Genomic DNA, 288,358 nt, shown 5'->3' with positions numbered 1-288,358 from the left:
GTGAAATATCATAGCCACAAAGTTTTTATAACAGCCAACAATATCAGATATACACCATATGAAGCAACAGATGTCTACATTTGAAACCAATGTGCCAATCCCTTAAATATTGCTCAGTTCCATGAGAAACGACCCTTATAATTTTGAACATGAGGAAAGAAGTAAACCTTTTCCAGGGTACAAACTCTATACGTGCCAAACCAAGGGAATACACAAGGAAAATGTCTTTGAGAGGGACAGAGAGCATCTGAGCACCTTTGGAGAGCCTGCTCCCTCCATGGAGTCACTCCAGTTGCTACAAGTGAACAGTCTCCACCCAACACAACCCCCCACCCACGCCTCTCTCTCTCCCCCTCCCAGGATGAGGAATAGAAAGGGGGAGACGTTGCTATGCTCCCAGATGTTGCCCAGAGGGAGGGAGTTTCACTCTGAAATTGACAGGGCTACCTCCACGTTGAGACGTCCACAATGGGGGAGGGAGGGCACATTGGGAGGGGAGGACACTTTGCAAACTCCTTTCGCTCTCCTCCACGTCAATGCAGTTTGAGCTCAAGCAAAGCACAGGGTTTAATTTTAGCTTTACACTCTCAGAAAACCTCCACCTCTGTGAATCCAACACTTTACTCCCCCCTCCACTCCATGGAAATATCGATTTGAGAGATTCCAGAGTTGGAGTTGATACCATACCTGCTGTAGGGGGTTTAGTAGAAGCTGTTTATTTTAATGAACCATTTCAATTCAATCTCATCCTTGCCATTCAAATACTAATTTTACACAGAGGGTGGTTGATGTGTGGAATGAACCTCCTCAGGAAGCGGTGGATGCTCTGTTCAATGCTCGTGCAGGCTCGAAAGACCAAATGGCCAACTCCTGCTCCCAATTCTCTCACTGTGGCCAGGACAGCAAGAGACCATAAGACATAGGAGCAGAAATTAGGCCATTCAGCCCATCAGGTCTGTTCATACCATTCAATCGTGGCTGATAGTTTCTCAACCCCATTCTCCTGCGCTCTCCCTGGAACTCTCCATCCCCATGATACTCAGGAACCTATCGACCTCAGTCTTAAATATCCTCAGTGACCTGGCCTCTACACCCTTCTGTAGAAATTAATTCCATAGGTTCACCACTCTTTCACTGAAGAAGTATCTCCTTATCTGCGTTCTAAAACGCCTTCCCTTTACTCGAAGGCTGTGCCCTCAGGTCCTAATCTCTCCTACCAATGGAATCATCCTCTGAAAGTCTACTGTGTCCAGGCCATTCAGTATTCTGTATGTTTCCATTAGATCCCCCTGAGTGTGGGCCTGTTAATCAGCATGAAACAGACCCTTCAGGATGAGGTACAGCAGGGATTAGGTTCAGCAATGAGAGAATGGAGGGAGAGTATGTGGGACAGAGATTTTCAGCTTCTAGGGAATAACAGAGGAAAGAGAGTTTAGCATAAATTAGCATTGATTGGATGGGCCAAGGAGTAGCAGATGGGGTTTAATTCAGAGAAATGTGAGATGTTGCATTTTGGTCCAGCAATCCAGGCAGGACTCACACAGTTAAGGGGAGTGTCGCAGAACAAAGAGACCTTGGAGTGCAGGTTCATAGTTCCTTGAAGGTGGAGTCTTACATAGACAGTATAGTGAACAAGGTGTTTGGTATGCTTTCCTTTATTGGCCAGAGCATTCAGTATAGGAACTGGGAGATCATTTTGTGGCTGTACAGGACATTGGTTATGCCATTTTTGGAATACTGCATTCAATTCTGGTCTATCTGATGTAGGAAAGATGTTATGAAACTTTGAGAGGGGTCAGAAAATATTTAGAAGGCTGTTGCCAGATTTGGAGGGTTTGAGCTGCAGGAAGGAGCTGAACAGGCCAGGGAGATATTTTCTTTGGAGCATCAGAGGCTGAGTGGTAACCTTTAAAGAAGTTATAAGGGGCATGGATAGGGTGAATACCCAAGGTCTTTTCTCCATGGTAGGGGAGTCCAGAATTAAAGGGGCAGAAGTTTAAGGTGAGTAGGGAAAGGGACATGAGGGGCAACATATTTTCAGACAGAGGGTGGAACGTGTATGGAACGAACTGCCAGAGGAAGTGGGGAGGCTGGTACAATGACAACATTTAAAAGCCACTGGATAGGTACTTGAATAGGAAGGATTTAGAGGGATGAGTCAAATGCTGGCAAATGGGACTAGATTAGTTTGTGATATATAGTTGGCATGGATGAGTTGGGCCAAAGGGTCTGTTTCTGTTCTGTATGACTTTAATCATCTTCAGTGAAAGCAGAAGTGTTGTTGTAAAGACTGGACTTTCAGAGCAGCTTTCAAAAATGTTTTGCCCTTACTCAGAGCAGAAGAAGTTACAATGAAATCTTTCATTTGTGATACAGCAACTGAGTGAGTACATCTGGGATTTGGTGGAAAGTAGGAATTCATTGCACTGTGGGGATGAAACCCTACCCTATCCAGTCATTTCTGCTGGTAGATGAGACTAGGCCCAAGATTAGGGGATGGAAATGTGTTGCTGGAAAAGCGCAGCAGGTCAGGCAGCATCTAGGGAACAGGGGAATCGACGTTTCGGGCATTAGCCCTTCTTCAGAATTCCTGAAGAAGGGCTAATGCCCGAAACGTCGATTCTCCTGTTCCCTAGATGCTGCCTGACCTGCTGCGCTTTTCCAGCAACACATTTCCATCTCTGATCTCCAACATCTGCAGACCTCACTTTCTCCCCAAGATTAGGGGAAGTAGATTTAGGACAGAGATGAGGAGGAACTGCTTTTTCCTGGAGAGTAGTGAAACTATGGAAGTCTCTGCCCAAGGAAGCAGAGAAGTCAGCTTCGTTAAGTACATTCAAGACACAATTAGATGGGTTTCTGCATAATTGGGGAATTAAGGATAGTTGGGACACTGCAGGGAGGAGGAGCTGAGATGGTGGATAGATCAGCCATAATCTTAATGAATGGCGGAGCAGGCAGGATGGGCCAAATGGCTGACTCCTGCTTCTATTACGATGTACCTATAAGCCTAGATTTCCCATGGCTAACCCAACTAACCTGCACATCCCTGGACACTGTGGGCAATTTAGCCTGGCCAATCCAAATCAAGGCTGGTGAGCAATGTCGTGATGTGGAAATAAACATCAGAGAATGATAGAAAGGGACAAGGAGAGTAAATATACCAGCAATCAAAACTGGATTCAGAAGATCAGAAAAACTGAAACTAAAAACTGAATGTGAGCTGCATTGTAACAGAAGTGAATGAATTGACTGAACACATTGAAGAGAATAATTATGATCTGAGACTCCTTACAGGGACATGACTTCAGGATGGCAAGGACTGGATCCTGAATATCGAGGGGGTAGTCAAATGGGAAGCTCAGTAAAGGGAGAGGGTTGGTGCTGCTCATCAAAGCACTGATCACAGGGTAGTCTGGTGTCAGCTTTGATTTCAGGTCCGGATTTCTCTGTCCTCTGTTGATCTCCCTGTTCCCACAGAGTAAGATGTTGGCCTGTTCTCAGCTCTGCTGGATTTCTGCTGAAGCTTTAACGCTCCCTTTTACACATTTGGGAAAAATAAAACATTTATTCAATCGAGACCCAATCCATAATCTCCCAGACTGTCAACCAGTCCAAGTAAATCTGAAGTAGGGGTCTCCCAGGATTCTGATAGTGCTCTAACTGAGGGATTCTCTCTCCCTTACACCTAACTATTAATATCCAGCTATGATTTGCAACCATACTTGCACCAACAAAAATAAAGCATCTGTTATCAAATAGACATATGGATATACAGCATGGAAACAGGGTTTCTCTATTACACATATAGAACCACACTCTCCATTGGGATGAATTTGAATTTGCAGCATTACATTTGCAGATACATTCTATTTTGCTCAAAAATTCTAAATTGGAGGAAAGACAAATTTGACGGTGTTAGGCAAGAACTTTCAAAAGCTGATTGTGCGCCAATGTTTGCAGGTAAAGGGACGGCTGGAAAATGGGAAGCCTTCAGAACTGTGATAACTATAGTCCAGAGAAAATATATTCTTGTTCGGGTGAAAGGAAAGGCTGGTAGGTATAGGGAATGCTGGATGACTGGAGAAATTGAGGGTTTGGTTCAGAAAATGAAGGAAGCATATGTCAGGAAGAGACAGGACAGATCGAGTGAAGCCTTACAGTATAAAGGGAGTAGGTGTATACTTAAGAGAGAAATCAGGAGGGGAAAACAGGGGACATGAGATAGCTTTGGCAACTAGAGTTAAGGAGAATCCAAAGGATTTTTACAAATACATTAAGGACAAAAGAATAAGTAGGGAGAGAATAGGGCCCCTCAAAGATCAGTAAGGTTGCCTTTATGTGGAACCGCTGGAGGTGGGGGAGATACTAAACGGGTATTTTGCATCAGAGTTTACTGTGGAAAAGGACATGGAAGATATAGAATGTAGGGAAATAGATGGTGACACCTTGAAAAATGTCCATATTACAGAGGAGCAAGTATTGGATGCCTTGAAATGAATAAAAGTGGATAAATTCCCAGGACCTGATCAAGTGTACCCTAGAACTCTGTGGGAATCTAGAGAAGTGATTGCTGGGTTCTTGCTGAGATATTTGTATCATTGATAGTCACAGGTGAGGTGTCGGAAGACTGGAGGTTGATTAACATTGTGCCACTGTTAAAGAAAGGTGGTAAAGACAAGCCACGGAACTATAGACCAGTGAGCCAGACGTCGGTGTTGTTGGAGGGAATCCAACTGAGGGACAAGATGTATATGTATTGGAAAGGCAAGGACTGATTAGGGATAGTCAACATGGCTTTACGTGTGGGAAATCATGTCTCACAAACCTGAATGAGTTTTTTTTTTGAAGAACTAACGAAGGGGACTGATGAGGGCAGAGACTACATGTGATCTATATGGACTTCAGTAAGGTGTTCGACAAGGTTCCCCATGGGAGACTGGTGAGCAAGGTTAGATCTCATGGAATACAGGGAGGACTTGCCATTTGGATACAGAACTGGCTCAAAGGTAGAAGGTGGTAGTGGAGGGTTGTTTTTTCAGACAGGAGGCCTGTGACCAGTGGAGTGCCACAAGGATCTGTGCTGGGTCCACTACTTTTCATCATTTATGTAAATGACTTGGATGTGAGCATAAGAGGTATAGCTATAAGTTTGCTGATGACACTAAAATTGGAGGTGTAGTGGACAGCGAAGAAGGTAACCTCAGATTACAACGAGATCTTGATCAGATGTGCCAATGGGCTGAGAAGTGGCAGATGGAGTTTAATTCAGATAAATGTGAGGTGCTGCATTTTGGGAAAGCAAATCTTATACACTTAATGGTATGGTCCTAGAGAGTGTTGCTGAACAAAGAGGTCTTGGAGTGCAGTTTCATAGCTCCTTGAAAGTGGAGTCGCAGGTAGTGAAGAATAGGATAGTGATTGGATAGTGAAGAAGGCATTTGGTCTGCTTTTCCTTTAATTGAGTACATGAATTGGGAGGTCATGTTGCAGCTGCACAGGACATTGGATAGGCTACTGTTGGAATATTACATGCAATTCTGGTCTCCTTCCTATCAGAAAGATGTTGTGAAACTTGAAAGGGTTCAGAAAAGATTTACAAGGATGTTGCTAGGATTGGAAGATTTGAGCTATAGGGAGAGGTTGAATAGGCTAAGGCTGTTTTCCCTGGAGTGTCAGAGGCTAAGGACTGATCTTGCAGATATTGATAAAATCATGAGGGGCTTGGATAGGATAAATTGACAAAGTCTTTCCCCTGGGGTGGGGGAGTCCAGAACTAGAGGGCATAGGTTTAGGGTGAAAGAGACCTCAGAGGCAACTTCTTCACTCAGGGAGTGGTATGTGTATGGAATGAGCCGCCAGAGGAAGTGGTGGAGGCTAGACTGGATGGGCATGTGAATAGGAAGAGTTTGGAGGGATACGGGCAAGTTGCTGGCAGGTTTGACTTGATTGGGTTGGGATATCTGGTCGTCATGGATGAATTGGACTGAAGGGTCTGTTTCCATGCTGTCCATTTGTGACTGTGCATTTAGAGTTATCCAATGTGCTGGCAGTCAATGCAGGCAGCCAATACATGTAATATTTTGTAAATTTCACTTTGCAAATCGAAGCAGGCTGACTCAAGATTGGGATACAGACAGACTCTGACCTCACTCCTTTCATGCATTATGTGAGCTGAGATGTCACCTTTTCTTATAAAACCTTAAGTTATCTCGAGAAGGAGCCTGACAGGAAGTTCTGGGACTTGCATATTATTGATACCTCAACCCATTCTAAAAGATGAAAGACTTAACAATCCAGGTTTGTTCAGTATATAATTTCAGTGGCAGGACACTGTAATGTTTTTCCATAAATTCTGTGTCTTATGATTTTGTACTCCACAACCAACTGAATAAGATGCAGCACTCCAAAAGCTGGTGCTTCGAAATAAACTTGTTGGACTGTAACCTTTTATTATGTTATATGTAACTTTGTCCAGGTTGGGGTGGATTCGCCATGTTAAATGACCCATAGTGTTCTGTTTTGGATGGGTTCAGGTGGATTGGCAGTGTTCAGTTACCCATATCGTCGAGGGATGTGCAGGTTAGGGTGGATTGGCTGTGCTAATTTACCCATAGTGCCCAGGGATGTGCAGGTTAGCATGGTTTGGCCGTGCTAACTTAACCTACACACCCCTGGGTACTATGGGTAAGATGGATTCACTGTGCTAAATTCACTCTTTCATTAAAAGAGTGGTGCGTGTAAGGAATGAGCTGCCAGAGGAAATGGTGGATGCTTGTACAATTATGACATTTGAAAGGCATCTGGATGGAAATATAAAATGGAAGGGTTGAGAGGGATATGGGCCAAATGCTGGCAAATGGGTCTAGATTAATTTAGAATATCTGGTTGGCATCGACGAGTTGGACTGTTTCCATGCTGTATATCTCTGACTCTGGCTTGCCACATCTGTATGTTCAGTTTTTCCCTGGTGTCGGTGTTAACGCCTTTGATGTCTCATTTTGCTCTGTCCTTTCTAGGGATGTTAACCACTTCATGTCTGGTTGTTCCTCAAGAACTGGCATTGCAGGTTTACCCTGAACTGACACTATTTTTTGAGCTTCCCAAAATCAGACCTGCTCACTCTCAGCAGTGGAGTTATCCAAAATTCAGAGAGATGTCAGTCTTGAAGTTTTTGCTGTTCTGCCCTCTGTAAGATCCTGAATCAACTCCTTCAGGAGAATTAGTTAGAGCGGTGTGAGAACAGAGGGGGAGAGAAAGAATGGGATGGTGCTTTCAATTTTCAGTGTGGAATAACAAAAGAAAAGAATGTTCTGCAGAAAGTAGAATTGCTTGTTCTGAATTTCTACCTTGCACTGACAGTCATGACTTTTGTAATCTCTTTTCACAAAGCATTTGATGATCTGAAGATGGAAGTTTCAAAATCAACAGATGAAGGGCTGATGCCCGAAACATCAACTTTCCTGCTCCTCGGATGCTGCCGGACCTGTTGTACTTTTCCAGCGCCGCACTGTTCAACTCTGACTCTTCAGTTTCTGCAGTCCTCACTTCAACATCAATGTCCGACAGTCACTCAATCCAATTTTTGACTGTGATTCTGTGAGAAGGAGCAAAGCCTTTTGGTTCCTGTTGGAGCACGTCTTCAGCATCAATGGGACTGGATGAGAGACCCTACTGTTGCAGCGCACTGATTGTGGAACCTGAAGCAGTTATACGGCCTGGAAAGAGGAATTCACGTCAGGGAGGGGCTGTACATGCTTTTGTGTGCAGCTGAAGCATCGGCCATGGAGAAACCCAATGGATCCTGCCCCGTGCAGAAACCGTGGAAGTGTGGCGTCTATGGAAAAGGCTTCCGTGTCCCTTCTATCCTGGAGACTCATCAGCGCAGTCATACTGGGGAGAGGCCATCCACCTGCCCCGAGTGCGGAAAGGGCTTCAGCGATGACTCCGACCTGGTGAGGCACCAGCGGGTCCGCACAGGGGAGAGGCCCTTCAGCTGCCCCGAGTGTGGGAAGGGCTTTACCCAGGCCTCCACCCTGCTGGCCCACAGGCAGGGGCACACCGGAGAGAGGCCGTTCTTCTGCACTGAGTGTGGGAAGGGCTTCAGCAATTCCTCCATCCTGCTGGCCCACCAGCAGGTGCACACTGGGGAGAGGCAGTTCACCTGCTCTCAGTGTGAGAAGGGCTTTACCCGCGCTTCCCATCTGCGGAGGCACCAGCGAGTTCATGTGCCATCGCAGGGGGATTAAAGGAGGGATAGCCAATTGCCTTATTGACTGGACTATCAACCCAGTTCCGGGAACTTCCAGGTTTGAATCCCGCCGTGGCAGATAGTGGAATTGGATTTTGGTCAGAAATCTGGAGTTCAGAACCTCATGAAGAAATGATTGTCTGGGGGACATCACCCATCTGATTCACTTACATCCCTTTTTAGGGAAGGAAACTGCTGTTGTAGGGAATGATTCACTCAGTTGTCCCAGCTGCAACCTTTACCCCGTCTGGCCTACACGTAACTCCAGACCCACAACAGCATGGTTCACTCTTCATTGCCCACCACTGCCACCGGTCATTGAGTGGGTAAACACTTACTTGTTTACAGGGTATGGGTTGAAATTGCTGAGTGAGGCAATACTTCCTACAGTTAAGGCTGTACCAAGGATCCAATTACAAACTGACAACTCGGTGGTGACCATAGGAAAGAAGGTGAGGTGGTGTGGGGTGGGAGTGCACGCTTTGTCCTTGAGCTATTTAAAAAGCAGCTACTTTTTCTACACCTTTATGCTGGGGGGGATCTGAAGCTGTAACAACGTTGGGTCACAATAAAGGTTACCTGAACTTATCGCCGGGCTCAGACTTTGAGCTCCAAGAGGTTTTTGGTTTAAAGCTGCTCATTTCATTTCAGCCTCCTGCACTAAGTTTCCAATGTCATGTATCAGATGGAGCAGTGAATGAGTAGCTAGTATCGTTAGAAGTTGTAAATTTTTCACAAGTGCAGGTACTGCACCGTTTCATCAGCATTGTATAGTTTACTGGCAGCAGCGGGAGATGTGGGCTGCGTTCACTGAAAATGGTGTGGAGGTGCCGGTGTTGGACTGGGGTAGATAAAGTTAAAAATCACACAACACCAGGTTATAACCAACAGGTTTGTTTGGAAGCACTAGCTTTCAGAGTGCTGCTCCTTCATCGGATAGCTGTTGGCCGGGGAATAATACACCGATTGTTTCGCAAAAGATCACAGTGTCATGTGACTGATAGGATATATTGAACAAACCTAGATTGTTGTTATGTCCTTCATCTTTTAGAATGGGTTGCAGGTTTTGGTTCATTAATATGTAAATCCCAGAACATTTTTAAAGTCACGTTCTTGAGATGACTTAATGTTTTATAAAAAAAAGTGACATCTCAGCTCAGACAATGCATTAAAGATGTGAGGTTCGAGTCTGTCAGTATTCCAATCTAAGTAGGAATTTCCAAAGTAGGAATTTATAAAATATTGCATGGATTGACTGCCTGCAGATTGTGTGCTTTTTGAGCAAAATTGAAAGTATCTGCAAATATAATTCTGCCAATACAAATTCACTCCATAGAGTTTTGTGTGTGTGTATGTGTACATGTGAGTTTGTGTTTGAGTGCGTACGTAAGAGTGAAGTGTGAGTGTGATGGAGTTTAAGACTGTGAGTGTGTTGTGGGGTGTATGTGTGTGTGCGCCTATGAGAGAGGTATGAATAAAAGTGAGAGGTTGCATTTTGCTAAACAAGGAAGGGCTGGACATCGTGAGTTTTGAGAAGATTTGTAGCTCAGGTTGAGGTTTTGGATGTAGGTTTGCTTGCTGAGCTGCAAGGTTCATTTCCAGACGTTTCGTTACCTACTGGGTAACGTCTTCAGTGGGCTTCAGGCGAAGAATTTTCAGCTTTGCTATGTATTCAGCTGTGGCAATGAATTCCACAGGCCCACCACTCTCTGGCTGAAGAAATGTCTCCTTATTTCCATTCTAAATTGACCCCCTCTAATTATCAGGCTGTGCCCCTGGGTCCTAGTCTCCCTGCCTAATGGAAAAAAACTTACCAGCATCCACGCTTTTTAAGCCATGCACTATCTTGCAAGTTTCTATTAGATCTCCCCTCAACCTTCTAAACTCTAATGAATATAATTCCAGGATCCTCAGCTGTTCATCGTCTGTTAGGCCTATGATACCAGCGATCATCGTGTGAAGCTCCGCTGGACATGCTCCAGTGCCACTATGTCCTTACTGAGGTGTGGGGACCAAAAAATGGACACGGTATTCTAAATGGAGCCTAACCAGAGCTTTATAAAGTCTCAGTAGCACATTGCTGCTTTTACATTCCAACTCGCTTGAGATAAATGACAACATTATATTTGCTTTCTTAAGCACGGACTCAACCCGCAAGCTAACCTTTAGAGAATCCCGGACTAGCAGTCCCAGATCCCTTTGTACTTTGGCTTTATGAATTTTCTCACTGTTTAGAAAATAGTCCATGCTGTATTCTTTTTTTCCGAAGTGCAAGACCTCACATTTGCTTACATTGAATTTCATCAGCTATTTCCTGGACCACACTCCTAAACTGTCAAAATCTTTCTGCAGCCTCCCCACCTCTTCAGAACTACCTGCCTGTCTGCCTAACTTTGTATCATCAGCGAACTTCGTGGGAATGCCCCCAGTCCCTTTATCCAGATCATTAATATATAAAGTGAACAGCTGCAGCCCCAACACTGAGCCCTGCGGGACACCACTTGTCACCCGCTGCCATTCCGAAAAAGAACCTTTTGTCCCAACTCTCTGCCTTCTCTCAGGCAGCCTATCCTCAATCCATGCCAGTAGCTCAACTCGAATACCATGGACCCTCCCTTTACTCAGCAGCCTCCTATGAGGCACCTTATCAAAGGCCTCTGGGTTTCCCAAGTCTAACCTACTTGTTAACTCTTCAAGTTTGTCAGGCACGACCTCCCCTTGCTAAATCCATGCTGACTTACTTTAATCCAACCATGCACTTCCAAGAATTTAGAAATCTCATCCTTAACAATAGATTTTAGAATTTTATCTACATTTGAGGTTAGGCTAATTGGCGTATAATTTTCCAGCTTTTGTCTTGATCCTTTTTTGAACAAAGGACTTACAACAGTGATTTTCCAATCATCTGGGACTTTCCCTGACTCCAGTGATTTTTGAAAGATTACAACCAACATCTCTGCTAATTATTCAACCACCTCCCTCAGAACGCTGGGCTGTAGCCATCAGGATCAGGAGAGTTCTCAATTTTCAGACCTATTAGCTTTTCTAGCACTTTCTTTTTTGTAATGGCGACCATACTCAACTATGCCCCTTAACTCTCCTTAATTGTTAGGATATTACTCATGTCTTCCACTGTGAAAACTGACACAAAGTATTTATTGAATTCTTCAGCTATTTTCTTATCTCCCATCACTAACCTTCCTGCATCAATTTGGAGCAGCCCAATTTCTACTTTTGCCTCTTGTTTGTTTCTTATGTATTGCAAAAAACTTTTACTATCATTTCTAACATTACTGGTCCGCTTACCTTCATATTTGATCCTCTCCTTCCTTATTTCTCTCTTTATTATCTTCTGTTTGTTTTTGTAGTCTTCCCAAGCTTCTGATTTCCCAGTGGTCTTGGCCACTTTATAGGCTCTCTTTTTCGTTGATACATTTCCTGACTTCCTTTGTCAGCCATGGCAGTCTTCTTCCCCCCCCACGCTGCCCGATAATATTTATTTTTTTGGGGGGAGGAACCTCTGTACTGTGTCCTCAATTACACCCAGAAATTCCTGCCATTGTTGCTCTACTGTCTTCCCCACTAGGCTCTGCTTCCAGTCAATTTTTGACAGTTCCTCCTTTATTGCCCTTTATTTAACTGTAACACCATTACATCTAATTTTGCCTTCTCTCTTTCAAACTGCACACTGATCTCTACCATATTATAAACGCTGCCTCCTAAGTGTTTATTTGCTTTAAGATTTTTAATAAAGTCTGGCTCATTACATAGGACTAAGAATTGAAATATGCTCAGTTAGGCCACAGTTGAGGACAGTGTGTAAGGGGCGAATGGCCTATTCCTAGCCTTTTGAAATTGGTTCTGGCTCTGTGGAAATTGAACCATTGAGTTGTAGAGCACAAAAAACAATCCTTCGGTATATGCAACCAGATAGCCTAAATTAATTTCATCCCATTTGCCAGCACTTTGTCCATTTCCCTCTAAAACTTCCTATTCATGTACCTATCCAGAGGCCTTTTAAATGTTGTATTTGTACCAGCCTCCACCATTTTTCCTGGCAGCTCATTCAGTTCACACACCAAACTATATTTGAAAAAGTTGCCCCTTGGGGCCGTTTTAAATATGTCCCCTTTCACCCAAAAACTAATGCCCTCTTGTACTGGACTCCCCCGCCCCAGGGAAAACCTTATCTTTTTCTCATATCCATTCCTGTCAAGATCTTATAAACCTCCATAAGGTCACCTCTCAGCCTCCAATCTCCAAGGAAAATAGCCCCAGCCAATTCAGCCTCTCCCTGTCGCTCAAACCCTCCAACCCTAGCAACATTCTTATAAATAATTGCTGAACTCGTTTAAGTTTCACAACATCCTTCTTGTTTAGTGAGTAATAGGCTGTGAACAATCTATTTTGTTCAGGTCGTAAGAGGGGGCTTTTCTTGAGGCAAATTAACTTTCACACTTTTTTTTAATCCTTGGGTTTCTTTTAAATTTTTCCCCTCTCACCCTAAACCTGTGCCCTCTAGTTTGGGATTCCCCCTTCCCTGCGGAAGAGACAGGCAAAAGGAATGAGATGTTCAGTCACAGGGAAAAAACAATTGTGACTCCCGCCTTTTTTATCCCAAATGAGCAATTGGACACAAACTCTGTCAGGAACAACCGGCGTCGATCGCCATTGGTCAGGTGGAGTAAGGTGCGCTCTGATTGGGCGGAGCGTTGGTGACGCGCGTCACTGAAGGAGGAGACGGAAAGAAGAAAAACAAAGATGGCGGCGCGAGGCTGCGGTTTTCTCATCGACTCAGCGGGCGGTTTCTGACGGAGGGAGGGGGGCAGACAGGCATCGTTTACCTCAGAAAATACCTTTAAAATACATTTCAAATTAAAGCCGAAACTTTTCAAAGAAAAGTTGTGAAGAAAAGGAGACAGTCCTCGGTGGGGTTTATTGTTTATTTGTGTATAATTCCCGGGGCCCGGGAAGGGGGAGGTGACGGTTACCGGGTGAACGAGAAAACAAATTAAAAATGTCGGCGGTGGAGGAGAGAGAGCCGGCGCCTGCGGCTTCTTCGGCGGCGGGAGGTGGAGGAGCGGCGGCGGGGGGTAAAGTCCGGTGGAACACAAGCTGGAGGAGAGGTTGCACTCGGTGCTGTGCTGGACCGTGAGCCTGGAGCTACCCGCGGCTTCACTCTACCAGGTACCGGGCTGGGCTGAGGGGGAACCCGGGGGATAAGGCGGATCGCCATTAGCCTGGAGCCACAATCACTCCCATTCCTAAAACAAACATAATTTCTATTAGAATCACTATCTAATCCTCCATACACCTTCTATAATCCATGTAGGAGGGCAGGCTGTACCATCTGACTGAACTGTTCCGATGTTAAATTGTGTATAATGTATAGATATCTTTTTTTTATAAAATATACAATGTTATTTAACACATTAGATATGAAATACTGTCATCATGGGATTTGCAGCACTTTACAGCGCTGTAGAAGGTCACAGGCAATATTATGTACGAGAGCCTGTGTAAACCTCTATGGTTATGTTTTATAAATGTGATTTGAGGTAATTGCACGTAAAATGGGTAGGATTGTGTGTGTGTGTGTATATGTAGGTATGTTATTTAGATCCTGGGGTTTTGTCTTGCCCAGTGATGTGTTGGAGGGAGGGGAGTGGGGCTACTAATTAATCATTCTACCAAATCCAGCATTTTGTTGAAGAGTTTCATTTCTTTGCGATTGTCATCTTCCAAAGAATCAACCTACCCAGTATTTAAATGGACATGTGCACATGTATAGTTGTGTATGAATGCTGGAAATCTCTTTTTTAAAAAAAAATTCTTTACTTTATTTCCTGTTCTCCATGCATGGCGAATTGGACGTGTTTGATTTCTTTTTCTTGCAAGTGTTGTGAAAAGTAGTCTGATCATGTAAAAGTCGACCCTAGTTCTTCATAGACAACAGACCCATGTTTGTGAGACAGTGTGATGGCCGTCATGTTCCACTCCAGCTCTGCAGTCTGTCGGTTGTTCGGCTCTGTTCCTGTCTTCCAGTCCGTTGTCTGTATGTTCCACTCAGTTTTCAGAATTACCATAATTTTTTTTGCTTTATTCATCAGTTGAGCTTCAGCTTATGATACGGTATGAATATTGACAGGCATGAATTTCAGCCCCTCAAGTAGTATCCAAGTAACAGTCGACCCCCTAAATTTAACCTTAAAAAGTAGTCAAAAATTTGACTATTACTTGAGTATATACGATATAAATGAATTAATGTTCATTGCTTCCTCGCTTTATGCTATTTTGCCTTATGAAAGGTTTCATAGGAATGCTCCACTTTTGGATAGTGGGGAAAACCTGTATCAGTACAACACAGTCGCAAGCCATTCTTATTTGGTTTAGGCACCCCTGTCAAGCCTGTGCCAATTCTTAATTCTCACTTGGACCTGCTATTTATTGCCCATGTGCGGTTTCTATCCTTCTGTTCATCTCGCGTTCATGTGTCTATCAAGATACACCTTAAACGTTGCTAAGATGCCTCCTTCCACCACCCATCACCCCTCTGTGTGAAAAACCTTCCCCTCCACTTCTCCTGTAGACTGCCCTCCTCTTGCCTTGAACCTATGCCCTTTTGTTGTTGTTCTTTTCACTCTGGGGAATAAAAAAACCTCTGAGTAACATAGAATCCCTAGTGTGGAAAAGACCATTCGGCGCAACATGTGCACACTGACCCTCTGAAGAGTAACTGACACAGACTTATTCACTTCCTCCTATTACGCAACATTAGCCCTTGACGAAAGCACCCTCTCCCAGAGCATCCACGTCCACGTGGTGACCAGAACTGCATACAATATTCCGAATGTGGTTGAAATAAATAGCTGTAATGTAACTTGCCAACTCTCACACCCAGGAAAGGCAAGCGTCCTATGTGCCTCCTTGACCACCATACCCACATCTGTTTCCACTTCCAGATCCCTCTGCATGCCAGTGCTCCTAAGAGTTCTGTCATTTATTGTACAGTTCTTGTATTTCTTTCTCCCTTGCGGCTGTATCCAGCTTCCCCTTAATTCGACTCCCTCTTCATCTCTTTGCCCACTCATCACCCCTCCACACATCAGCATATCAAAAGACCATAGGAGCTGAAATTAGGCCATTCATCCCATTGAGTCAACTCCACCATTCAATCGTGGCTGTTAACTTTCTCAAGCCCATTCGTCCCGGAACCCTTGATCCCCTTGATACTCAAGAACATTTCTGTCTCCATCTTAAATCTGCTCAATGACCTGGCCTCCACAGCCTTCTGTGGCTGTGAATTCCATAGATACACCACTCTCTGGCTGAAGAAGGCTTTCCTTATCTCCCAACTAAAGGGTCTTCCTTTTCTTCTTAAGGCTGTACTCTCGGGTCCTACTTTGTCCTAACAATGGAAACATCTTCCCAACATCCACTCTGTCCAGGCCGTTCAATATCCTGTACGTTTCAATTGTAACCCCCCTCATCCTTCTAAAATCCATATAGTCCCAGAGTCCTCAAAAGTTCCTCATGTGTTAAACGTTTCATTCCTGGGACCATTCTTGTGAACCTCCTCTGAACACCCTCCTGGGCCAATACATCCTTGCTAATAGGAGGCTCAAAACTGCTCACAATGCTGCAAATGTGGCCTGACCAGAGCCTTATAGAGTCTCAGAAGTACATCCCTGCTTTTGTATTCAAGTCCTGTCAAAATAAATGCCATTATTGCATTTGCCTTCCTAACTACTGACTCAACCTGCAAGTTTACTTTGAGAAAATCCTGGACTTGAACTCCCAAGTCTCTTTGCATTTCGGATTTCTGTATTTTCTTCCCATAATCCTTCTGTTCCAACAGTGACTGTCTGGTGTCAGGGCAGCACTAGTGATTTCCTGACATGTGGATTGTATTTGGGGATACCAAGGAATGTCAGGAACTGCGAGTATCTCAGGAGCAGTCGTTATTCCTGGAAGAGGCAGACAGGAATGTGGTGTGGTCCTGTAAACTCCAGAACTTTGATAACTTCATGAGTCAGCAATAACGCTTTCTGGACCAAGAAACGAAAGGGCCAATGAGAAACTGCGACAAGGGAGTCAACAAATAACATACATTAACTATCGCAAGGAAGAAGGAGGCAAAACAATGAGCTGTTTCTTTGGACAGATGAGATAATGGTGTTTAATAACTGTGTGACAAAAGGACAATTAATTCTGCTTGAAGAAGGAAGGCCTTGGTGTAGAGGGCCTACACAACATTTCGGGCAAAAGCCCTTCATCAGGAATCCTGATTTTATATTTTGGTTCCTACCTACAATAAAGTGTAAATTATGATTCAACAGTTGGTTGTCTGTGCAGTTTCTGAGTCAGTATTCAAATTAAAGCGATTCACCCACAATCAGAGTGAGAGGCTAGGATTAATAATGACTCCTTTGCATTCAGCAGGACGGCACGTCAATACTGTTATAAAGCGAATGCTGAATCCCCTCCCCTCAGATCTCAAACCGAAACACCAAAAGAGGAGCGCATTGCCCTATAATCAGAAAATTAGTGTGAAAAGTAGTGTCATCTGCTCTAGTCTTAAAAACAAAAATAAATCCCTGACACTTTAAAAATCAACAAAAAGCAATTTACATATCCAACTTGAATGGTGAACAACTGAACTAAACTATTAACAAACCTAATAAATCCCTTCGAACTACTGACGATTCTGGCATGAAACAGGATTTTTGTCATATGCTGTTCCAGTAAATACAAGACCCACTAAAACAACAAGAAATAGAATTTAGTCTCTCAGATTACATCTTCCAGAATATTCTAAGCATCCTTCTATTGAATCTTTTGTCAGGAATGCCTCCTGCAATTCCTGCTCTTCTGGTTTTTTTGTAAATGATGCTGTCTCATTCACAGCAGACTGTCAGAGCTGATGTCTCTCTCTAGTGCTGAGGACTCTTAGCTCTAGCAATGGGGAGTTAGCTCTGGGGTTCTGTCCAACTGTCCCCTTCTTTTATACCCTTGATGCCATATTGAGTTTTTACAATAGGATTGGTCCTCTGTTGTCAAAACCATCAGATTTAAATTTAATAGATATTGGTAGCCAAAGGACCGGATTTAAATTGATTGGCTAAATTGAAAAATCATTATCTTGGCCTGTTAACTGTACAACTTTATGATAGAAATGTTTCTGTTTGTGTGCTCTCTGTTGTGATGATATTACTCCTTTAAGAAGATTATGTCATCTTAATTTTTTTTCCCCCAAGAGGGGTTGTAAAAGGCAGAGGATCCGATTCGACTGGGCTAAGGGACTTCACTAATGGCCAACAGATGTTGGCAAAGGCAACAATCGGAAAAAGGTTTGAGATTTTTTTTTCTGAAACACTTCCACAGTGAAACAGTCTGTAAGGTCACCCCCCAGCCTCTGACCCTCCAGGGAAAATAGACTGGGGCTATTTCAGCCTCTTGCAACAGCTCAAACCCTCCAACCCTGGCAGTATCTTTGTAAATCTTTTCAGAACCCTTTCATGTTTCACAACATGTTACAAACATGTCGACTAATTCAGAGAAGCCTCTCAATTACAGATGTAAATAGAGAAAGTGTGTTTAATAATGAGTCATGAATAAAGGCTGTATTAATCTTTTATTGTGAAGTTTTACTCCTACATCTCCAAACAGAGCATACAAACCTGGTCAGAAGGGAGTGATTGAAAAAATATGTGGGGCAAAAATTTTAGAGTGTGGCTTGTGTATGGAATGAGCTGCCAGTGGAAGTGGTTGAGGTAGGTACATTAACAATATTTAAAAGACATTTGGTCAAACACATGGAGAGGAAAGGCTTAGAAGGATAGTGGCCATGTGCAGGGAAATGGGGTTACTGTTGATGTACATTTTGGTCGGCATGGACCAGTTTGGGCCGATGGGCCTGTCTCCGTGGAGTAGCACTGACTCGTGTCTCTTTGTCTCTCCAACAGTTTTGAGTTTTCAGATGAGCATCTCACTTAGTCACACAGAATAAAATCCGATCTCATTAGTCAACTCTGATGTGGAAGTGCTGGTGTTGGATTGGGCTGGACAAGGTCAGAAGTCAAATGGCACCAGGTTAGAGTCCAACAGGTTTATTTGAACTCAAGATTTCAGAGCACTGCTCCTTTGTCGGTGAAGTGATGAAGCAGCAGCATTGAAGAAGGAGCAATGCTCCTAAAGCTTGTAATTTCAAATAAACCTGTTGGTCTCTAAGCTGGTGTTGTGTGATTTCTGATATCTTCAGCTGTGGGTTTGTGTCGAACTTAATGGGATATTTTGTCCAACTCGGCATTTTTAAACAGTATCACTTGGAGGGATTCACTTGAAACCTTTCAAGAGGTGAGTTCAACAAGACTGAACTATTCAAAGTTACTTGGACTCAATTTTAAAACTTACATCAGGACCAGTAGACATAGAGATGTACAGCATGGAAACAGACCCTTCGGTCCAACTCATCGATGCTGACAAGACATCCTAAATTAATTTGGTTCCATTTGTCAGTATTTGGCCCATTATCTTTTTGAACCCTTCCTGTTCATGTCCGAAACCAGATGCCTTCTCAGTGGTATGATTGTACCAGCCTCCACTTTCTCTGGAAACTCATTCCATACATGCACTACCCTCTGCGTGAAAACATTGCCCCTTACGTCCCTTTTAAATGTCTCACCCAGCCAAATAGCCTCTCCCTGCAGCTCAAACCCGGCAACATCCTGGTAAATTGTTTCTGATACAGAAGTCAATGTTTTGGGAAGAACCCTTCTTCAGTCCTGAAGGAGGGTTAATACCTGAAATGCTAACTTCACCTCCTAATGCTACCTGGTTTGCTGTGTTCTCCCAGCCTCCTGCTTGCCTACTTTGGATTCCAGCAACCGCAATTATTTTTTGTTTCTAACAAATGGTGGAGCAGACTCAATGGGCTGAATGGCCTCATGTCTGCTCCAGTGGTCTTGTGGTCTTAGGTTTCTGCGGATTCTTAGGAACGTGCAGTCCCAGACGTCGAGTAATGTCACCCACTGGAAGCAAAGTTTATGGAATCACAGAATCCCTACAGAATGTAAACAGGCCTTTTGGACCAACAAGGCAACACCAACCCTCCGTACAGTTACCCACCCAGACCTATTCTCTTAACCCTATTACTTTACATTTACTTGGAGAAAGTGAGGACTGCAGATGCTGGAGATCAGTGTCAAGAATGTGGTGCTGGAAAAGCACAGCTGATCAGGTAGTATCCGAAGTCCAGGAGAATCCTGATGAAGGACTTATGCCCAAAACGTCGATTCTCCTGCGCCTCAGATGCTGCCTGACCTGCTATGCTTTTCCAGCACCACACTTTTGACCAGTCTACATTTACCCCTGACTACTGCACCACACTTACACATCCCTGAACACTATGGACAATTTAGCTAGGCTAAATTATCACAGCTTTGTACTGTGGGAGCAAAAGCGGAACACTCGGAGGAACCCATGCAGACACGGGAGAATCAAACAGTAGATTCAAACCCGAATCCATGGCTCTATGAGGCAGCTGTGCTAACCACTGAGCCACCATGTCGCCCCGAGCCACTTTAGAGTTGCACGTGGGGGTGTGAGGCAGTGTGCAGTCCAGAATTTTTTTTAAAAGCCCACCAACTTTCCCACTGCACCCATTGTCAGAGTGGGGCACAAGGTTTAATCCACAGTAGCATCACTGGCAGTATCCGATTGTTGGGAGCACTGGTGCCCCCACTGGTGTCTTCGCAAGTTGCTGGAAAATGTGAACCTCTTGCCACACTCAGGGCAGCTGAATGGCCTCTCCCCTCTATGGACCCGCTGGTGGGTCAGCAGAGCAGAAGAATTGCTGAAGCCCTTCCTGCACTCAGGACAGTAGAACGGCCACTCTCCCATGTGGACCCGCTGGTGGGTCAGTAGGTGGGAGGACCGGTTAAAGCGTTTCTCGCACTCTGGGCAGGAGAACGGCTTCTCCCCAGTGTGGACCCGCTGATGCCTCAGCAGGTGGGAGGAATTGCTGAAAGCCTTCCCGCACTCGCGACAGCTGAAGGGCCTCTCCCCCGTGTGGACCCACCAGTGGGCTACGAGGTTGGAGGAGACCGCAAAGCCCTTCCCGCACACTGAGCAGGAGAATGGCTTCTCCCCGGTATGGACCCGCCGGTGGGTCAGCAGTTGGGAGGGCTGGGGAAAATTCTTCCCACACTCAGGGCAGGCAAATGGCCTCTCCCCAGTGTGGACACGCTGGTGTGTCAGCAGGGAGGAGGAACTGCTGAAGCCCTTCCCACATTCAGGGCAGGGGAACGGCTTCTTGCCTGTGTGGACCCACTGGTGCCTCAGCAGGGCACAGGAATCGCTAAAGGCCTTCCCGCACTCGGGGCAACTGAATGGCCGCTCCCCCGTGTGGACCCGCTGGTGCTTCAGCAGGTCAGAGGATTTGCTGAAGGCCTTCCCACAATCAGAGCAGGGGAAGGGCCTCTCCCCGGTGTGGACACGCTGATGCGCCAGCAAGTGGGAGGAGTGGGTGATGCTGTTCCCGCACTCGGGGCAGGTGAATGGTCTCTCCCCAGTATGGACTCGGCGGTGGTCCAGCAGGTGGCAAGAGCGGATAAATTCCTTCCCACACTCTGGGCAGGAGAACGGCCTCTCCCTGGTGTGACTGCACTGATGAATTTCCAGGGCAGATGGGACACTGAAGCCTTTCCCGCAGTCACCACACTTCCACGGTTTCTCCATGGGGCGACATTCCTCTGGTTTCTCCATGGCCAAAGCTTCAGCTGCACACAAACGCATGTACAAACCCTCCCTGCCGTGAATTCCTCTTTCCAGGCTGTATAATTGTGACAGGCTGCACATTCAATACGCTGCCACAGTAGCATCTCTCATCCAGCTCCACTGATGCTGAAAGCGGACTGAAACAGAAACCAAAGAATTTTGCTCCTTCTCACAGAATCATAGTCAAAAATCGTTACAGTCCCAATGGATTGATTGACTGTCTGTCATTGACATGAAAATGAGGACTGCAGACGCTGGAGAGTCAGTCAAAATGTGTGGTGCTGGAAATACACAGCAGGTCAGGCAGCATCCAAGGAGCAGGAGAGTTGCTGTTTCGGGCATAAGCCCTTCAACTACTGAATTTGAAACTTCAGTCTTCAAATCTTCAAATGCACTGGAAAAACAGATTATGAAAGTCATCACTGTCAGTCAGGGTAGAAATTCAGAACAAACAATTCTACTTTATGCGGAACATTCTTTTCTTTTGTAATTCCATGAAACTGAAAGCATCATTACCCTACTCTGATTGCTCTACATTTACACCTGATTAATGCATCTAACCTACACATCCTGGACACTATGGACAATTTAACATGGCTAATTCACCCAAACCTGCACATCTTTGGATAGTGGGAAGAAACAGGTGCACTGGAAGAAATCCGCTGCAAACACCAGATGGAGAATGTGCAATATCCACACAGACAACGGCCCCGAGGCTGGAATTGTATCTGGCTCTCTGGTGCCGTGAGGCAGCATCACTAACCACAGACACTGTACCTTCCTTTTCCAGTCCGCCACCAAGTCACTCAGCTTGAGCTCAAGCAAAGCACTGCGTTTAATTTTCGCTTCACACTCACTGAACTTTCAGCCCGTCCCCACTTCCCCTACAGGAAATGCAAACAGCTGGGGGGTTGCCACATCGAATCCCGACAGTGCGGAATGAGGCCATTTGGCCCAACAACTCTCCATTTACTTCCGACTAATATACCTAACCCACCCTGAACACTATGGGGCAATTTAGCATGGCCAATTCATCCTAACCTGTACATCTTTGGACTGTGGGAGGAAACCGGAGCATCTTGATGAAACCCACACAGCCACGGGGAGGACAATGTCTGTGTGGAGTTTGCACAGTCACCTGAAGCTGGAGTCAAATCCTTGTCCCTGGTGCTGTGAGGCAGCAGAGCTAACCACTGAGCCACGTGCTGCCCGTGTGTGCTGAAAGAGATGCAATGTGGAACTTTATTGACTGTACTGCACAGTGGATTGTTGAATGAGGTTGAGTCTCAAAGGATCTGGAAAGAGGTAGCCAACATTTAGGAGCGCATTGCAACAGATGCTGGAATCATTCCTGAAAACAACAAGTGCTGAAGATCACAGCTGGTCAGGCAGCGTCCACATAGAGAGAGCAAGCTAACATTTCAGGTCTTCTTAGAGATTTATAAAATCTTGCTAGATACAGAGAAGGTGAATGTCAGGAGTCATTTCCCTGGAATGAGGGATTTCAAGACTAGCGGACATATTTTTAAGGTGAGAACAGAAAGATTTAAAAACAAAATAAGGGGCAACATTTTTACACAGAGTGCTTCACGTGTGGAATGAATTTCCAGAGGAAGTGGTAGATGCGCCTACAGTCACAACATTTAAATGACATTTGGATAAGTACATGAATAAGAAATATTCAGAGGGATATTGGGCCAAGCACATGTAGGTGGGACTAGTTTAGTATGGGATTATGGTCAACATGGACTGGTTGGACCGAAGGATCTGTTTCCGTGCTGTGTGACTCTGACTGGATACAGTGGATGTGGGGAAGATGTTTCCACCAGTAGGAGAAACGAGGACCAGAGGACACAGGCTCAGGGTGAAGGAATGAGGAGGAATTTCTGCAGCCAGAGGATGGTGAATCTGTGGATCTCATTGCTGCAGAGCGTGTGGAGGCCAAGTCATTGAGGGCATTTAAGACAGGGATAGATAGGTCTTTGATAAGTAAGGGGATCAAGGGTTACGAGGAGAAGGCAACAGAATGGGGTTGAGAAACATATCGGCCATGATCGACTGGTGGAGCAGACTCAATGGGCCAAATGGCCTCATTCTGCTCCTGTATATTGTAGTCTTAAAACTGGGCAGATTACTGAAGTGGTTTTCATGAACAATTTCAGAGTCCTGAAGTAAAGTCGTAGAGGTGTAGAGCACGGAAACAGACCCTTTAGTCCAACTCGTCCATGCCGACCAGTTATCCTAACCTAATCTCGTCCCATTTGCCAGGACTTGGCCACTCTCGCTCTAAACCCTTCCTATTCATATACCCATCCAGATGCCTTTTAAATACCGTAATTGTACCATCCTCCATCACTTACTCTGACACTCGTTCCATACATGCACCACCCTCTGCATGAAACACTTGTCCCTGAGGTCCCTTTTAAAATCTTTCCGCTCTCACTCTAAACCTATGCCCTCTAGTTCTGGACTCCACAACCCAGGGAAAAGACCTTGTCTGCTTATAAAATCATGAGGATTATGGATAGAACAAACGTGTGGAAGGTCACACCCACCCCCCCTCACAAAAGCTTCCTCACTGTTCTATCTACCTGCGACTCTACTGTCAAGAACCTGCACTCCAAGGTTTCTTTGATCAGCAACACTCCCTCGGACCTTACCTGATTTGCTTTTCCAAATGTAGTACCTCACATTTATCTAAATTAAACTCCATCTGCCATTCCTTAGCCCATTGGCTCATCGGATCAAGATCCCATTGTCATCTCAGGTAACCTTATTTGCTGTCCACTACACCTCCAATTTTGGTGTCATCTGCAAACTTACTAACTATACCTCTTATGCTCACATCCAAATCATTCATATGAATGATGAAAAGTAGTTGAACCAGCACCAATCCTTGTGGCACAACACTGGTCACAGGCCTCCAGTCTAAAAATCAACCCTTCACCACCACCCTCTATCTTCTACCTTCAAGCCAGATCTGTATCCAAATGGCTCGTTCTCCCTGTATTTCTCGAGATCTAACCTTGCTAACCAGTCTCTCATGAGGAACCTTGTTGAATGCCTTTCTGAAGTCCATGGAGATCATGTCGACTGCTCTGCCCTCGTCAATCCCTTGTTGCTTCTTCATAAAATTCAATCAAGTTCGTGAGGCATGATTTCTCACGCACAAAGCCATGCTGACTATCCCGAAATCAGTCCTTGCCTTTCCAAATACATGTAAATCCTGTTCCTCAGGATTCCCTCCAACAACTTGCCCTCCGGCAATGTCAGGCTCACTGGTTGATAGTTCCCTGGCTTTTCCTTGCAATCTTTCTTAAATATTGGTACCACATTAGACAACCTCCAGTCTTTCATCACCTCACTTGTGACTATCGATGGTACAAATACCTCAGCAAGGGACCCAGCAATCACTTCTCTAGCTTCCCACAGAGTTCTAGGGTACAACTGATCAGGTTCTGGGGATTTATCCACTTGCATGCATTTCAAGACATCCAGCACCACCTCCTTTGTAGTATGGACATTTTTACATTTTTCAAGATATCATCATCTGTTTCCACACATTCTATTTCTTCCATGTCCTTCTCTACAGTAAACACTGATGCAAAATACTTGTTTATTATTTCCCCCAACTCCTGCAGCTCCACACATAGACTGTCTTGCTGATCTTTGAGGGGCCCTGTTCTCTCCCTAGTTACCCTTTTCTCCTTAATGTATTTATAAAAACCCTTTGGATTTTCCTTAACTCTACTTGTCGAAGCTATCTCATGTTCCCTTTTTGCCCTCCTGAGTTTACTCTTAAGTATACTCCAACTGCCTTTATACTGTCAGGATTCACTCGATCTCTCCTGTCTTTACTTGTCATATGCTTCCTTCTTTTTCTGAACCAAAAGCTCAATTCCTCTAGTCATTCAGCATTCACTACACCTACCAGCCTCCCCTTTCACCCTAGGTTCTAGATGAGAGTGGTGCTGGAAAAACAGCAGTTCAGGCAGCATCCGAGGAGCAGGAAAATCGATGTTTTGGGCAAAAGCCCTTCATCTAATCTAGAATCTGGTTTCCAGCATCTGCAGTCCTTGTTTTTACCTAGTTTTTCCCCCTTTCACCCTAACAGGAATATACTGTCTCTGGACTCTGTTTCTTATTTTTGAAGGCTTCCCATTTTCTAGCCATCCCTTTACCTGCGAACATCTGCTCCCAGTTAGCTTTTGAAAGATCTTGCCTAATACCAAGTTAGCCATCCTCCAATTTAGATCTGGTCTATACTTTATCATCACTCTTTTATAGCTCATAGAATTATGGTCACTGTCCCCAAAGTGCTCCTCCACTGACAGCTCAGTCACCTGCCCTGCCTTATTTCCCAAGAGTAGGTCACGGTTTGCACCTTCACTAGTCAGAACATCCACTTACTGAATCAGAAAATTTTCTTGTACACATTTAAATTCCTCCTTAGCTCTACTTTTCGAAGCTATCTCATGTTCCCTTTTTGCCCTCCTGAGTTTACTCTTAAGTATACTCCAACTGCCTTTAAACACTATGGCAGTCCCAGTCTATGTTGGGAAAGTTAAAATCCCTGACCATAACCACCCTATTATTATTACAGATAACTGAAATCTCCTTACAATTTTTTTCTCAATTTCCCTCTGACTATTAGGGAGTCTGTAATAAAATCCCAATAAGGTGATCATCCCTTTTCTTATTTCTCAGTTCCACCCAAACAAGCTTCCTGCATGTATTCCCAGGAATATCCTCCCTAAGCACAGTAATATATCCCTTATCATAAAAGCCACTCTCCCTCCTCTCCTGCCCCCCTTTCTATCCTTCCAATACCATGTGTGTTCTAGAACATTAAGCTGCCAGTGCTGTCCATCCTTGAGCCATTTTTCTATAACTGCCATGATATCTCAGTCCCAAGTTCCTAACCATCATCTGCCTTCCTTATTTGGCCTCTTGCAATTGAAATAAATGCAGTTTAATTTACCAGTCCTACCTTGTTCTCTGCTTTGTTACTTCCTGCTCTGATTGTTTAACTCAGTCCCTTTCCCAACTGGACCAGTCACAGACTGATCTCTTTCCTCACTATTTCTCTGGGGTCCCAGCAATTCCTGCCCCCCACCCACCCCTACCTTACTAGTTTAAATTCTCCTGAGCAGCTCTCGCAAATCTCCCAGCAATATATTAGTCCCCTTCCAATTCGGGTGCGATCCATCCTTCTTGTACAGGTCTTTTCTACCCCAGAAGAGATTCCAATAGTCACATTTTTGGATCCTTTCTCCAATGCACCAGTTCCTCAGCCACATATTCATCTGCCCTGTCCACCTATTCTCACCCTCACTAGCAACATTCCCCATTAAATGGTTAAGTCCTGGATTGCTTTCCTAAAATGCAACACCTCACGTTCGTCTAAATTAAACTCCATCTGCCAATCCTCGGTCCATTATCCCATCCAATCGATTATAATTTATAGCAAACTCTCTTTCCTCTCTTATTCCCTAAAAGCTGAAAATCTCCATCCCACACACACTCCTTTTATTCTCATTTTACTGAACCTAATCCCTGCTCTGCCTCATCCTGAAAAGTCTGGTTCATGCTGATTAACAGGCCTACACTCAGGGGGGATTTAATCAAAACATAAGAATGCTGAATGGCTTGGACAGAGTGCATGTTGGGGGAGATGTTTTCAGTGGTAGGAGAGATGGGGACTTGAGGGCACAGCCTTCGAGTAAACGGAAGATCTTTTCGAACGGAGATAAGGAGAAACTTCTTCAGCCAGACAGTGGCGAATCTATGAAATTTACTGCCACAGAAAGCTGCGGTAGCCAAGTCACTGAGTATATTTAAGACTGAAATAGATGATAGGTTCTTGAGTATCAAGGGGAGAAAGCTGGAGAATGGGGTTGAGAAACTTATCAGCCATGATTGAATGGTGGAGCAGACCCAGTGGGCTGATTGGCCTAATTTCTGCTCCTGTGTCTTATAGGCTCTTGCTGTTCTGGACACAGTGAGAAACTTGGGAGCAGGAGTAGGCCATTTGGTCTTTCAAGCCTGCACCAGCATTCAACAGATCATGACTGGATATTAATCTACCTACACCGAGGTTGATAAACTGGGATTTTTTTTCACTGGAGCATAGAGGTGACCTCACAGAGGATTATAAAATCACGAAGGATAGAGATGTCCTTTCGCTCAGATGTGAGCTTCAAGATTATTTTTAAGGCGAGAGGAGAAAGATTTTAAAAACACATCAGAAGCACCCTTTTTTAAGAGAGTAGTTTGTGTGCGGAATGAATGTCCAGAGAAAGTCCAGAGGTCAGATCAGTTTTCCTTCGTGTGAATCAAGGAAAGCGATGGGATCAGACGTAGGACCAGGCCGTGCACTCAGAGCATGTGCAGACCAACTGGCAGAGGTCTTCCCGTACACCTTCAACCTCTCCCTGCAGCAGGCCACTGTCCCTGCCTGTTTCAAGAAGGCCAACATCATCCCTGTGCCTCAGAAGACTCATGCAGCACGTCTCAATGACTACCGCCCAGTTGCCCTAACTCCGGTGGTCATGAATTGCTTTGAAAAGCTGGTCATGGCATGAATCAACTCCAGCCTTTCCACTACTCTTGCCCCACTCCAATTTGCCCATCGGCAAATTGGGATCCATGTCAGATGCCATATCATTTGCCCTTCCCTCCTCCCTGGAATATCTTGACACCAAGAACAGGTACGTAAGAATCCTACTTGACTACAGTTCAGCCTTTAACACTATTATCCCCTCGACACTGATTACTAAACTTAGTGATCTCGGACTAAGCCCCACTCTCTGCAACTGGATCCTCAGTTTCCTGACCCACAGGCCACAATCAGTGAAGACTGGGGACAATATTTGATCCTCACTAACACTCAACACTGGAGCCCTCCAGGGGTGCATACTCAGCCCCCTACTGTACTCACTGTATACCCATGACTGCGTCACCAAATACAAGACTAATGCCATTTACCAGTTCACTGTCACCACTATAGTCCGTCAAATCTCAGATGGCAACAAAACAGACGGGAGGTGGAAGACCTGGAAAAATGATGCACTGAAAACAAACGAGATCTCAATGCTAGCAAAACCAAGAAACTCGTTATTGACTTTTGGTGGGATGTTACTCATGACCCATACACATTAACAGCACAGAGGTGGAATGAGAGGAGAGTGTCAAGCTCCTGGGAGTGGTCATCCACAACAAGCTGTCTTGGATGTATCACTACCTGGTATGGCAACTGTACCATTCAAGATTGGAGACGGTTACAGAGAGTGGTGAACTCAGCCCGGACAATCACAAAGGCCAACCTCCCATCTATAGAATCCATCTACCAGGCCTGCTGTCAAGGGAAGCCGCCAGCATTCTTAAAGATCCATCCCACTCTGGCAATGTTTGTCTACAACCTCTACCATCGGGGACAAGGTACAGAAGCCTGAACAAACGCACCAGCCAGTTTTGTAACAGTTTCTACCCTACTATTGTTAGAATACTGAATGGACTCTCAAACTCTCAGGATGTGTCTGAACCTTTGTTTTTGTTTTTGCCACTGTTTACCTATTATTTACTATGCGACTTAACTATGTGATCGCAAGACAACGCTTTGCACTGTGCCTCAGTACATGTGACAATAAATAAATTCAATTCAGTTCAAGTGGTGGATGTAGTCCAGTTAAGGGTTAAAAAGCATTTGGATCAGCACGTGAATAGGAATGGTTCAGAGGGATATGGGCCAAACACTGGCAGGTGCAACTAGTTTAGTTTGAGAACATAGTCAGCATGGATTAGTTGGACAGAACAGTCTGTTTCTGCAATGTCTGACTGTCTAACTGTTCTATACTGGTCTTAAACCCATTTTCTTGCCTCCCCCCCATAACCATCCACTTCCTTGTTGTCGAAAATTCAAATGAACTCAGCCTTGAATATATTCAATGTACCCCACCCCCCAACTGCAGGAAGACATCGCCACCTCTGAACTCAATTCCTCTTGCTAATGTACCACTTGCCTTGCTCATTGCTTGCTGATATAGAAGGACGCTGAGGCCTGTTTGTACATCAACACATCATTCCTGATGAAGGCCTCGTGCCTGAAATGTCGAATCTCCTGCTTCTCAGATGCTGCCTGAACCTGCTCTGCTTTTCCAGCCCTACACTTTTCGACTCTGATCTCCAGCATATGCAGTCCTCACTTTCTTCACATTCCAATATATCACTATTTAAGGAATGCGTCTCCTTTCTGCTTTTTTTTAAAAACAGCAAATGCGATAACTTCACATTGTGCTACTACATTTGCCATGTGTTTGCTAACTGAGACACAATCTTGGACCAACTTTTCCAGAGTCTCTCCCCTCGCCGGGATTCACTCCCTTTCCTTTCAATTACTGCAAAACAAAAATTGAACCCCAGAATGAAAACAAATGGAAAAGGGGGTGAGAAAAGAAAGTGCCGTACTCACAGATGTTGGACAGAGGAAAGAAGTTGCAGTCTGGGGTGAAGCTCAATCTTCATTCAGAGAGGAACAACAGCAGTAGCAGCTTCAGAAGCTCATGGTCAAACTTCCGTATTCAGACAATAGCAAGCCTCTGATTGACAAAGGAACCAGGCTCCTTCCGGTCATCCCGAGCTCCCCATTGGCCCATCAAAAGAAGGTCGCGGTCCGTTTTTGCGGACAGCGTAGGGTATGCGCAGTTCTTGTTAACGCCGCTGAACATGCGCAGTACTTACTGACACCGAGGAGTATGCGCAGTGTGGTCTGTGGCGATGCTGGTGTTGTTGACAAGATTTTGTACCCGAATGTCAAATGTCAACAGGAGTTTAAAAAAAAGCTGAAGCTACATTTTTTTTAAACCTGTAGCTCGACATTTTATTGCGTTTGCATTTTGTGTGACTCCTCAACTTTTGAATGTCTTTTCCCCAGGGTAGGGGAGTCCCAAACTAGAGGGCATAGATTTCGGTTGAGAGGGAAAAGATTTAAAGGGACCTCAGGGTCAGAAAAAAACAGTTTGAAAGTTAATTCCCCTCAACAAATGCCCCATCTTATGCCCTGAATAAGATAGATTGTTCACAGCCTATTAATCATGCGTAGCAATGATTAATATTATAATCCAAAAATCCACATTCATGCCTTATTATTGATTCCCCATTGATTAAAATTCTGCCCAACATCTGCCTTGACTGTACTTAGTGATTGAACTTCAATAGCCCTGTCATTCATTACCCTCTGAGAGAAGATATCCACTTCATCTCCATCATAAATATGCAAACACTTAGGATTAGAAGCTATTCCTTCTGGTCTGAGACTCTCCCACAAATGAACACTACCTTTTTGGCAACTAACCTTTCAGGCCCACTAAAATTCTGATATTTATTCATTCAGATCTCCTCTCATTCTTCCAAACTCGAACGAATGCTCAGCTAAGCTACTCAACATTGCATCATTAGCAAACACGTCAATTCCCGGGATTAATTTTGTGAACGCTCTCTCACCAGCTTCCAATGTTTCTGTCGTCTCCTCTACTTCGAGGGACCAGAGTGCAAAACACGCAAGTTACAGCATAATAAAAGAATGATAAATAATAGACATTTTTCTAGCAGAAATTCGAAAATGTGCAAAAATATTCAGACGGAAAAGAGTCCAATCATGTAGTGGTAAGGAGCCTGATGGCTTGGGGGAAGAAACTGTTGCCTAGTCTGGTCGTGATAGATTGAATTGGGAGGTGGGTGTGAGGATCTAAAGTTGGAATTTAGGCAACAAAATATGTACATTTTTATTTCAACAAAATGGCTTCTCGATTTAAAAGAATACTACAAAATGGCCTGTGAACCATACTGCTGATTCGCAGAATTAACTTGCAGTTCAAAGATAAGAGGGCAATAGAATTTTCATAAGATGAATACTGACACATTATTTGACCATTTGAACTAACCGTGAACTAATACATGGCATGACAATTTATGTAAATTAGATATCCTTCTTAAAGAAAATATCATTGGATTAACTTGCTGTAAATCATGTCACCTTATTATATGTGATTGGTCTTTCTCGTAATTAAGAACTGGAAATGTGTTGCTGGAAAGGCGCAGCAGGTCAGGCAACATCCAGGGAACAGGAGAATCGACGTTTCGGGCAGAAGCCCCCTTCTTCAGGGCTTATGCCCGAAACGTCGATTCTCCTGTTCCCTGGATGCTGCCTGACCTGCTGCGCCTTTCCAGCAACACATTTCCAGCTCTGATCTCCAGCATCTGCAGACCTCACTTTCTCCTTTCTCGTAATTAAGACTACTATTTCTTAAAAAACATATAAATCATGTGCAATTTTCAAATGTAATTGCGCAACTTCATCACGGAACACAGAAGCTTCAATCTCTGTGTTGCTGGATAGAATTGCGTTAAGATACCTTAATTCAATAAACTAATGAACCTTGCTTTTCGAGTACACCGCATTTGTCGATTCCTTTGACCGGTCTCGAACCAAGAGGCCCCTCTTGAGGAGACGCAGATCTTCATTTTGGTGCCCTGACACGTTTCGGCTCGGACAGATTGTGAACAGCAGTGTACGAGTTAAATGTCCTTCACTATTGAGTGTTGAGGAATTCGGCCTGCCAGACGTGATTATTTTTAGAGCGTTTGGTTTTCCTGTCAGTCAAGTGGTGTCTGACGTGACCAGTCCAGCCCGAAAGAATCGGTCTTAGCAATGGTTGAGTCTGGGGGACTTGTTAAATGTTTAAAAAGAGGGGAGAGATTAATTGAAGTTGAGGGTGCTTTGGTACTTGCGGACAGTGGTCTTCGAAAATTGCTGAACTCTGAGGGGAGGATTGAAATCTGAATTCCCAAGCTTTATTAATTTTTGGTTTTTTAAAAAAAATCCTTTCTCCCGAGCTTCGTTGCTTTCAGAAATAAAACAAAATCAATCTCCAGAGATTGGTTATTTTCTGGTGTTATCTTTTTAATAGAAAAAAATTCGATCGCTTAAAATTCATTTATTTTCGGTTCGGGTTGTGTTCACTTTGTTAGTTTTCGGTTTAAAAAAACTCCGATTGCCTAAACTTCGTTTATTTTCGGGTTCGTTTCATTTGATCTTCGTTATTTTTCGGGTTGTAGATTCGTTTATTTTGGGGTCGCGTCATTTAAACTTCGTTACTTTTCGGTTTAAAGAAACTCCGATTGCCTTCGTTTATTTTCGGGTTCGCGTCGTTAAACTTCGTTACTTTTCGGGTTTTAAAAAAACTCCGATTGCCTTGATTTAGAGACGCCGCTGTTGGACTGTGGTGTACAAAGTTAAAAATCACACAACACCAGGTTGTAGTCCAACAGGTTCAATTGGAAGCACACTAGCTTTCGGAGCGACGCTCCTTCATCAGGTGATAGTGGAGGGCTCGATCATAACACAGAATTTATAGCAAAAATTTACAGTGTGATGTAACTGAAATTATACATTGAAAAATTGATTGTCTGTTAAGCCTTTCATCTGTCAGAATAAAGTGATAGTTTCACTTCTTTCATGTGTAAATCACAAAACCCTTTTTTTTAAAGTTGCATTCTCGGGTTAGCTGTTAACAGTGGTGATAGCTAGACAATATTTTGAAGGAGTTAGCCCCCTGTGTTCTCTGTCTATGACCTGATGTTTAGATTGATTCTAATCTTAAAAAGTGATATAACAGAGTTTTACATAAATTCACGCAGTTTTTGAGCTCAGAGTTCTACATGAATGTATGCAGTTTTTGAGCAAAGTGCAATGTAACTCTGCAAGTACAAATTCACCACACAAAATATATGTGTGCATGTGGGTCTTTGTCTGTGTGTGTGTGTGTGTGTGTCTGTCTGGGTTGGGAGTTGTGAGTTTGAGAATGTGTGTGTGCGTGTCGTGAGTGCAGAGTGTCTTAAGTCTGTGAGGGAGTGTGTGTGTCTATAAGGGTGTGTGTGGGCGCCTGTGTGCACCTGTGTCCGTGTGTGTTTGTGTAGGAATATATGTGTGTGTGTGTGTAGTGCAATGGTGACCACCTGTAATGTGACATGGTCCCGGTTGAGGCCCTCCCTATGGGTACCGAACTTAGCTATCAGCCTCTGCTCGGCCACTTTCCTCTGCTGCCTGTCCCGAAGTCCACCTTGGAGGATGGTCACCCGAAGGTCCGAGGCTGAATGTCCTGGACCACTGAAGTGTTCCCCAACTGGGAGGGAACCCTCCTGTCTGTTGATTGTTGTGCGGTGCCCATTCATCCGTTGTCGTAGCCTTTGCTCGGTTTCCCCAATGTCCCATGCCTCCGGGCATCCTTGCCTGCAACGTATAAGATAGACAACGTTTGCTGAGTCACATGAGTACCTCCTCCTCTATATTGGGGAGACAGGCCGGCTACTTGCGGAGCGTTTCAGAGAACACCTCTGGGACACACGGACCAACCAACCCAACCACCCTGTAGCTCAACATTTCAATTCCCCCTCCCACTCCACCAAGGATATGCACGTCTTTGAACTCCTCCATCGTCAGACCACAACAAAACGACGGTTGGAGGAAGAACGCCTCATCTTCCGACTAGGAACCCTCCAACCACAAGGGATGAACTCGGATTTCACCAGTTTCCTCATTTCCCCTCCCCCCTGTCTCAGTCAAATCCATCAAATTCAGCACCGCCTTCCTAACCTGCAATCTTCTTCCCGACCTCTCAGCCCCCACCCCAGTCTGACCTATCACCCTCACCTTGACCTCTTTCCACCTATCACATTTCCGACGCCCCTCCCCCAAGTCCCTCCTCCCTACCTTTTATCTTAGCCTGCTGGACAAACTTTCCTCATTCCTGAAGAAGGGCTTATGCCCGAAACGTCGATTCTCCTGTTCCCTGGATGCTGCCTGACCTGCGCTTTTCCAGCAACACATTTCCAGCTCTGATCTCCAGCATCTGCAGACCTCACTTTCTCCTCACATGAGTACCTGCCATGTACAAGGTGGAAGGTGTTCCCACGCGTAATAGTGGTATCTATGTCCACAATCTGACACGTCTTGCAGCGTCCACCGTGACAGGGTTGCATGGTGTTGTCCTGAGAGCCGGGCAGTTTGCTATGAACAATGATCTGTTTGAGGTTTAGCGGTTGTTTAAAGGCAAGCAGTGGAGGTATGGGGAAGGTCTTGGTGAGGTGCTCATCCTCATTGATAATGTGTTGCAGGTCATGAAGAACATGGCGTAATTTTTCAGCCCCTGGGAAGTACAAAACAACGAAGGGTACCCTGTCAGTTGCAGCATGAGGAGGTCACTATGATTCCTTGCTGTGCCACAGACTCTCCTACCCTGGGGAAAAGACTTTAAGTACTCACCCTATCCATGCCCCTCACAAACGTCTATAAGATCACCATGCAGCCTCCGATGCTCCAGGGTAAATATTGTCAGCCTATTCAGCCTCTCCATGAAGCTGAAACCCTCAAACACTGGCAACAGCCTTGTCAATCTTTCGAAGTATCACACATATTTCCTACAGCAGGGAGACCAGAACTGAACACAGTATTCCACAACTTATCCTCCCAACTCCTGTACTCTCTGCTCTGACCAATAAAGGCCAGCATACCAAACGCCTTCTTCACTATCCTGCCTACCTGTGACTCCAATTTCAAGGAACTATGAACCTGCAGTCCAAGGTCTCTTTGCTCTACAACACTCGTCTTAACTGTCAGTCCTGGCTGGATTCACTTCTCCTTATCAACAGCTCAAGGCCAGGAGCCTGGAACGTTTGAGGTCCTTTTCATGTATGGAGTTGTTTTTCTTATTCCTTGACTGTTGATATGGTAGTTTACTGGCCTTGTAAGTCTGCTGTTAGGTCGGTTTAACTTTACATTTTTTTTCTGCCTGTCTGCAAAGTCAGGCCCTTACTTCTTTGTTTCCCTGTGCTTTTATAGATTTCCCAATAAATGTTAATTTTCCATTACACCAGCTGGAAACCTTTTAATTGTACCAGCCACCACCACTTCCTCTGGCAGCTCATTCCTTACACGCACCATCCTCTGAATATAGGAGTTGTCCCTTAGGTTCATTTTAAATCTCACCCTCACCCTGAAGCTATGACCCATCCAGGGAAAAGATCTTGTCTATTTACCCTATCCATGTCCCTCCTGATTTTATAAACGTTTGTAGGGTCACCCCTCAGCCTTTGGCGCTCGAGAGAAAACAGCCCCAGCCTGTTCAGCTCAAACCCTGACAACATCCCTGTCAATCTTTTCCGAACACTTTCAAGTTTCACAACATCCTTCCTCTAGCAGAGAGACCAGAACTGCATACAATATTCCAAAAGTGGCCTAACCAATGTCTGGTGCAGCTACAACATAAATTCAACTCCTATAATCAGAGGATTGGGAAAGTTTTCAAAACCCACAAAAGACAACTGGGAAAGAACGGAGGGGCAAACCGAACTTTTGCGGGTCAGCTTGGCCATCAGGGCGGGGGGATGGGAATGAGGGAAGAAAGCTGAATGTGCTGGAGCCAAGGCGCAGGAAGAACAGAGGATGCAAAACCCGGCGTGAAGCTGCAATGAGGAATATTGCATGTGATGTACTTGCACCTGTTGCAGTTACTTGTGGGAATCAGCTGCATTTTAAAAATAAAAACAGAAAACCTAGCTACCCCTGACACAAAACTACGTGGAAGCCATTTTGTCACGAAGCAATGTTTGCAGTAAAATGTAGCCTGTTAACATAATGCTGTCTGAGCCCTGGCTAAGGAATTGTGTTTTGATAGTCTGACCTTGCAGCTGCAGGCTGTCTCTGCTCCTCAGGCCATTAGACTGTGCTGCTCCATAGAATGATGGATTGGTTCTCTCTGTCCCTTATCGGTAATTCGAGCCTAGCTGAACCTGCAGTATAAGATAACATTCAGATTTGTAGACATTAAGAAACGTAGGTCTGGACAACGTATGTGAAACTTACGACTGCCCCTCAGTTGCATAATTAATGGAGATTGTGCTTGTGATTTACCATAAAACTTGGAACATTCTGTATTACTTTAGAATACGTCAGACTTTGTTTGACTCCCCATGGCAACGAATAAAGCTAGTTAATTGCTCAAGGTCTCCTCTCCTGACAACTTTGCTTTAAATGATTTGACACACGAGTTACTTTGCCCCAACAATACTAATAGTTACATCTAGGGAGAGAGAATTCCTCAAGTAGGGCACTCTCAGAATCCTGGGACAGCCCTATTTTTGGTTTCCTTCCTAATGAACAAACATTAAGCATTTATTTATTTTTGATTTTGTTTCATTTTTCTTGTTTGATTCCCTGCTCTGACTACACTCCGAGTCTGGATGGGTGACAGGCTGAGATTGTGGGTTGGCTTTCGATTGACTGAATGTTTTCTTGTTCTGGAAGCTGTAAAAGAGGCGTGAAAGCTTCAGCAGAAGTCCAGCAAAGCTGAGAACAGACCGACATCTTACTCTGTGGGAACAGGGAGATCAGAGGACAGAGAAATCAGGCCCTGAAACCCGAGCTGACACCAGACTACTGTGTGCTCAGTGCTTTGGTGAGCAGTGCCAACCCTCTGCCTTTACCTCGCTTCCCATCTGACTACACCTCAATATCCAGGACCCAATCCTTGCCATCCTGAAGCCATGTCTCTGTAAGGAGTCTCAGATCATAATTATTCACTTCCAATGTGTGCAGTTAATTCATTCACTTTTGTTACAATGCGGCACACATTCAGACTCACCATGTATCATTTCAATTTTTGTGACATTAGTATTCAGTTTCGATTGCTGATACATTTCCTCTCCTTGTCCCTTTCTGTTGTTCTGATGTTCATTTTCCACATCACTACATTGCTCACCGGCCATGATTTGCATTGGCCATGCTAAATTGGCCACAGTGTCCAGGGATGTGCAGGTTAGGTGGGTTAGCCATGGGAAATGCAGGGTTATAGTTTCGTAGTAATAGAAGCAGGAATAGGCCATTTGGCCCTTCCAGCCAGCTCCGCCATTCATTAAGATCATGGCTGATCTATCCATTGTCTGAGCTCCTCCCCCCCTGCATTGTCCCAACTACCCTTAATTCCCAGACTCAACAGAGACACTCAGCCTTGCAGCTGTACTGCCACCTGATAAACAAATTCTTTCCTTCCATGGGAATATCCTTCTCTTTGCAAGGACCTATTGCACACTTATCAGCTACTGACCAACACCATCCAGACACTACGTCGCTGGGCAATGTGACTTAGTTACTCAATATCCTGCAATTAACAGTTTGCTAATTGTTAAATGACTGTAACCTATATAATCACATAACTCTCTGTTTCTCGTCGGAGTGACTTGTGACTATTAGGTCGACTTGGCTCTCCCTGTGAGCTCCCGAATAAACAGTCAATAACTCAAGGTTTGTGTGTCATGATTACTTATCCAATACTTATTGGACTACTACGAGCAAGTCACCCACAGCATAATCCACTTCCATCCCCAACATGGATCAAGAGGCCATACTTTTTTGCCAGACAAGTGAATGTATCAAGCTCAGGAAACAAAGCCTGTCAAACATTAACAGGCACAGATCTAAACCAACCTTTTCCAGAGTCTGTCCCTTCCCCTCGATTGACTTCCTTTTTCCCTCAGCTCCTACAAACCAACAGCTGAACCCAAGGATAAGAAAAGAAAGGGGAAAGGGGGCGAGAAAAGGGAGTGCGGTACTCCAGATGTTAAACAGAGAAAGGAAGATGCAGTGTGAACTGAAACTCAATCTTCATTCAGCGAGAGAAGAGCTTCAGAAACTCATGGTCAAACTTCCGCATTCAGACAATGGCGGGGGTTTTAATTAGCAGGAGGACCAGACTCCTTCCGGTCCTCCTGGGATTCCCAAAGGTTGGTCACACTGTCCATCAGAACGACGAGGGGCGGGGCCCCATTCCGATCTCACACATGCGCACCATGAACATTGCTCACAGCCGATAGAGCAGTATCTGGGTCGCATGGGATTGTGGGTAGGACATCAGCCATGAAAGAGCTGAAATAAAGAGTCCCATATGCCTTCTTAACGGTCCTTTTTCATGTGTTCATGACGTACACGCCAGGAGCCAATCTTTAATCGATTTTCAATTGATCCACTGAGTGAAACACTACAGATGTTTAACTCGAAACTCTATTTCCAATTCAGTGTCAGTATATCGCTCTTTGTCCGTCCTCAAATAAGTACCAAATCATGCCTGCCTTGAAGAAGTTTTCCTCCTCTCTCTACAAGAATCTTAGGGAGTCCCTCTCCCACTGCAACTCCCAGGTCTTTTCCTCTGCCCTGAAGCTCTTCAAACTTCCAGCTCAGCACTGTCCCCATGACTTGTCCGGACGTGTCCGACCTGCCTAGCTCCTTTTCCACCTATCCACTCCACCCTCTCCTCCCTGACCTATCACCTTCGTCTCCTCCCCCACTCACCCATTGTACTCTATGCTACTCTCTCCCCACCCCCACCCTCCCCTAGCTTATCTCTTCACGCTTCAGGCTCACTGCCTTTATTCCTGATGAAGGGCTTTTGCCTGAAACGTCGATTTCAAAGCTCCTTGGATGCTGCCTGAACTGCTGTGCTCTTCCAGCACCACTAATCCAGAACCAAATCAAAGCCCAACGTCTATTCCATCTGAACATTGATTTTTTTTTTTAGTTTGCAGATTCCAACCATTTATTAAAAGTTATTCATGGTACATGAGCATTGCTGGCTGGCCAGCATTTAGTTCCGCTTGAAAAGGTAATGGTGACCTGCCTTCTTCAACTGCTGTGGTCCACACGCTGTACGGTGACCCATAATGTCCTTACGGAGGGTATTCCAGGATTTAAACCCAGCAACACTGAAGGAACAGCAATATATTTCCAAGTCAAGATGGTGAGTGCCTTGGAGGGGTACTTGCAAGAAGTTGTGTTCCTAAGTATCTGTTGCCTGATTCTTCTAGATGGAAGTGGTTGTTGGTTTGGAAGGTATTTTCTAAGGATCTTTGGTGAATTTCAGTGTTGTGTCTTGTAGATCATATGCACTCCTGCTTCTGAACAGTCAGGCAGAGGAAGTGGATGTATGTGGAGATGGTGCCAATCAAGCAGGCGACTTTGTCCTGGATGGTATCAAGCTTTTTGAATGTTGTTGAAGCCGCACCCATCCAAGCTGGTGGGAGAGTAGTCAGTTATACTGTTGACTACTGCCTTGTAGAAGATTGGCAGGATTTGGGGAGTTTCTTGCCACAATATTCCTGACCTGTTGCCTGCTCTTGTTGCCATTCTGTCTGTTGTTAGTCTAGTTGAGTTTTGGGTCAATGGTAAACCTCAAGGATGTTGATAGTGGGGTGTTTAGTGACAGTAACACTGTTAAATATCACGGGGCAGTGGTCAGATTATCTCTTTTGGGGATGAGTCATTGTTTGGCATTGGCGTGGCATAAATGTTACTTGTCACTCATCAGCCCATTGGATATTGTTAAGATCTTGTTGCATTTCAAACTGAACTGCTTCAGTTTGTGAGGAATTGTGAACATTGTGCAATTATTGGTGAATATCACCACCTCTGACCTTATGATGGAAGAAGGTCACTGATGAAGATGGTTGAGCCTAAGACACTACCCTATGAATTCCTGCAGATACGGTCCTGGAACTGAGATGACTGACCTCCAACAACCACAGCCATCTCTCTATGTGCCAGGTATACCTTAACAATTAAGATACACAACAATTATTTTAAAACAAATTGAAGGAATACATACGAGACACCCCTCTTCTGGGAGATGCCAGTGCAAGTTTTTCTGTTCCAGAAACAATCTGATAAATGTTTACTGTCATCAAATTTTTGATCTTGGCCAGCCACAGCATCCCCTGTCCATTCCCCCCATCACCCACAGATCCCACTGTCTATTCTCCCCCACCATCCACAGCGCCCTTGTCCATTCTCTTTCCATCCCCAGCTTCTTGTCCATTCTCCCTCTATACTTCAAACAGCCTGTCCATTCTCTCTCACGCAACCCTCTGCAACCCTGTCATTTCATTCCTCACCCTCTGCCTTCTGACCAGTCCTTCCACACACCCTCTGCCCCATCTATTCTCTCTCCACCACACCCGCTGTCCCCATCTATTCTCTCACCACAACCTCTGTCCCATTTCTATTCTTCCAGGCCTCCACCATCTCCTCTCTATCCATTCTCTCTCTCTCCCTCCCCCCACCATCTGCCATCCCCGCCCATTCTCTCTCCCCTGTTGTGGGGAAAAACACCAGGCTCGGATTCAGAATTGAGGTTCAATGACAGAGTTTATTGCACAAGGTAATACTGGGGCTCCGGGGATAGAAAGACACCAACAGAACAGTGTCAGCTGCGAGACTTCTCTCGACCTGGAGCACACGTCAAGAAACTTTTATACATCTTGTGATACAATTGGTCAGGGATGAGATTATTGTCTTTGTAACATGATTTGTTTATGGTAATCCTTGTAGAATTGTTGATAGTTTCGGTACAGTCTTTGTCAGTTCAGGCACAGCCTTTGTTAATTTCCGCACAGTCGTTGTCAGTTTCAGTGCAGACATTGTCCATTTCAATGTCTGCATGGAAATCCATTGTTGTAGTAATGGGCGCTAATTGCTCTTCCTGAGAAGGGGGATTCCTGCAGCCCTGGTTATTAGCATTTGGTATTGAGTCTGTATCAAGCTGTTAGCACTTCTATAATGGGTGTTGGCTGGACCCAGACACTTCGGCGGGCAGTGTTCATTACTCATGTGTATTCTCTCCCCCACCCGCCTTAAACTAATCACCTGGGTTGTGAGTCCATTGTGCTGGCATTCTGGTGGGCAGTATCTGTATCAGCTCTGCTGTTTCTCTCCGTATTGTCATCTGGCGGCCATCTTGTGTGTCAAGTTGGCCAACTGATGGCTCAGTGATCATCTTGTGTATCTGTGTGCCTAGTGTCACCCTGCCCTGTGCCATCTCCCACTTCTCCGCCACGCCCATTCTTTCTCCCCCGCCCAATCTCTCTATCAACCCCACTTATTCTCTCTCTCTCTGTCCCCCCCCCCACAGTTTCTCTCTGTCCCCCATCCATTCTGTCTCTTTTCTCCCCAGCCCCAACCACACCCTTCTTTTCTCATGCCTCGAACCAGCTTTGACCACTGTATCAAGCCCTTCAAAGGATACACACACACAGAGAAAATGGATGGTGATGACTCTACCTGGGAGTCGGGAGGGGTGAAAAATGGAGAAAGTGAGGACTGCAGATGCTGGAGATCAGAGCTGAAAATGTGTTGCTGGAAAGGCGCAGCAGGTCAGGCAGCATCCAAGGAACAGGAGAATTGACGTTTTGGGCATAAGCCCTTCTTCAGGAATTCTCCTGTTCCTTGGATGCTGCCTGACCTGCTGCGCTTTTCCAGCAACACATTTTCAGGGGTGAGAAATGGCTGATCTTCAAAATTGAGAATACCTAAAATGATATCTTCAGAAACATCGTTAAAGTCAGAAAGCACGTTCAAGTTTTTCAAAGAGCTGCTGAAATCTTTCTGAAACTTTCACTGTAATAAGCATAGTCAGGCCACAGCTCAGGAGAGGCTGGGAGGTGTGAATGGGCGAAAGTGAGGACTGCAGGTGCTGGAGATTAGAGTGGTGCTGGAAAAGCACAGCTTTTGTCTGAAACGTCGATTTTCCTGCTCCCTTGGATGCTGCCTGATCTGTTGTACACTTCCAGCACCACTCTGATCTTGACTGTAAGGGGTGAATGGCCTAATGAAGTTGTTCCAACTATCTAGAAATAGCGTCACAGAGCACAGAAACATACCCTTCGGTCTATGCCGACCAGATATCCTGAATTAATCTAGTGACCCATTTGCCAGTATTTGGCCACTTATCCCTCTGAATCTGTCCTATTCATACCCCCATCCAGATGCATTTTAAATATTATCATTGTACTAGCCTCCACCAATTCCTCTGGCTGACACGCACCACCGTCTGTGCAAAAAGGTTAGCCCTCAGAAACCTTTCCCCTCTCGCCCTAAACCCATGCCCTCCAGTTCTGGACTCGCCCCCCAACGTGGTGAAAAGACATACAAAAGTTGAGCAGCCAGACAGAATGCAAAAGCAATGAAGTGTCGAACCACAGCGAAAAAACAAATTGTGCCTCTACCCCTTATTTACCCATTGGCATTTGGACTCTTTAAATCTGACAGGAACACCAGCATCCCCAGTGAGCATACTGCGCATGTTACCCGGTGTCACCAACGCAGTGCGCATGCCCACCGGTATCAGCAAAACTCTGGGCATGCTCATCGCGTTCCGCAAAAAAAGGCTCGCGACCTTCCTTTGATGGCCCAGTAGGGAACCCTGGAGGACCGGAAGGAGACAGGTCCTCCTGCCAATCAGAGCTACAGTATTGTCTGAATGCGGAAGTTGGACCATGAGTTTCTGAAGCTGCTACTCCTGCTCCTCTCTTTCTGAATCAACATTGAGCTTCACTCAGACTGCAAATTCCTTCCTCTGTCTAAGATCTGTGAGTACAGCACTCTCTTTTCTCGCCCCCTTTTCCGTTTCGTTTTCATTCTGGGATTCAATTGTTGATTTGCTGGAACTGAAAGGAAAGGGAGTAAACCCAGGGAGGGGACAGACTCTGGAAACATGGTCGAGGTCTGTGTCTCAATTGGCAAAATAGACAGGCAGGAGGCTGGAACGACACAGCAAACCAGGAAGCATCAGGAAGTGGAGAAGTTGATGTTTTGGGTGCAATTCTTCTTCAGGACTGGGGATGGGTGCTGGGGTCTAAAGTGGGGATAAGTGAAGACAGGGAGAGGTTACGGCCTGATGAGTCAATGGGTGAAAGAAATCAGGTTAATGAAAGGGAGAAGTGGAAATGAGGGGCACGGGGCTGAGGAAGGAGTCGGAGGATGGAAAGAGAGGTTATTTGAAATTGGAGAACTTGATGTTGAGTCCTACGGGCTGTAGGCTGCCCGGGCGGAAGATGGGGTGTTGTTCCCCCAATTTGCGGTTTGGTTTGTTGTGGCAATAGAGGAAACCTAAGATGTTCTTGTCAGAAAGGGAGTGGGAAGGGGAATTAAAATGAGTGGTGACTGGGAGGTCTGGTCAGCCTCTGCAGACCCAGCTGTGATGCTCGCCAAACTGTTCCCCAAGTTTACACTTGGTCTTCCCAATGTAGAGAAGACCACAATTTACAAACACGTGACAAATGCAGTATCTCAATGTGAAGTTATAGCCATTGCTGTGAAAAAAAAAGCAGAAAGGAGATGTATTGTTTAAATGGTGATATATTGGGATGTGGAGAAAGTGAGAACTGCAGATGCTGGAGATTAGAGTCAAAGTGTGGGGCTGGAAAAAGGCAGTAGGTCAGGCAGCATCCGAGGACCAGGAAAGTCGACATTTCGTTCCTGAGCACTTCATCAGGAATGATGTGTGGATGTGAAAGGGGCCTCAGCATCCTTCTACACCAGTCACTGCCAGTTGTCAGACAGGTGCAGGTGAAGAGCTTTTGCCTGAAATGTCGATTTTTCCTGTTCCTCAGATGCTGCCTGACTGGCTGTGCTTTTCCAGCATCACTCTAATCTCGACTCTGATTTCCAGCATCTTCAGTCCTCACTTTTGCCTGGACAGGTGCAGCAAGCAATCAGCAAGGCAAGGGGAATTGAGTTCAGAAGTGGGGATGTCTTCCTGCGTTAGGGGGTCATTGAATATTACTCAAGGCTGAGTTCATCTGATTTTTGAACACCAAAGAAGTGGATGTTTCTGGGGGAAGGCAAGTAAATGATTTAACACCAGTATAGAACAGTTACAGAGTCAGACACCAACAGAACCAGGCCCTTTAGTCAAACTAGTCTAAGGCCGACTATATTCACAAACTAAACTAATTCCACCTACCTGTGATTGGCACATATTCCTCCGAATCTTTCCTATTCATATACTTATCCAAATGTCTTTTAAATGTTGTTACTCAACCTGCATCCACATTCATTCCACATACAAACCACTCTGTGTAAAAAGAAAAGTGCCCCCCCCCCCCCCCCCGCCTTTTTAAAATCCTTTCTCCTCGCACCTTCAAATTTGCTGCCTAATCTTGAAACCCCCACCTTAGGGAAAGGATACCAGCGGTCACCTCATCTCTGCCCCTCGTGATTTTATAAACCTCTGTCAGGTCATCTCTAAACCTCCTGTGATCCAGTGAACAAGTCCCAACCTATTCATCTCGATGGTTGTGAATCTGCCGATAATCTGTTGAATGTTGGTGCAGGCTTGAAAGACCAAACAGCCTACTCCTGCTTCCAATGCACTCTGTGTGTGTCCAGGACAGCAAGAGAACATAAGGCATCGGAGCAGAAATTGGACCATTCAAGGTTTGCTCTGCCATTCAATCATGGCTGATAGGTTCCTCAGCCACATTCTCCCACTTCATCTCCGTAACCTTCCATCACCTTGAGACTCAAGAACGTCTCCATCTCAATCTTGCACAGCCTTCTGTGGCAGTGAATTCCATAGATTCACCGCTCTCTGGCTGAAGAAGTTTCTCCTTATCTCCATGCTGAAATGTCTTCCCTTTACTTTAAGGCTGTGCCCACTGGTTCTAATCCCTTCAACCAATGGAAACAGCTTTCCAAATTCCACTCTGTCCAAGCTGTTCAGTATTCCTTGTTTCAATTAGGTTCCCCCCCCCCCCCCCCCACCCCTCCACCCTGAGTGTGGGCCTGTTAATCAGCATGAAGCAGACCCTTCAGGATGAGGTCCAGCCGGGATTAGGTTCAGCAAACTGAGAATGGAGAGAGGGTGTGTGGGGTGGAGATTTTCAACTTCAAAGGAATAAGAGAGGAAACAGAGTTCACTATGAATGAGAATTGATCAGGTGAGCTGATGGGCCAAGAAGTAGCAGTTTAGTTTAAGAGGTGTGTAGTTTGCATTTTGGTCAAGCAATCCAGGCAGGACTGACACAGTTAAGGGGAGTGTTGCAGAACAAAGAGACTTTAGAGTGCAGGTTCATAGTTCCTTGAAAGTGGAGTCACCGGTAAACAGGATAGTGAAGAAGGCATTTGGTATGCTTTCCTTTATTGGTCAGAGCAGAGAGTACAGGAATTGGGAGGTCATGTTGCAGCTGTGTAAGTCCACATTTGGAAGACTGCATTCATTTCTGGCCTCCCTGTTATAGAAAAGATGTTGTGAAACTTTGAAAGGGGTCGGAAAAGATTTTTAAGGCTCCTGTCAGAGTTGGAGGGTTCGAGCTACAGGGAGAGACTCAAATGGCTGGGGATATTTTCCCTAGAGCACTGGAGGCTGAAGGGTGACCTTACAGATGTTCGTAAGGGGCATGGATAGGGTGAATACCCAAGTTACTTTTGCCAAAGTAGAAAGGTCCAAAACTAGAAAGTATATGTTTGAAGTGAGGGAGAATTTTAAAAGGCATTTGGATGGGTACATGAAAAGGAAGGGTTTTGAGGGATATGAGCCACATGCAGGCAAATTGGATTAGGTTGATTTAGGATATCTGTTTGGCCGGACAAGTTGGACCAAATGGGCTGTTTCCGTGCTGTATGACTCTAATCTTTGGTGAAAGCAGAAGTGTGATTGTGAAGGCTGGAGTTTCAGAGCAGCTTTCAAAGATGTTTTGCCCTTAATGGGAACAGAAGAAGTTACGATGAAATCTTGCATTTGTGAGACAGCAACTGAATGAGTTGCATCCAGGATTTTGGTGGAAAGTGGGAATTCATTGCACTGTGGGGATGAAGCTCTACCTATTGAGTAATTTCTGCTGGTGAATGAAACCAGGCCTCAAGATTAGGAGGAGTAAATTTAGGACAGAGATGAGGAGGAACTGTTTTTCCTGGAGAGTAGTGAATCTTTGGAATTCTCTGCCCAAAGAACCAGTGGAGGCAGCTTCATTAAGTATATTCAAGACACAGTTGGATGGGTTTTTGCAGTGGTAGGGGAATTAAGGGTACTTGGGATAATACAGGGAGGAGGAGCTGAGAGAATGGATAGATCAGCCCTGATCTTAATGAATGCCGGAGTGGCTGGATGGGCCAAATGGCCTATTCCTGCTTCTATTACTATAACCCTGCATTTCCCATGGCTAACCCACCTAACATGCACGCCCCTGGACATTATGGCTAATCCAAATCAAGGCCAGTGAGTAATGTAGTGATGTGGAAAATGTACATCAGAGAACAATTGAAAGGGGCAAGAAGAGTAAATGTACCAGCAATCAAAACTAGATTCTAAAGATCACAAAAATTGAAACTAAAAATGGTGTGTCTGAATGTGTGCTGCATTGTAACAAAAGTGAATGAATTGACTTCATACATTGAAGTGAATAATTGCAATCTGACACTCCTACAGAGACATGGCTTCAAGATGACAAGGATTGGATCCTGAATATTGAGGGTGTCCTCAAATGGGAAGTTAGGTAAAGGTGGAGGGTTGGCACTGCTAATCAAAGCACTGATCACAGGGTAGTCTGGTGTCAGCTCAGATTTCAGGTCCTGATTTCTCTGTCCTCTGTTGATCTCCCTGTTCCCTTCTACACCTTCTGGAACAATAAAACATTCAGTCAACAAACCCCAACCCACAATCTCCCAGCCTATCAACCATCCAGGCACAGTGTAGTCACAGCAGAGAATCACACAAGAAAAATGAAACCAAATTTGAAATAAATAGGTGCTTGTGTTTAATGTTTGTTCATTAGCAAGTAAACCAGAAATAGGGTTCTCCCAGGATTCTTATACTGCCCTATTTGAGGAATTCTCTTCCCCCTTATATCTAACTATTAGTACCCAGCTATGATTTACAACAATACTTACACCAACAGAAGTAAGGCATCTGTTCTCAAATAGGTGGAGACATACAGGATGGAAATAGACATTTTCTCTCTCTCATGACCGCACCGCACTACACTTCACTTGCAGAGCTGGGCTAAAATGTCACTTTTTGTTATAAAACTTGAAGTTCTCTTGAGAAGGTGCCTTACAGGTAGTTCTGGATTTGCATGTTAATGATGCCTGCAACCCAATCGAAAAGATGAAAGACTGAACAATCCAGGTTTGTTCAACATGTCATTTCAATGACATGGACACTGTCATGTTTTTCCATAAATTCTATGTCTTATGACCTTATTCTCGACAACCACCTAATGAAGGAGCAGCGCTCCAAATGCTAGTGCTTCCAAACACACCTGTTGGTCTCCAACCTGGTGTTGTGATTTTTAACTTTATCCATTTTAGGGGGGGATTTGCAATACAAAATTATCCATAGTGTGTAGGGATGTGCAGGTTAGGATGGATTGGCAGTTCTAAATTACCCATAGTGCCCAGGGATGTGCAGGTTAGGTGCATTAGTCAGGAGCATTAGTATTGTTAGAAACAAGTTTAATAAAATTTAGACGAGACCACCAAAACTGGAAACAAGACAATTTATTCTACGATCTTGCAAGAAAGGGCATCAAATGCAGAAGCAAATGAGCAAATTAGAACTGAGATTAATGTACAGTTATACCCTTTGAGCTGAGTGAGGGCATCTCTCCAGACTCCTAATTACCCAATCTCTCTTACTGTACCAGACCACTGCCCAGCTGCACTCCACCCTTATTACTTCCCCCTTCCCCAGGTTGGCAACCTTCCTTTCTGTAAATGCTGACACATACATTTATTTTGTCAAGATCTGGTTTAACATTTTGTATCAATTCTGCTGGTACATTCCATCCTCGGACATTTCATTAACTTGTATCATTTTGTATAGCTCAAACATTTCGGTTATCTCAGCTTTTTGCTGAAAGCATAACTTTACAAAAAGAACTTTTTGTTATAGTAATTACACACCAAAGTTAGCATTTAATTAACCACAATGATACACTGAAAAGTCCCTAAATACCTGCAGGGTTAATAGTTCTCTTGCTGTACCCCTTTTCTGTATGCTTTTTCTATATCTGCAAAAACGTACTTTACCCATTTCTAACAATTCCCCCATTTCTTTTCTTAACCATTTGTTGTTTTTGCAATCTTATGTTCTGCCCTCTTTTCACCCTATGGTGTCGAGGTTCACAATCTAGTCATTTCTGACCTTCTAAGTTTGTACCATTATTGGTTGTTGTCCTCCCAAAGACATTACCAGCTTAGTCATTATCCATTTTAACACATTAAACCCTATCAGTAAACCTACAATTATTAGTAGCACACAAATGCGTAAATTCACTAACCGTTTTCCCACCCGGTCAATCTCCAGTTACCCCATCCCCATCCTTCATCTTTTTGGAGTTCATCTTCAATTTGTCTTATATTGCTTATCTTTTTCTTTACTATTTCCACCTTATCTTCCACTATGGAAGAGATGTCTGGGATGAAGGTGCAGCATTCTTTACCAATCAGAGCACAGGTTCCCCCTTTTTCGGCCAAAAGATAGTCAAAAGCCATTCGATTCTGTAAAGCTGTCAGTCTTGTGGCAATCATTTCAGTGGTTATGGCCGATATTTGGGATTGAGTTTCTCCCATCGCGCCGGTGGTATCATAAATTAAATTTTCAAGGGCAGCCGCTATTCCTGTATTTCCACCCCTGCCCTTGTAGTGCCGTACTGGGAGTAGTGTCCACAGTAGACGGTCTCCTTCTGAGACCTCTCTGGTCTTGCGTCTTATCCCCCCCTCCTTTCTCAGGTTGGGCTCATGCTTTTCTATTCGGAGGTGAGGGACTATATAAGCGAGGTAACAGCAGCCACTCCAACCTTTCTGGTTTTGGGGAAGTGTTTCGTCAACTTCATAACATGACACATTTGATCACACAAACATATTTTTCCCCGGGAATAAATGGATAGGCCTTCAGACTGCATACCCAATATGTTCCGTTTAATATTTGGGGAGTGGTCGTGGCAGTGGCTTGACTGGTGTGGACACAAGATGATTTTCCCAGTTGGAAAGGTGCAGCATCATTCTGATTACAGAAACCGGTGGTATTTACTGCTCCTTTCGGTGGGGAAATTCTAAGACTATCAATAGCGCCCTGATATTTTGGAGCTGGCCTTGGGAACCATCCCGCAAAGCTATATTTGCTTCTTTCACACCTCCACTTTGTATTATTTGAACCCACATCAAATTATTGTACATCGTACACTTCTTTTTTAGTGAGCGGTATTACCGAGATGGGGATTCCAGATTCGCCATGGTGTGGGACTTCTGCACAGACCCAACAGTCAGCAAGTCCCTTTTGTTTAGCATAATTCTGGCACAGCATAGTGAAGTGATTTTTCCCACTTCCTTGAATAGTTAGTACTACTAACATTACAATACTCTACCAGTATCTACCCATCTCTGAACTCTGCCTACCGTCCTGTCTTAACATTTTTAGGTGTCACACAGCCCTTACAATCAATAACAATATATATATATATATATCAGCAAACGTTAAAAGAGTCTTTTGTCTCCGTTCATTCTTTCTTTCTTTCTTAACTTTCAGAGGGTTGTCTGCAGGATGAGTGTGCCACTCCACCTTTGGGGCATTCACAGGACCTTTAACGTGAGTGTGATGACTCCACCCTTTCTCAGCAGTCCGAATAGCAGTTTCACTAGTCAGGAGGGTTAGGAATGGTCCCTCCCAGCTCGGGTGCAGTTTGGTATCTTTCCAGGTCTTGATCAGGACCCAATCACCCGGTTATATTCGATGTACTGCAAACTTGAGTGGCGGTGTCTGTATTCTTATTCCTAAGAATAGACAACGAAGAGCCGAGCGCCACAATACAGTTCGTTAAAAACTTATCATTGAACTCTGACCAGCCGTTAGGCAGAGTTTCAGCCTCGATAATGCTTCCCTCTATACCGTCTACTACAGTATATTCATTGTGCTTTTTACCCTCAATCATCTGGGAGGACCCGTCGATAAACAACCGAGCTCTCGCATGCAACGGTACGTCTCTTAAGTTCATTCGCACTTTAGTCTGATATTCAGTAATATCAAAGCAGTCATGTTCTGGATTGACAGGGGCCACCCCCCTCTCTCCGCCACAGAAATGCAGCTGGATTCAAGCAACTGTCTGTGACTAACACAAGGTCATTCTGTTCTATTAAGATTGTCTCATATTTCAAGATCCTAGAGTCTGTGAGCCATTGTCCCGCATTCTGATTTAAGAATTCTTTGCCTTTTACTCCAGGAACCTTGAGACCTTTGTTAGTTAATTTAACACCGCTAGGTCTAAAGCTTAGGGATGATCGTGCTGCTCCCGTATCCACTAAAAACACTGTTTCCTCTCCTTCAGGTCCCACCTTTAAATTTATCAAGGGTTCCCAGTGGGTCACAGGAGGAGGGAACCCCTGACTCCCCTAATCTTCATCAAAAATCATCAATGATACCGCTTCTCTTTGTCATCCGAACCTTGGACATTGTCTTTTAAAATGTCCTGTTTTTCCGCAGTAATAACATCCTGCCAGTTGCTTCCTTCCCCTACCATCTGCTCTCTGTCTCTCTTGTCCTCCTCTGTTCTCTGATTCTAACTTTCTCGTTGTAATTTCTTCAACTGCTGCAACCATTATTTTAGCTTTTTGTTTTTGTTTCTCCACTTCCCTTTTTCACATTCACTTTCTGTGCCTCATATAACAGATCTTCTATCTGTTTTTCACTCCAGCCTTCTAATTTCTGTAATTTCTTTTGTATGTCCGGCCATGATTTAGTTACAAATTGGACCTTTAAAAGTCCCTGTGCTACCGGATCATCGGGATTCATTCCCGAATATTTTCTACAGGCTTCTTTTAATCCCTGTAAAAAGGCTGACAGGGCATCCTCCTTTTCCTGTCTTACTTCAAAAGCTTTAAAAGAATTCTGAGATTTAGGTGCTGCTTCTTTAATACCCAAAATGACCATTTCTCGAAAGTCCCTCATTTTTCCTCTATCGTGTTCATCCATACCCTTCCAATGGGGGTCTACATTGGGGAATTTGCTTTTGGCTGGTATCACTCCCTCACCCACCGGATGTCTCTTTTCCATTCCCTCAGAGCAGCTCTTCTAATCATGCCCCTTTCTTCTCCTGACCGTACCTGATGTGGGGTGCTGACTACTAAGGCTCCCCTAAAGGTAAGTTTCCGACTCTCCTCTACCAATAAGGCTATTGCTACCACTGCCTGCACACACTCTGGCCAGTAATGTAGCTTTCCATTCTTTAATTAACAATGAATTAATGCAGTCATGTTTTAAATTAACCATGAATCAATAAGACAGGTCACTGAGAATGTATGAAGGAATCCTGCCAATTAATATTGATTCAGGCTAACACAATTGAATTATTATAAATATTAATTATTAATTATATATATTATATAATTCAGGATGGAAACACAACCAAGTGATTAAAACATTTTTAAAACTGTAATCGCGCAGTTCTGTTTGTTTACCAGTCACTTGTGACTTCTCGTTCTGTTTCTGTCATTGTTTTGCTCGAGCACATTCATTTTTAAGAACCTCAACAGATTCCATAGCACCTTTTGCAGTTAATTCGATCCCCAATTTGGTGGCAATATCTCGTCATGAACGCAAAACTGATTCTTCATGCCTCTCACCACAAAACTGTTTCCATAATCCAATTAACTTTTGTTTTTGTTCCCACTCCCTTGGGCTTAAAATTTAAGGATGACCTTGCTGCCCCCGTCTCGACTAGGAAAACCAAGTCCTCTTTGTAAGGTCCCACCTTTAAATTTATCAAGGGTTCCTGGTGGGTCCCCGGGGGCAGGAACTCCTGACACCCCTATTTTCATCAAGGTTCATAAACGACACTGCCTTTACTTCCTTTTTCAGCTCTGGACACTCTCTCTTAAAGTGACCTGTCTTTCCACAGTAATAACATCCCGCCTGTGGGGATTTCCACTTTGATCCTTGATCCTTGTTCCTGTTTACCAGACCCCTTAACATCTCCTCCCCGATCCTTTCTCCTCACTTTATTTTCAACATGCTGCCCGCCACCATTCCGGTTTCCTTATCCTTTTAGTTTTCTCCTTTTCTTTATTACCTCATTAACCGTGGCTTATCATTATTTTTGTCTTCTGTTTCTGCTTCTCATGTTACGTTGCCAGATTAATTACTGAGCTGATTAAACCAACTGAACAGCTTTAGGGCCACCTCATAGCCATTCCTCATCACCCAATGTTTTGTTTAGACCTTGATTCTTTTCAAGAAATATTGCAATTTTTCTTGCTCCCTGTAATCTCAAATACAGTTTATCAATTGATGCTTGCTTTTCTTTAAAGCCTGTTCCTAACTATACATTTTGGAATCTTACTTGTAAATATATATTTATATATTATAAATTCACTTAGTCAGTGTTTAATATTCAAAATGCAAAATGCACACAGTTCCCAACTCTGAAATTCACCACAATCATCCGGTTCCAGTCCCCTGATTCAAAACTAGTCCTCCCAAGTAGTCCTGACCAGTCGTTGCTCAATTGCAATGCTATGGGTCGTGAAATAACCAGAGCTGCCTTAAAAGGATTTGTCTATTCAAGTTAAAACTTCAACTGTCCTCCATAAATCGCTTTTATGTAAGGATAAAAGAGATTAGTTAGAAACTGATAGTAAAGCAGTTATGACCTGTAAAAAGAACAGTTTATTTCATAATCTTGCAAAATCCTTAACCTTAAAAGAAATCATGTTAAAATTTCCATAATGGAAATCAGATTCAAAACAATTCCGGATCTCAAGCTCCAGGGAACATTCAATCACCAACAAACAAATGTGCATTCACACTGAATCACAAAGGGATAAACTTTCTACGAGCTGTACAGCTCTTTTCTCTCACTCTCTCACTCTCTCACTCTCTCACACTCTCACACTCTCACACTCTCACACTCTCACACTCTCACACAGACACTTTTTGAGTTTCCCGCAACGACTCCTCTAGCTTTTGAATATTTTTTCTGGACGTCTGGCCATAAGTTAGTTACGAAGTGCACCCTCAGAAGCCCTTCAGCTACTAGCCCTTCTGACACGAAGCATAATCTGATTCCTCTTGACTTTAAGGCTGTTTTTCATTGACATTTTATCATTTTTTTTATCCTTTCCTCGCGTCCAGGATTGTACTTCCAATCTCTTAACATTTTTCCTAAAGGACTGTCCATTGGAATGTGGTCCTCGGACGTCCCTCTCATGTCCCCTTCGACACTTAAACAACTATTCTTGTTTCCCATTTTAATAGTCGGCCGTTTCTTTATGTAATTTAGTTAACCTTACTGAGGTCCGGTGTCACCTTCTTCCACACCCATTTCAGGGTCCTAACCTTCGCGTGGGGGATTTTCCCTCTTAACAACCGGTCTAAGGCTGGGTGATCGAATCAGGTAGACACCTTACTCATCAGATTAATCGAGCCAATTAAACACTTTATTTTGAAAGTTGCCAATTTCCCATACTTCTCGTACGTCCCGTACTTCTCGTACATCCCCGACCACCAAGGCAATACTTAAAGATCCCTTTTCTTACCTTGGTCTGTGCACAAGAGTTACCTGGTCGATTCCGCGCGCCCTTATCCCACGGCAATACCTGGCAACCACTACCGTTGACTATCCCGGTCGCTTACCGACCGAACTTCCCGCCGCGTGTTTGTGCACCCTGTCCCGCAGCAATTCCCCGGATATATCCACCTGGCAACAGTGACAACTGCTACCTAACCTGGTTGATTGGGTTCGCCTAACCCGGTCGCCCAGAACCCCGGTTCCCTGGATACCCAGATATATCTGACTGGCAACAACTGCCGCTGCCGGTCACCCGGATATATCCACCTGGCAACAGTACCAACGGCCATCCACCCTGGCTGACCAGGTTCGCCTATTCCAGTCACCAGCACTCCGGTTCCCCGGATATATCCAACTGGCAGCAACTACCGCTGCCTACCCCGGTCGCCCGGATAAATCTTTTAAGACCTTTCTTACCCGGGTCTTGTGCACAGAAGAGTCACCCGACCGAACCTGCCATGTCTGCCCATCTTGTTTTGGGGTCTCTCAGTCCGGATCACGCTCTCCCAAAGCCGCTGCGGAAACAAGGGGAAACCAGAGATCCCGAAATCAGCGAGGTGCATCTTTTCCGTTTCTCCAAGAATGCCGAGCGACCGGAGTTTGGGATCCCAGAACGAGCCCCCAAATCTGTTAGAAACAAAATTCAATAAAATTTAGACGAGACCACCAAAACTGGAAACAAGACAATTTATTGCGAACTTGCAACTAAGGGCTTCAATTGCAGAAGCAAATGGGCAAATTAGAACTCAGGTTTGTGTACAGTTATACCCATTGAGCTGAGTGAGGTCATCTCTCCAGACTCCTAATTACCCAATCTCTCTTACTGTGCCAGACCACTGCCCAGCTGCACTCCACCCTTATTACTTCCCCCTTCCCCAGGTTGGCAACCTTCCTTTCTGTAAGTGCTGACACACATTATTTTGTCGACAGTACATCAAGATCTGGTTTAACATTTTGTATCAATTCTGCTGGTACATTCCATCCTCGGACATTTCATTGACTTGTATCGTTTTGTATACCTTACGCATTTTGATTATCTCAGCTTTTTGCTGAAAGCATAATTTTTAAAAAATAACTTTTTGTGATAATAATTACACACCAAAGTTAGTGTTTAATTAACCACAATTATACACTGAAACGTAAAGATACTCTTCCCTAAATACCTGTAGGGTTAATAGTTCTCTTGCTGTACCACTTTTCTGTATGCTTTTTCTATATCTGCAAAAACAACACTTTACCCCATTTCTAACAGACTATCATTAATTTCACAAGGGAACGGCTGTGAATGTTATCACTTGGTGTCCTGTTCACACAGATTCACCGATGCTGAGGCAAACGTTCTTAATTGCCTCACAACATCCTGTTATCACTTGGTGAGCCCAGGTGTGCCTATCTTTAAGTTCTCTCCTCTTTCTGAGCCTTCCTGCCTGTTATTTTCTAGTGCAGTAAATGTATTCAATAATTGTGGGCGGCACGGTGGCACAGTGGTTAGCACTGCTACCTCACTACGCCGGAGACCCGGGTTCAATTCCCGCCTCAAGCGACTGACTGTGTGGAGTCTGCACGTTCTCCCCGTGTCTGCGTGGGTTTCCTCCGGGTGCTCTGGTTTACTCCCACAGTCGAAAGATGTGCAGGTCAGGTGATTTGCCCGTAGTGTAAAGTAAGGGGTAAATATAGGGGTATGGGTGGGTTGCGCTTCGGCGGGTCGGTGTGGACTTGTTGGGCCGAAGGGCCTGTTTCCACACTGTAATGTAATCTAATTCAGCATTACATTTTAGTCTGAATGTTTAAAGACAAGTTTTAAGACTATATACTTTCTCACGCAGATGCCCACACCCTCATTCCTCCCTTTGATTGCACCGCGATCACTGAAAGAGAAGGCTAATCCAAACGAATGCCCTTCAAGGTGGTCCAGCCATCAACATCCTGCAGAGCAACACCACCATCTTCGCAGCTCATCTGGTCATATTTCTCATCGCCATCGACACGTGTAGGTGAGCCATCGGATCGCAAAAGGAGCATCTTCTGGGGCAAATCTATATCACTAAGGGACCGCATAATCTTAGCAATTAAATACCTAACAATACCAATACCGACAAACAGACATAGCTAAATTGATAAGCCAATTGAACCATGAGCCCAATCTGCAGTTTCCCCAACTGGTCCCTTCAGTCATTCTGTCAAGGATTGCCTGGATCTCTTCTTATATCTCAGTAATATTGCCAGTGAGATCGGGAATGCCCATAGTGCATTTATCTTGGACAATGGTGCAGACCTCACCCTCCCGGGCGAGTATATAGTCTAAGGCATACCGATTCTGCACAGAGTAAAGACACAGGTCTGATAATCCCAGTTTACTCTGTTCCAGAGCCTCTTTAGTCTTATTTCCTCGAATGATCAGGCTGTAAAAGAGGGAATTGCGGTTCTGTTGACTTGTCACCCCTGCCGATCCTTCCAACCTCAGGGTACTCTGGATTCCCCAGCCTATCGGGTGTCCTGTATTGTCACCCAGTCCCTTGGGATCCTTCCAATTGGAGCAAGGTTGGCTGAGACCAACCGCTGCATCCTCCTCAGATGGAGGTTCCATCGACTTGTCCACCGGCCAGGACAAGGTACTGTTGTGGGAACAAGGGCTCCGATAGTGACCTTATGAGGGACATCTTTGCCATCAAGGACAAGGACATTGGTAGCTTTACCTTAGCTGAAGAAATAATAGTCTGGTTTGGTGTATATTAGGGAGAGTTTGTCAAAATAGGTTACTGAAATGTTACGGCAGGGGGTCTGGTCAGGTCTACAGAAGTAAAGGGTCGACGTTTTGCAAGAGGAGTTGCTTGAGCGCTGTAAAAAATGGGCTAAGTGACTCGAGCTCTCGCACTGTATGGGAGACAATGGTCCTCAGAATGCTGTTCCCATTGGGCTCTCCCTTAGCTCTATTGTACATGGTCTTGGTGACAGTATCAGGTTCTGAAAAGAGAAAAGGCCTATAAATGCGCATGGGAAGGGTTCAGTTCCAGGTCCATGTGCCACATAAGGCCTACTGTACGCCAGCCAGTGTTACACCAGCTGTTTGTATACACAGACCCGAGGTTATTGGAAAACGATATTTCTCTTTGCAGGGTCGACAGTAGGAAGTCTGACGAATAGAATGGAATCGGGGACTGAGGACGGGGCAAGTAAGTCATCTCCCGATAGAGAGGAGTAACATATTACTACCTCTGGGGTGAAGAGCATTCTGTGGGCCTGTATAAATACGTTGTTTGTGGATTGAGGAGTTTCCCCTATCAGGCTTCCCTTTTCTCAAGTCGGCCCGTCCTGCAAAATGGGATGGTGTTCCTGGGCATCCTTAAAATATTTACCATAATAATGGGGTTGATCATTTTTATCCTCACTAGGCTTGCGTCTGCAGGTAAATTCAAAAAAACATGGTAACGACATGGTAACTCCCACTGATTTCTACTGTCCAAATGGACCATCTGGTCTTTCTGATGTAAGAGTCCATTGCAATAATCAATCTTCATCACGTCAAAGGCGTCTGGTCCGGTGCACTGGACGACATCTCATCAGCATGGGTGGTGGATAATCTCTGATCATTCCTGGTCGCATCCATACTTAGTGGCTTTCCCCATCAGGATGTTGTACGTGATCAGAAAGGTGAGGAGATAAGCGATCCCCCACATGTCCCTCCTCTTAGTTCAAGTACCTGCAATAAGATTAACATTAGAACAACAGCAAAATTCAAAACCCATCAACAATGGTGCAGTTGGACCCAAGCTGAGTGCCCAGTGACTTTGACCACCATAGGGGTGGGAAGTAAAACCTGGAAGGGGCCATCCCAACGAGGTTGGAGACCTTTGCCAGTCCAGGTCTTGACGAGCACGAACGAACCAGGCTCTACCTGTGACGAGGCTGAAAGGGAGGGTACATCGCTGTAGGCCACACGCTCCTGGGAGTAAAAGGCACGCATAACACTAGTTAGAGCAAGAACATAACCAATCATTGCTTTGGTCATGTGGTGGAAGTGGACTGAGAAGGGAGTTGAATCGTTCCAAGGGGTACGGAGGCGGTGACCAGAGAGACTCTCAGCTGGAGACAGTCGTGTCTTGCTCGCAGACATAGATCGCATCTGGAATAAGGCCACAGGGATTAGCATAACCAGGAGAGGCCATACTCTGCCACTAATTTGGCAAGTTTAGTCTTGAGTCTGGTTAAAACATTCAACAAGGCCGGCCGCCTGAGGATGATAAGCACCATGCAGTTGCCGATAAATACAAAGCTGGGAACAGAGTTCTCCGTTAATATTACCTACAAAGTGTGGTCCATTGTCCGAGCCAATGCACCCAGGTATACTGAAGCAGGGAATTATTTCCTTAAACAAAATTTTCATCACAGTCTCAGCAGTAGCATTAGGAGGAGGGTAGGATTCAATCCACTTCGAAAAGACATCAGCAACAAGCAAAACACATTTATAGCAACTCAACTCATTTCTCCAACTCAATGAAGTCCAGTTGAAGTGTCTCCAAGTGACCCTCCAGCAAGGGAGTTCTCGTAGAGATACTTGAACTAAGAGGTGGAGGATCGTCTACCCACTAACCTGTTTGATCACGTACAACATCCTGATCGGGAAAGCCACTGACTGAGTATCGATGCAATCCGGTACAATCTGAGATTATCCTGATGTCATCTGGTGCACCAGATCAGACGCTTTCAACATGGAGTCGCTTGAGCGATGGCGTGAGCTGCCAGAGGAAGTGGTGGGTGCTGTTACGATGACAAGTTAAAAGGCTGCTGGACGGGCATCTGAATATGAAGGGTTCAGTTGGGTCAGGGCCAAGTGATGGCAAATGCAACTGGAGTCATGGAGATGTACAGCACAGAAACTGACCCTTCGGTCCAACCCGTCCTTGCTGACAAGATAGCCAACCCAATTTAGTCCCAGCTGCCAGCTCCCGCCCCATATAGGTGCCAAGTGATGGCAAACGTGACTAGATTAATTTAGGATATCTGGGCAGGTTGGGTCAAAGGGTCTGTTTCCGTGCTGTGTGACTCTAATTGTCTTCAGTGAGAGCAGAAGTGTGGTTGTGAAGCTGGACTTTCAGAGCATGTTCTGCCTGACTGGAAGCAGAAGAGTTTGACTGAAGTGTGTTGGTGTTAATGCCTTGATGTCTCATTTTGCTTCCACCTTCTCGGGGTCGATAACCATTTTGTGTCCTCCAGAAGCTGCATTGCAGGTTCACCCTGAATTGACACTTTTTTTTTGCTTCCCAAAATCAGACCTGCTCACTCTCAGCAGGATCCCAGTGTTGTTAAAGATATTAACTTTCAGTTGGAGGTATGTAAAATTTAGAGAGATGTCAGTCTTGATGTTTTTGCTTTTTCTGCCCCTGTAAGATCCTGAATCAGCACCTTCAGGGGAATTAGTTAGAGCGGAGTGAGAACAGAGGGGGAGAGAGAGTGGGATGGTGCTTTCAATTTTGTGGAACAACAAAAGAATATTCCACAGAAAGTAGAATTGCTTTTTCTGAATTTCTACCCTGCACTGACAGTGATGACTTTTGTAATCTCTTTTTGCAGAGTATTTGAAAATCTGAAGATTGAAGTTTCAAAATCAACAGATGAAGGGCTTATGCCCAAACATTGACTCTCCTGTGCCTCAGATGCTGCCTGAACTGTTGTGCTTTTCCAGCGCCACATTTTTTGACTGACTCTCCAGCGTCTGCAGTCCTCACTTTGATGTCAATGTCTGACAGTCACTCAATCCATCGGGACCGCAACGATTTTTGACTGTGATTTCTGTGAGAGGGATCAACGCTTTTTGGTTCCTGTTTGAGGACATTTTCAGTATCAGTGGGACTGGACGAGAGCCCCCACTTTTGCAGCGCACTCTGTGTGGAGCCTGAAACAGTTATACGGCCTGGAAAGGGGATTTTACGGCAGGGATGGGCTCTACACGTGTTTGTGTGCTGCTGAAGCTGTGGCCATGGAGAAACCCGAGGAATCCCGCCCCGTGGAGGAACCGTGGAAGTGTGGCGACTGTGGGAAAGGCTTCCGTTTCCCGTCTGCCCTGGAGACTCATCGGCGCAGTCACACCGGGGAGAGGCCATTCCCTTTCACCGACTGCGGGATGGCCTTCAGGTATTCCTCCCAACTGTTGGCCCACCAGCGGGTCCACACGGGGGAGAGGCCCTTCAGCTGCCCCGAGTGCGGGAAGGGCTTCAGCACATCTTCCACCCTGTTGAGGCATCAATGGATCCACACCGGGGAGAGGCCCTTCACCTGCTCTCAGTGCGGGAAGGGGTTCACCTTCTCCTGCAACCTGCGGAATCACCAGCGAGTTCACGTGCCATCGCAGGGGGATTGAAGGAGTGACGGCCAAGTGCCATTATTGATTGGATATCAACCCGGTTCTGGGGACTCCCGGGTTCGAATCCCGCCACGACAGATGGCAGAATTGGTATTCGGTCAGAAATGTGGAGTTCGGAATCTAACGATGAGACTGTTTCAGGGAGGGGGTGGTGCGGGGGAGAAAGCCCCCATCTGATTCACTCTCTCCCTTGTTAGGGAAGGGAACCGCCATTATGGGAAAGGATTCACTCAGTCGTTCCAGCTGCATCCTTTACCCGGTCTGCCCTACACGTGACTCTAGACCCACAGCAGTCTGGTTGACTCTACACTGCCCCTTCCTGGCAAATGAGCGGGGAGAAACTTACTTGGAGACAGGGTATGGGTTGAAATTGCTGAGTGAGGCAATACTTCCTCCTGGTTACGGCTGCACCAAGGATCCGATTACAAAGGGACAACTTGGTGCTGACCAATAGTAAAGACAGTGAGGGGGGGTGGGACAGGGGAGGTGTGGTGTGTGCACTTTGACCTTGAGGTGCTCAAAAAGCAACTGCTTTTTCTCTGCCTTTTTCCTGGGTGGGGGGGATCTGAAGCTGTAACAAAGTTGGGTTGCAATAAAGGTTACCTGAACTTACCGCCGGGCTCAGACTCTCATTGAAAGCTTTGAGCTCCAAGAGGTTTTTGTTTTAAAGCTGCACATTTCTAAGTTTAGAACATAGAACAAAGAACATAGAACAACACAGCGCAGAACACGCCCTTCGGCCCTCGATGTTGCGCCGACCTGTGAACTATTCTCAGTTCATTCCCCTACACTATCCCAAAATCAACCATGCGCTTATCTAAGGAATGTTTAAATCTCCCTAATGTGGCTGAGTTGACTACCTTAGCAGGTAGGGCAGTCCACGCCCTTACCACTCTCTGCATAAAGAACTTGCCTCTGACATCTGTCTTAAATCTATCACCCCTCAATTTGTAGTTCTGCCCCCTCGTACAAGCTGATGTCACCATACTAGGAAAGAGTCTTTCACTCTCAACCCTATCTAATCCTCTGATCATCTTATATGTCTCTATCAAATCCTCTCTTAGCCTTCTTCTTTGCAATGAGAACGGACCCAAGTCTCTCAGCCTTTCCTCATAAGACCCTCCCTCCAGACCAGGCAACAACCTGGTAAATCTCCTCTGCACCGTTTCCAATGATTCCCACATCCTTCCTGAAATATGGGGACCAGAACTATACACAATATTCCAAGTGTGGCCGCACCAGAGTTTTGTATAGTTGCAGCGTGATATTGCGGTTCCCCGGAACCCAATCCCTCTACGAACGAAACCTAACACACCGTATGCCTTCTTAACAGCACTATCCACCTGCGTGGCAACTTTCAGGAATCTATGCACATGGACTCCAAGATCACTGCCTTCCTGTTATTCTTCCCAAAGTGAATCACCTCACATTTAGCTGCATTGAACTCCATTTGCTACCTCTCAGCCCAATTTTGCTGTTTATCCAAGTCCCCTGCAACCTATAACATTCTTCCAAACTGTCCAGTACTCCACCGACTTTAGTATCATCTGCAAATTAACTAATCCATCCACCTATGCCTGCGTCTAAGTCATTTATAAAAATGACAAACCGTAGTAGTCCCAAAACAGATCCTTGTGGCACACCACTAGTAACCAGACTCCAGGCTGAATATTTTGCATAAACCACCACTCGCTGCCTTCTTTCAGAAAGCCACTTTCTAATCCAAACTGCTTAATCACCCTCAATCCTATGCCTCTGCATTTTCTCCAACAGCCTACCATGTGGAACCTTTACGGAGGTCCATGTACACCACGTCAACTGCCCTACCCTCATCTACATGCTTGGTCACCTTCTCAAAAAGCGCAATGAGGTTTGTGAGACACGATCTGCCCTTGATGAAACCATGTTGACTATCTGAAATCAAATTGTTGCTTGCTAGATGATTATAAATCCGATCTCTAATATTCCTTTCCAAAAGCTTTCCTTCAACAGAAGTAAGGCTCACTGGTCTATAATTACCTGGGTCATCTCTGCTGCCCTTCTTGAACAAGGGCACAACATTTGCAATCCTCCACTCTGGTACTAAACCTGTCGACAATGACGACTCAAATATCAAAGCCAAAAGTTCTGTGATCTCCTCCCTCACTTCCCAGAGAAACCTCGGATAAATCCCATCGGGCCCAGGGCACTTGTCTACTTTCACTCCTTCTAGAATTGATAACACCTGTGTGCAACTAACCTTGATCCTTTCGAGTCTAATATCTCGTACCTCATTCTTCTCCTCTGCAATATTCTCCTTTTCCTGAGTGAAGACCGATGAGAGATATTCATTAACACATCTCCAATCTCCACAGGGCCCACATTCAACTTCCCACTTCTGTCTTTGATTGGCCCTATTTCTACCCTAATCATCCTTTTATTCCTCACATACCTATTGAAAGCTTTCGGTTCTCCTTTATTCTATTTGATAATGACTGCTCATGTCCGCTCTTTGCTCTTAACTCTCTCTTTAAATCCTTCCTAGCTGATCTGTAACTCTCCATCGCCTCTTCTGAACCATCTTGCCTCATCAACACATAAGCCTCCTTCTTCTTTGTCACAAGAGATGCAATTTCTGTTGTAAACCATGGTTCCCTTACCTTATCGCTTCCTGCCTGACAGGGACATACCTATCAAGGACACACAATATCTATTCCTTAAACCAGCTCCACATTTCAATTGTTCCCATCCCCTGCATTTTGCTACCCTATTCTATGCATCCGAAGTCTTGCCTAATTGCATTATAATTGCCCTTGCCCCATCGATAACTCTTGACCTGCGGCATGTTCCTATCCCTTTACATCGCTAAATGAAACCTAACTGAATTATGGTCACTCTCTCCAAAGTGCTCACCTTCCACTAAATCAAACACCTGGCCTGGTTCATTACCAAGCACCAGATCCAGTGTGACCTCCCCGCCTGCACACACTGGACAAAAACTGATCCATACGACGTACTAGAGTGAAAGCATTTCCAGTCAATGTTGGGGAAGTTAAAGTCCCCCATAATGACCACCCTGTTCCTTTCACTCCTACCCAGAATAATTTTGCTAATCCCCTCTTCCACCTCCCTGGAACTCTGCGGAGGCCTATGAAAAAACTCCAAGCAGTGTGACCTCTCCTCTCCTGTTTCTAACCTCAGCCCACATTACCTGAGTAGATGAGTCCTCATCAAAAGTTCTGTCAGCCACCGTTATACTATCCTTGACTAACAAGGCCACGCCTCTCCCTCTTTTACCGCCTTGGCTGTTCTTAATGAAAGATCAAAACCCTGGAACCTGCAACATCCATTCCTCACCCTGCTCTATCCATGTCTCCGAAATGGCCACAACATCCAAGTCCCAGGTACCTATCTGTGCTGCAAGCTCACCTACCTTATTGTGAATACTCTGGCGTTGAAGTAGACACACTTCAAACCAGTTTGCTGTCTGCCAGCACATTCCTGTGACCCTGAAATCCTGTCCCTGTGATTCCTACTCTCATCCTCCTATGCACTACAGCTACACCCCCGGTTCCCATCCCCCTGCTGATCTAGTTTAAAGCCACCCGAATAGCACCAGAAAATTTCCCACCCAGGATATTAGTACCCCTCTGGTTCAAGTGAAGACTGTCCTGTTTGTACAAGTCCCACCTTCCCCAGAATGAGCCCCAATTATCCAAAAACCTGAAACCCTCCCTCCTGCACCATCCTTGCAGCCACGTGTTCAGCTGATATATCTCCCTATTCCTTGCCTTGATATCACGTGGCACGGGTAACAAACCAGAGATAACCACTCTGTTTGTTCTAGCCCTCAGCTTCCACCCTAGCTCCCTGAAATCCTGCCTTCCATCCCTATCCCTCTTTCTGTGGGAGATTAGAAATGTTGTTTTTGCAGATGGGTGAGGTGGGGTAGTGGGGGGAAGGGAAGCGAAATTCTTGTGGCATGTAGCATACGTAAGGCTAAGACTTTAATGAATATAGAGGGTCTTTTCAAGAAAATAGTTTTAAGCTAGGAAATAACTTTAAAGTGTTGGAGTTGACCACAAAAAGAAGCAGCAGGAGCATTTCACAATAAAGCTTATAGTATGATAAGAGAAACTGGATAAAAGAACAAGCTGTAACAAACAAAGAACAAAGAATGCAGACAAGGACAGCAGGATGGCCAGATAAGAAAATAACTAACAAGTGAGGTAATTGGCTTATGATAGGTTGGGAAAAGGGAGGCGTGATTCCGCAACTTGTAAACTGAATAAGAAAGCTAACATGCTCTGTTTTGGTGCACATTTCTGCTTGATTGCAGAAGCGTCTGGTACTTGCAAGACTGTAATAAATTGTTCGTGTTTCCAAGGTTTTGTCTCACGCTGATTGATTTGTGAGGGAGTTCTGTTTCTCACAATTGGGGGCCTCGTTCCGGGATGCAAAACTCAGAACGCTTGACACTCTTGGGATGACGGGGAGGTGTACCTCGCCGATTTCGGTGATCTCCGACTCCCTTGCTTGTCGTTCGCGGTTTGGGCGAGTACGATCCGGACTGGGAGATTTATGCCCGGACGTCCAGAAGAATATTCAAAAGCTCAAGGAGTCGTTGCGGGAAGCTCAAAGTGTCTGTGAGATACGGTGTCTGTGTGTGTGTGTGAGAGAGAGAGAGAGAGAGAGAAAGAGAAAGAGCTGTACAGCAACTAGAAAGTTTAACCCTTTGTGATTTGGTTTGAATGCACATTTGTTTGTTGGTGATTGAATGTTTCTGCTTTGTTCCCTGGAGCTCGAGATCCGGGACTGTTTTGAATCTGATTTCTGCTATGGAAATTTTAACATGATTTCTTTTAAGGTTAAGGATTTTACAGATTATAAAATAAAATGTTAACTCCTGTTCTTTCTACAGGTCATGACTGCCTTACTATCAGTTTCTAACTAATCTCTTTTATCCTTACATAAAAGTGATTTATGGAGAACAGTTGAAGTCTCAAAAAGCATATAGTTGGTCAGATTAATTGGACGAGTAAGGTGTCTAGTCAGGACCCTGAAGGGGATGTGGAAGAAGGTGACACCGGACCTCGTTAAGATTAATTAAATGAGCAACAATGGGAGGCACGGGAAGTTGCCTGGGTAACGATCGATCTGTAAGTAACGTTAAAGATGAATATATTTCACCCGACAGTCCTTTGGGGAGAATGTTGGGAAATTGGGAACACAACTCCCAGACGCGGGGGAAAGATAAGGCTATAATGGTAAACTACTATTGTTGTTTTGTCTGGACTAGAGAAAGTATTAAGGCGCCTGGTATTTTTTGGCCCAAATATGGGTCCGATGAGGATTGGCTGTGTCAAGATCTTAATATATATGTCAATTGGAAAGAAGCGTACAGTCAATAAGAGTCCGATTATGCGGTTTGTTGGATAGGGAGCGCAGGAGTAAAATTATGTCCCATGAATAGGGAGGAATCAGGGAAAGAACAGAAAAAGAATGAACAAGGGAAGCCACAATAGGATCCCTTAACGTGTTTGCCGCCCCCATATACTACTCCCCGGAACGAGCCTCCAGCTCCCAAAGTAGAACCGAGCCCAGACACAGAAATGGGAACGGACTGTGAACTAAAAGATGCAGAACCTGGGGGGGGGGGGGGGGGGGGGAGCAGAGTCACTTGAGCCACCACACGTAAAGGAGGGGCAGAGATATTGGAAAATGTAAAATTATGTCCCTTACGAGAGGTTCCGATTGGGGAAGGTACAATCGGATATGTAAATGCTCCCTTAACTAGCAGTGAAGTTAGGGTCTTTACAAAGGAAATGAAAAGTTTAATAGAGGATCCGGTTGGACGAGCCGAACAATTAGAGCAATTCCTAGGGCCTAATTTATATACCTGGGGAGAACTGATGGCAATTTTAGGAACGTTATTTTCAGGGGAAGAACGAGGTATGATTAGGAGAGCAGCTTTATAGGAATGCGAAAAGAGGCACCCAGTTGGGGAAGAAGGGGCCACAGCAGAACAGAAACACAACTCCCAGACGTTGACCCACATTGGGAAAATAATGACAGAGAAGACAGGGAGTCAATGCGGGATCTATGAGAAATGGGAATATTAGGAATTAAAGAGGTGGCACCAAGATCATAAAACTTTGTTAAGGCCTTTGAAGTACGACAAGAGAAGGATGGAACCCCTTCTGCATTTCTTAAAAGGCTCAAGGAGGCCACAAGGAAATGTTTGGGAATGGATCCCGATAATCAGATAGCACAGAGACACTTAAAGGTCCAGTTTGTAACGAAATCATGGCCGGACATACAAAACAAATTACAGAAATTAGATGGATGGAGTGAAAGACAGATGGAAGAAGTGTTACGAGAGGCACAGAAAGTGTATGTGAAAAGGGAAGACGAGAAGCAGAAACAGAAAGCCAAAATGATGGTGGAGGCAGTAGAAGAAATAACAAAAAGGAGACTGGGGTGAAGGGATAACAGGAAGGGTAGGGGAGGACACGAAAGACAAGGTCAGATACCTGGGAAAGGAGGCAACAAACCAGAGATAACCACTCTGTTTGTTCTAGCCCTCAGCTTCCACCCTAGCTCCCTGAAAGCCTGCCTTACATCCCTATCCCTCTTTGTTTTGTGGTTCGCACTGCTGCCTTACAGCGCCAGAGCCCCAGGTTCAATTCCCCTCCCACGTCTGCGCGGATATCCTCCCATTTTCCAAAGACGTGCAGGTTAAGGTGAATTTGCCAAGCTAAATTGCCCCGTAGTGTTAGGTGACGGGGAATGGGGCTGGGTGTTTTGCTCTTCGGCGGGTCGGTGTGGACTTGTTGGCCCGAAGGGCCTGTTTCCACACTGGAGGGAATCTGATCTAAAGTTCTGGAATTTATATATTGAGGAACTGCAACCCATTCTAAAAGATGAAGGACTCAGCAGCGGTCCAGGTTTGTTCCAAATATTGCATCGGTTGCATGACACTGTGATGTTTTGCAATTAATTGTGTCTTAGGATCCTGCAGCACAGCTACCCACAGAAGAAGCAACGCTGCAGAAGCTGGTGCTTCCAAATACACCTGGGTGGGCGGGGTGTACCAGAAGGGGCGGGGTTTAGATTGGAGGGCGGGCGGAGCACATGGGCGGGGCGTGTCTCGTGAGAGGGTCGCGAGCTAGTAGGCGGGGCAAGGCGGCTATACTGGAGGCGCGCGGCTTTGTGGGCGGTTGCGCGTGAGGGCAGGGGGCGTGGTTTGACTCGGGCGGGGTCCGCGGCGTAGGGGCGGGGTTTGGTTCGCGAGTTGGAAAGGAGTTTGTGTCCAAGAGGCGGGGCTTGGTATCGATGGGGCGGGTTTACATGCAGCGTTCCAAAGTGCGGGGTGAACGAACTGCGTTCGGAAGGGGCGGGGTTTACGAGCTGCGTTCGGAAGGGACGGGGTTAACGATCTGCGTCCGGAAGGGGCGGGGTTAACGATCTGCGTGCGGAAGGGGCGGGGGCTTACGATCTGCGTTCGGAAGGGGCGGGGTTTATGTGACCCTTTGGCGTAGGAGGGGGCGGGACCAGCACCAGGGGGCGTGGCGACCTTGAAGCCGGAAGTGTGCCAGTGGCCTGTTTCCTCCGCTGGAGCCTCGGCTGCAGTAAGTAAGGTAAAGCTTTATCAATATTTCCTTTTACAGAGTTGGTATTTAATAACCAGTAATGGCTACTCAATATCATCATAAAGTCCCAAAATGCAATTCTTTTCAATCCATAGCCGATAAGCACTAAGAGTTAATTTTCTACGGGATTGAACAGCCTCAGCACTAAAATGGTCTCACAAGGGAACGGCTGTGAATGTTATCACTTGGTGTCCTGTTCACACAGATTCACCGATGCTGAGGCAAACGTTCTTAATTGCCTCACAGCATCCTGTTATCGCTTGGTGAGCCCAGGTGTCCCTATCTTTAAGTTCTCTCCTCTTTCTGAGCCTTCCTGCCTGTTTATTTTCTAGTGCAGTAAATGTATTCAATAATTCAGCATTACATTTTAGTCTGAATGTTTAAAGACAGGTTTTAAGGCGATAGACTTTATCACCCAGATGCCCACACCCTCATCCCTCCCTTTGATTGCACCGCGATCACTGAAAGAGAAGGCTCGTCCAAACGAATGCCCTTCAAGATGGTCCAGCCATCAACATCCTGTAGAGCGGCACCACCATCTTCGCAGCTCATCTGGTCATATTTATCATCGCCATCGACACGTGTGGGTGAGCCATCAGATTGCAAAAGGAGCATCTTCTGGGGCAAATCTATATCAGTAAGGGACCTCAGAAGCATAGCAATTAAATACCTAACAATACCACTACTGACAAACAAACATAGCTAAATTGATAAACCAATTGTACCATGAGCCCGATCTGCAGTTTCCCCAACTGGTCCCTTCAGTCATTCTGTCAAGGAATGCCTGGATCTCTTCTTGTATCTTAGTAATATTGCCAGTGAGATCGGGAATGGCCATAGTGCATTTATCTTGGACAATGGGGAAGACCTTAGCCTCCTCGGCAAGTATATAGTCGAAGGCATACCGATTCTGCACAGAGTAAAGACACAGGTCTGATAATCCCAGTTTACTCTGTTTCAGAGCCTCTTTAGTCTTATTTCCACGAATGGTCAGGCGGCAAAAGAGGGAATTGCGGTTCTGTTGACTTGTCACCCCTGCCGATCCTTCCAACCCCAGGGTACTCTGGATTCCCCAGCCTATCGGGTGTCCTGTATTGTCACCCAGTCCCTTGGGATCCTTCCAGTTGGAGCAAGGTTGGCTGACACCGACCGCTGCATCCACCTGAGATGGAGGTTCCATTGACTTGTCCACTGGCCAGGACAAGGTACTGTTGTGGGAACAAGGGCTCCGATAGTGACCTTATGAGGGACATCTTTGCCATCTAGACCAAGGAAATTGGTAGCTTTACCTTAGCTGAAGAAATAATAGTCTGGTTTGGTGTATATTAGGGAGAGTTTGTCAAAATAGGTTACTGAAATGTTACAGCAGGGGGTCTGGTCAGGTCTACAGGACTAAAGGGTTGACGTTTTGCAAGAGGAGTTGCTTGAGTGCTGTAAAAAATGGGCCAAGTGACTCGAGCACTCGCACTGTATGGGAGACAATGGTCCTCAGAATGCTGTTCCCATTGGGCTCTCCCTTAGCTCTATTGTACATGGTCTTGGTGACAGTATCAGGTTCTGAAAAGAGAAAAGGCCTATAAATGTGCAAGGGAAGGGTTCCATTCCAGGTCCATGTGCCGCATAAGGCCTGCTGTACCCCAGCCAGTGTTACACCAGCTGTTTGTATACACAGACCGGAGGTATTGGAAAGTGATATTTCTCTTCACGGGGTCGGCAGTAGGAAGTCTGATGAATAGAATGGAATCGGGGACTGGGGACGGGTCAAGTAAGTCATCTCCCGATAGAGAGGAGTAACATACTACTGCCTCTGGGGTGAAGAGCATTCTGTGGGCCTGTATAAATAAGTTGTTTGTGGATTGAGGAGTTTCCCCTATCAGGCTTCCCTTTTCTCGAGTTGGCCCGACCTGCAAAAAGGGATGGTGTTCCTGGGCGTCCTTAAAATATTTACCGTAATAACGGGGTTGATCATTTTTAACCGCACGAGGCTTGCGTCTGCAGGTAAAATCAAAAAACATGATAACTCTCACTGATTTCTACCGTCCAGATGGACCATCTGGTCTTTCTGATGTAAGAGTCCATTGCAATAATCAATCTTCATCACGTTCCACACGTCAAAGGCGTCTGGTCCGCACTGGATGACATCTCCTCAGCATGGGTGGTGGATAATCTCTGATCATTCCTGGTCGCATCCATACTTAGTGGCTTTCCCCATCAGGATGTTGTACGTGATCAGAAAGGTGTGGAGATAGGCGATCCCCCACATGTCCCTCCTCTTAGTTCAAGTATCTGTAATAATATTAACATTAGAACAACAGCAAGATTCAAAAACCCAACTGGACAGGGTCCACTCCTTTTGTTGGGATTCCAGGATTCTCTGCTCCTCTTCCCCCCTTTTGATTGGTGCGGTCAATCAATTTACAGTGGTGCAGGTGGACCCAAGCTGAGCGCCCAGCGACTGTGACCGCTGTATGGGTGGGAAGTAAAACCTGGAAGGGGCCATCCCAACGAGAATGGAGACCTTTGCCAGCCCAGTTCTTGACGAGCGCCAACGAACCAGGCTCTACCCGTGACAAGGCTGAAAGGGAAGGAACATCGCTGTAGGCTGCATGCTCCTGGGAGTGAAAGGCACGCATCACGTTAGTTAGAGCAAGAACATAACCAATCATTGCTTCGGTCATGTGGTGGAAGTGGACTGAGAAGGGTGCCGAATCGTTCCAAGGGGTACGGAGGGGGTGACCAGAGAGACTCTCAGCTGGAGACAGTCGTGTCTTGCCCGCAGACATGGATCGCATCTGGAATAAGGCCACAGGGATTAGCATAACCAGGAGAGGCCAGACTTGGCCATTAATTTGGCAAGTTTAGATTCGAGTCTGGCTAAAACATTCAACAAGTTCGGCCGCCTGAGGATAAGCACCATGCAGTTGCCGACAAATACAAAGCTGGGAACAGAGTTCTCCGTTAATATTACCTACAAAGTTGGTCCATTGACCGAGCTAATGCACGCAAGTATACTGAAGCAGGGAATTATTTCCTTAAACAAAATCTTCACCACAGTCTCAGCAGTAGCATTAGGAGGAGGTTAGGCTTCAATGCACTTCGAAAAGACATCAACAATAAGCAAAACACATTTATAGCAACTCAACTCATTTCTCCAACTCAATGAAGTCCAGTTGAAGTGTCTCCAAGGGACCCTCCAGCAAGGGAGTTCTCGTAGAGATACTTGAACTAAGATGTGGGGGATCGCCTACCCACTAACCTGTTTGATCATGTACAACATCCTGATCGGGAAAGCCACTGACTGAGTATCGATGCGATCTGGAACGATCTAAGATTATCCTGATGTCATCTGGTGCACCAGATCAGACGCTTTCAACATGGAGTCGCTTGAACGATGGCGTGAGCTGCCAGAGGAAGTGGTGGGTGCTGGTACGATGACAAGTTAAAAGGCTCCTGGACTGGCATCTGAATATGAAGGGTTCAGATGGGTCAGGGCCAAGTGATGGCAAATGCAACTGGAGTCATAGAGATGTACAGCACAGAAACAGACCCTTCGGTCCAACTCATCCTTGCTGACAAAATAGCCAACCCAATTTAGTCCCAGCTGCCAGCATCCGGCCCAGATAGAGGCCAAGTGATGGCAAACGTGACTAGGTTAATTTAGGATATGTGGGCAGGTTGGGCCAAAGCGTCTGTTTCCGTGCTGTGTGACTCTAATTGTCTTCAGTGAAAGCAGAAGTGTGGTTGTGAAGGCTGGACTTTCAGAGCATGTTTTGCCCTGACTGGGAGCAGAATAGTTTGACTGAAGTGTGTTGGTGTTAATGCCTTGATGTCTCATTTTGCTCCCACCTTCCCAGGGTCGTTAACCATTTTGTGTCTGGTCCTTCCTCAAGAAGCTGCGTTGCAGGTTCACCCTGAATTGACACTTTTTTTTTGCTTCCCAAAATCAGACCTGCTCACGCTCAGCAGGATCCCAGTGTTGTGAAAGATATTAACTTTCAGGTGGAGGTATCCAAAATTCAGAGAGATGTCAGTCTTGATGTTTTTGCTTTTTCTGCCCCTGTAAGATCCTGAATCAGCACCTTAAGCGGAATTAGTTAGAGCTGAGTGAGAACAGAGGGGGAGAGAGAGTGGGATGGTGCTTTCAATTTTGTGGAACAACAAAAGAATATTCCACAGAAAATAGAATTGCCTGTTCTGAATTTCTACCCTGCACTGATAGTGATGGCTTTTGTAATCTCTTTTTACAGAGTATTTGAAAATCTGAAGACTGAAGTTTCAAAATCAACAGATGAAGGGCTTATGCCCGAAACATTGACTCTCCTGCTCCTCGGATGCTGCCTGACCTGCTGTGCTTTTCCAGCGCCACATTTTTTGACTGACTCTCCAGCGTCTGCAGTCCTCACTTTGATGTCAATGTCTGATAGTCACTCAATCCATCGGGACCGCAACGATTTTTGACTGTGATTTCTGTGAGAGGGATCAACGCTTTTTGGTTCCTGTTTGAGGACGTTTTCAGTATCAGTGGGACTGGAAGAGAGCCCCCACTGTTGCAGCGCACTGTGCGTGGAGCCGGAAACAGTTATACGGCCTGGAAAGGGGATTTCACGGCACGGAGGGGCTCTATACGTGTTTGTGTGCAGCTGAAGCTGTGGCCATGGAGAAACCCGAGGAATCCCGCCCCGTGGAGAAACCGTGGAAGTGTGGCGACTGTGGGAAAGGCTTCCGTGTCCCGTCTGCCCTGGAGACTCATCGGCGCAGTCACACTGGGGAGAGGCCATTCCCCTGCACCGACTGCGGGAAGGCCTTCAGACATTCCTCTTACCTGTTGGCCCACCAGCGGGTCCACACGGGGGAGAGGCCCTTCAGCTGCCCAGAGTGCGGGAAGGCCTTCAGCACATCCTCCCACCTGCTGAGCCACCAGCGTGTACACACGGGGGAGAGGCCCTTCAGCTGCCCAGAGTGTGGGAAGGCCTTTACCCAGGCCTCCACCCTGCTGAGGCACAAGCGGGTCCATACGGGGGAAAGGCCTTTCAGCTGTCCCGAGTGCGGCAAGGCCTTCAGCAATTCCTCCACCCTGCTGACCCACCAGCATGTTCACACGGGGGAGAGGCCCTTCAGTTGCCCTGAATGCGGGAAGACCTTTACCCACGTCTCCAACCTGCTGAGGCACCAGCGTGTCCATACGGGGGAAAGGCCTTTCAGTTGCCCTGAATGCGGGAAGGCCTTCAGCGATTCCTCCACCCTGTGGAGTCACCGGCATGTCCACACGGGGGAGATGCCGTTCACCTGCTCTCAGTGTGGGAAGGGCTTCACCTGCTCCTCCAATCTGCGGAGCCACCAGCGTATCCACACGGGGGAGAGGCCCTTCAGCTGCCCCAAGTGCGGGAAGGCCTTCAGCAATTCCTGCGCCCTGTTGAGGCACCAGCATGTCCACACCGGGGAGGGGCCGTTCACCTGCTCTCGGTGCGGGAAGGGCTTCACCTGCTCCTCCACCCTGCAGAGCCACCAGCGGATCCACACAGGGGAGAGACCCTTCAGCTGCTCTCAGTGCGGGAAGGCCTTTACCCACGTCTCCTCCCTGATGACCCACCAGCGTATCCACACGGGGGAGAGGCCGTTCACCTGCTCTCAATGCGGGAAGGGCTTCACCTGCTCCTTCAACCTCCAGACCCACCAGCGGGTCCACACGGGGGAGAGGCCCTTTAGCTGCCCAGAGTGCGGGAAGGCCTTTACCCAGGTCTCCACCCTGCTGAGGCACCAGCGGGTCCACACGGGGGAGAGGCCCTTCAGCTGCCCCGAGTGCAGGAAGGCCTTCAGGAATTCCTCCACCCTGCTGGCCCACCAGCGGGTCCACACGGGGGAGAGGCCCTTCAGCTGCCCCGAGTGCAGGAAGGGCTTCAGGTATTCCTCCCACCTGCTGACCCACCGGCGGGTCCACACGGGGGAGAGGCCCTTCAGCTGCCCAGAGTGCGGGAAGGCCTTTACTCAGGTCTCCACCCTGCTGAGGCACCAGCGGATCCACACCGGAGAGAGGCCGTTCACTTGCTCTCAGTGCGGGAAGGGCTTCACCTACTCCTCCAACCTGCGGAAACACCAGCGAGTTCACGTGCCATCGCAGGGGGATTGAAGAAGTGACGGCCGAGAGCCATTATCGATTGGACTATCAACCCGGTTCTGGGGACTCCCGGGTTTGAATCCCCCCACGACAGATGGCAGAATTGGCATTCGGTCAGAAATGTGGAGTTCGGAATCTAACGATGAGACTGTTTCAGGGAGGGGGTGGTGCGGGGGAGAAAGCCCCCATCTGATTCACTCTCTCCCTTGTTAGAGAATGGAACCGCCATTGTGGGAAAGGATTCACTCAGTCGTTCCAGCTGCATCCTTTACCCGGTCTGCCCGACACGTGACTCCAGACCCACAGCAGTCTGGTTGACACTACACTGCCCCTTCCTGGCAAATGAGCGGGGAGAAACTTACTTGGAGACAAGGTATGGGTTGAAATTGCTGAGTGAGGCAATACTTCCTCCTGGTTACGGTTGTACCAAGGATCCAATTACAAAGGGACAACTTGGTGCTGGCCAATAGTAAAGACAGTGAGGGGGGTGGGACAGGGGAGGTGTGGTGTGTGCACTTTCACCTTGAGGTGCTCAAAAGCAACTGCTTTTTCTTTGCCTTTTTGCTGGGGGGGATCTGAAGCTGTAACAAAGTTGGGTTGCAATAAAGGTTACCTGAACTTACCACTGGGCTCAGACTCTCATTGAAAGCTTTGAGCTCCAAGAGGTTTTTGTTTTAAAGCTGCTCATTTCTTTCAGTCTCCTGCACTAAGTTTAGAACATAGAACAAAGAACATAGAACAATACAGCGTACAACAGGCCCTTCAGCCCTCGATATTACGCAACCTGTGAACTATTCTCAGCTCGTTCCCTGACACTATCCCAAAATCAACCATGCGCTTACCTTAGGATTGTTTAAATCTCCCTAATGTGGCTGAGTTGACTACCTTAGCAGGTCGGGCATTCCACGCCCTTACCACTCTCTGCATAAAGAACTTGCCTCTGACATCTGTCTTAAATCTATCACCCTTCAATTTGTAGTTATGCCCCCTCGTACAAGCTGACGTCACTATCCTAGGAAAGAGTCTTTCACTGTCTACCCTATATAATCCTCTGATCATCTTATATGTCTCTATCAAATCACCTCTTAGCCTCCTCCTTTCCAATGAGAACGGACCCAAGTCTCTCAGCCTTTCCTCATAAGACCCTCCCTCCAGACCAGGCAACAACCTGGTAAATCTCTTCTGCACCGTTTCCAATGCTTCCCACATCCTTCCTGAAATATGGGGCCAGAACTATACACAATATTCCAAGCGTTTTGTATAGTTGCAGCGTGATATTGCGGTTCCCCGGAACTCAATCCCTCTACGAACGAAACCTAACACACTGTATGCCTTCTTCACAGCACTATCCACCTGAGTGGCAACTTTCAGGGATCTATGCACATGGACTCCAAGATCACTGGCTTCCTGTTATTCTTTCCAAAGTGAATCACCTCATATTTAGCTGCATTGAACTCCATTTGCCACCTCTCAGCCCAATTCTGCTAATCCATCCACCTCTGCCTGCACCTAAGTAATTTTAAAAATGACAAACCGCAGAAGTCCCAAAACATATCCTTGTGGCACAACACTAGTAACCGGACTCCAGGCTGAATATTTTCCATAAACCACCACTCGCTGCCTTCTTTCAGTGCCAGTTTCTAATCCAAACTGCTAAATCACCCTCAATCCCATGCCTCTGCATTTTCTCCAACATCCTACCATGTGGAACCTTTACGGAGGTCCATGTTCACCACGTCAACTGCCCTATCCTCATCTACATGCTTGGTCACCTTCTCAAAAAACTCTAAGGTTTGTGAGCCACGATCTGCCCTTGATGAAACCATGTTGACTATCTGAAATCAAATTGTTGCTTGCTAGATGATTATAAATCCGATCTCTAATATTCCTTTCCAAAAGCTTTCCTTCAACAGAAGTAAGGCTCACTGGTCTATAATTACCTGGGTCATCTCTGCTGCCCTTCTTGAACAAGGGCACAACATTTGCAATCCTCCACTCTGGTACTAAGCCTGTAGACAATAACAACTCAAATATCAAAGCCAAAGGCTCTGCTATCTCCTTCCTCGCTTCCCAGAGAAACCTCAGATAAATCCCATTGGGCTCAGGGCACTTGTCTACTTTCACTCCTTCTAGAATTGATAACACCTGTGTGCAACTAACCTTGATCCTTTCGAGTCTAATATCTCGTACCTCATTCTTCTCCTCTACAATATTCTCCTTTTCCTGAGTGAAGACCGATGAGAGATATTCATTAACACCTCTCCAATCTCCACAGGGCCCACATTCAACTTCCCACTTCTGTCTTTGATTAGCCCTATTCCTACCCTAATCATCCTTTTATTCCTCACATACCTATAGAAAGCTTTAGGGTTCTCCTTTACTCTATTTGTTAAGGACTGCTCATGTCCTCTCTTTGCTCTTAACTCTCTCTTGAAATCCTTCCTAGCTAATCTGTGACTCTCCATCGCCTCATCTGAACCATCTTGCCTCATCAACACATAAGCCTCCTTCTTCTTTGTAACAAGAGATGCAATTTCAGTTGTAAACCACGGTCCCCTTACCTTATCACTTCCTCCCTGCCTGACAGGGACATACCTATCAAGGACACACTATATCTGATCCTTAAACCAGCTCCACATTTCAATTGTTCCCATTCCCTGCATTTTGCTATCCTATTCTATGCATCCTAAGTCTTGCCTAATTGCATTATAATTACCCTTGCCCCATCGATAACTCTTGACCTGCGGCATGTTCCTATCCCTTTACATCGCGAAATGAAACCTAACTGAATTATGGTCACTCTCGCCAAAGTGTTCACCTTCCACTAAATCAAACATCTGGCCTGGTTCATTTGCCAAGCACCAGATCCAGAGTGACCTCCCCTCTTGTTGGCCTTCGACATACTGTGTCAGAAAGCCCTCCTGCGCACACTGGACAAAAACTGATCCATACGACGTACTAGAGTGAAAGCATTTCCAGTCAATGTTGGGGAAGTTAAAGACCCCCATAATGACCACCCTGTTCCGTTCACTCCTACCCAGAATAATTTTGCTAATCCCCTCTTCCATCTCCCTGGAACTCTGCGGAGGCCTATAAAAAAAACTCCAAGCAGTGTGACCTCTCCTCTCCTGTTTCTAACCTCAGCCCACATTACCTGAGTAGATGAGTCCTCATCAAAAGTTCTGTCAGCCACCGTTATACTATCCTTGACTAACAAGGCCACGCCTCTCCCTCTTTTACCGCCTTGGCTGTTCTTAATGAAAGATCAAAACCCTGGAACCTGCAACATCCATTCCTCACCCTGCTCTCTCCATGTCTCCTAAATGGCCACAACATCCAAGTCCCAGGTACCTATCCGTGCTGCAAGCTCACCAACCTTATTGCGGATACTCTGGCGTTGAAGTAGACACACTTCAAACCAGTTTGCTGTCTGCCAGCACATTCCTGTGACCCTGAAATCCAGTCCCTGTCCTTCCTACTCTCATCCTCCTGTGCATTGCAGCTACACCCCCCCGGTTCCCATCCCCCTACTGAGCTAGTTTAAACCCACCCGAATAGCACCAGCAAATTTCCCACCCAGGATATTAGTACCCCTCTGGTTCAAGTGAAGACTGTCCTGTTTGTACAAGTCCCACCTTCCCCAGAATGAGCCCCAATTATCCAAAAACCTGAAACCCTCCCTCGTGCACCATCCTTGCAGCCATGTGTTCAGCTGATATATCTCCCTATTCCTTGCCTTGCTATCACGTGGCATGGGTAACAAACCAGAGATAACCACTCTGTTTGTTCTAGCCCTCAGCTTCCACCCGAGTTCCCTGAAATCCTGCCTTACATCCCTATCCCTCTTTCTGTGGGAGATTAGAAATGTTGTTTTTGCAGATGGGTGAGGGGGTGTAGTAGGGGGAAGGGAAGCGGAATTCTTGTAGCATGTAGCATACATAAGGCTACGACTTTAATGAATATAGAGGGTCTTTTAAAGAAAATAGTTTTAAGCTAGGAAATAACTTTAAAGTGTTGTAGTTGACCACAAAAAGAAGCAGCAGGGGTATTTCACAATAAAGCTGAAGTATACTGATTCCGCAATAAAGTGATTCCGCAACTTGTGAACTGAATAAGAAAGCGAACAGGCTCTGTTTTGGCACGCATTTCTGCTTGATTGCAGAAGCGTCCAGTACTTAGAAGACTGTAATAAATTGTTCTTGTTTCCAAGGCTTTGTCTCAGGCTGATTGATTTGTGAGTGAGTACTGTTTCTCACAATTGGGGGCCTCGTTCCGGGATCCAGGACTCAGACCACTCGACCACTCGATCTTGGGATGACCGTGGAGGTGCACCTCGCCGATTTCGGTGATCTTCGACTCCCTTGCTTGTCGTTCGCGGTTTGGGCGAGTACAATCCGGACTGGGAGACTCTGGAATCAAGGCGGGCAGACGCGGCGGGTTAGGTCGGGCAGCTCTTGTGCACAGGACCCGGGTAGGGAAAGGTCTTAAAGGATATATCCGGGCGACCGGGGGCAGCTGTATTTACTGCAAGAATTGCTGCGGGACGGGGCGCACCGAAATGACCAGGTAACTCTGTGCACAGACCAAGGTCAGAAGAGAGACCTTTTATGTCTTGCCTTGGTGGTCAGGACATATAAAAGTATGGGGAATTGGTGTTATATAAAATTAAGCATATGTCAATGGAAAACAGCCAGTGTCAGAAGGGCTAGTAGTTGAAGGGCTACTGAGGATGCCCTTCATAACTAACTTATGACCAGACGTCCAGATGAATATTCAAAAGCTAGAGGAGTCGTTGCGGAAAGCTCAAAGTGTCTGTGAGACACGGTGTCTGTGTGTGTGTGTGTGTGTGTGTGTGAGAGAGAGAGAAAGAGCTGTACAGCAACTAGAAAGTTTAACCCGGTGTGATTTGGTTTGAATGCACATTTGTTTGTTGGTGATTGAATGTTTCTGCTTTGTTCCCTGGAGCTTGAGATCCGGGACTGTTTTGAATCTGATTTCTACTATGGAAATTTTAACATGATTTCTCTTAACGTTAAGGATTTTACAGATAATGAAATAAAGTGTTAACTCCTGTTCTTTTTACAGGTCATGACTGCCTTACTATCAGTTTCTAACTAATCTCTTTTATCCTTACATAAAAGTGATTTATGGAGAACAGTTGAAGTCTCAAAAAGCATATAGTTAGTCAGATTAATTGGACGAGTAAGGTGTCTAGTCAGGACCCTGAAGGGGGTGTGGAAGAAGGTGACACCGGACCTCGTTAAGATTAATTAAATTAGCAACAATGGGAGGCACGGGGAGTTGGCTGGGTAACGATCGATCTGTAAATAACGTTAAAGGGGAATATATTTCACCCGACAGTCCTTTGGGGAGAATGTTGGGAAATTGGGAACACAACTCCCGGACGTGGGGGAAAGATAAGGCTACAATGGTAAACTATTGTTGTTTTGTCTGGACTAGATAAAATATTAAGGCGCCTGGTATTTTTTGGCCCAAATATGGGTCCGATGAGGATTGGCTGTGTCAAGATCTTAATATATATGTCAATCGGAAAGAAGCGTACAGTCAAAAAGAGTCCGATTATGCGGTTTGTTGGATAGGGAGCGCGGGAGTAAAATTATGTCCCATGAATAGGGAGGAATCAGGGAAAGAACAGAAAAAGAATGAACAAGGGAAGCCACAATGGGATCCGTTGATGTGTTTGCCGCCCCCATATACTACTCCCCGGAACGAACCTCCAGCTCCCGAAGTAGAACCGTGTCCAGACACAGAAATGGGAACGGACTCTGAACTAAAAGATGCAGAACCTGGGGGGGGGGGGGGGGGGCAGAGTCACTCGAGCCACCACACGTAAAGGAGGGGCAGAGATATTGGAAAATGTAAAATTATGTCCCTTACGAGAGGTTCCGATTGGGGAAGGTACAATCGGATATGTAAACGCTCCCCTAACGAGCAGTGAAGTTAGGGTCTTTACAAAGGAAATGAAAAGTTTAATAGAGGATCCGGTTGGACGAGCCGAATAATTAGAGCAATTCCTAGGGCCTAATTTATATACCTGGGGAGAACTGATGGCAATTTTAGGAACATTATTTTCAGGGGAAGAACGAGGTACGATTAGGAGAGCAGCTTTATAGGAATGGGAAAAGAGGCACGCAGTTGGGGAAGAAGGGGCCCCAGCAGAACAGAAATTCCCAAATGTTGACCCTCATTTGGAATTAAAGAGGTGGCACCAAGATCATAAAACTTTGTTAAGGCCTTTGAAGTACGACAAGAGAAGGATGGAACCACTTCTGCATTTCTTAAAAGGCTCAAGGAGGCCACAAGGAAGTGTTTGGGAATGGATCCCGATAATCAGATAGCACAGGGACTCTTAAAGGTCCAGTTTGTAACGAAATCATGGCCGGACATACAAAAGAAATTACAGAAATTAGATGGATGGAGTGAAAGACAGATGGAAGAGCTGTTACGTGAGGCACAGAAAGTGTATGTGAAAAGGGAAGACGAGAAGCAGAAACAGAAAGCCAAAATGATGGTGGAGGCAGTAGAAGAAATAACAAAAAGGAGACTGGGGTCAAGGGCTAACAGGAAGGGTACGGGAGGACACGAAAGACAAGGGTCAGATACCTGGGAAAGGAGGCAACAAACCAGAGATAACCACTCTGTTTGTTCTAGCCCTCAGCTTCCACCCTAGCTCCCTGAAATCCTGCCTTGCATCCCTATTCCTCATTTTTTTGTGGTTAGCACTGCTGCCTCACAGCACCAGAGTCCCCGGTTCAATTCCCTAACCCCCCCCCCCCCCCCGTGCCGCGTCTGCGTGGGTTTCCTCCCATAGTTCAAAGACGTGCAGGTTAAGGTGAATTGGCCAAGCTAAATTGCTCCGTAGTGTTTGGTGACGGGGAATGGGGCTGGGTGTTTTGCTCTTCGGCGGGTCGGTGTGGATTTGTTGGCCCGAAGGGCCTGTTTCCACACTGTAGGGAATCTGATCTAAAGTTCTGGAATTTATATATTGAGGAACTGAAACCTGCAACCCATTCTAAAAGCAAAGCAGCGGTCCAGGTTTGTTCCAAATATTGCATTGGTTGCATGACACTGTGATGTTTTGGTATTAATTCTGTGTCTTATGATCCTGCAGCACAGCTACCGGCAGAAGAAGCAGCGCTCCAGAAGCCAGTGCTTCCAAATACACCTGGGTGGGCGGGGTTTACGATATGCGTTCTGAAGGGGCGGGGCTTACGCGTCGCCTTGGCGGAGGAGGGGGCGGGACCAGGGCCAGGGGGCGTGGCCATCCCGAAGACGGAAGTGTGCCCTCGGCCTGTTTCCTCCGCTGGAGCTTCGGCTGCCGCAAGTAAGGTAAAGCTTTATCAATATTTCCTTTTACAGAGTTTGTATTTAATAACCAGTAATGGCTACTCAATATCATCATAAAGTCCTAAAATGCAATTCATTTCAATCCATAGCAGATCAGCACTAAGAGTTAATTTTCTACGGGATTCAACAGCCTCAGCACTAAAATGGTCTCACAAGGGAACGGCTGTGAATGTTATCACTTCGTGTCCTGTTCACACAGATTCACCGATGCTGAGACAAACGTTCTTAATTGCCTCACAGCATCCTGTTATCACTTGGTGAGCCCAGGTGTCCATATCTTTTAAGTTCTCTCCTCTTTCTGAGCCTTCCTGCCTGTTTATTTTCTAGTGCAGTAAATGTATTCAACAATTCAGCATTACGTTTTAGTCTGAATGTTTAAAGACAAGTTTTAAGACTATATACTTTCTCACCCAGATGCCCACACCCTCATTCCTCCCTTTGATTGCACTGCGATCACTGAAAGAGAAGGCTAATCCAAACGAATGCCCTTCAAGGTGGTCCAGCCATCAACATCCTGTAGAGCAACACCACCATCTTCGCAGCTCATCTGGCCATATTTATCATTGTCATCGACACGTGTGGGTGAGCCATCGGATCGCAAAAGGAGCATCTTCTGGGGCAAATCTATATCACTAAGGGACCTCATAAGCCTAGCAATTAAATACCCAACAATACCAATACCGACAAACAAACATAGCTAAATTGATAAGCCAATTGTACCATGAGCCCAATCTGCAGTTTCCCCAACTGGTCCCTTCAGTCATTCTGTCAAAGAATGCCTGGATCTCTTCTTGTATCTGAGGAATATTGCCAGTGAGATCGGGAATGCCCATAGTGCATTTATCTTGGACAATGGTGCAGACCTCACCCTCCCGGGCGAGTATATAGTCTAAGGCATACCGATTCTGCACAGAGTAAAGACACAGGTCTGATAATCCCAGTTTACTCTGTTCCAGAGCCTCTTTAGTCTGATTTCCGCGAATGGTCAGGCCGCAAAAGAGGGAATTGCGGTTCTTTTAACTTGTCACTCCTGCCGATCCTTCCAACCTCAGGGTACTCTGGATTCCCCAGCCTATTGGGTGTCCTGTATTGTCACCCAGTCCCTTGGGATCCTTCCAGTTGGAGCAAGGTTGGCTGACACCGACCGCTGCATCCTCCTCAGCTGGAGGTTCTATCGACTTGTCCACTGGCCAGGACAAGGTACTGTTGTGGGAACAAGGACTCCGATGGTGACCTTATGAGGAACATCTTTGCCATCCAGGACAAGGAAATTGGTAGCTTTACCTTAAGAAATAATAGCTGGAAATGTGTTGCTGGAAAAGCGCAGCAGGTCAGGCAGCATCCAGGGAACAGGAGAATCGACGTTTCGGGCATAAGCCCTTCTTCAGGAATGCCCGAAACGTTGATTCTCCTGTTCCCTGGATGCTGCCTGACCTGCTGCGCTTTTCCAGCAACACATTTCCAGCTCTGATCTCCAGCATCTGCAGACCTCACTTTCTCCTTAAGAAATAATAGTCTGGTTTGGTGTATATTAGGGAGAGTTTGTCGAAGTAGGTTACTGAAATGTTACAGCAGGGGGTCTGGTCAGATCTACAGGAGTAAAGGGTCGACGTTTTAGATTAGATTAGATTAGATTACTTACAGTGTGGAAACAGTGATGAATAGATTGGAATTGGAGACTGGGGACAGGCAAGTAAGTCATCTCCCGATAGAGAGGAGTAACATACTACTGCCTCTGGGGTGAATAGCGTTCTGTGGGCCTGTATAAATACGTTGTTTGTGGATTGAGGAGTTTCCCCTATCAGTCCACACCACCCTGCCGAAGCGCAACCCACCCATACCCCTACACATCTACCCCTTACCGAACACTATGGTCAATTTACCATGGCCACTTCACCTGACCTGCACTTCTTTGGACCGTGGGAGGAAACCGGAGCACCCGGAGGAAACCCACGCAGACACGGGGAGAATGTGCAAACTCCACACAGTCAGTCGCCTGAGGCGGAAATTGAACCCGGGTCTCTGGCGCTGTGAGGCAGCAGTGCTAACCACCGTGCCACCGTGCCACCCACGGTGGCACAGAGGAGTCGTTTGAGCGTTGTAAAAATGGGCCAAGGGATTCGAGCACTCGCACTGTATGGGAGACAATGGTCTTCAGAATGCTGTTCACATTGGGCTCTCCCTTAGCTCTATTGTACATGGTCTTGGTGACAGTATCAGATTCTGAAAAGAGAAAAGGCCTATAAATGCACAAGGGAAGGGTTCCGTTCCAGGTCCATGTGCCGCATAAGGCCTGCTGTACCCCAGCCAGTGTTAGACCAGCTGTTTGTATACACAGACCCGAGGTATTGGAAAGTGATATTTCTCTTCACGGGGTCGACAGTAGGAAGTCTGATGAATAGATTGGAATCGGGGACTGGGGACGGGTCAAGTAAGTCATCTCCCGATAGAGAGGAGTAACATACTACTGCCTCTGGGGTGAAGAGCGTTCTGTGGGCCTGTATAAATAAGTTGTTTGTGGATTGAGGAATTTCCCCTATCAGGCTTCCCTTTTCTCGAGTCGGCCCGTCCTACAAAAAGGGATAATGTTCCTGGGCATATTTACCATAATAACAGGGTTGATCATTTTTATCTTCATGAGGCTTGCGTCTGCAGGTAAAATTAAAAAAACATGGTAACGACATGATAACTCTCACTGATTTCTACTGTCCAGATGGACCATCTGGTCTTTCTGATGTAAGAGTCCATTGCAATAATCAATCTTCATCACGTTCCACACGTCAAAGGCGTCTGGTCCGGTGCACTGGATGACATCTCCTCAGCATGGGTGGTGGATAATCTCTGATCATTCCTGGTCGCATCCATAGTTAGTGGCTTTCCCCATCAGGATGTTGTACGTGATCAGAAAGGTGAGGAGATAAGCGATCCCCAAATGTCCCTCCTCTTAGTTCAAGTATCTGTAATAAGATTAACATTAGAACAACAGCAAAATTCAAAACCCAACTGGACAGGGTCCACTCCTTTTGTTGAGATCCAGGATTCTCTCCTCCTCTTCCCCCCTTTTGATTGGTGCGGTCAATCAATTTACAACGGTGCAGTTGGACCCAAGCTGAGCACCCAGCGACTGTGACCGCCGTAGGGGTGGGAAGTAAAACATGGAAGGGGCCATCAACGAGGTTGGAGACCTTTGCCAGTCCAGTTCTTGACGAGCACCAACGAACCAGGTTCTACCCGTGACAAGGCTGAAAGGGAGGGAACATCGCTGTAGGCCACACGCTCCTGGGAGTGAAAGGCACGCATAACATTAGTTAGAGCAAAAACATAACCAATCATTGCTTCGGTCATGTGGTGGACGTGGACTGAGAAGGGTGCCAAATCGTTCCAAGGGTACGGAGGCGGTGACCAGAGAGACTGTCAGCTGGAGACAGTCATGTCTTGCCCGCAGATATGGATCGCATCTGGAATAAGGCCACAGGGATTAGCATAACCAGGAGAGGCCAGACTCGGCCATTAATTTGGCAAGTTTAGTCTTGAGTCTGGTTAAAACATTCAACAAGGCCGGCAGCCTGAGGATAAGCTCCATGCAGTTGCTGACAAATACAAAGCTGGGAACAGAGTTCTCCGTTAATATTACCTACAAAGGTGGTCCATTGACCGAGCTAATGCACGCAGGTATACTGAAGCAGGGAATTATTTCCTTAAACAAAATCTTCACCACAGTCTCAGCAGTAGCATGAAGAGGAGGGAAGGTTTCAATCCACTTACAAAAGACATCAACAATAAGCAAAACACATTTATAGCAACTCAACTCATTTCTCCAACTCAATGAAGTCCAGTTGAAGTGTCTCCAAGGGACCTCCAGCAAGGGAGTTCTCGTAGAGATACTTGAACTAAGAGGTGGGGGATCGTCTACCCATGGACCTGTTTGATCACGTACAACATCCTGATCGGGAAAGCCACTGACTGAGTATCGATGCGATCTGGAATGATCTGAGATTATCCTGGTGTCATTTGGTGCACCAGATCAGACACTTTCAACATGGAGTCGCTTGAGCGATGGCGTGAGCTGCCAGAGGAAGTGGTGGGTGCTGATACGATGACAAGTTAAAAGGCCCCTGGATGGGCATATGAATATGAAGGGTTCAGTTGGGTCAGGGCCAAGTGATGGCAAATGCGACTGGAGTCATAGAGATGTACAGCACAGAAACAGACCCTTCGGTCCAACCCATCCTTGCTGACATGATAGCCAACCCAATTTAGTCCCAGCTGCCAGCACCCGGCCCATATAGGTGCCAAGTGATGGCAAACGTAACTAGATTAATTTAGGATATCTGGGCAGGTTGGGCCAAAGGGTCAGTTTCCGTGCTGTGTGACTCTAATTGTCTTCAGTGGAAGCAGAAGTGTGGTTGTGAAGGCTGGACTTTCAGAGCATGTTTTGCCCTGACTGGGAGCATAAGAGTTTGACTGAAGTGTGTCGGTGTTAATGCCTTGATGTCTCATTTTACTCCCACCTTCCCAGGGTCGTTAACCATTTTGTGTCTGGTCCTTCCTCAAGAAGCTGCGTTGCAGGTTCACCCTGAATTGACACTTTTTTTTTGCTTCCCTCAATCAGACCTGCTCACTCTCAGCAGGATCCCAGTGTTGTTAAAGATATTAACTTTCAGGTGGAGGTATCCAAAATTCAGAGAGATGTCAGTCTTGACGTTTTTGCTTTTCTGCCCCTTTAAGATCCTGAATCAGCACCTTCAGGAGAATTAGATAGAGCAGAGTGAGAACAGAGGGGGAAGAGGGTGTGGGAGTGCTTTCAATTTTGTGGAACAACAAAAGAAAAGAATATTCCACAAAATAGAATTGCTTGTTCTGAATTTCTACCCTGCACTGATAGTGATGACTTTTGTAATCTGTTTTTAACAGTGTATTTGAAGATCTGAAGACTGAAGCTTCAAAATCAACAGATGAAGGGCTGATGCCCGAAACATTGACTCTCCTGCTCCTCAGATGCTGCCTGACCTGTTGTGCTTTTCCAGCGGCACACTTTTCGACACTGACTCTCCAGCGTCTGCAGTCCTCACTTTGACGTCAATGTCTGACAGTCACTCAATCCATCAGGACCGCACTGATTTTCAACTATGATTCTGTGAGAAGGAGCAAAGCGTTTTGTTTCCTGTTTGAGTACGTTTTCAGCATCAGTGGGACTGAATGAGAGACCCGACTGTTGCAGCGCACTGAGTGTTGAGCCTGACCAGTTATACGGCCTGGGAAGAGGAATTCCCGGTGGGGAGGGGCTCTACACGCATTTGTGTGTAACTGAAGCTTCGGCCATGGAGAAACCCGAGGAATCCAGCCCTGTGGAGAAACGATGGAAGTGTGGCGACTGCAGGAAAAGCTTCTGTGTCCCATCTGTCCTGGAGACTCATCGGCGCAGCCACACCAGGGAGAGCCCGTTCCCCTGTCCCATCTGCGGGAAGGGCTTCAGCACTTCCTCCACCCTGCTAACCCACCAGCGGATCCACACTGGGGAGACGCCCTTCAGCTGCCCCGAGTGTGCAGGAAGGCCTTCAGCGATTCCTCCACCCTGCTGAGGCACCAGCGGGTCCACACGGGGGAGAGGCCCTTCAGTTGCCCTGGGTGCGGGAAGGGCTTCACCAGCTCTACCAACCTCCAGAGGCACCAGGGAGTTCATGTACCATCGCAGGGGGATTGAAGGCATGATGGTTGAGTGCCAGTATCGACTGGACTACCAACCCAGTTCCAGGGGCTCCCGGGTTTGAATCCCACTGCAGCAGATGGTGCGATACAGGGTATGGGTTGAAATTGCCGAGTGAGACAACACTTCCTCCAGGTTAAGGCTGTACCAAGGATCCAATTACAAAGGGACAACTTGGTGGTGACCAATAGTAAAGAAGTGAGGTAGGGGGGTGGTGGGGTAGCGTGTGCGTTTTGACCTTGAACTGTTTAAAAAGCAGCTACTTTTTCTCTGCCTTTTTGCTGAGGGGGTTTGAAGCTGTAACAAAGTTGGATCTCAATAAAAGTTACCTGAAATTACCCCCGGCTCAGACTCTCATTGAAAGTTTTGAGCTCCAAGGTTTTTGTTTTAAAGCTGCTCATTTCTTTCAGCTTCCTGCACTAAGCTTCCAATGTGGCGTATCAGATGGATCAGTGAATGAGCAGCCAGTTTCGTTAGAAATTGTGAATCTTTCAGGAGTGCATAGTGTGTCATTTCATCGGCGTTGTAAAGTTTACTGGCAGCATTGGGAGGTGTGGGCTGTGCTCACTAGAAATGATGTGGAGGAGCCGGTGGTGGACTCGCCTGGATGAAGTTAAAAATCACACAACACCAGGTTATAGTCCAACAGGTTTATTTGGAAATGTGAGCTTTTGGAGCACTGCTGCTTCATCGGGTAGCTGTAGAGGAGGATCATAAGACACAGATTTTATAGCAAAAGATCACAGTGTCATGCAACTGATAGCAATCTTGGTTTGTTCAATATATCCTGTTAAGTCTTTCACCTTTTAGAATGCGTTGCAGGTTTCAGTTCATTAATATGTAAATCCCAGAACATCTTTTGATTCACATTCTCAAGATGACTGAAGTTTTTTTTTAAAAAAAAGTGACAACTCAGCCCAGACAGCCCCGATAAAGGTGTGAGGTTCGAGTCTGTCAATGTCCCAATTTTGAATCAGACTGGTTCTATTTCCAAAGTAGGAATTTATAAAATATTACATGGATTGACTGCCTGCAGACTGTGCACTTTTTGAGCAAAATTGAATGTATCTGCAAACATAATTCTGCCAATACAAATTTGCCCAAAAAGTGATATGTGAGTTTATGCATGAGTGCACATAAGAGTGTGATGGAGTATATGCCTGAGAGTGTGTTGGGAGTGTATGTGTGGGTGTCTGAGAGAGCACGTGTGTATGAGTGAGGTATGAATAAAAGCAAGGGCTTGCATTTTGCTAAAGCAAGGACAGTCAGGACTTGTACAGTTAATGGTAGGGCCCTGTGTCATGCTGTAAGAGAGAGACATAGTGGGGTTCAGGTACACAGTTCTTTCAAAGTTGCTTCACTGCGAGACAGGGTGGTTAAGAAGGCATTTGGCATACTTGCCTTCATTGTTCACCACATTGAGTAAAGGAGTTGGGACATCATGTTGAGGTTGTACAGGATGTTGGTGAGGCCACTTTCAGAGTACTGAGTATGGTTCTCGTGTCCCTGTAATAGGAAGAATACTATTAGAGAGGGTTCGGTAAAGATTTACCAGGATGTTGCCAGGACTGGAGGGTTTGAGTTATAATGAGAGGCTGGGACTTTTTTCACTGGAGCACAGGAGGTTGGGGGGGGGGGGGGGTGGGGGTGACATTATTGAGATTGATAAAATCATGAGGAGTGGAGGTAAGGTGAATAGCAAAGGCTCTTCCTTAGCATTGGGGAGCTCAAGACTAGGGGGGATATTTCTTTAAAGTGAGAGGAGAGAGATTTAAAAGGAACCCGAGGGGCAACGTTTTGACAGAGGGCGGTTTACACGTGGAATGAACTTGTTGAGGATGTGGTCAATGCAGGTACGTTTACAAAGTCTAAACGACATTTGGATGGGTACATGAATAGAAAGGTTTAGAGGGATTTGGGCCAAACGCAGGCAAGTGAGGCTAGTTTAGTTTGGGAACCCTGGTCGCCATGGATGAGTTGGACCAAAGGGTCTATTTCTGTGCTGTCTACCTCTCTGAACCAGAAGTGATCTTATTGAAACCAATAGAATTCTGAAAGGGGCTTGACAGGATAGATGCAGATAAAACGCTCCTTTGTGGTGGGAGTCATAGAATCCCAACAATGTGGAAACAGGCCATTCAGCCCATCTATTCCACACTGGCCCTCTGAACAGCATCCCACACATACCCACCCCCTTACTCCATATTTCCCATGGCCAATCCACCCTCAGTTTCACATCCCTGGTCACTATGGGTAATTTAGCACAGCCTATCCACCCTGACCTCTACACCCTAATCTATAAATTAACTTCTCAAAAATGTAATTTAAATGTCAAGTTTTTCTCTAAGAAAAATGTTAGTCTGACAACATTCGGGTGCAGACAGAATTCACACTTATTGTTAGAAAAGCTCTGCATTTGAATGACATTCTTGAGAAGGTAACAAAAAAGAAGTTCTGGGATTAACAAACCAAAGAGCAGAAACCTATTCTAAAAGATGAAGGATTTAATCTAAAATTGTTTGATGTGTCACATTTCCATGACCCAAGACTCCTTTGGATATAAATTATGATCATGATCTCATTCTCCACAATTACCTAATGAAGGAGCGGCGCTCCAAAAGCTAGTGCTTCCAAACAAACCTGCTGGATTATAACCTGGTGTTGTGTGATGTTTAACTTTGTCCATGGGAAACACATGAGTTGTGGGTCTGGTAAGAGTTCTTATTTTGTGATCTATTCCAAGTGAAATTTCTCCTCTGCACAGGCACGGGTGAACAGTTTGTTTTAGTGCTTTGTGCGAGATCGGGCTAGCAGCTTTTAAATCCTTATGTTAAACAGTTCAAGTAAACTGTCAATCAGCAATTATATTCCAAGAGTGGTACTTCCAGCTCTGGTAATCCTGTTGCATCAACAGAGAGGGAGAGGATGTCACATCTAAAGAGCAGACAGAAAAGTTATTTCGCTTGTTGAGTCGGTTCCTCACTCAGATGAGACTGGATACTGCTTTTATTGGATCATAAATAAATGCTACAATGGAACACCTTAAATTCAAGGAATTTTGAAAGGGCAAACGAACAGTAACTTTGAACAGAAATGTTCTTCCATTTCCAACCTTGGTGAGCCAAATGAAGCATTTTTACTGATAGCTCCATAATCATGTTCCTGCTGGATTTTTTTCAGGGCAAACAATTTCTGGTGAGAGAAATTCTGCATCCTGGGAAGGCGGGGAAATGAGAAAAAAAGCTGTTGAAAGCTATGAACTGTGGGCCCATGAGCTCTCGTGGGAGCAGTGCATTTGCCAAAAACATTTCGGAGGAATTCTGTTTACCTGTTGGACTGAAAATAGTTTCCCCACTGAACGTTAAACAGGTATTGAGAACATTGTGCATTATAGAGTGTGTTCCTGAGGACTGGAGGAGGAATGAACTTGCCAACGTGAACCACACTTTGCAGGGAGAGGAAATTTCTCTGGATGGAATAGGTTGATGGAAGTCAACAATTGTCAGATTATTTCATGAAAATAACAGCTGGTATGGGGATCCCAGAAGAGGGGCGTCTGTAATGAGCACACAGAAACAAACCCTTCAGTCCAGGCCAACCAGATATCCTAAATTAATCTAGTGACCCATTTGCCAGCATTTGGCCCATATCCCTCTGAATTCTTCCTATTCATGTCCCCATCCAGATGAATTTTTTTCTTCAGAGAATACTTGGGTGAGAGCCAAGATATGCAATATCTCAATGTATAATAATGAAGCAGCTCATTTATTCTGAAATTATTTCAATTAGTTGGTCAATTGCCAAATAATAGCTGCATAACTGTCGTCAATATTGATACCCAGGAAAGCTATTTTGTTTAGTATATTTCCTTTGTAAAGATCTTATCCAAATTATAAAATGAATGTATTTTCATATGAAATAAAATTTGCAGTGTTTTATTCAATGGTTGAAAGTAACTTTGCACTTAATTGCTCCATTTGGGTTTAAACATTGTGACTTAGATAAAAGTGATCTTTGCTGGGGGCATCTGAAGCTGTAACAATGTTGGGACACAATAAAGGTTACCTGAACGTTCTGCCTGACTCAGACTCTCATTGAAAGCTTAGAGCTCCAAGTGGTTTTTGTTTTAAAGCTGCTCATTTCTTGCAGCCTCCTGTACTAAGTTTCCAATGTTGTGTATCAGATGGAGCAGTGACTGAGTAGCTGGTTTCATTAGAAGTTTAAATTTTTCGGGAGTGCAGGCACTGCATCGTTTCATCGGCAGTTTACTGGCAGCACTGGGAAGTATGGGTTGTGTTCATTAGAAAGGAGGTGGAGATGCTGCTGTTAGACTAGGTGGGACAAGGTTTAAAAATCACAACACCGGGTTATAGTCCAACAGGTTTATTTGGAAGCACTAGCTTTCGGAGTGCTGCTCCTTCATTGGGTAGCTGTGGAGCAGGATCATAAGACACAGAGTTAAGAGCAAAAGATCAGTGTCATGCAACTGATATGATATATTGACAAATGTAGATTGCTGTTAAGTCTTTCATCATCTTTTAGAATGGGTTGCAGGTTTTATTTCATTAATGTGTACATCGCAGAACTATTATTAAGTCGTATTCTCAAGATCACTTAAGGTTTTTTTTAAAAACAGGTGACAGCTCAGCCCAGACAATGCATGAAAGGTGAGTCAGTATCCCAATCTTAAATCAGACTGGTTCTATTTCCAAACTAGGAATTTATAAAATATTATATGGACTGACTACCTGCATGTTGTGCGCTTTTTGTGCAAAATTGAATATATCTGTAAATATTATTCTGCAAATGCACCCCATCGTTATATGTGTGTGCACACATGCTTTGTAAATGGAGTGTGATGGAGGAGAAGCCTGTGAGAGGGTGTGTACACATCTGAGAGAGAGCGTACGTATGAGAGAGGTATAGATAAAAGTGAGGGGTTGCATTTCCCTAAAATAAGGGCAGGATTTATACAGAGGGATGGGGGGGGGGGGGAAAGAGAGGGAGGGGTTCAGGTACATACTTCATTGACAGTTGCATCACTGGAAGGAAGCTTCACAAGGCATTCAGCCCACTTACCTTATTTGTTCACACCATTGAATAAAGGAGTTGGGACATCATTTAGAAGTTATACAGGATGTTGGTGAAGCCACTTGTAGAGTACTGAGAACACTTCTGGTGGCCCTGTAATAGGAAGAATACTATTACAGAGGGTTCAGTAAAGATTTACCAGGATGTTGCCAGGACTGGAGGGTTTGAGTTATAAGGAGAGGCTGAGACTCTCTTCACTGGAGCACAGGAGGTTGAGGGGTGACCTCATTGAGATTGATATAATCATGAGGGTTCTAGGTAACATGAGCATCAGAAATAGCGAGGGCCCTGCACGGTTATGTCAAGTGACTGGGGGGGGGGGGTTGAAATTGTGGCATTTGGACATTTTAAATCCATCAGGAACAGCATCTCCATAGAGCATACTGTGCATGTCAGGTGAGGTGCCAGAAGACTGGAGGTTGGCTAATGTGGTGCCACTGTTTAAGAAGGGTGGTAAGGACAAGCCAGGGAACGTTAGACCAGTGAGCCTGACATCAGTGGTGGGCACATTGTTGGAGGGAATCCTGAGGGACAGGATGTACATGTATTTGAAAAGGGAAGGACTGATTAGGGATAGTCAACATGGCTTTTTGTGTGGGAAATCATGTCTCACAAACTTGATTGAGTTTTTTGAGGAAGTAACAAAGAGGATTGAGGAAGGCAGAGCAGTAATGTGATCTATATGGACTTCAGTAAGGCGTTTGACAAGGTTCCCCATGGGAAACTGATTAGCAAGGTGAGATCTCAAGGAATACAGAGAGAACTAGCCATTTGGATACAGAACTGGCTCAAAGGTAGAAGACAGAGGGTGGTGGTGGAGGGTTGTTTTTCAGACTGGAGGTCTGCGACCAGTGGAGTGCCACAAGGATCGGTGCTCGGTCCTCTATTTTTGTCATTTACATAAATGATTTGGATGCGAGCATAAGAGGTACAGTTAGAGGGAGAGGCTGAACAGGCTGGGGCTGTTTTCCCTGGAGTGTCAGAGGCTGAGGGGTGACCTTATAAAGATTTACAAAATTATGAGGGGCATGGACAAGATAAATAGACAAAGTTTTTTCCCTTGGGTTGGGGAGTCCAGAACTAGAGGGCATAGGTTTAGGGTGAGAGGGGAAAGATATAAAAGAGACCTACAGGGCAATGTTTTCACACAGAGGGTGGTACGTGTATGCAATGAGCTGCCAGAGGAAGTGGTGGAGGCTGGTACGAATGCAACAATTAAGAGGCATTTGAATGGGTATATGAATAGGAAAGGTTTGGAGGGATGTGGGCCAGGTGTTGAGGGGCGGGACTAGATTGGGTTGGGATATCTGGTCAGCATGGACGGGTTGGACCGAAGGGTCTGTTTCCATGCTGTACACTTCTGACTCTTTGCTGGTTCAGCAAAAGCCGCGCATGCTCTGTCTGCAGAAACAGTGCAAACCCTTCTTCAAATGGACCAATGAGAAGCCAGACAAGGAGCCTGGTCCTCCTGCCAATCAGAACTCCCCAATTGTCTGAATGCGGAAGATGGACCATCAGGTTCTGAAGCTGCTGCTTCTCTCCAAATGAAGATCGAGCTTCACCTCAGACTGCAACTTCCTTCCTCTATCCGCCATCTGTGAGTACGGCACTGTCTTTACCATTTCATTTTTTCATTCTGGGGTTAAATTGTTGACTTGCAGCAACTGAAAAGAAAGCGAGTGAATCCAGGGAGGGGACAGAGTCGGGAAACGTTGGTCCAGGTCTGTGTCTCAATTGGCAAACGCACAGCAAATGCAGTCCCACAGTGTGAAGTTATAACCTCGGTTATGAAAAAATAACTGCCAAAAGGAGGTACGTTGTTCAAATGGTGACATATTGGGATGTGGAGAAAGTGAGGACTGCAGATGCTGGAGATGAGAGTCGAAAAGTGTGGCACTGGAAAAGCACAGGAGGTCAGACAGCATCCGAGGAGCAGGAGAATCGACATTTCAGGCACGAGCCCTTCCTCAGGAATGATGTGTGGATGTAAAAAGTGGCCTCAGCATCCTTCCACACCAGTCACTGCCAGTTGTCAGACGGATGCAGCAAGCAATCAGCAAGGCAAGAGGTATATTAGCAAGAGGAATTGATTTCAGAAGTAGGGATGTCTTCCTGCAGTTAGGGGGTCATTGAATATATTCAAGGCTGAGTTCATCTGATTTTGGAACAACCATGAAGTGGATGTTTATGGGGGAAGGCAAGTAAAATGGTTTTAAGACCAGTACAGAACAGTTAGAGTCATACAGCACAGAACAGACCCTTTAGCCCAACTAGTCCATGCTGACTATATTCACAAACTAAACTAGTCCCACCTGCCTATGTTTGGCCCATATTCCTCTGAACCTTTCCTATTCATGTACTTATCCAAATGTCTTTTAAACGTTGTTACACAACCAGCATCCACTATTTCCTCTGGACAGTAGGATCCCACCCCTACTGCCTCCACTGGCGATGCATTCGAGGCGCCCACCACCCTGTGTAAAGAACTTTCCATTTATATCTCCCTCAAACCTTTCCCCCCTCACTTTGAACTCGTGACCCTGAGTAATTAAGTCTTCCCCTCTGGGAAAATAATTCTTACTATCCACCCCTGTTTACACCCCTCATGGTTTTTAGGCCTCAATCAGGACCCCCCCATCAACCTCCTTATTTCCAATGAAAATAATCCTAATCTACTCAATCTCTCCTTATAGCTCGCGCTCTCCATAACAGGCAGCATCCTGGTGAACCTCCTCTGCACTCTCTCCAAAACTATCCACATCCTTTTGGAAATCTGGCGACCGGAATTGTACGCAGTATTCCAAATGCGCAAACCAAAATCTTATATAACTTTAACATGACCTGCCAACTCTTTTACTCAATCCGTCCGATGATGGAACACGTGTTGTCTCCTGCCTTGACCACTCTACTGACATGCGTTGCCACTTCAGAGAACAATAGACCTGAACACACAGATCTCTCTGTACATCAATTTCCCCTAGGACCTTTCCATTTACTGTACAGCTCGCTCTTGAATTGCATCTTCCAAAATGCATCACCTTGCATTTGTCTGGATTGAACTCCATCTGCCATTTCTCTTCCCAATACTCCAATCTACATTCTGCTGTATCGTCTGACAGTCCCCTTCACTATCTGATATTCCATCAATCTGAATGTCATCTGCAAACTTGCTAATGAGGCACCCAATACCTTCACCTTTCAACCTCCTGTTGAAAAAAGTCCCAGCCTACCCACCAATAGGTGTGAATTCTGTCTGGGTCCCAATGTCGAGTCAGCCTGACATTTTTTGATAGAAAAGCTCTGCATTTAAATTACGTTCTTGAGAAAGTTACTGAAAACAGGTTCTGGGATTAACATACCAAAGAACAGAACCCCATTCTAAAAGATGAAAGATTTAATCTAAATTGTTTAATGTATCACATCTCCATGAACTGGACTCTATTGGCTATAAATAGTCTAATCATGATCTTATTCCCCACAACCACCTGAAGCAGCAGCAGCAGCACTTCAGAGTGCCAGAGATCCAGGTTCAATTCCCACCTCGGGCAACTGTCAGTGTGGAGTTTGCACATTTTCCCAGTGTCTGCGTGGGTTTCCTCCCACAGTCCAAAGATGTGCAGGTTAGGTGAAGTGGCCATGCTAATTTGCCTGTAGTGTTAGGTGAAGGGGTAAATGTTGGGGAATGGGTCTGGGTGGGTTGCTCTTCGAAGGGTCGGTTTGGGCTGAAGGGCCTGTTTCCACACTAAGTAATAAAATCTAAAATAAATCTAATCGCTCCGAAAGCTAGGGCTTCCAAACAAACCACGTTATGGCAGCGGCGGGAGGTGTGCATTATATTCACTAAAAACAGTTAAGCAGTTAGATAACACGTTCGAGTGGGAAGTGTGTATAACATGGTCTCACAACTCCTATACTCAATGCTATGAGCAATGAAGGAAAGCAAACCAAACGCCGCCTTCACTACTCTGTCCACCTGAGACTCCAGCACTCCAAGGTCTCTTTATTCTGCAACACTCCCCTTAACTGTGTCAGTCCTGCCTGGATCGCTTGACCAAAATGCAAATCTCTGATTTCTCTAAATTAAACTCCAACTGACACTCCTCGGTTCATCAGCCGATTCCATAAATTCCAATTTATAGTGAACTCTTTCCTCTCTTATTCCCTGGAAGCTAAAAATCTCCATGCCACACTCACTCCCTCCATTTTCACTTTGCTTATAGCAGAAGAATGTAACTGAGAAACTTATCAGCCACGATTGAATGGAATGAGCAGACCTGGTGGCCTAATTTCTGCTCCTATGTCTTGTGGTCTCTTGCTGTCCTGGACACCGAGAGAATTGGGACCAGCATTGAACCGATCATGACTGGATATGGATCTACCTGCATCTAGGTGGATGGGCTGGAACTTTTTCACTGGCGCATAGGAGGTGGAGATGTGACCTTATCAAGGTTTATAAAATCATGAGGGGAGAGATGAGGTGAACGACGGGTGTCCTTCCCCTAGGGTTGGGGTTTCAAGATTAGGGAGCAAATTTTGATGGTGACAGGAGAAAGATTTTAAAAAGACTTGAAGGGCACAATTTTTTTTATACAAAGTGGTGCACATGCGGACTAAATGTCTAGAGGAAGTGATGGATGCAGGTACAGTAACGACGTTTAAAAGACATTTGGATAAGTTCATGAATATGAAAGGTTTGGAGGGATATGGGCCAAAACACTGGCAGGTGGGACTGGTTTAGTTTGAGAACATAGTCAGCATGGACTAGTTGGACTGAAGGCTCTGTAACTCGGTCCTATACTAGTCTTAAAACCATTTTCTTGCCTTCCCCATAAACATTCACATAAAAATCAGATGAACTCAGCCTTGAATATATTCAATGACCCCCTAACTGAAGGAAGAAATCCCCACTTCTGAACTTAATTCCTCTTGCTAATACACCACTTGCCTTGCTCATTGCCTGCTGCACCTGTCTGACAACTGGCACAGAAGGACACTGATGCCCCTCTGAACATCCACGCATCATTCCTGATGAAGGGCTCGTGCCCAAAACTTCGACTGTCCTACTGCTCGGATGCTGCTTGACCTGCTGTGCTTTGCCAATTGTGGTCTTCTCTACATCGGGGAAAGCGAGCGTAAACTTGGGGAACTGAGCATCCCAGCTGGGTCCGCAGAGGCTGAGCGGACTTCCCATTTTAATGCCCCTTTCCACTCCCCTTTTGACATGACTATCTTTGGCTTCCTCCATTACCACAACAAACCAAACCACAAATTGGAGGAACAAAACCTCATCTTCTGTCTGAGCAGTCAACAGCCCGGAGGACTCAACACTGAGTTCTCCAGACCCACAGCAGTGTGGTTGAGGGCAAACAGCACAAGGATTAAACCAAACAGTGAGGAGTAAACAGCACAAGGATTAAACAAACAGTGAGGGGTAAACAGCACAAGCGCCAGTAAAAGCAGATGGAAAGTGAGTGTAAAATGTCACTATGACAGGACAGGACAGGCCCCACATTCCTTCCCCTCCGTCCCCCCACAACCTGCCTCACCTTTCACCTCCCGGGCCCAGTACCTTCCAGGTGGCCCCATAGTTGACACAGGGGCCGCCCCACGACCAGTAGAACTCCACCACCCAGGCGGCCGACGAGTTCCCAAGCAGGCCCTTAACCCCATCCGCCTCCAGAATGCTCACCGGCTCCTGCCTGCTGTACAGCCGGCCGGTGTGGCCGTGACACAGCAGCTGCACCAGGAAGGCGGCGGTGCCCACTGACGGGTGTCTGCCCCGGGCCGCACGGCGCCATTTTCCTAACGGCCGCCCTCCCGCCGCTTCCCCGCTCGAGCGCTTTCTCCTCCCAACCGCCTTCGCCCCCACGTGACGTCTGCACGGGGGGATGGGCGGGGCCGGGGGAGCCTCACCGTCACCAAGCAACAGCCACCTCGCGCTACAACTGCTCATTCACAAAAACAAACTCTCCTGTCTCGCTCTGCAGCTGCAGGGGGGACACTGCCACGTTTCCAGGAGCCCTGTCTACATTGGGAAAGCTCACGGCTCAATTTAAACAGATATTCCGACATCTAACGGAACGGCTTCATATCTAAAGGGGCAATCTGCATTTTAAAGGGACACGGACATTTTAACGGGTATTTCTGCAAATAAAGAGGTTTAAATAGACGAGATTACATTTCAAAGGGATATGGGCACGTTCAAAGGGATATCTTCATATGTAAAGTGACGCAGTTATATCTAAATGAATCTACATTTCGAAGAGACGTTGCCCTATTTATAAGTAGAGACAATAGGTGTGAATTCTGTCTGTGTCCCAATGTTAAGTCAGACTGACATTTTTCTTAGAAAAGCTCTGCATTTAAATTACATTCTTGAGAAGGTAAGTTATCGATTCGGGTGTAGGTTAGGGAGGATTGGCCGTGCTAAGTTACCCATAGTGACCAGGGATGTACCGGTTAGGGTGGCTTGGCCATGGGAAATACGCAGTAAGGGGTTGGGTATGGTTGGGATACTGTTCAGAGGGCCAGAGAGGAATAGATGGGCTGAATGGTCTGCTTCCACATTGTTGGGATTGTATGACCCTCCCCATAAAGGAGCATTTTATCTACATCTATCCTGTCATGCCCCTTTCAGAATTCTACTGGTTTCAGTAAAGGTATGCAGCACAGAAACAGACACTTCGGTCCAATTCGTCCAGGCCGACCAGGATTCCAAACTAAACCAGTCCCACTTGCCTGCATTTGGCCCATATCCCACTAAACCTTTGTATTCATCTACCCATCCAAATGCTGTTTAAACGTTGTAAATGTACTGGCAACTACCACATCGTCAGCAAGTTCATTCCACATACAAAGCCACCCTCTTTCAAAATGTTGCCCCTCCGGTTCCTTTTAAATCTCTCTCCTCACCTTAAGTAATATGCCCCCAAGTTTTGAGTTCCCCGATGCTAAGCAAGAGCCCTTTGTTATTCAGCTTACCTCCACTCCTCATTTTATCAATCTCAATGATGTCAACCCCTCACTTCCTCTCCTCCAGTCCCAGCCTCTCCTTATAACTCAAACCCTCCAGTTCTGGCAACGTCCTGGTAAATCTTTACCGAACCCTCTGTGATAAGAATACTTCCGATTACAGGGCCATCAGAACTGGACACAGTACTCTGAAAGTGGCCTCACCAACATCCTGTACAACCTCAACATGATGTCCCAACCCCTGTACTCAATGGTGTGAAAATGAATGCTATGCTGCTAAATGCCTTCTTAACTACCCTGTCTATCAGTGATGCAACTTCTAACGAACTATGTACCTGAACACCACTCCCCCCCCCCCCCCCCCCCATGTCTGTCTGTTCTATAACATGACCCAGGGCCCGACCATTATCTGTGCAAGTCCTGCCCTTTCTTGTTTTAGCAAAATGCAACCCCTTGCTTGTATTAATACCTCTCTCACAAATGCTCCCCCTCAGACACACACACACCCAATACTCTCTCAGGCTTATACTCCATCACACTCACACTTTACCAAGCATGTACACACTCTCACGCACAAACTCACATGCACCCACACACAATTCTATGGGGTGAATTTGTATTGGCAGAATTATATTTGCAGATGTATTCAATTTTGCTCAAAAAGCACACAATTTCCAGGCAGTCAATCCATGTAATATTTTATGAATTTGGAAATAGAACCAGTCTGACTCAAGATTGGAATACTGTCAGACTCAATTCTCAGGAAGAAAGTGAGGACTGCAGATGCTGAAGATCAGAGCTGAAAAGGTGTTGCTGGAAAAGCGCAGCAGGTCAGGCAGCATCCAAGTAGCAGTAGAATCGACGTTTCGGGCATGAGCCCTTCTTCAGCCCTTTCCTGAAGAAGGGCTCATTCCCGAAACATCGATTCTCCTGCTCCTTGGATGCTGCCTGACCTGCTGTGCTTTTCCAGCAACACATTTTCAGACTCAATTCTCACACCTTTAAATGCATTGTCTGAGCTGAGATGTCATCTTTTTTATAAAACCTTAAGTCATCTCAAGAATGTGACTTAAGAGATGTTCTGGCAGTTACACATTAATGAACCAAAACCTACACCCATTCGAAGAGATGAAAGACTTGACAGCAATCTAGGCTTGTTCAATATATTCCATCAGGTGCATGATACTGATCTTTTGATATACATTCTGTGTCTTACAATGCGGCTCCACAGCTACCCGATGAAGGAGCAGCACTCAGAAAGCTAGTGCTTCCAAATAAACCTGTTGGACAACAACCTGGTATTGGGTGATTTATTTTTAACTTTATCAACCCAGACTAATACCGACACCTCCACATCATTTCTAGTGAACACAGCCCACACCTCCTGGTGCTGTCAGTAAACTTTACAATGCTGATGTAACAACACAGTACCTGAAAGATTTACAATTTCTCACGATACTAGCTTCTCATTCACTGCTCCATCTGATACATGACATTGGAAACTCAGTGCAGGAGGCTGAAACGAAGGAGCAGCTTTAAACTAAAAACGTCTTCCAGCTCAAAGCTTTCAATGAGAGTCTGAGCCCGGTGGTAAGTTCAGGTAACCTTTATTGTGACTCAACTTAGTTACATCTTCAGATTCCCCCCTGCAAAAAGGCATAGACAAAGTAGCTGCTTTTTAAACAGCTCAAGATCAAAGCCCACACATACCCCACTGTCTTTACTATTGGGCAGCACCAGGTTGTAATTGGATCCTTGTTACAGCCGTAATCCGGAGGAAGTATTGCCTCACTCAGCAATTTCAACCCATACCCTGTATCCTGGTAAGTTTCTCCCTGCTCATTTGCCAGTGGGGAGAGGGCAGTGTAGAGTCAACCAGACTGCTGTGGGTCTGGAGTCATGTGTAGGCCAGACCGAGTGAAGGATGCAGATGGAACGACTGAATGAATACTCTCCCACAATGGCGGTTCTCTTTCCTAACAAGGGAGAGAGTGAATCAGATGGGGGCTTTCTCCCCCGCACCACCCACTCCCTCTGCCATCTGTCATGGTGGGATTCAAACCCGGGAGTGCCCGGAACCGGATTGATAGTCCAATCGATAATGGCACTTGACCGTCACTCCTTCAATCCCCCTGCGATGGCACGTGAACTCGCTGGTGCTTCCGCAGGTGGGAGGAGCGGGTGAAGCCCTTCCCGCACTGAGAGCAGGTGAACGGCCTCTCCCCGGTGTGGACACGCTGGTGCCTCAGCAGGGAGGAAGATGTGCTGAAGGCCTTCCCACACTCGGGGCAGCTGAAGGGCCTTTCCCCCGTGTGGAACCGCTGGTGGGTCAGCAGGTTGGAGACCTGGGTAAAGGCCTTCCCGCACTCAGGGCAGTTGAAGAGCCTCTCTCCCGTGTGGATCCGCTGGTGGGTCTGGAGGCTGGAGTAATTGCTGAAGGCTTTCCAGCACTCAGAGCAGCTGAAGGGCCTCTCCCCCGTGTGGACCCGCCGGTGGGCCAACAGGCCAGAGAAAAACATGAAGACCTTCCCACAACCTGGGCAGCTGAAGGGCCTTTCCCCCGTGTGGTCCCACTGGTGGGCCAGCAGGTGGGAGTAATGTCTGAAGGCCTTCCCGCAGACAGGGCAGGGGAATGGCCTCTCCCCGGTATGACTGCGCCGATGAGTCTCCAGGGCAGACGGGAAAGGGAAGCCTTTCCCACAGTCGCCACACTTCCATGGTTTCTCCACGGGGCGGGATTCCTCTGGTTTCTCCATGGATGAAGCTTCAGCCGCACACAATCGAATTTCCAGCCCCTCCCTGTCGTGAATTCCTCTTTCCAGGTCTTTTGGTTGCTACACGCTCCACGCACAGTGCGCTGCAACAGTGGGGTCTCTCGTCCAGTCCCAGTGATGCTGAAAACATACTCACTCAGTCAGGAACCAAAAAGCTTTGATCCCTCTCACAGAAATCAGTCGAACATCGTTGCAGTCCTGGTGGACTGAGTGACTGTCAGACATTGACAGCGAAGTGAGGATCGTAAATGCTGGAGAGTCAGTCAAAAAATGTGGCACTGGAGAAGCACAGGGATGTCAGACAGCATCCGAGGAGCAGGAGGGCCAATGTTTTGGGCGTAAGCCCTTCATCTGTTGATTGAGAAACTTCCGCCATCAGATCTTCATATACGCTGTAAAAAGAGATTACAAAAGCCATCACTATCAGTGCAGGGTAGAAATTCAGAACAAGTAATTCTACTTTCTGTGGAATATTCTTTTGTTGTTCCACAAAATTGAAAGCACCACTCTCTCTCCCCCTCTGTTCTCACTCCGCTCTAACTAATTCCCCGAAGATGCTGATTCAGGATCTTACAGGGGCAGAAAAGCAAAAATGTCAAGACTGACATCTCTCTGAATTTTGGATACTTCCACCTGAAAGTTAATATCTTTCACAACACTGGGATCCTGCTGAGAGTGAGCAGGTCTGATTTTGGGAAGCAAATACAATGTGTGTCAATTCAGGGTGAACCTGCCACGCAGCTTCTTTAGGAACAACCAGACACAAAATGGTTAACATCCCTGGGAAGGGGAAGCAAAATGACACCAGAGAGAAATTGAATATACTGACATGGCAAACATTAGTGGAAAGCCAGAGTCATAGAGGTAGACAGTACAGAAACAGACCCTTCGGTCCAACTCGTCTGTACTGACCAGATATCGTAAATCAATCTGGAACCGTTTGCTCACACGTGGCCCATAGCTGGGGTCATCCCCACCCCCCTGTCCTGAGACCTTGATACCTCCAAGCTGACCTTCAAAGGTTCGGTTTTTCCCTCCATTCTTTCCCGGTTGTCTTTTGTAAGTATTGAAAACTTTCCCAATCCTCTGAGTATAGGATTTGGGCAGTTGTGTTGTCGCAGAACAGGACATTGGTTAGGCCACATTTGGAACATTGTGCACAATTCTGGTTTCCTTCCCATCAGTAAGATGTTGTGAAACTTGAAAGGGCTCAGAAACATTTACAAGGATATTGCCAGGGTTGGAGGATTTGAGCTAAAGGGAGGCTAGGGCTGTTTTCCCTGGAGCGTTGGAGGCTAAGGGGTGACCTTATAGAGGTTTATAAAATCATGAAGGGCATGGATAGGATAAATAGGCAAAATCTTTTCCCTGCGGTGGGGGGAAGGGGAGGTCCAGAACAAGAGGGCATAGGTTTAAGGTGAGGGGGGCAAGAAACAAAAGAGATCTGAGGGGCAACCTTTTCACACAGAGGGTAGTAAATGTATAGAATGAGCTGCAGGAGGAAGTGGTGGAGGCTGGTACAATTGCAACATTTAAAAGGCATCTGGATGGGTATATGAATGGGAAGAGTTTGGAGGGATATGGGCTAGGTGCTGGTAGATGGGACTAGATTGCGATGGGATATCTGGTCGGCATGGACAAGTTGGACCGAAGGGTCTGTTTCTATGTTGTATATCTCTATGACTAGTTGGACTTAAGGGTCTGTTTCTGTGCTGTATGACTCTGGAACTGTTCTGTACTGGTCTTAAAATCATGTTTTTGCCTTCCCCCACAAACATTCACTTCTTTGTTGTTCAAAAATCAGATGAACTCAGCCTTGAATATATTCAATGACCCCCTAACTGCAGGAAGACATCCCCACTTCTGAACTCAATTCCTCTTGCTCATATACCACTTGCCTTGCTGATTGCTTGCTGCACCTGTCTGACAACTGGCAGTGACTGGTGTAGGAGGACGCTGGGGCTCCTTTATCCATCCACACATCATTCCAGATGAAGGGCTCGTGCCCAAAAAGCCAACTGTCCTGCTCCTCAGATGCTGCCTAACCTACTGCTCTTCCAGTACCACACTTTTTGACCCTAATCTCCAGCATCTGCAGTTCTCACTTTCTCCACATCCAATTACATCTCCATTTAAACAATGCACTTCCTTTCTACTTTTTTTCCCACAGCAAAGGCTATAACTTCATATTGTGGTACTGCATTTGCCATGTGTTTGCCAGTTGTGGTCTTCTCTATATCGGGGAGAGCGAGCGCAAACTTGGGGAATGGTTCACTGAGCATCATATCTGGGTCCACAGAGCCGACCAGAGTTCCCAGTCACCACCCATTTCAATTCCCCTTCCCACCCCCTTTCTGACATTAGAATCTTTGGCCTCCTCTATTGCCACAACGAATCAAACCGCAAACTGGAGGGACAACACCTCATCTTAATAGAGAAGGAAGTAAGCAATAAATAATAGACCCCTACAAAGTGCTGAGGAAAAAAGGGACCTTACTGTCCAAGTTCAGAGAACCCCAAAGGTATCAGTACAAGTAAAACGGGGAATGAGGAAGGCAGCTGGATGGGTATGTGAATAGGTGGGGTTTAAAGGGATATGGGCCAAGTGCTGATAAATAAGATAGATTAATTTCAGATATCTAGTCAGCATGGACGAGATGGACTGTTTCTGTGCTGTACAGCTCTATGGCCATCCACTTCATTTTGAAATGTTTGCACTACCACTTGGAACATCCTGTTAGGGTTCAGAGAGTGCCAGGTCCTAACATCTCCTTCCTCATGTCTCCTATGTATTTTAAATCAATAATAACATTTGTATGTTCCTGGGTTAGTACTTTAAATACACAGACACATACAAGAAAATCAGAGTTTCTACTCGGTAGAGACAGTGATGATTTATTTCAACTTGCTAACAGGGTATCAGAAGGGGAGGATCTGCAGACAGAAATCTTGGAAGAAATTCCATAACAAGATCTGACAGGGTAACTCAATATCATTGGGGGGTTGAATCTGGAAAGAGAAATCCATTCGACCAGCTTCAAAGAGGAACTACCAGTGAACTGAGCTTTAACTGGTTACACAGAATGAGTGTGTGTGTCCCAGTGAGCTGACAATGGGAAGGAGCTTTAACCAGTTACACAGACAGAGAGGGGCTGGGGCATTTATTTTACCCCTGGAGCATCAGAGCCTGAGGGGTGACCGTAGAGAGGTTTATAAAATCATGAGGGGCATAGATAGGGCAAATAGCCTAGGTCTTTTCCCCCCAGGATGGGGGAGTCGAAAACTAGAAGGCATAGGTTTAAGGTGAGAAGGGAAAGATTTGAAAGGGACCTAAGGGACAACTTTTCATGCAGAGGGTTGTGCATGTATGGAATGAACTGCCAGAGGAAGTGGTGGAGGTGGGTACAATTGCAATGTTTAAGAGGCATTTGGTTGGGTACATGAATAGGAAGGGTTTGGAGGGATATGGTCTGGGTGCCGCCAGGGGGAATTAGATTGGATTGGAATATCTGGTCGGCATGGATGAGTTGGGCCAAAGGGTCTGTTTCTATGCTGGTTCTGGTTATGCTAATCCCTGTGGCCTTATTCCAGATGCGATCCATATCTACAGGCAAGACACGACTGACTCCAGCTGAGTGTCTCTCTGGTCACCGCCTCCGTACCCCTTGGAACGATTCGGCTCCCATCTCAGTCCACTTCCACCACATGACCGAAGCAATGATTGGTTATGTTCTTGCTCTAACTAATGTTATGCGTGCCTTTCACTCCCAGGAGCGTGCGGCGTACAGTGATGTTCCCTCCCTTTCAGCCTCTTCACGGGTAGAGCCTGGTTCGTTGGTGCTCATCAAGAACTGGACTGGCAAAGGTCTCCAACCTTGTTAGGATGGCCCCTTCCATGTTTTACTTCCCACCCCTACGGCGGTCACAGTCACTGGGCACTCAGCTTGGGTCCAACTGCACCATTATAAATTGATTGACCGCACCAATCAAAAGTGGGGAAGAGGAGGAGAGAATCCTGGAATCCCAACAAAAGGAGTGGACCTTGTCCAGTTGGGTTTTTGAATCTTGCTGTTGTTCTAATGTTAATTACAGATACTTGAACTAAGAGGAGGGACATGTGGGGGATCGCTTATCTCCTCACCTTTCTGATCACGTACAACATCCTGATGGGGAACGCCACTAAGTATGGATGCGACCAGGAATGATCAGAGATTGTCCACCACCCATGCTGAGGAGATGTCGTCCAGTGCAACGGACCAGACGCCTTTGACATGTGGAACGTGATGAAGATTGATTATTGCAATGGACTCTTACATCAGAAAGACCAGATGGTCCACCTGGACAGTAGAAATCAGTGAGAGTTACCATGTCGTTACCATGTTTTTTTTATTTTACCTGCAGTCGCAAGCCTAGTGAGGATAAAAATGATCAACCCCGTGGGCGGCACGGTGGCACAGTGGTTAGCACTGCTGCCTCGCAGCGCCAGAGACCCGGGTTCAATTCCCGACTCAGGCGACTGACTGTGTGGAGTTTGCATGTTCTCCCCGTGTCTGCGTGGGTTTCCTCCGGGTGCTCCGGTTTCCTCCCACAATCCAAAGATGTGCAGGTTAGGTGAATTGGCCATACTAAATTGCCCGTAGTGTTAGGTAAGGGGTAAATGTAGGGGTATGGGTGGGTTTCGCTTCGGCGGGTCGGTGTGGACTTGTTGGGCCGAAGGGCCTGTTTCCACACTGTAATCTAATCTAATCTAATTATGGTAAATATTTTAAAGACGCCCAGGAACACCATCCCATTTTGCAGATCGGGCCAACTCGAGAAAAGGGAAGCCTGATACGGGAAACTCCTCAATCCGCAAACAACTTATTTATACAGGCCCACAGAACGCTCTTCACCCCAGAGGCAGTAGTATGTTACTCCTCTCTATCGGGAGATGACTTATTTGCCCCGTCTCCAGTCCCTGATTCCATTCTATTCATCAGATTTCCTACTGTCGACCCTGCGAAGAGAAATATCACTTTCCAATACCTCGGGGTCTGTGTATACAAACAGCTGGTGTAACACTGGATGGGGTACAGTAGGCCTTATGCGGCACATGGACCTGGAACGGAACCCTTCCCTTGTCCATTTATAGGCCTTTTCTCTTTTCAGAATCTGATACTGTCACCAAGACCATGTACAATAGAGCTTAGGGAGAGTCCAATGGGAACAGCATTCTGAGGACCATTGTCTCCCATACAGTGCGAGTGCTCGAGTCACTTGGCCCATTTTTTTTTAACAGAGCTCAAGCACCTCCTCTTGCAAAATGTCGACCCTTTCCTCCTGTCGACCTGACCAGACCCCCTGCTGTAACATTTCAGTAACCTATTTTGACAAACTGTCCGTAATATAAACCAAACCAGACTATTATTTCTTCAGCTAAGGTAAAGCTACCAATTTCCTTGTCCTGGATGGCAAAGATGTCCCTCATAAGGTCACTATCGGAGCCCTTGTTCCCACAACAGTACCTTGTCCTGGCCAGTGGACAAGTTGATGAAACCTCCATCTGAGGAGGATGCAGAGGTCAGTCTCAGCCAACCTTGCTCCAACTGGAAGGATCCCAAGGGTGACAATACAGGGTACCCGATAGCCTGGGGAATCCAGAGTACCCTGAGTTTGGAAGGATCGGCAGGGGTGACAAGTCAACAGAACCGCAATTCCCTCTTTTGCGGCCTGACCTTTCGAGGAAATAAGACTAAAGAGGCTCTGAAACAGAGTAAACTGGGATTATCAGACCTGTGTCTTTACTCTGTGCAGAATCGGTATGCCTTAGACTATATACTCCCCCAGGAGGGTGAGGTCTGCACCATTGTCCAAGATAAATAAGATACAAGAAGAGATCCAGGTATTCCTTGACAGAATGACTGAAGGGACCAGTTGGGGAAACTGCAGATCGGGCTCATGGTACAATTGGCTTAGCAATTTAGCTATGTCTGTTTGTCAGTATTGGTATTGTTAGGTGTTTAATTGCTAGGCTTATGAGGTCCCTTAGTGATATAGATTTGCCCCAGAAGATGCTCCTTTTGCGATCTGATGGCTCACCCACACGTGTCGATGGCGATGATAAATATGACCAGATGAGCTGCGAAGATGGTGGTGCCGCTCTACAGGATGTTGATGGCTGGACCACCTTGAAGGGCATTCGTTTGGACTAGCCTTCTCTTTCAGTGATCACGGTGCAATCAAAGGGATGGATGAGGGTGTGGGCATCTGGGTGATAAAGTCTATAGCCTTAAAACTTGTCTTTAAACATTCAGATTAAAATGTAATGCTGAATTATTGAATACATTTACTGCACTAGAAAATAAACAGGCAGGAAGGCTCAGAAAGAGGAGAGAACTTAAAGATAGGGACTCCTGGGCTCACCAAGTGATAACAGGATGCTGTAAGGCAATTAAGAACGTTTACTTTATCATCGGTGAATCTGTGTGAACAGGACCCCAAGTGATAACATTCACAGCCGTTCCCTTGTGAAATGAATGATAGTCTTTGAATCTGACCCTGAAACAAGACTCGGTACTATCCATAGCTTTGTAATTAATGGGTGGAGCTTGTCCATTATAATGGATTCTTACTACCCTTTGCAAGCGGGGCATTCACAAAATAAATCTTCGCTGTCTTGAGAGTTCAAAAGGACACGAGAGAGAGAGAGAGACCATTTTATTGCTGAGGCTGTTGAATCCCATAGAGAATTAACTCTTAGTGCTTATCTGCTATGGATCGAATTGAATTGCATTTTGGACTTTATGATGAGAGGTTTTTATTCCAGGTTTCCAAAGAGTATGATCTCCAGGACAAACCAAGAGAGAGGCTTTACAGGTCTGAGTTCTCAAAGGATTCCCTGGGCCACCTCAAATCTCCACTTTAACATGGGAGGTAGGACAAAATGGCTTCTGCTTGGCTCACTCAGTGGGACTGAGTCAGGCAGATACTCACGACTCAGAACAAATAAGAAACCACAGCCTGATATAAATCCAGTGAAAAAAACTGCAAATGCAGAAGTAACAAATGTGAACCTCACCATCAATCGCAGAAGTAACAGTTTAATCCTAACCACCAGACAGGACAAATACAATTCCAAGAACAGGTTGTCTACAAGAAATTATGATAGATTAGATTATATTCTCTACAGTTTGGAAACAGGCCCTTCGGCCCAACCAGTCCACACTGACCCTCTGAAGAGTAACCCACCCAGAACCATTTTTCGTCTGACTAATGCACCTAACACCATGGGCAATTTAGCATGGCCAATCCACCTGACCTGCACATCTTTGGACTGTGGGAGGAAACCGGAGCACCCGGAGGAAACCCACGCAGACACGGGGAGAATGTGCAAACTCCACACAGATGGTCACCCAAGGCTAGAATCGAACCTGGGACCCTGGGGCTGTGAGGCAGCAGTGCTCACCACTGAGCCACCGTGCCGCCCTAGGCCAAGTCAAAAATGCATGAGGACCTTGCGGGATCTGATTGGTTGTTACTATGTTTGGGTGGCACGGTGGCAGAGTGGTTAGCACTGCTGCCTCACAGCGCCAGAGATCCGGGTTCAATTCCCACCTCAGGTGACTGACTGTGTGGAGTTTGCACGTTCTCCCCGTGTCTGCGTGGGTTTCCTCCGGGTGCTCCGGTTTCCTCCCACAGTCCAAAGATGTGCACGTCAGGTGAATTGGCCATGCTAAAATTGCCCGTAGTGTTAGGTAAAGGGGTAAATGTACGGGAACGGGTGGGTTAAGCTTCGGCGGGTCGGTGTGGACTTGTTGGGCCGAAGGGCCTGTTTCCACACTATATCTAATCTAATCTATCTAATCTAATCTATGTGATCATGCTCAATGTCTGACTCTAAACAATGTACATAAGTTCTATACAAACTCTGCAAAGGTTGGCGGATTCTTTTGGCACTCGAGGAGTACTCATCGGTGGCCCAGTGGTTAGCACTGCTGCCTCACAGCACCAGGGGTCCCAGGTTCAATTCCAGCCTCCGGGGACTGGCTGTGTGGAGTTTGCACATTCTCCCTATGTCTGCATGGGTTTCCTCCAGGTGCTCTGGTTTCCTCCCACAATCCAAAGATGTACAGTTTGGTGAATTGGCCATGCTAAATTGCGCATAATGTTAGGTGCATTAGTTAGAGGGAGATGGGTCTGGGTGAGCTACTCTTCAGAGGATCGGTGTGGACTGGTTGGGCCTTGGGCCTGTTTCCACACTGTTGGGAATCTAATCTAATCCTTCTGGGCTGATCAGAGTCTACTGACCCGGCTGTATCAAAGAATAAACTATTGCTTGCATGATTGACAAAAGAGTCATTTCCAGGTGTGTTTATTGACCAATCCCAGAAATCCGAAGATCCGGACAGCAGTCCAGATCATCAGAACAACCAGATAGGAAACGGTTAATGTCCCCAGAATGTGGGGAGCAAAATAAGACACCAAGGCATTAACACCAACACCAGGGAGAAACTGAACATACAGACGTGACAAACATTTGTGGCAAGCCAGAATCACAGATGTACAGCACAAACAGTCCCTTCAGTCCATGCTGACCAGATATCCTAAATCAATCTAGTCCCATTTGCCAGCACTTGGCCCATGTCCCTCTCAATGTTTCCCAACATATACCCATCCAGATACCTTTTAAAGGTTGTAATTGTACCAGCAGTCACCACTTCCTCTGGCAGCTCATTCTTTACACACACCACCCTCTGTATATAGGAGTTGCCCCTGAGGTTTCTTTTAAATCTCAGCCTCACCCTAAACCTATGAGCAATCCCAGATCAAAGATCTTGTCTATTTACCCTCGCCATGCCCCACATTATGTTATACAAGGTTGTAGGGTCACCCCTGTGGGATATAGGTAAAGCAGTGTTACTTCTGCAACCATAATTGCTTCTGCAAGGTAAATGAACTAACGCCAGGGTATAATTGTTTCAGCCAAGAGTGGACTTACTCAGTGGGAACAGGGAGATCAGAGGACAGAGAAATCAGGTCGTGAAACCCGAGCTGACACCAGACTACCGTATGCTCAGTGCTTTGGTGAGCAGTGCCAACCCTCTGCCTTTACCTAGCTTCCCATCTGACTCCCCCCTCAATATTCAGGATCCAATCCTTGCCATCCTGAGGCCATGTGTCTGTAAGGAGTCTCAGACCATAATTATTCATTTCAATGAGTGCAATTAATTCATTCACTTTTGTTACAATGTGGCACACATTCAGACTCACCATGTATCATTTCAGTTTTTGTGACATTAGTATCCAGTTTTCATTGCTGGTATATTTAATCTCCTTGTCCCTTTCTATTGTTCTCTGATATTCATTTTCCACATCAGTACATTACTCACCGGCCTTGATTTGGATTGGCCATGCTAAATTGCCCACAGTGCCCAGGGATATGCAGGTTAAGTGGGTTAACCATGGGAAATGCAGGGTTATAGTTTCATAGTAATAGAAGCAGGAGTAGGCCATTTGGCCCTTCCAGCCTACATTAAGATCAGGGCTGATGCATCCATTGTCTAAGCTCCTCTTCCCTGCATTGTCCCAACTACCCTTAATTCCCTGACTTAACAGAGACACTAAGCCTTGCAGCTGTACTGCTACCTGATAAACAAATTATTTCCTTGCGTGGGAATATCCTTCTCTTTGCAAGGACCTATTGTACACTTATCAGCTACTAACCAACACTATCCAGACACTGTGGTAAAAACAATGACTGCAGATGCTGGAAACCAGATTCTGGATCTGTGGTGCTGGAAGAGCACAGCAATTCAGGCAGCATCCGAGGACAGGCAAAATCGACGTTTCGGACAAAAGCCCTTCATCAGGAATAAAAGCTTTTATTCCTGATGAAGGGCTTTTGCCCGAAACGTCGATTTTGCCTGTCCTCGGATGCTGCCTGAATTGCTGTGCTCTTCCAGCACCACTGATCCAGTATCCAGACACTGTGTCGCTGGGCAAAGTGACTTAGGTTGCTCAATATCCTGCAATTAACAGTTTGCTAATTGTTAAATGATTGTAACCTATATAATCATACAACTCTCTGTTACTCGTCGGAGTGACTTGTGAGCTCCCAAATAGACAGTCAATAACCCAAGGTTTGTGTGTCATGATTACTTATCTAATACTTATTGGTCTACTACGAGTAAGTCACCCACAGCATAATCCACTTCCATCCCCAACATGGATCAAGACGCCATCCTTTTTTGCCAGACAAGTAAATGTGTCAAGCTCAGGAAACAAAGCCTGTCAAACATTAATAGACACAGATCGAAACCAACCTTTTCCAGAGTCTGTCCCTTCACCTTGATTGACTTTCTTTTACCCGCAGCTCCTACAAACCAACAGCTGAACCAATGGATGAGAGAAGAAATGGGAAAGAGGGCGAGAAAAGAGAGTGCGGTACTCCCAGATATAAAACAGAGGAAGGAAGTTACAGTCTGGACTGAAGCTCAGTCTTCATTCAGAGGAGCAACAGCAACTTCAGAAGCTCATGGTCGAACTTCCGCATTCAAACAATGGGGGGGGCGGGGGGGGGACTCTGATTGGCAGGAGGACCAGGCCCCTTCCGGTCCTTTCGGGTTTCCCAAAGATTGGTCTCCCCGTCCATCTGAACGACGAGGGGCGGGGCCCCATTCCGAGCTCACACATGCGCACTATGAACACTGCTCTCGGCCCAAAGAGCGGTTTCTGGATCGCTTGGGATTGTGGGTCCTACACCAGCCATTAAAGAGATGAAATCAAGACTCCCATATGCCTTCTTAACCGTCCTTTTTTATGTGTTAATGACGAACACGTCAAGAGCTAATCTTTAATCGATTTTCGATTGATACACTGAGTGAAACACTACAGATGTTTAACTCTCTGTTTCCAGTTCAGTGTCAGTATAACACTCTTTATCTGTCCTCAAATAAGGACCGAATCAAAGCCCGACGTCTGCTCCACCTGAAGGTTGTTTTTTTTAGTTTGCAGTTTCCAATCCTCCGTTTCAATCATTTATTAAAAGTTATTCATGGTACATGAGCATTGCTGGCTGGCCAGCATTTAGTTCCCCTTGAGAAGTTGATGGTGACCTGCCTTCTTCAACTGCTGTGGTCCACACGCTGTACGATGACCCATAATGTCCTTACGGAGGGTATTCCAGGATTTAGACCCAGCAACACTGAAGGAGCAGCAATATATTTCCAAGTCAAGATGGTGAGTGGCTTGGAGGGGTACTTGCAAGAGGTTGTGTTCCCAAGTATCTGTTGCCCTGGTCGTTCTAGAGGAAGTGGTTGTTGGTTTGGAAGGCATTTTCTAAGGATCTTTGGTGAATTTCAGTGTTGTGTCTTGTAGATCGTACACACTCCTGCTTCTGAACAGTGGTCAGAGGGAGTGGATGTATGTGGAGATGGTGCCAATCAAGCATTTGTCCTGGATGGTATCAAGCTTTTTGAATATTGTTGAAGCTGCACCCATCCAAGCTGGTGGGAGAGTATTCTATTACACTGCAGACTTGTGATTTGTAGAAGATGGGCAGGGTTTGGGGAGTCACAGTATGCCTGACCTGTTGCCTGCTCTTGTTGTCATTGTGTCTGTGATTAGTCTAGTTGAGTTTCTGGTCAATGGTAAACCCCAAGGATGTTGATAGTGGGGTGTTTAGTGACAGTAACACTGTTGAATATCACGGGGCAGTTGTCAGATTCTCTCTTTTGGGGATGAGTCATTGTTTGGCATTGGCATGGCATACATGTTACTTGCCACTCCTGAGCCCATTGGATATTGTTAAGATCTTGTTGCATTTCAAACTGAACTGCTTCAGTTTGTGAGGAGTTGTGAATCGTGCTGAACATTGTGCAATTATTGGCGAATATCTCCACCTCTGACCTTATGATGGAGGACGGTCATTGATGAAGATGGTTGAGCCTAAGAAGACACTACCCTATGAATTCCTGCAGAGACGTTCTGGAACTGAGATGACTGACCTCCAACAACCAAAGCCATCTCTCTATGTACCAGGTATCCCTGAACAATTCAGATACACAACAATATTTCAAAACTAATTGAAGGAATACAGATGCAACACCCCTCTTCTGGGAGTCTCCAGTGCAAGTTTTTTTGTTCAGGAAACAATCTGATAAGTGTTGACTGTCATCAACCTTTTTGATCTTGGCCACACACACCGCCCCCTGTCCATTCGCCCCCGCCACACACAGCGCTCCCTGTCCATTTCTTCCCCGCCACTCCAGCGCCCCCTATCCATTCTCCCTCACCACTCACAGCACCCCCGTTCTTTCCTCCCACCACCCACAGCTCCCCCTGTCCATTCCCACTGCCAACCACAGCGCCCCTTGTCCATTCTCTCTCCATCCCCAGGTTCTTGCCCATTCTCCCTCTATACTACAAACACCCTGTCCATTCTCTCTCATGCAACTCTCTGTACCCCTGACGTTTCATTCCTCAGCCCCTGTCCAGTCCATCTCCCCACCTTCTACACCCATCTATTCTCTCTCATCCCACCCTCTGTCCATGTCCATTCTTCCAGCCCCCACCATCCATTCTCTCTCTCTCGCTCCCCCCACCATCTGCCACCCCACCCATTCTCTCTCCCCAGAAATACACCAGGCTCGGAGTCAGAATTGGGGTTCAATGACAGAGTTTATTGCACAAGGAAATACCGGGGCTCCGGGGAGAGAAACACTTTTTTTTAATTTCAAAATATACTTTATTCATAGAAATAAATCTTTGGTACTTGTACAATTTGTCATGTCGTTCATAGATATATACATTGCATGTCTTCACATTACAAAGAACAGATTAAGTTAATCGAATTTACAGTTATCCTATTTACAGTTCCCTTTATTAACCATCCAGTCTCTTATTATTTAGCTGTGGCTTCAGCAGGACCCACCTACTGAGTGGGTGCCCTGTTAAGAACAGAATTTTTTTTTATTTCAAAAATATACTTTGTTCATAAAATACTTTGGTGATCTGTACAACTGGACATGCCATACATATGTAAACATTCCATTTGTTTGCATTCCGAAAACAGAGTAATCATTCCTGTTTACAGGTCGGTACAATTACATTTTTAGCTGAGGCGTCAGCAGAGCCCAAATGACTGCATGGGCCCCCTGTTCTTCGTTAGGCAGGCAGATGTTACACGGTGGTCTTTCCCCACCGCGCCTTGGCGGCAGCTGCCCCAAGCTTCAGTGCATCCCTCAACACATATTCCTGGACCTTGGAATGTGCCAGTCTGCAACACTCAGACAGGGTCAACTCCTTCAGCTGGAAGATCAACAGGTTTCGGACCGCCCAGAGAGCGTCCTTCACCAAGTTGATGATCCTCCAGGCACAGTTGATGTTCGTCTCGGTGTGTGTCCCTGGGAACAGGCCGTAGAGCACGGAATCCCGTGTCATGGCGCTGCTCGGGACGAACCTCGACAAACACCACTGCATTCCTCTCCAGACTTCTTCTGCGTAGGCACATTCCAGAAGGAGGTGTGTGACAGTCTCGTCCCCCCCGCAGCCACTTCGAGGGCAGCGTGCGGTGCGGCTGAGAGTCTGGGCATGCATAAAGGATCTCACAGGCAGAGCCCTTCTCACCACCAGCCAAGCCATGTCCTGGTGCTTGTTGGAAAGTTCTGGCGATGAGGCATTCTGCCAAATGGCTTTGACAGTCTGCTCAGGGAACCGCTCGATAGAATCCACCCTCTCCTTTTCCCAAAGGGTCTCAAGGACACTACGTGCTGACCACTTCCTGATGGACTTGTGGTCAAAGGTGTTTTTCTTCACAAACTTCTCCACGAAGGACAGGTGATACGGAACGGTCCAACTACTCGGAGTGTTCTGTGGCAGCGAGGCCCAACTTTCGCAACACCGGGGACAGGTAGAACCTCAATACGTAGTGACATTTGGTGTTTGCATACCAGGGATCCACGCACAGCTTGATGCAGCCACACACAAAGGTGGCCATCAGGGTGAGGGGAGAGAAAGACACCAACAGCACAGTGTCAGCTGCGAGACTTCTCTCGACCCAGAGCACACGTCAAGAAACCTTTATACATCTTATGATACAATCGGTCAGGGATGAGATTATTGTCTTTGTAACATGATTTGTTTATGGTAATCATTGTAGAATCGTTGATAGTTTCGGTACAGTCTTTGTCAGTTCCAGCACAGCTTTTGTTAATTTCCGCACCGTCGTTGTCAGTTTCAGTGCAGACATTGTCCATTTCAATATCTGCATGGAAATCCATTGTTGTAGTAATGGGCGCTAATTGCTCTTCCTGAGAAGGGGGATTCCTGCAGCCCTGGCTATTAGCATTTGGTATTGAGTCTGTATCATGCTGTTAGCACTTCTATAAGAGGTGTTGGCTGGACCCAGACACTTCGGCAGGCAGTGTTCATTACTCGTGTGTATTCTCTCCCCCACCAGCCTTAAACTAATCACCTGGGTTGTGAGTCCATTGTGCTGGTATTCTGGTGGCCCCAGGCAGTGTTGTATCAGCTCTGTGTTTCTCTCCATATTGTGATCCGGCGGCCATCTTGTGTGTCAAGTTGGCCATCTGATGGCTCAGTGGCCACCTTGTGTATCTGTGTGCCTAGTGTCACCCTGCCCTGTGCCATCTCCCACTTCTCCGCCACGCCCACTCTCTCTCCCCCGCCCAATTTCTCTATCAACCCCACTCATTCTCTCTCTCTGTACCCCCTAGTCTCTCTCTACCCCCACCCTCTGCCCCCCGTCCATTTTCTCTCTCTCTGTCCCCCATCCATTCGGTCTCTTTTCTCCCCAGCCCCCACCACACCCGTCCTTTCTCGAGCCTCGAACCATCTTTGACCACTGTATCAAACCTTTCAAAGGACAGAGCGAGGGAGATAATGGATAGTAATGACTCTGCCTGGGAGTCAGGAGGGGTGAGAAATGGCTGATCTTCAAAATTGAGAATACCTAAAATATATTCAGAAACATCATTAAAGTGAGAAAGCACGTTCAAGTTTTTTAAAAGAGCTGCTGAAATCTTTCTGAAACTTTCACTGAAATAAGCGCAGTCAGGCCACTGCTCAGGAGAGGCTGGAAGGGGTGAATGGGCGAAGGTGAGCATTGCGGATGCTGGAGATTAGAGTCAAGATTAGAGTGGTGCTGGAAAAGCACAGCCGGTCAGGCAGCATTTGAGGCTTTTGCCTGAAATGTTGATGTTCCTGCTCCTTGGATGCTGCCTGACCTGCTGTGCATTTCCAGCACCACTCTGATCTTGACTGTAAGGGGTGAATGGCCTAGTCCTCGTCTTGTGAAGTTGGTTCCAACTATCTGGAAATAGCGAAACAGAGCACAGAAACATACCCTTCGGTCTATGCCGACCAGATATCCTAAATTAATCTAGTGACCCATTTGCCAGTATTTGGCCCCTTATCCCTCTGAATCTGTCCTATTCATATTCCCATCCAGATGCATTTTAAATATTATCATTGTACTGGCCTCCACCACTTCCTCTGGCTGACACGCACCAGCGTCTGTGCAAAAAGGTTACCCCTCAGAAATCTTTCCCCTCTCACCCTAAACCCATGCCCTCCACTTCTGGACTCGGGGTAAACCTGGGGAAAAGACATACCAAAGTTGAGCAGCCAGACAGAATGCAAAAGTAATACAATGTCGAATCACAGGGAAAAACAAATTGTGGCTCTACCCTTTTTTCCTATTGGCATTTGGACTCTTAACATCTGACAGAAACACCAGCATTGAAAAGTGTGGTGCTGGAAAAACCAGGCAGACCAGGCAGCATCCGAGGAGCAGGAGAATCGACGTTTCGGGCATAAGCCCTTCTTCAGGAATCTTATGCCCGAAACGTCGATTCTCCTGCTCCTCAGATGCTGCCTGGCCTGCTGTCTTTTTCCAGCACCACACTTTTCAACTCTGGTCTCCAGCACCTGCAGTCCTCACTTTCTCCAAGAAACACCAGCATCCCCAGTGAACATACTGCGCATGTTTTCCGGTGTCAGTAACGCAGTGCACATACCCACCGGTGTCAGCTAAACACTGGGCATCCTCATCGCTTTCCGCAAAAAATGGTGTGCGACCTTCCTTTTGATGGTCCAATAGGGAACCGTGGAGGACCAAAACAAAACTGGTCCTCCTGCCAATCAGAGCCACCCCATTGTCTGAATGCGGAAGTTGGACCATGAGTTTCTGAAGCTGCTACTCCTGCTCCTCTCTTCCTGAATCAACATTGAGCTTCACCCAGACTGCAAACTCCTTCCTCTGTCTGAGATCTGTGAGTACGGCACTTTTTTTTCTCGCCTCCATTTCCATTTCTATTTCTTTCCGGAGTTCAATTGTTGACTTGCAGCAACTGAAATGAAAGGGGGTGAACCCAGGGAGGGAACAGACTCTGGAAACATGGTCCAGGTCTGTGTCTCAATTGGCAAAATAGACAGGCAGGAGGCTGGAAGGACACAGCAAACCAGGCGTCATCAGGATGTGGAGAAGTCGATGTTTCGGGTGTAACCCTTCCTCAGGACTGGGGATGGGGCTGGGGCTGGGGCTGGGGCTGGGGCTAAGGCTAAAGTGGGGATAAGTGAAGATAGGGAGAGGGTACGGCCTGATTAGTCATTGGGTGGAAGAAATCAGGTTGGTAGCAGGAAGGAGTGGTAGTGAGGGGCACGGGGCTGAGAAGGGAGTCGGGGGATGGAAAAGGAGATTATTTGAAATTGGAGAACTCGATGTAGTCTGCCCGGGCGGAAGATGGGATGTTGTTCCCTAATTTGCAGTTTGGTTCGTTATGGCAATAGAGGAAGCCTATGATGTTCTTGTCAGAAAGGGAGTGGGAAGGGGAATTAAAATCGATGGTGACTGGGAGGTCTGGTCAGCCTCTGCGGACCCAGCTGTGATGCTCGCCAATCCGTTCCCCAAGTTTATGCTCGGTCTCCCCGAAGTAATGAAGACCACAATTTGCAAACACGTGGCAAATGCAGTATCTCAATGTGAAGTTCTAGCCTTTGCTGTGGAAAAAAAAGCAGAAAGACAGTGTATTGTTTAAATGGTGATACTTTGGGATGTGGAGAAAGTGAGAACTGCAGATGCTGGAGATCAGAGGCAAAGTGTGGTGCTAGAAAAAGGCAGTAGGTCAGGCAGCATCTGAGGACCATGAGAGTCAACATTTCGGTCCCGAGCACTTCATCAGGAATGATATGTGGATGGACAAAAGGTCTGATTCGGTGCTGTATGACTCTAATCATCTTCGGTGAGAGCAGAAGTGTGATTGTGAAGGCTGGAGTTTCAGAGGAGCTTTCAAAGATGTTTGCCCTTAATGGGAGCAGAAGAAGTTACAATGAAATCTTGCATTTGTGAGACAGCAACTGAGTGAGTGAGTAAATCCGAGGTTTTGGTGCAAAGTGGGAATTCATTGCACTGTGAGGATGAAGCTCTACTTAATGAATCATTTCTGCTGGTGAATGAAACCAGGCTCAAGATTAGGAGGAGTAGATTTAGGACAGAGTTGAGGAGGAACTGCTTTTCCTGGAGTGTAGTGAATCTATGGAATTCTCTGCCCCAGGAAGCAGTAGAGGCAGCTTCATTAAGTATGTTCAAGACACAGTTGGATGGATTTTTGCAATGGTAGGGGAATTAAGGGTAGTTGGGACAATGCAGGGAGGAGGATCTCAGATGATGAATAGATCAGCCATGATCTTAATGAATGGCGGAGCAGGTTGGATGGGCCAAATGGCCTTCTCCTGCTTCTATTACTAGGTAACAGTGTAACCCTGCATTTCCCATGGCTAACCCACCTAACCTGCACATCCGTCATCATTATAGGCAATTTAGCATGGCCAATTCAAATCAAATCAAGGTCATGTGGGAAATGAACATTAGAGAAAGGGACAAGGAGAGTAAATGTACCAGCAAAATGTACCAGGATTCTAAAGATCACAAAAATTGAAACGGTGAGTCTCAACGTGTGCCGCATTGTAACAAAATTGAATGAATTGACTGCACACATTGAAGTGAATAATTATGGTCTGAGACTCCTTACAGAGACATGGCTTTAGGATGGCAAGGATTAGATTCTGTATATTGAGGGTGTTGTCTAATGGGAAGCTTGGTAAAGGTAGAGGGTTGGCACTGCTAATCAAAGCACTGATCGCATGGTAGTCTGATGTCAGCTCAGGTTTCAGGGCCTGGTTTGTCTGTCCACTGTTGATCTCCCTGTTCCCAAGGAGTATGTCGGTCTGTGCTCAGCTCTGCTGGATTTCTGCTGAAGCTTTGTCCCCTTTTTCACCTTCTGGAACAATAAAGCATTCAGTCAACCGAGCCCCAACCTACAATCTCCCAGCCTGTCAACCATCCAGGCACAGTGTAATCACAGCAGGGGATCTCACAAGAAAAATGAAACCAAATTAGAAATGACTAGGTGCTCATGTTTAATGTTTGTTCATGAGAAAGTGGACCACAAATGGGGCTCTCCCAGGATTCTTATACTATCCTACTTGAGGAATTCTCTCTCCCTTACATCTAACTATGAGAACCCAGCTATGATTTACAACAATATTTACACCAACAGAAGTAAGGCACCTGTTCTCAAATAGACAGAGACATACAGGATGGAAATAGACATTTTCTCTCTCATGCGTGCGCACACACACACACAAGTTCACGGGAATAAATGCACATTTGCAGACCTGAGCTCAAATGTCACTTTTTGTTCTAAAACTTTAAGTTCGCTTGATAAGGTGCTTTCCAGGAAGTTCTGGGATTTGCATATTAATGATACCTGCAACCCTTTTGAAAAGATGAAAGACTTAACAATCCAGGTTTGTTCAATGTATCATTACAGTGGCAGGACACTGTCATGTTTTTCTATAAATTCTGTGTCTTATTATTTTATTCTCCACAACCACTTGATGAAGGAACAGTGCTCCAAAAGCTAGTACTTCTAAATAAACCTGTTGGACTATAACCTGGTGTTGTGTGATTTTTAACTTTGTCCAGGTTAGGGGCGAATTGCTATGCTAAATTACCCATAGTGCCCAGGGATGTGCAGGTTAGGTGTGATAGTCAGGGAGTAGAGCAACAGGTGCAGGGATGTGGGTGGGTCGGTGTGGACTCGTCGGGCCGAGTGGCCTCCTTCCACACTGTGGGGATTCTGTGAAGGGAAGGAATTCCTGCAAACTATGCAGGGCAGTGCGGGCCGCGACCCACCCCTTCCTCTCGTCCCTTTTCCCATTCCCTACCCCACCCCTGACCCATTGAAGGCGTCACAACGCGGAAGTGGCCCTGTCAGTTTGCATGAAACTCCCTCCCTCTCGGCAATTCTTCGTCCTGGGAGTGTGTGGGGGGGAATCTGTTCACTTGTGGTAACTGTAGTGAATCCAAGGAGGCAGCAGACTCCGCAAACTCAGGTATGTGTCTTAATTACCCGGGCGAGGAGGGACAGAAGGATGGGGTGGGGCTGTTTTCCCCATCGCGCCAGAGTCTGAGACTTTTATAAAATCATGAGGGGTATGGATAGGGTAAATAGACAAGGTCTTTCCCTTGGGATGGGAAAGTCCCAAACTGGAGGGTCATAGGTTCAGGGTGAGGGTAGTGGGGAGATGTAAAAGAGACCTCAGTGGCAACTTTTTCATGAAAAGGGTGGTGCTTTTATGGAATGAGCTGCCAGAGGAAGTTGTGGGGACTGCTAGAATTCCAACAGTTAAAAGGCATCTGGATGGGTGTATGAATACAAAGGGTTCAGTGGATCGGGGCCAAGTGATGGCAAATGTGACTGGAGTCATAGAGATGTACAGCACAGAAACAGACCCTTCGGTCCAACTCGTCCTTGTTGACAAGATAGCCAACCCAATTTAGTCCCAGCTGTCAGCACCCGGCCCATATAGGGGCCAAGTGATGGCAAACGTGACTAGATTAATTTAGGAAATCTGGGCAGCTCGGGCAGATTGGGCCAATGAGTCTGTTTCCGTGCTGTGTGACTCTAAATGTCCTCGGTGAAAGCAGAATTGTGGTTGTGAAGGCTGGACTTTCAGAGCATGTTTTGCCCTGACTGGGAGCAGAAGAGTTTGACTGAAGTGTGTCAGTGTTAATGCCTTGATGTCTCCGTTTGCTCCCACCTTCCCAGGGTCGTTAACCATTTTGCATCTGGTCCTTCCTCAAGAAGCTGCATTGCAGGTTCACCCTGAATTGACACTTTTTGTTTACTTCCCAAAATCAGACCTGCTCACTCTCAGCAGGATCCCAGTGTTGTGAAAGATATTAACTTTCAGGTGGAGGTATCCAAAATTCAGAGAGATGTCAGTCTTGATGTTTTTGCTTTTTCTGCCCCTGTAAGATCCTGAATCAGTACCTTCAGGGGAATTAGTTAGAGCGGAGTGAGAACAGAGGGGGAGAGAGAGTGGGATGGTGCTTTCAATTTTGTGGAATAACAAAAGAATATTCCACAGAAAGTAGAATTACTTGTTCTGAATTTCTACCCTGTACTGATGGTGATGACTTTTGTAATCTCTTTTTGCAGAGTATTTGAAAATCTGAAGTCAGAAGATTCAAAGTCAACAGATGAAGGGCTTATGCCTGAAACATTGACTCTCCTGCTCCTCGGATGCTGCCTGACCTGCTGTCATTTTCCAATGCCACACATTTTGACACTGACTCTCCAGCGTCTGCAGTCCTCACTTTGACATCAATGTCTGACAGACATTCGGACTGCAACAATTTTCAACTGTAATACTGCGAGAAGGAGCAAAGCTTTTTGGTTCCTGTTTGGGTACGTTTTCAGCATCAGTGGGACTGGATGAGAGACCCTACAGCGCACTGAGTGTGGAGCGTGTAACCGCTATACAGCCTGGAAAGAGGAATTGATGCCAGGGAGGGGCTGTATGCGTGTTTGTGTGTAACTGAAGCGTTGGCCATGGAGAAACCCGAGGAATCCCACCTTTTGGAGAAACGATGGAAGTGTGATGACTGCGGGAAAAGCTTCTGTTTCCCATCTACCGTGAACTCTCATCGGCGCAGCCACACCGGGGAGAGGCCGTTCCCTTCCCCGTGTGTGGGAAGGCCTTCAGCAATTCCTCCACCCTGCTGACCCACCAGCGGGTCCACACAGGTGAGAGGCTGTTCACCTGTTGTCAGTGCAAGAAGGCTTACACCTGCTCCTCCGCCCTGCGGAGGCACCAGCGAGTTCACCTGTAGGGGAATTGAAACAGTGATGGCCAAGTTGCATCCTTTACCTGGTCTGGCCTACACATGACTCCAGGTTCACAGCAGTGTGGTTGACTCTACACTGCCCCACCCCTCCTCACTCGGCAAATGAGAGGGGAGAAACTTACTTGGAGACAGAGTATGGATTGAAATTATTGAGTGAGGCAACACTTCCTCCGGGTTACAGCTGTACCAAGGATCCAATTACAAAGGGACGACTGGGTGCTAACCAATAGTAAAGAATGTGAGGTGGGTGGGGGGGAAATGTATGTACTTTGACCTTGAGCTGTTTAAAAAGCAGCAACTTTTTCTCTGCCTTTTTGCAGGGGGGGGATCTGAAGCTGTAACAAAGTTGGGTTGCAATAAAAGTTACCTGAACTTACCGCCGGGCTCAGACTCTCATTGAAAGCTTTGAGCTCCAAGAGGTTTTGTTTTAAAGCTGCTCATTTCTTTCAGCCTCCTGCACTAAGCTTCCAATGTTGTCTATCAGATGGAGCAGTGAATGAGGAGCCAGTATCATTAGAAATTGTAAGTTTTTCAGGATCATTTCATCGGCATTGTAAAGTTTACTGGCAGCATCGGGAGGTGTGGGCTGTGTTCAGTGGAAACGATGTGGAGGAGCCGGTGGTGGACTTGGCCTGGGTAAAGTGAAAAATCGCACAACACCAGGTTATAGTCCAACAGGTTTATTTGGAAGCACTAGCTTTCGGAGCGCTGCTGCTTCATCGGGTAGCTGTGGAGCCGGATCAAAAGACACAGAATTGATAGCAAAAGCTCACAGTGTCATGCAACTGAATAGGATATACTGAACAAACCTAGATTGCTGTTCAGTCTTCCATCTTTGAGAATGGATTGCGGGTTTTGGTTCATTAATCTGTAAATACAGAACATCTTTTAAGTTATGTTCTTGAGATGACTTAAGGTTTTATTTTTAAAAATGCTTACAGCTCAGACAATGCATTAAAGGTGTGAGGGTCGAGCCTGTCACACCCCAATCTTGGATCAGACTGGTTCTAGTTCCAAAGTAGGAATTTATAAAATATTACATGGATTGACTGCCTGCAGTTTCTGCACTTTTTTGAGCAAAGTAGAATGTATCTGCGACTAATTCTGCCAATTCGAATTAACTTCTTGGAGTTATTTGTGTGTGTGTGCATGTGAGTTTGTGTGCATGCTTGGTATAGAGTATAAGCCTGTGAGAGTGTTGGGGGGTGTATGTGTGTGTATATGTATGAGAGAAGTATGAATAAAAGCAAGGGGTTGCATTTTGCTGAAACAAGGAAGGGTGGACCTATACAGGTGATGGTAGGGCCTTGAGCCTTGTTGGAGAACAGAGACATGGGAGGATTCAGGTGCATAGCTGCATCACTGGGAGACAGGGTGGTTAAGAAGGTGTTTAGCACACTTGCCTTCATTGTTCACACCATTGAGTATAGGGGTTGGGACATCATGTTGAGGTTGTACAGGATGTTGGTGAGGCCACTTTCAGAGTACTGAGTACAGTTCTGGTGGCCCTGTAATAGGAAGAATACTATTAGAGAGGGCTTAATAAAGATTTACCAGAATGTTGTAAGGACTGGAGAGTTTGAGTTATAAGGAGAGACTGGGACACTTTTCACTGAAGTGCAAGAGGTTGAGTGATGATGTCATTGAGATTTATAAAACCATGAGGAGTGGAGGTAAGGTGAATAGCAAAGGGCTCTTCTTTAGTGTAGAGGTGCTCAAAACTAGGAGGCATATTTTTTAAAGTGAGGGAAGAGAAATTTAAAAGGAGCCTGAGGGACAACGTTTTGGTACAGGGTGGTTTGCATATGGAATGAACTTGCTGAGGAAGTGGTAGATGCAGGTACAGTTACAACATTTAAGCGACATTCAGATGGGTACATGAATAGAAAGGTTTAGAGGGATATGGGCCAAATGTAAGTAAGTGGGACTAGTTATTTTGGGAATCCTGGTCGGCATGGACGGGTTGGACAGAAGGGTCTGTTTCTGTGCTGTCTACCTCTATGAACCAGAAGTGATCTTATTGAAACCAGTAGAATTCTGAAAGGGGCTTGACAGGATAGATCCCAATAAAATGCTCCTTTGTGGGGAGGGTCATAGAATCCCAACAATGTGGAAGCAGGCCATTCAGCCCATCTATTACACACTGGCCCTCTGAAGAGCATCCCACCCATACCTAACCCCTTTCTCCATATTTCCCATGGCTAATCCACCCTAACCTACACCCTAAAATACAGAAGAGGAAGTGTTGGATGTCTTGAAACATAAAGGTGGATCAATCCCCAGGACCTGATCTGCTGTAGCCTAGAACTCCGTGGGAAGCTAGAGAAGTGATTGCTGGGCCTGTTGCTGAGATATTATCATCAATAGTCACAGGTGAGGTGCCGGAAGACTGGAGCTTGGCTAACATGGTTCTACTGTTTAAGAAGGGTGGTAGACCAGTAAGCCTGATGTCATTGGTGGGCAAGTTGTTGGAGGGAGTCCTGAGGGACAGGATGTACATGTATTTGGAAAGGCAAGGACTGATTAGGGATAGTCAACATGACTTTGTGCATGGGAAATCATGTCTCACAAACTTGATTGAGTTTTTCTGAAGAAGTAACAAAGAGGATAGATGAGGGCAGAGCAGTAGATGTGATCTATATGGACTTCAGTAAGGCATTCAACAAGGTTCCCCATGGGTGACTGATTAGCAAGGTTAGATCTCACAGAATACAGGGAGAACTAGCCATTTGGTTACAGAACGGGCTCAAAGGTAGAAGACAGAGGGTGGCAGTGGAGGGTTATTTTTAGACTGGAGGCCTGTGACCAGTGGAGTGCCGCAAGGATCGTTACTGGGCCCTCTACGTTTTGTCATTTACATAAATGATTTGGATGCGAGGTACATTAGTAAATTTGCAGATGCCACCAAAATTGGAGGTGTAGTGGACAGCGAAGAGGGTTACCTCAGATTACAACAGGGTCTGGACCCGATGGGCTGAGAAGTGACAGATGAAGTTTAATTCAGATAAATGTGAAGTGCTGCATTTTGGGAAAGCAAACCTTAACAGGACTTATTTACTTAATAGTAAGGTCCTAGGGAGTCTTGCTGAACAAAGAGACCTTGGAGTGCAGGTTCATAGCTCCTTGAAGTGGAGTTGCAGGTAGACAGGATGGTGAAGAAGGCATTTGGTCTGCTTTTCTTTATTGGTCAGAGTATTGAGTACAGGAGTTGGGAGGTCATGTTATGGCTGTACAGGACATTGGTTAGGCCACTGTTGGAATATTGCGTGCAATTCTCGTCTCCTTCCTATCAGAAAGATATTGTGAAACTTGAAAGGATTCAGAAAAGATTTACAAGGATGTTGCCAGGGTTGGAGGATCTGAGCTACAGGGAGAGACTGAACAGGCTGGGGCTGTTTTCCCTGGAGCATCGGAGGCTGAGGGGTGACCTTATAATGGTTTACAAAATTATGAGGGGCATGGATAATATAAATAGACCAAGTCTTTTCCCTGGGGTCGGGGAGTCCAGAACTCGAAGGCATAGGTTTAGGTTGAGAGAGGCAAGATATAAAAGAGACCCAAGGGGCAACATTTTCATGCAGAGAGTGGTACGTGTATGGAATGAGCTGCCAGAGGAAGTGGTGGAGGCTGGTACAATTGCAACATTTAAGAGGCATTTGGATGGGTATATGAATAGGAAGGGTTTGGAAGGATATGGGCCAGGTGCTGGCAGGTGGGACTAGATTGGATTGGGATATCTGGTCGGCATGGACAGGTTGGACCAAAGGGTCTGTTTCCATGCTGTACATCTCTATGACTCTAAAAACAAGTTGTAGACAAGTAAAATGGCTGACCAGGTAAGGAGGTGGTTAAAAACCTCAGGGCATCCCTCTTAAACCATGCATCTTGTTTGTTTACGAATTAAACATGCTTCAGCTCTTTTCCTAGCTGCTTTCTGGAAATCTGGGTGACACCAGGTTTGTAATACAGTATTAACCATTCCCTCCTTGCCCAATTGTGTACAATAATGCACATAATCAATTGAAAAAGGCAGCAGCAAAGAAGGAACACCAACCAGTCCATCAGGGGTCACCCACATTTCGGTTTGAGTATCGAGGGAGTACCCTATTTGAGGCCATAGTTTGTGCTGCTCAGCAGGGGGCCTCCCCTGTGATTTCAGTCCCATACCCAGGCCTGGCATTCCTATCCCCATATTGTCTCTATCCGGGTTTTGCTGGGGACCCAATGGGACCAGAAGTTTGGGGTGTAAGGCTACCTGCTTGGCAGCAGCATCTATCTGCTCATTCCTTTGGAGACTGTATCCATTGCCTCAGCATGAGCTGAACATCTTGATAGCTGCCAGATTGATTGGACAAAACATCATTACTATTCGTCTGCCCCGTGGGGGTTACAAATCCTCGATGTTCCCACAAGTCTCTGTAATCATGGGTCACACCAAAAACACAGTGAGAGTTGAAGATCTCAACCCCCCGAGGGGTCTCTCAGTTCCAAGATCGGTCAAATGAACACTAGGATTATGGTTTGCTTCAGCAGGGTTTCACACTTTAATTTGTAAGGGCCGGGCAAAGATTTGTCCAGCAACACAGTTATTAAAATATTCTGTGTTCCTTGGAGAAACTGCGTGATTAACTTGGAATAAAATATCAATTTTCATATGTTTCTTAAGAAACAGTAGTCTTAATTACAGAGTAAATCCAATAAAATTACATAATGGACAACAGGTTAACCCAATCATATTTCCTGGGAAATAATGTTGTTTCACACGCACTATCTCCTCATACCTGTGCTTCAAGGTTAGCTAGGATGGTCAGTAATGTCCTATCTAGCTGAATTAGATCCATACTATGTAGAAGGCATTGTTTGCTTAATCTGTGATTCCGTTGGCTCAGGAATGCAGAAATGCAGCTTTTAGCCATTTTAAACACAGTGTTAATGTGTAGCCTGAAGCCATGTTGTTCTATTACTTTATATTGAGATGCTATTTTGTGGTTAATAAAAGCTCCTGGCAACAGCCTAAATCCAGGTATTCGATCCTCATCTGGTATAGACCTGCTCCGTCACTCAAAACAAAACTAGATTTACAATTTAAATCCATACGTGCTATTCTGCTAAATTAATCCAGTTGATTTGTTTTTGTTTAAAAATGTGAAAACCTCATGAACGGTTCTTCCAGTTAATCACTGGATATTCAAATTTCTCTTCAAATTAAAGATCATAACAAAACTGGGTGTCATTGTGGGATTTTGAACCTGGAAGATGTGCTTGTGAAGGTTGAATGAACAATATTTCAAAGTGAATGTTATCGTGTTCAGTACTAAGACTTTCTGGAGATGAAAAATTTGCCCTTGTGTGTTTTGCAACACTTAACCAAGGTCAGTTCCAGAGAATATGCAGTCATGTTGATCCGAGAGTTAAGAGCTGGCACAAACATCAGAAATAATGGAGGCAGGAGCACAGCAATTAGAGTTAGAAAGTTAGCCAAAAATATAAAAACAGGAAGGAAAGTTTCATCAGCTTTTCTTAAAAAAAGTTAAGAAAGGAAAGTGTTGGTTCTGTAGAAAATGAGTCTGGGGATTCAATAACAGAGGATAAAGAGATGATAGATGAATTGAAAAGAGCTTGAATCTGTCTTTACAAGAGAGGATACAAGTAACAGCCCAGAACTAGCTGGAAATCAGAAATTGAAAGGGAAGGAGGAACTGAAGACAATTACAATTACCAGGGAAGTCGTACTGAGTAAACTGTTGGAACTACGATTTCACAAGTCCCAGTTGGCCAAAGTATTTCATTCTAGACCCTTAAAGAAAAACTAGCTAGTGAAATAGTTAATGCATTGGTTTTAATTTTCCAAATGTCATTAGTTTCAGGGGAGGTTTCTTTAGATTGGAAAACTCCTTCCTTCAAAAAGGCAGACCGAGAACAGGAAACTGCACACCATTTATCTAAACATATGACATAGGGAAAATGTTCAAAGCTATGATTAAAGATGTGATGACAGGGCACTTGTATAAGTTCAGGCAGTGTGAATCTGTTTTTGTCATTGGGAAATAATGTTTTGAAGAACTGCCTCTCCGCACTGCGACTGAGCTGATGAATCTCATCCTAGTTTCAAACTTCCAGCTCAGCACTGTCCCCATGACTTGTCCGACCTGCCTATCTCCTTTTCCTGGATCAATGGTGCTGGAAGAGTTCAGGCAGCATCCGAGGAGCTTCAGCAAAATCGATGTTTTGGGCAAAAGCCCTTCATCAGGAATAAAGGCAGAGAGCCTGAAGCGTGGAGAGATAAGCTAGGGGAGGGTGGGGGTGGGGAGAGAGTAGCATAGAGTACAATAGGTCAGTGGGGGAGGAGATGAAGGTGATAGGTCAGGGAGGAGAGGGTGGAGTGGATAGGTGAAAAAGGAGCTAGGCAGGTCGGACAAGTCCGGACAAGTCAAGGGGACTGGAAGTTTGAAACTAGGATAAGGTGGGGGAAGGGGAAATGAGGAAGCTGTTGAAGTCCATATTGATGCCCTGGGGTTGAAGTGTTCCGAGGCGGAAGATGAGGCGTTCTTCCTCCAGACGTCTGGCGGTGAGGGAGTGGCGGTGAAGGAGGCCCAAGACCTCCATGTCCTTGGCAGAGTGGGATGGGGAGTTGAAATGTTGGGCCATGGGGTGATTTGGTTGATTGGTGCGGGTGTCTCGGAGATGTTCCCTAAAGCGCTCTGCTAGGAGGCGCCCAGTCTCCCCAATGTAGAGGAGACCGCATCGGGAGCAACGGATACAATAAATGTTATTAGTGGATGTGCAGGTAAAATTTTGATGGATATGGAAGGCTCCTTTAGGGCCTTGGATAGAGGTGAGGGAGGAGGTGTGGGCACAGGTTTTACAGTTCCTGCGGTGGTAGGGGAAAGTGCCAGGATGGGAAGGTGGGTCGTAGGGGGGCGTGGACCTGACCAGGTAGTCACGGAGGGAACGGTCTTTGCGGAAGGCAGAAAGGGGTGGGGAGGGAAATATATCCCTGGTGGTGGGGTCTTTTTGGAGGTGGCGGAAATGTCGGCGGATGATTTGGTTTATGCGGAGGTTTGTCGGGTGGAAGGTGAGCACCAGGGGCGTTCTGTCCTTGTTACGGTTGGAGGGGTGGGGTCTGAGGGCAGAGGTGTGGGATGTGGACGAGATGCGTTGGAGGACATCTTTAACCACGTGGGAAGGGAAATTGCGGTCTCTAAAGAAGGAGGCCATCTGGTGTGTTCTGTGGTGGAACTGGTCCTCCTGGCAGCAGATACGGCGGAGGCGGAGGAATTGGGAATACGGGATGACATTTTTGCAAGAGATAGGGTGGGAAGAGGTGTAATCCAGGTAGCTGTGGGAGTCGGTGGGTTTGTAAAAAATGTCAGTGTCAAGTCGGTTGTCACTAATGGAGATGGAGAGGTCCAGGAAGGGGAGGGAGGTGTCAGAGATGGTCCAGGTAAATTTAAGGTCAGGGTGGAATGTGTTGGTGAAGTTGATGAATTGCTCAACCTCTCTGCGGGAGCACGAGTTGGCGCCAATGCAGTCATCAATGTAGCGGAGGAAGAGGTGGGGAGTGGTGCCGGTGTAATTACAGAAGATCAACTGTTCTATGGAGCCAACAAAGAGACAGGCATAGCTGAGGCCCATACGTGTGCCCATGGCTACCCCTTTGGTCTGGAGGAAGTGGGAGGATTCAAAGGAGAAATTGTGAAGGGTGAGGACCAGTTCGGCCGAACGAATGAGAGTGTCAGTGGAAGGGTACTGTTGGGGATGTCTGGAGAGGAAAAAACAGAGGGCTTGGAGGCCTTGGTCATGGCGGATGGAGGTGTAGAGGGATTGGATATCCATGGTGAAGATGCGGCGTTGGGGGCCGGGGAAACGGAAGTCTCCCACCCACAGCTTCCAACCATCACCTCAGGAGATCTCCCACCCACAGCTTCCAACCTCATAGTCCTGGAACCCCGCACTGCCCGGTTCTACCTCCTTCCCAAAATCCACAAGCCTGACCACCCTGGCCGACCCATTGTCTCAGCATGCTCCTGCCCCACTGAACTTATGTCTACTCGACACTGTCCTATCCCCCCTAATCCAGGAACTCCCCACATATGTTCGAGACACCACCCATGCCCTCCACATCCTCCAAGACTTCCGTTTCCCCGGCCCCCAACGCCTCATCTTCACCATGGATATCCAATCCCTCTGCACCTCCATCCGCCATGACCTTGGATACTGCCGGAACTGCTGTGCTCTTCCAGCACCACTGATCCAGAATCTGGTTTCCAGCATCTGCAGTCATTGTTTTTACCACCTTGATGAATCTCCAGTGCCGACAGGGAATGGAATCCCTTCCCCCATTCCCCACATTTCCACAGCTTCTCCGCAGTTCTGGTATCCTTTTAGCTCCCTGTTTCTGATGAACAAGTGAAAGTGTGATCATACTCAGGAAACGTGTACAGTCACCACCTACTGCGAATAGTGTAATGTTTCTCCATCTGTGTATCTGTTTACAGCTCCTTCCCACAGACAGCTCACTGGGGCACACTCTCTCCCAACAAGGGGAAAAGACATACAAATGTTGAGGAGTCAGACAAAATGCGGAAGCAATAAAATGTCGAAACACAGGGGAAAAAAAAATTGTGGCCCCCTGTTGGCATTTGGGCACTTAAAATCTGTCAGAAACACCAACATCCCAAAGAGCATACTGCGCATGTTTGTCGGTGTCAGCAACACATTGCGCATGTTTGTTGGTGTCAGCAAACTAGTGGGCATGCTCGTCACTCTGCGTTAAAAAAGGCGCGCGACCTTTTTTTGATTGCCCAATAGGGAGTCCTGGAGGACTGGAAGGACGTTGGTCCTCCTGCCAATCAGAGTCACCCCGTTGTCTGACTGCGGAAGTTGGACAATGAGGTTCCGAAGCTGCTGCTCGTGTCTGAATGAAGATTGAGCTTTATCCCAGACTGCAAATTCCTCTATCCATTATTTGTGAGTACGGCGCTCTCTTCTCTTGCCATCTTTTCCATTTAATTTTCATTTTGGGTTCAGTTGTTGACTTGCAGCAACTAAAAGGAAAGGGAGTGTGTTGGGGTGGGGACAGACTCTGGAAACGGTGCTCCAGGTCTGTGTCTTAATTGGCAAAATAGACAAGCGGGAGGCTGGAAGAACACAGCAAGCCGGGGGTGGAGAAGTCAATGTTTCCAGTGTAACCCTTTTTCAGGATTGGGGATGAGTGTAGGGGGCGATGCAGATAAAGGGTGTGCTGGGTGGTGAAGTGGGCATAGGAGTAGACAGGTAGAGGGTTCGACCTAGGCAAAAGTGAGGACTGCAGATGCTGGAAACCAGAGTTTAGATCAGAGTGGTACTGGAAAAGCACAGCAGGTCAGGCAGCATCCGAGGAGCATGAAAATCGACGTTTCGGGCAAAGCCCTTCATCAAGAATTTCCCCAGATTCGGGGAGTCCAAAGCTGGAGGGCGTATGTTTGAGGTGAGAGGGTAATGATTTAAAAGGGACGTGAAGGACAACTTTTTCACATAGACGGTTGTGCATGTATGAAACGAACTGCAAGAAGAGTTGGTGGAGGCTGGTACGATTATGTTTAAAATGCATCTGGCTGGGTACATGAAACGGGATGGTTTGGAGTCGTGTGGGTCACGTGCTGGCAAACGGGACTAGATTAATTTCAGATATGTGGTCGGCACAGACAAGTTGGGCCGTAAAGTCTGTTTCCATGCTGTGAAAGCAGAAGTGTGGCTGTGAAGACTGGACATTCTGAGCATCTTTCAAAGATGTAAAAACAATTACTGCAGATGCTGGAAACCAGATTCTGGATTAGTGGTGCTGGAAGAGCACAGCAGTTCAGGCAGCATCCAAGGAGCAGCGAGATCAACGTTTTGGGCAAAAGCCCTTCAGGAATAAAGGCAGAGAGCCTGAAGCGTGGAGAGATAAGCTAGAGGTGGGTGGGGGTCGGGAGAAAGTAGCATAGTGTACAATCAGTGAGTGGGGGAGGGGATGAAGATGATAGGTCAGGGAGGAGAGGGTGGAGTGGATAGGTGGAAAAGGAGATAGGCAGGTAGGACAAGTCTGGACAAGTCATGGAGACAGTGCTGAGCTGGTAGTTTGGAACTAGGGTGAAGTGGGGGAAGGGGAAATGAGGAAACTGTTGAAGTCCACATTGATGCCCTGGGGTTGAAGTGTTCCGAGGCGGAAGATGAGGCGTTCTTCCTCATCTGGTGTCTGGTGATGAGGGAGCGGCAGTGAAGGAGGCCCAGGACCTCCATGTCCTCAGCAGAGTGGGAGGGGAAGTTGAAGTGTTGGGCCACGGGACGGTGTGGTTGATTGGTGCGGGTGTCCCGGAGATGTTCCCTAAAGCGCTCTAATAGGAGGCGCCCAGTGTTTTGCCCTTACTGGGAGCAGAAGAATACAGACAGACTCTGATCTCACACCTTTAATGCATGGTCTGAGCTGAGATGATACCTTTTGTTATAAAACCTTAAGTTATTTCAATAAAGCGTCTTTCAGGAAGTTCTGGGATTTACATATTAATGATACCTGCAGACCACACTGAAAGGCTTAACGATCCAAGTTTGTTCAATATATCATTTCAGTGGCTGGACACTAATGTTTTTCTATAAATTCTGTGCCTTATGATGTTATTCTCCACAACCACCTGATGAAGGAGCAGCACTCCAAATGCTGGTCCTTCCAAATAAACCTGTTGGACGATAACCTGGGTGTGTGATTTTTTTTTTAAATAACTTTGTACAGGTTAGGGTGGATTGACCATGCTAAAGTGCTCACTGTGTCCAGGGAGGTGCTGGTTTGTGTGAATTGGCTGTGCTAAATTACACATCGTGTCCAGGAACGGATTGGTTATGCTAAATTACCTGTAGTGCCCAGGAATGTGCAGGTTAGGGTTAATTGGCCAGGCTAACTTATCCAGAGTGAAGATCTAGACCCCTCTTAAGGGGCTTTTTGGTTCGAGATTGGTCTAAAGAATCAATGGAATGCGGTCTGTACAAAGCAAGGTTATCAGTTTAATAAGGCAGCTTGACACAATTCTGTCCAGCAACACAGCGGTTAAAGCTTCTGTGTTCCATGGTGAAGTTGTGCAAGTACATTCAAAAATTACACATTATTTATTTAAGTTTTTTTAAGACACAGTACAGCCTTAATTACAAGAAAATACCAATCAAATATAATAAGGTGACATGATTTACAGCAGGTTAATCCAATGATATTTCCTGGGAAAGGAGTCTTAATTACATAAATCATCATGCCATGGTAGCAGCTCAAGGTTAGTTCAATTGGTCAATTAATGTGTCAGTGTTCATTTTAAGCAGACTCCATTGTCCTCTTATCTTTGGATTTTAGCTTAATTCTGCAAAACAGCAGGACAAGTTGAGTTCAATCATTATTCTTAGCCATTTTGCTGTATTGTTTTAAATTGAAAAGCCATTTTGTGGTTAGTAAAAATCTGCATATACTTGTTGCGTCTGACAATAACCTAAATTCAAATTTTAGATCCTCACCTGAAGCATCAGAGTCTGAGGGGTGACCTTATAGATGTTTGTAAGAGGCATGGATATGGTGAATACCCAAGGTCTTTTCCCCAGGGTAGGGGAGTCCAAAGCTCGAGGCCATATGTTTGAGGTGAGAGGGGAATGATTTCAAAGGGATCTGAGGGGCAACTTCACGCAGAGAGTGATGCATGTATGGAACGAGCTGCCAGAGGGAGTGGTTGTGGCTGGTACAATTACAACATTTTAAAAAGCATCTGGATGGGAATATGAATAGGAAGGGTTCAGAGGGATATGGGCCATATGCAGACAAATGAGACTAGATTAGTTTTGGAGATCTGATCAGATGAATTGGACCAAAGGGTCTGTTTCTGTGCTGTATGACACTAATCATCTTTGGAGAAAGCAGAAGTGTAGTTATGAAGACTGGACTTTCAGAGCAGCTTTCAAAGATGTTTTGTCCTTACTGGGAGCAGAAGTTGTTACAATGAAATCTTGCATTTGTGAGACAGCGACTTAGTGAGTGAGTACATCCCAGATTTTGGTGGAAAGTGGGAATTCATTGCACTGTGGGGATGAAGCTGTACCCTATCCAGTCATTGCTGCTGGTGGGTGAGACCAGACCTCAAGACTAAGGGGAGTAGATTTAGGACAGCAGTGAGGAGGAGAAAGTGAGGACTACTGCTTTTCCTGGAGTGTAGTGAATCTATGGAATTCTCTTCATTAAGTATATTCAAAATGGGTTTTTGCATGGTTGGGGAATTAAGGGTAGTTGGGGCAATGCTGCTAGAAGGAGCTGAGACGATGGATAGATCGGCCATGATCGCAATGAAGAATGGGGCAGGCTCGATAGGCAAAATGGCTGACTCCTGCTTTTATTACTGTGAAACTATTTCCCATAGCTAACCCACCTCATCTGCACATCACTGAGCACTGTGGGTAATTTAGCATAGCGAATCCACTCTAACCTGCACCTACCTGGACACCATGGGTAAATTAGCACAGCCAATCCAACCGAAATTACGCAACACTGAACACTGGCTAATTTAACATGGTCAATCCACCCTAACCTGGACAAAGTTAAACATCACAACACCAGATTATAGCCCAATGGGTTTATTTGGAAGTACGAGCTTTCGGAGCACTGCTCCATCATCAGGTGGTTGTGGAGTATAAGGTCATAAGGAACAGAATTTATTGAAGAAGATTAAAGTGTCCTGCCACTGAAATGATATATTGAACAAACCTGGATTGTTACCTCTTTCATCTTTTACAGTGGGTTGCAACTATCATTCATATGTAAATCTCGATAACATAAGGTTTTATAACAAAAGGTAACAACATCTGGGTGGCATGGTGGCTCAGTGGTTCTTAATTCTGCCTCACAGCACTTGGGACCCAGGTTCAATTCCAGCCACTGGCCACAGTCTGTGTGAAGTTTGCACATTCTCTCCGTGTCTGCCTGAGATTTCTCCCGGTGCTCCGGTTTCCTCCCACAATTCAAAAGTATGCAGGTTAGGTGAATTGGCCATGCTTAAATTGCCCAGTGTGTTACATGCACTGGTCAGGGGTAAATATGGAGAATGGGGCCTGGTGGGTTACTGTTTGGAGGGTTGGTGTGGACCTGTTGGGCCTGTTTCCGTACTGTAGGGAATTGAATCCAATCTCAGCTCAGACAATGCGTTAAAAGTCAGAGTCTGTCTTTATCCCCACTTGAATCTGACTAGTTCTGTTTCTAAAGTAGGAATTTATAAAATACAACGTTCTGACAGCTTGCAGATTGTGCATTTTTGAGCAAAATAGAATTTATCTGAAAATATAATTCTGCAAATGCAAATTCACCCCCATGGACTTGTGTGTGCTTACAGCTAAAAAGTTTATTTCCGTGCTGTGTATCTCTGTCTATTTGGTAACAGATGCTTTATTTCTGTTGGCATAAATATTGTTGTAAGTCATAGTTGGGTACTAATAGTTAGATATAAAGCAAAGAGAATTCCTCAAATAGGGCACTATCAGAATCCTGGGAGACCCCTATTTCTGGTTTACTTCCTATTGACAAACATTAAGCATGAGCACCTATTTATTTCTATTTTTTTGTTTCACCTTTTCTTGTTTGATTCCCTGGTATATTTGCACTCTGTGTCTGGTCGGTTGTCAGGCTGGGACATAGTGGATTGGGTTTCGATTGACTGAATGTTGTATTGTTCTGGAAGGTGTAAAGGGGGTGGGGGTGTTGGGGAATCAAAACTTCAGCAGAGCTGAGTACAGACCAACATCTTACTCTGTGGGAACAGGGAGATCAACAAAGGACAGAGAAACCAGGACCTGAAATCCGACCTGACACCGGATTACTGTGATCAGTGTTTTCATTAGCAATGCCAACCCTCTACCTTCACCTAGCTCCCCGTTTGACTACCCCCTCGATATTCAAGATCCAATCCTTGTCGTCCTGAAGCCATGTCTCTGTAGGGAGTCTCAGATCATAATTATTCTCTTCAATGTGTGCAGTCAGTTCATTCACTTTTGTAACAGTGCAGCACTTTTTTCGGTTTACATTTTTATGATCTTTGCAATCCAGTTTTAATTGCTGGTACATTAACTCTCCTTGTCTCCATCATTCTGTGATGTTCATTTCCCACATCACTACATTGCTCACTGGCCTTGATTGGGATTGGTCATAGTGCCCAGGGATGTGCAGGTTAGGTGTATTTGACAGGGTAATGTAGAGCGGTAGGGGAATGGGTCTGGGTGGGTTCCCCTTCAGAGGGTCGGTGTGGGTTCCCCTTCAGAGGGTCGGTGTGGACTCGTTGGGCCGAGTGGGGATTCTCTGAAGCGAAGGGATATTTACAAACGGTGCAGGACAGCGCAGGCGTAGTGCGTGCGCCCGGCTTGGCCCCGCCCATTCCCTCCTTTCGTGACGTCACAACGCGGAAGTGACACTGAATGAATGAAAATCCCTCCGTCTGGGCTAATCCTGGGGCGGGAAAATCTGTTCACTTGTAGCAACGGGAGTGATTCCAGGGAGAGAGCAGACCCTGTCAACTCAGGTATGGGAGTTAATTACCAGGTGAGGAGGACAGAGATTGGGAGGAGTAGATATCTTTTCTGTTTTCCTTTTCAAAATGCACCCGATTTCCACAAGTAAATGCAACAGGTATAAGTACAGCACATGCAGCTTCAAGCCGGCTGTGCATCCTCTGTTCTTCCTCTGCCTTGGCTCCAGCACTTTTGGCTTCCCTTCCCTTCTCGACTCCCCCCTCCCCCGCCGGGTGTTGATACCTCAATGTTTTTCCGGTTGTCTTTTGTGGGCTTTGAAAACTTTCCCAATCGTCTGAGTACAGGATTTGGGAGATTATGTTGCAGCTGTACAGGACATTGGTTAGGCCACATTTGGAATATTGTGTGCAGTACTGGTCTCTCTGCTGTAGGAAGGATGTCATAGAGTCATGGATGTTGTGAAACTTGAAAGGGTTAAGAAAAGATTGGCAAGGATGTTGTCAGGGTTTGAGCTGATCAGGATGGGGCTGTTTTCCCTTGAGTACCAGAGGCTGAGGGGAGACCCGACAGATTTCTATAAAATCATGAGTGGCATGGACAGGATAAATAGACGAGGTGTTTCCCTGGAATGGGGAATCCAGAACTAGAGGGTAATAGGTTTAGGATTGGGGGGAGATTTAAAAGGGCCCTAAGGGGCTACTCTTGTATTCAGAGGGCGGCGCATGTAAGGAATTAGCTGCCAGAGGAAGTGGTGGAGGCTGGTACAATTCCAGCATTTAAAAGGCATCTCGCTGGGTATATGAATAGAAAGGGTTTAGAGGGATATGGGCCAAGTGCTGTCAAATGGGACTAGTGATTGAGGATATCTGATCGGCATGGATGAGTTGGACCGAAGGGACTATTTCTGTGCTGTACATCTGGTAGACAATGGTCCTCAGAATTCTGTTCCCATTAGGCTCACCCTTAACTCTATTGCACATGGTCTCGGTGACGGTATCACATTCTGAAATGAGAAAAGACCTATAAATGCGCAAGGGAATAGTTCCGTTCCGGGTGTGTACATGGAGATGGGTATAGTTACTTATGATGCATAAGGCCTGTTGTTACCCAGCCAGTGGAATGCAAGCCATCTTTGTATATGGACAGGAGGTATAAGCTCCTTTTGTCTTACACGAGTGGGCGTGACAGGTCTCAAGTAGGCAGGTGATGTTATGTGGAATATGAACAATTGCACACCCATAGCCGGTTCCATTAAAGCAATTCTCATACGACCATGCAGTAGAGTGAAAAGATGTCAGCAAACAGGTAGCACGAGGCTCATATGGTGTTGGAAAGTGATACTGTATTTCTCTGCGGAGGGTCGGCAGTCGGGAGTCTGATGAATAGAATGGAATCGGGGACTGGGGACGGGGCAAGTAAGTCATCTTCCGATAGAGAGGAGTAACATACTACTGCCTCTGGGGTGAAGAGCGTTCTGTGGGCCTGTATAAATAAGTTGTTTGTGGATTGAGGAGTTTCCCTTATCAGGCTTCCCTTTTCTTGAGTTGGCCCGTCCTGCAAAAAGTGATGGTGTTCCTGGGCGCCCTTAAAATATTTACCATAATAACGGGGTTGATCACTTTTATCCTCACTAGGCTTTCGTCTGCAGGTAAGATCAAAAAGACATAACTCCCAATGATGTCTACTGTCCAGATGGACCATCTGGTCTTTCTGATGTAAGAGTCTATTGCAATAATCAATCTTCATCACGTTCCACACGTCAAAGGCGCCTGGTCCGGTCCACTGGACGACATCTCCTCAGCATGGGTGGTGGATAATCTCTGATCATTCCTGGTCGCATCCATACTTAGTGGCTTTCCCCATCAGGATGTTGTATGTGATCAGAAAGGTGAGGAGATAGCGATCCCCCATATGTCCCTCCTCTTAGTTCAAGTATCTGTAATATGATGAATATTAGAACAACAGCCAAATTCAAAAACCAAAATGGACAGGGTCCACTCCTTTTGTTGGGATTCCAGGATTCTCTCCTCCTTTTCCCCCCCTTTTGATTGGTGCGGTCAATCAATTTACAATGGTGCAGTTGGACCCAAGCTGAGCGCCCAGCGACTGTGACCACCGTAGGGGTGGGAAGTAAAACCTGGAAGGGGCCATTCCAACGAGGTTGGAGACCTTTGCCAGTCCAGTTCTTGATGAGCACCAACGCACCAGACTCTACCCGTGACGAGGCTGAAAGGGAGGGAACATCGCCATAGGCCGCACGCTCTTGGGAGTGAAAGGCACGCATAACACTAGTTAGAGCAAGAACATGTCCACATGACCGAAGCAATCATTGGTTGTGGACTGAGAAGGGAGCTGAATCATTCCAAGGGGTACGGAGGGGGTGACCAGAGAGACACTCAACTGGAGACAGTCGCATCTTGCCCGCAGACATGGATCGCATCTGGAATAAGGCCACAGGGATTAGCATAACCAGGAGAGGCCAGACTTGGCCATTAATTTGGCAAGTTTAGTTTTGCGTCTGGTTAAAACATTCAACAAGGCCGGCCGCCTGAGGATAAGCACCATGCAGTTGCCGACAAATACAAAGCTGGGAACAGAGTTCTCCGTTAATATTACCTACAAAGTGTGGTCCATTGTCCGAGCTAATGCACGCAGGTATACTGAAGCAGGGAATTATTTCCTTAAACAAAATCTTCACCACAGTCTCAGCAGTAGTGTTAGGAGGAGGGTAGGCTTCAATCCGCTTAGAAAAGACATCAACAATAAGCAAAACATATTTCTAGCAACTCAACTAATTTCTCCAACTCAATGAAGTCCAGTTGAAGTGTCTCCAAGGGACCCTCCAGCAAGGGAGTTCTCGTAGAGATACTTGAACTAAGATGTGGGGGATCGCCTACCCACTGACCTGTTTGATCACGTACAACATCCTGATCGGGAAAGCCACTGACTTGAGTATCGATGCGATCTGGAATGATCTAAGATTATCCTGATGTCTTCTGGTGCACCAGACCTGACGCTTTCAACGTGGAGTCACTTGAGCGATGGCGTGAGCTGCCAGAGGAAGTGGTGGGTGCTGGTACAATGACAAGTTAAAAGGCTCCTGGACGGGCATCTGAATATGAAGGGTTCAGATGGGTCAGGGCCAAGTGATGGCAAATGTGACTGGAGTCATAGAGATGTACAGCACAGAAACTGACCCTTCGGTCCAACTCGTCCTTGCTGACCAGATAGCCAACTCGGACAGATTTGGCCATGGGTCTGTTTCTGTGCTGTGTGACTCAAATTGTCTTCAGTGAACGCAGAAGTGTGGTTGTGAAGGCTGGACTATCAGAGCATGTTTTGCCCTGACTGAAAGCAGCTGAAAATGTGTTGTTGGAAAAGCGCAGCAGGTCAGGCAGCATCCAAGGAGCAGGAGAATCGACGTTTCGGGCATGAGCCCTTCTGCGCTTTTCCAGCAACACATTTTCAGCTCTGATCTCCAGCATCTGCAGTCCTCACTTTCTCCTGACTGGAAGCAGGAGAAGAGTTTGACTGAAGTGTGTCGGTGTTAATGCCTTGATGTCTCATTTTGCTCCCACCTTCCTGGGGTCATTAACCATTTCGTGTCTGGTCCTTCCTCAAGAAGCTGCATTGCAGGTTTACCCTGAATTGACACTTTTTTTTGCTTCCCAAAATCAGACCTGCTCACTCTCCGCAGGATCCCAGTGTTGTGAAAGATATTAACTTTCGGGTGGAGTTATCCAAAATTCAGAGAGATGTTAGTCTTGATGTTTTTGCTTTTTCTGCCCCTGTAAGATCCTGAATCAGCACCTTCAGGGGAATTAGTTAGAGCGGAGTGAGAACAGAGGGGGAGAGAGTGTGGGATGGTGCTTTCAATTTTGTGGTACAACAAAAGAATATTCCACAGAAAGTAGAATTGCTTTTTCTGAATTTCTACCCTGCACTGATGATCCCTTTTGTAATCCCTTTTTGCAGAGTATTTGAAAATGTGAAGAATGATGTTTCAAAATCAACGAATGAAGGGCTTACGCTCGAAACACTGACTCTCCTGCTCCTCGGATGCTGCCTGACCTCCTCTGCTTTTCGACTGACTGTCCAGCGTCTGCAGTCCTCACTTTGATGTCAATGTCTGACAGTCACACAATCCATCAGGACCGCAATGATTTTTGACTGTGATTTCTGTGAGAGGGATCAACGCTTTTTGGTTCCTGTTTGAGGACGTTTTCAGCATCAGTGGGACTGGACGAGAGACCGCACTGTTGCAGCGCACTGTATGTGGAGCCTGAAACAGTTATACGGCCTGGGAAGGGGATTTCACGGCAGGGAGGAGCTCCACACGTGTTTGTGTGCAGCTGAAGCTGTGGCCATGGAGAAACCTGAGGAATCCCACCCCGTGGAGAAACCGTGGAAGTGTGGCGATTGTGGGAAAGGCTTCCGTGTCCCGTCTGCCCTGGAGACTCATCGGCGCAGTCACACCGGGGAGAGGCCATTCCCCTGCACCGACTGCGGGAAGGCCTTCAGACATTCCTCCCACCTGTTGGCCCACCAGCAGGACCACACGGGGGAGAGGCCCTACAGCTGCCCAGATTGTGGGAAGGGCTTCAGGTATTCCTCCACCCTGCTGAGCCACCAGCGTGTCCACACAGGGGAGAGGCCCTTCAGCTGCCCTGAGTGCGGGAAGGCCTTTACCGACGTCTCCGCCCTGCTGAGGCACCAGCGGATCCACACAGGGGAGAGGCCCTTCAGCTGCCCTGAGTGCGGGAAGGCCTTTACCGACATCTCCTCCCTGATGAGGCACCAGCGTGTCCACACTGGGGAAAGGCCCTTCAGCTGCCCTGAGTGTGGGAAGGCCTTCAGTTATTCCTCGACCCTGCGGAGCCACCGACGCGTCCACACGGGGGAGAGGCCCTTCAGCTGCCCTGAGTGCGGGAAGGCCTATACCGACGTCTCCGCCCTGCAGAAGCACCAGCGGATCCACACTGGGGAGAGGCCCTTCAGCTGCCCCGAGTGTGGCAAGGCCTTTACCCACGTCTCTGCCCTGCGGAGCCACCAGCGCGTCCACACGGGGGAGAGGCCCTTCAGCTGCCCTGAATGCGGGAAGGCCTATACCGACGTCTCCTCCCTGATGAGGCACCAGCGGGCGCACACAGGGGAGAGGCCCTTCAGCTGCCCCGAGTGTGGGAAGGCCTTTACCGACATCTCCTCCCTGATGAGGCACCAGCGGATCCACACGGAGGAGAGGCCCTTTGCCTGCTCTCAGTGCCGGAAGGCATTCAGCAATTCCTCCACTCTGCTGACCCACCAGCATGTCCACACAGGGGAGAGGCCGTTCACCTGCTCTCAGTGCGGGAAGGGCTTCACCTGCTCCTCCAACCTGCGGAGCCACCAGCGGATCCACACAGGGGAGAGGCCCTTCAGCTGCCCCGAGTGTGGCAAGGCCTTTAGCGATTCCTCCAACCTGCTGACCCACCAGCGGATCCACACCGGGGAGAGGCCGTTCACCTGCTCTCAGTGCGGGAAGGGCTTCACCCGCTCCTCCCACCTGCGGAGCCACCAGCGGGTTCACGTGCCATCGCAGGGGGATTGAAGGAGTGATGGCCGAGTGCCATTATCGATTGGACCATCAACCCAGTTCCAGGGACTCCGGGTTTGAATCCCTCCCCGACAGATGGCAGAATTGGTATTTGGTCAGAAATGTGGAGTTGGGAATCTAACGATGAGACCGTTTCAGGGAGGGGGTGGTGCAGGGGAGAAAGCCCCCATCTGATTCACTCTCTCCCTTGTTAGGGAAGGGAACCGCCATTGTGGGAAAGGATTCACTCGGTTGTTCCAGCTGCATCCTTTACCCGGTCTGGCCTACACGTGACTCCAGACCCACAGCAGTCTGGTTGACTCTACACTGCCCCTTCCTGGCAAAGGAGTGGGGAGAAACTTACTTGGAGACAAGGTATGGGTTGAAATTGCTGAGTGAGGCAATACTTCCTCCGGGTTACGGCTGTACCAAGGATCCGATTACAAAGGGACAACTTGGTGCTGGCCAATAGTAAAGACAGTGAGAGGGGTGGGACAGGGGAGGTGTGGTGTGTGCACTTTGACCTTGAGCTGTTCAAAAAGCAACTACTTTTTTCTCTGCCTTTTTGCTGGGGGGATCTGAAGCTGTAACAAAGTTGGGTTGCAATAAAGGTTACCTGAACTTACCACCGGGCTCAGACTCTCATTGAAAGCTTTGAGCTCCAAGAAGTTTTTGTTTTAAAGCTGCTCATTTCTTTCAGCCTCCTGCACTAAGTTTAGAACAAAGAACATAGAACAATCCAGCGCAGAACAGGCCCTTCGGCCCTTGATGTTGCGTCGACCTGTGAACTATTCTCGTTCCCCTACACTATCCCAAAATCATCCATGCACTTATGAAAGGATTGTTTAAATCTCCCTAATGTGGCTGAGTTGACTACCTTAGCAGGTAGGGCATTCCGCTCCCTTACCACTCTGTAAAGAACTTGTCTCTGACATCTGTCTTAAAGCTATCCCCCCTCAATTTGTAGTTATGCCCCCTCGTACACGCTGACGTGATCATCCTCGGAAAACGTCTTTCTCTGTCTACCCTATCTAATCCTCTGATCATCTTGTATGTCTCTATCAAATCCCCCCTTAGCCGCCGCCTTTCCAATGAGAAAAGGCCCAAGTCTCTCAGCCTTTCCTCATAAGACCTTCCCTCCAGACCAGGCAACATCCTGGTAAATCTCCTCTGCTTTTCCAATGCTTCCACATCCTTTCTGTAATTGGGTGACCAGAACTGTACACAATATTCCAAGTGTGGCTGCACCAGCGTTTTGTATAGTTGCAGCATGATATTGCGGTTCCGGAACTCAATCCCTCTACCAATGAAACCTAACACACCGTATGCCTTCTTCACAGCACTATCCACCTGGGTGGCAACTGTCAGGGATCTACGCACATGGACTCCAAGATCCCTCTGCACATCCACACTACCAAGAATCTTTACATTGACCAAGTACTCTGCCATCCTGTTATTCTTCCCAAAGTGCATCACCTCGCATTTAGCTGCATTGAACTCCATTTGCCACCTCTCAGCCCAATTCTGCAGTTTATCCAAATTTCCCCCTGCAACCTGTAACATTCTTCCAAACTGTCCAGTACTCCACCGACTTTAGCGTCGTCTGCAAATTTACGAATCCATCCACCTATGCCTGTGTCTAAGTCAGTTATAAAAATGACAAACAGCAGTGGTCCCGAAACTAGTAATTGGACTCCAGACTTAATATTTTCCATCAACCACCACTCGCTGCCTTCTTCCAGTTTCTAATCCAAACTGCTAAATCACCCTCAATTCAATGCCTCTGCATTTTCTCCATCAGCCTCCCATGTGGAACCTTATCAAAGGCTTTACTGAAGTCCAAGTATACCACATCAACTGCCCTACCCTCATCTACATGCTTGGTCACCTTCTCAAAGAACTCAATGAGATTTGTGAGACGCGACCTGCCCTCCACGAAACCATGTTGACTGTCTGAAATCAAATTGTTGCTTACCAGATGATTTTAAATCTTCCCTTATAATCCTTTCCAAAATCTTTTCTACAATAGATGTAAGGCTCACTGGTCTATAATTACCTGGGTCATCTCTGCTGCCCTACTTGAACAAGGGCACAATATTTGCAATCCTCCAGTCCTCCGGTACTAAACCCGTAGACAATGACGACTCAAATATCAAAGCCAAAGGCTCTGCTATCTCCTCCCTAGCTTCCCAGAGAATCCTCGGATAAATCCCATCCAGCCCAGGGGACTTGTCTACTTTCACTCCTTCTCAAATTGATAACACCTGTGTGTAACTGACCTCGATCCTTTCGAGTCTAATATCTCGTACCTCATTCTTTTCCTGAGTGAACACCGATACAGGGTCCATGCTCAACTTCTCACTTCTGTCCCTATTCCTACCCTAATCATCCTTTTATTCCTCACATATCGATAGAAAGCTTGAGCGATTTCCTGTATTCTATTTGCTAAAGGCTGCTCCTGTCCTCTCTTTGCTCTTCTTAACTCTCTCTTTAAATCCTTCCTACGTGATTTGTAATTCTCCATCGCCTCATCTGTTCCATCTTGCCTCATCAACACATAAGCCTCATGGAACAGCATCATAAGACACAGAACTTATATCAAAACATCAGTGTCATGCAACTGATAGAATATATTGAACAAACTTAGATAGTCTTCATCTCTTAGAATGGGTGTGGGCTTTGGTTCATTAATATGTAACACTTTTAGAGTACTCAGTACAGTTCTGTTGGCCCTGTAATAGGAAGAATACTATTAGAGAGGGTTTAATAAAGATTTACCAGGATGTTGTAAGGACTGGAGGGTTTGAGGTTATAAGGAGAGGCTGGGACTTTATTCACTGGAGCACAGGAAGTTGGGGGGGGGGGTGACCTCATTGAGATTGATAAAATCATGAGGATTGGAGGTAAGGTGAATAACAAAGGGCTCTTGCTTAGCGTCGGCGAGCTCAAAACTAGGGGGCATTTTTTTTTAATGTGAAGAGGAGAGATTTAAAAGGAACCGGAGGGGCAACATTTTGAAAGAGTGTGATTTGCACGTGGAATGAACTTGCTGAGGATGTGGTAGATGCAGGTACAGTGACAACATTGAAACAGCATTTGGATGGGTACATGAATGGAAAGGTTAGAGGGATATGGGCCAAATGCAGGCAAGTGGGACTGGTTTAGTTTGGAATCCTGGTCGGCATGGACGAATTGGACCGAAGTGTCTGTTTCTGTGCTGTATCCCTTTATTGAAACTGGTAGAATTCTGAAAGGGGCTTGACAGGATAGATGCAGATAAAATGCTCCTTTGGTGGGGAGGGTCATCGAATTCCGACAATGTGGAAGCGGGCCATTCAGTCCATTGATTCCTCTCTGGCCCTCTGAAGAGTATCCCACCTATACCCAACCCCTTACTGTGTATTTCCCATGGCCAAGCCACCCTAACCTGTATATCCCTGGTCACTATGGGTAACTTAGCACGGCCAATTCTCCCTAACCTACACCCGAATCTATAACTTACCTTCTCAAGAATGTAATTTAAATGCAGTGCATTTCTAAATAAAATGTCAGTCTGACTCAACATTGGGACACAAACAGAATTCACACCTATTGTCTCTACTTATAAATAGGGTAACGTCTCTTCGAAATGTAGATTCATTTAGATATAACTGCGTCACTTTACATATTAAGATATCCCTTTGAGTGTGTCCACATACCTTCGAAATATAATCTCTTTATTTACATCTCTTTATTTGCAGAAATACCAGTTAAAATGTCCATGTCCCTTTAAAATGCAGATTGCTCACTTTAGATATGACGCCGTTCCGTTAGATGTTGGAATATCTGTTTAAATTGAGCCGTGAGCTTTCCCAATGTAGACAGGGCTCCTGGAAACGTGGCAGTGTCCCCCCTGCAGCTGCAGAGCGAGACAGGAGAGTTTGTTTTTGTGAATGAGCAGTTGTAGCGCGAGGTGGCTGTTGCTTGGTGACGGTGAGGCTCCCCCGGCCCCGCCCATCCCCCCGTGCAGACGTCACGCGGGGGCGAAGGCGGTTGGGAGGAGAAGTCGCTCGAGCGGGGAAGCGGCGGGAGGGCGGCCGTTAGGAAAATGGCGCCGTGCGGCCCGGGGCAGACACCCGTCACTGGGCACCGCCGCCTTCCTGGCGCAGCTGCTGTGTCACGGCCACACCGGCCGGCTGTACAGCAGGCAGGAGCCGGTGAGCATTCTGGAGGCGGATGGGGTTAAGGGCCTGCTTGGGAACTCGTCGGCCGCCTGGGTGGTGGAGTTCTACTGGTCGTGGGGCGGCCCCTGTGTCAACTATGGGGCCACCTGGAAGGTACTGGGCCCGGGAGGTGAAAGGTGAGGCAGGTTGTGGGGGGGGACGGAGGGGAAGGAATGTGGGGCCTGTCCTGTCATAGTGACATTTTACACTCACTTTCCATCTGCTTTTACTGGCGCTTGTGCTGTTTGCCCCTCACTGTTTGTTTAATCCTTGTGCTGTTTGCCCCTCACTGTTTGTTTAATCCTTGTGCTGTTTGCCCCTCACTGTGTGTTTAATCCTTGTGCTGTTTACCCTTTGCTGTTACTTGTGCAATTGCTGAGGGTAGTGTGTAAATACTAGTGAAGGAGATTATGCACCAGCATGTGTATGTTCCTCAGGCATTGAAGGGGCAGGATCTGTTGAGAATGGTTGGTCAAGTGTGTGGTGTACTAAACCTTGTTAATATGGGTATAGTTATGATTTGGAGATGCCAGTGTTGGACAGGGATGTACAAAGTTAAAAATCACACAACACCAGGTTATAGTCCAACAGGTTTAATCAGCTGATGAAGTAGCATCGCTCCGAAAGCTAGTGTGCTTCCAATTAAACCTGTTGGACTATAACCTGGTATTGTGTGATTTTTAACTGGGTATAGTTTGTTACTTGGAAAATATACTTTTTATTATTTAGAGTCATAGAGATGTACAGCATGGAAACAGACCCATTTGTCCAACCTGTCCATGCCAGCCAAATATCCTAAATTAATCTAGTCACATTTGTCAGCACTTGGCTCATATCCCTCTAAACCCTTCCTATTCATAGACCCATCCAGATGCCTTTTAAATGCTGTAATTATACCGGCTTCCACTACTTCCTCTGGCAGTTCATTCCATACATGCACCACCCTCTGCATGGAAACGTTGCCCCTTAGGTACCTTTTATACCTTTTTGCTCTCGCCCTAAACCTATGCCCTCTAGTTGTGAACTTCACCCCAACACTGAGGAAAAGACATAAAAACATTGAGCAGCCAGACAAATGCAAAAGCAATAAAATATCGAGGCACATAGTGTAAAACAAATTATGGCTCTAATCCTTTTTGTTCTGAGGCATAGGGAACACTTAAAATTTGTCAATAACATCAGCATTGCTACAGAGCATATTGTGTACACTCCTCAGTGTCAACAAGCAGGGCACATGTTTGCCGGTGTCACCAAAACATTGGGCATGTTCCTCACTGTCGGCAGAAAAGGGGCGAGACCTACTTTTGATGGACAAATAAGGAGCACTGGAGGACCAGAAGGAGAGTTGTCCTCATGCCAATTGGAGCTCCCCTATTGTCTGAATGCGGAAGGTGGACCATGAGCTTCTTAAGGTCCTGCTCCTCCTCTCACACTGAATGAAGATTGAGCTTCACCTCAGACTGGAACTTCCTTCCTCTGTCCAACATCTGTGAGTACAGCACTCTCTTTTCTCACCCCCTTTTCCATTTACGTTTCATTCTGGGGTTCAATTGTTGACTTGGAGCAACTGAAAGGAATGGGAATGAATCCAGCGAGGGGATAGACTCTGGAAAAGTTAGTCCATGCCTGTGTCTCAATTGGCAAAACAGACAAGCAGGAGTCTGGAAGAATGCAGCAAGCCAGGCAGTATCAGGAGGTGGCGAAGTCGACGTTTCGAGTGTAACCCTTGTTCAGGACTGGGGGTGAGTATAGGGAGAGCTGCAGAACAAGGGTTTGCTGAGGGCAGGGTGATGAAGTGGGGATAGGTGTAAATAGGTAGAGGGTACGACCTGGTTGGTGAATGTGAGGAAGGAACCTAGTTGGTGGCAGGGAGGTGGAGGGGCTCGGAAGGGAGGTTATTTGAAATTGGAGAACTCACTGTTGAGTCCTTCGGGCTGTGGACTGCTCAGGTGGAAGATGAGATGTTGTTCCTCCAATTTGCACTTTGGTTTGTTGTGGCAATGGATGGGGCCAAAAATGGTCATGTCAGAAAGGGAGTGGGAAGGGGAATGAAAATGGGTGGTGACTGGGAGGTCCAGTCGGCCTCTGCAGACCTTGCTGCGATGCTCGGCGAACCATTCCCTAAGTTTATGCTCGTGCTCCCCGACGTAGAGAAGGCCACAGTTGGCAAATACAGTACCCCAACGTAAAGTTACAGCCTTTGCTGTGAAAAAAAGTAGAAAGGTATATTGTTTAAATGGTGATATATTGGGATGTGGAGAAAGTGAGGACTGGAAATGCTGGAGATTAGAGTCAAAAAGTGTGGTGCTGGAAAAGCGCAGTAGGTCAAGCAGCATCCGAGCAGTAGGACAGTCGAGGTTTTGGGCGCAAGTCCTTCATCAAGAGTGATGCGTGGATGTTCAGGGGGCATCAGTGTCCATCTGTGCCAGTTGTCAGACAGGTGCAGCAGGCAATGAGCAAGGCAAGTGGTGTATTAGCAAGAGGAATTAAGTTCAGAAGCGGGGATGTCTTCCTGCAGTTGGGGGGGTCATTGAATATTCGAGGAGATAGTGAGGTCTGCTGATGCTGGAGATCAGAGCTGAAAATGTGTTGCTGGAACAGCGCAGCAGGTCAGGCAGCATCCAGGGAACAGGAGAATTGACGTTTGATTCCTAAAGAAGGGCTTATGCCCGAAACGTCGATTCTCCTGTTCGCTGGATGCTGCCTGACCTGCTGCGCTGTTCTAGCAACACATTTTCAGGTCATTGAATATATTCAAGGCTGAGTTCATCTGATTTTTATGTGGATGTTTATGGGGAAGGCAAGAAAATGGTCTTGAGATAAGTACAGAACCGAGTTACAGAACCATACAAGCACAGAAACAGACCCTTCAGTCCAACTAGTCCATGCTGACTATGTTCACCAGCTAAACCAGTCCCACCTGCCAGTGTTTTGTCCCATACCCTTCTGAACATTTCCTAATCATGTAATTATCCAAATGTCTTTTAAACCTTGTAACTGTACCTGCACCCACCACTTCCTCTGGATATTCAGTCCACACGTGAACCACACTCTGTATATAAAAAATATTGTGCCCTTCAAGTCTTTTTAAAATTTCTTTCTCCTCTCACATTCAAAATTTGCTCCCTCATCTTGAAACCCCCAGCCTCGCATTCACCTCATCTCTCCCCTCATGATTTTATAAACCTTGATAAGGTCACATCTCCACCTCCTATGCTCCAGTGAAAAAAGTCCCAGCCCATCCACCTAGATGCAGGTAGATCCATATCCAGTCATGATCGGTTCAATGCTGGTCCCAATTCTCTCTCACGGTGTCCAGGACAGCAAGAGACCACAAGACATAGGAGCAGAAATTAGACCACCAGGTCTGCTCATTCCATTCAATCATCGCTGATCAGTTTCTCAATCCCATTCTTCCACTTTCAACAAAGTGAAAACGGACGGAGAGAGTGTGGGATGGAGATTTTCCGCTTCTAGGGAATAATAGAGGAAAGAGAGTTCACTATAAATTAGAATTTTTGGGATCGGCTGATGAGTCGAGGAGTGTCAGTTGGAGTTTAATTTAGAGAAGTCTGAGGTTTGCATTTTGGTCAAGCAATCCAGGCAGGACTGATGCAGTTAGGGGAATGTTGCAAAATAAAGAGACCTTGGAGTGCAGGTTCATAGTTCCTTGAAAGTGGAGTCTCAGGTGAATAGAATAGTGAAGAAGGCGTTTGGTTTGCTTTCCTTCATTGCTCAGAGCATTCAGTATAGGAGTTGGGAGGTCATGTAATACACCCTTCCCCCTCAAATGTATGGTATCCAACTGCTTCATTGTTTCTCGTGAATACAGCCCACACCTCCCGCTACTGCCATAACATGAAAGCACTAGCTTTTGGAGTTCTGCTCTTTTATCAGGTGGTTGTGGAGAATAAGATCATGATCACAGAATTTATAGCCAAAGGAGTCCAGTGTCATGGAGATGTGATACATTAAACAATTTAGATTAAATCTTCCATCTTTTAGAATGGGGTTCTGTTCTTTGGTATGTTAATCCCAGAACCTGTTTTCAGTAACTTTCTCAAGAACGTAATTTAAATACAGAGCTTTTCTATCCAAAATGTCAGGCTGATTCGACATTGGGACCCAGACAGAATTCACACCGATTGAAGGTTAGGCTGGGACTTTTTTCACTGGAGCACAGGAGGTTGAAAGGTGAAGGTGTCGGGTGCCTCATTAGCAAGTTTGCAGATGACATTCAGATTGATGGAATATCAGATAGTGAAGGGGACTGTCAGATGATACTGCAGAATATAGATTGGAGAGTTGGGAAGAGAAATGGAGTTTAATCCAGATAAATGCGAGGTGATGCATTTTGGAAGGTGCAATTCGAGAGCAAACTATACATTAAATGGGAAGGTCCTGGGGGGAATTGATGTACAGAGAGATCTGGGTGTTCAGATCTATTGTTCTCTGAAGATGGCAATGTCTGTCAGTAGAGTGGTTAAGGCAGCATACAACATGCTTTCCATCATCGGACGGAGTATTGAGTACAAGAGCTGGCAGGTCATGTTAAAGTTATATAAGATTTTGGTTCGGCCACATTTGGAATACTGCTGTACAATTCCGGTCGCCAGATTTCCCAAAGGATGTGGATGCTTTGGAGAGGGTGCAGAGGAGGTTCACCAGGATGTTGCCTGTTATGGAGAGCGCTAACTATGAGGAGAGGTTGAGTAGATTAGGAGTATTTTCATTGGAAATAAGGAGGTTGAGGAGGGGTCTTGATTGAAGCCTATAAAACCATGAGGCATGTAGACAGGGGTGGATAGGAAGAATTTTTTTTTCCCCCATAGGGGAAGACTTAATTACTAGGAGTCACGAGTTCAAAGTGAGAGGGGAAAGGTTTGAGGGAGATCTACATGGAAAGTTCTTTACGCAGAGGGTGGTGGGTGCCTCATGCAGTGGAGGCAGTAGGGCTGGGATCGATAGCGTCATTTAAGATGTATCTAGACAGATACATGAATCGGCAGGGAGCAAAGGGATACAGATCCTTAGAAAATAGGCGGCAGGTTTAGGTAGAGAATCTCGATCAGCATAGCCTTGGAGGGCTGAAGGGCCTGTTCCTGTGCTGTAGGTTCTTTGTTCTCTTTATAGAGGTTTCCAAAACCATGAGGGGCATAGATAAGGTGAACGGCATGTGTCATTTCAAGATTAGGCTGCAAATTAAGGTGAGAGGAGAAAGATTTTAATAAGAGATGAGGAGCACCTTTTTTGTAAACAGAGTGGTTTGTGTGTGGAATAAATGTCCAGAGGAAATAGTGGATGCTGGATGTGTAACAACATTTAAAAGACATTTGGATAAGTACATGAATAGGAAAGGTTCAGGGGGATATGGGCCAAACACAGGTAGGTGGGACTAGTTTAGTTTGTGAATATAGTCAGCATGGACTAGTTGGGCTGAAGGGTCTGTTTCTGTGCTGTATGACCCTTTAACTGTTCTGTACTGGTCTTAAAATCATTTTACTTGCCTTCCCCCAGAAACATCCACTTCTTTCTTGTTCTAAAATCAGACGAACTCAGCCTTGAATATATTCAATGACCCCCTAACTGCAGAGACTTCTGAACTCATTTCCTCTTGCTAATATACCACTTGCCTTGCTGATTGCTTGCTGCACCCGTCTGACAACTGGCAGTGACTGGTGTGGAAGGACGCTGAGGCCACTTTTTACATTCACACATCATTCCTGAGGAAGGGCTCATGCCTGAAACGTTGATTCTCCTGCTTCTCGGATGCTGTCTGATCTGCTGTGCTTTTCCAGTGCCACACTTTTCAACTGTCTTCTCCAGCATCTGCAGTCCTCACTTTCTCCACATCCCAATATGTCACCATTTAAACAACGCACCTCCTTTCAGCGGTTATTTGTTCGTAACTGAGGCTATAACTTCACACTGTGGGACTGCATTTGCCATGTGTTTGCCAATTGAGATACAGACCTGGACCAACGTTTCCCGACTCTGTCCCCTCCCTGGATTCACTCACTTTCTTCAGTTGCTGCAAGTCAACAATTAGCTTCTCATTGGTCTATTTGAAGAAGGATTTGCGCCATTTTTGCAGACAGCAAAGAGCATGAATGGCTTTTGTTGAACCAGCATGGAAACAGACCCTTTGGTCCAACCCGTCCATGCCGACCAGATATCCCATCCCAATCTAGTCCCATCTGCCAGCATTTGGCCCATATCCCTCCAAACCCTTCCTATTCATGTACCCATCCAAATGCCTCTTAAATGTTACAATTGTACCAGCCTCCACCACTTCCTCTGGCAGCTCATTCCATACACGTACCACTTTCTGTGTGAAAAAGTTTCCCAGTAGGTCTCTTTTATATCTTTCCCCTCTCACCCTAAATCTATACCCTTGACTTCTGGACTCCCCCACCCCAGGGAAAAGACTTTGTCTATCTATCCTATCCATGCCCCTTTGTAGACCTCAGCTTCCGACGCTCCAGGGAAAATAGCCCCAACCTGTTTAGCCTCTCCCTATACCTCAAATCCTCCAACCCTGGCAACATCCTTGTGAATCTTTTCTGAACTCTTTCAAGTTTCACAAAATCTTTCCAATAGGAAGGAGACCAGAATTGCACACAATATTGCAACAGTGGCCTAACCAATGTCCTGTACAACCGCCACATGACCTCCCAACTTCTGTACTCAATACTCTGACCAATAAAGGAAAGCATACCAAACACCACCTTTACAGTTCTATCTATCTGCGACGCCAGTTTCAAGGAGATATGAACCTGCACTCTGAGGTGTCTTCGTTCAGCAACACTCCCTAGGACCTTACCATTAAGTGTATAAGTCCTGCTAAGATTTGCTTTCCCAAAATGCAGCACTTCACATTTATCTGAATTAAACTCCATCTGCCACTTCTCAGCCCATTGGCCAATCTGGTCAAGATCCTGTTGTAATCTGAGGTAACCCTCTTCACTGTCCACTACACCTCCAATTTTGGTGTCATCTGCAAACTTACTAACTGTACCTCTTATGCTCGCATCCAAATCATTAATGTAAATGACAAAATGTAGAGGGCCCAGCACCGATCCTTCTGGCACTCCACTGGTCACAGGCCTCCAGTCTGAAAAACAACCCTCTGTCTTCTACCTTTCAGCCAGTTCTGTATCCAAATGGCTAGTTCTCCCTGTATTCCATGAGATCTAATCTTGCTAATCAGTCTCCCATGGGGAACCTTGTCGAACGCCTTACTGAAGTCTGTATGGATCACATCTACCGCTCTGCCCTCCTCAATCCTCTTTACTTCCTCAAAAAACTTCAAATTTGAGACATGATTTCCCACACAAAAAGCCATGTTGACTATCCCTAATCAGTCCTTGCCTTTCCAAACACATGTACCACCTGTCCCTCAGGACTCCCTCCAACAACGTGCCCGCCACCGATGTCAGGCTCACTGGTCTATAGTTCCCTGGCTTGTCCTTACCACCCTTCTTAAACAGTGGCACCACGTTAGCCAACCTCCAGTCTTCTGGCACCTCACCTGACATGCGCAGTATGCTGTATGGAGATGCTGTTCCTGATGGATTTAAAGTGTCCAAATGCCACAATTTCTTCCCCTGTCACTCGACATAACCGCACACGCTGCTCGCTGTGTTTGATGTTCATCTTCCCTATAACCTTCATGATTTTATAAATCTCAAATGAGGTCACCCCTCAACCTCCTGTGCTCCAGTGAAGAATGTCTCAGCCTCTCCTTACAACTCAAACCCTCCAGTCCTAATCTTTACTGAACCCTTTCTAATAGAATTCTTCCTATTACTGGGCCACCAGAAGCGTTCTCAGTACTCTACAAGTGGCTTCACCAACATCCTGTACAACTTCAACATTATGTCCCAGCTCCTTTATTCAATGGTGTGAACAATTAAGGTAAGTGTGCTGAATGCCTTCTGAAGCTTCCTTCCAACCAGTGATGCAACTTTCAAAGAAGTATATATCTGAACCCCCCCCACCCCCCACCATATCCCTCTGTACAAGCCCTGCCCTTCCTTATTTTGGCAAAATGCAACCCCTCACCTTTTATCTATACACATGTTCTCTCTCAGACATACACACATACACGCCCCCCCCAACACACACACCCTTTCACAGGCTTCTCCTCCATCAAACTCACTTTACCAAGCATGTGCGCACATACTCTCTTACACGCACTCTCATGCTGCACACATACATATAACAATGTGATGCATTTGCAGAATTATATTTGCAGATATATTCAATTTTGCACAAAACGCACAATATGCAGGTAGTCAATCCATGTAATATTTTATAAATTCCTAGTTTGGAAATAGAACCAGTCCAATTTAAGATTGGGATACTCTCACACCTTTCATGCATTGTCTGGACTGAGATGTCACCTGTTTTTTAAAGTGATCTTGAGAATATGACTTAATAGTAGTACTGCGATGTACACATTAATGAACTAAAACCTGCAACCCATTCTAAAAGATGAAAGATTTAACAGCAATCTACGTTTGTCAATATATCATCAGTTGCATGACACTGATCTTTTGCTCTTAACTCTGTGTCTTATGATCCTGCTCCACAGTTACCCGATGAAGGAGCAGCACTCCGGAAGCTGGTGCTTCCAAATAAACCTGTTGGACTATAACCTGGTGTTGTGATTTTTAAACCGTGTCCAACCTAGTCCAACAGCAGCACCTCCACCTCGTTTCTAGTGAACACAGCCCATACTTCCCAGTGCTGCCAGTAAACTGCCGATGAAACGATGCACTCCTGAAAAATTTATAGTATCTAACGAAACCAGCTACTCATCCAGCTGCTCCATCTAAAAGACAACATTGGAAACTTAGTGCAGAAGGCTGCAAGTAATGAGCAGCTTTAAAACAAAAACCGCTTGGAGCTTTCGATGAGAGCCTGAGCCCAGCAGTACGTTCTGGTTACCTTTTATTTTGTGTCCCAACATGGTTACAGCTTCAGATCCCCCACCCCTCCCCCAGCAAAAAGGGCAGAGAAAGAGTAGCTGTTTTTTAGACAACTCCACAACAGGGGAGAGGAGCAAAGGGCGGGGCAAGGCCAACAGCAGGCCCCCACACTACGCCTGCATTGCCTTGCACAGTTTACAAAAATCCCTTCCCCTTCAGAGACTCCCCACGGTGTGGGAGCAGGCCAACTGGCCCAAAGACTACACACCGATCCTCCGAAAGGTAACCCACCCACACAATTCCCCTATTGCTCAACATTTACCCCTGACTAATGCACCTAACCTGCAACTCCCTGGGCACTATCTGAACCTGGACAAAGTTAAAAATCTCACAACACCAGGCTAAGTCCGACAGTTTATTTGGAAACACGAGCTTCGGAGCACTGCTTCTTCATCAGGTGATTGTGGACAATAAGATCATATGGCACAGAACTGATAGGAAAACATTACAGTGCCCTGCCACTGAACTGGTATATTGAACAAACCTGGATTGTTAAGTCTTTCATATTTTAGAATAGGTTGCAGCAATCATTAATTAGATTACTTACAATGTGGATGCAGACCCTTCGGTCCAACAAGTCCACACCGCCCCGCCGAAGCGCAACCCACCCATACCCCCTACATTTACCCTTTACCTAACACTACGGGCAATTTAGCATGGCCAATTCACCTGACCTGCACATCTTTGGACTGTGGGAGGAAACCAGAGCACCCGGAGGAAACCCACGCAGACACGGGGAGAACATGCAAACTCCACACAGTCAGTCGCCTGAGGCGGGAATTGAACCCAGGTCTCTGGAGCTGTGAGGCAGCAGTGCTAACCACTGTGCCACCGTGCCGCCCACTAAACAAAAACAAACATTGCATAGGGCTTTCTGATAGGAAGGAAACCAGAATTGCATGCAATATTCCAACTGTACAGCTGTAACATGACCTCCCAACTCCTGTACTCAATACTCTGACCAATAAAGGAAAGCATACCAAATGCCATCTGCACTATCCTATTGACCTGCGACTCCACTTTCATAGAGCTGTGAACCTGCACTCCAAGGTCTTTTTGTTCAGCAACACTCCCTCGGACCTTACCATTAAGTGTACAAGTCCTTCTAAGATTTGCTTTCCCAAAATGCAGCACCTCACATTTACCTAAATTAGATTCCACTTGCCACTTCTCAGCCCATTGGCCCATCTGATCAAGATCCCATTGTAATCTGAGGTAACCTCCTTCGTTGTCCACTACACCTCCAATTTTGGTGTCATCAGCAAACTTACTTACTATACCACTTATGCTCACATCCAAAAAGTAGTGGGCCCACTATCTATTTTCAAAGTGGAATTTACAATATATTACATGTATTGACTGCCTGCAGATTGTGCAGTCTTTGAGCAAAGTAGAATGTATTTGCAAACATCATGCTACAAAGACAAACTCCCCCCATGGATGATCTATCATGTGTGCATGAGATAGAGAAAAAGTCCATGTCCGTGCTGTATATCTCTGTCTATTTGATAGCAGATGCTTTATTCCTGTTGGTGTAAATGTTGTTGTAATTCATAGCTGGGTACTAATAGATGTAAGGGTGACAGAATTCCTCAAGTAGGGCACTGTAAGATTCCTGGGAGACCCCTATTCCTGGTTTACTTCCTCATGAACAAACATTAAGCACGTGCGCCTATTTATGATTTTTGTTTCAGTTTTTCTTGTTTGATTCCCTGCTATGACTGCATCTTGTATCAGGATGGTTGACAGGCTGGGAGATTGTGGGTTGGGTCTTGATTGAATATTTTATCGTTCCAGAAGTTATAAAAGGCGGGGTCAAAGCTTTAACAGAAATCCAGCAGAGCTGAGAACAGTCTGTGGGAACAGGAGGATCAACACAGGACAGAAATCAGGGCCTGAAATCTGAGCTGACACCAGACCATCCTGTGATCAGTGCTTTGATTAGCAGCATCCTTCTACATCAGTCAATGCCAGTTGTCAGACAGGTGCAGCAAGGCAAGTGGTATATTAGCAAGCTGAACTGAGATTAGAAGTGGGATGTCTTCCTGCAGTTAGGGGGTCATTGAATATATTCAAGGCTGGGTTCATCTGATTTTTGACCAATAAAGTGTGGATTTCTTTGTGCGCAGGAGGTTTTTTTTTATTTTGAATGGTTTATGTGTTGGATGCAGGTACAGTATCCACGTTGAAGGTGGAAGGCAAGAAAATGGTTTTAAGACCACGACAGAACAGTTACATTAGACAGCACAGAAACGGACCCTTCAGTCCAACTATTCCATGCTGCCTACGTTCTCAAACTAAACTAGTGCCACTTGCCAGTGTTTGGCCCATATCCCTCCGCACCGTGCCTCTTCATATACTTATCCAAATGTCTTTTAAACGTTGCATCTGAATGTGCATCCACCACTTCCTCTTTACATTCACTCCACACGTGAAACATTCTGTTTATAAACAAACTTTTCCTGATTCTGTCCGCTCCGTGAATTCATTCCCTTTCTTTTCGGTTGCTGCAAGTCGTAAATTGAAGCCCAGAATGAAAAACATGGAAAAGGAGTTGTGAAGAGAGTACCATACACTCAGATGGTTGACAGAGGAAGGAGGTTACAGTCTGGAGCAAACTCAATCTTCATTCAGAGAGAGCAGCAGCAGCTTCCGAAGCTCATGTTCCAACGTCTGCATTCAGACAATAGGAAGGCTCTGATTGGCAGGAGGACCAGTCACCTTCCGGTCCTCCAGGGCTCCTGACTGGCCTCTTTCACTACCCTGTCTCCCAATGATGCAACTTTCAAAGAACTATGTACCTGATTTGGAGATGCCGCTGTTGGACTGGGGTGTGCGAAGTTAAATTTCACACAATACCAGGTGATACTCTAACAGGCTCATTTGTAAGCACGAGCATTTGGAGCACTGCTCTTTCATCAGGTGGTTGTGTCTTCTGATCCTGTTCCACAAACACCCAATGAAGAAGCTCGTGCTTCCAAATAAGCCAGTTGGACGATAACCTGGTGTTGAGTTTTAACTTTATCCACCCCAGTCCAACACCGGCACCTCCACATCAAGTCTAGTGAACCAAGCACACACTTCTCAGTGCTGCCAGGAAACTACAATGCTGATGACATTGCACTCCTGAAAATTTTACAATTTCTAACAATGCTGGCTACTCATTCACTGCTGCAACCAATACACAACATTGGAAACATAGTACAGGAGACTGTCAGAAATGAGCACAGCAGGTCAGGCAGCATCTGAGGAGCAGGAACATCAACGTTTCTGGCAAAAACCTGAGGAAGGACTTTTGCCCGAAATGTCAATTTCCCTGGTCCTCGCATGCTGCCTGACCTGCAGTGCTTTGCCAGCACCACTCTAATCTTGACTCTGATCTCCAGCATCAGCAGTTCTCACTTTCACATGTAAAATGAGCAGTTTTAAAACAAAAACCTGTTGCAGTTTAAAGCTCTCAGTGAGAGTCTGAGCTCAGTGTGAAGTTCAGGTAATCTTTATTGTGACCCAACTTTGTTACAGCTTCAGAATCTCCCAGCAGAAAGGCGTAGAAAAAGTAGCAATTTTTTAAAAATCGCTCAAGGTCAAAGTGCAACCCCTCACTTTCTTCATTATTGGTCACCACTGAGTCGTCCCTTTGTAACTGGATCCTTGGTACAGCCTTAACCTGGAGGAAGTATTGCCTCACTCAGCAATTTCAACCTGTATTCCAATCAAGTTGGATGAGCAGCGTAGAGTCCACCAGACTGTTGTGGGGCTGGAGTCACGTGTAGGCCAGACCAGGTAAAGGATGCAGCTGGGACGACTGCTCTAATAACTGCTCAAGTCTTCCCTAAAAAAGAACTGAGTGAATCAGATGGGGGTTTTCTTCCACCCCCACTCCACCGACAATGGTTTCACCGTTAGATTCTGAACTCCAGATTTCTGACCAAATTCGAATTCCACCATCTGTCGCGGTGGGAATCGAACTCGGGAGCCACTGGAACTGGGTTGATAGTCCAGTTAATAAAGGCACTCGGCCGTCATTCTTTCAATCCCCTGCAATGCCACATGATCCCGCTGGTGGCTCCGCAGGTGGGAGGAGCAGTTGAAGGCCTCTCCCCTGCGTGGACTCATGGTGCCTCAGCAGGGCAGAGGCCTGGAAAAAGGCCTACCCCCACACTGTGTAGGGGAACGGCCTCTTCCCCCGTGTGGACCCACTGGTGGATCAGCAAGAAGGAAGCCTGGGTAAAGGCCTACCCGCACTCTGGGCAGCGGAAGGGCCTCTTCCCCTGTGTGGACCCGTTGGTGCCTCAACAGGTTGGAGGATTCACGGAATGTCTTTCTGCACTCTGGGCAGTTGAAGGGCCTCTTCCCCCGTGTGGACCCACCGGTGCCTCAGCAGGGCAGAGGCCTGGATAAAGGCCTTCCCGCACTCAGGGCAGCTGATTCCCTGCTGTGACTACACTGTGCCTGGATTGTTGACTGGCTGGGAGATTGTGGATTGAGGCTTGATTGACTGAATGTTTGTTTAACCCAGAAGGTGTAGAAGGGGGGGTTCAGAGCTTCAACAGACATCCAGCAGAGCTGAGAACAGACAGACATCCACATGCCTTTTAAATGTTGTAATTGTGCCAGCCTCTACCACTTCCTCTGGCAGTTCGTTCCATACATGCACCACCCTCTGAAGTGGTTGCCACTCCAATCTCTTAAATCATTCCACTCTCACCTCAAACATATGCCTTCTAGTTTTGGACTGCCATACCCTGGGGAAAAGACCTTAGGGTTTCCCCTCTATCCATGGCCCTTACAAAGGTCTATTAAGGGCAAAGCATCTTTGAAAGCTGCTCTGAAACTCCAGCCTTCACAATCACACTTCTGCTCTCACTGAAGATGATTAGAGTTATATAGAACCGAATCAGACCCTTTGTCCATCCACACATCATTCCTGATGAAGTGCTCGGGACCGAAATGTCGACTCTCCTGGTCCTCAGATGCTGCCTGACTTACCACCTTTTTCAGCACCACACTTTGACTCTAATCTCCAACATCTGCAGTTCTCACTTTCTCCACATCCCAAAGTATCACCATTTAAACAATACATCTCCTTCCTGCTTTTTTGTTTAATAGCAAAGACTATAACTTCACATTGTGGGACTGCATTTGCCACGTGTTTGTAAATTGTGGTCTTCTCGACTTCCGGGAGACTGAGCATAAACTTGGGGAACGGATTGGCGAGCATCACAGCTGGGTCCACAGAGGCTGACCAGACCTCCCAGTCACCATTGATTTTAATTCCCCTTCCCACTCCCTTTCTGACAAGAACATCATAGGCTTCCTCTATTGCCACAACGAACCAAACTGCAAATTAGGGAACAACACCCCATCTTCCGCCCGGGCAGACTACAGCCTGCAGGACCCAACATCGAGTACTCCAATTTCAAATAACTTCCCTTTCCATCACCCGACTCCCTTCTCAGCCCCATGCCCCTCACTACCACTCCTTCCTGCCACCAACCTGATTTCTTCCACCCAATGATTAATCTGACCGATTCTTCACCTATCCCCACTTTAGCCCCCGGTCCTGGTACCCATCCCCAGTCCTGACGAAGGGTTACACCCGAAATATCGACTTCTACACCTCGTGATGCTGCCTGATTTGCTGTGCCCTTCCAGCCTCCTGTCTGTCTATTTTGCCAATTGAGACACAGACCTCGATCACTTTTCCATAGTCCGTCCCCTCCCTGGGTTCAATCCCTTTCCTTTCAGTTGCTGTAAGTCAACAATTGAACTCCGGAAAGAAATAGAAATGGCAAAGGGGGCGAGAAAAGAGAGTGCTGTACTCACAGATCTTAGACAGAGGAAAGAATTTGCAGTCTGGGTGAAGCTCAATGTTGATTCAGAAAGAGGAGCAGGAGTAGCAGCTTCAGAAATTCATGGTCCAACTTCCGCATTCAGACAATGGGGTGGCTCTGATTGGCAGGAGGACCAGTTTTGTTTTGGTCCTCCACGGTTCCCTATTGGACCATCAAAGGAAGGTTGCGCGCCATTTTATGCGGAAAGCGATAAGCATGCCCAGTGTTTAGCTGACACCGGAGGGTATGTGCACTGCGTTACTGACACCGGAAAACATGCGCAGTATGTTCACTGGGGATGCTGGTGTTTCTTGGAGAAAGTGAGGACTGCAGGTGCTGGAGACCAGAGTTGAAAAGTGTGGTGCTGGAAAAAGACAGCAGGCCAGGCAGCATCCGAGGAGCAGGAGAATCGACGTTTCGGGCATAAGTTTCCTGAAGAAGGGCTTATGCCCGAAACGTCGATTCTCCTGCTCCTCGGATGCTGCCTGGTCTGCCTGGTTTTTCCAGCACCACACTTTTCAATGCTGGTGTTTCTGTCAGATGTTAAGAGTCCAAATGCCAATAGGAAAAAAGGGGTAGAGCCACAATTTGTTTTTCCCTGTGATTCGACATTGTATTACTTTTGCATTCTGTCTGGCTGCTCAACTTTGGTATGTCTTTTCCCCAGGTTTACCCCGAGTCCAGAAGTGGAGGGCATGGGTTTAGGGTGAGAGGGGAAAGATTTCTGAGGGGTAACCTTTTTGCACAGACGCTGGTGCGTGTCAGCCAGAGGAAGTGGTGGAGGCTAGTACAATGATAATATTTAAAATGCATCTGGATGGGGATATGAATAGGACAGATTCAGAGGGATAAGGGGCCAAATGCTGGCAAATGGGTTACTAGATTAATTTAGGATATCTGGTCGGCATAGACCGAAGGGTATGTTTCTGTGCTCTGTGACGCTATTTCTAGATAGTTGGAACCAACTTCACAAGACGAGGACTAGGCCATTCACCCCTTACAGTCAAGATCAGAGTGGTGCTGGAAATGCACAGCAGGTCAGGCAGCATCCAAGGAGCAGGAACATCAATGTTTCAGGCAAAAGCCTCAAATGCTGCCTGACCGGCTGTGCTTTTCCAGCACCACTCTAATCTTGACTCTAATCTCCAGCATCCGCAATGCTCACCTTCGCCCATTCACCCCTTCCAGCCTCTCCTGAGCAGTGGCCTGACTGCGCTTATTTCAGTGAAAGTTTCAGAAAGATTTCAGCAGCTCTTTTAAAAAACTTGAACGTGCTTTCTCACTTTAATGATGTTTCTGAATATATTTTAGGTATTCTCAATTTTGAAGATCAGCCATTTCTCACCCCTCCTGACTCCCAGGCAGAGTCATTACTATCCATTATCTCCCTCGCTCTGTCCTTTGAAAGGTTTGATACAGTGGTCAAAGATGGTTCGAGGCTCGAGAAAGGACGGGTGTGGTGGGGGCTGGGGAGAAAAGCGACTGAATGGATGGGGGACAGAGAGAGAGAAAATGGACGGGGGGCAGAGGGTGGGGGTAGAGAGAGACTAGAGGGTACAGAGAGAGAGAATGAGTGGGGTTGATAGAGAAATTGGGTGGGGGAGAAAGAGTGGGCGTGGCGGAGAAGTGGGAGATGGCACAGGGCAGGGTGACACTAGGCACACAGATACACAAGGTGGCCACTGAGCCATCAGTTGGCCAACTTGACACACAAGATGGCCGCCGGATCACAATATGGAGAGAAACACAGAGCTGATACAACACTGCCTGGGGCCACCAGAATACCAGCACAATGGACTCACAACCCAGGTGATTAGTTTAAGGCGGGTGGGGGAGAGAATACACATGAGTAATGAACACTGCCCGCCGAAGTGTCTGGGTCCAGCCAACACCTCTTATACAAGTGCTAACAGCATGATACAGACTCAATACCAAATGCTAATAGCCAGGGCTGCAGGAATCCCCCTTCTCAGGAAGAGCAATTAGCGCCCATTACTACAACAATGGATTTCCATGCAGACATTGAAATGGACAATGTCTGCACTGAAACTGACGACTGTGCGGAAATTAACAAAGGCTGTGCTGGAACTGACAAAGACTGTACCGAAACTATCAACGATTCTACAATGATTACCATAAACAAATCATGTTGCAAAGACAATAATCTCATCCCTGACCGATTGTATCATAAGATGTATAAAGGTTTCTTGACGTGTGCTCTGGATCGAGAGAAGTCTCGCAGCTGACACTGTGCTGTTGGTGTCTTTCTCTCCCCTCACCCTGATGGCCACCTTTGTGTGTGGCTGCATCAACCTGTGCGTGGATCCCCGGTACGCAAACACCAAGTGTCACTACGTATTGAGGTTCTACCTGTCCCCGGTGTTGCGAAAGTTGGGCCTCGCTGCCACGGAACACTCCGAGTAGTTGGACCGTTCCGTATCACCTGTCCTTCGTGGAGAAGTTTGTGAAGAAAAACACCTTTGACCACAAGTCCATCAGGAAGTGGTCAGCATGTAGTGTCCTTGAGACCCTTTGGGAAAAGGAGAGGGCGGATTCTATCGAGCGGTTCCCTGAGCAGACTGTCAAAGCCATTTGGCAGAATGCCTCATCACCAGAACTTCCAACAAGCACCAAGACATGGCTTGGCTGGTGGTGAGAAGGGCTCTGCCTGTGAGATCCTTTATGCATGCCCAGACTCTCAGCCGCACCGCATGCTGCCCTCGAAGCGGCTGCGGGGGGGGGGGGGACGAGACTGTCACACACCTCCTTCTGGAATGTGCCTATGCAGAAGAAGTCTGGAGAGGAATGCAGTGGTGTTTGTTGAGGTTCGTCCCGAGCAGTGCCATGACGCGGGATTCCGTGCTCTACGGCCTGTTCCCAGGGACACACATCAACTGTGCCTGGAGGATCATCAACTCGGTGAAGGACGCTCTCTGGGCGGTCCGAAACCTGTTGATCTTCCAGCTGAAGGAGTTGACCCTGTCTGAGTGTTGCAGACTGGCACATTCCAAGGTCCAGGAATATGTGTTGAGGGATGCACTGAAGCTTGGGGCAGCTGCCACCAAGGCGCAGTGGGGAAAGACCACCGTGTAACATCTGCCTGCCTAAAGAAGAACAGGGGGCCCACGCAGTCATTTGGGCCCTGCTGATGCCTCAGCTAAAAATGTAATCGTACCGACCTGTAAACAGGAATGATTACTCTGTTTTCGGAATGCAAACAAATGGAATGTTTACATATGTATGGCATGTCCAGTTGTACAGATCACCAAAGTATTTTATGAACAAAGTATATTTTTGAAATAAAAAAAAATTCTGTTCTTAACAGGGCACCCACTCAGTAGGTGGATCTTGATGAAGCCACAGCTAAATAATAAGAGACTGGATGGTTAATAAAGGGAACTGTAAATAGGATTTCTGTAAATTCAATTAATTTAATCTGTTCTTTGTAATGTGAAGACATGCAATGTATATATCTATGAACGACATGACAAATTGTACAAGTACCAAAGATTTATTTCTATGAATAAAGTATATTTTGAAATAAAAAAAAGTGCTTCTCTCCCCAGAGCCCCGGTATTTCCTTGTGCAATAAACTCTGTCATTGAACCCCAATTCTGACTCCGAGCCTGGTGTATTTCAGGGGAGAGAGAATGGGTGGGGTGGCAGATGGTGGGGGGAGCGAGAGAGAGAGAATGGATGGTGGGGGCTGGAAGAATGGACATGGACAGAGGGTGGGATGAGAGAGAATAGATGGGTGTAGAAGGTGGGGAGATGGACTAGACAGGGGCTGAGGAATGAAACGACAGGGGTACAGAGAGTTGCATGAGAGAGAATGGACAGGGTGTTTGTAGTATAGAGGGAGAATGGGCAAGAACCTGGGGATGGAGAGAGAATGGACAAGGGGCGCTGTGGTTGGTGGTGGGAATGGACAGGGGGAGCTGTGAGTGGTGGGAGGAAAGAACGGGGGTGCTGTTAGTGGTGAGGGAGAATGGCTAGGGGGCGCTGGAGTGGCGGGGAAGAAATGGACAGGGAGCGCTGTGTGTGGCGGGGGCGAATGGACAGGGGGCGGTGTGTGTGGCCAAGATCAAAAAGGTTGATGACAGTCAACACTTATCAGATTGTTTCCCGAACAAAAAAACTTGCACTGGAGACTCCCAGAAGAGGGGTGTTGCATCTGTATTCCTTCAATTAGTTTTGAAATATTGTTGTGTATCTGAATTGTTCAGGGATACCTGGTACATAGAGAGATGGCTTTGGTTGTTGGAGGTCAGTCATCTCAGTTCCAGAACGTCTCTGCAGGAATTCATAGGGTAGTGTCTTCTTAGGCTCAACCATCTTCATCAATGACCGTCCTCCATCATAAGGTCAGAGGTGGAGATATTCGCCAATAATTGCACAATGTTCAGCACGATTCACAACTCCTCACAAACTGAAGCAGTTCAGTTTGAAATGCAACAAGATCTTCACAATATCCAATGGGCTCAGGAGTGGCAAGTAACATTTATGCCACGCCAATGCCAAACAATGACTCATCCCCAAAAGAGAGAATCTGACAACTGCCCCGTGATATTCAACAGTGTTACTGTCACTAAACACCCCACTATCAACATCCTTGGGGTTTACCATTGACCAGAAACTCAACTAGACTAATCACAGACACAATGGCAACAAGAGCAGGCAACAGGTCAGGCATACTGTGACTCCCCAAACCCTGCCCATCTTCTACAAATCACAAGTCTGCAGTGTAATAGACTACTCTCCCACCAGCTTGGATGGGTGCAGCTTCAACAACATTCAAAAAGCTTGATACCATCCAGGAAAAAGTCGCCTGCTTGATTGGCACCATCTCCACATACATCCACTCCCTCTGCCCCACTGTTCAGAAGCAGGAGTGTGTACGATCTACAAGACACAACACTGAAATTCACCAAAGATCCTTAGAAAATGCCTTCCAAACCAACAACCACTTCCTCTAGAACGACCAGGGCAACAGATACTTGGGAACACAACCTCTTGCAAGTACCCCTCCAAGCCACTCACCATCTTGACTTGGAAATATATTGCTGCTCCTTCAGTGTTTCTGGGTCTAAATCCTGGAATACCCTCCGTAAGGACATGATGGGTCACCGGACAGCGTGTGGACCACAGCAGTTGGAGAAGGCAGGTCACCATCACCTTCTCAAGGGGAACTAAATGCTGGCCAGCCAGCAATGCTCATGTACCACGAGTAACTTTTAATAAATGATTGAAACGGAGGATTGGAAACTGCAAACTAAAAAAAACAACCTTCAGGTGGAGCAGACGTCGGGCTTTGATTCGGTCCTTATTTGAGGACAGATAAAGAGTGTTATACTGACACTGAACTGGAAATAGAGAGTTAAACACCTGTAGTGTTTCACTCAGTGTATCAATCGAAAATCGATTAAAGATTAGGTCTTGACGTGTTCATCATTAACACATAAAAAAGGACGGTTAAGACAGCATATGGGACTCTTGATTTCACGTCTTTAATGGCTGTTGTAGGACCCACAATCCCATGCGATCCAGAAACCGCTCTTTGGGCCGTGAGCAGTGTTCATGGTGCGCATGTGTGAGCTCGGAATGGGGCCCCGCCCCTCGTCGTTCGGATGGACGGGGAGACCAATCTTTGGGAAACCCGAAAGGACCGGAAGGGGCCTGGTCCTCCTGCCAATCAGAGTCCCCCCCCCCCGCCATTGTCTGAATGCGGAAGTTCGACCATGAGTTTCTGAAGTTGCTGTTGCTCCTCTCTCTCTGAATGAAGATTGAGCTTCAGTCCAGACTGCATCTTCCTTCCTCTGTTTAACATCTGGGAGTACCGCACTCTCTTTTCTCGCCCTCTTTCCCATTTCTTTTCTCATCCTTGGGTTCAGCTGTTGGTTTGTAGGAGCTGCGGGTAAAAGAAAGTCAATCAAGGTGAAGGGACAGACTCTGGAAAAGGTTGGTCTAGATCTGTGTCTATTAATGTTTAACAGGCTTTGTTTCGTGAGCTTGATACATTCACTTGTCTGGCAAAAAAGGATGGCGTCTTGATCCATGTTGGGGATGGAAGTGGATTATGCTGTGGGTGACTTACTCGTAGTAGACCAATAAGTATTAGATAAGTAATCATGACACACAAACCTTGGGTTATTGACTGTCTATTTGGGAGCTCACAAGTCACTCTGACGAGTAACAGAGAGTTGTATGATTATATAGGTTACAATCATTTAACAATTAACAAACTGTTAATTGCAGGAATTTGAGGAACCTAAGTCACTTTGCCCAGCGACACAGTGTCTGGATAGTGTTGGTTAGTAGCTGATAAGTATACAATAGGTCCTTGCAAAGAGAAGGATATTCCCACGCAAGGAAATAATTTGGTTATCAGGTAGCAGTACAACTGCAAGGCTTAGTGTCTCTGTTAAGTCAGGGAATTAAAGGTAGTTGGGACAATGCAGGGAAGAGGAGCTTAGACAATGGATGCATCAGCCCTGATCTTAATGTAGGCTGGAAGGGCCAAATGGCCTACTCCTGCTTCTATTACTATGAAACTGTAACCCTGCATTTCCCATGGTTAACCCACTTAACCTGCATATCCCTGGGCACTGTGGGCAATTTAGCATGGCCAATCCAAATCAAGACCGGTGAGTAATGTCGTGATGTGGAGCCAGAGGGTGGGTAGGCCACCCTGATGCCAGTCGCCCTGAGAGCTAGACGGTGGGTAGGCTGTTCTGAGCACTGTCATCCTGATAAGGGGTAATCAGGATGGGCTATCCTAGAGGTGGTCGGAAGGTGTCAGAGCAGAGAGCCAGAAAGCACGTAGGGGCGGGCTGAGATCCGGAAGGCTTGTGGGCTACCCTACACGCTGTCGTCCCAGGGAAGGGGACGGGCTGTCCTAGAGGTGGCCGAAAGGTGTGCCAGGATAGCCCACTGCTCGGAGGTGCAACAGGGTGGGTGAGAGCCCAATGGTACGTAGGGGCAGACCGAGAGCCAGAAGGCGGGTAGCCATCCTCAGCGCTGTCACCCCGGGCAGGTACCGGGGCAGGCTGCCCCAGAGGTAGTCAGAAGGTGCTGAGGGTGGTTTGTGAAGCTGGAAGGTGGGTAGGCTGTCCTGACCGCTGTCACCCTGGGCGGGTACCGGGGCGGGCTGTCCTAGAGGTGGTCGAAAGGTGTGTCAGGGCGGACCGAGAACTGGAAGGGGCATGGGGTGGACCGAGAACCGGAAGGTGGGTAGGGGCGGGCTGCCTTAGAGTGGTCGGAAGGTGGGAGGGATGGGGGCTTGCTGGGTCTGTATTGTCTGCACTTTTGTATGTAACAGGATTGTCTAATGTATAACTGTCACTGCTGTTGTCTCTTTATATCTTTGTGAAACTGGGATTTGAGGTTTGTCCTCATGTCCCTGAAAAATGTATGGTAGGGTTTGGGGCCTGGCTTTGCTGCTCCTCTCCCTTGTAAAATTGCTGTCTCTTGTATGCAGCTGTAAATGTAACTGTTTGTTGTAAACTGTTTTTGTAATTTGTTTAATAAAATAATATGTAGTGATGTGGAAAATGAATATCAGAGAACAATAGAAAGGGACAAGGAGAGTAAATATACCAGCAATGAAAACTGGATACTAATGTCACAAAAACTGAAATGATACATGGTGAGTCTGAACGTGTGCCACATTGTAACAAAAGTGAATGAATTAACTGCACTCATTGAAATGAATAATTATGGTCTGAGACTCCTTACAGACACATGGCTTCAGGATGGCAAGGATTGGATCCTGAATATTGAGGGGGGAGTCAGATGGGAAGCTAGGTAAAGGCAGAGGGTTGGCACTGCTCATCAAAGCACTGAGCACACAGTAGTCTGGTGTCAGCTCGGGTTTCACGGCCTGATTTCTCTGTCCTCTGATCTCCCTGTTCCCACTGAGTAAGATGTTGGTCTGTTCTCAGCTTTGCTGGACTTCTGCTGAAGCTTTCACACCTCTTTTACAGCTTCCAGAACAAGAAAACATTCAGAGCTGAAAATGTGTTGCTGGAACAGCGCAGCAGGTCAGGCAGCATCCAGGGAACAGGAGAATCGATGTTTCGGGCATAAGCCCTTCTTCAATAAAACATTCAGTCAATCGAAAGCCAACCCACAATCTCAGCCTGTCACCCATCCAGACACAGAGTGTAGTCACAGCAGGGAATCAAACAAGAAAAATGAAACAAAATCAGAAATAAATAAAGGCTTAATGTTTGTTCATTAGGAAGTAAACCAGAAATAGGGCTCTCCCAGGATTCTGATAGTGCCCTACTTGAGGAATTCTCTCTCCATTCGATGTAACTATTAGTACTGGTGGGACAAAGTAACTCGTGTGCCAAATCATTTAAAGCAAGGTAGTCAGGAGAGGAGACCTTGAGCAATTAACTAGCTTTATTCGTTGCCATTGGGGAATACCTCTTAGTTCAAAATAAAGTCCGACGTATTCCAATAAAATACAGAATGTTACAAGTTTTATGGTAAAGCACAAGCCCCACTCTCCAATAATAATGCAACTGAGGGGCAGTCGTAAGGTTCACATACATTGTCCAGACCTACGTTTCTTAATTTCTACAAAACTGAATGTTATCTTATACCGCAGGTTCAGCTCAGCTCGAATTACCACTAAGGGACAGAGAGAACCAATCCATCATTCTATGATGCAGCACAGTCTAATGGCCTGAGGAGCAGAGACAGCCTGCAGCTGCAAGGTCAGGCTATCAAAACAGAATTCCTTAGCCAGGGCTCAGACAGCATTATGTTAACAGGCTACATTTTACTGCAAACATTGCTTTGTGACAAAATGGCTTCCATGCAGTTTTGTCAATTTTGATCACATTCTCCCACAATCCCTCCTTTTTTATTAAAAAGAGGAGATTGGGGGTGTCAGCAAAAGGGGGAGTATACCCAGAGCCAGGGGTTGGTGCTTGGAGATCGGACTGATAGTCCTCGGGTTCAGTAAGGACGGGGGCAGAAGGCTCCAGGGATTGGGAATCATCATCAGAGGTTTATCAGGAATGGAAAATCTCGGCATCTGGGAGATCGCTGGAGGGGAGGGCCACAACAGTGAACTGAGCCGAGCACAGGATTGTCTGCGGGGTGACTTTGATTTCCAATCGAGCAGTTCCAAAGGCAGGGGGAAAGAAAGCTGCAAGTTGCTCAAACTCCATAAGGGCTCGCTTGGTACGAGTTCAGGATGGATGGGGATATGGGCACATACCTAGCAGCTAGAGTGGTTGACCTTCTGTGCATAAAAAAAAGTATTAAACTGTAATTCCTGTTTACTAGAGGTTATCAGGCCCAATCAAACATAGTTAGTGAAAGAAAGATAAGAAAGAGTGCAGTGAAAGGCAGAATGATCAGGCTGAGCCATTCACGGATGAAGGCTGAAGATGTGTCTCTGACGGGGTCTTCTGGTGTTCCTCCAGGAGGTGGCGCTCGTTTGCATTGTGTTGTGTGTGTCCATGCGGCCTCCCCTTGACCCTGACTGCTGACCGGGTAACCCAGCAGGACTAGGAACGGGCCTTTCCATCTCAGCTCCAATATGCCCCGGTCCTAATGCTGAGGCTTGGCGTACCCGTGAATGTAAACTCTAAAGAGTTTTGGTTAACTGATGCAAATATTTCCCACTTGTCCAACACTAGAGTGTCAGCTGTTTCAGCCATTGGGATGGTTTTGATTCATCTACTAAATACATCTACTCTTATTCGACAATGTTCATAACAATGTACGCGAGGTGATTCTATAAAAGCAAGTTGTAGACAGGGAAAAAGGCCGACCAGGCAAGGAGGTGGTTAACAAACACTCTCTCTGGATCAATGATGCTGGAAGAGCACAGCAGTTCAGGCAGCATCCGAGGAGCAGCAGCAAAATCGACGTTTCGGGCAAAAGCCCTTCATCAGGAATAAAACTCTCTCTGCCTGCCTGCACCTCTCTCTCTCTCTCTGCCTGCCTGCACCTCTCTCTCTCTCTCTCTGCCTGCCTGCACCTCTCTCTCTCATTGCCTGCTTGCGCCCCCCCCTCTCTCTCTCTCTCTGCCTGCCTGCACCTCTCTCTCTCTCTCTGCCTGCCTGCACCTCTCTCTCTCTCTGCCTGTCTGCACCTCTCTCTCATTGCCTGCTTGCGCCCCCTCTCTCTGCCCGCTTAAGCCCCCCTCTGCCTGCGCGCCTCTCTCTCTCTCTCTCTCTGTAACACTCTTCAACTTTCTACATGTCTCAGTTAATAGTTGCCCAATGTGTCCTGTGTGCCAAATTCATTCAAGTCTGGACGTCCTGAAGCGAGCAATTATACTTCAGATTTCTACTCGTCAATTAAAACTAATGTTGGGCACTCAAACAGATGGGGGGCACCTTGAAGCATGCCACGGACCTCAGTGTGGGTCCAGGGCTTATCAAGTAGGGTTTCACCTCTCGTAATCCTGGGGTAAGCAAATTCATTATTACTAACTTTGTAAAGCACAAGTGCTCTCGGCAACATTACGTCCAGACGCTAGGACCCTGTTGAGTTCTCTCACTAGTATCTTGTGGCTGAGTAGGAGAATTGTATCAATATTTCTAACAGCACTTTTGTCCCTGGCCAGCTTTCCCCTTTATTTTGGACCCAACAAAATCAGCAACCACCCTCTATATTTCATCTCTCAAAGGATATCGGCCGGTGACCTGGCAGGACCAGGGTATCTCCTGCCTGACTCACCAACTGTGGGGGATGGAAATAAAGCCCCATGTCAGGAAAGAATTTGTTTATCAGGAAGCAGTACAGCTGCAAGGCCAACCGTCTCCGCTGAGCCTGGGAAACATGAGCTTTAGCAAGCAGGCTCTAAGCTGAGATTCAAAATGGTTTCCAGGCTTTAATATGTGACCAAATGGCTGACCCAAATCTAACAATTCTCCCACATCATCGCAGGGAATAAAATAGGAAAAATGAGATAAAATTAGAAATAAATAGGGGATCGTGCTTAATGTTTGTTCATTACGAAGTAAACAAGAAATAGCAGTCTCCCAGGACTCGTATGGTGCCCTACTTGAGAAATTCTGTCCAACAAGTTTAATTGGAAGCAGTAGCTTTCGGAGTGCAGCTCCTTCATCAGGGGATTGTGGAATATAAAATTGTAAGACACAGAATTTATAGCAACAGTTTATAGTGTGATGTAACTGAAACTATATATTGAAAAAGACCCGGATTGTTTGTTAAGTCTCTCATCTTTTCGAATGACCATGATAGTTTCAGTTCTTTCAAATGTAAATCACAAAACCTTTTAAAATAGTTAAATCCTCAAGTGAACTTTACCAATTGGTGTTGCGTCAGTCCAGATAATGTATTGAAGGTGTGAGTTCCCCTGTGTGAGACTGTCTGTGCCACAATGGTTAAACCAATTTACAGAATCTTACATGGATTCTTCCAGTTTTTGAGCAAAGTAAGACATAATTCTGCAAGTACGAATTCACCCAACAAACTTGTGCGTATGTATGTGTGTGTGTGTGTGGGGGGGGGGGGGGGGGGGGGGGGGGAGATGTATATTTGCAGATACATTCTATGTGCATATTTTTAAGGAAAAATCTGCAGGCAGTCAATACATGTAATAGTTTGTAAATTCGACTTTGGAAACAGAACCAGTCTGACTCAAGATTAGGATACAGGCAGATTCTGACCTCACACCTTTAATTCATTGTCTGAGCTGAGATGTGAGCTTTTGCTATAAAACCTTGTTATCTCGAGAAGGTGACAACAAGAAATTCTGGGATTTACATTGTAATGAGACCTGCAACCTATTTGAAAAGGTGGAAGACTTAACAATCCAGGTTTGTTCAACATACCATTTCAGTGGCAGGACACTGGAATGTTTTGCTCTAAATTGCATCTTAGGATCTTATCCTCCACAACCACCTGATGAAGAGGCAGCACTCCAAATGTTACTGCTTCCAAAGAAGCCTGTTGGACTACAGCCTGGAGTTGTGTGATTCTAGAATCTGGGTTCTAGTATCTGCAGTCCTTGTTTTTACCGAGTTGATTTTAACCCTACAGTGAATCCTCTCGCAAGGATGCCTGCCTTGAAGAAGTTTTCCTCCTCTCTCTACAAGAATCTCAAGGAATCCCTCTCCCACTGCAACTCCCAGGTCATTTCCTCTGCCCTGAAGCTCTTCAATCATGTCCTGAAACAGACTCACTACCACAGCCACATTTGCTTCCTCAGTGCCGCCTCCGTAACCAACTCATCCTACACGGACTCCGGACCACCTTTACGCAAGCAGAGTTCGATCTGAACAGGCCATTCCACCCTCCTGTCTGACCTATCACCTTCATTCCCATCCCCATTCACCCATTGTACTCTTTGCTACCTTCCCCCACCCTACTCTCTGACCTATCCCCTCCATCCCCACCCCCATTCACCTATTGTACTCTATGCTACTTTCTCCCCACCCCCACCCTCCTCTCATTTATCTCTCCACCCTGCAGGCTCTATTCCTGATAAAGGGCTTTTGCCCGAAACGTCGATTTTCCTGCTCCTCGGATGCTGCCTGAACTGCTGTGCTTTTCCAGCACCACTCTAATCAAAAGTGGATTGGCCATGTTGGCCATGTTGAATTACCCATAGTGCCCAGGGATGTGCATGTTAGGGTGGATTGGCCATGCTAAATAGTGCTGTGAGAAACAAATCAATTTAATCAATAATTTTCAGTCCGAGTCAAAGAGTTCTGAAGCAGCACATTTATTCGAACATCTTGCAAGATGGGTGGCTGTATGAAGAGAGACATACCCGACAGTAAAATACAGAGCTTTTTATACTTTTCTGAGGGCTCTCTCAACACCCTACACTGAGCAATAAACCTATCATAAGTGTCTATTTCATTCTTTTTTTTTCCCATGGTGTGTGTGTGCAGGTGTGAGACACAGTGAAAGACACAAAGTGCACAAATCTTTATTCAATTTCCACCACCTGGAAGATAGGAAAACACCTGGGTAACCAGTGACAAACACTGCCCTTCACATCAAAGGGCAGTGCTGTGTGATCAAAACAGTGAAGGGGAGGGTAGGGACTAAATCAAAATAGAGTTGGAGGGAGAAATGATGCACTCCACTCCCTGCGGCGCCCACCTCTCCCTGAACAACTCCAGGGTGTTGGTGGACACTGCGTACTCCTTCTCCAAGGACACCCGGACCCTCACGTATCTCTTTCATTCTATCCCTTTATTTGGTGATTACTTGCACCCATTATTCCTTCATTTGGTAATTCCCTGCACCCAAGCCTAAGCCTATCATACTTATTAATTACTTCACCTGCTTTTCTTTAAATCTGCCTTATTTGGCTGTCCTTGTTCGTTACAGCCTTCCTGTTGATTTGTCCAGTTCCTCTTATCTTATCTAACCTTCTGACTTCTGAGATCATCCTTTAATATCTTGATAGTCCAAAACGCAGACCTACAAACTATGAGCTTATTGCGAAATGCCCCTGCTGCCCTTTTATTTGTGGTCAGCTACAAGTAATTTCCTTGCTTAAAACTATTTATTAAAAGACCCTTTATATTCTTTAAAATCAACGTACAACTGACAACCTGAAATTTATCTCTATCAATCCCTACCCTCATTCACCCATCGTACTCTTTGCTACCTTCCCCCACCCTCTTCCCTGACCTATCCCCTCCAACCCCTTCCCCATTTACCCATTGTACTCTATGCTATTTTCTCCCACCCCCACCCCACCCCACCCCCTCTCAGTTATCTCACCACCCTGCAGGCAACCTGCCTCTATTCCTGATGAAGGGCTTTTGCGCGAAGCGTCGATTTTCCTGCTCCTCGGATGCTGCCTGAACTGCTGTGCTTTTCCAGTACCACTCTAATCTAAAGTGGATTGGCCATGCTGAAGTACCCATAGTGCCTAGTGATGTGCAGGTTAGGGTGGATTGGCCATGCTGAAATACCCATCGTGCCCAGGAATATGCAGGTTAGGGTGGATTGGCCGTGCTAAATTACCCATGGTGCCTAGGGATGTACAGGTGAGGGTGGATTGGCCATGCTAAATTACCCATAGTCCCCAGGGATGTGCAGGTTAGGGTGGATTGGCTATGCTAAATTACCCATAGTGCCCAAGGATGTGCAGGTTAGGGTGGACTGGCGATGCTAAATTACCCATAGTGCCCAGGGATGTGCAGGTGAGGGTGGATTGGCCATGTTAAATTACCCATAATGCCCAGGGATGTGCAGGTTAGGGTGGATTGGCTATGCTTTATTCCTGATGGTGGGCTTTTGCCCGAAACGTCGATTTTGCTGCTCCTCGGATGCTGCCTGAACTGCTGTGCTCTTCCAGCACCACTAATCCAAAATCTGCTTTCCAGCATCTGCAGTCATTGTTTTTACCCATGCTAAATTAGGCATAATATGCAGGCAAGGTGCATGACTCAGGGATAAATGAAGAGCAATGGGGCAGGGGAATGGGTGTGGGTGGGTGACCCTTGGGAGGGTCGGTGAGGCCGAGTGGCCTGCTTCCACACTGTGGGGATTCTCTGAAGGGAGGGGTTTTTGGAAAGTGTGTTCTCCCCCCCGTCTGCTGCAGGGGCAGCGCATGCGCAGTGCGGCGTCCCGCTGTTGGTTTCGTCCCGCTCCTCGGTCCTTTATGGACGTCACAACGCGGAAGTGGCCCTGTCAGTTTCAAAGTGAATCTCCCGCCCTCAGGACGACTCTTCATCCCGGGAGGGAGACAGAGATGGGAGGAGGGGAAATTGGTCACTTGTAGCAACTGGAGTGAATGCAGGGAGGGAGCAGACTCCGCAAACTCAGGTATGTGTCTTAGTTACCCGGGTGAGGAGGAACTGAAGGATAGAGATTGGGAAGGGGGAGGGCTGGATATCTTTTCTGTTTTGATGTTTAAAATGCACCCGATTCCCACCATTAACAGCCACAGGTACAAGTACAGCACATGCAATATTCCTCATTGCAACTTCAAGCCGGTTTTGCATCCTCTGTTCTTCCACCTTGCTCCAGCACATTCAGCTTCTTTCCCTCATTCCCATTCCCCCCTGTCCTGATGTTCCAAGCTGACCCGCAAAAGATCGGTTTGTCCCTCCATTCTTTCCCGGTGGCGTCCATTACTCTTGTCTATTTCTTGCCTTATCCGGCCTTGTGCGTGAACAAAGTGTTAGCGTATATCCTCTTTCATTGCAAGCTGCTTCCTTGTTTGCGAAAGCAACATTTCCTCCCATTTTTCGCCGACACTGAGCCTTCTGACCTCCTTGATTGTGTGTTTTTTTTTGTTTTTGCAGAAGCAGGAAACAGATGGTTATAACTGTACGAGCATATCTAGCTTAACCTACACCCCCTCCCCTCACAGCACCTTTATCTGTTTGTCTGTAACATCCACCATTGTTTACAGGCACATTTCATGTATGCACATTTTAGCTAATACAAAAGCAATTATATATTTCCTTTCATTCTTAACTCCACTCTTGGCTGAAACAATTATACCCTGGCGTTAGTTCATTTACCTTGCAGAAGCAATTATGGTTGCAGAAGTAACATTGCTTTACCTATATCCCACAGGGGAGACCCTACAACCTTGTATAAAATAATGTGAGGCATGGCGAGGGTAAATAGACAAGATCTTTGATCTGGGATTGCTCATAGGTTTAGGGTGAGGCTGAGATTTAAAAGAAACCTCAGGGGCAACTCCTATATCCAGAGGGTGGTGTGTGTAAAGAATGAGCTGCCAGAGGAAGTGGTGGCTGCTGGTACAATTACAACCTTTAAAAGGTATCTGGATGGGTATATGTTGGGAAACATTTAGAGGGACATGGGCCAAGTGCTGGCAAATGGGACTAGATTGATTTAGGATATCTGGTCAGCATGGACTGAAGGGACTGTTTCTGTGCTGTACATCTGTGATTCTGGCTTGCCACAAATGTTTGTCACGTCTGTATGTTCAGTTTCTCCCTGGTGTTGGTGTTAATGCCTTGGTGTCTTATTTTGCTCCCCACATCCTGGGGACATTAACCGTTTCCTATCTGGTTGTTCTGATGATCTGGACTACTGTCCAGATCTTCGGATTTCTGGGATTGGTCAATAAACACACCTGGAAATGACTCTTTTGTCAATCATACAAGCAATAGTTTATTCTTTGATACAGCCAGGTCAGTAGACTCTGATCAGCCCAGAAGGATTAGATTCCAACAGTGTGGAAACAGGCCCATCGGCCCAACCAGTCCACACCTATCCTCTGAAGAGTAGCTCACCCAGACCCATCTCCCTATAACTAATGCACCTAACATTATGGGCAATTTAGCATGGCCAATTCACCAAACTGTACATCTTTGGATTGTGGGAGGAAACCAGAGCACCTGGAGGAAACCCATGCAGACATGGGGAGAATGTGCAAACTCCACACAGCCAGCCCCCGGAGGCTGGAATCGAACCTGGGACACCTGGTGCTGTGAGGCAGCAGTGCTAACCACTGGGCCACCGATGAGTACTCCTAGAGTGCCAAAAGAATCCACCAACTTTTACAGAGTTTGTATAGAACTTATGTACATTGTTTAGAGTCAGACATTGGTTGTTACTATGTGATCATGCTCAATCAGATCCCGCGAGGTCCTCATGCATTTTTGACTTAGTCTAGGGCGGCACGGTGGCTCAATGGTTAGCACTGCTGCCTCACAGCCCCAGGGTCCCAGGTTCGATTCCAGCCTTGGGTGACCGTCTGTGTGGAGTTTGCACATTCTCCCCGTGTCTGCGTGGGTTTCCTCCGGGTGCTCCGGTTTCCTCCCAGAGTCCAAAAATGTGCAGGTCAGGTGGATTGGCCATGCTAAATTGCCCATGGTGTTAGGTGCAATAGTCAGAGGGAAAATGGTTCTGGGTGGGTTACTCTTTGGAGGGTCAGTGTGGACTGGTTGGGCCGAAGGGCCTGTTTCCAAACTGTAGGGAATATAATCTAATCTATCATAATTTCTTGTAGACAACCTGTTCTTGGAATCGTATTTGTCCTGTCTGGCGGTTAGGATTAAACCGTTACTTCTGCGATTGATGGTTAGGTTCACATTTGCAGTTTTTTTCACTGGATTGACATCAGTCTGTGGTATCTTGTTTGTTCTGAGTCGTGAGTATCTGCCTGACTCAGTCCCACCGAGTTAGCCAAGCAGAAGCCATTTTGTCCTACCTCCCATGTTAAAGTGGAGATTTGAGGTGGCCCAGGGAATCCTTTGAGAACTCAGACCTGTAAAGCCTCTCTCTTGGTTTGTCCTGGAGATCATACTCTTTGGAATCCTTCCAGTTGGAGCAAGGTTGGCTGAGACTGACCTCTGCATCCTCCTCAGATGTAGGTTTCATCAACTTGTCCACTGGCCAGGACAAGGTACTGTTGTGGGAACAAGGGCTCCGACAGTGACCTTCTGAGGGACATCTTTGCAATCCAGGACAAGGAAATTGGTAGCTTTACCTTAGCTGAAGAAATAATAGTCTGGTTTGGTGTATATTACGGAGAGTTTGTCAAAATAGGTTACTGAAATGTTACAGCAGGGGGTCTGGTCAGGTCGACAGGAGGAAAGGGTTGACGTTTTGCAAGAGGGGTTGCTTGAGCTCTGTTTTAAAAAAAAAATGGGCCAAATGACTCGAGCACTCGCACTGTATGGGAGACAATGGTCCTCAGAATGCTGTTCCCATTGGGCTCTCCCTTATCTCTATTGTACATGGTCTTGGTGACAGTATCAGATTCTGAAAAGAGAAAAGGCCTTTCAATGCGCAAGGGAAGGGTTCCTTTCCAGGTCCATGTGCCACATAAGGCCTGCTGTACCCCAGCCAGTGTTACACCAGCTGTTTGTATACACAGACCGGAGCTATTGGAAAGTGATATTTCTCTTCACAGGGTTGGCAGTAGGAATTCTGACGAATAGAATGGAATCGGGGACTGGGGATGGGTCAAGTAAGTCACCTCCTGATAGAGAGGAGTAACATACTACTGCCTCTGAGGTGAATAGCGTTCTGTGCACCTGTATAAATAAGTTGTTTGTGGATTGAGGAGTTTCTCCTATCAGGCTTCCCTTTTCTCAAGTTGGCCCGACCTGCAAAAAGGGATGGTGTTCCTGAGTTGATCATTTTTATCCTCACTAGGCTTGCGTCTGCAGGTAAAATAAAAAAAAATGGTAACGACATGGTAACTCCCACTGATTTCTACTGTCCAGATGGACCATCTGGTCTTTCTGATGTAAGAGTCCATTGCAATAATCAATCTTCATCACATTCCACACGTCAAAGGCGTCTGGTCCGGTGCACTGGACGACATCTCCTCAGCATGGGCGGTGGATAATCTCTGATCATTCCTGGTTGCATCCATACTTAGTGGCGTTCCCCATCAGGATGTTGTATGTGATCAGAAAGGTGAGGAGATAAGCGATTCCCCCACATGTCCCTCCTCTTAGTTCAAGTATCTGTAATAAGATTAACATTAGAACAACAGCAAAATTCAAAAACCCAACTGGACAGGGTGCACTCCTTTTGTTGAGATTCCAGGATTCTCTCCTCCTCTTCCCCACTTTTGATTGGTGTGGTCAATCAATTTACAATGGTGCAGTTGGACCCAAGCTGAGCGCCCAGCGACTGTGACCGCCGTAGGGGTGGGAGGTAAAACCTGGAAAGGGCCATCGCAACGAGGTTGGAGACCTTTGCCAGTCCAGTTCTTGATGAGCACCAACAAACCAGGCTCTACCCGTGACAAGGCTGAAAGGGAGGGAACATCGCTGTAGGCCGCACGCTCCTGGGAGTGAAAGGCACGCATAACATTAGTTAGAGCAAGAACACAACCAATCATTGCTTCGGTCATGTGGTGGAAGTGGACTGAGAAGGGAGCCGAATCGTTCCAAGGGGTACGGAGGCGGTGACCAGAGAGACTCTCAGTTGGAGTCAGTCGTGTCTTGCCTGCAGATATGGATCGCATCTGGAATAAGGCCACAGGGATTAGCATAACCAGCACAGAAACAGACCCTTCGGTCCAACTCATCCATGCCGACCAGATATTCCAATCCAATCTAATTCCCCCTGGCAGCACCCAGGCCATATCCCTCCAAACCCTTCCTATTCATATACCCAACCAAATGCCTCTTAAACATTGCAATTGTACCCACCTCCACCACTTCCTCTGGCAGTTCATTCCATACATGCACAACCCTCTGCATGAAAAGTTGTCCCTTAGGTCCCTTTCAAATCTTTCCCTTCTCACCTTAAACCTATGCCTTCTAGTTTTCGACTCCCCCACCCTGGGCGGAAAAGACCTAGGCTATTTGCCCTATCTATGCCCCTCATGATTTTATAAACCTCTCTACGGTCACCCCTCAGGCTCTGATGCTCCAGGGGTAAAATAAATGCCCCAGCCCCTCTGTCTGTGTAACTGGTTAAAGCTCCTTCCCATTGTCAGTTCACTGGGACACACACACTTATTCTGTGTAACCAGTTAAAGCTCAGTTCACTGGTAGTTCCTCTTTGAAGCAGGTCGAATGGATTTCTCTTTCCAGATTCAACCCCCCAATGATATTGAGTGACCCTGTCAGATCTTGTTATGGAATTTCTTCCAAGATTTCTGTCTGCAGATCCTCCCCTTCTGATACCTGTTAGCAAGTTGAAATAAATCATCACTGTCTCTACCGAGTAGAAACTCTGATTATATTGTATGTGTCTGTGTATTTAAAGTACTAACCCAGGAACATACAAATGGTATTTTTGATTTAAAATACATAGGAGACATGAGGAAGGAGATGTCAGGACCTGGCAATCTCTAAACCCTAACAGGATGTTCCAAGTGGTAGTGCAAACATTTCAAAATGAAGTGGATGGCCATAGAGCTGTACAGCACAGAAACAGTCCATCTCATCCATGCTGACTAGATATCTGAAATTAATCTATCTTATTTATCAGCACTTGGCCCATATCCCTTTAAACCCCACCTATTCACATACCCATCCAGCTGTCTTCCTCATTCCCCGTTTTACTTGTACTGATACCTTTGGGGATCTCTGAACTTGGACAGTAAGGTCCCTTTTTTCCTCAGCACTCTTGTCGGGGTCTATTATTTATTGCTTACTTCCTTCTCTATTAAGATGAGAGTTGTCCCTCCAGTTTGCTGTTTGATTCGTTGTGGCAATAGAGGAGGCCAAAGATGGTAATGTCAGAAAGGGGGTGGGAAGGGGAATTGAAATGGGTGGTGACTGGGAACGCTGGTCAGCTCTGTGGACCCAGATATGATGCTCAGTGAACCATTCCCCAAGTTTGCGCTCGCTCTCCCCGATATAGAGAAGACCACAACTGGCAAACACATGGCAAATGCAGTACCACAATATGAAGTTATAGCCTTTGCTGTGGGGAAAAAAAAAGTAGAAAGGAAGTGCATTGTTTAAATGGAGATGTAATTGGATGTGGAGAAAGTGAGAACTGCAGATGCTGGAGATCAGGGTCAAAAAGTGTGGTACTGGAAGAGCACGGTAGGTTAGGCAGCATCTGAGGAGCAGGACAGTTGGCTTTTTGGGCACGAGCCCTTCATCAGGAATGATGTGTGGATGGACAAAGGAGCCCCAGCGTCCTCCTACACCAGTCACTGCCAGTTGTCAGACAGGTGCAGCAAGCAATCAGCAAGGCAAGTGGTATATGAGCAAGAGGAATTGAGTTCAGAAGTGGGGATGCCTTCCTGCAGTTAGGGTGTCATTGAATATATTCAAGGCTGAGTTCATCTGATTTTTGAACAACAAAGAAATGAATGTTTGTGGGGGAAGGCAAGAACATGATTTTAAGACCAGTACAGAACAGCTCCAGAGTCATACAGCACAGAAACAGACCCTTAAGTCCAACTAGTCATAGAGATATACAGCATGGAAACAGACCCTTCGGTCCAACTTGTCCATGCCGACCAGATATCCCATCGCAATCTAGTCCCATCTGCCAGCACCTAGCCCATATCCCTCCAAACTCTTCCCATTCATATATACCCATCCAGATGCCTTTTAAATGTTGCAATTGTACCAGTCTCCACCACTTTCTCCTGCAGCTCATTCTATACATTTACTACCCTCTGTGAAAAGGTTGCCCCTCAGATCTCTTTTGTTTCTTTCCCCCCTCACCTTAAACCTATGCCCTCTTGTTCTGGACCTCCCCTTCCCCCCACCGCAGGGAAAAGATTTTGCCTATTTATCCTATCCATGCCCTTCATGATTTTATAAACCTCTATAAGGTCACCCCTTAGCCTCCAACGCTCCAGGGAAAACAGCCCTAGCCTCCCTTTAGCTCAAATCCTCCAACCCTGGCAATATCCTTGTAAATGTTTCTGAGCCCTTTCAAGTTTCACAACATCTTACTGATAGGAAGGAAACCAGAATTGTGCGCAATGTTCCAAATGTGGCCTAACCAATGTCCTGTACTGCGACAACACAACTGCCCAAATCCTATACTCGGAGGATTGGGAAAGTTTTCAAAACTTACAAAAGACAACTGGGAAAGAATGGAGGGAAAAACTGAACCTTTGAAGGTCAGCTTGGAGGCATCAAGGTCTCAGGACAGGGGGGGTAGGGATGACCCCAGCTATGGGCCACGTGTGAGCAAACGGTTCCAGATTGATTTACGATATCTGGTCGGTACAGACGAGTTGGACCGAAGGGTCTGTTTCTGTACTGTATACCTCTATGACTCTGGCTTTCCACTAATGTTTGCCGTGTCAGTATATTCAATTTCTCTCTGGTGTCGGTGTTAAGACGTTGATGTCTCATTTTGCTTCCCCTTCCCAGGGATGTTAACCATTTTGTGTCTGGTTGTTCCTCAAGAAGCTGCGTGGCAGGTTCACCCTGAATTGACACACATTGTATTTGCTTCCCAAAATCAGACCTGCTCACTCTCAGCAGGATCCCAATGTTGTGAAAGATATTAACTTTCAGGTGGTGGTATCAAAATTCAGAGTGATGTCAGTCTTGATGTTTTTGCTTTTTCTGCCCCTGTAAGATCCTGAATCAGCGCCTGCAGGGGAATTAGTTAGAGGGGGAGAGAGAGTGGGATGGTGCTTTCCATTTTGTGGAATAATAAAAGAAAAGAATATTCCACAGAAAGTAGAAATGCTTGTTCAGAATTTCTACCCTGCACTGACAGTGATGGCTTTTGTAATCTCTTTTTACAGCGTATTTGAAGATCTGATGGCGGAAGTTTCTCAATCAACAGATGAAGGGCTTATGCCCAAAACATTGACCCTCCTGCTCCTCGGATGCTGTCTGACATCCCTGTGCTTTTCCAGTGCCACATTTTTCGACTGACTCTCCAGCATTTGCGATCCTCACTTCGCTGTCAATGTCTGACAGTCACTCAGTCCACCAGGACCGCAACGATTTTCGACTGATTTCTCTGAGAGGGATCAAAGCTTTTTGGTTCCTGACTGAGTGAGTATGTTTTCAGCATCACTGGGACTGGACGAGAGACCCCACTGTTGCAGCGCACTGTGCGTGGAGCGTGTAGCAGCTATACGACCTGGAAAGAGGAATTCACGACAGGAAGGGGCTGGAAGTTCGATTGTGTGTGGCTGAAGCTTCATCCATGGAGAAACCTGAGGAATCCCGCCCCGTGGAGAAACCGTGGAAGTGTGGCGACTGTGGGAAAGGCTTCCGTTTCCCGTCTGCCCTGGAGATTCATCGGCGCAGTCACACCGGGGAGAGGCCATTCCCCTGCACCGACTGCGGGAAGGCCTTCAGACATTACTCCCACCTGCTGGCCCACCAGCGGGACCACACAGGGGAAAGGCCCTTCAGCTGCCCAGATTGTGGGAAGGCCTTCATGTTTTTCTCTGCCCTGTTGGCCCACCGGCGGGTCCACACGGGGGAGAGGCCGTTCACCTGCCCTGAGTGCGGGAAGGCCTTCAGCACTTCCTCCACCCTGCTGATCCACCAGCGCATCCACACGAGGGAGAGGCCATTCACCTGCTCTCAGTGCGGGAAGGGCTTCATCTGCTCCTCCCACCTGCGGAGCCACGAGCGGGTCCACACGGGGGAGAGGCCCTTCAGCTGCCCCAAGTGCGGGAAGGCCTTCAACACTTCTTTCACCCTGTTGGCCCACCAGCGGGTCCACACGGGGGAGAGGCCCTTCAGCTGCCCCGAGTGTGGGAAGGCCTTCAGCACATCTTTCACCCTGCTGAGGCACCAGCGGATCCACACCGGGGAGAGGCCGTTCACCTGCTCTCAGTGCGGGAAGCGCTTCGCCCGCTCCTCCCACCTGCGGAAGCACCAGCGAGTTCACGTGCCATCGCAGGGGGATTGAAGGAGTGACGGCCGAGTGCCATTATCGATTGGACTATCAATCCGGTTCCGGGGACTCCCGGGTTTGAATCCCACCACGACGGATGGCAGAGGGAGTGGGTGGTGCGGGGGAGAAAGCCCCCATCTGATTCACTCTCTCCCTTGTTAGGAAAGGGAACCGCCATTGTGGGAGAGTATTCATTCAGTCATTCCATCTGCATCCTTCACTCGGTCTGGCCTACACATGACTCCAGACCCACAGCAGTCTGGTTGACTCTACACTGCCCTCTCCCCACTGGCAAATGAGCAGGGAGAAACTTACCAGGATACAGGGTATGGGTTGAAATTGCTGAGTGAGGCAATACTTCCTCCGGATTACGGCTGTAACAAGGATCCAATTACAACCTGGTGCTGCCCAATAGTAAAGACAGTGGGGTATGTGTGGGCTTTGATCTTGAGCTGTTTAAAAAGCAGCTACTTTGTCTATGCCTTTTTGCAGGGGGGAATCTGAAGATGTAACTAAGTTGAGTCACAATAAAGGTTACCTGAACTTACCGCCGGGCTCAGACTCTCATTGAAAGCTTTGAGCTGGAAGACGTTTTTAGTTTAAAGCTGCTCCTTCGTTTCAGCCTCCTGCACTGAGTTTCCAATGTCATGTATCAGATGGAGCAGTGAATGAGAAGCGAGTATCGTGAGAAATTGTAAATCTTTCAGGTACTGCGTTGTTTCATCAGCATTGTAAAGTTTACTGACAGCACCAGGAGGTGTGGGCTGTGTTCACTAGAAATGATGTGGAGGTGTCGGTATTAGTCTGGGTTGATAAAAAGAAATCACCCAATACCAGGTTGTTGTCCAACAGGTTTATTTGGAAGCACTAGCTTTCTGAGTGCTGCTCCTTCATCGGGTAGCTGTGGAGCCGCATTGTAAGACACAGAATGTATATCAAAAGATCAGTATCATGCAACTGATGGAATATATTGAACAAGCCTAGATTGCTGTCAAGTCTTTCATCTCTTCGAATGGGTGTAGGTTTTGGTTCATTAATGTGTAACTGCCAGTACATCTTTTAAGTCACATTCTTGAGATGACTTTAGGTTTTATAAATAAGATGACATCTCAGCTCAGACAATGCATTTAAAGATGTGAGAATTGAGTCTGAAAATGTGTTGCTGGAAAAGCACAGCAGGTCAGGCAGCATCCAAGGAGCAGGAGAATCGACGTTTCGGGCATGAGCCCTTCTTCAGGAAAGGGCTGAAGAAGGGCTCATGCCCGAAACGTCGATTCTACTGCTACTTGGATGCTGCTTGACCTGCTGCGCTTTTCCAGCAACACCTTTTCAGCTCTGATCTCCAGCATCTTCAGTCCTCACTTTCTTCCTGAGAATTGAGTCTGACAGTATTCCAATCTTGAGTCAGACTGGTTCTATTTCCAAATTCATAAAATATTACATGGATTGACTGCCTGGAAATTGTGTGCTTTTTGACCAAAATTGAATACATCTGCAAATATAATTCTGCCAATACAAATTCACCCCATAGAATTGTGTGTGGGTGCATGTGAGTTTGTGCGTGAGAGTGTGTACATGCTTGGTAAAGTGAGTGTGATGGGTCATATTATAGAACAGACAGACATGGGGGAGTGGTGTTCAGGTACATAGTTCGTTAGAAGTTGCATCACTGATTGACAGGGCAGTTAAGAAGGCATTTAGCAGCATAGCATTCATTGTTCACACCATTGAGTACAGGGGTTAGGACATCATGTTGAGGTTGTATAGGATGTTGGTGAGGCCACTTTCAGTGTACTGTGTACAGTTCTGATGGCCCTGTAATCAGAAGTATTCTTATCACAGAGGGTTCGGTAAAGATTTACCAGGAAGTTGCCAGGACTGGAGGGTTTGAGTTATAAGGAGAGGCTGGGACTTTATTCACTGGAGGAGAGGAGGTGAGGGGGTGACATCATTGAGATTGATAAAATGAGGAGTGGAGGTAAGCTGAATAGCAAAGGGCTCTTGCTTAGCATCGGGGAGCTCAAAACTTGGGGGCATATTACTTAAGGTGAGGAGAGAGATTTAAAAGGAAGCGGAGGGGCAACATTTTGAAAGAGGGTGGCTTTGTATGTGGAATGAACTTACTGATGATGTGGTAGTTGCTGGTACATTTACAACGTTTAAACAGCATTTGGATGGGTACATGAATGGAAAGGTTTAGAGGGATATGGGCCAAATGCAGGCAAGTGGGACTGGTTTAGTTTGGAATCCTGGTCGGCATGGACCAATTGGACCGAAGGGTCTGTTTCTGTGCTGCATACCTTTACTGAAACCAGTAGAATTCTGAAAGGGGCTTGACAGGATAGATGTAGATAAAATGGACACTTTATGGGGAGGGTCATACAATCCCAACAATGTGGAAGCAGACCATTCAGCCCATCTATTCCTCTCTGGCCCTCTGAACAGTATCCCAGCCATATCCAACCCCTTACTCCATATTTCCATGGCCAAGCCACCCTAACCTGTACATCTCTGGTCACTATGGGTAACTTCACACAGCCAATTCTCCCTAACCTACACCCGAATCTATAAATTACCTTCTCAAGAATGTAATTTAAATGCAGAGCTTTTCTAAGAAAAATGTCAGTCTGACTCAACATTGGGACACAGACAGAATTCACACCTATTGTCTCTACTTATAAATAGGGCAACGTCTCTTCGAAATGTAGATTCATTTAGATATAACTGCGTGACTTTACATATGAAGATATCCCTTTGAATGTGCCACATCCCTTTGAAATGTAATCTTGTCCATTTAAACCTCTTTATTTGCAAAAGTCGCCCGTTAAAATGTCCATGTCCCTTTAAAATGCAGATTGCCCCCTTTAGATATGACGCCGTTCCGTTAGATGTCGGAATATCTGTTTAAATTGAGCCGTGAGCTTTCCCAATGTAGACAGGGCTCCTGGAAACGTGGCAGTGTCCCCCCTGCAGCTGCAGAGCGAGACAGGAGAGTTTGTTTTTGTGAATGAGCAGTTGTAGCGCGAGGTGGCTGTTGCTTGGTGACGGTGAGGCTCCCCCGGCCCCGCCCATCCCCCGTGCAGACGTCACGCGGGGGCGGAAGCGGTTGGGAGGAGAAGTCGCTCGAGCGGGGAAGCGGCGGGAGGGCGGCCGTTAGGAAAATGGCGCCGCGCGGCCCGGGGCTGACACCCGTCAGTGGGCACCGCCGCCTTCCTGGCGCAGCTGCTGTGTCACGGCCACACCGGCCGGCTGTACAGCAGGCAGGAGCCGGTGAGCATTCTGGAGGCGGATGGGGTTAAGGGCCTGCTTGGGAACTCGTCGGCCGCCTGGGTGGTGGAGTTCTACTGGTCGTGGGGCGGCCCCTGTGTCAACTAAGGGGCCACCTGGAAGGTACTGGGCCCGGGAGGTGAAAGGTGAGGCAGGTTGTGGGGGAATGGAGGGGAAGGAATGTGGGGCCTGTCCTGTCATAGTGACATTTTACACTCACTTTCCATCTGCTTTTACTGGGGCTTGTGCTGTTTCCCCCTCACTGTTTGTTTAATCCTTGTGCTGTTTACCCCTCACTGTGTGTTTAATCCTTGTGCTGTTTGCCCCTCACTGTGTGTTTAATCCTTGTGCTGTTTACCCTCAACCACACTGCTGTGGGTCTGGAGAACTCAGTGTTGAGTCCTCCGGGCTGTTGACTGCTCAGACAGAAGATGGAGGTTTTGTTCCTCCAATTTGTGGTTTGGTTTGTTGTGGTAATGGAGGAAGCCAAAGATAGTCATGTCAGAAGGGGAGTGGGAAGGGGCATTAAAATGGGAAGTCCGCTCAGCCTCTGCGGACCCAGCTGGAATGCTCAGCAAACCGTTTCCCAAGTTTACGCTCGCTTTCCCCGATGTAGAGAAGACCACAATTGGCAAAGCACAGCAGGTCAAGCAGCATCCGAGCAGTAGGACAGTCGAAGTTTTGGGCACGAGCCCTTCATCAGGAATGATGCGTGGATGTTCAGAGGGGCATCAGTGTCCTTCTGTGCCAGTTGTCAGACAGGTGCAGCAGGCAATGAGCAAGGCAAGTGGTGTCTTAGCAAGAGGTTAAGTTCAGAAATGGGGATGTCTTCCTGCAGTTAGGGGGTCATTGAATATATTCAAGGCTGAGTTCATCTGATTTTTATGTGAATGTTTATGGGGAAGGCAAGAAAATGGTTTTAAGACTAGTATAGGACCGAGTTACAGAGCCATGCAGCACAGAAACAGACCCTTCAGTCCAACTAGCCCATGCTGACTATGTTCTCAAACTAAACCAGTCCCACCTGCCAGTGTTTGGCCCATATCCCTCCAAACCTTTCCTATTCATGAACTTATCCAAATGTCTTTTAAACGTCGTTACTGTACCTGCATCCACCACTTCCTTGAGACATTTAGTCCGCATGTGAACCACTCTGTATAAAAAAATTGTGCCCTTCAAGTCTTTTAAAAATCTCTTTCTCCTGTTACCATCAAAATTTGCTCCCTAATCTTGAAACCCCAACCCTAGGGGAAGAGCACCTGTCGTTCACCTCATCTCTCCCCTCATGATTTTATAAATCTTGATAAGGTCACATCTCCTCCTATGCGCCAGTGAAAAAGTCCCAGCCCATCTACCTAGATGCAGGTAGATCCATATCCAGTCATGATCGGTTCAATGCTGGTCCCAATTCTCTCTCTCGGTGTCCAGGACAGCAAGAGACCACAAGACATAGGAGCAGAAATTAGGCCACCAGGTCTGCTCATTCCATTCAATCGTGGCTGATAAGTTTCTCAGTTACATTCTTCCGTTATAACCAAAGTGAAAATGGAGGGAGTGAGTGTGGGATGGAGATTTTCAGCTTCCAGGGAATAAAAGAGGAAAGAGTTTACTATAAATTAGAATTTATGGGATCGACTGATGAGCCGAGGAGTGTCAGTTGGGGTTTAATTTAGAGAAATCAGAGGTTTGCATTTTGGTCAAGCAATCCAGGCAGGACTGACACAGTTAAGGGGAGTGTTGCAGAATAAAGAGACCTTGGAGTGCTGGAGTCTCAGGTGGACAGAGTAGTGAAGGCGGCGTTTGGTTTGCTTTCGCACCTATTGGTGGGTAGGCCGGGACTTTTTTCACTGAAGCACAGGAGGTTGAAAGGTGAAGGTATCGGGTGCCTCATTAGCAAGTTGGAATATCAGATAGTGAAGGGGACTGTCAGACAATACAGCAGAATATAGATTGGAGAGTTGGGAAGAGAAATGGCAGATGGAGTTCAATCCAGACAAATGTGAGGTGATACATTTTGGAAGATGCAATTCAAGAGCGAGCTATACGTAAATGGAAAGGTCCTAGGGGAAATTGATGTACAGAGAGATCTGGGTATTCAGGTCTATTGTTCTCTGAAGGTGGCAACGCATGTCAGTAGAGTGGTCAAGGCAGCTTACAACACGCGTTCCATCATCGGACGGATTGAGTAAAAGAGCTGGCAGGTCATGTTAAAGTTATACAAGATTTTGGTTCGACCGCATTTGGAATACTGCGTACAATTCCGGTCGCCAGATTTCCAAAAGGATGTGGATACTTTTGGAGAGAGTGCAGAGGAGGTTCACCAGGATGTTGCCTGTTATGGAGAGCGCTAGCTATGAGGAGAGGTTGAGTAGATTAGGATTATTTTCATTGGAAATAAGGAGGTTGAGGGGGGGTTCTGATTGAGGCCTAAAAACCATGAGGGGTGTAAACAGGGGTGGATAGGAAGAATTATTTTCCCAGAGGGGAAGACTTAATTAGGGGAGAAAGTGAGGACTGCAGATGCTGGAGATCAGAGCTAGTTGGGCTGAAGGGTCTGTTCTGTGCTGTATGACTCTGTAACTGTTCTGTACTGGTCTTAAAACCATTTTACTTGCCTTCCCCCATAAACATCCACTTCATGGTTGTTCTAAAATCAGATGAACTCAGCCTTGAATATATTCAATGACCCCCTAACTGCAGGAAGACATCCCTACTTCTGAAATCAATTCCTCTTGCTAATATACCTCTTGCCTTGCTGATTGCTTGCTGCATCCGTCTGACAACTGGCAGTGACTGGTGTGGAAGGACGCTGATGCCACTTTTTACATGCACACATCATTCCTGAGGAAGGGCTCGTGCCTGAAATGTCGATTCTCCTGCTCCTCGGATGCTGTCTGATCTCCTGTGCTTTTCCAGTGCCACACGTTTTGACTCTCATCTCCAGGATCTGCAGTCCTGACTTTCTTCACATCCCAATATATCACCATTTAAACAACGCACCTCCTTTCAGCAGTTATTTTTGGGCGGCGCGATGGCACAGTGGTTAGCACTGCTGCCTCACAGCGCCAGAGACACGGGTTCAACTCCCACTTCAGGCGACTGACTGTGTGGATTTTGCATGTTCTCCCCGTGTCTGCGTGGGTTTCCTCCCACAGTCCAAAGATGTGCAGGTCAGGTGAATTGGCCATGCTAAATTGCCCGTAGTGTTCGGTAAGGGGTAAATGTAGGGGTATGGGTGGGTTGCGCTTCGGCGGGTCGGTGTGGACTTGTTGGGCTGAAGGGCCTGTTTCCACACTGTAATGTAATCTAATCTAATAACCGAGGCTATAACCGGGAATTGAATCGCCCGGGTTCAGTTCCCGCCTCAGGCGACTGAGTATGTGGAGTTTGCACGTTCTCTCCGGGTGCTCCGGTTTCCTCCCACAGTCCAAAGATGTGCAGGTCAGGTGAATTGGCCATGCTAAATTGACTGTAGTGTTAGGTAAGGGGTAAATGTAGGGGTATGGGTGGGTTGCGCTTCGGCGGGGCGGTGTGGACTTGTTGGGCCGAAGGGCCTGTTTCCACACTGTAATGTAATCTAATCTAAACTTCACACTGTGGAACTGCATTTGCCGTGTGTTTGCCAATTGAGACACAGACCTGGACCAACATTTCCCGACTCTGTCCCCTCCCTGGATTCACTTGCTTTCTTTTCAGTTGCTGCAAGTCAACAATTTAACCCCAGAATGAAAAAATGAAGTTGCAGTCTGAGGTGAAGCTCTATCTGTATTTGCAGGGGAGGAGTAGCAGCAGCTTCAGAACCTGATGGTCCATCTTCCGCATTCCCCGTCACATAACACTACGGGGCAATTTAGCTTGGTCAATTCACCCTAACCCGCACGTCTTTGGACTGTGGGAGGATATCCACGCAGACGTGGGTGGGGAATTGGAACCCGGGGCTCTGGCGCTGAGGCAGCAGTGCTAACCACAACAAAAAAGGGGTAGGGATGTAAGGCAGGATTTCAGGGAGCTAGGGTGGAAGCTGAGGGCTAGAACAAACAGAGTGGGCGGCACGGTGGCACAGTGGTTAGCACTGCTGCCTCACAGCGCCAGAGACCCGGGTTCAATTCCCGCCTCAGGCGACTGACTGTGTGGAGTTTGCACGTTCTCCCCGTGTCTGCGTGGGTTTCCTCCGGGTGCTCCGGTTTCCTCCCACAGTCCAAAGATGTGCAGGGTCATGTGAATTGGCCATACTAAATTGCCCGTAGTGTTAGGTAAGGGGTAAATGTAGGGGTATGGGTGGGTTTCGCTTCGGCGGGTCGGTGTGACTTGTTGGGCCGAAGGGCCTGTTTCCACACTGTAATCTAATCTAATCTAAACAAACAGAGTGGTTATCTCTGGTTTGTTACCCTTGCCACGTGATAGCAAGGAATAGGGAGAGATATCAGCTAAACACGTGGCTGCAAGGATGGTGCAGGAGGAAGGGTTTCAGGCTTTTGGATAATTGGGGCTCATCCTGGGGAAGGTGGGACTTGTACAAACAGGACAGTCTTCACTTTAACCAGAGGGGTACTAATATCCTGGGTGGGAAATTTGCTGGAGCTATTCGAGTGGGTTTAAACTAGCTCAGCAGGGGGATGGGAATAGGGGGTATAGCTGTAGTGCACAGGAGGATGAGAGTAGGAAGGACAAGGACAGGATTTCAGGGTCACAGGAATGTGCTGGCAGACAGTGAAGTGGTTTGAAGTGTGTCTACTTCAACGCCAGAGTATCCGCAACAAGGTCGGTGAGCTTGCAGCACGGCTAGGTACCTGGGACTTGGATGTTGTGGCCATTTTGGAGACATGGATAGAGCAGGGTGAGGAATGGATGTTGCAGGTTCCAGGGTTTTGATCTTTCATTAAGAACAGGCAAGGCGGTAAAAGAGGGAGAGGCGTGGCCTTGTTAGTCAAGGATAATATAACGGTGGCTGACAGAACTTTTGATGAGGACTCGTCTACTGAGGTAATGTGGGCTGAGGTTAGAAACAGGTGAGGAGAGGTCACACTGCTTGGAGTTTTTTTTATAGGCTTCCGCAGAGTTCCAGGGAGGTGGAAGAGAGGATTAGCAAAATTATTCTGGGTAGGACTTTAACTTCCCCAACATTGACTGGAAATGCTTTCACTCTAGTACGTCATATGGATCAGTTTTTGTCCAGTGTGCGCAGGAGGGCTTTCTGACACAGTATGTCGAAAGCCGACAAGAAGGGAGGTCACACTGGATCTGGTGCTTGGTAATGAACCAGGCCAGGTGTTTGATTTAGTGGAAGGTGAAAACTTTGGAGAGAGTGACCATAATTCAGTTAGGTTTCATATAGCAATTTAAAGGGATAGGAACATGCCACAGGTCAAGAGTTATTGATGGGGCAAGGGCAATTATAATGCAATTAGGCAAGACTTAGGATGCATAGAATAGGGTAGCAAAATGCAGGGGATGGGGACAATTGAAATGTGGAGCTGGTTTAAGGAAAAGTTATTGTGTGTCCTTGATAGGTATGTCCCTGTCAGGCACGAAGTGATAAGGTAAGGGAACTGTGGTTTACAACAGAAATTGCATCTCTTGTTACAAAGAAGAAGGAGGCTTATGTGTTGATGAGGCAAGATGGTTCAGATGAGGCGATGGAGAGTTACAGATCAGCTAGGAAGGATTTAAAGAGAGAGTTAAGAGCAAAGAGAGGACATGAGCAGTCTTTAACACATAAAGGAGAACCCTAAAGCTTTCTATAGGTATGTGAGGAATAAAAGGATGATTAGGGTAGGAATAGGGCCAATCAAAGACAGAAGTGGGAAGTTGAGTGTGGGCCCTGTGGAGATTGGAGAGGTGTTAATGAATATCTCTCATCGGTCTTCACTCAGGAAAAGGAGAATATTGTAGAGGAGAAGAATGATGTATGAGATATTAGACTCGAAAGGATCAAGGTTAGTTGCACACAGGTGTTATCAATTCTAGAAAAGGAGTGAAATAGACAAGTACCTTGGGCCGGATTGGATTTATCCAAGGATTCTCTGGAAAGCTAGGGAGGAGAGAGCAGAGCCTTTGGCTTTGATATTTGAGTTGTCATTGTCTACAGATTTAGTACCAGAGTGGAGGATTGCAAATGTTGTGCCCTTATTCAAGAAGGGCAGCAGAGATGACCCAGGTAGTTATAGACCAATGAGCCTTACTTCTGTTGAAGGAAAGCTTTTGGAAAGGAATATTAGAAAGGATTTATAATCATCTAGCAAGCAACAATTTGATTTCAGATAGTCAACACTGTTTCATCAAGGGCAGATCGTGTCTCACAAACCTCATTGGGTTTTTTGAGAAGGTGACCAAGCATGGAGATGAGGGTAGGGCAGTTGACGTGGTGTACATGGACCTCAGTAAAGCCTTTGATAAAGTTCCACGTGGTAGGTTATTGGAGAAAATGCAGAGGCATGGGTTTGAGGGTGATTTAGCAGTTTGGATTACAAACTAGCTTTCTGAAAGAAGGCAGCGAGTGGTAGTTTATGAAAATATTCAGCCTGGAGTCCGGTTACTAGTGGTGTGCCACAAGGATCAGTTTTCGGACTACTGCGGTTTGTCATTTTTTAAATGACTTAGACACAGGCATAGTTGGATGGATTAGTAAATTTGCAGTCGACACTAAAGTCGGTGGAGTAGTGGACAGTTTGGAAGAATGTTATAGGTTGCAGGGGGACTTGGATAAACTGCAGAATTGGGCTGAGAGGTGGCAAATGGAGTTCAATGCAGCTAAATGTAAGGTGATGCACTTTGGGAAGAATAACAGGAAGGCAGTGATCTTGGAGTCCATGTGCGTAGATCCCTGAAAGTTGCCACTCAGGTGGATAGTGCTGTTAAGAAGGCATACGGTGTGTTAGGTTTCATTCGTAGAGGGATTGAGTTCCGGAACCGCAATATCATGCTGCAACTATACAAAATGCTGGTGCAGCCACACTTGGAATATTGTGTATAGTTCTGGTCCCCATATTTCAGGAAGGATGTGGGAAGCATTGGAAAAGGAGCAGAGGAGATTTACCAGGATGTTGCCTGGTCTGGAGGGTGGGTCTTATGAGGAAAGGCTGAGAGACTTGGGTCTGTTCTCATTGGAAAGAAGGCGGCTAAGGGGGGATTTGATAGAGGCATATAAGATGATCAGAGGATTAGATAGGGTAGACAGTGAAAGAATTTTTCCTGGGATGGTGAAGTCAGCTTTTATTAGGGGGCATAACTACAAATTGAGGGGTGATAGATTAAAGACAGGTGTCAGAGGCAAGTTCTTTATGCAGAGAGTGGTAAGGGTGTGGAATGCCATACCTGCTAAGGTAGTCAACTCAGCCACATTAGGGAGATTTAAACAATCCTTAGATAAGCACATGGTTGATGTTGGGATAGTGTCAGGGAATGAGCTGAGAATAGTTCACAGGTCAGCGCAACATCAAGGACCGAAGGGCCTGTTCTGCGTTGTATTGTTCTATGTTCTAAACTTAGTGCAGGAGGCAGAAAGAAATGAGCAGCTTTTTTTTTATAGATATTTTTATTAGAAATTTAACATTTTTACAAGTTTACAAAAATAAACAAAACTCTCAGATATAAACATTGTATATTTGAGTTAATTGTATATCAATAGCCAAAATTTAACAAGAAAGAAAAGAAAAAACACCCAAAAAAGAAAAAGAAACAAAACTCAACTGTCTACTAATCTGACCTACAACTAACCAGAGTGTATATTTAAGTCTCTTACATGCTCGGAATGTGTTAACATCAGGTGTAATAAAACCCGTATTCGTGCGGGATTCCTCTCCCGAGGGGCCCCGGACCAGCCAGGTTTGTAATCTCAATTAAATAAAAGCCCTTGTTAGGATAGCTGAAATATCTGTATTTATGTAACTCAAGAAGGGCTGCCATATTTTATAAAATAATTCGGTCTTTCGGTGCACCATATTTGTGAGGAAGTCAAGGGAAATACATTCCATAATTAATCTGTGCCAATTTGAAAGTCCAGGGGGGCCCCTCAGCCACCCAGTTCACCAAAATATTTTTCCTTGCACAGAAAGAAAGAATAGAAAATAGTCTCTTCCAGTACATGTCCAGGGAGGGAAAGTTCGAAAAGCCCAAAAGGAGAGATACAGGGTCCACTTTAATTTCCGTTCCTAAAACTTCTGTCAGGGTACTTGCTACTTTAGTCCAATATCTACGGATCTTATGACAGGTCCATAGGCAATGTATAAGAGTGCCCACCTCTATTTTGCATTTAGGACACATTGGAGATGCTCCTGCCTTAAATTTTGCCAGTCGAAACGGTGCTATATGGGCCCTATGAAGTATCTTCAGCTGGATAGCCTGGGTTCTGTTACAAATAGTAATTCTTCTAGCATTTTCCCAAATATCATTCCATGTTTCTATAGAGATTTCTAGTCCCAAATCCTGATCCCATGTTTTAAGCAGATTATCCATATCTCCCGATACTTCATCATGTAGCAAATGATAAATATTACTGACGGAAGATACCCCCACTGGTCGTAGGACACTACATCCTCTATCGGATTTATAAAGACTATCTAATAACGTAGTCTTCTTCTGTATAAAATCTCGAATTTGGAAGTATCGAAAGAGGTCTCCATTGGGTAATCCGAATTTCTGACGCAGCTGTCCGAAAGACATCAGGACCCCATCTTTAAATAAATCCCCGAGACATGAGATACCCCTGGATCTCCAGAGTTGAAAAGTGGCATCTGTAAACTCCGGTTGGAATCCCCATGCTCCCACTATCGGTGCATAGGGGGATGTTTTATGTGAGTTGCCCTCATTTTGCCGCATTATATTCCAAGCCTTAATTGTGTTTAGTATTATAGGGTTTTTACAGTGATCTGTAATGATTTTCCTCTTGTCTGAAAATAAAAGGTTAATAAGTGGGTATTTTACTTGAGAGGCCTCGATGTCCAACCAGATTGATTGTGGATCAGACAAGACCCAATCAGCTATGTAACTTAATAGGGAACTTAACTGATATTTCCTAAAGTCTGGGAAGTCCAATCCTCCCCTTGTCTGTGGAAGCTGTAGCTTCTTCAGCTTAATGAGGGGCCGTCTATGATTCCAGCCAGCCATATAATTTACATAGAGCCATCCTCGGCAGCATCACCAGAAACATTCTCATAGGACATTCATTTTGATTAGTGCTATTCTACCCAACCAGGAAATTGGAAGGTCTCCCCATCGCTGGAGGTCCTGCCTTATCCTTTCCAGTAAATGCACAAAATTAGCCTTATACAACTGACCAAATACTGGAGTAATAAAATGCCTAAATATAAGAAGCCCTCCAGGGACCAACGAAAGGGAAAAAGGGATCCGTCCACTAAGTGGGGCGTCATAGCAAGACCACCCTTTGGCATAGCCTCCGATTTTGAAAAATTAATTTTATAGCCTGAGAATGCGCTAAATGTATTAATAACTTGGATTAGGCGAGGTACGGACATCAGAGAATTACTGAGGAATAGAAGAACATCATCTGCATAAAGGGTAATTTTATGTTTACCTGTACCAATCCTCGGGGCCGTTATATTAGGATCAGCTCGTATAGCTTCTGCTAGTGGTTCAATTATTAGTGTAAATAACAATGGCGAGAGGGGGCATCCCTGACGGCAGCCCCTACCCACACTGAAGCTATCTGAACCTAATCCATTGGTAACCACAACTGCTTTGGGATCACTATACAATGTTGAGACCCATTTGGTAAACACCTGACCAACGCCAAACCTTTCCAATGTGTAAAACAAATATGACCATTCAACCCTATCAAATGCCTTTTCCGCATCTAATGAAACCACTACTCCTGGTATCTTTCCCTGATGACAGGCTTGAATCATATTCAAAACCCTTCTAATATTATTGGATGATCTATGGCCCTTAATAAACCCCCGTCTGATCCTCCTTTATAATATGTGGCAGTACCCTTTCTAGTCTCAGTGCTAACGTTTTAGAAAGGATTTTAAAATCTACATTTAGCAAGGATATTGGCCTATATGATGTACAATCTTCTGGATCCTTTCCTTTTTTAAGGATGAGAGAGATATTTGCCTCTTTCAGCGAAGGCGGGAGACAGCCCTGATTACATGCATAGTTATACATGTCCATAAGTGGACCAGCCAATATTTCTATAAATTCTTTATAGAATTCAGCTTGAAAACCATCTGGGCCCGGTGCCTTACCACTCTGAAGTTGCCTAATTACATCAAGTATTTCTTGGACTGTAAGAGGAGCATTTAGGACCGATACTTGTTTCGGAGTTAGGCCTGGAAAGGTCAAATTTTTAAAAAATGACTGCATCCTCCTCGTCCTATCTTCACAATCCTGCGATTTATATAACTCAGAATAAAATTCTCTAAAGATCGCATTAATCTTTTTATGATCATGAGTTAAAATACCCGTACTTTCCTTGATAGACGTAATAGTCTGAGGGGCCTTTTTTTTCTTTGCAAGAAATGCTAAGTATCTCCCTGGTTTGTCGCCATATTCATATAACCTTTGTTTTTCAAATAATATTTCCCTCTTAGCCGTTTGAGTAAGCGTAGTGTTTAGAGCTGTCCTAAGAGCCGTAATCCTTTGCAATTTAATAATAGAAGGTCTATCAGTGTATGCTGTTTCAGCTGCTTTTAAGCGAGCTTCAAGCAGACGCTGTTGTTCTCCCTTCAATTTCTTCTGGGTCGCTGAATAGGAGATGATCAAACCTCGTGTGTAAGTTTTGATGGTCTCCCCCATCATTGATGGGTTGCTAGCTGTACCTGAATTAATATCTAAAAAAGTTTTAAATTCTTGAGAGAAGTACTTTACAAATTTACTATCTTTCATTAGGAAGGGGTCCATACGCCAATGCTGAGGGGATGTCCCATTGTTCCTCGCCTTAGTTTCCATATATACAGCAGCGTGATCGGAAATTGCTATACTACCTACTTTACAGGATGATATGGAATTTTTAAAAATCGAGGGGGGCGAAAAACATATCAATTCTGGTATGACATTTATGTGGATTGGAGTAAAAAGAAAAATCTCTGCCCTGTGGATGAAGACATCTCTATACATATACTAATCCTAATTCTTTGTTCAGATCCATCAATTGTCTAGATCTGGGAGATACTCCTGCAGTACTTTTGGGAATCCTATCTATTTCCGGATCCATAATACAATTAAAGTCTCCCACTATAATTATATGATAGGCACCAAAAGCCATCAATTTTGAAAAGGCTTCCGTTATAAATTTAAAGGGGTGTGCCGGAGGGCAGTACAAATTTAAAATCCCATATTCCTCTCCATTTATGAGGGCTTTAATCAAAATATATCGTCCAGATTCGTCTTTTATCTGCTTTAGGATTTTGAAAGGGAAACTCTTTCGGACAAGAATAACAACTCCCCTGCTTTTTGAGCTAAAAGAAGAAAAAAAGGCCTGATCAAATTCACCCTGTCGTAATTTCAAGTGTTCTTTATCCGACAGGTGTGTCTCCTGTAGGAGAGCTATATCAACTCTTTCCTTCTTAAGATTTGATAATATTTTCTTCCTTTTGACTGGCGAATTACTCCCCTTGACATTTCAGGTGCACCACTTAACCGACTGATCAACCATAATCATCTGGGCCAATCCGAGATCCCTCGGGAGGGGGAACCCTATCCAGAACATCCCGAGCGTAGAGCATATAAAATTTACAACAATAAAGCCTCTCTAATACACCCACAACAATACAATAAAAAACTATTTCTAAATAAAAAAAATATAAAACATATCTAAGTGGAGATTTTCCCCCTTGTTCCCAGGGAGTGTCACTTCCTTTCCAAAAGTCCATCATATCCTCTCCCAACCAATGCCCCACCCTTGAACCAGGCGCTCCTCAATAAAATGAGAATTCAAATATAATACAAAGCTAGAGTTAACAGTGAGCACCCTACCCCCACCCACACCAACACCCGGATATATTTGGTAACGTTAATACCATATATAAACATATAACTATAAAAATTACCACCTGAACAAATAATAATTAAATATAATAGTACAAAATAACAAGGGAAAACAACCCCGCTCCTAGAGACAGAGGTAAAATTGAATAAGGTAACCACCTCCCCCTGCCAACACCAACCCCAAGGGGAGGGAGAAAATCAAATCCCTCTCCTCATGATAATATTAAACAGTAAAGTAAGAGAAAGAAGAAAAAAGGGGGGGGATATAAACCAAAGCGGGGGGAAAGGCAAACCAACATCCATTATGTCTTACAGTTTATCTAAGAGAGTCTAAGAATTCCTTAGCCTTTTCTGGTGATCCAAAGTTATATACGGATCTTTCATGGTTAAAGTGTAGCGTCGCTGGGTAGCGTAAGGAGTACTGAATATTTAAGTCCCTTAAATGCTTATTCGCCTCGTCGAATGCCTTCCTCTTTCGACCCAGAGCCGGGGAAAAGTCCTGGAATAACATGATCTTGGATCCTTTATAGATCATAGCTTGGGGGTCTTTTCCGAGATTTCTAGAGGCTTCTAGAAGTATCTGCCTCTCCTTGTAGCTCTGCAGCCGAAACAGGACCAGGCGGAGACGCTGGTTCGAGCCGGGCCCGCGTATTACGACCCGGTAGGCCCATTCCACCCTTACCTGGCCTGATCCAGCTTCCAGATTTAAAAGCTGTGACAGCCACTGCTCCAGGAATACTGTAAGCTGGCCTTCCTCTTCCCGTTCGGAAAGGCCCAGCAAACGAATATTTTTTTCGACCACCTCGATTATCGAGGTCGTCAGTGTGATTCTCTAAGGTCCGGACTCGCTGTTCGAGAGTCCGGACCTGATCCACGGCCAATTGTGCTGCAGTTTCGGAGGTCGCGGCCTTTAGCTCCGCCCCTCCGACTCGGCGCTCGATTTCTTTAATGTCTCGGTCGTGCTTCTGCAGCGCGGCTGAGAGTGAGTCCCATCGACTTCGGGACTACTCGATAAACGCGTCGATCTTCGCATCCAGCTTGGAGATCATCTCCACAAGGCTTGCCCCTATAGGTAAGTCCCCTGGGGCGGCTGTGGACGCCTCTGCTGCAGCTGGAGAGGATGGGGGAGGGGGTCCTGCTTGTTGAGAGCTGCGGGCTCCCTTCCCTTTAGTCATTTTAACTAAAGATTAGATTGTTTAAGTTTAATATTAAACAACTAATTAAATTAAACAACTATTATAAATGATTTGGTGAGTGTGGTGGGGGTGGGTGACCCACTTTACCCAAGTCTTGGGAGGAGCACTGTAGACTCAGACTTGCTGGGTCGCCGCCATCTTGGATCTCCCTCAGAAATGAGCAGCTTTAAAACAAAAACTGGTAATGTATGAGTGTGATGGAGTATAAGCCTGTGAGCGTGTTGGGTGGTGTGTGTCTGTGTCCGAGAGAGAGCGTGTACACGTGAGAGGTATAGATAAAAGTGAGGAATTGCATTTTAGCTTTTAAAAAAAAAAGGGAGGACTTGTAGCAGTTACTGGCAGGGCCCTGGGTTATGTTGTAGAACAGAGACATGGGGGTGTGGTTCAGGTACATAGTTCTTTGAAAATTGCATCACTGGTAGACGGAGTGGTTAAGAGTTGATTAGCCCACTTGCCTTCATTGTTCACACCTTCATTAGATTATATTACTTACAATGTGGAAACAGACCGTTCGGCCCAACAAGTCCACACCGCCCTGCCGAAGCGCAACCCACCCATACCCTTACATTTACCCCTTACCTAACACTACGGGCAATTTAGCATAGCCAATTCACCTGATCTGCACATCTTTGGACTGTGGGAGGAAACCGGAGCACCCGGAGAAAACCAACGCAGACACGGGGAGAACGTGCAAACTCCACACAGTCAGTCGCCTGAGGCGGGAATTGAACCCGGGTCTCTGGCGCTGTGAGGCAGCAGTGCTAACCACTGTGCCACCGTGCTGCCCACACCGTTGAATATTGAGTTGGGACATCATTTTGAAATTATACAGGATGTTGGTGAGGCCACTTTTAGAACACTGAGTACAGTTCTGGTCGCCCTGTTATCGGAAGGATACTATTAGAGAAGGTTCGGTAAAGATGTACCAGGATGTTGTCAGGACTGAAGGGTTTGAGTTATAAGGAGAGGCTGAGACTTTATTCACTGGAGTGGAGGAGGTTGAGGGGTGAACTTATTGAGATTTGTAAAATCATGAGGGGTGTCGGCAAGGTGAATAGCAAAACTAGTGAGGAGCATGTTTGGTTATGTCGAGTCATAAATAAATAAATATTGACTCTACTGTTTCTTTTTCTCCTATTGGCATTTGGAGACTTAAATTTGTCAGTAATCGCAGCATTGCCACAGAGTGTACAGCGCATACTCCTCGGTGTCAGCAAGAACGGCGCATGCTCCTAGCTGTCCGCTGCAACGGGGCGCGATCTTCTATAGAAGCTAACGGGGAGCCTTGGAGGACCGGAAGTAGGGTAGTCCTCCTGCCAATGAGAACATCCACTATTGTCTGAATGCCGAAGTTGTTCCATGAATTCCACCGCGACAGATGGTGGAATTGGAATTTGGTCAGAAATCTGGAGTTCAGAATCTAACGGTGAAACCATTTTCGGGGGTTGGGGGTGGTGAAACCCCCATCTGATTCACTCACGTCCTTTTTAGGGAAGGAAACTGTCGTTGTGGGAGACGATTCACTCAGTCGTTCCAGCTATCTCCTTTTACCCGGTCTGGCCTACACGTGACTCCAGACCCACAACAGTCTGGTTGACTCTCCACTGCCCTTCCCCCCCCCCCCCCCCCCCCCCACTGGCAAATGCGTGGAGAGAAACTTACTTGGAGACAAGGTATGGGTTGAAATTGGTGAGTGAGGCAGTATTTCCTATGGGTTACGGCTGTAGCAAGGACCCAATTACAAAGGGACAACTCGGTGCTGACCAATAGTAAAGGAGAGAGGTGGAGGGGGGTGGCGGTGTGTGCGCTTTGACCTTGAGCTGCTTATTTTAAAAAAAACAGCAACTTTTTCTACGCCTTTTTGGTGGAATCTGAAGCTGTAACAAAGTTGGGTCACAATAAAGGTTACCTCACTCCTGGTGAGGGCGAGGGACTTCAGTGCCCCTCCCTCGTCCTCCCTGTAAATATATACACGGGCTTGTTAATTGTACCGGTGGTGGTTGCACAAAGCTTCTGACATGGAGACGACTATAGCCAGCCTCAACATCAACGGCAGCAGGGAGTCGCAGCGCAGATTCCAGACCCTCTCGGTCCTTCGGGACGGGAGGTATGCGGTGTGCTTCCTGCAAGAAACCCACACTACCCCGGGAGACGAAGCCACCTGGCTCCTGGAGTGGCGAGGGGGGGTCTACATGAGTCACCTCACCCGCAGATCTGGCGGGGTGGCTATCCTGTTGGCCCCGCATTTTCAGCCGGAGATCTTGGGGGTCAGGGAGCCAGTGCCAGGCCGTTTGCTTCACCTGACGGTTCGGCTGGGGGGCGCGGTGCTTCACTTGGTGAACGTCTACGCTCCCCTGGCCGGGCCGAGGCAAGCGAGCTTCTTCGAAGAAGTGTCCGCTCATCTCGCTTCCATCGACGAGAACCTGTGCGTCGTCCTCGGGGGAGATTTTAACTGCGTCCTCGAGGGCAGGGACCACGGCGGTGCCCGCACTGGCTGCGCGTCGGGGAAGAGGTTGGGGGACTTGGTCAAGTCTTTCGACCTGGTGGACGTCTGGCGGAGTCTCCATCCCGACTCCATCGCCTTCACCTTCGTGAGGCCTGGGGTCGGAGCGTCCAGAATCGACCGCCTGTACGTTTCGCGGGCGTACGCCTCCTGTTTTCCGAAGGCCTCCACGCGGCAGGTGTCGTGCACGGACCACCACCTGGTGTGGGCGGAACTCCTTCCGTTCGGCGCCAGGCTGGGCTCCGCGTACTGGCACTTTAACAACCTGCTGCTGGAGGACGAGCGGTTCCGGGACTCGTTTCGTCGTTTCTGGGCCGGCTGGAGAAGGAAGCGGGGAAGCTTCCCCTCCCTGAGGCTATGGTGGGACGTGGGCAAGGCTCACGTCCGCATCTTCTGTCAGGAGTACTCGAGGGGGTCGACGAAGAGGCAGAAATCCAGGATCCGGGAGTTGGAGAGGGAGTTGCTCGACCTGGAGTCACGCCTTGGTCAGCCCGACGCGGACCCGGCCCTGCGCGGGGCGTACGAAGAGAAGAAGGCCGCGCTCCGGGACCTGCAGCTCGTCGGGGCTCGGGGCGCGTACGTGAGGTCGCGGATCCAGCTCCTCCAGGACCTGGACCGCGGCTCCCCCTTCTTCTACTCGCTGGAAAAAAGGCGTGGCACTCGTCAGCAGCTCCTTGTGCTGCTGGCCGACGACGGGTCCCTCGTCTCGGATCCGGAAGGCGTCAGGGCCCACGTCCGAAACTATTACACGGCCCTGTTCTCTCCGGACCCGTCCAGCGAGGATGCTCGCAGAGTTCTGTGGGAGGACCTGCCGCAGCTCAGCCCGGAGGACGCCGGAAGGCTCGACGCTCCTGTCACCTTAGAGGAGCTGACCGGCGCCCTCGACCGGCTCTCGAGGGGCAAAACCCCGGGGCTGGACGGGCTGACTGTGGAGTTCTTCAGGGCGTTCTGGGACGTCCTGGGGAGTGACTACGCACAGGTCCTGGGGGAGTGTCTAAATGCCGGACTGCTGCCCCTTTCTTGGCGCAGGGCAGTCATCGTCCTGCTGCCAAAGAAGGGGGACCTTCGTTCTTTGAAGAACTGGCGTCCGGTCTCCCTCCTCAGCACGGATTACAAAATCTTTGCCAGGGTGATGTCTTCTCGCCTGGCCTCCGTGCTGGCCCACATGATTCGCCCGGACCAGTCCTACACGGTCCCGGGCCGGAGGAGACACGATAACGTCCACCTGGTCCGGGACCTGATCCATTTCTGTCGACGGGCTGGTCTGCCGAGCGCCTTCCTGTCTCTCGACCAGGAGAAGGCGTTCGACAGGGTCGATCACGAGTACCTGCTCGGGACTCTGCGGGCATTCGGGTTCGGGACGCAGTTCGTCGCCCGGATCCGACTTTTGTACGCCGCCGCAGAGTGTCTGGTTAAAGTTAACGGGTCCCAGACGGCACCCCTTCGCTTCGGGAGAGGAGTGCGTCAAGGCTGCCCCCTGTCCGGCCAGCTGTATTCCCTGTGCGTGGAGCCTTTCCTGCGCCTCTTGCGGAGGAGGTTGTCGGGGCTGGTTCTGCGCGGCGCGGGCACGGGGGTGGTCCTCTCGGCCTACGCCGACGACGTGCTCCTCACTTGCACCGACCCGGCTGACCTGGGGAGGATGCGCGAGTGCCAGGCCGTGTACTCGGAGGCGTCTTCCGCCAGGATCAACTGGGCCAAATGTTCCGGACTACTGGTCGGCCCGTGACAGGTGGACTCTCTGCCGGAGGAGTTACGGGGGTTCAGCTGGAGTACCACCCATCTCCTCTACCTGGGGGTCTACCTCGGCCCGGCTGAGGAATCCTGGCCGGCCAACTGGCAGGAGCTGGAGGCCAAAGTCTCGGCTCGCCTAGGCCGCTGGACAGGACTGCTCCGAGTGCTATCTTACAGGAGTCGAGTGCTGGTCATAAACCAGCTGGTGGCCGCCATGCTGTGGTACCGGCTGGTCACTTTGGTCCCTCCTCCTGGCTTTGTCGCTGACATCCAGAGAACGTTGGTCGATTTCTTCTGGGACAAAAAGATGCACTGGGTCGCCGCGCAGGTTCTGAGTCTCCCTATTGAGGAGGGTGGTCAGTCGCTGGTGTGCGTCCGCACCCAGGTCGCGACGTTCCGCCTTCAGACCTTGCGGCGATACCTTTACGTCGAGCCTCCTCCTAGGTGGTGCGCCCTGGCGACGTATTTTTTCCGCCAGGTGCGTAACCTCAACTACGACACGCAGCTCCTGTTCGTCGACCGTGACGGTTTGGAGGTCGCCCTCAAGACGCTGCCTGTCTTTTACCAGGACCTGATCACCGTCTGGAACATGGTCGAATCGCGTCGCGCCTATCCTCCGGCTGGAGTAGCGGCTGTCGTCAGGGAGCCGTTGCTCAGGAATCCGCACCTCCGTACTCACGGGTTCGAGTGGCTGTCGGAGGGGAGGGCCGCGGCGGCGAGGGTGACCAGGGTCGGGGACGTGCCGGGGGCCTGGGCTGGACGCTGCCGCAGGACATAGCAGGCAGGGCAGCGGTAGACGTCCAGTACGTGGCCACCGCCATCTGACGCCTTAAAACGGCGGTGCTCGGACCCGACGTAGTGCACCAGTTGGAGGACGCTCAGGTGTGCGGTGGGATCCCGTCCGCGCTCACCCCAGCCCGGACGGAATTTCACATTGGCCCCAAGGTCCCGTACTTCCCGCGGGAGCCTGTGCCCCACAACCTGAGCCGCCTCCGAGACTTTAATTTTGTTTTGTTTAGGGAGGTGAAAAGGAGAGCCCTGTACCGACTGCTGCTGCACACCATCCACCTCTTCTCCCTCATCCACCGTCCGGACACGCCTTGGCGTGCCCATTTGCCACCGGGCGGTGGGGATCCCCAGTGGAGGGCTCTCTACGCGGGAGTCCTCCCCCTTTCTCTCGGGGATGTGGGGTGGAGGGTGCTGCACGCAGCAGTCCCCTGCAACCGCAGGTTGCGGTGGTTCACGGACTCCCAGCCCAACTGCTTGTTCTGTGGCGCTGTGGAGTCCGTGGACCACGTGTATATTGGGTGTGGGCGTTTGCACTCCCTTTTTGATTTCCTTAAAAACCTTCTCCTCGGTTTTTGGCTGCACTTCAGTCCCACGCTTCTGATCTTTGGGCACCCGGTACGGAGGAAGGAGGGCAGGTCTGAAGATCTCCTCGTGGGTCTGCTCCTGGGCCTGGCCAAACTGGCCATCAACAGGTCCAGGCAGCGGGCCGTGGAGGGGGTCGTTAGGGCCGACTGCCTGCCCCTCTTCCGCGGTTACGTTAGGGCCCGGGTGTCCTTGGAGAAGGAGCATGCGGTGTCGACCAACACCCTGGAGTTGTTCAGGGAGAGGTGGGCGCCGCAGGGAGTGGAGTGCATCATTCTCCCTCCAATTCTATTTTGATTTAGTCCCTACCCTCCCCTTCACTGTTTTGATCACACAGCACTGCCCTTTGAGAAGGGCAGTGTTTGTCACTGGCCACTCGGGTGTTTTCCTATCTTCCTGGTGGTGGAAATTGAATAAAGATTGGTGCACTTTGTGTCTTTCACTGTGTCTCACACCTGCACACACACACCATGGGTGCTGGGGATAAAATAAGCACTACCACACTTAGGTGGTAGTGTGGGGTTTAAAATAAAAAGAAACAAAAAAGAAAAAGAAAAAGAAAACAAGAGAAAAAAAAAATAAAGGTTACCTGAACTTACTTACTGCCAGGCTCAGACTCTCATTGAAAGTTTTGAGCTCCAAGAGGTTTTTGTTTTAAAGCAGCCTCCTGCATTTTTTTTGCAGCCTCCTGCACTGAGTTTCCAATGTCATGTATCAGATGGAGCAGTGAATGAGGAGCTAGTATCGTTAGAAATTGTAAATTTTTCGTGAGTGCAGGTACTGCATCATTTCATCAGCATTGTAAAGTTTACTGGCAGCACCCGGCGGTGTGGGTCGTGTTCACTAGGTACGCGTATCTTTACAATTAAGAATACCTAAAATGATATATTCAGAAACATAGTTGAAGTCTGAAAGCATGTTAAATTTTTTAAAAGAGCTGTTGAAACCTTTCTGAAACTTGCACTGAATTATATGCAGTTTAACCACAGCTCAGGACAGGTTGGAAGGGGTGAATGGCCTGTTCATAGTCTTGTGAAATTGGTTCTGACTGTGTAGAAATAAAGTCATAGAGTTGTACAGCATGGAAACAAACCCTTCAGTCCATGCCGACCAGATATTCTAACTTAACCTAGTGACCCATTTGCCAGAATTTGGCCAATGTCCCTCTAAACCCTTCTTATTCATATCCCCATCCAGATGCCTTTTAAATGCTGTAATTATATCGGCCTTCACCACTTCCTTTGGCAGCTCATTCCATAAACTCAGCACCCTCTGCGTGAAAAGGTTGCCCCTTAGGTCCCTCACAAATCTTCCACTCCCCCCACCCTAAATCTATGCCGTCTAGTTCTGGACTCCCCCCTACCCCCAAACTCATCTGATCTAAAAATAAGAGGTTAATAAGAGGGCACTGTACTTGAGAAGCCTCGATGTCCATCCAGATTGATTGTGGGTCAGACGTGACCCAATCGGCTATGTAGCTTAACAAGGAACTTAACTGAGACTTCCTAAAGTCTGGAAAGTCCAGCCCTCCCCCCTTGCCTGTGGAAGCTGTAGCTTCCTTAACTTAATGAGGGGCCGTCTAGGATTCCAGATGAAAGAACCCAACCAACCATACAATCTGCGCAGTGCCGGCCTCGGCAGTATCACCGGAAGCATTCTCATAGGGTATAAGAGACGGGGCAAGACATTCATTTTAATTAGGGTATTCTACCGAGCCAGGAAATTGGAAGGTTTCCCCAACGATGAAGGCCCTGTCTTACCCTTTCCAATAGATGCACAAAATTGACCTTGTATAGCTGGCCAAATACTGGGGTGATAAAAATGCCTAAGTATAATAAACCCTCCATCCAATAAGTGGGACATACTAGTGAGGCATGGCCTCTGATTTTGAAAAATTAATTTTGTAGCCTGAAAATGCACTAAATGCATTAATAACTTGGATTAAGTGAGGCTCGGACATCAGAGGATTACTAAGAAAAAGGAGATCATCATCTGCATATAGGGTAATTTTATGTTTATCTGTACCAACCCTCGGGGCCGTTATATTAGAGTCAGCCCGTATAGCTTCCACCATTTGCTCAATTATTAGCGCGAATAGCAATGGTGAGAGAGGACATCCCTGACGGCAGCCCCTACCCACACTGAAGCTATCCAAACCTAATTCATTGGTGATCACAACTGCTTTGGGATCATTATACAGTGTTGAGACCCATTTGGCAAATACGTTTCCAACGCCAAACCTTTCCAATGTATAGAACAGGTATGACCATTCAACCCTCTCGAATGCCTTCTCCACGTCCAATGAGACTACTATTCCCAGTATTTTTTCCTGATGACAGACTTGATTCACATTCAAGACCCTTCTAATATTATCAGATGATCTACGGCCTTTAATAAACCCAGTCTGCTCCTCTTTTATGATATATGGCAGTACCCTCTCTAGCCTCAATGCTAATGTTTTAGAGATAATTTTAAAATCTACAGTTAGCAAGGATATTGGTCTGTATGATGCACAATCTTCTGGATCCTTTCCTTTTTTGAGAATAAGGGAGATATTCACCTCTTTCAGTGAAGGCAGGAGGCAGCCCTGACTTATATGAGTAGTTATACATGTCCATAAGTGGGCCAGCTAATACTCCTGTGAACTCTTTGTAAAATTCAACCTGAAAGCCCTCTGGGCCAGGTGCCTTACCGCTCTGAAATTGCCTGATCGCGTCAAGTATTTCCTGGGTTGTTAGGGGAGCATTCAGGACCGATACCTGTTCCGGGGTTAAGTCCGGAAAGGCCAGGCTTTTAAAAAAGGACTGCATCCTCCTGGCTCTATCTTCACAATCCTGCGATCAGAATAAAACTTTCTGAAGATTGTATTGATCCTTTTAGGATCATGAGTCAGAGTACCAGCACTTTCCCTGATAGCCGTGATAGCTTGAGGGGCCCTTTATTTCCTTGCGAGAAATGCTAAGCATCTACCAGGTTTATTGCCAAATTCATATAATCTTTGTTTTGCAAATAATATTTCCCTCTTTGCCATTTGGGTGAGCGCGGTATTCAGAGCTGTCCTAAAGACCGTAATCCTTTGTAATTTGGCAATAGAAGGTCTGTCAGCGTATGCTGTTTCAGCTGCTTTTAAGCGAGCAGCAAGTAGACGCTGTTGTTTTCCCTTTAATTTTTTCTGGGTCACCGAGTATGAAATGATCTCGCATAAGCTTCAATAGTCTCCCACATCATTGACGGGTTACTAGCCGTACCTGAATTAATTTCCAAGAAAGCTTTAAACTCGAGAAAAATATTTTGCAAATTTACTATCCTTCATTAAGAAGGAATCCATACGCCAATGTCAGGGGGATGCCTCATTGTTCCTAGCCTTGATTTCCATGTACACAACAGCGTGATCAGAAATTATCATATCACCTATTTTACAGGATGATATGGAATTTAAAAAAGTCGAGGGAGCAAAAAACATGTCAATTCTAGTGTGACATTTATGTGGATTAGAGTAAAAAGAGAAATCTCTGCCTTGCGGGTGGAGACACCTCCACACATCTATTAATCTTAATTCTTGATTCAAATCCGCCAATTGTCTAGATCTGGGGGATACACCCGCAGTACTCTTGGGTATCCTGTCTGTTTCCGGCTCCATAATGTATAATTGTATGACGAGCACCGAGAGCCATCAGTTTGGAGAAGGCTTCCGTTATAAATTTGAAAGGATGTGCCGGGGGACAATACTGGTTTAAAATCCCATATTCCTCTCCATTTATAAGGGCTTTAATTAGTATATATCGTCCAGATTCATCTTTTATCTGACTTAGGATTTTGAAAGGGAGATTCTTCCAGATAAGAATGACTACTCCTCTACTTTTTGAGCTGAAGGAAGAAAAGAAGGCCTGATCAAATCCACCCTGTTGTAATTTCAAATGTCCATTAACCAATAAATGGGTCTCCTGTAGGAGAGCTATATGAACCCTTTCTTTTTTGAGGTTTGATAATATTTTCTTCCCTTGGATTGGAGAATTATTCCCCTTGACATTCCAAGTGCACCATTTAATCGAATGACTAACCATAATCATCCAGGCAAGTCCGAGACCTCCCAGGAGGAGAAACACCATCCAAAACACCTCGAGCATAGACCATAGAAAATTCACAAAAATAGAGATTCTTTAATACACTCTCAATATAATAAAAAACTATTTGTAAATATAAAAACAAAAACATATTTAAACGGAGATTTTCCCCCTCGTTTCCAGGTTCCCTCGTTCCACTTCCTTTCCGAAAACCCATCATATCCTCTCCTGCCCAATGCCCCACCCTCGACCCAGGCACCCCATAATAAAGTGAAGAAAATTCAAGTGTACTACCAAGCTAAAGTTAACAGTGAGTACCCTACCCTCCTCCCCCTCCCCACCCACCCCAACACCTAGATATATTTGGTGATGTTACCACGTATAAACATATAAAACTATACAAAATTACAGTCTCAACAGGTAATAATTATGGTAATAACAGGTAATAACAGGTAACAAAATAAAATGGGGGGAAAACAACCCCGCTTTAAGAGAAAAAATAAGACAAAGCAGAGACCCCTCCTCACCTAAATCTACTAGACCACCCAGCATATATATATTTACAAAAAAGGGGAAAATCGCAGAGTGGAGTACAAATAAGCCGCCCCTCCCTACTCCCCAGAGATAATATTAAGCAATAAAGTAATAAAAGAGAAAAAAGGTTGAACAGGAGAAGGGGGAGGGCAGAACAACATCATTCACCACACGAGTTAACTCTTACAATTTATCTAAGAGAGTCCAAAAATTCCTTGGCGTTCTCCGGCAATCCAAAGTTATACATTGATCCTTCGTGGCTAAAATGTAGCGTTGCTGGGTAGCGCAGGGAGTACTGAATGTTTAAATCCCTTAAACGCCCTCCTCTTTTGGACCAGAGCTGGGGAAAAGTCCTGAAACAGCATAATCTTGGATCCTTTGTAAATCATGGCTTGGGGATCTTTCCCAAGATTTCTGGAAGCTTCCAGGAGCATCTGCTTCTCATAACAGCACTGCAGCCGGAACAGGACCGGGTGGGGGCGCTGGTCCAAGCCGGGCCTGTGTATTGCAACCCGGTGGGCCCATTCTACCCTGATCTGGCCTGATCCAGCCTCCAGATTCAATAACTGTGGAAGCCACTGCTCCAGAAACATTGTAAGCTGGCCTTCCTCTTCCCCTTCGGGAAGGCCCAGCAAACAAATATTTTTTCGACGACCTCGATTTGAGGTTGGTGATGTGATCTTCCAAGGCCCGGACTCGCTGTTCGAGAGTCCAGACCCGACCCACGGCTGATTCTGCAGCAGCCTCGGAGGTCGCGGCCTTTAGCTCCGCCCCTCCGACTCGATGTTCGATTCTTTCAATATCTCGGTCATGCTTCTGCAGCGCGACCGAGAGCGACTCCCACCTGCTCCTGGACTCTTCTATGAAGGTGTCGATCTTCTCTTCAAGCTTAGAAATCACTGCAACAAGGCTCACCACCATAGTTAAGTCCCCTGGGGCAACTGCAGACGCCTCTGCTGCAGCTGGGGAGGGGTTCCTGCGTGCTGCAAGCTGCGGGCATTCTTTCCTTTAGTCATTTTAATGGGGCACTAAACTGCTCAAGCTTGGTGCAAAATAACTAGTGTATTTAAATAAAAGCTATTGAAGTGATTTTGAAGTGGTGGAGACAGGCAGCCCACTTTGCCTGAGTCTTCGGCAGAACACTACAGACTCAAGACTTGCTGAGTCGCCGCCATCTTGGATCTCCCCCGCCCAGATGCACCTTAAATGAATCTACTGTCCCTGCCTCTACTTCTCCTGATAATGCATTCCAGACATCTATCACCCTCTGAGTAAAGTACTTTCTGTGTGCATCTCCAACATGATGTCCCAACTCCTGTACTCAGCATGTGAACAATGAATTCTGGATTAGTGGTGCTGAAAGAGCACAGCAGTTCAGGCAGCATCCAAGGAGCAGTAAAATCGACGTTTCGGGCAAAAGCTCTTCATCAGGAATAAAGGCAGAGAGCCTGAAGCATGGAGAGATAAGCTAGAGGAGGGTGGGGGTGGGGAGAAAGTAGCATAGAGTACAATAGGTGAGTGGGGGAGGGGATGAAGCTGATAGTTCGGGGGGAGGGTGGAGTGGATAGGTGGAAAAGAAGATAGGCAGGTAGGACAAGTCATGGAGACAGTGCTGAGCTGGAAGTTTGGAACTCGGGTGAGGTGGGGGAAGGGGAAATGAGGAAACTGTTGAAGTCCACATTGATGCCCTGGGGTTGAAGTGTTCCGAGGCAGAAGATGAGGCATTCTTCCTCCAGGCGTCTGGTCGTGAGGAAGCGGCGGTGAAAGAGGCCCAGGACCTTCATGTCCTCGGCAGAGTGGGAGGGGGAGTTGAAATGTTGAGCCACGGGGTGGTGTGGTTGATTGGTACGGGTGTCCCGGAGATGTTCCCAAAAGCACTCTGCTAGGAGGCGTCCAGTCTCCCTAATGTAGAGGAGACTGCATCGGGAGCAACGGATACAATAAATGATGATAGTGGACGTGCAGGTAAAACTTTGGATGTGGAAGGCTCCTTTAGGGCCTTGAATGGAGGTGAGGGAGGTGGTGTGGGCACAGGTTTTGCAGTTCCTGCGGTGACAGGAGAAGGTGCCAGGATGGGAGGGTGGGTTGGAGGGGGCGCGTGGACCTGACCAGGCAGTCACGGAGGGAACGATCTTTGCGGAAGGCCGAAAGGGGAGGGAAATATATCCCTGGTGGTGGGGTCTTTTTGGAGGTGGCAGAAATGTCGGCGGATGATTTGGTTTATGTAAAGGTTGGTAGGATGGAAAGTGAGCACCAGGGGCGTTCTGTCCTTGTTACGGTTGGAGGGGTAGGGGCGGAAGCGCGGGATGTGGACGAGATGCGTTGGAGGGCTCTAAAGAAGGAGGCCATCTGGTATGTTCTGTGGTGGAACTGGTCCTCCTGGGAGCAGATACGGCGGAGGTGGAGGAATTGGGAATAAGGGATGGCATTTTTGCAAGAGGTAGGTTTTACCTATGTGAACAATGAAGGCAAGTGTGCGGAACACCTTCTTCACCCCCGTCTACCAGTGATGGAACTTTCAAGAACAATGAACCCAAACACCCCCGGGTCTCTGTTCTACAACACGACCCAGGCCCTAACATTACCTGTACAAATCTTGCCCTCCTTTATTTTAGTAAAATGCCACCCCTCACTTATATCCATACCTCTCTCATACACACGCTCTCTCTCAGACATACACATACACCACCCTCTCAACACACTCACCCTCTCGCAGGCTCATTCTCCATCACAATCACACTTTATCAAGCATGCACACATGCAAATACACACTCACTGATGCACAGTCTTATACACAAACTCACATACAAAGGCATTTTGCCCAAAACATCGATTTTCCTGCTCCTCAGATGCTGCCTGACTTGCTGTGCTTTTCCAGCACCACTCTAATCTAGACTATTCCATAGATTCACAACCCTCTGGGAAAAGCACTTCCTCCTCATCTGTCTGAAAGCTCCTCCCTCTAAATTTAAGGCCTAGTCTCTCACACCAGCAGAAATTACCGCACAGGGTAGGGCTTCATCCCCACAGTGCAATGACATTGGGAAGATGTTTCCATTGTGGGAGAGACTAGGACCAGAGGACACAGCTTTAAAAATAAAAGGAAGACCTTTAGGAACAGAGATAAGCGATGTCACCTTTTCTGCCGACAGCGAGGAGCATGGACAAGGTTTTGGGTGACACCAGCGAGCAGGTGCGCGGTACAGACACAATATGCTGTGGCGATGCTGGTGTTATTGACAGATTTTAAGTATTCAAATGCCAAGAGGAGAACTAAAGGGTAGAGCCACAGTTCTCTTTCCCCATGTGGCTCTTATAGCTATTGCATTTTCTCTGGCTGCTCAACTTTTTTTTAAATGTCTTTTCGTCAGTGTAGGGGTGAGGTTCACAACTAGAGGGCATAGGTTTAGGTTTAGGTTTAGGGTGAGAGCAGAAAGATATTAAAGGTACCTGAGGGGCAACTTTTCCATGCAGAGGGTGGTGCATGTATGGAATGAACTGCCGGAGGAAGTAGTGGAAGCCGGTATAATTACAGCATTTAAAACACATCTAGATGGGTATATGAATAGGAAGGGATTAGAGGGATATGAGCAAAGTGCTGGCAAATAGATTAATTTAGGATATCTGGTTGGCATGGACAGGTTGGACCGAATGGGTCTTTTTCCGTGCTGTACATCTCTGTGACTCTAAATAATAAATTCTACTTCTCCAAATAACAAACTATATCCATGTTAACCAGGCTTAGTGCACCACATGCTTTACTAACCATTCGCAGAGACCCCTCCTCATCTAAATCTACTAGACCACCAGGCCTATATATATTTACAAAAAAGGGAAAAAAAATCGCAGAGTGGAGAACAAATAAGCAGCCCCCCCCTCCCTACTCCCCAGAGATAATATTAAGCAATAAAGTCGTAAAAGAGAAAAAAAGAGTGAACAGGAGAAGGGGGAGGGCAGAACAACATCATTCACCACACGAGTTAACTCTTACAATTTATCTAAGAGAGTCCAAACATTCCTTGGCCTTCTCCGGCAATCCAAAGTTATACACGGACCCTTCGTGGCTAAAACGTAGCGCTGCTGGGTAGCACTGAATGTTTAAATCCCTTAAACGCCCTCCTCTTTTGGACCAGAGCTGGGGGAAAGTCCTGAAACAGCATAATCTTGGATCCTTTGTAAATCATGGCTTGGGGATCTTTCCCAAGATTTCTGGAAGCTTCCAGGAGCATCTGCTTCTCCTAAAAGCACTGCAGCCAGAACAGGACCGGGTGGGGGCGCTGGTCCAAGCCAGGCCTGTGTATTGCAACCCGGTGGGCCCATTCTACCCTGACCTGGCCTGATCCAGCCTCCAGATTCAATAACTGCGGAAGCCACTGCTCCAGAAACATTGCAAGCTGGCCTTCCTCTTCCCATTCGGGAAGGCCCAGCAAACGAATATTTTCTCGACGACCTCGATTTTTGAGGTTGTTGATGTGATCTTCCAAGGCCCGGATTCACTGTTCGAGAGTCCAGACCCGACCCATGGCTGATTCTGCAGCAGCCTCGGAGGTCGCGGCCTTTAGCTCCGCCCCTCCGACTCGATGTTCGATTCTTTCAATATCTCGGTTGTGCTTCTGCAGCACTGCACCAAGGCTCACCACCATAGTTAAGTACCCTGGGGCAGTTGCGGACGCCTCTGCTGCAGCTGGGGTGGGGTTCCTATGTGCTGCGAGCTGCGGGTATTCTTTAGTCATTTTAATGGGGCACTAAATTGCTCAAGTTTGGTGCAAAATAACTAGCTGTATTTAAATAAAAGCTATTTAAATGATTTGGCAGGTGTGGTGGAGGCAGGCAGCCCACTTTGCCTGAGTCTTGGGCAGAGCACTACAGACTCAGACTTGCTGGGTCGCCGCCATCTTTGATCTTCCCCGCCCAGATGCACCTTAAATGAATCTACCGTCCCTGCCTCTACTTCTGCTGTCAAAGCATTCCAGACATCTATCACCCTCTGAGTAAAGTACTTTCTGTGTGCATCTCCAACATGATGTCCCAACTCCTGTACTTAGCATGTGAACAATGAAGGCAAGTGTGCGAAACACCTTCTTCACCCCCGTCTACCAGTGATGGAACTTTCAAGAACAATGAACCTGAACACCCCCGGGTCTCTGTTCTACAACATAACCCAGGCCCTGACATTACCTGTACAAGTCCTGCCCTCCTTTATTTTAGTAAAATGCAACCCCTCACTTATATCCATACCTCTCTCAGACATACACATACACCATCCTCTCAACACACACATTCTCCATCACAATCACACTTTATCAAGCATGCACACATGCAAATACACACTCACTGATGCACAGTCTTATACACAAACTCACATACAAACACACTTTCCTGATGAAAGGCTTTTCCCCCGAAACGTTGATTTTCCTGCTCCTCGGATGCTGCCTGACTTGCTGCAACACCACACTCTCGAACCTAAACTCATTACCCTTTAGTTCTGGGCTCCCCCATCCAAAGGAAAATACCATGTCTAGTTACCCTATCCATGTCCCTCATGATGATATAAAAGCATATAAGGTCACTCCTCAGACTCTGGCAAGCTACGGAAAACAGTCCCAGCCTATCCTTATGTCTCTCCTCACCCAGGTAACCAAGACACATACCTGAGGTCGTAAAGTCTGCTCCCTCCCTGGATTCACTCCAGTTGCTACAAGTGAGCCTGCTCCGCAATCATTAAGATCATGGCTGATCTATCCATCGTCTCATCTCCTCCTCCCTGCACTGTCACAAGGAACCTTTTAATTCCCCTACCAGGCAAAAACCCACCTAACTGTGTCTTGAATATACTTAATGAAGCTGCCTCTATTGCTTCCTTGGCCAGAGAGTATTCCATAGATTTTGATGAAGGCCTTTTGCCCAAAACATCGATTTTCCTGCTCCTCGGATGCTGCCTGACTTGCTGTGCTTTTCCAGCACCACTCTAATCTACACTATTCCATAGATTCATGACCCTCTGGGAAAAGCAGTTCCTCCTCATCTGTCTGAAAGCTCCTCCCCTGTCTGAAAGCTCCTCCCTCTAACCTTGAGGCCTAGTCTCACCCACCAGCAGAAATTACCAGGCAGGATAGGGCTTCATCCCCACAGTGCAATGACATTGGGAAGATGTTTCCATTGGTAGGAGAGACTAGGACCAGAGGGCATAGCTTTAAGAATAAAAGGAAGACCTTTAGGAACAGAGATAAGCGATGTCACCCTTTCTGCCAACAGCGAGGAGCATGGACAATGTGTTAGTGACACCAGCGAGCAGGTGCACTGCTGTTCACACCGAGGAGCAGACACAATATGCTCTGTGGCGATGCTGGTGTTATAGACAGATGTTAAGTGTTCAAATGCCAATAGGAGAAATAAAGGGTAGAGCCACAGTTCTTTTTCCCCATGTGGCTCAACATTTTATAGCTTTTGCATTTTGTCTGGCTGCTCAACTATTTTTTAAATGTCTTTTCGTCAGTGTAGGGGTGAGGCTTACAACTAGAGGGCATAGGTTTAGGGTGAAGTAGAAAGATAGTAAAGGTACCTAAGGGGCAACTTTTCCATGCAGAGGGTGGTGCATGTATAGAATGAACTGCCAGAGGAAGTAGTGGAGGCCGGTATAATTACAGCATTTAAAACATATCTGGATGGGTATATGAACAGGAAGGGATTAGAAGGACATGAGCCAAGTGTTGGCAAATGGGACTAGATTAATTTAGGATATCCGGTTGGCATGGACAGGTTGGACCGAATGGGTCTGTTTCCGTGCTGTACATCTCTGTGACTCTACTTTTCCAAATAACAAACTATATCCATGTTAACAAGGCTTAGTGCACCACATGCTTTACTAACCATTCTCAACAGGTCCTTTCCCTTCAATAACTGAGGAACATAGACATGCTGGTGCATAGTGTCCTTGACTGGACTGGACGGGACGGGACGCTAGTGAAGGAGATTATGCACCAGAATGCTCACCGGCTCCTGCCTGCTGTACAGCCGGCCGGTGTGGCCGTGACACAGCAGCTGCACCAGGAAGGCGGCGGTGCCCAGTGACGGGTGTCTGCCCCGGGCCGCACGGCGCCATTTTCCTAACGGCCGCCCTCCCGCCGCTTCCCCGCTCGAGCGACTTCTCCTCCCAACCGCCTTCGCCCCCACGTGACGTCTGCACGGGGGATGGGCGGGGCCGGGGGAGCCTCACCGTCACCAAGCAACAGCCACCTCGCGCTACAACTGCTCATTCACAAAAACAAACTCTCCTGTCTCGCTCTGCAGCTGCAGGGGGGACACTGCCACGTTTCCAGGAGCCCTGTCTACATTGGGAAAGCTCACGGCTCAATTTAAACAGATATTCCGACATCTAACGGAACGGTGTCATATCTAAAGGGGCAATCTGCATTTTAAAGGGACATGGACATTTTAACTGGTATTTCTGCAAATAAAGAGATGTAAATAAAGAGATTATATTTCAAAGGTATGTGGACACACTCAAAGGGATATCTTAATATGTAAAGTGACGCAGTTATATCTAAATGAATCTACATTTCGAAGAGACATTGCCCTATTTATAAGCAGAAATATCCCTTTAAGAGACAATAGGTGTGAATTCTGTCCGTGTCCGAATGTTGAGTCAGACTGACATTTTTCTTAGAAAAGCTGTGCATTTAAATTACATTTTTGAGAAGGTAAGTTATAGATTTGGGTGTAGGTTAGGGAGAATTGGCCGTGCTAAGTTACCCATAGTGACCAGGGATGTACAGGTTAGGGTGGCTTGGCCATGGGAAATACGGAGTAAGGGTTTGGGTATGGGTGGGATACTGTTCAGAGGGACAGAGTGAAATAGATGGGCTGAATGGCCTTGCCTGCATTTGGCCCATATCCCTCTAAACCTTTCTATTCAGATACCCATCCAAATGCTGTTTAAATGTTGTAAATGTACCTGCACCTACCACATCCTCAGCAAGTTCATTCCACATGCAACTCACTCTCTTTCAAAATCCCCTCCGGTTCCTTTTAAATCTCTCTCCTTACATTTAAAAAAAATGCCCCCCCTAGTTTCGAGCTCCCCGACGCTAAGCAAGAGCATTTGCTATTCATGTTACCTCCACTCCTCATGATTTTATCAATCTCAATGAGGTCGCTCCCCAACCTCCTGTGCTCCAGTGAATAAAGTCCCAGCCTCTCCTTACAAACTCAAACCCTGCAGTCCTTACAACATCCTGGTAAATCTTTATTAAACCCTCTCTAATAGTATTCTTCCAATTACAGGGCCACCAGAACTATACTCAGTACTCTGAAAGTGGCCTCACCAACACCTTGTACAACCTCAACATGATGTCCCAACCCCTATACTCAATGGTGTGAACAATGAAGGCAATGTTGTGAAATGCCACCTTAACCACCCTGTCTAGCAGTGATGCAACTTCCAAAGAACTATGTACCTGAACACCTCCCGCCCATGTCTGTCTGTTCTATAACACGACTCATGGTCCGACCATTAACTGTACAACCCCTTGCTTTTATTAAGCCTCTCTCTCCCACACACATACTCTACCTCTCAGACAGACAGACACACACCCCTCAACACTCTGTCACACTCACAGCCTCATACTCCATCACACTCTCACTTTCCCAAGCATATACACACACACACTTCTGCACACTCTCACACGCACACACACACTACTCTTTGGGGTGAAATTGTATTGGCAGAATTATATTTGCAGATAGATTCAATTTTGTTCAAAAAGCACACAATCTGCAGGCAGTCAATGCATGTAATATTTTACAAATTCTGACTTTGGAAACAGAACCAGTCTGATTCAAGATTGGAATACTGACAGACTCAAATCTCACACCTTTAATGCATTGACTGCGGAGATGTCTTTTTTTCATAAAACCTTAAGTCATCTCAAGAACATTGTTACATATTAATGAACGAAAGCCCGCACCCATTCTAAGAGGTGAAGACTATCTAAGTTTGTTCAATATTTTCTATCAGTTTCATGACACTGATCTTTTGATATACGTTCTGTGTCTTATGATGCTGTTCCATGAGGCTTATGTGTCGATGAGGCAAGATGGTACAGATGAGGCGATAGAGAATTACAGATCACCGAGGAAGGATTTAAAGAGAGAGTTAAGAAGAGAAAAGAGAGGGCACGAGCAGTCTTTAGCAAATAGAATAAAGGAGAACCCTAAAGCTTTCTATAGGTATGTGAGGAATAAAAGGATGATTAGGGTAGGAATAGAGCCAAAGACAGAAGTGGGAAGTTGAGTGTGGAGATTGTAGAGATCGGAGAGGTGCTAAATGAACATTTCTCATCAGTGTTCACTCTGGAAAAGAATGAGGTACGAGATATTAGACTTGAAAGGATCGAGGTTAGTTACACACAGGTGTTATCAATTCGAGAAGGAGTGAAAGTAGACAAGTCCCCTGGGCTGGATGGGATTTATCCGAGGATTCTCTGGGAAGCAGGGAAGGAGATAGCAGAGGCTTTGGCTTTGATATTTGAGTCATCGTTATCTACGGGTTTAGTACCCGAGGACTGGAGGATTGCAAATATTATGCCCTTGTTCAAGTAGGGCAGCAGAGATGACCCAGGTAATTATAGACCAGTGAGCCTTACATCTATTGTAGAAAAGATTTTGGAAAGGATTATAAGAGAAGATTTAAAATCATCTAGTAAGCAACAATTTGATTTCAGATAGTCAACATGGTTTCGTCGAGGGTAGGTCACGTTTCACAAACCTCATTGATTTCTTTGAGAAGGTGACCAAGCATGTAGATGAGGGTAGGGCAGTTGGTGTGGTATACTTGGACTTCAGTAAAACCTTTGATAAGGTTCCACATGGTAGGCTGATGGAGAAAATGCAGAGGCATGAAATTGAGGGTGATTTAGCAGTTTGGATTAGAAACTGGAAGAAGGCAGCGAGTGGTGGTTGATGGAAAATATTCAGTCTGGAGTCCGGTTACTAGTTTCAGGACCACTGCTGTTTGTAATTTTTATAACTGACTTAGACACAGGCATAGGTGGACGGATTAGTAAATTTGCAGACGACACTAAAGTCGGTGGAGTCCTGGACAGTTTGGAAGAATGTTACAGGTTGCAGGGGGAAATTTGGATAAACTGCAGAATTGGGCTGAGAGGTGGCAAATGGAGTTCAATGCAGCTAAATGCGAGGTGATGCACTTTGGGAAGAATAACAGGATGGCAGAGTACTTGGTCAATGTAAAGATTCTTGGTAGTGTGGATGTGCAGAGGGATCTTGGAGTCCATGTGCGTAGATCCCTGAAAGTTGCCACCCAGGTGGATAGTGCTGTGAAGAAGGCATACGGTGTGTTAGGTTTCATTGGTAGAGGGATTGAGTTCCGGAACCGCAATATCATGCTGCAACTATACAAAACGCTGATGCGGCCACCCTTGGAATATTGTGTACAGTTCTGGTCACCCAATTACAGAAAGGATGTGGAAGCATTGGAAAAGCAGAGGAGATTTACCAGGATGTTGCCTGGTCTGGAGGGAAGGTTTTATGAGGAAAGGCTGAGTGACTTGGGCCTTTTCTCATTGGAAAGAAGGCGGCTAAGGGGGGGATTTGATAGGGACATACAAGATGATCAGAGGATTAGATAGGGTAGACAGAGAAAGACTTTTTCCGAGGATGATCACGTCAGCGTGTACGAGGGGGCATAACTACAAATTGAGGGGTGACAGCTTTAAGACAGATGTCAGAGACAAGTTCTTTACACGGAGAGTGGTAAGGGAGGGGAATGCCCTACCTGCTAAGGTCGTCAACTCAGCCACATTAGGGAGATTTAAACAATCCTTACATAAGTGCATGGATGATTTTGGGATAGTGTAGGGGAACGAGCTGAGAATAGTTCGCAGGTCGACGCAACATCGAGGGCCGAAGGGCCTGTTCTGTGTTGGATTGTTCTATGTTCTTTGTTCTATGTTCTAAACTTAGTGCAGGAGGCTGAAAGAAATGAGCAGCTTTAAAACAAAAACCTCTTGGAGCTCAAAGCTTTCAATGAGAGTCTGAGCCCGGTGGTAAGTTCAGGTAACCTTTATTGCAACCCAACTTTGTTACAGCTTGAGATCCCCCCAGCAAAAAGGCAGAGAAAAAGTAGTTTTTGAACAGCTCAAGGTGAAAGTGCACACACCACACCTCCCCTCCTCCCCCGACACCACACTTCCCCTCCTACTCACCCACCACCCCGCCCCCACCCCAACCCCACCACCACACTGTCTTTGCTATTGGCCAGCACCAAGTTGTCCCTTTGTAATTGGATCCTTGGTAAAGCCATAACCCGGAGGAAGTATTGCCTCACTCAGCAATTTCAACCCATACCCTCTCAACAAGTAAGTTTCTCCCTGCTCATTTGCCAGGAAGGGGCAGTGTAGAGTCAACCAGACTGCTGTGGGTCTGGGGTCACGTGTAGGCCAGACCGGGTAAAAGGTGCAGCTGGAACGACTGAGTGAATCCTTTCCCACAATGGCGGTTCCCTTCCCTAACAAGGGAGAGAGTGAATCAGATGGGGGCTTTCTCCCCCGCACCACCCCCTCCCTGAAACGGTCTCATCGTTAGATTCCGAACTCCACATTTCTGACCGAATACCAATTCAGCCATCTGTCGTGGCAGGATTCGAACTCGGGAGTCCCCGGAACCGGGTTGATAGTCCAATCGATAATGGCACTCGGCCGTCACTCCTTCAATCCCCCTGCGATGGCACGTGAACTCGCTGGTGCTTCCGCAGGTTGGAGGAGTAGGTGAAGCCCTTCCCGCACAGAGCAGGTGAACGGCCTCTCCCCGGTGTGGACCCGCTGGTGGGTCAGCAGGGTGGAGGCCTGGGTAAAGGCCTTCCCACACTCGGGGCAGCTGAAGGGCCTCTCCCCGGTGTGGACCCGCTGGTGGGTCTGGAGGTTGGAGGAGAAGGTGAAGCCCTTCCCGCACTGAGGGCAGGTGAACGGTCTCTCCCCTGTGTGGACATGCTGGTGGGTCAGCAGGTTGGAGGAAGTGCTGAAGGCTTTCCCACACTCGGTGCAGCTGAAGGGCCTCTCCCGCGTGTGGACACGCTGGTGCCTCAGCAGTGTGGAGACCTGGGTAAAGGCCTTCCCGCACTCTGGGCAGCTGAAGGGCTTCTCCCCTGTGTGGATCTGCTGGTGCCTCATCAGGGAGAAGACATGGGTAAAGGCCTTCCCGCACTCTGGGCAGCTGAACGGCCTCTCCCCCGTGTGGACCCGCTGGTGGGTCTGGAGGATGGAGGAGCAGGTGAAGCCCTTCCCACACTCGGGGCAGCTGAAGGGCCTCTCCCCTGTATGGACATGCTGGTGGCTCTGCAGGGTGGAGGAGCAAGTGAAGCCCTTCCCGCATTGAGAGCAGATGAACGGCCTCTCCTCCGTGTGGACACGCTGGTGGGTCTGGAGGATGGAGGAGCAGGTGAAGCCCTTCCCACACTCGGGGCAGCTGAAGGGCCTCTCGCCCGTGTGGACCCGTTGGTGGCTCTGCAGGTTTGAGGAGCAGGTGAAGCCCTTCCCGCACTGAGAGCAGGTGAACGGCCTCTCCCCCGTGTGGACACGCTGGTGGATCAGCAGGTTGGAGGAAGTGCTGAAGGCCTTCCCGCACTCGGGGCAGCTGAAGGGCCTCTCGCCCGTGTGGACCCGTTGGTGGCTCTGCAGGTTGGAGGAGCAAGTGAAGCCCTTCCCGCACTGAGAGCAGGTGAACGGCCTCTCCCCCGTGTGGACATGCTGGTGGGTCAGCAGGGTGGAGGAGCAGGTGAAGCCCTTCCCGCACTGAGAGCAGGTGAACGGCCTCTCCCCTAAGTGGACGCGCTGGTGGGTCAGCAGGTTGGAGGAATTGCTGAAGGCCTTCCCGCAGTCGGAGCAGCTGAAGGGCCTTTCCCCCGTGTGGACACGCTGGTGCCTCAGCAGGGTGGAGGCCTGGGTAAAGCCCTTCCCGCACTCTGGGCAGTTGAATGGCCTCTCCCCCGTGTGGACACGCTGGTGGGTCAGCAGGGTGGAGGCCTGGGTAAAGGCCTTCCCGCACTCTGGGCAGCTGAAGGGCCTCACCCCCGTGTGTTTCTGCTGGTGGGCCAACAAGTGGGAGGAATGTCTGAAGGCCTTCCCGTAGTCGGTGCAGGGGAATGGCCTCTCTCCGGTGTGACTGCGCCGATGGGTCTCCAGGGCAGACGGGACACGGAAGCCTTTCCCACAGTCACCACACTTCCATGGTTTCTCCACAGGGCGGGATTCCTCAGGTTTCTCCATGGCCACAGCTTCAGCTGCACACAAACACGTGTAGAGCTCCTCCCTGCCGTGAAATCCCCTTTCAGGCTCCACAAACAGTGCGCTGCAACAGTGGGGTCTCTTGTCCAGTCCCACTGATGCTGAAAACGTCCTCAAACAGGAACCAAGAAGCGTTGATCCCTCTCACAGAAATCACATTCAAAACTTGTTGCGGTCCCGATGGATTGTGTGACTGTCAGACATTGACATCAAAGTGAGGACTGCAGACACTGGACGTTCAGTCGAAAAATGTGGCGTTGGAAAAGCACAGCAGGTCAGGCAGCATCCGAGGAGCAGGAGAGTCAATGTTTCAGGCATAAGCCCCTCATCCGTTAATTTTGAAACTTCAGTCTTCAGATTTTCAAATACTCTGCAAAAAGAGATTACAAAAGTCATCACTATCAGTGCAGGGTAGAAATTCAGAACAAGCAATTCTACTTTCTGTGGAATATTCTTTTGTTGTTCCACAAAATTGAAAGCACCATCCCACTCTCTCTCCTCCTCTGTTCTCACTCAGCTCTAACTAATTCCCCTTAAGGTGCTGATTCAGGATCTTACAGGGGCAGAAAAAGCAAAAACATCAAGACTGACATCTCTCTGAATTTTGGATACCTCCACCTGAAAGTTAATATCTTTCACAACACTGGGATCCTGCCGAGAGTGAGCAGGTCTGATTTTGGGAAACAAAAAAAAAAGTGTCAATTCAGGGTGAACCTGCAATGCAGCTTCTTGAGGAAGGACCAGACACAAAATGGTTAATGACCCCGGGAAGGTGGGAGTAAAATGAGACATCAAGGCATTAACACCGACACACTTCAGTCAAACTCTTCTGCTCCCAGTCAGAGCAAAACATGCTATGAAAGTCCAGCCTTCACAACCACACTTCTGCTTTCACTGAATACAATTAGAGTCACACAGCACGGAAACAGACCCTTTGGCCCAACCTGCCCAGATATCCTAAATTAATCTAGTCACGTTTGCCATCACTTGGCCCCTATATGGGCCGGGTGCTGGCAACTGGGACTAAATTGGATTGGCTATCTTGTCAGCAAGGACGAGTTGGACCGAAGGGTCTGTTTCTGTGCTGTACGTCTCTATGACTCCAGTTTACCATCACTTGTCCTCGACCCATCTGAACCCTTCATATTCAGATGCCCATCCAGAAGCCTATTAACTTGTCATCGTACCTGCACCCACCACTTCCTCTGGCAGCTCATGCCATCGCTCAAGCGACTCCACATTGAAAGCATCTGGTCTAGTGCACCAGATGACATCAGGATAATCTCAGATCATTCCAGATCGCATCGATATCAGTCAGTGGCTTTCCCGATCAGGATGTTGTACGTGATCAAACAGGTTAGTGGGTAGGCGATCCCCCACCTCAAGTATCTCTACGAGAACGCTCTTGCTGGAGGGTCCCTTGGAGACACTTCAACTGGACTTCATTGAGTTGGAGAAATGAGTTGAGTTGCTAGAAATATATGTTTTGCTTATTGTTGATGTCTTTTCGAAGTGGATTGAAGCCTACCCTCCTCCTAACGCTACTGCTGAGAATGTGGTGTAGATTTTGTTTAAGAAAATAATTCCCCGCTTCAGTATACCTGCGTACATTAGCTCGGACAATGGACCACACTTTGTAGGTAATATTAACGGAGAACTCTGTTCCCAGCTTTGTATTTGTCGGCAACTGCATGGAGCTTATCATCCTCAGGCGGCCGGCCTTGTTGAATGTTTTAACCAGACTCATGACTAAACTTGCCAAATTAATGGCAGAGTCTGGCCCCTCCCGGTTATGCTAATCCCTGTGGCCTTATTCCAGATGCAATCCATGTCTGCGGGCAAGACGCGACTGTCTCCAGCTGAGTGTCTCTCTGGTCACCGCCTCCGTACCCCTTGGAACGATTCGGCTCCCTTCTCAGTCCACTTCCACCACATGACCAGAGCAATGATTGGTTATGTTCTTGCTCTAACTAGTGTTATGCGTGCCTTTCACTCCCAGGAGCGTGAGGCCTACAGCGATGTACCCTCCCTTTCAGCCTCGTCACGGGTAGAGCCTGGTTCGTTGGTGCTCGTCAAGAACTGGACTGGCAAAGGTCTCCAACCTCATTGGGATGGCCCCTTCCAGGTTTTACTTCCCACCCCTACGGCGGTCACAGTCGCTGAGCGCTCAGCTTGGGTCCACCTGCACCATTGTAAATTGATTGACCACACCAATCAAAAGGGGGGGAAGAGGTGGAGAGAATCCTGGAATCTCAACAAAAGGAGTGGACCCTGTCCAGTTGGGTTTTTGAATCTTGCTGTTGTTCTAATGTTAATCTTATTACAGATACTTGAACAGAAAGACCAGATGGTCCATCTGGACAGTAGAAATCAGTGGGAGTTACCATGTCGTTACCATGTTTTTTTGATTTTACCTGCAGACGCAAGCCTAGTGAGGATAAAAAATGATCAACCCCATTATTATGGTAAATATTTTAAGGACGCCGAGGTACACCATCCCTTTTTGCAAGACGGGCCGACTCGAGAAAAGAGAAGCCTGATAGGGGAAACTCCTCAATCCACAAACAACTTATTTATACAGGCCCACAGAACGCTCTTCACCCCAGAGGCAGTAGTATGTTACTCCTCTCTATTGGGAGATGACTTACTTGCCCCGTCCCCAGTCCCCGATTCCATTCTATTCGTCAGACTTCCTACTGCCGACCCTGCGAAGAGAAATATCACTTTCCAATACCTCGGGTCTGTGTATACAAACAGCTGGTGTAACACTGGCTGGGGTACAGCAGGCCTTATGCGGCACATGGACCTGGAAAGGAACCCTTCCCTTGCGCATTGAAAGGCCTTTTCTCTTTTCAGAATCTGATACTGTCACCAAGATCATGTACAATAGAGCTAAGGGAGAGCCCAATGGGAACAGCATTCTGAGGACCATTGTCTCCCATACAGTGCAAGTGCTTGAGTCACTTGGCCCATTTTTTTTTACAGCGCTCAAGCGACTCCTCTTGCAAAACCTCGACCCTTTACTCCTGTAGACCTGTGCAGACCCCCTGCTGTAACATTTCAGGAACCTATTTTGGCAAACTCTCCCTAATATACACCAAACCAGACTATTATTTCTTCAGCTAAGGTAAAGCTACCAATTTCCTCATCCTGGATGGCAAAGATAACCCTCATACGGTCAGTATCGGAGCCCTTGTTCCCACAACAGTACCTTGTCCTGGCCAGTGGACAAGTCGATGGAACTTCCATCTGAGGAGGATGCAGCGGTCGCTCTCAGCCAACCTTGCTCCAATTGGAAGGATCCCAAGGGACTGGGTGACAATACAGGACACCCGATAGGCTGGGGAATCCAGAGTCGCCTGAGGTTGGAAGGGTCAGCAGGGGTGACAAGTCAACAGAACCGCAATTCCCTCTTTTGCGGCCTGACCATTCAAGGAAATAAGACTAAAGAGGCTCTGGAACAGAGTAAACCGGGATTCTCAGACCTGTGTCTTTACTCTGTGCAGAATCGGTATGCCTTAGACTATATACTTGACCGGGAGGGTGAGGTCTGCACCATTGTCCAAGATAAATGCACTATGGGCATTCCCAATCTCACTGGCAATATTAACTAAGATACAAGAAGAGATACAGAATGACTGAAGGGACCAGTTGGGGAAACTGCAGATCGGGCTCATTGTACAATTGGCTTATCAATTTAGCTATGTCTGTTTGTCGGTATTGGTATTATTAGGTGTTTAATTGCTAGGCTTATGAGGTCCCTTAGTGATATAGATTTGCCCCAGAACTTGTTCCTTTTGTGATCCGATGGCTCATCCACACGTGTCGATGGCGATGATAAATATGACCAGATGAGGTGCCGCTCTGCAGGATGTTGATCGTTGAACCACCTTGAAGGGCATTCGTTTGGACTAGCCTTCTCTTTCAGTGATCGCGGTGCAATCAGAGGGAGGAATGAGGGTGTGGGCATCTGGGTGATAAAGTCTATAGCCTTAAAACTTGTCTTTAAACATTCAGACTAAAATGTAATGCTGAATTATTGAATACATTTACTGCACTAGAAAATAAACAGGCAGGAAGGTTCAGAAAGAGGAGAGAACTTAAAGATAGGGACACCTGGGCTCACCAAGTGATAACAGGATGCTGTAAGGCAATTAAGAACATTTGCCTCAGCATCAGTGAATCTGTGTGAACAGGACACCAAGTGATAACATTCACAGCCGTTCCCTTGTGAAATGAATGATAGTCTTTGAATCTGACCCTGAAACAAGACTCGGTACTATCCATAACTTTGTAATTAATGGTTGGATCTTGTCCATTATAATGCATTCTTACTACCCCTTGCAAGCAGGGCATTCACAAAATAAATCTTTGCTGTCTTGAGAGTTCAAAAGGACACGAGAGAGAGAGAGACCATTTTATTGCTGAGGCTGTTGAATCCCGTAGAGAATTAACTCTTAGTGCTTATCTACTATGGATTGAATTGAATTGCATTTTGGGACTTTATGATGAGAGGTTTTTATTCCAGGCTTCCAAAGAGTATGATCTCCAGGACAAACCAAGAGAGAGGCTTTACAGGTCTGAATTCTCAAAAGGATTCCCTGGGCCACCTCAAATCTCCACTTTAACATGGGAGGTAGGACAAAATGGCTTCTGCTTGGCTAACTCGGTGGGACTGAGTCAGGCAGATACTCACGACTCAGAACAAACAAGAAACCACAGACTGATATAAATCCAGTGAAAAAAACTGCAAATGTGAACCTAATCATCAATCGCAGAAGTAACGGTTTAATCCTAACCACCAGACAGGACAAATACGATTCCAAGAACAAGTTGTCTACAAGAAATTATGATAGATTAGATTATATTCCCTACAGTTTGGAAATAGGCCCTTCGGCCCAACCAGTCCACACTGACCCTCCGAAGAGTAACCCAGCCAGAACCATTTTCCCTCTGACTAATGTACCTAACACAATGGGCAATTTAGCATGGCCAATCCACCTGACCTGCACATCTTTGTGACTCTGGGAGGAAACCGGAGCACCCGGAGGAAACCCACGCAGACACAGGGAGAATGTGCAAACTCCACACAGACGGTCACCCAAGGCTGGAATCGAACCTGGGACCCTGATGCTGTGAGGCAGCAGTGCTAACCATTGAGCTGCCGTGCCGCCCTCGGCTAAGTCAAAACTGCATGAGGACCTTGCAGGATCTGATTGGTTGTTACTATGTGATCATGCTCAATGTCTGACTCTAAACAATGTACATAAGTTCTATCCAAACTCTGCAAAAGTCGGCAGATTCTTCTGGCACTCTAGGAGTACTCATCGGTAGCCCAGTGGTTAGCACTGCTGCCTCACTGCACCAGGGTCCCAGGTTCGATTCCAGCCTCGGGGGGCTGGCTTGTGGAGTTTGCACATTCTCCCCATGTCTGCATGGGTTTCCTCCAGGTGCTCTGGTTTCCTCCCACAATCCAAAGATGTACAGTTTGGTGAATTGGCCATGCTAAACTGCCCATAATGTTAGGTGCATTAGTTATAGGGAGGTGTGTCTGGGTGAGCTACTCTTCAGAGGATCAGTGTGGACTGGTTGGGCCGAAGGGCCTGTTTCCACACTGTTGGGAATCTAATCTAATCCTTCTGGGCTGATCAGAATCTACAGACCCAGACGAATCAAAGAATAAACTATTGCTTGTGTGATTGACAAAGAGTCATTTCCAGGTGTGTTTATTGACCAATCCCAGAAATCTGAAGATCTGGACAGCAGTCCAGATCAGAACAACCAGATAGGAAACGGTTAATGTCTCCAGAATGTGGGGAGCAAAATAAGACACCAAGGCGTTAACACCAACACCAGGGAGAAACTGAACATACAGGCGTGACAAACATTTGTGGCAAGCCAGAATCACAGATGTACAGCACAGAAACAATCCCTTCAGTCCATGCTGACCAGATATCCTAAATCAATCTAGTCCCATTTGCCAGCACTTGGCCCATATCCCTCTAAATGCTTCCCAACATATACCCATCCAGATACCTTTTAAAGGTTGTAATTGTACCAGCAGCCACCACTTCCTCTGGCAGCTCATTCTTTACACACACCACCCTCTGTATATAGGAGTTGCCCCTTAGGTTTCTTTTAAATCTCACCCTAAACCTATGAGCAATCCCAGATCAAAGATCTTGTCTATTTACCCTCGCCATGCCCCACATTATTTTATACAAGGTTGTAGGGTCACCCCTGTGGGATATAGGTAAAGCAGTGTTACTTCTGCAACCATAATTGCTTCTGCAAGGTAAATGAACTAACGCCAGTGTATAATTGTTTCAGCCAAGAGTGGAGTTAACAAGAATGAAAACTATGTGAAGGAAATACATAATTGCTTTTGTATTAGCTAAAGTGTGCATACATGAAATGTGCCTGCAAACAATGGTGGATGTTACAGACAAACAGATAAGGTGCTTTGAGGGGAGGGGGTGTAGGGTTAAGCTAGATATGCTCGTACAAACGGTTATAAGCATCTGTTTCCTGCTTCTGCAAAAACAAAAAAAACACAATCAAGGAGGTCAGAAGGCTCAGTGTCGGCGAAAAATGGGAGGAAACGTTGCTTTCGCAAACAAGGAAGCAGCTGGCAGTGAAAGAGGATATACGCCAAACACTTTGTTCACGCACAAGGCCGGATAAGGCAAGAAATAGACAAGAGTAATGGGCGCCACCGGGAAAGAATGGAGGGACAAACCGATCTTTTGAGGGTCAGCTTGGAACATCAGGGCGGGGGGGGAGGGGGGGGGGGGAGGAATGTGACTGAGGGAAAGAAGCTGAATGTGCTGGAGCCAAAGTGGAGGAAGAACAGAGGATGCAAAACCGGCTTAAAGCTGCAATGAGGAATATTGCATGTGCTGTACTTGCACCTGTTGCAGTTACTGGTGGGAATCGGATGCATTTTAAACATCAAAACAGAAAAGATATCCAGCCCTTCCCATTCCCCCTTCCCAATCTCTATCCTTCCGTCCCTCCTCACCCGAGTAACTAAGACACATACCTGAGTTTGCGGAGGCTGCTCCCTCCCTGCATTCACTCCAGTTGCTACAAGTGACCAATTTCCCCTCCTCCCATCTCTGTCTCCCTCCCAGGATGAAGAGTTGCCCAGAGGGCGGGACATTCACTTTGAAACTGACAGAGCTACTTCCGCGTTGTGACGTCACAAAGGAACTAGGGGCGGGTCGAGGAAAAGTGACGGTTTAGGGGGCCGGGCATGACCCACATCGGGGCTACGCCTGCAGCAGACGAGAACGAGAAAACACTTTCCAAAAAAACCCCTTCCTTCAGAGAATTCCCACAGTGTGGAAGCAGGCCACTCGGCCTCACCGAACCTCCCAAAGGTCACCCACCCACACCGAATCCCCTACATTTAACCCTGAATCATGCACCTTACCTGCAGAATTTGGCGTGGCCAATCCACCCTAACCTGCATATCCCAGAGCACTATGGGTAATTTAGCACGGCCAATCCACCCTAACCTGCACATCCCTGGGCACTATGGATAATTTAGCATGACCAATCCACCCTAACATGCACATCCCTGGGCACTATGGATAATTTAGCATGGCCAATCCACTCTAACCTGCACATCCCTGGGCACTATGGGTAATTTAGCATGGCCAATCCACTCTAACCTGCATATCCCTGGGCACTATGGGTAATTTAGCATTGCCAATCCACCCTAACCTGCACATCCCTGGGCACTATAGGTAATTTAGCATGGCCAATCCACCCTAACCTGCACATCCCTGGGCACTATGGGTAATTTAGCATAACCAATCCACCCTAACCTGCACATCCCTGGGCACTATGGGTAATTTAGCATGGCCAATCCACTCTAACCTGCATATCCCTGGGCACTATGGGTAATTTAGCATGACCAATCCACCCTAACCTGCACATCCCTGGGCACTATAGGTAATTTAGCATGGCCAATCCACCCTAACCTGCACATCCCTGGGCACTATGGGTAATTTAGCATGACCAATCCACCCTACCCTGCACATCCCTGGGCACTATGGGTAATTTAGCATGGCCAATCCATCCTAACCTGCACATCCCTGGGCATTATGGGTAATATAACATAGCCAATCCACTTTTAGATTAAAGTGGTACTGGAAAAGCACAGCAGTTCAGGCAGCATCTGAGGAGCAGGAAAATCGACGTTTCGCACAAAAGTCCTTCATCAGGAATAGAGGCAGATTGCCAGTAGGGTGGTGAGATAAATTAGAGTGAGAGTGAGAGTGAGAGGGGGAGGGGATTGAGAGAGATAAATTTCAGGTTGTCAGTTGTATGTTGATTTTAAAGAATATAAAGGGTCTTTTAAGAAATAGTTTTAAGCTAAGAAATTACTTGTTGCTGACCACAAAAAAAGGGCAGCAGGGGCATTTCGCAATAAGTTCATAGTTTGTAGGTCCGCGTTTTGGACTATCAAGATAGTAAAGGATGATCTCAGAAGTCAGACGGTTAGATAAGATAAGAGGAACTGGACAAAATAACTGGAAGGCTGTAACGAACAAGGACAGCCAAATAAGGCAGATTTAAAGAAAAACAAGCGAGGTAATTAATAAGTATGATAGGCTCAGGCTTGGGTGCAGGGAATTACCAAATAAAGGAATAACGGGCGCAAGTAATAACCAAATAAAGGGATAGAATGAAATAGACACTTATGATAGGTTTATTGCTCAGTGTAGGGATGTCGAGAGACCCCTCAGAAAAGTATAAAAAACTCTTTATTTTACTGTCGGGTGTGTCTCTCTTCATACAGCCACCCATCTTGCAAGATGTTCGAATAAATGTGCTGCTTCAGAACTCTTTGACTCGGACTGAAAATTATTGATTAAGTGGGGTTCGTTTCTCACAGCACTATGGGTAATTTAGCATAGCCAATCCACCACAACCTGCACATCCCTGGGCACTATGGGTAATTTAACATGGCCAATCCACTTTAGATTAGAGTGGTGCTGGAAAAGCACAGCAGTTCAGGCAGCATCCGAGGAGCAGGAAAATCAACGTTTCGGGCAAAAGCCCTTCATCAGGAATAGAGCCTGCAGGGTGGAGAGATAAATGAGAGGAGGGTGAGGGTGAGGGTGAGGGTGAGGAGAAAGTAGCATAGAGTACAATAGGTGAAGGGGGGTGGGAATGAAGGTGATAGGTCAGACAGGAGGGTGGAGTGGCCTGTTCGGATCTGAACTCTGCTGGTTTAAAGGTGGTCCGGAATCCGTGTAGGATGAGTTGCTTACGGAGGCAGGCACTGAGGAAGCAAATGTGGCTGTGGTAGCGAGTCTGTTTCAGGACATGGTTGAAGAGCTTCAGGGCAGAGGAAATGACCTGGGAGTTGCAGTGGGAGAGGGATTCTTTGAGATTCTTGTAGAGAGAGGAGGAAAACTTCTTCAAGGCAGGCATCTTTGCAAGAGGATTCACTGTAAGGTTAAAATCAACTCGGTAAAAACAAGGACTGCAGATACTAGAAACCAGATTCTAGAATCACACAACTCCAGGTTGTAGTCCAACAGGCTTCTTTGGAAGCAGTAACTTTTGGAGTGCTGCCTCTTCATCAGGTGGTTGTGGAAGATAAGATCCTAAGACACAATTTAGAGCAAAACATTCCAGTGTCCTGCCACTGAAATGGTATATTGAACAAACCTGGATTGTTAAGTCTTCCACCTTTTCAAATAGGTTGCAGATATCATTACAATGTAAACCCCAGAACTTCTTGTTGTCACCTTCTCGAGATAACAAGGTTTTATAGCAAAAGCTCACATCTCAGCTCAGACAATGCATTAAAGGTGTGAGGTCAGAGTCTGCCTGTATCCCAATCTTGAGTCAGACTGGTTCTGTTTCCAAAGTCGAATTTACAAACTATTACATGTATTGACTGCCTGCAGATTTTTCCTTAAAAATATGCACATAGAATGTATCTGCAAATATACATTCCTCCCCCCCCCCCCCCCCATACACACACACACACGCACGCACAAATTTGTTGGGTGAATTCGTACTTGCAGAATTATGTCTTACTTTGCTCAAAAACTGCATGACTCCATGTAAGATTCTGTAAATCAGTTTAACCATTGTGCCACAGACAGTCTCACACAGGGGAACTCACACCTTCAATACATTATCTGGACTGACGCAACACCAATTGGTAAAGTTCACTTGAGGATTTAACTATTTTAAAAGGTTTTGTGATTTACATTTGAAAGAACTGAAACTATCATGGTCATTCGAACAGATGAGAGACTTAACAAACAATCCAGGTCTTTTTCAATATATAGTTTCAGTTACATCACACTATAAACTGTTGCTATAAATTCTGTGTCTTACAATTTTATATTCCACAATCCCCTGATGAAGGAGCTGCACTCCGAAAGCTACTGCTTCCAATTAAACTTGTTGGACAGAATTCCTCAAGTAGGGCACTATACGAATCCTGGGAGACTGCTATTTCTTGTTTACTTCGTAATGAACAAACATTAAGCACGATCCCCTACTTATTTCTAATTTTGTTTCATTTTTCTTGTTTTATTCCCTGCGATGATGTGGGAGAATTGTTAGATTTGGGCCAGCCATTTGGTCACATATTAAAGCCTGGAAACCATTTTGAATCTCAGCTTAGTGCCTGCTTGTTAAAGCTCGTGTTTCCCAGGCTCAGCTGAGACAGTTGGCCTTGCAGCTGTACTGCTTCCTGATAAACAAATTCTTTCCTGACATGGGGTTTTATTTCTATCCCCCACAGTTGGCGAGTCAGGCAGGAGATACCCGGGTCCTGCCAGGTCACCGGCCGATATCGTTTGAGAGATGAAATATAGAGGGTGGTTGTTGATTTTGTTGTGTCCAAAATAAAGGGGAAAGCTGGCCAGGGACAAAAATGCTGTTAGAAATGATGACACAATTCTCCCTACTCAGCCACAAGATACTAGTGAGAGAACTCAACAGGGTCCTAGTGTCCTGACGTTATGTTGCTGAGAGCACTTGTGCTTTACAAAGTTAGTAATAATGAATTTGCTTACCCCAGGGTTACGAGAGGTGAAACCCTATTTGATAAGCCCTGGACCCACACTGAGGTCCGTGGCATGCTTCCGGATGCCCCCGATCTGTTTGAGTGCCCAATGTTAGTTTTAATTGGCGAGTAGAAATCTGAAGTATAATTGCTCGCTTCAGGATGTCCAGACTTGAATGAATTTGGCATACAGGACACATTGGGCAACTATTAACTGAGACATGTAGAAAGCTGAAGAGTGTTACAGAGAGAGAGACGCGCAGACAGGCAGAGAGAGAGAGGCGCGCAGGCAGAGGGGGGCATAGGCGGGCAGAGAGAGAGGGACGCAGCTAGGCAGAGAGAGAGGGGCGCAGGCAGAGAGAGAGAGGTGCACATAGGCGGGCAGAGAGAGAGGGGCGCAGGCAGAGAGAGAGAGAGAAAGAGAGAGAGAGAGGCGCGCAGGCAGAGGGGGGCATAGGCGGGCAGAGACAGAGAGGGGCGCAGGCAGGCAGAGAGAGAGAGAGGGGCGCAGGCAGGCAGAGAGAGAGAGAGGGGCGCAGGCAGGCAGAGAGAGAGAGAGGCGCAGGCAGGCAGAGAGAGAGAGAGAGGCGCAGGCAGGCAGAGAGAGAGAGAGAGGCGCAGGCAGGCAGAGAGAGAGAGAGAGGCGCAGGCAGGCAGAGAGAGAGAGAGAGGCGCAGGCAGGCAGAGAGAGAGAGAGAGAGAGAGGCGCAGGCAGGCAGAGAGAGAGAGAGAGAGAGGCGCAGGCAGGCAGAGAGAGAGAGAGGCGCAGGCAGGCAGAGAGAGAGAGAGAGAGGCGCAGGCAGGCAGAGAGAGAGAGAGAGAGGCGCAGGCAGGCAGAGAGAGAGAGAGAGGCGCATGCAGGCAGAGAGAGAGAGAGAGAGGCGCAGGCAGGCAGAGAGAGAGAGAGAGGCGCAGGCAGGCAGAGAGAGAGAGAGGGGCGCAGGCAGGCAGAGAGAGAGAGAGAGAGGCGCAGGCAGGCAGAGAGAGAGAGAGGCGCAGGCAGGCAGAGAGAGAGAGAGAGGCGCAGGCAGGCAGAGAGAGAGAGAGAGGCGCAGGCAGGCAGAGAGAGAGAGAGAGGCGCAGGCAGGCAAATAGAGACAGAAAAAAAATAGACAGAGAGCCGCAGGCAGGCAGAGAGAGTGTGTTTGTTAACCACCTCCTTGCCTGGTCAGCCTTTTTCCCTGTCTACAACTTGCTTTCATAGAATCACCTCACGGACATTGTTATGAATATTGTCTAATAAGAGTAAATGTATTTAGTAGATGAATCAAAACCATCCCAATGGCTGAAACAGCTGACACTCTAATGTTGGACAAGTGGGAAATATTTGCATCAGTTAACCAAAACTCTTTAGAGTTTACATTCATGGGTACGCCAAGCCTCAGCATTAGGACCGGGACATATTGGAGCTGAGATGGAAAGGCCCGTTCCTAGTCCTGCTGGGTTACCCGGTCAGCAGTCAGGGTCAAGGGGAGGCCGCATGGACACACACAACACAATGCAAACGAGCGCCACCTCCTGGAGGAACATCAGAAGACCCCCGTCAGCCTTCATCCGTGAATGGCTCAGCCTGATCATTCTGCCTTTCACTGCACTCTTCCTTATCTTTCTTTCACTAACTATGTTTGATTGGGCCTGATAACCTCTAGTAAACAGGAATTACAGTTTAATACTTTTTTATAATGCTTTTTTTTTTAGGTCAACCACTCTAGCTGCTAGGTATGTGCCCATATCCCTATCCATCCTGAACTCGTACCAAGCGAGCCCTTATGGAGTTTGAGCAACTTGCAGCTTTCTTTCCCCCTGCCTTTGGAACTGGATACCAAAGTCACCCCGCAGACAATCCTGTGCTCTGCTCAGTTCACTGTTGTGGCCCTCCTCTCCAGCGATCTCCCAGATGCTGAGATTTCCCATTCCTGATGAAACCCCTGATGATGATTCCCAATCCCTGGAGCCTTCTGCCCCTGTCCTTACTGAACCCGAGGACTATCAGTCCGATCTCCAAACACCAACCCCTGACAATCCCCCTGGCTCTGGGTATAATTCCTCCTTTTGCTGACATCCACAATCTCTTCTTTTTAATAAAAAGGAGGGATTGTGGGAGAATTTGATCAAAATTGACAAAACTGTATGGAAGCCATTTTGTCACAAAGCAATGTTTGCAGTAAAATGTAGCCTGTTAACATAATGCTGTCTGAGCCCTGGCTGAGGAATTCTGTTTTGATAGACTGACCTTGCAACTGCAGGCTGTCTCTGCTCCCAGGCCATTAGACTGTGCTGCTTCATAGAATGATGGATTGGTTCTCTCTGTCCCTTATCGGTAATTCGAGCTGAGCTGAACCTGCAGTATAAGATAACATTCTGTTTTGTAGACATTAAGAAATGTAGGTCTCGACAATGTATGTGAACCTTACGACTGCCCCTCAGTTGCATAATTAATGGAGAGTGGGGCTTGTGTTTTACCATAAAACTTGTAACATTCTGTATTTTATTGGAATACGTCGGACTTTGTTTTCAACTAAGAGGTATTCCCCAATGGCAATGAATAAAGCTAGTTAATTGCTCAAGGTCTCCTCTCCTGACTACTTTGCTTTAAACGATTTGACATACGAGTTACTTTGCCCCAATACTAATAGTTACATTGAAGGGAGAGAGAATTCCTCAAGTAGGACCCTATCAGAATCCTGGGTGAGCCCTATTTCTGGTAGATTGTGGTGTGGCTTTCGATTGACTGAATGTTTTCTTGTTCTGGAAGCTGTAAAAGAGGCGTGAAAGCTTCTGCAGAAGTCCAGCAAAGCTGAGAACAGACCGACATCTTACTCTGTGGGAACAGGGAGATCAGAGGACAGGGAAATCAGGCCCTGAAATCCGAGCTGACACCAGACTACCGTGTGATCAGTGCTTTGATGAGCAGTACCAACCCTCTGCCTTTACCTCGCTTCCTATCTGACTACACCTCAATATTCAGGATCCAATCCTTGCCATCCTGAAGCCATGTCTCTGTGAGGAGTCTCAGACCATAATTATTCACTTCCAATGTGTGCAGTTAATTCATTCACTTTTGTTACAATGCAGCACACATTCAGACTCACCATGTATCGTTTCAGTTTTTGTGACATTAGTATCCAGTTTTGATTGCTGGTATATTTACTCTCCTTGTCCCTTTCTATTGTTCTCTGATGTTCATTTTCCACATCACTACATTGCTCACTGGCCTCGATTTGGATTGGCCATACTAAATTGGCCACAGTGTCCAGGGATGTGCAGGTTTGGTGGGTTAGCCATGGGAAATGCAGGGTTACAGTTTCATAGTAATAGAAGCAGGAGTAGGCCATTTGACCAATCCAGCCTGCTCTGCCATTCATTAAGATCAGGGCTGATCTATCCATTGTCCCAGCTACCCTTAATTCCCAGACTCAACAGAGACAGCCTGCCTTGCAGCTGTACTGCTACCTGATAAACAAATTCTTTCCTTGCATGGGAATATCTTTCTCTTTGCAAGGACCTATTGTACACATCAGCTACTAACCAACACTGTCCAGACACTACGTGACTGGGTAAAGTGTCTCAGTTTGCTCAATTTCCTGCAATTAACAGTTTGCTAATTGTTAAATGATTGTAACCTATAGAATCACACAACTCTGTTTCTCGTCGGAGTGACTTGAGACTATTAGGTCGACTTGGCTCTCCCCGTGAGTTCCAAATAAACAGTCAATAACTCAAGGTTTGTGTGTCATGATTACTTATCCAATACTTATTGGACTACTACCAGCAAGTCACCCACAGCATAATCCACTTCCATCCCCAACATGGATCAAGAGGCCATCCTTTTTTGCCAGACAAGTAAATGTGTCAAGCTCAGGAAACAAAGCCTGTCAAACATTAACAGGCACAGATCTAGACCAACCTTTTCCAGAGTCTGTCCCTTCACCTCAATTGACTTTCTTTTTCCCTCAGCTCCTACAAACCAACAGCTGAACCCAAGGATGAGAAAAGAAATGGGAAAGAGGGCGAGAAAAGAGAGTGCGGTACTCCCAGATGTTAAACAGAGAAAGGAAGTTGCAGTCTGGACTGAAGCTCAATCTTCATTCAGAGAGAGAGGAGCAACAGCAACTTCAGAAGCTCATGGTCGAACTTCCGCATTCAAACAATGGCTGGGGTTCTGATTGGCAGGAGGACCAGGCCCCTTCCGGACAGATTCAACTGGCCAAATGCCAAAAGGAGGAAAAAAGGGGAGAGCCACAATTTTGTTTCACTTCCCCACCCCTGACTCTACATAACCGCGCATGTTCCTCGCTATTCTCCTTACCTTCACCCCTCATGATTTTTTAAATCTCAGTAAGGTCATCCCTCAACCTCCTCCATTCCAGTGAAAAAATCCCAGCCTCTCCCTATAACTCAAACCCTCCATTCCTGGCAATGTCAAAGTAAATCTTTACCGAACCATCTCTAATAATATTCTTCCTATTACAGGGTGACCAGAACTGTACTCAGTACTCTAAACAAAATGGCCTCACCAACATCCTGTACAACCTCAACATAGAACAAAGAAAATTTACAACCCAGGAACAGGCCCTTCAGCCCTTCAAGCCTAAGCCGATCCAAATCCCCTGTCTAAACCTATTGCACAATTCCTGAATCTGTATCCCTCTGCTCTCCCCTTACTCATGCATCTGTACAGATGCACTTTTCAAAAAAAAAGATATTTTTATTGAAAATTTAACATGTTTTTACCAGTTTACAAGTAAGAAAAGCACAAGTACGAACACTAATATACAATTAAATCTTAAATAAATAGCCAAAACTTGTGAAACAAAAAGAGATATAAAAAAGAAAAAGACAAAACTCAACTAACTACGAATCTAACCTATAACTAACCAGAGTGTATGATCAAATATCTTACATTAGTCAAAAGAAAAAAGGATAACATGGTAATGAAGTAGTGAAATACATGCTCGTAATGAGTTAACATAAGTTGTAATAAAACCCGTATTCATGCGGGATTCCTCTCCCAAGGGACCAGCCAGAACTGTTACCTCAACTAAATGAAAGCCCTTGAAAGAATGGCCGAAATATCTGTATCTATGTAATTCAAAAAGGGCTGCCACATTTTATACAATAATTCAGTTTTTTGGTGCACCATATTTGTAAGGACGTCACGGGGAATACATTCCATGATGAATCTGTGCCAATTTGGAAGTCCTAGAGAGCCCTCAGCCACCCAGTTTACCAAGATATTTTTCCTTTCATAGAAGGAGAGAATGGAAAATAATTTCCTCCCGTGCACATCCACAGAAGGTAAGCTTGAGAAACCCAGAAGAGGAGATACTGGATCTACTGTAATTTCCATTCCCAAGATTTCTGTCAGGGCGTTTACTACTTCGGTCCAGTATTTGAGGATCTTATGGCATGTCCATAAGCGGTGTGTAAGAATGCCCACCTCTGTGTTACATTTGGGACGCATTGCAGATGCTCCTAAATTTTGCCAATCGTTCTGGGGCCATATGGGCCCTATGAAGTATCATTAACTGAATGGCCTGGGTTCTGTTACAAACGGAGATTTTTTTTTGGCATTTTCCCAGATGTCATTCCACATTTCTGTTGAAACTTCCAGCCCCAAATCCTGATCCCATGTTCTAAGCAGATGGTCCATGTCTTCCGACACATCATCACGTAATAAATGATAAAGAGTGCTGACCGAGGGTACACCCATTGGCCACAACAATCTACCTTCTCTATCTGATTTATAGAGAACATCTAATAACGCAGTCATCTTCTGTATGTAGTCTCGAATGTAGAAGTATCGAAAGAGGTCTCCGTTAGGTAATCCAAATTTCTGATGCAGCTGTTCAAAAGACATCAGGACCCCCTTCTCAAACAGATCCCCTAAACAGGAGATACTGCTGCATCTCCAGGATTTGAATGTGGCATCTGTAAGCCCCGGTTGAAAACCCCATGCCCCCACTATAGGAGTATAGGGGGATGTTTTTTGTGAATTACCCTCATTTTGCCGCATGATATTCCAAGCTTTAATTGTGTTGAGTATTGTAGGGTTTCTACAGTGGCTCGTAATGATTTTCATCTGATCTAAAAATAAGAGGTTAATAAGAGGGCACTGTACTTGAGAAGCCTCGATGTCCATCCAGATTGGGTCATGTCTGACCCGCAATCAATCAGCTATGTAGCTTAACTGAGACTTCCTAAAGTCTGAAAAATCCAGCCCTCCCCCCTTGCCTGTGGAAGTTGTAGCTTCCTTAACTTAATGAGGGGCCGTCTAGGATTCCAGATGAAAGAACCCAGCCAACCATACAATCTGCGCAGTGCCGGCCTTGGCAGTATCACCGGAAGCATTCTCGTAGGGTATAAGAGACGGGGCAAGACATTCATTTTAATTAGGGCTATTCTACCTAGCCAGGAAATTGGAAGGTCTCCCCAACGTTAAAGGTCCTGTCTTACCCTTTCCAATAGATGCACAAAATTGGCCTTGGATAGCTGGCCAAATACTGGGGTAATAAAAATGCCCAAGAGACCACCGAAAGGGGAAGTGGGATCGGTCCAATAAGTGGGACATAGTAGTGAGGCATGCCTCTGATTTTGAAAAATTAATTTTGTACCTGTAAATGCATTAATAACTTGGATGGAGAGGGGCTTGGACATCAGAGGATTACTAAGAAAAAGGAGATCATTTGCATATAGGGTAATTTTATGTTTACCTGTACCAACCCTCGGGGCCGTTATATTAGAGTCAGCCCGTATCGCTTCCGCCAGTGGTTCAATTATTAGCGTGAATAGCAACGGAGAGAGAGGACATCCCAGACAGCAGCCCCTACCCACACTGAAGCTACCTGAGCCTAATCCATTGGTGATCACAACTGTTTTGGGATCATTATACAGTGTTGAGACCCATTTGGCAAATACGTTTCCAACACCAAATCTTTCCAATGTATAGAACAGGTATGTCCATTCAACCCTGTTAAATGTCTTCTCCGCGTCCAAAGAGACTACTATTCCTGGTATTTTTTCCTGATGACAGACTTGATTCACATTCAAGACCCTTCTAATATTATTAGATGATCTACGGCCCTTAATAAACCCAGTCTGCTCCTCTTTTCTGGCCCTCTCTAGCCTCAATGCTAATGTTTTAGAGAGAATTTTAAAATCTACAGTTAGCAAGGATATTGGTCTGTATGATGCACAATCTTCTGGATCCTTTCCTTTTTTGAAAAAAAGGGAGATATTCACCTTTTTTAGTAAAGGCAGGAGGCAGCCCTGACTTATATGAGTAGTTATACATGTCCATAAGTGGGCCAGCTAATACTCCTGTGAACTCTTTGTAAAATTCAACCTGAATACCCTCTGGGCCAGGTGCCTTACCGCTCTGAAGTTGCCTGATCGCGTCAAGTATTTCCTGGGTTGTTGGGGGAGCATTCAGGACCGATACCTGTTCCGGGGTTAAGTCCGGAAAGGCCAGGCTTTTAAAAAAGGACTGCATCCTCCTGGCTCTATCTTCACAATCCTGCGATCAGAATAAAACTTTCTGAAGATTGTGTTGATCCTTTTAGGATCATGAGTCAGAGTACCAGCACTTCCCTGATAGCTGTGATAGATTGAGGGGCCCTTTTTTTTCCTTGCAAGAAATGCTAAGCATCTCCCAGGTTTATCGCTAAATTCATATAATCTTTGTTTTGCAAATAATATTTCCCTCTTTGCCGTTTGGGTGAAGTCGGTATTCAGAGCTGTCCTAAGGGTTATAACCCTTTGTAATTTGGCAATAGAAGGTCTGTCAGCGTATGCTGTTTCAGCTGCTTTTAAGCGAGCAGCAAGTAGATGCTGTTGTTCTCCCTTTAATTTTTTCTGGGTCACCGAGTATGAAATGATCAGACCTCGCGCATAAGCTTCAATAGTCTCCCACATCATTGACGGGTTACTAGCCGTACCTGAATTAATTTCCAAGAAAGCTATAAATTCTTGAGAAAAATATTTTGCAAATTTACTATAATCCATACGCCAATGTCAGGGGGATGCCTCATTGTTCCTAGCCTTGATTTCCATGTACACAGCAGCGTGATCAGAAATTATCATATCACCTATTTTACAGGATGATATGGAATTTAAAAAACTCGAGGGGGCAAAAAACATGTCAATTCTAGTGTGACATTTATGTGGATTAGAGTTAAAAGAGAAATCTCTGCCTTGCGGGTGGATGCACCTCCACACATCTATTAATCCTAATTCTTGATTCAAATCCGCCAATTGTCCAGATCTGGGGCATCCACCCGCAGTACTCTTGGGTATCCTGTCTATTTCCGGCTCCATAATGCAATTCAAGTCTCCCCCTATAATTGTATGACAAGCACCAAGAACCATCAGTTTGGAGAAGGCTTCCGTTATAAATTTGAAAGGATGTGCCGGGGACAAAACTGGTTTAAAATCCCATATTCCTCTCCATTTATAAGGGCTTTAATTAGTATATGTCGCCCAGATTCATCTTTTATCTGACTTAGGATTTCGAAAGGGAGATTCTTCCAAATAAGAATGACTACTCCCCTACATTTTGAGCTGAAGGAAGAAAAGAAGGCCTGATCAAATCCACCCTGTTGTAATTTCAAGTGTTCTTAATCCAATAAATGGGTCTCCTGTAGAAGAGCTATATCAACCCTTTCTTTTTTGAGGTTTGGTAATATTTTCTTCCTTTTGATTGGAGAATTACTCCCCTTGACATTCCAGGTGCACCATTTAAGCGAATGACACACCATAATCGTCCAGGCAAGTCAGAGACCCCCGGGAGGAGAAACCTCATCCAAAACACCCTGAGCATGGACCATAGAAAATTCACAAAAATAGAGATTCTTTATAACACTCACACTAATATAATAAAAAACGATTTCTAAATAAAAAAACATAACATGTTTAAACAGAGTTTTTTTCCCCACGTTTCCGGGGGAATCACTTCCTTTCCGAAAACCCATCATATACTCTCCTGACCAGTGCCCCACCCTCGACCCACGCACTCCATAATAAAGTGAAGAAAATTCAAGTGTATGACCAAGCTAAAGTTAACAATGAGTATCCTGCCCTCCTCCCCCTCCCCACCCACCCACATCAACACCTACATATATTTGGTGATGTTAATACCACGTATAAACATATAAAACTATAAAATTACAGTCTCAGCAGATAATAATTAATTATGGTAATACAAAATAGCAGGGGGAAATAACCCCGTTTTAAGAGAAAGAATAAGACAAAGCAAAGACCCCTCCTCACCTAAATCTACTGGACCACCAGGCCTATATATATTTACAAAAAAAAGAGGAGAAAATCGCAGAGTGGAGAACAAATAAGCCCCCCCCCCCTCCCTACTCCCTGGAGATAATATTAAGCAATAAAGTAATAAAAGAGAAAAAATAAGGTGAACCAGAGAAGGGGGAGGGCAGAACAACATCATTCACCACACGAGTTAACTCTTACAATTTATCTAAGAGAGTCCAAACATTCCTTGGCCTTCTCCAGCGATCCAAAGTTATACACGGACCCTTCGTGGCTAAAACGTAGTGCTGCTGGGTAGCACTGAATGTTTAAATCCCTTAAACGCCCTCCTCTTTTGGACCAGAGCTGGGGGAAAGTCCTGAAATAGCATAATCTTGGATCCTTTGTAAATCATGGCTTGGGGATCTTTCCCAAGATTTCTGGAAGCTTCCAGGAGCATCGGCTTCTCCAAAAAGCACTGCAGCCAGAACAGGACCGGGTAGGGGCGCTGGTCCAAGCCGGGCCTATGTATTGCAACCCGGTGGGCCCATTCTACCCTGACCTGGCCTGATCCAGCCTCCAGATTCAATAATTGTGGAAGCCACTGCTCCAGAAACGTCGTAAACTGGCCTTCCTCTTCCCGTTTGGGAAGGCCCAGCAAACAAATATTTTCTCAACGACCTCGATTTTTGAGGTTGTTGATGTGATCTTCCAAGGCCCGGACTCGCTGTTCGAGAGTCCAGACCCGACCCACGGCTGATTCTGCAGCAGCCTCAGAGGTGGCGACCTTTAGCTCCGCCCCTCCGACTCGATGTTCGATTCTTTCAATATCTCGGTCGTGTTTCTGCAGCGCGACCGAAAGCGACTCCCACCTGCTCCTGGACTCTATGAAGGTGTCGATTATCTCTTCAAGCTTAGAAATCACTGCACCAAGGCTTGCTACCATAGTTAAGTCCCCGGGGGCAGCTGCAGACGCCTCCTCTGCAGCTGGGGTGGGGTTCCTATGTGCTGCGAGCTGCGGGCATTCTTTCCTTTAGTCATTTTAATGGGGCACTAAATTGCTCAAGTTTGGTGCAAAATAACTAGCTGTATTTAAATAAAAGCTATTTAAATGATTTGGAAGGTGTGGTGGAGGCAGGCAGCCTACTTTGCCTGAGTCTTGGGCAGAGCACTACAGACTCAGACTTGCTGGGTCACCGCCATCTTGGATCTCCCCCGCCCAGATGCACCTTAAATGAATCTACCGTCCCTGCCTCTACTTCTGTTGGCAATGCATTCCAGACATCTATCACCCTCTGAGTAAAGTACTTTCTGTGTGCATCTCCAACATAATGTCCCAACTCCTGTACTCAGCATGTGAACAATGAATTCTGGATTAGTGGTGCTGGAAGAGCACAGCAGTTCAGCCAGCATCCGCGGAGCAGTAAAAACGACGTTTTGGGCAAAAGCTCTTCATCAGGAATAAAGGCAGAGAGCCTGAAGCATGGAGAGATAAGCTAGAGGAGATTGGGTGTGGGGAGAAAGTAGCATAGAGTACAATAGGTGAGTGGGGGAGGGGGTGAAGCTGATAGGTCGGGGGCAGGGGCAGGGTGGAGTGGATAGGTGGAAAAGAAGATAGGCAGGTAGGACAAGTCATGGAGACAGTGCTGAGCTGGAAGTTTGGAACTCGGGTGAAGTGGGGGAAGGGGAAATGAGGAAACTGTTGAAGTCCACATTGATGCCCTGGGGTTGAAGTGTTCCGAGGCAGAAGATGAGGCATTCTTCCTCCAGGCGTCTGGTGGTGAGGGAGCGGCGGTGAAAGAGGCCCAGGACCTCCATGTCCTCGGCAGAGTGGGAGGGGGAGTTGAAATGTTGGGCCACGGAGCGGTGAGGTTGATTGGTACGGGTGTCCCGGAGATGTTCCCTAAAGCACTCTGCTAGGAGGTGTCCAGTCTCCCTAATGTAGAGGAGACTGCATCGGGAGCAATGGATACAATAAATGATATTAGGGGATGTGCAGGTAAAACTTTGATGGATGTGGAAGGCTCCTTTAGGGCCTTGAATGGAGGTGAGGGAGGTGGTGTGGGCACAGGTTTTGCAGTTCCTGTGGTGGCAGAAGGTGCCAGGATAGGAGGGTGGGTTGTAGGGGGCGCGTGGACCTGACCAGGTAGTCACGGAGGGAACGATCTTTGCGGAAGGCCGAAAGGGGTGGGGAGGGAAATATATCGCTGGTGGTGGGGTCTTTTTGGAGGTGGCGGAAATGTCGGCGGATGATTTGGTTTATGCAAAGGTTGGTAGGGTGGAAGGTGAGCACCAGGGGCGTTCTGTCCTTGTTACGGTTGGAGGGGTGGGGGCGGAGGCGCAGGATGTGGATGAGATGCGTTGGAGGGCATCTTTAACCACGTGGGAAGGGAAATTGCGGTCTCTAAAGAAGGAGGCCATCTGGTGTGTTCTGTGGTGGAACTGGTCCTCCTGGGAGCAGATACGGCGGAGGCGGAGGAATTGTGAATGAGGGATGGCATTTTTGCAAGAGGTATGTTTGACCTATGTGAACAATGAAGGCAAGTGTGCGGAACACCTTCTTCACCCCCGTCTACCAGTGATGGAACTTTCAAGAACAATGAACCCGAACACCCCCAGGTCTCTGTTGTACAACACGACCCAGGCCCTAACATTACCTGTACAAGTCTTGCCCTCCTTTATTTTAGTAAAATGCAACCCCTCACTTATATCCATACCTCTCTCATACACACGCTCTCTCTCAGACATACACATACACCAACCTCTCAACACACTCACCCTCTCTCAGGCTCATTCTCCATCACAATCACACTTTATCAAGCATGCACACATGTAAATACACACTCACTGATGCACAGTCTTATACACAAACTCACATACAAAGGCATTTTGCCCAAAACATCGATTTTCCTGCTCCTCGGATGCTGTCTGACTTGCTGTGCTTTTCCAGCACCACTCTAATCTAGACTATTCCATAGATTCACAACCCTCTGGGAAAAGCACTTCCTCCTCATCTGTCTGAAAGCTCCTCCCTCTAAACTTAAGGCCTATTCTCTCACCAGCAGAAATTACCGCACAGGGTAGGGCTTCATCCCCACAGTGCAATGACACTGGGAAGGTGTTTCCATTGTAGGAGAGACTAGGACCAGAGGACACAGCTTTAAAAATAAAAGGAAGACTTTTAGGAACAGAGATAAGCGATGTCACCTTTTCTGCCGACAGCAAGGAGCATGGACAATGTGTTGGTGACACCAGCGAGCAGGTGCGCGGAACAGACACAATATGCTGTGGCGATGCTGGTGTTATTGACAGATTTTAAGTGTTCAAATGCCAAGAGGAGAACTAAAGGATAGAGCCACAGTTCTTTTTTCCCCATGTGGCTCTTATAGCTATTGCATTTTCTCTGGCTGCTCAACTTTTTTTTAAAATGTCTTTTCGTCAGTGTAGGGGTGAGGTTCACAACTAGAGGGCATAGGTTTAGGTTTAGGGTGAGAGCAGAAAGATATTAAAGGTACCTGAGGGGCAACTTTTCCATGCAGAGGGTGGTGCATGTATGGAATGAACTGCCGGAGGAAGTAGTGGAAGCCGGTATAATTACAGCATTTAAAACACATCTAGATGGGTATATGAATAGGAAGGGATTAGAGGGATATGAGCAAAGTGCTGGCAAATGGAACTAGATTAATTTAGGATATCTGGTTGGCATGGACAGGTTGGACCGAATGGGTCTGTTTCCGTGCTGTACATCTCTGTGACTCTAAATAATAAAGTCTACTTCTCCAAATAACAAACTATATCCATGTTAACAAGGCTTAGTGCACCACATGCTTTACTAACCATTCTCAACAGGTCCTGCCCCTTCAATGACTGAGGAACATATACATGCTGGTGCATAATCTCCTTCACTAGTATTTACACACTAACCTCAGCAATTGCACAAGTAACAGTAAAGGGCAAACAGCACAAGGATTAAACACACAGTGAGGGGCAAACAGCACAAGGATTAAACCAAACAAACAGTGAGGGGAAACAGCACAAGGATTAAACAAACAGCGAGGGGCAAACAGCACAAGGATTAAACAAACAGTGAGGGGCAAACAGCACAAGGATTAAACAAACAGTGAGGGGCAAACAGCACAAGGATTAAACAAACAGTGATGGCAAACAGCACAAGGAATAAACAAACAGTGAGGGGGAAACAGCACAAGGATTAAACACACAGTGAGGGGTAAACAGCACAAGGATTAAACAAACAGTGAGGGGCAAACAGCACAAGCGCCAGTAAAAGCAGATGGAAAGTGAGTGTAAAATGTCACTATGACAGGACAGGCCCCACATTCCGTCCCCTCCGTCCCCCACAACCTGCCTCACCTTTCACCTCCCGGGCCCAGTACCTTCCAGGTGGCCCCATAGTTGACACAGGGGCCGCCCCACGACCAGTAGAACTCCACCACCACTCCGTCACCAAGCAACAGCCACCTCGCGCTACAACTGCTCATTCACAAAAACAAACTCTCCTGTCTCGCTCTGCAGCTGCAGGGGGGACACTGCCACGTTTCCAGGAGCCCTGTCTACATTGGGAAAGCTCACGGCTCAATTTAAACAGATATTCCGACATCTAACGGAACGGCGTCATATCTAAAGGGGGAAATCTGCATTTTAAAGGGACGTGGACATTTTAACGGGCTACTTCTGGAAATAAAGAGGTTTAAATGGACAAGATTACATTTCAAAGCGGTGTGGGCACATTCAAAGGGATATCTTAATATGTAAAGTGACGCAGTTATATCTAAATGAATCTACATTTCAAAGAGACGTTGCCCGATTTATAAGTAGAGACAATAGGTGTGAATTCTGTCTGTGTCCCAATGTTGAGTCAGACTGACATTTTTCTTAGAAAAGCTCTGCATTTGGCCCATTTCCCTCTAAACCTTTCTATTCATCTACCCATCCGAATGCTGTTTCAATGTTGTAACTGTCCCTATATCTACCATATCCTCAGCAAGGTCATTCCACATGCAAATCACCCTCTTTCAAACTTTTGCCCCTCCGGTTCCTTTTAAATTTGTCTCCTCACATTAAAAAAAAAGCCCCCTAGTTTTGAGTTCCCCTACGCTAAGGAAGAGCCATTTGCTATTCACCTTACCTCCACTCCTCATGATTTTATCAATCTCAATCAGGTCACCCCCAACTCCCTGTGCTGCAGTGAATAAAGTCCCAGCCTCTCCTTATAACTCAAACCCTCCAGTCCTTACAACATCCTAGGAAATCTTTATTAAACCCTCTCTAATAGTATTCTTCCTATGACAGGGCCACCAGAACTGTACTCAGTACCCTGAAAGTGGCCTCACCAACATCTTGTACAACCTCAACATGATGTCCCATCCCCTATACTCAATGGTGTGAACAATGAAGGCAATGTTGCGAAATGCCACCTGAACCACCCTGTCGAGCAACTTCCAACTTCCAAGTGATGCAATTTCCAAGAAACTATGTACCTGAACACCACCCACGTCCCCCCCCCCCATGTCTGTCTGTTCTATAACACGACTCATGGTCCGACCATAATCTGTACAAGTCCTTGTTTTAGCAAAAATGCAACCCCTTACTTTTATTAAGCCTCTCTCTCAAACACATACTCTATCTCTCAGACAGACACGCACACACCCCTCAACACTCTCTCACACTCTCACTTTCCCAAGCATGTACACACACACTTCTGCGCACACTCACTCTCTCATGCACGCACACACACTATTCTTTGGGGTGAAATTGTATTGGCAGAATTATATTTGCAGATACATTCAATTTTGTTCAAAAAGCACACAATCTGCAGGCAGTCAATGCATGTAATATTTTACAAATTCCGACTTTGGAAACAGAACCAGTCTGATTCAAAATTGGAATACTGACAGACTCAAATCTCACACCTTTAATGCATTGTCTGAGCGGAGATGTCTTTTTTTTTATAAAACCTTAAGTCATCTCAAGAAAATTGTTACATATTAATGAACCAAAGCCCACACCCATTCTAAGAGATGAAGATTATCTAAGTTTGTTCAATATATTCTATCAGTTGCATGACACTGATCTTTTGATATAAGTTGTGTGTCTTATGATGCTGTTCCATGAGGCTTATGTGTCGATGAGGCAAGATGGTACAGATGAGGCGATGGAGAATTACAGATCACTGAGGAAGGATTGAAAGAGAGTTAAGAAGAGCAAAGAGAAGACACGAGCAGTCTTTAGCAAATAGAATAAAGGAGAACCCTAAAGCTTTTGAAAGGTATGTGAGGAATAAAAGGATGATGAGGGTAGGAATAGGGCCAGTCAAACACAGAAGTGGGAAGTTGAGTGTGGAGACTGTAGAGATCAGAGAGGTGCTAAATGAACATTTCTCATCAGTGTTCACTCAAGAAAAGAATGAGGTACGAGATATTAGACTAGAAAGGATCGAGGTTAGTTACACACAGGTGTAATTCGAGAAGGAGTGAAAGTGGACAAGTCCCCTGGGCTGGATGGGATTTATCAGAGGATTCTCTGGGAAGCTAAGGAGGAGATAGCAGAGCCTTTGGCATTGATATTTGAGTCGTCATTGTCTACGGGTTTAATACCTGAGGAGGATTGCAAATGTTGTGCCCTTATTCAAGAAGGTCAGCAGAGATGACCTAGGTAATTATAGACCAGTGAGCCTTACTTCGATTGTAGGAAAGATTTTGGAAAGGATTATAAGAGATAAGATTTATAATCATCTAGCAAGCAACAATTTAATTTCAGATAAGTCAACATGGTTTCATCAAGGGCAGGTCCTGTCTCATAAACCTCATTGAGTTTTTTGAGAAGGTGACCAAGCATGTAGATGAGGGTAGGACAGTTGACGTGGTATACTTGGATTTCAGTAAAGCCTTCGATAAGGTTCCACATGGTAGGCTGATGGAGAAAATGCAGAGGCATGGAATTGAGGGTGATTTAGCAGCTTGGATTAGAAACTGGAAGAAGGCAGCGAGTGGTGGTTGATGGAAAATATTCAGTCTGGAGTCCGGTTACTAGTGGTGTTCCACAAGGATGTTTTGAGACCACTGCTGTTTGTCATTTTTATAACTGACTTAGACGCAGGCATAGGTGGGTGGATTAGTAAATTTGCAGACGACACTAAAGTCGGTGGAGTACTGGACAGTTTGGAAGAATGTTACAGGTTGCAGGGGGACTTGGATAAACTGCAGAATTGGGCTAAGAGGTGGCAAATGGAGTTCAATGAAGCTAAATGTGAGGTGATGCACTTCGGGAAGAATAACACGATGGCAGCGTAGTTGGTCAATGGAAAGATTCTTGGTAGTGTGGATGTGCAGAGGGATCTTGGAGTCCATGTGCATAAATCCCTGAAAGTTGCAACCCAGGTGGATAGTGCTGGTAAGAAGGCATACGGTGTGTTAGGTTTCATTGGTAGAGGGCCTGAGTTCCGGAACCGCAATATCATGCTGCAACCATACAAAACGCTGGTGCAGCCACCCTTGGAATATTGTGTAAAGTTCTGGTCGCCCAATTACAGAAAGGATGTGGAAGCATTGGAAAAGGTGCAGAGGAGATTTACCAGGATGTTGCCTGGTCTGGAGGGAAGGTCTTATGAGGAAAGTCTGATAGACTTGGGTCTTTTCTCATTGGAAAGAAGGCGGCATAAGGGGGGATTTGATAGGGACATACAAGATGATCAGAGGATTAGATATGGTAGATAGTGAAAGACTTTTTCCAAGGATGGTGACGTCAGCTTGGACGAGAGGGCATAACTACAAATTGAGGGGTGATAGACTAAAGACAGATGTCAGAGGCAAGTTCTTTATGCAGAGAGTGGTAAGGGCGTGGAATGCCCTACCTGCTAAGGTAGTCAACTCAGCCACATTAGGGAGATTTAAACAATCCTTAGATAAGCGCATGGTTGATTTTGGGATAGTGTCAGGGAATGAGCTGAGAATAGTTCACAGGTCGGTGCAACATCGAGGGCCGAAGGGCCTGTTCTGCGCTGGATTGTTCTATGTTCTAAACTTAGTGCAGGAGGCGGAAAGAAATGAGCAGCTTTAAAACAAAAACCTCTTGGAGCTCAAAGCTTTCAATGAGAGTCTGAGCCCGGTGTTAAGTTCAGGTAACCTTTATTGCAACCCAACTTTGTTACAGCTTCAGATCCCCCAGCAAAAAGGCAGAGAAAAAGTAGTTGCTTTTTGAACAGCTCAAGGTCAAAGTGCACACACCACACCACACCTCCCCTCCTCTCCTCTCCACCACCCACCACACTGTCTTGACTATTGGCCAGCACCAAGTTGTCCCTTTGTAATTGGATCCTTAGTACAGCCGTAACCCGGAGGAATTGCCTCACTCAGCAATTTCAACCCATACCCTGTCTCCAAGTAAGTTTCTCCCCGCTCATTTGTCAGGAAGGGGCAGTGTAGAGTCAACCACACTGCTGTGGGTCTGGAGTCACGTGTAGGCCAGACCGGGTAGAGAATGCAGCTGGAACAACTGAGTGAATCCTTTCCCACAATGGCGGTTCCCTTCCCTAACAAGGGAGATGGTGAATCAGATGGGGGCTTTCTCCCCTGCACCACCCTCTCCCTAAAATGGTCTCATCGTTAGATTCCGAACTCCACATTTCTGACCAAATACCAATTCTGCCATCTGTCGTGGTGGGATTCAAACCCAGGAGTCCCCGGAACCGGGTTGATGGTCCAATCGATGGCACGTGAACTCGCTGGTGCTTCCGCAGGTGGGAGGAGTAGGTGAAGCCTTTCCCGCACTGAGAGCAGGTGAATGGCCTCTCCCCCGTGTGGACCCGCTGGTGGTTCCGCAGGTTGGAGGAGCATTTGAAGCTCTTCCTGCACTGAGAACAGGTGAATAGCCTCTCCCCCGTGTGGACCTGCTGGTGGGTCAGCAGGGTGGTGGCCTGCGTAAAGGCCTTCCCGCGCTCGGGGCAGCTGAAGGGCCTCTCCCCCGTGTGGACCCGCTGGTGGCTCAGCAGGGTGGTGGAATACCTGAAGGCCTTCCCACACTCAGGGCAGCTGAATGGCCTCTCCCCTGTGTGGAACCGCTAGTGGGCCAACAGGGCAGAGAAAAACACGAAGGCCTTCCCGCACTTGGGGCAGCAGAAGGGCCTTTCCCCAGTGTGATCCTGCTGGTGGGCCAGCAGGTGGGAGGAATGTCTGAAGGCCTTCCTGCAGTCGGTGCAGGGGAATGGCCTCTCCCCGGTGTGACTGCACCGATGAGTTTCCAAGGCAGGCGGGAAACGGAAGCCTTTCCCACAGTCGCTACACTTCCACGGTTTCTCCACGGGGCGGGATTCCTCGGGTTTCTCCATGGCCAAAGCTTCAGCTGCACACAACACGTGTAGAGCCCCTCCCTGCTGTGAAATCCCCTTTCCAGGCCGTATAACTGTTTCAGGCTCCACACACAGTACGCTGCAACAGTGGGGTCTCTCGTCCAGTCCCACTGATGCTGAAAACATACTCAGACAGGAACCAAAAAGCTTTGATCCCTCTCACAGAAATCACGGTCGAAAATGTTTGCTGGCCCCAGTGGATTGAGTGACTGTCAGACATTGACATCAAAATGAGGACCGGAGATGCTGGAGAGTCAGTCGAAAAACGTGTCGCTGGAAAAGCACAGGGGAGTCAGGCAGCATCCGAGGAGCAGGAGGGTCAATGTTTCGGGCATAAGCCCTTCATTTGTTGATTTTGAAACTTCCCTCTTCAAATCTTCAAAAACTCTGTCAGAATAGATTACAAAGCTCATCACCGTCAGTGCAGGGTAGAAATTCTGAACAAGCAATTCTACTTTTTGCAGAACATTCTTTTCTTTTGTTATTCCACAAAATTGAAAGTACCATCCCACTCTCTCTCCCCCTCTGTTCTCACTCCGCTCTAACTAATTCTCCTGAAGGTGCTGATTCAGGACCTTTCAGGGGCAGAAAAGCAAAAACATCAAGACTGACATCTCTCTGAATTTTGAATACCTCCACCTGAAAAGTTAATATCTTTCACAACACTGGTATACTGCTGAGAGTGAGCAGGTCTGATTTTGGGAAGCAAAAAGAAAGTGTCAATTCAGGGTGAACCACGCAGCTTCTTGAGGAACAACCAGACACAAAATGGTTAATGTCCCCGGGAAGGTGGGAGCAAAATGAGACGTCAAGGCATTAACACCGGCATTAGAGAGAAAGTGAACCTATTGACGTGGCAAAAGTTAGTGGAAAGCCAGAGTCATAGAGATATATAGCACAGAAACAGACCCTTCTGTCCAACACGACTGTACTGACCAGATATCCTAAATCAATCTAGTTCCATTTGCTGGTATGTGGCCCATAGCTGGGTTCATCCCCACCTCCTGTCCTGAGACCTTGATGCCTCCAAGCTGACCCTCAAAGGTTCGGTTTGTCCCTCCATTCTTTCCCAGTTGTCTTTTGTAGGTTTTGAAAACTTTCCCAATCCTCTGAGTATAGGATTTGGGAAGTTATGTTGTAGCCGTACAGGACATTGGTTAGGCCACATTTGGAATATTGTGTGCAATTCTAGTTTCTTTACTATCGGGAAGATGTTGTGAAACTTCAAAGTGTTCAGAAAAGATTTACAAGGATGTTGCCAGGGTTGGAGGATTTGATCTATAGGGAGGCTAGGGCTGTTTCCCCTGAGCGTTGGAGGCTAAGGAGTAACCTATAAAATCATGAAGGGCATGGATAGGATAAATAGACAAAGCCTTATCCGGGGAAGGGGGTCAGGGTAAAAGAGTCCAGAACTAGAGGGCATATGTTTAGGGTGAGGGGAAAAGATACAAAAGAGATCTGAGGGGCAACTTTTTCACACAGAGGGTATTACGTGTATGGAATGATCTGCCAGAGGAAATGGTGGAGGCTAGTACAATTGCAACATTTAAAAAGACATCTGGACAGGTATTATGAATAGGAAGGGTTTGGAGGGATATGGGCCAAATGCTGGCAGGTGGGACTAGATTGGGTTGGGATATCTGCTTGGCATGAACGGGTTGAACCGAAGGGTCTGTTTCTATGCTGTACATCTCTATGACTAGTTGGACTAAAGGGTCTGTTTCTGTACTGTATGACTCTGGAACTGGTCTTAAAACCATTTTATAAGACCATAAGACATAGGAGTGGAAGTAAGGCCATTCGGCCCATCGAGTCCACTCCGCCATTCAATCATGGCTGATGCGCATTTCAGCTCCACTTACCAGCGTTCTCCCCGTAGCCCTTAATTCCTCTAGACAACAAGAATCTATCAATCTCGGCCTTGAAGACATTTAGCGTCCCGGCTTCCACTGCACTCTGTGGCAATGAATTCCACAGGCCCACCATTCTCTGGCTGAAGAAATGTCTCCGCATTTCTGTTCTGAAATGACCCCCTCTAATTCTAAGGCTGTGTCCACGGGTCCTAGTCTCTTGCCTTCCCCCACAAAATTCACTGCTGTGTTGTTCAAAAATCAGATGAACTCAGCCTTGAATATATTCAATGACCCCCTAACTGCAGGAAGACATCCCCATTTCTAAACTCAATTCCTCTTGCTAATATACACTTGCCTTGTTGATTGCTTGCTACACCTGTCTGACAAATGACAGTGACTGGTGTAGAAGGACGCTGAGGCCTCTTTGTCCATCCACACATCATTCCTGATAAAGGGCTCGTGTCCAAAACGTCAACTCTCCTGCTCCTCGGATGCTATCTAACCTGCTGTGCTCTTCCAGTACCACACTTTTTGACTCTGATCTCCAGCGTTCTCACTTTCTCCACATTCAAATAAATACATCTCCATTTAAACAATGTACCTCCTTTCTGCGTTTTTTTTCCCACAGCCAAGGCTATAACTTCATATTGTGGTACTGCATTTGCCATATGTTTACCAATTGTGGTCTTCTCTATATCGGAGAGCGAGTGCAAACTTGGGGAACGATTCGCCGAGCATCGCAGCTGTGTCTGCAGAGGGGACCAGACCTCTCAGTAACCACCCATTCCAATTTCCCTTCCCACCCCCCTTTCTGAAATGACCATCTTTGGCCTCCTCCATTGCCACAACGAATCTAACCGCAAATTGGAGGAACAACACCTCATCTTCCGGGCAGCCTGCAGCCCAAAGGACTCAACGTTGAGTTTTCCAATTTTAAAAAAAACCTCCCTCTCCATTCCCTGACTCCATTCCCATCCCCGTCCTCCTCCCTGCCACCAACCAGATTCATTCCTCCCATTGACCAGCCAAGTCGTACCCTATAACTGTCTCGACCTATCCCCACTTCACCACCACCACCCCTTTTATCTGCAGCTTCTGCACCCAGCCCCAGCCCTGAAAAAGGTTTACACCTGATACGTCGACTTCTCCACCATCTGATACCTCCTGCCTAACTATTTTGCCAATTGAGACACAGACCTGGATCAACGTTTCCGGAGTCTGTCCCTCCCGGATTCAGTCTCTTTCCTTTCAGTTGCTGCAAGTCAACAATTGAAACCCAGAATGAAAAAGATGGAAAAGGGGGCGAGATAAGAGAGTGCCATACTCACATATCTGGGACACAGGAAGGAATTTGCAGTCTGGGTAAAGCTCAATCTTTACTCAAACAGAGAGGATCAGGGGTCGCAGCTTGAGAAGCTGATAGTCCAACTTTCGCATTCAGAAAATGGGCTGGCTCTGATTGGCAGGAGTCCTCCAATGCTGCCTATTGGTCAATCAAAAGACGGTCTCGCGCCTTTTTGTGCGTACAGCGATGAGCATGCTCAGTGTTTTGCTGACACTGACCAGCATGCGCACTGCGTTGCTGACACCGACCAGCATGCGCACTGCGTTGCTGACACCGACCAGCATGCGCACTGCGTTGCTGACACCGGCAAACATGCGCAGTATGCTCTACGGGGATGTTGGTGTTACTGGAGAAAGTGAGGTCTGCAGATGCTGGAGGTCAAAGTTGAAACTTTATTGCTGGAACAGCACAGCAGGTCAGGCAGCATCCAGGGAACAGGAGATTCGACGTTTCGGGCACAGGCCCGAAAAAGATGATTCCTGAAGAAGGGCCTGTGCCCGAAACGTCGAATCTCCTGTTCCCTGGATGCTGCCTGACCTGCTGTGCTGTTCCAGCAATAAAGTTTCATGTTGGTGTTACTGACAGATTGTAAGTGTCCAAATGCCAATAGGGGGAAAAAAGATAGAGCCACAATTTTTTTCCCTATGGCTTGATATTTTATTCCTTTTGCATTTTGTCTGGCTGCTCAATTTTTGTATGTCTTTTCCTCTTGTTGTGGGTTGAAACTTTATTGCTGGAACAGCACAGCAGGTCAGGCAGCATCCAGGGAACAGGAGATTCGACGTTTCGGGCACAGGCCCTTCTTCAGGAATTTCGGCCTGTGCCCGAAACGTCGAATCTCCTGTTCCCTGGATGCTGCCTGACCTGCTGTGCTGTTCCAGCAATAAAGTTTCAACTTTGATCTCCAGCATCTGCAGACCTCACTTTCTCCTCTTGTTGTGGGGGCAAGGCGCCAAGATCAGAACTGGAGGGCATAGGTTTAGGGTGAGAGGGGAAAGATTTCTGAGGGTCCTTAGGGGCAATCTTTTCGCACAGAGGGTGGTATGTTTATGGAATGAGCTGCCAGAGGAAGTGGTGGAGGCTGGTACAATTGCATTATTTAAAATGCATCTGAATGCGGATATGGATAGGAAAGATTCAGAGGGGTAAGGGGTGAAATGCTGGCAAATGGGTCAATAGATTAATTTAGGACATCTGGTCAGCGTGGACTGAACGGTTTGTTTCTGTGCTCTACAACTCTGAGTCTATTTTTAGATAGGATGGAAAATAAAGAGCATGAAAGCATGGGAAGGGTTAGAGCATGGAGACCACTGCCAATTTGTTGCAAAGGATAGTGGAAAGCTCTTACACTAATTAGCAGAGTAAGGTTGAGGCTGAAAGGTCACTATGGTAAGATGAGATGACAGTCAGTAAAGTTAGCCTCACCTACTAAATATGATTGACAGGATTGGGACAATAAATATTTGGGACATGACATTAAATATCTAATTAATAATTAGTAGAGTCAGCCTGCTTGAGACTATTGATAATAAATATCTAATCATGACATTTGGAAAATGTTAAGTAGGGTCTGGAATGCAAGACCATTGTTCCAAAAGCTGACACTAAATCTCTAACCGTGACATTAGAATAACATTAAGTAGAATGTAGGAAAAACTATAAGAGCACAACTAAAGAGATAATGGGAACTAACATCACTGGTTTATTGTGTAGCTAGCGTGAGGTATTTTGATTAATATAGTTGGACATGCTGATAAGCTAACAAACACACTGCTCAGCTGGAGAAAGCACTGCCTCCTCTGTCCAGGAGTAAATTCTGGAAAGGTGGTATTGTTCATAGGGAGGGGGATAGTCTCCGGCTACACTCTGATATCTATCAGCTAGTAAATGGGGCAGAACTATGGAGTTTAATCTCCAGGCAGTTTGGGAAATTTAATAAGGGAAGGAAGTAAGCAATAAATAGTAGATCCCTACCAAGTGCTGAGGAACAAGGCTCTGTCCAAGTTCAGAGATCCCCGAAGGTATCAGTACAGGTAAAACGGGGGATGAGGAAGGCATAGATTTGTACTTTTTCACACAGAGGGTGGTGCGTGTGTGCAATGAGCTGCTGGAGGAAGTGGTGGAGGTTGGCACAAATACAATTTTTAAAAGGCAGCTGGATGAGTATGTGAATAGGTAGGATTTCGAGGAATATGGGCCAAGTGCTGGTAAATAGGATAGATTAATTTCAGATATCTAGTGAGCATGGATGAGATGGACTGTTTCTGTGCTGTACAGCTTTATGGCCATCCACTTCATTTTGAAATATTTTCACTACCACTTGGAACACCCTGTTAGGGTTCAGAGTGTGCCAGGTCCTGACACCTCCCTCCTCACAACTCCTGTGTATTTTAAATCAATAATACCGTGTGTATGTTCCTGGGTTGATACTTTAAACACACAGACACATACAATATAATCAGAATTTCTGTTCGGTACAGACAGTGATGACTTGTTTCAACTTTGCTAACAGGGTATCAGAAGGGGAGGATCTGCAGACAGAAATCTTGGAAGAAATTCCATAACAAGATCTGACAGGGTCACTCAATATCATTGGGTGGGGGGGGGGGGGGGGGGGGGGAGGGGGGGAGGGGTTGAGTCTGGAAAGAGAAATCCATTCGACCTGCTTCAAAAGGTACTGGACATCAGTGTGAGCAGAGAAGCACTCAGAAGCAGCCAGTGAACTGAGCTTTAACTGGTTACACAGAATGAGTGTGTGTGTCCCAGTGAGCTAACTATGGGAAGGAGCTTTAACCAGTTATACAGACTGAGAGGGGGGTTGGGGCATTTATTTTACCCTGGAGCATCAGAGCCTGAGGGGTGACCTTAGAGAGGTTTATAAAATCATGAGGGGCATAGATAGGGCAAATAGCCTAGGTCTTTTCCCCCCAGGGTGGGGAAGTCAAAAACTAGAAGGCATAGATTTAAGATGAGAAAGGAAAGATTTAAAAGGGGCCTAAGGGACAACTTTTCATGCAGAGGGTTATGCGAGTATGGAATGAGCTGCCAGAGGAAGTGGTGGAGGTGGGTACAATTGCAACATTTAAGAGGCATTTGGATGGGTATATGAATAGGAAGGGTTTGGAGGGATATGGGCCGGGTGCTGGCAGATGGGATTAGATTGGGTTGGGATATCTGGTCGGTATGGCCGGGTTGGACCGAAGGGTTTGTTTCCATACTGTACATCTCTATGACGAGCACTCGGAGCGTGGCTCCTTCATCAGGTGGTTGTGGAGAATAAAATCATAAGGCACAGAATGGATGGAAAAACATTACAATGCACTGAAATGATATATTGAAAAACCCTGGATTGTTAAGTCTTTCATCTTTTAGTATGGGCTGCTCGTATCATTCATTTGTAAATCCCGAAATTTCCTGAAAGATATCTTCTTTAAATAACTCAAGGTTTTATATGAAAAGGTGACATCTCAGCTCTGACAATGCATTAAAGGTGTGAAGTCAGGGTCTGTCTGTATCCTAATCAGACTGGTTCTATTTCCAAAGTGGAATTTACAAAATATTACATGGATTGACTGCCTGTATATTGTGCATTTTTTGAGAAAAATAGAATGTATCTGTAAATACAAATTCATGTATATGTGTGTGAATGAGATAGAGAAAAGTCTATTTCGTGCTGAATATCCCGATGTCTACTCGATAACAGATGCTTTAATTCTGCTGGTGTAAATATTGTTGTAAATCATAGTTGGGTATGAATAGTTAGATGTTAGGATGAGAGAATGCCTCAAGAGGGGCACTATAAGAATCGTGGGAGAGCCCTATTTCTGGTTTACTTCCTCATGAACAAACATTAAGCACGAGCATTTATTTATTTCTAATTTTGTTCTGTTTTTCTTGTTTGATTCCCAGCTAGGACTACACTCTGTGTCTGGATAGTTGACAGGCTGGGGGATTGTGGCTTGGTTTTGATTGATTGAACGTTTTATTGTTCCAGAAGGTGTGGGGTCAAAGCTTGAGCAGAAATCCAGCAGAGCAGAGAACAGACCAATATGTTACTCTGTGGGTACAGGGACATCAGAGGACAGAGAAATCAGGACCTGAATCCAAGCTGACACCAGACCTTCCTGTGATCAGTGCTTTGATGAGCAGCACCAAGCCTCTACCTTCACCAAGCTTCCCATTTGACAATCACCTCGACATTCAGGATCCTGAAGCCATGCCTCTGTAAGGAGTCTCCGGTCATAATTATCTCTTCAATGTGTGCAATTTTGTTACAATGCACCACACATTCAGAAACATAGTTTTTCGTTTCAAGTTTTGTGATCTTCAGAATTCAGTTTTGATTGCTGGTACATTTACTCACTTTGTCCCTTTCTATCGTTCTCTGATGTTCATTTTTCACATCACTACATTGCTGATTGGCCATGCTAAATTGCCCATAATATCCAGGGATGTGTAGGTTAGGTGGGTTAGCCATAGGAAATACAGGGTTATAGTTTCATAGTAAAAGAAGTAGGAGTTGGCCATTTGGCCCATCTAACTTGCTCCACCATTCATTATGATCATGGCTGATATATCCACCGTCTGAGATCCTCCTCACTGCATTGTCCCAACCACCCTTAATTCCCCTAGCATGCAAGTACCCATCCAACTGTGTTTTGAATATACTTAATGAAGATGCCGCTACTGCTTCCTTGGGCAGAGAATTCCATAGATTGACTGCTCTCTGGGAAAAGCAGTTCCTCCTCATTTCTGTCCTAAATCTACTCCCCTCAACTTGAGGCCTGGTCTCATCCAACAGCAGAAATGACTAGCTAGGGTAGGGCTTCATCCCCACAGTGCAATGAATTGCCACTTTCCACCAAATTCTCAGATGTACTCACTCAGTTGCTGTCTCACAAACGAAAGATTTCATTGTAACGTCTTTTGCTCCCAGTAAGGGCACACCATCTTGGAAAGCTGCTCTGAAAGTCCAACCACACTTCTGCATTCATCGAAGACAATTCCAGTATTACAGCACAGAAACAGACCTTCCGCCCCAACTCGTCCGTGCTGGGGGGAATATGTTAAGCTAGATATGCTTGCAAGCAGTTACAAGTAGCTGCATCTTGCTTCTGCAAAAATCGCAAGGCAGAATCATGAGGGTATATTCCAAAAAATAACTAACTGAAAAGGGAGGTGGTCGACTGGTAGAAGCAGATGTATTGACATGACAGTAGCAATGGTCACGCACATAGGGAGTTAGTATGAACAAGGTAACCAAATAAGACCCTGTGTTGCATCAGCAAAAGTAATAAGACCCAGCTATCGGGGGGGTGGGGGGGTTGCACACTACAGACAGATGTGGTAAAACGATTAGATTAGCAGAAGTAAGAAGGGAGTCTGGAACAAACTCAATCTTCATTCAGAGAGAGAGCAGCAACTTCCGAAACTCGTGTTCCAGCTTCTGCATTCAGACAATAGGAAGGCTCTGATTGGCAGGTGGACCAGTCACCTTCCGGTCCTCCAGTACTCCTGATTGGCCCATCAAAAGAAAGTCGCGAAGCGTGCCTTGCGTGCACTGAGGAGCATGCGCAAGTTCATCCTGACGCCGGCGAGCACGTGCAGTATGCTCTCTGGTGATGAGGCTGTTACTGACAGAATTTAAGTGTCCAAATGCCAAGAGAAGTGAAAAAGGGGGGATGCATAATTTTTTCCCCCTGTGATATTTACCTTTCCTATATGCCCCAAGAGTTTATAAATCGAAATAAGGTCACCCATCAACTTGTGGTCGTCGATAGGGCGACCAGAAGTGTTCTCAGTCCTCTCCACGTGGTCTCACCAATATCCTGTACAACCACAACGTGATGTCCCAACTTCTGCACTGAACGGTGTGAACAATGAAGGAAAGTGTGCTAAACGCCTCTTTCACAATCCTGTCTACCAATGATGCAACTTTCAAAGAACTATGTCCCCGGTTTGGAGATGCCGGTGTTGGACTGGGGTGTACGAAGTTAAAATTCACACCACACCAGGTGATACTCCAACAGGCTCATTTGCAAGCATTAGCTTTTGGAGCGCTGCTCCTTCATCAGGTGGTTGTGTCTTATGCTCCTGCTCCACAAACACCCCATGAAGGAGCAGCGCTCCGAAAGCTTGTGCTTCCAGATAAACCAGTTAGACGATAACGTGTCGTTGAGAGATTTTTAACTTTATGTACCAGAACCACTCCACGTTGCCCCGCCTCCCCCCATGAATATGTTCTAGAACACGATGCAGGGCCCTACCATTAACTGTACAAGTCCTGCCCTTCCTTGTTTTAGCAAAATGAAACCCCTTGCCTTTGTCTGTCACTGGCTCAGACGCACACACAACCTAACACTCAAACCATATCACAGGCTTATACTCCATCTCTCACACACACTTCATTAGCATATATGCACAAACTCACATGCGCGCACACACATTCACACATGAGTCTATGGGGTGAATTTGCATTTGCAGAATTATATTTGCAGATATATTCAATTTTGCTCAAAAAGCACACAAACTGCATGTAATATTTTATAAATATCTACTTTGGTTAATAGAACCAATCTGATTCAAGATTGGGATACTGTGAGAGGTAATTTCGGTTTAAACTTTAAGATGTGCCTGGACCACAGACTGATCTATAATAAAAGACAAAACTTTTGTTTCTTTTCTAACAACCATTTTATATACTCAAAAGTAGAATAGTTTAAATTGTGCAGAATGCTGACAATTTGTGAGTGATAGTAAAAACAAGCAGGCTCTTGATTGATGAAGCCACTAACACAGACAGGGAAGGATGAGTCCTTGACTGATAAGACTGCTAGCACAGACAGAGAAGAATAAGTCTTTGACTGATAAGACTACAGGGTGAGAAAAACAACAACTTTAGAGACTCTGAAAACATTTGTTGCAGACTTTGTGATAAAAATAATGATGTTTTTAAGAATGTGAACCTCATGGCTTGTTGGAGCCAAGGAGAGGAGGGACTTGTGCTGTATATAATGGGAGACTTTGTAAGCCTCAGCGCGCCTTTTCTTTAAGGGTGCCCGACTCTGCAGACTTGACTTGTTAATAAAACTTTGTTTTCCTGAATTTGTCTAGAGCGATTATTGAGAAGCGATTTTCGTTTCTAACAACTTGGGGGCTCGTCATCCGGGATCAACACTCCGGCCGCGAGGGGATTTGAGGAAGGATATCGGAGAAGGTGCACCCTGCTGAGTTCAGCAGTCCCTGATTCCTTGCTTGTCGCCCCGCGCGGTTTGAGCGAGTGATATCCGGGAGGCTCAGGAAAACAAAGGAGGGGTGTACCCGAGGCAGTGGGGACGGTTAACGATCGAGTAATTTCGGTGCACCGAACCCAGGTAAGAAAAAACTTGCGGGGACCGTGTTTCCGGAGGACTGGGGACCTACGGGGTGCCTGTGGATTTTTTTCTACAGAGATGTGGGACTCAGGAATCTAGAGACCGGGGCTCGCCTGTGAGGGATTTTGCAGAGACCGTGTTTGAGGAGGAACGTGTACCTACGGGGTGCCTGTGATTTGTGTCACAGAGACGTAGGACACAGGAATCCAAAGACCGGGGGTGCCTGCAAAGGAACCTGGGCGATCACGGGACTGAAGGTCCGGGAATTGGCTACATTGTGATAGATTATCACGGGAAAAATACGAAGTCCTCGGAAATGGGAAATAAGGGATCTAAGGTGATTAAGGGAAAGGTAGGCTTAAACAGGGACAATGACACATACCCCGGGGTACCTGACGATAGTCCGTTAGGGAGAATGCTAAATAATTAGGATCAGGGTGGAAGAAAGGGAAAATCTAAAAGGAAGATGGTAAAATACTGTCAAAAGTGGTCCCAGAAACCTATTCAGGGCGACTCAGTGTGGTGGCCTAAATTCGGTACTGACGAAGACTGGGTCCGGCAAGCCCTCATTTTATATGTCAATTCAAAACCTGATGTTAATCTGGAAGAAAGTGATTATGCCCTTTGTTGGCTGCCGGTTACGATATCTTGCCAAATGCAGGTAACTAATAAAGACTCGAAAGGGCAGAAAGAATGGGACCCTTTAGATCACTTACCGCCGCCCTACGTGACCCCGTCTGCCCCACAGAATGTTCCTTCGGGTGACGACGATTCAGGGGAAGGGGAAGAAAATGGGGAGGAATCACAAACTACCTCAGGGGTACAGACCAGATCTCAAGCTGAAAAGGGTCACAGACAAAACCCTGTCTCGATTGCAAGAATGAATCCACTCCGGGAAGTGCCCATGGGGGGCGAGGAGGGAAGGACGGGATATGTGAACGTTCCCTTGACGAGTACTGAAGTACGGAATTTCAGGAGGGAGATGAAGGGTCTACTAGAGGACCCCATGGGACTTGCTGAACAATTGGATCAGTTCCTGGGTCCGAATACTTACACGTGAGAAGAGATGTGTTCCATCATGAAAACATTGTTCTCGAGCCAGGAGCGTCAGATGATACGACAAGCTGCGCTCTTGGTCTGGGAGAGAGAGGGGGGAGAAGGAGGGGAGCAGAAGTTTCCCCTCACCGACCCCGAGTGGGATAAGAACACGGAGGGAGGACGGCGCAACATGAGAGACATGCGGGAATATTGGATAAAAGGAATAAGACACGCAGCCCCGAAGGGGCACAATTTTACCAAGGCCTTTGGTAATCATCAAAACCCGGAGGAAACCCCTACGGACTTCCTAGACAGGATTAGGAAGAATTTGCAGCAGTTTGCTGGGGTGGACCCTGAGACGGACGTGGGGCAACAACTCATACGGGTAGAGTTTGTATCAAAAGCCTGGCCGGACATACGAAAGAAGTTAGAGAAAATGGATGATTGGGATAGTAAATCTTTACGTGAACTACTACGGGAGGCGCATAAGGTGTTTGTGAGAAGGGACGATGAGAAGCAAAAGAAGGCGACAAAGATAATGATGCAAACGGTGCAACAAATGACAGCTGGAAGAAAGGAAAAGGGAGAGCCGTGGCAGAAACAGGAAAGGGGAGAGTCGTGGCAAGAGCAGAGGAAAAGAGAACCATGGCCGGAACAAAGGAAGAGTGGAGGAACGCGAGACCGCGACAGGGAAACGAAGAGGACACTCAGATGTTACTATTGTAATGAAGAGGGACATTTTAAACGGGAGTGCTCCCGCTACAAGCAGGAGGTGAGGTCGTACGCCCTCATGGAGGAAGATTAGGGAGGTCGGGGGTTCCTACCCTTGGGGCAAAAGGACTATCGACAGGAACCCCTGGTAAACTTGAAAGTAGGGCCCCAAGGATCGGAGATCACATTTATGGTGGACTCGGGAGCCGAAAGATCAAGTATAATCCAAATACCCCCCGGCACCCGAGCAGGAGGAAAGGTTATGGGGATATCTGGAATTGGAGGACAGAAATTACAAGTCCCAGTGGTGGAGGACGTGGAAATTGGGTATGAAAACAGAACTACGAAACGAGACCTCCTTCTACTGCCATCGGCGGGGTTTAATTTGTTAGGAAGAGACTTGCAGGTCAAACTAGGGATCGGAACGGTACCAAATAACGGGGAAATGGTGGTAAGGTTGTTCGCCCTCACCGAAGAAGATGATCAACAAATAGACCCGGAAGTATGGTACCGAGAGGGGAACAGAAGGGGTCTAAACATCAAACCTCTCCAAATCACCATGTTACCAGGAAGAGGCCCGGTAAGAAGGAAACAATACCCGATTGCTATGGAAGGACGGGAGGGGTTACAACCTGTGATAGAAAGATTAATCACAGATGGACTACTGGAGGAATGCATGTCCCCTTTCAATACTCCAATACTCCCTGTGAGGAAGCCGGACGGGACATATAGGCTGGTGCAAGACTTGCGGGGGTTGAATGAAGCAGTCCAGGCTAGATACCCGGTGGTACCTAATCCCTACACGTTAATGAGTAAAATTCCCCCCGAACATGAATGGTTCAGCGTAATAGATCTGAAGGATGCTTTCTGGAGTTGCCCCCTTGACGAAGAAAGTCGGAACCTTTTTGCCTTTGAATGGGAGAATCCCTTCTCAGGACGAAAGCGACAGTTAAGATGGACGGTCTTGCCGCAGGGATTCACGGAGTCACCCAATTTGTTTGGACAAATACTGGAGCAGATCTTAGGAGGATTTCGATGTAACGCGGAGAATCAATTGCTCCAGTATGTCGATGATCTCTTACTCTCAGGACCAAGAGAAGAGGAGGTACGAGCAGACACCGTTGCCCTGCTGAACTTCCTGGGGAAACAGAGTCTACGCGTCTCCAGGACAAAACTCCAGTTTGTGGAGCGAGAAGTAAGATATCTGGGCCATCAAGTCAGTAAGGGGCACCGCCGTATCACGCCAGAACGAATATCAGGGATTACGGGTATGCCAATACCCAGGACGAAGAAGGAAGTCAGACAATTCCTGGGACTAGTAGGGTATTGCCGGATATGGATTGAAAGTTACACCACTTTATTAAAAATTTTGTACGACAAACTGGGACAAGAAGGACAAAAGGTGGACTGGTCAGATGAGGAGGAGCAGCGATTTAATATTATCAAAAATAAACTGATTCAAGCTCCGGTATTGGCTTTACCCACCCTGAAGGAACCGTTCCAGTTATATGTCAATAGCGCCAGTGGAATTGCCCAGGGTGTGCTTACTCAGCTGCGGGCAGGGAAACGTCAGCCGGTTGCATTTTTGTCAAAAATGTTAGACCCTGTGTCATGTGGATGGCCGACCTGTATACAGGCAGTGGCAGCTAAACAACCCGTCTTCACCCAGGGGGAGATTGATAAAATGGATCAATTGGGTGCCCGGCTAGATACTAACGGGAAGTGGACGGTTCCTGATGGGAGACAAGTACTGAACAAACAGATCACCCGGGGTATTCTGCACCGATTACACCATCAGACCCACTGGGGGGGTGCAAGCCATGTTGACACAATCCTGAGAGACTATGTATGCAGGGGGATATACACATTAGCCCGACAAGAGGTAGTCGGATGCCCCACTTGCCGGCGTATTAATCAGAAAGCCATGCGTTCTATGCCAGCTGGTGGTCAGCCCCTAGCGATTAGGCCATTTCAGAGGATCCAAGTCGACTTTACAGAATTACCCCCAGTACAGAGATGGAAATATCTGCTAGTAATAGTAGACCATTTCACTCACTGGGTAGAGGCTTTCCCAACTGCCAAAGACGATGCACCAACCGTGGCCCGACTGTTGTTAGAGAACATAATCCCGAGATATGGCATAATGGAATCTATCGACTCCGACTGCGGGACGCATTTTATTTCTAAGCTACACCATTTGATCTGTAATGCCCTGGGTATCCAATGGAAATTCCACACACCCTGGCATCCTCAGAGTTCGGGTCGAGTTGAGAGAATGAATGGCACGCTCAAGACCCAATTGACTAAGCTGATGTTAGAAACTAAGTTACCCTGGCCAAAGTGCCTGCCCATTGCCCTATTGAGGATACGTACGGCACCTCGCCGAGATGTCGGGGTTTCCCCCTATGAAATGCTGTTCGGATTACCGTATTGGAGTAAGGTTGATGGATGTCCCACTCTACAAGGGGGGATGTATTTATCCGAACCTATTTACTGGCCTTATCCCGTTCTTTTGCAGAACTCCGGAGGAAAGGTCTCCTGGCTCAGACTCCGCCGCTCGACTTCCTCCTGCATAAGGTGGAGCCCGGAGATTGGATACTTGTTAAGACCTGCAAGGCCGAAAAGCTCCAGCCGCGGTGGGAAGGTCCGTTCCTGGTTTTGTTAACAACTGAAGCAGCTGTCCGGACGAAAGAAAAAGGGTGGGTCCACGCATCAAGGATAAAGGGGCCTGTTCCGCCTGAAGAAGAAAGCACCTGGACATGCGAGCAAGGGGACAAGCCGTTGTCGGTAAAACTGAAAAGACAGCAATAATGAACTCTACTTGGACTGTATTGGTGGGGATATTGATCAGTTTACTCCTGTATGTGGGGGAGGGTGAGGGGAGATGTGACAAATGTCGAACTACAGTAAGACTTGGGATTCGAATCTATTCGGGATCATTTGTGTCCCATTCCTATGTGGACGATAGGTGTTACGATGTGAGTGCACGCCATGAATGTTGGGAGGATGGGAGACCCTATTATCAGGTATATAATAAAGGATACGGTGGCAAAATCCATGGATGCCCTATAAATGACCGATGGGTGTGTATCAGCAATACTGGGAGGTGGGACCTATCCTCCGTGTTGCTCAGGGAGCAGGTTTACAGAGTCAAGGAGACCAAGATACAGATCACTGATCGGGGGTTGGGGTAAGAGCAAGACCGTCAGGGCACGGTCGTACTCCCTAAAGTGCCATCTGTATACGCAGAGGTAGAAGGAAAGATTGAACTCCCTGATGTTACACAAAACCTGTTTATTGATCTCACCTCTAGAATAGCCACTGTTTTAAATGTTAGCAGTTGCTGGTGGTTGGGGGAGGCATGATTCTTCTTCTCGTATTACCCTGCCTAACTCCCTGTATTCAGTTTTTAATTCAGGAAAATATTTCCCGACTCCAGGCAGTGGTGGTTCCACAACATGGGACGCGGGAACTTAAAGTGATGTTGCTGCGAAAGACCAAGGATTTCCCGGGCCCTTGGGGGAAGGGGGGGCTTATCTTGGTCAGGCACATCTTAAAGAAAGAAAAGGGTGGAATTGTGAGAGGGAATTTCGGTTTAAACTTTAAGATGTGCCTGGACCACAGACTGATCTATAATAAAAGACAAAACTTTTGTTTCTTTTCTAACAACCATTTTATATACTCAAAAGAAGAATAGTTTAAATTGTGCAGAATGCTGACAATTTGTGAGCGATAGTAAAAACAAGCAGGCTCTTGATTGATGAAGCTACTAACACAGGCAGGGAAGGATGAGTCCTTGACTGATAAGACTGCTAGCACAGACAGAGAAGAATAAGTCTTTGACTGATAAGACTACAGGGTGAGAAAAACAACAACTTTAGAGACTCTGAAAACATTTGTTGCAGACTTTGTGATAAAAATAATGATGTTTTTAAGAATGTGAACCTCATGGCTTGTTGGAGCCAAGGAGAGGAGGGACTTGTGCTGTATATAATGGGAGACTTTGTAAGCCTCAGCGCGCCTTTTCTTTAAGGGTGCCCGACTCTGCAGACTTGACTTGTTAATAAAACTTTGTTTTCCTGAATTTGTCTAGAGCGATTATTGAGAAGCGATTTTCGTTTCTAACAGATACAGACTCGAACCTCACACCTTTTATGCAGTATCTGAGCTGAGACGTCACCTATTTTTATAAAACCTTAAACCATCTCGAGAAGGTGAATTAAAAGTAGTTCTGGGGTTTACATATTAATGAACTGAAACCTGCAACCCATGGTAAAAGATGAAAGACTAATCCGCAATCTAGATTTGTTCAATATCTTATCAGTTGCATGACACCGTCAGCTTTTGCTATAAATTCTGTGTCTTATGATTCTGCTCCACAGCTACCTGATGAAGGAGCAGCGCTTCAAAAGCCAGTGCTTCCAAATAAACCAGAAGGAAGATAACCTGGTGTTGTGTGATTTTTAACTTTATCCACCCCACCAGTCCAACATCGGCACCTCCACATCATTTCCAGTGGACACAGCCCACACCTCCCAGTACTGCCAGGAAACTGTACAATGACAATGGGATGATGTAGTACATGCACTCCTGAAAAATTCACAATTTCTAACAATACTGGCCACTCATTCACTGCTGCAACCGATAAACAACATTGGAAACATAGTACAGGAGACTGTCAGAAATGAGCACAACAGGTCAGGCAGCATCTGAGGAGCAGGAAAATCAACATTGCCCGAAAAATGTCGATTTTCCTGCTCCTTAGATGCTGCCTGACCTGCTGTGCGTTGCCAGCACCACTCTAATCTTGACTCTGATCTCCAGCATCAGCAGTTCTCACTTTCACCTGTAAGAAATGAGCAGTTTTAAAACAAAAACCTGGTTGCAATTCAAAGCTCTCAATGAGAGTCTGAACTCGGCGTGAAGTTCAAGTAATCTTTATTGCGACCCAACTTTGTTACAGCTTCAGAATCTCCCAACAGAAAGGCATTGAAAAAGTAGCAATGTTTTAAAAACAGCTCACAGTCAAAGTGCACACACTCCCTCCGACCCCTCACTTTCTTCATTATCGGTCACCACCAAGTTGCCCTTTGTAATTGGATCCTTGGTACACCCTTAACCTGGAGAAAGTATTGCCTCACTCAGCATTTTCAACCCGTATCCTGTATCCAAGTAAGTTGGATGGACAGTGCAGAGTCAATCATACAGCTGTGGGTCTGGAGTCACGTGTAGGCCAGATCAGGTAAAGGATGCAGCTGGGACGACTGAGTGAATCCTCTCCCTAAAAAAGAACTGCGTGAATCAGGTGGGAGTTTTCTTCCACCCCCACCCCACCGACAATGGTTTCACCGTTAGATTCTGAACTCCAGATTTCTGACTAAATTCCAATTCCACCATCTGCTGCAGTGGAAATCGAACCCGGGAGTCCCTGGAAACAGGTTGATAGTCCAGTCGATAATGGCACTTGGCCGTCATTCCTTCAATCCCCCTGCGATGGCACATGAACTCGCTGGTGGCTCCGCAGGTAGGAGGAGCGGGTGAAGGCCTTCCCGCACTCGGGGCAGCTAAAGGGCCTCTCCCCCGTGTGGACCTGCTGGTGCCTCAGCAGGTTAGAGGAATTGCTGAAGGCCTTCCCGCACTCCTGGCATGGGAACGGCCTCACCCCTGTGTGCACCCGCCGGTGGGTCAGCAGGTTAGTGGAATGCCTGAAGGCCTTCCCACACTCGGGGCAGCTGAAGGGCCTCTCCCCGGTGTGGACCCGCCAGTGGGTCAGCAAGTGAGAAGAATACCTGAAGGCCTTCCCACACTCTGTGCAAGGGAACAGCCTCTTCCCAGTGTGGACCTGCTGGTGGCTTAGCAGGTTAGAAGAATTGGTGAAGGCCTTCCCGCACTCAGGGCAGCTGAAGGGCCTTTCCCCCGTGTGGACCTGCTGGTGCCTCAGAAGGGTGGAGGAATTACTGAAGGCCTTCCCGCACTCAGGGCAGCTGAAGGGCCTCTCCCCGGTGTGGACCCACTGGTGGCTCCGCAGGTGGGAGGAATTGCTGAAGGCCTTCCCACACTCAGGGCAGCTGAAGGGCCTCTCCCCCGTGTGGACCCACTGGTGGCTCCGCAGGTGGGAGGAATTGCTGAAGGACTTCCCACATTCAGGGTAGCTGAAGGGCCTCTCCCCCGTGTGGACCCGCTGGTGGGTCAGCAAGTGGGAGGAATTCCTGAAGGCCTTCCCGCATTCGAGGCATCTGAAGGGCCTCTCCCCTGTGTGGACCCGCCGGTGGGTCAGCAGGTGGGAGGAATTGCTGAAGGCCTTCCCGCACTCGAGGCAGCTGAAGGGCCTCTCCCCCGTGTGGACTCGCCAGTGGGTCTGGAGGTTGGAGGCATGGGTAAAGGCCTTCCCACACTCAGGGCAGCTGAAGGGCCTCTCCCCTGTGTGGACTCGCTGGTGGGTCTGGAGTTTGGAGGCCTGGGAAAATGCCTTCCCACACTTGTGGCAGCTGAAGGGCCTCTCCCCCATGTGGACCCGCTGGTGGGTGTGGAGGTTGGTGGAATCACTGAAGCCCTTCCCACAGACAGGGCAGGGGAAGCGCCTCTCCCCAGTGTGGCTGTGCCGATGAGTCTCCAGGGCAGACGGGAAACGGAAGCCTTTTTTGCCGTCGCCACACTTCCACGGTTTCTCCACGGGGCGGGAATCTTCTGGTTTCTCCATGGCCAGAGCTTCAGCCACACACAAACATGTGCAGAGCCTATTCCCCACTGTGAATTCCTCTTTCCAGGCCATATAACTGCTTCAGGCTCCACACTCAGTGCACTGCAATGGTAGGGTCTCTCATCCAGTCCCACTGATGCTGAAAACGTACTCAAACAGGAACCAAAACGCTTTGCTCCTTCTCACAGAATCATAGTTGAAAACGGTTGCAATCCCGATGGATTGAGTGACTGTCAAAGTGAGGACTGCAGACGCTGGAGAGTCAGAAAATGTGGCGCTGGAAAAGCACAGCAGGTCAGGCAGCATCTGAGGAGCAGGAGAGTCAACATTTTGGGCATAAGGTCTTCATCTGTTGATTTTGAAACTTCCATCTTCAGATCTTCAAATGCTCTGTAAAAAGAGATTACAAAAGCCATCACTGTCAGTGCAGGGTAGAAATTCTGAACAAGGAATTCTACTTTCTGTGGAATATTCTTTTCTTTTGTTATTCCACAAAATTGAAAGCACCATCCCACTCTCTTCCCCCCTCTGTTCTCACTCCACTCTAACTAATTCCCTGAAGGTGCTGATTCAGAATCTTAAAGGGGCAGAAAAGCAAAAACGTCAAGACTGACATCTCTCTGCATTGTGGATAACTCCACAACACTGGGATACAGTTGACAGTAAGCAGGTCTGATTCTGGGAAGCAAACATAAGTGTATCAATTCATGGGGTAACCTGCAATGCAGCTATTTGTGGAACGAAATGGTTAACGTCCCCAGGAAGGTGGGAGCAAATTGAGACATCAAGGCATTAACACCGTCACACTTCAGTGAAACTCTTCTGCTCCCAGTCAGGGCAAAACATCTTTGAAAGCTGCTCTGAAAGTCCAGTCTTCACAACCACACTTCTGCTTTCACCAAAGATAATTAGAGTCATACAGCACGGAAACAGACCCTTTGGCTCAACTTGTCCGAGCTGAGCAGATATCCTAAATTAATCTAGCCACATTTGCCATCACTTGGCCCCTATATGGGCCGGGTGCTGGCAGCTGGGATAAATTGGGTTGGCTATCTGTTCGGCAAGAATGAGTTGGACCAAAGGATCTGTTTCCGTGCTGTACATCTCTATGACTCCAGTCGCATTTGCCATCACTTGGCCCCGATCCACTGAACACTACGTATTCATACACCCATCCAAGTGCCTTTTAACTGCTGGAATTGTACCAGAACCCACCACCTCATCTGGCAGCTCATTCCATAACTGCACCACCCTCTCCATCAAAAAAGTTTCCCATAAGATCTCTTTTACATCTCCGGCCTTACCGGAAACCTATTACCCTCTCGTTCGGGACTCCCCCATCCGAAGGAAAAGACCTTGAGTATTGACCCTATCCATGCCACTCAGGATTCTATAAAACGTCTGTAATGTCACCCTTCAGACTCTGGGGAAAACAGCCCCACCCATTCTTCAATCTCTCCTCGCCCAGGTAATTAAGACACATACCTGAGTTTGCAGAGTCTGCTCCCTCCCTGGATTCACTCCAGCTGCTACAAGTGAACAGATTTCCACCCCTCCCCTCTCTCGCCTTCCCAGGATGAACAATTCCTCCAGAGGGAGGGAGTTTCACTCTGAAACTGACAGGGCCACTTCCGCGCATTGTGACGCCATCAATGGGTCGGGGGTGGGGGAGGGTATGGGAGACGGGGCAAGAGAAAGGGGCGGGACGAGATGCGGGGCTCGGCCGGAAGCGGGACCCCGCACTCCGCCTGCGCTGCCCTGCACAGTTTGCAGAAATTCCTTCCCTTCACAGAATCCCCAGTGTAGAAGCAGGCCACTCGGCGCAACGAGTCCACACCGACCCTCCAAAGGGTAACTCACCCTCAACCATTCCCCTAGCCTTTTTGCTCAAAACTGTTAGAAATGGGGTAAAGTGTTGTTTTTGCAGATGTAGAAAAAGCATACAGAAAAGCGGTACAGCAAGATAACTATTAACCCTGCAGGTATTTAGGGACTTTTCAGTGTATAATTGTGGTTAATTAAATGCTAACATTGGTGTGTAATTACTATAACAAAAAATTCTTTTTGTAAAATTATGCTTTCAGCAAAAAGCTGAGATAACCGAAATGCTTGAGCTACACAAAACGATACAAGTTAATGAAATGTCCGAGGATGGAATGTACCAGCAGAATTGATACAAAATGTGAAACCAGATCTTGACAAAATAAATGTATGTGTCAGCATTTACAGAAAGGAAGGTTGCCAACCTGGGGAAGGGGGAAGTAATAAGGGTGGAGTGCAGCTGGGCAGTGGTCTGGTACAGTAAGAGAGATTGGGTAATTAGGAGTCTGGAGAGATGCCCTCACTCAGCTCAAAGGGTATAACTGTACACTAACCTGAGTTCTAATTTGCTCATTTGCTTCTGCATTTGATGCCCTTTCGTGCAAGATCGTAGAATAAATTGTCTTGTTTCCAGTTTTGGTGGTCTCGTCTAAATTTTATTAAACTTGTTTCTAAAAGATTTAGGGGCGTGTTCCAGGATCCCAAGCTCCGGTCACTCGGCATTCTTGGAGAAACGGAGAAGGTGCACCTCGCTGATTTCGGCGATCTCTAGTTTCCCCTTGTTGCCGAGGCAGCTCTGGGCGAGCGTGATCCGGACTGGGAGACCCTGGAGACAGGACGGGCAGACGCGACGCAGCGGGTTCGGTCGGGTAACTCTTGTGCACAAGACCCGGGTAAGAAAAAGGTCTTAAATAAGTATTATCTGGGTGACTGGGGTAGGCACAGGGTTTTGTTTTGTTGTCAGTCTTTGCCACGAGCGAGGCGCACTAAGACACGGCGGGTTGGTCGGGTAACTCTTATGGACTTAAGACCCACATTCGCGGGCGGCCAGGATTTGCAGCATTACTTGCTGTTTCGCCGTGCTGCGAAGGGCACTAAGACGTGGTGGTTCGGTCAGGTTACTCTTGTGTACATAAGACCTGGGTAAAGGTAAATTTCGGGCGACCTCGATTGACAACGTATTTTGCTGTCTGGTATTGCCGCGGGACGGGGTGCGCATTCGACCAAGTAACATTTGTGCACAGACCAAGGTATGAAAATTGACCTTTAAGTATTACCTTGGTGGTCAGTTCCGTACGAGAAGTACGGGGGAATTGGCAACTTAAAAAAATAGAGAATAAAGGTCTTTAATTGGCTAGATTAATCTAACAAGTAAGGTGTCTAACTGACTCGATCACCCAGCCTTAGACCGGTTATTAAGAAGGGAAACCCCCACGCGGAGATTAGGACCCTGAAGTGGGTGTGGAAGAAGGTAACACCGAACTTCAGAGAGGTTAATTTAAATTATATAAAGAAAACGGCCGAGTATTAAAATGGGAAATAAGAATAGCAATTTAGATGTAGAAGGGGACATGAGAGGGACGTTCGAGGACCACATCCCAACGGACAGTCCTTTAGGAAAAATGTTAAGAGATTGGAAGTGCAATCCTCGGACGCGAGGAAAGGATAAAATACGAATGATAAAATGTCAATGAAAAACAGCCTTATAGTCAGGAGGAATCAGATCATGCTTCGTGTCAGAAGGGCTAGTAGCTGAAGGGCTACTGAGGAGGCACTTCGTAACTAACTTATGGCAGACGCCCAGAAAAATATTCAAAAGCTAGAGGAGTCGTTGCGGGAAACTCAAAGTATCTGTGAGACATGGTGTCTGTGTGTGTGTGTGTGAGAGAGAGAGAAAAGAGCTGTACAGCTAGTAGAAAGTTTAACCCTTTGTGATTCAGTGTGAATGCACAATTGTTTGTTGGTGATTGAATGTTCCCTGGAGCTTGAGATCCGGGATTGTTTTGAATCTGATTTCTATTATGGAAATTTTAACATGATTTCTTTTAAGGTTAAGGATTTTGCAAGATTATGAAATAAAATGTTCTTTTTACAGGTCATGACTGCCTTACTATCAGTTTCTAACTAACCTCTTTTATCCTCACATAAAAGTGATTTATGGTGGACAGTTGAAGTTTTAACTTGAATAGACAAATCCTTTTAAGGCAGCTCTGGTTATTTCACGACCTATAGCATTGTAATTGAGCAATGACTGGTCAGGACTACTTGGGAGGACTAGTTTTGGATTTGAATCAGGGGACTGGAACCGGGTGATTGTGGTGGATTTCAGAGTTGGGAGCTGTGTGCATTTTGAATATTAAACACTGAATAAAAGAATTTATAATATATAAATATATATTTACAAGTAAGATTCCAAAATGTATAGTTAGGAACAGGCTTTAAAGAAAAGCAAGCATCAATTGATAAATTGTATTTGAGATTACAGGGAGCAAAAAAGAATCAAGGTTTAAACAAAACATTGGGTGAGGAGATGTTACAAAAGGGAGGAGAAAGGATTGGGGAGGAGATGTTAAGGGGTCTGGTAGACAGGAACAAGGATCAAAGTGGAAATCCCCACAGGCGGGATGTTATTACTGTGGAAAGACAGGTCACTTTAAGAGAGAGTGTCCAGATCTGAAAAAGGAAGTAAAGGCAGTGCCGTTTTTTAACCTTGATGAAAAATAGGGGTGTCAGGAGTTCCTGCCCCCGGGGACCCACCAGGAACCCTTGATAAATTTAAAGGTGGGACCTTACAAAGAGGACGTAGTTTTCCTAGTCGAGACGGGGGCAGCAAGGTCATCCTTAAATTTTAAGCCCAAGGGAGTGGGAACAAAAACAAAAGTTAATTGGATTATGGTGACAGTTTTGTGATGAGAGGCATGAAGAATCAGTTTTGCGTTCATGACGAGATATTGCCACCAAATTGGGGATTTAGTTAACTGCAAAAGGTGCTATTGAATCTGTTGAGGTTCTTATAAATGAATGTGCTTGAGCAAAAATATATAATTAATAATTAATATTTATAATAATTCAATTGTGTTAGCCTGAATCTATATTAATTGGCAGGATTCCTTCATGCATTCTCAGTGACCTGTCATATTGATTCATGGTTAATTTAAAACATGACTGCATTAATTCATTGTTAATTAAAGAATGGAAAACTTCATTACTGGCCAGTGTGTGTGCAGGCAGTGGTAGCAATAGCCTTATTGGTAGAGGAGAGTCGGAAACTTACTTTTAGGGGAGCCTTAGTAGTCAGCACCCCACATCAGGTACGGTCAGGAGAAGAAAGGGGCATGATTAGAAGGAGAAAGTGAGGTCTGCAGATGCTGGAGATCAAAGTTGAAACTTTATTGCTGGAACAGCACAGCAGGTCAGGCAGCATCCAGGGAACAGGAGATTCGACGTTTCGGGCACAGGCCCTTCTTCAGGAATGCATGATTAGAAGAGCTACTCTGAGGGAATGGAGAGCTTCTTCATGATTAGAAGAGCTACTCTGAGGGAATGGAAAAGAGACATCCGGTGGGTGAGGGAGTGATACCAGCCAAAAACAAATTCCCCAATGTGGACCCACATTGGAAGGATATCGATGAACATGATAGAGGAAAAATGAGGGACTTACGAGAAATGGTCATTTTGGGTATTAAAGAAGCAGCACCTAAATCTCAGAAGTTTTTTAAAGCTTTTGAAGTAAGACAGGAAAAGGAGGAAGCCCTGTCATCCTTTTTACAGAGATTAAAAGAAGCCACTAGAAAATATTCGGGAATGAATCCCGATGATCCGGTAGCACAGGGACTTTTAAAGGTCCAATTTGTGACTAAATCATGGCCGGACATACAAAAGAAATTACAGAAATTAGAAGGCTGGAGTGAAAAACAGATAGAAGATCTGTTATATGAGGCACAGAAAGTGTGTGTGAAAAGGGAAGAGGAGAAACAAAAACAAAAAGCTAAAATAATGGTTGCAGCAGTTGAAGAAATTACGATCGACAATGTCCAAGGTTAAGACGACAAAGAGAAGCGGTATCATTGATGATTTTTGATGAAGATTAGGGGAGTCAGGGGTTCCCTCCTCCTGTGACCCACCGGGAACCCTTGATAAATTTAAAGGTGGGACCTGAAGGAGAGGAAACAGTGTTTTTAGTGGATACGGGAGCAGCACGATCATCCCTAAGCTTTAGACCTAGCGGTGTTAAATTAACTAACAAAGGTCTCAAGGTTCCTGGAGTAAAAGGCAAAGAATTCTTAAATCAGAATGCAGGACAATGGCTCACAGACTCGAGGATCTTGAAATATGAGACAATCTTAATAGAACAGGATGACCTTGTGTTAGTCACAGACAGTTGCTTGAATCCAGCTGCATTTCTGTGGCGGAGAGAGGGGGGTAGCCCCTGTCAATCTAGAATATGACTGTCTTGATATTACTGAATATCAGACTAAGTGCGAATGAACTTAAGAGACGTACTGTTGCATGCGAGAGCTCGGTTGTTTATTGATGGGTCCTCCCGGATGATTGAGGGTAAAAAGCACAATGAATATACTGTAGTAGACGGGATAGAGGGAAGCATTATCGAGGCTGAAAGACTGCCTAACGGCTGGTCAGAGTTCAATGATAAGTTTTTAAAGAACTATACTGTGGCGCTCGGCTCTTCTTTGTCTATTCTTAGGAATAAAGGCCTGTTGGTACAGACACTGCCACTCGAGTTTGCAGTACATCGAATACACCCGGGTGATTGGGTCCTGATCAAGACCTGGAAAGATACCAAACTGCACCCGTGCTGGGAGGGACCATTCCTAACCCTCCTGACTAGTGAAACAGCTTTTCGGACTGCTGAGAAAGGGTGGAGTCATCACACTCGCGTTAAAGGTCCTGTTAATGCCCCAAAGGCGGAGTGGCACGCTCATCCTACAGACAACCCTCTGAAAGTTAAGAAAGAAAGAATGAATGGAGACAAAAGAAAGGGCTGTGTGACACCTAAAATGTTAAGACAGGACGGTAGGCAGAGTTCAGAGATGGGTAGATACTGGTATAGTATTGTAATGTTAGTAGTACTAACTATTCAAGGAAATGCAAAAAATCACTTCACTACGCTGTGCCAGAATTATGCTAAACAAGAGGGACTTGCCGACTGTTGGGTCTGTGCAGAGGTCCCACACTATGGCAAATCTGGGATCCCCACCTCGGTAATACCGCTCACTAAAAAAGAAGTATACGATGCACAATAATTTGATGTGGGTTCAAATAATACAAAGTGGAGGTTTGAAAGAAGCAAATATAGCTTTGCGGGATGGCTCCCAAGGCCAGCTCCAAAACATCAGGGCACTATTGATAGTCTTAGAATTTCCCCACCGAAAGAAGCAGTAAATACCACCGGTTTCTGTAATCAGAATGATGCTGCACCTTTCCAACTGGGAAAATCATCTTGTGTCCACACCAGTCAAGCCACTGCCACGACCACTCCCCGAATATTAAACGGAACATATTGGGTATGCGGTCTGAAGGCCTATCCATTTATTCAAGGGGAAAAATATGTTTGTGTGATCAAATGTGTCATGTTATGAAGTTGACGAAACACTTCCCCAAAACCAGAAAGGTTGGAGTGGCTGCTGTTACCTCGCTTATATAGTCCCTCACCTCCGAATAGAAAAGCATGAGCCCAACCTGAGAAAGGAGGGGGGGATAAGACGCAAGACCAGAGAGGTCTCAGAAGGAGACCGTCTACTGTGGACACTACTCCCAATACGGCACTACAAGGGCAGGGGTGGAAATACAGAAATAGCGGCTGCCCTTGAAAATTTAATTAATGATACCACCAGCGCGATGGGAGAAACTCAATCCCAAATATCGGCCATAACCACTGAAATGATTGCCACAAGACTGACAGCTTTACAGAATCAAATGGCTTCAGACTATCTTTTGGCCGAAAAAGGGGGAACCTGTGCTCTGATTGGTAAAGAATGCTGCACCTTCATCACAGACACCTCTTCCATAGTGGAAGATAAGGTGGAAATAGTAAAGAAAAAGATAAGCAATAAGAGAAATTGAAGATGAACTCCAAAAAGATGAAGGATAGGGATGGGGTAACTGGAGATTGACCGGGTGGGAAAACCGTTCGTGAATTTAGGCATTTATGTGCTACTAATAATTGTAGGTTTACTGATAGGGTTTAATGTGTTAAAATGGATAATGACTAAGCTGGTAATGTCTTTGGGAGGACAACAACCAATAATGGTACAAACTTAGAAGGACAGAAATGACTAGATTGTGAACCTCGACACCATAGGGTGAAAAGAGGGCAGAACATAAGATTGCAAAAACAACAAATGGTTAAGAAAAGAAATGGGGGAATTGTTAGAAATGGGTAAAGTATTGTTTTTGCAGATGTAGAAAAAGCATACAGGAAAGGGGTACAGCAAGAGAACTATTAACCCTGCAGGTATTTAGGGACTTTTCAGTGTATTATTGTGGTTAATTAAATGCTAACATTGGTGTGTAATTACTATAACAAAAAGTTCTTTTTGTAAAATTATGCTTTCAGCAAAAAGCTGAGATAACCGAAATGCTTGAGCTATACAAAACGATACAAGTTAATGAAATGTCCGAGGATGGAATGTACCAGCAGAATTGATACAAAATGTTAAACCAGATCTTGACAAAATAAATGTATGTGTCGGCATTTACAGAAAGGAAGGTTGCCAACCTGGGGAAGGGGGAAGTAATAAGGGTGGAGTGCAGCTGGGCAGTGGTCTGGTACAGTAAGAGAGATTGGGTAATTAGGAGTCTGGAGAGATGCCCTCACTCAGCTCAAAAGGTATAACTGTACACTAACCTAAGTTCTAATATGCTCATTTGCTTCTGCATTTGATGCCCTTTCTTGCAAGATCGTAGAATAAATTGTCTTGTTTCCAGTTTTGGTGGTCTTGTCTAAATTTTATTAAACTTGTTTCTAACAATACTAACGCTCCTGACGAATACACCTAACCTGCACATCCCTGGGCACTATGGGTAATTTAGAACTGCCAATCCACCCTAACCTGCACATCCCTACACACCATGGATAATTTTGTATTGCAAATCCCCCCCTAAAATGGATAAAATTAAAAATCACACAACACCAGGTTGGAGACCAACACGTTTGTTTGAAAGCATTAGCATTTGGAGCGCTGCTCCTTCATTCGGTGGTTGTCGAGAATAAGGTCATAAGACATAGAATTTATGGAAAAACATGACAGTGTCCACGTCATTGAAATGACATGTTGAACAAACCTGGATTGTTCAGTCTTTCATCTTTTCGATTGGGTTGCAGGCATCATTAACATGCAAATCCCAGAACTACCTGTAAGGCACCTTCTCATGAGAACTTAAAGTTTTATAACAAAAAGTGACAGAGCTGAAAATGTGTTGCTGGAAAAGCGCAGCAGGTCAGGCAGCATCCAGGTAACAGGAGAATCGACGTTTCGGGCATAAGCCCTTCTTCAGGAAGGGCTTCTGTCCGAAACGTCGATTCTCCTGTTCCCTGGATGCTGCCTGACCTGCTGCACTTTTCCAGCAACACATTTTCAGCTCTGATCTCCAGCATCTGCAGTCCTCACTTTCTCCCCAACAAAAAGTGACATTTTAGCCCAGCTCTGCAAGTGAAGTGTAGTGCGGTGCGGTGTGGTCATGAGAGAGAGAAAATGTCTATTTCCATCCTGTATGTCTCTACCTATTTGAGAACAGATGCCTTACTTCTGTTGGTGTAAGTATTGTTGTAAATCATAGCTGGGTACTAATACTTAGATATAAGGGGGAAGAGAATTCCTCAAATAGGGTAGTATAAGAATCCTGGGAGAGCCCTATTTCTGGTTTACTTGCTAATGAACAAACATTAAACACAAGCACCTATTTATTTCAAATTTGGTTTCATTTTTCTTGTGTGATTCCCTGTTGTGACTACACTGTGCCTGGATGGTTGACAGGCTGGGAGATTGTTGGTTGGGGCTTGATTGACTGAATGTTTTATTGTTCCAGAAGGTGTAGAAGGGAACAGGGAGATCAACAGAGGACAGAGAAATCAGGACCTGAAATCTGACCTGACACCAGCTGACCCTGTGATCAGTGCTTTGATTAGCAGTGCCAACCCTCTACCTTTACTTAACTTCCCATTTGAGGACACCCTCAATATTCAGGATCCAATCCTTGTCATCCTGAAGCCATGTCGCTGTAGGAGTGTCAGATTGCAATTATTCACTTCAATGTATGTAGTCAATTCATTCACTTTTGTTACAATGCAGCACACATTTAGACACACCATTTTTAGTTTCAATTTTTGTGATCTTTAGAGTCTAGTTTTGATTGCTGGTACATTTACTCTCCTTGTCCCTTTCAACTGTTCTCTGATGTTCATTTTCCACATTACTACATTAGTCACTGGCCTTGATTTGGATTAGCCATAATGTCCAGGGACGTGCAGGTTAGGTGGGTTAGCCATGGGAAATGCAGGGTTATAGTTTCAGAGTAATAGAAGCAGGAGTAGGCCATTTGGCCCATCCAGCCGCTCCACCATTCATTTAGATCAGGGCTGATCTATCCATTCTCTCAGCTCCTCCTCCCTGCATTATTCCAACTACCCTTAATTCCCCTACCATTGCAAAAACCCATCCAACTGTGTCTTGAATATACTTAATGAAGCTGCCTCCACTGCTTCTTTGGGCAGAGAATTCCAAAGATTCACTACTCTCCAGGAAAAGCAGTTCCTCCTCATCTCTGTCCTAAATTTACTCCTCCTAATCTTGAGGCCTGGTTTCATTCACCAGCAGAAATTACTCAATAGGTAGAGCATCATCCCCACAGTGCAATGAATTCCCACTTTCCACCAAAATCCTGGATGCAACTCATTCAGTTGCTGTCTCACAAATGCAAGATTTCATTGTAACTTCTTCTGTTCCCATTAAGGGCAAAACATCTTTGAAAGCTGCTCTGAAACTCCAGCCTTCACAATCACACTTCTGCTTTCACCAAAGATTAGAGTCATACAGCACGGAAACAGCCCATTTGGTCCAACTTGTCCGGCCAAACAGATATCCTAAATCAACCTAATCCAATTTGCCTGCATGTGGCTCATATCCCTCAAAACCCTTCCTTTTCATGTACCCATCCAAATGCCTTTTAAAATTCTCCCTCACCTCAAACAAAAACTTTGTAGTTTTGGACCTTTCTACTTTGGCAAAAGTAACTTGGGTATTCACCCTATCCATGCCCCTTACGAACGTCTATAAGGTCACCCTTCAGCCTCCAGTGCTCTAGGGAAAATATCCCCAGTCATTTGAGTCTCTCCCTGTAGCTCGAACCCTCCAACTCTGACAGGAGCCTTAAAAATCTTTTCCGACCCCTTTCAAAGTTTCACAACATCTTTTCTATAACAGGGAGACCAGAAATGAATGCAGTCTTCCAAATGTGGACTCACACAGCTGCAACATGACCTCCCAATTCCTGTACTCTCTGCTCTGACCAATAAAGGAAAGCATACCAAATGCCTTCTTCACTATTCTGTCTACCGGTGACTCCACTTTCAAGGAACTATGAACCTGCACTCTAAGGTCTCTTTGTTCTGCAACACTCCCCTTAACTGTGTCAGTCCTGCCTGGATTGCTTGACCAAAATGCAAACGACACACCTCTTAAACTAATGCAGGGAGGAGGAGCTGAGAGAATGGATAGATCAGCCCTGATCTTAATGAATGGCGGAGCGGCTGGATGGCCCATCAGCTCACCTGATCAATTCTCATTCATAGTGAACTCTATTTCCTCTCTTATTCCTTTGAAGTTGAAAATCTCCACCCTACACACTCTCTCCATTCTCAGTTTGCTGAACCTCATCCTGAAGGGTCTGCTTCATGCTGATTAACAGGCCCACACTCAGGGTGGAGAGGGGGTGGGGACCTAATTGAAACAAGGAATACTGAACAGCCTGGACAGAGTGGAATTTGGAAAGCTGTTTCCATTGGTTGGAGGGATTAGAACCAGTGGGCACAGCCTTAGAGTAAAGGGAAGACCTTTCAGCATGGAGATACGGAGAAACTTCTTCAGCCAGACAGCGGTGAATCTATGGAATTCACTGCCACAGAAGGCTGTGCAGGCCAGGTCACCGAGGATATTCAAGATTGAGATGGAGACGTGTTTGAGTCTCAAGGTGATGGAGGGTTACGGAGATGAAGTGGGAGAATGTGGCTGAGGAACCTATCGGCCATGATTGAACGGCAGAGCAAACCTTGAATGGTCCAATTTCTGCTCCGATGCCTTATGTTCTCTTGCTGTCCTGGACACACACAGAGCGCATTGGAAGCAGGAGTAGGCTGTTTGGTCTTTCAAGCCTGCACCAACATTCAACAGATTATCGGCAGATTCACAACCATCGAGATGAATAGGTTGGGACTTGTTCACTGGATCACAGGAGGTTTAGAGGTGACCTAACAGAGGTTTATAAAATCAAGAGAGGCAGAGATGAGGTGACCGCTAGTATCCTTTCCCTAAGGTGGGGGTTTCAAGATTAGGCAGCAAATTTGAAGGTGTGAGGAGAAAGGATTTTAAAAAGGCAGGGGGGGCACTTTTCTTTTTACACAGAGTGGTTTGTATGTGGAATGAATGTGGATGCAGGTTGAGTAACAACATTGAAAAGACATTTGGATAAGTATATGAATAGGAAAGGTTCGGAGGAATATGTGCCAATCACAGGTAGGTGGAATTAGTTTAGTTTGTGAATATAGTCAGCCTTAGACTAGTTTGACTAAAGGGTCTGGTTCTGTTGGTGTCTGACTCTGTAACTGTTCTATACTGGTGTTAAATCATTTACTTGCCTTCTCCCAGAAACATCCACTTCTTTGGTGTTTAAAAATCAGATGAACTCAGCCTTGAATAATATTCAATGACCCCCTAATGCAGGAAGACATCCCCACTTCTGAACTCAATTCCTCTTGTTAATATACCCCTTGCCTTGCTGATTGCTTGCTGCACCTGTCCAGGCAAAAGTGAGGACTGTAGATGCTGGAAATCAGAGTCGAGATTAGAGTGATGCTGGAAAAGCACAGCCGGTCAGGCAGCATCTGAGGAACAGGAAAAATCAACATTTCAGGGAAAAGCTCTTCACCTGCACCTGTCTGACAACTGGCACTGACTGGTGTAGAAGGATGCTGAGGCCCCTTTGCACATCTACACATCATTCCTGATGAAGTGCTCGGGAACAAAATGTCCACTTTCCTGGTCCTCGGATGCTGCCTGACCTACTGCCTTTTTCCAGCCACACTTTGACTCTAATCTCCAGCATCTGCAGTTCTCACTTGCTCCACATCCCAATATATCACCATTTAAACGATATATCTCCTTTCTGCTTTTTTTTTCACAGCAATGGTTATAACTTCACATTGAGATACTGCATTTATCACGTGTTTGTAAATTGTGGTCTTCTCTACATCGGGAAGACTGAGTGTAACTGGGGAACAGTTTGGCGAGCATCACAGCTGGGTCCGCAGAGGCTGACCAGACCTCCCAGTCGCCACTCATTTTAATTCCCCTTCCCACTCCCTTTCTGACAAGAACATCTTAGGCTTCCTCTATTGCCACAACGAACCAAACCGTAAATTGGGGAAACAACACCCCATCTTCTGCCCAGGCAGCCTACAGCCTGTAGGACTCAACATCAAGTTCTCCAATTTCAAATAACCTCCCTTTCCATCCCCCTGCTCCGTTCTCAGCCCCGTGCCCCTCATTTCCACTTTTCCCTTTCACTAACCTGATTTCTTCCACCCATTGACTCATCAGGCCGTACCATCTCCCTGTCTTCACTTATCCCCACTTTAGCCCCCTGCCCCAGCACCCATCCCCAGTCCTGAAGAAGAGTTACACCCGAAACATCAACTTCTCCACTTCCTGATGCTTCCTGGTTTGCTGTGTCCTTCCAGCCTCCTGCCTGTCTATTTTGCCAATTGAGACACACACCTCGACCATGTTTCCAGAGCCTGTCCCCTCCCTGGGTTCACTCCCTTTCCTTTCAGTTGCTGCAAATCAACAATTGAATCCCAGAATGAAAACGAAACGGAAAAGGGGGCGAGAAAAGAGAGTGCTGTACTCACAGATCTTAGACAGAGGAAGGAATTTGCAGTCTGGGTGAAGCTCAATGTTGATTCAGAAAGAGAGGAGCAGGAGTAACAGCTTCAGAAACTCATTGTCCAACTTCCGCATTCAGACAATGCAGTGGCTCTGATTGGCAGGAGGACCAGTCTCCTTCCGGTCCTCCAGGGTTCCCTCCTGGGCCATCAAAGGAAGGTCGCGGGCCTTTTTTTGCGGAACGCGATGAGCATGGCCAGAGTTTTGCTGAGCTGAAAATGTGTTGCTGGAAAAGCGCAGCAGGTCAGGCAACATCCAGGGAACAGGAGAATCGATGTTTCGGGCATAGGCCCTTCTTCAGGAATCCAGAGTTTTGCTGATACCGGTGGGCATGTGCACTGCGTTGCTGACACCGGGTAACATGCGCAGTATGCTCACTGGGGATGCTGGTGTTCCTGTCAGATTTTAAGAGTCCAAATGCCAATGGGTAAAAAAGGGGTAGAGGCACAATTTGTTTCTTCGCTGTGGTTCGACACTTCATTGCTTTTGCATTCTGTCTGGATGCTCAACTTTTGTATGTCTTTTCACCACGTTGGGGGGCGAGTCCAGAACTGGAGGGCACGGGTTTATGGTGAGAGGGGAAAGGTTTCTGAGGGGTAACCTTTTTGCACAGACGGTAGTGCGTGTCAGACAGAGAAATTGGTGGAGGCTAGTACGTATGATATTTTAAATGCATCTGCATGGGGATATGAATAGGACAGATTCGGAGGGATAAGGGGCCAAATAATGGCAAATGGGT

General features: G+C 46.5%; 4 protein-coding genes, 1 long non-coding RNA gene and 1 pseudogene across 11 annotated transcripts; 3 read left to right on the top strand and 3 right to left on the bottom strand.

Moving 5' to 3' along the window:
* The first annotated feature begins 67,383 nt into the window (after nucleotides 1–67,383).
* On the top strand, nucleotides 67,384–141,437 carry LOC148142883 (uncharacterized). 4 transcript variants are annotated; one of them, XM_087973887.1, is made up of 2 exons: nucleotides 67,384–67,438; nucleotides 71,707–74,227. In XM_087973887.1, the coding sequence occupies exon 2, from the start codon at nucleotides 72,114–72,116 to the stop codon at nucleotides 73,584–73,586; it is 1,473 nt and encodes a 490-aa protein (XP_087830013.1). In that variant the 5' UTR covers nucleotides 67,384–67,438; nucleotides 71,707–72,113; the 3' UTR covers nucleotides 73,587–74,227. The 4 variants fall into 4 exon arrangements, 2 of the variants coding, with proteins under 2 accessions (XP_087830013.1, XP_087830012.1); XM_087973886.1 differs by having other exon boundaries at nucleotides 67,386–67,447; XR_015751049.1 differs by lacking the exon at nucleotides 71,707–74,227 and adding an exon at nucleotides 141,154–141,437 and having other exon boundaries at nucleotides 67,422–67,447.
* Nucleotides 86,751–97,534, bottom strand: LOC148142884 (uncharacterized). 2 transcript variants are annotated; one of them, XR_015751055.1, is made up of 3 exons: nucleotides 97,430–97,534; nucleotides 91,729–91,833; nucleotides 86,751–88,155 (listed from the first exon to the last, which is right to left on the bottom strand). It is a non-coding gene; the product is annotated as an uncharacterized LOC148142884 (long non-coding RNA). The 2 variants fall into 2 exon arrangements; XR_015751056.1 differs by having other exon boundaries at nucleotides 97,287–97,495.
* Nucleotides 141,438–141,589: 152 nt separating the features above from the next.
* Nucleotides 141,590–142,780, top strand: LOC148142882 (uncharacterized; the record flags this gene model as incomplete). The annotated part of the gene is made up of 1 exon (XM_087975757.1): nucleotides 141,590–142,780. A coding segment is annotated over one exon (1,176 nt), but the record flags the coding sequence as incomplete, so codon positions are not given.
* Nucleotides 142,781–146,804: 4,024 nt separating this feature from the next.
* Nucleotides 146,805–185,570, top strand: LOC148142881 (uncharacterized). 2 transcript variants are annotated; one of them, XM_087973879.1, is made up of 2 exons: nucleotides 146,805–147,089; nucleotides 183,918–185,570. In XM_087973879.1, exon 2 carries the CDS (start codon nucleotides 184,328–184,330, stop codon nucleotides 185,042–185,044), a length of 717 nt encoding a protein of 238 aa, XP_087830005.1. In that variant the 5' UTR covers nucleotides 146,805–147,089; nucleotides 183,918–184,327; the 3' UTR covers nucleotides 185,045–185,570. The 2 variants fall into 2 exon arrangements, with proteins under 2 accessions (XP_087830005.1, XP_087830006.1); XM_087973880.1 differs by lacking the exon at nucleotides 146,805–147,089 and adding an exon at nucleotides 176,467–176,563.
* Nucleotides 185,571–222,707: 37,137 nt separating this feature from the next.
* On the bottom strand, nucleotides 222,708–232,114 carry LOC148142880 (uncharacterized; annotated as a pseudogene). Its single transcript, XR_015751037.1, has 2 exons — nucleotides 231,985–232,114; nucleotides 222,708–225,312 (listed from the first exon to the last, which is right to left on the bottom strand). The product of XR_015751037.1 is annotated as an uncharacterized LOC148142880 (transcript).
* Nucleotides 232,115–245,908: 13,794 nt separating this feature from the next.
* Nucleotides 245,909–287,652, bottom strand: LOC148142879 (uncharacterized). The gene is made up of 4 exons (XM_087975756.1): nucleotides 287,586–287,652; nucleotides 272,420–274,009; nucleotides 253,941–254,311; nucleotides 245,909–246,266 (listed from the first exon to the last, which is right to left on the bottom strand). The coding sequence occupies exons 2-4, from the start codon at nucleotides 273,689–273,691 to the stop codon at nucleotides 245,909–245,911; spliced, it is 2,001 nt and encodes a 666-aa protein (XP_087831882.1). The 5' UTR covers nucleotides 273,692–274,009; nucleotides 287,586–287,652.
* Between the last annotated feature and the right edge of the window lie 706 nt (nucleotides 287,653–288,358).

This window comes from Chiloscyllium plagiosum, unplaced genomic scaffold (assembly GCF_037043375.1).
Source record: "Chiloscyllium plagiosum isolate Xiang-an unplaced genomic scaffold, Cpla_swu_hap1 HiC_scaffold_27, whole genome shotgun sequence".
Taxonomy (NCBI): Eukaryota; Metazoa; Chordata; class Chondrichthyes; order Orectolobiformes; family Hemiscylliidae; genus Chiloscyllium; species Chiloscyllium plagiosum.
Note: the sequence above shows the minus strand (reverse complement) of the source record. Positions and strands in the feature narration are given on the sequence as shown.

What these genes read in the sequence shown, in the direction of transcription:
- LOC148142883 (XM_087973887.1), top strand. Translation starts at nt 72,114, where the DNA reads ATGGAGAAACCCGAGGAATCCCGCCCCGTGGAGAAACCGTGGAAGTGT.
- LOC148142881 (XM_087973879.1), top strand. Translation starts at nt 184,328, where the DNA reads ATGGAGAAACCTGAGGAATCCCGCCCCGTGGAGAAACCGTGGAAGTGT.
- LOC148142879 (XM_087975756.1), bottom strand. Translation starts at nt 273,691, where the DNA reads ATGGCCTGGAAAGAGGAATTCACAGTGGGGAATAGGCTCTGCACATGT. An exon ending in GGAGCCACCAGCGAGTTCAT is followed by an intron (nt 254,312 to 272,419) that starts GTGCCATCGCAG and finishes TTGGCCCACTAG; the next exon opens with CGGTTCCACACAGGGGAGAG. An exon ending in TCGATTGGACCATCAACCCG is followed by an intron (nt 246,267 to 253,940) that starts GTTCCGGGGACT and finishes AAATGACTAAAG; the next exon opens with GAAAGAATGCCCGCAGCTCG.